Below are 288,358 nucleotides of genomic sequence, written 5' to 3'. Positions count from 1 at the left end.
TTGTTTCCTTTCTGGTGAAGAATTGGCTTGGTAGTTTAGTCTGCCCTGTTCCCATGATGCACTGGGCCAGGGACAGACTGATTTGCATATAGCCAGGTTCTGAGCTGGGATGGGGCAGTGAGATAAATAACGGTGATGGATCAAGCCCTGATCTTTGGACTGGGTAAGAGTGGTCTGCTCAATTCAGACACTCTGTTCATCACCACCCCCTTTTCTGAATCGATTTTGGCCACTATAGGTGTGGCAGGGTATACTCAGACATGAGTCCCTTTCTCACTGCTCCATCAGGATTCAAGCAAGCCGGGCCGAAGACGGCTGAAATGCCAGAAACCGGTCCCCGGTAGCTTGTTTCCTTTCTGGTGAAGAATTGGCTTGGTAGTTTAGTCTGCCCTGTTCCCATGATGCACTGGGCCAGGGACAGACTGATTTGCATATAGCCAGGTTCTGAGCTGGGATGGGGCAGTGAGATAAATAACGGTGATGGATCAAGCCCTGATCTTTGGACTGGGTAAGAGTGGTCTGCTCAATTCAGACACTCTGTTCATCACCACCCCCTTTTCTGAATCGATTTTGGCCACTATAGGTGTGGCAGGGTATACTCAGACATGAGTCCCTTTCTCACTGCTCCATCAGGATTCAAGCAAGCCGGGCCGAAGACGGCTGAAAGGCCAGAAACCGGTCCCCGGTAGCTTGTTTCCTTTCTGGTGAAGAATTGGCTTGGTAGTTTAGTCTGCCCTGTTCCCATGATGCACTGGGCCAGGGACAGACTGATTTGCATATAGCCAGGTTCTGAGCTGGGATGGGGCAGTGAGATAAATAACGGTGATGGATCAAGCCCTGATCTTTGGACTGGGTAAGAGTGGTCTGCTCAATTCAGACACTCTGTTCATCACCACCCCCTTTTCTGAATCGATTTTGGCCACTATAGGTGTGGCAGGGTATACTCAGACATGAGTCCCTTTCTCACTGCTCCATCAGGATTCAAGCAAGCCGGGCCGAAGACGGCTGAAATGCCAGAAACCGGTCCCCGGTAGCTTGTTTCCTTTCTGGTGAAGAATTGGCTTGGTAGTTTAGTCTGCCCTGTTCCCATGATGCACTGGGCCAGGGACAGACTGATTTGCATATAGCCAGGTTCTGAGCTGGGATGGGGCAGTGAGATAAATAACGGTGATGGATCAAGCCCTGATCTTTGGACTGGGTAAGAGTGGTCTGCTCAATTCAGACACTCTGTTCATCACCACCCCCTTTTCTGAATCGATTTTGGCCACTATAGGTGTGGCAGGGTATACTCAGACATGAGTCCCTTTCTCACTGCTCCATCAGGATTCAAGCAAGCCGGGCCGAAGACGGCTGAAATGCCAGAAACCGGTCCCCGGTAGCTTGTTTCCTTTCTGGTGAAGAATTGGCTTGGTAGTTTAGTCTGCCCTGTTCCCATGATGCACTGGGCCAGGGACAGACTGATTTGCATATAGCCAGGTTCTGAGCTGGGATGGGGCAGTGAGATAAATAACGGTGATGGATCAAGCCCTGATCTTTGGACTGGGTAAGAGTGGTCTGCTCAATTCAGACACTCTGTTCATCACCACCCCCTTTTCTGAATCGATTTTGGCCACTATAGGTGTGGCAGGGTATACTCAGACATGAGTCCCTTTCTCACTGCTCCATCAGGATTCAAGCAAGCCGGGCCGAAGACGGCTGAAATGCCAGAAACCGATCCCCGGTAGCTTGTTTCCTTTCTGGTGAAGAATTGGCTTGGTAGTTTAGTCTGCCCTGTTCCCATGATGCACTGGGCCAGGGACAGACTGATTTGCATATAGCCAGGTTCTGAGCTGGGATGGGGCAGTGAGATAAATAACGGTGATGGATCAAGCCCTGATCTTTGGACTGGGTAAGAGTGGTCTGCTCAATTCAGACACTCTGTTCATCACCACCCCCTTTTCTGAATCGATTTTGGCCACTATAGGTGTGGCAGGGTATACTCAGACATGAGTCCCTTTCTCACTGCTCCATCAGGATTCAAGCAAGCCGGGCCGAAGACGGCTGAAATGCCAGAAACCGGTCCCCGGTAGCTTGTTTCCTTTCTGGTGAAGAATTGGCTTGGTAGTTTAGTCTGCCCTGTTCCCATGATGCACTGGGCCAGGGACAGACTGATTTGCATATAGCCAGGTTCTGAGCTGGGATGGGGCAGTGAGATAAATAACGGTGATGGATCAAGCCCTGATCTTTGGACTGGGTAAGAGTGGTCTGCTCAATTCAGACACTCTGTTCATCACCACCCCCTTTTCTGAATCGATTTTGGCCACTATAGGTGTGGCAGGGTATACTCAGACATGAGTCCCTTTCTCACTGCTCCATCAGGATTCAAGCAAGCCGGGCCGAAGACGGCTGAAATGCCAGAAACCGGTCCCCGGTAGCTTGTTTCCTTTCTGGTGAAGAATTGGCTTGGTAGTTTAGTCTGCCCTGTTCCCATGATGCACTGGGCCAGGGACAGACTGATTTGCATATAGCCAGGTTCTGAGCTGGGATGGGGCAGTGAGATAAATAACGGTGATGGATCAAGCCCTGATCTTTGGACTGGGTAAGAGTGGTCTGCCCAATTCAGACACTCTGTTCATCACCACCCCCTTTTCTGAATCGATTTTGGCCACTATAGGTGTGGCAGGGTATACTCAGACATGAGTCCCTTTCTCACTGCTCCATCAGGATTCTAGCAAGCCGGGCCGAAGATGGCTGAAATGCCAGAAACCGGTCCCCGGTAGCTTGTTTCCTTTCTGGTGAAGAATTGGCTTGGTAGTTTAGTCTGCCCTGTTCCCATGATGCACTGGGCCAGGGACAGACTGATTTGCATATAGCCAGGTTCTGAGCTGGGATGGGGCAGTGAGATAAATAACGGTGATGGATCAAGCCCTGATCTTTGGACTGGGTAAGAGTGGTCTGCTCAATTCAGACACTCTGTTCATCACCACCCCCTTTTCTGAATCGATTTTGGCCACTATAGGTGTGGCAGGGTATACTCAGACATGAGTCCCTTTCTCACTGCTCCATCAGGATTCAAGCAAGCCGGGCCGAAGACGGCTGAAATGCCAGAAACCGGTCCCCGGTAGCTTGTTTCCTTTCTGGTGAAGAATTGGCTTGGTAGTTTAGTCTGCCCTGTTCCCATGATGCACTGGGCCATGGACAGACTGATTTGCATATAGCCAGGTTCTGAGCTGAGATGGGGCAGTGAGATAAATAACGGTGATGGATCAAGCCCTGATCTTTGGACTGGGTAAGAGTGGTCCGCTCAATTCAGACACTCTGTTCATCACCACCCCCTTTTCTGAATCGATTTTGGCCACTATAGGTGTGGCAGGGTATACTCAGACATGAGTCCCTTTCTCACTGCTCCATCAGGATTCAAGCAAGCCGGGCCGAAGACGGCTGAAATGCCAGAAACCGGTCCCCGGTAGCTTGTTTCCTTTCTGGTGAAGAATTGGCTTGGTAGTTTAGTCTGCCCTGTTCCCATGATGCACTGGGCCAGGGACAGACTGATTTGCATATAGCCAGGTTCTGAGCTGGGATGGGGCAGTGAGATAAATAACGGTGATGGATCAAGCCCTGATCTTTGGACTGGGTAAGAGTGGTCTGCTCAATTCAGACACTCTGTTCATCACCACCCCCTTTTCTGAATCGATTTTGGCCACTATAGGTGTGGCAGGGTATACTCAGACATGAGTCCCTTTCTCACTGCTCCATCAGGATTCAAGCAAGCCGGGCCGAAGACGGCTGAAATGCCAGAAACCGGTCCCCGGTAGCTTGTTTCCTTTCTGGTGAAGAATTGGCTTGGTAGTTTAGTCTGCCCTGTTCCCATGATGCACTGGGCCAGGGACAGACTGATTTGCATATAGCCAGGTTCTGAGCTGGGATGGGGCAGTGAGATAAATAACGGTGACGGATCAAGCCCTGATCTTTGGACTGGGTAAGAGTGGTCTGCTCAATTCAGACACTCTGTTCATCACCACCCCCTTTTCTGAATCGATTTTGGCCACTATAGGTGTGGCAGGGTATACTCAGACATGAGTCCCTTTCTCACTGCTCCATCAGGATTCAAGCAAGCCGGGCCGAAGACGGCTGAAATGCCAGAAACCGGTCCCCGGTAGCTTGTTTCCTTTCTGGTGAAGAATTGGCTTGGTAGTTTAGTCTGCCCTGTTCCCATGATGCACTGGGCCAGGGACAGACTGATTTGCATATAGCCAGGTTCTGAGCTGGGATGGAGCAGTGAGATAAATAACGGTGATGGATCAAGCCCTGATCTTTGGACTGGGTAAGAGTGGTCTGCTCAATTCAGACACTCTGTTCATCACCACCCCCTTTTCTGAATCGATTTTGGCCACTATAGGTGTGGCAGGGTATACTCAGACATGAGTCCCTTTCTCACTGCTCCATCAGGATTCAAGCAAGCCGGGCCAAAGACGGCTGAAATGCCAGAAACCGGTCCCCGGTAGCTTGTTTCCTTTCTGGTGAAGAATTGGCTTGGTAGTTTAGTCTGCCCTGTTCCCATGATGCACTGGGCCAGGGACAGTCTGATTTGCATATAGCCAGGTTCTGAGCTGGGATGGGGCAGTGAGATAAATAACGGTGATGGATCAAGCCCTGATCTTTGGACTGGGTAAGAGTGGTCTGCTCTATTCAGACACTCTGTTCATCACCACCCCCTTTTCTGAATCTATTGTTCATTGACAGCATGTATGAGTGAATCTACAGGTAAGTGATTAGATGTGTGTATACATCTATGAATCACTGAGTGGGTTTTTAGATACTTGTATTGCTGTAACAATGGATTCAAATATGATACTCTGTATTTTACAAAGAGTGATGAAAGATTTTATTAGTGTATGAAAAGGTGTTGGTGATTGTCACGTGGATGATGTCATCAGTGATGTCATTTGAGATGTCATCAGTGATGTCACTGACCATGTCATGAATGATGTAATATGTGACATCATCAGCAGTGGATTGCGGGTGCACAAAATATAGTTAGTACAACTAACTATATAGGAGCAATTTCAATGGTTTTGTATGAGTGAAATGTCCAGCTAACTATAACACCCCTAAAACTTATAGTTTTTTGAGTGAATTTTAAAGGTTTTTTAAATGCTAATTCCTAACTATATAAGGCCTGAAACCTATGGTTTTTTCAGTGAATTTGCAAGGTTTTTTAAATGCAAATTCCTAACTATATAAGGCCTGAAACCTATGTTTTGTTCAGTGAATTTCAAAGGTTTTTTAATGCTAATTCCTAACTATATAAGACCTGAAAGCCCACCAGGAATCTCCAGTATGCGCCAGGGGACTGCATTGCAGAGAGGTGTAATGAAGCCACGCCCCTTTTTACACCTCTCTGAAACACAGCCCCGTGCATGTTTGACGTGGGGGAACTAATTCCCCTTGCATACTGGGGGCCCCTGGGGGCCAACTAGCCCACCTGAAACCTCCAGTATGCGCCAGAGGGCTGCATTGCAGAGGTGTAATGAGGCTATGCCCCTTGTTACACCTCTCTGCAACGCAGCCCCCTGTCGCGTTTTTGCAGAGGGGGAATTAATTCCCCTTACATACTGGGGGTCCCTGGGGGCCAACTAGCCCACCAGGAGCCTCCAGTATGCGCCAGGGGGCTGCATTGCAGAGAGGTGTAATGAGGCCACACCCTTTTTTACACCTCTGTGAAATGCAGCCCGCGTGCATGTTTGAAGAGATGAAACTAATTCCCCTTGCATACTAGGGGTCCCTGGGGGCCAACTAGCCCACCTGGAACCTCCAGTATGCACCAGGGGGCTGCATTGCACAGAGGTGCAATGAGGTTAGGCCCCTTTTTACACCTCTCTGGAACGCAGGCCACTGGCGCGTTTGCAGAGGGGGGACTAATTCCCCTTGCATACTGGGGGTCCCTGGGTCATATCTGCCCAAACACCGATATTCCGAACGATTGAAAATGACTTTTCTTGAGAAACATTTGGATTTGGATTATCATGTCCTATTCTTTGGAAGTTTTGAAGGACTGACTTTGAGGATGCAATAAATTACTCAAGTCTGTCCGAATTGTGTGGGTAAAATTGATACCTAGTCACTTTGAATAAGAATGTACTTACGTCTCGTCTAACATTTGGAAGAAATATCTAGTTATATGACAACAGGATACCAACATAACTTGAAGGAAATAAGACCGCCCTGAAGAAGTTCTGTTGTACAGAATGAAACGTGTCGGCTGGCTATGGTACATAAACTTAAGGAAAATAAAAGCATTTGAATATACACCAAGATTCAGAGCTTCAATAAGGACTCTAAGTGATATGATTTGTTTGGACTTATTGTGCAAGTGGTGCTGTGCCAAACTTTAGAATATTCTCCACTATTCTCTACTACTTACTCTCTACTACTCCACTACTCTCTAATACTCACTCTCTACTACTCATTCTCTACTACTCTACTATTCTCTACTACTCTCTCTCTACTACTCACTTCCTACTACTCACTATCTACTACTCCCTACTACTCACTCTCTACTACTCTCTACTCTCTACTACTCACTCTCTACTACTCTCTCTCTACTACTCACTCTTTACTACTCACTCTTTACTACTCACTCTCTACTACTCTCTACTACTCACTCTCTACTTCTCACTCTCTACTACTCTACTACTCACTCTCTACTACTCACTCTACTACTCACTCTCTACTACTCTCTACTACTCCCTCTCTACTACTCTCTCCCTACTACTCTCTACTACTCACTATACTATTCACTTTCTACTACTCTCTACTATTCTCTCTCTCAGCTACTCACTCTCTACTACTCTCTACTACTCCCTCTCTACTACTCTCTACTACTCACTCTTTACTACTCTCTACTACTCACTCTCTACTGCTCTCTACTACTCACTCTACTACTTACTCTCCACTACTCTCTACCACTCACTCTCTACTACTCACTCTGTACTACTCTCTACTACTCACTCTACTATTCACTCACTGCTACTCTCTCTACTGTCCTCTACTACTCTCTACTACTCACTCTCTACTCTCTATTACTCACTCTCTACTCTCTACCTCTCTTTACTTCTCTCTCTACTAGTCTCTACCTCTCTACCTCTACCTCTCTACCTCTCTACCTCTACCTCTCTCTACACGCACACATATACACATATATATATATGCATATATATATGCATATGCATATATATGCATATGCATATATATATATATATATATATATGTGTATATATATATATATACATACATATATAATCTGCACATCTATATAAATACAAATATAAATGCATGCATACATATACATATATGCATACATATGCATGTTATTTACATGAAAGTTTTAAAAACACTAATAAAAGCAAAGCTAAAAAGCCACCTCATTACAAACAGAATGGCTTTAACTTAAACGAGGGCGAGATCTATTGCATTTTCAATGCTTGTTTACTTTGGTTCCATCACGAAGGCATTCAGATGTGTCACACATTTGCCATAAATTCTGAATGTTAGCACTCTAGTTGATCATTAGATCACTGTAGTAAAGCTACTGCTCACCAGGGAAGTCTGCTGCTGGTATTCAAAGTGCATGTTTCAGTCTGCATGTCAGACTTTTTTTAATGAAATAGAAGAGGATTTGAGAAGTCACTCAAAGTGTGCCCTAATTTTTCTTTTTGTAGCACTAATCATACTTTCTATGGCAAAATGAACCCCCTCATTTTGTTCCTTTTTAAATTAAATGTTTTCAGACTTACCACTTCATTCCAATCAAGATGGCTTCTGGTGTGCCATACTTTTGTCATAAATAAGACTGTTAGCGCTCTAGTTGTTCTTTAGAACACTCTAGGACATTCTGTCATTGGGCTATAGTTGGGCTACATCTGGGTGATATTTGGGCTACATTTGGGCTCTTTTGTCTCTGGTGGCCATCTTGGGAGACTGCATGTCAGAATTTTTTAATGAAATTGAAGAGGATTTGAGAAGTCACTCAAAATGTGCCCTAATTTTTCTTTCTGTAGCACTAATCATACTTTTTATGGCAAAATATACCCCCTCATTTTGTTCCTTTTTAAATTAAATGTTTTAAGAGTTACCACTTTATTCCAATCAAGATGGCTTCAGGTGTGCCATACCTTTGTAATAAGTAGGATTGTTAGCGCACTAGTTGTTCTTTAGAACACTCTAGGAGGCTGCAGTAGAACACAAAGGAATCAAAAATTAGCTAGCATTCGCGCCAAGAATTTTCAATTCTATTAAGGACACGGAGGCGAGGATTATGCTTCTCTTTCACTTACTGTAAAACTCACAGCAGCCAATAAACATACAGTTTGTTAAGATTAAATTACATTAACCATGATGCTTGGCCCAAGCCACGCCTCCTTAGCCCTACAAGAGCCCTGGTAACAGTCCCAGCTTCCTCTTTCTTTGCACGAACATGCAACATAAGTTCGATATCAAAAAGTTTTATAGAATCTCCAACATGGAATAACACGGAATCACTTCCAACTTCAGAAAATCTCCAACGTAAGATAGTGGGGAACAGCGTTCCAACTGCAGTCTTCAGTAGAAGAATTGTCACTCCTTTTTCTTGTCAGAACCTAGAAAGAAATATAAAGAACCCGTAATGTCTGTATAATCAGAATCAATCATAACAACGGGTGGGTAAGCATGATCATAGCATGACATAGCCGGGTGGGATAATCCTCGCCTCCGTGTCCTTAATAGAATTGAACATTCTTGTCGCGAATGCTAGCTAATTTTTGATTCTATTACCGGACCGGAGGCTTCAGATTATGCTAGTTTAACGCTGAATCAAAAACAACAGAAGTGATATCTCCCACCGGCTTATAGTAGAATAGTTTGAATGTCGACTCAGACGACCAATCAGCACAATGCATAATATCTTGAATATTCGCTCCTAACAGATATGACTTGGAAGCCATAGCACCCCTCACAGAGTGCGCCCCAAACAGTTGAACATCAACACCCGACTCCCCCATGATAAATTTAAGCCATCTGGCAATAGTGGCAGAGGACACAGGTTTAAATGGTTTCTGTACTGCAATCAAAAGTTGCGTAACCCCAGTCGGTCTCAAGGAACGAGTACACTCCTCGTAGGCTTTCAAGCATTGGACAACACAAAGTTTAGCATTACTATGAAAGGCATTATATTCAATCATTCTAGACACAGTTTTCGTGCGGCCTGTAATAGTAAAGGAAACTCCCTCCGGAGTGAATACTCTACCTGTAATATCCAGTGCCCGCACATCCGAAGATCTCCTGCAAGCTGACAAACATAAAAGCATAGCGAGCTTGGCTGACAACTGCTTCCTAGAAAGCAAGTCATTAGAAGGCCAACTATCAAGAAGTTTGATGACCAGAGAAACATCCCACAGCCCCGAATACCTGGGCTTGGGAGGGTTCGCAACACGAATCCCTTTGAGGAGTTTGCACACCAAGGGGTGAACTCCCACTGGTTTCCCATCAATGTGGGAGTGTCCCGCGGAAATAGCAGACCGGAAGTTGTTCACCGATGTATAGGCTAAACCGTTGGCTGCCTTTCCAGACAAAAAATTCACGACATGTGAAAGGCCTGCCCCCACGGGATCCAAGTCCTGTTCCATGCACCAACACAACCATCCCTTCCAGGCGGAAGAATACCTTTTCCTCGTGGAAGGGGCCCAGGCCTGTTTGATGAAATCATTAGCTGTTCCTGAAACTCCAGGCAAGTTCCACTGTTGCCTGAAAGCCTCCATGCCATCAACATTAGACGCTGTGACAGAATCAATGGATGTTGTTCCCGTAGAGGTCCCAGGAGAAGGGACTCCGACCAGGGCAACATCCTGGGAAGGTCGCAGCGTATCCCCAACAAGGTCGGGAACCAAGGTTGCGACTTCCACAGAGGTGTCACCAGGATCACCTCCACTTTCTGCTTGAGAATGTAGGACGCCACTCGTGGGATGAGAAGAAAGGGGGGAAACGCATAGTTCACTGCCCCCGTCCAGTCCTGCAGAAAGGCATCCGTTGCTGCCACCGCTGGGTCAGGCCTCCAGCTGAAGAATCTGGGCAGCTGGCTGTTCAGCCTGGATGCAAACAAGTCGATCTGGCAAGGACCCCAAATGTCCTGCAGCCAGTGAAACATCTCGGGAAGCAGCTGCCAATCGCTGTAATCCCTCAGGTGTCATGGAGTTCCAGTCCGCTACCACATTGAATTGTCCCGGTATGTATTTTGCTATAACTGTGATCTGACGGTCGAGGCAGGATTGCCAAAATTCCTTGGCTATGTGCACCAACATGGACGATCTCGTCCCCCCCAACTTGTTTATATATCGAACCGCTGAGACGTTGTCCATTCTGAGAAGAATGCAGCACGACGTCTGATGCGGCGAGAGGGTTTTGATAGCGAAGGATCCTGCTAGAAGTTCCAGGCAATTTATGTGCAAATCTAGCGCTTGAGGAGACCATCGTCCTCCTGTTGAAACAGCGCCACAGCGCGCCCCCCAGCCCCAACAGCTGGCGTCGGATTCTATGACCACCTCGGGAAGAGAACCGAAAATGGCCCTGCCGTTCCAAGCTTCTACATGGTGCAACCACCATTGCATCTCGTCCCTTACCTCTTGTGACAACGGCACTAGGTCTGAATAAGCCAGCCCTCTTTGGAGGTGCTGGATTTTTAATCTCTGCAGGGCCCTGTAGTGAATCGGCCCCGGAAATATCGCCTGAACGGACGACGCCAATAGACCCACTATCCTGGCGACCGTCCTGAGAGAGACCATCTGATTGTTGAGAAGAGATCGGATCTCCTTCCTTATATCCTTCAGTTTCGACCTCGGAAGACTCAACTTAGCTGTCTGCGAGCTGATCACAAACCCCAGAAAGTCAGTCAGTTGTGACGGGATTAGAGCGGATTTTGTCTGGTTTCTTACAAACCCCAGATTCTGGAGCAATGAAATTGTTGTCTGCAGATGTTGCGACACTAGATCTGGGCTTTTGAGCCATGATCAGAATGTCGTCCAGGTAGATTATCAACCGTATGCCCTGCTCTCGGGGTTGGGAGACCACCGGCTTCATCACCTTGGTGAAGCACCAAGGAGCAGAGGAAAGCCCGAAAGGAAGGGCCGAGTATTCGAACCATCATCCGTTCCACTGAAATTGTAGGAAGCGGCGATGAGGCGGATAGATGGGAATAGATAGGTAGGCGACTTTGAGAACCAAACGGACCATCCAGTCGCCCTGCCGAAGCAGATCTGCCAACAGATGGATGCCCTCCATCTTGAAATGGTTGTACACAAGGAAGTAATTGAACTCCTTCAAATTTAACACAAGTCTGTGACCTCCTCCCTTCTTCTGAACTAGGAAGATATTGCTGCAAAACCCGTGTGGATCGTAATCGCACACTGCTATAGCACGTTTGTGAAGCAATTTCGCTGTCTTTAAAGACTCTCTCTTGTTGGGAAAAATGGAGAGTTCTCGAACCTGTCGTCTGTTTGGGAGTCTGGTAGAACTCTAGTTGAAAACCCCGTACAGTTTGTAAGACCCACGCATCCTGGGTCAGAAGAGCCCAATTGTGAATGAAATGTCTTGTGCGACCCCCCAATGGAATGGGAAAACAATCGATTGCGCTCACCTGCGGAATTCTGGGCGTGGAAGCCTGCTCTGTTGCCACCTCCTTGGAATCTGCCTCGCGTGGGGTAGAAAGTACCACCTCTGGTCGAGTCTAGTCACCTCGACCTCTACGGCAATCACCTCTGGGGGGACCTTAGTTGGCGAAGCGGCCTGGCGAGCGTCCCCGACCTCGTCCGGCCCTGTTGAAAACCTGCTGGTGGAACACCCGCTTGATTCCTGTTTGAGCTTTGTCTAGTGAGGTGAAGGTCCCCACGTATTTGGAGACGTCCTTAACAAAGCGATCTCCAAACAAGTTACCCTCAGCTAAGGGACCTGGTTCCGCCGATGCCAATTCAGTTAGATTAGAGTCCATTCTCATAAGCAGTGATTTGCGTCGCTCTGTGGACAGCGCGCAATTGGCATTTCTTAATAAACAGATGGCCCGTTGGGTCCACCCAGCTAGTATATCCGGGTCCACGGGTACATTAGATTCCTTGGCCTGAAGGGCCATTTCGAGGATCTTTGCCAATGGACCTACCACGTCCAGCATTTTATCCTGTCAGCCGCGCCAGGCGCGGTCGATGCCTTAGGGTCCTTTGCGAATTTTTTCAAAAAGGTTAGAAGGCTAACGTCAATTTCCGGAGTCTCCGCCACCTTGTGGGCAAGGTCGGGACGAGGGCACTCAGATCGCAGGTGATTACGCACCTCCTTGTCAAACCCTTTCCTAAGGTTTTCCTGTAGGTACTCCGCCACGGCCGTGGCTTGGACCCAATCTGATGATCTAGGGTGAACTATCTCCGTAGGATTGAACGTAAAGGGGGTATTAGGAGCGGGGGCTGATGCCGAAGAGGCAACTTTCTTTGCCTTCTTCTTTGGTGGAGGTTCCTCGTCCGTATCCGTGGTGTCTGTACCAGTTGTGGTAGTAGTGTCAGTGTCCACATAGTTTTGTTTGCTCTTGGCCTTGCCACCTGTAGAATATCCATGATCCTGCCCCGATGCTGGTAAGGAATTTAAAGCATCAGAATGTGGCCATTGCTCACTGCTGCCTGCCTGCGTAGCTGGTGGAGCTTTCTTTGCGGACTTATCTTTAGTAAAAACCATGGCGTTTTGCAAAGTTCTCTAATTGTTTCGTGATAGGCTTAAGAGCCGCCGCCAATGCTTGTTGCACAGTAGTAGGCACTGTGCTCTCAACAGCCTTGTTGACTGAGGCTTGAACCGAAGCGTCCAAGGCCTCAACAATCTTATCTTCCACTGCAGCAGCAGGCTGCTCTTCATAGGTTTCTTCCCCTGCCTCCTCGTCAAAATACACCCACTCTTCCATCTTACAACACACAGTGGGGTAGAGAAATAAAAGAATTGAGGCAGGCACAAGGGGAGTAAAGGGGGGTGGAGGGTGTCAGCCCCACTGCACACAAATAAACACAAGTTTTTCTGTACCAGACCCCCTCAGCAAAGCTGTATGATGATTATTGCAGCCCCAGTAGCGTCAGAGCCGAGAAAGTTCGATATATGGAGCGTGTGCACACTCCCCAAAAAGGCAACTATTGATTTCAGCCAGTTAGGCGTCCTCTCCACCAGCTCAAACACAAACGCGGTGAAAATTCAGTTGGAAACAGCCTAAAAACGTGTGCAGCCCAATCGAGTCCAGAATCCTACTAGAAGTAGCCCAATGGACGTGGTTTGGGCTGCACGCGTTCGCCGAGTGGTTGTCGGCTCTGATGAGGCGTCCGGGCGATTAGGGAGAGCCCTGCGCCCTCCTGCGACCTTCAGGAGTGCCGGTCGAGGAGCTGGAAACCCGCAGAGCGGGCCGGTACATATCGCGCTAAGCGCGAAGTTCAAGGAGCGAGGCTCCGAGCACGAGCACTGCAGCGCTCCTCACACGGCTGCCGCCGCCGACCCGCTAATGGGTCTCAGAGCGCGAAACACGCACAAATCGGAACAACCAGAGATCTGGCAAACAACAACAAACTTGTGCAGAGAACATCATATAAGGTAGAAAAACAGCTATAAACAAGCATGAATATATATATATATATAATAAGCGTGCTACTAATCAAGGCAATCGATATAAAATGCAATAGGGTAAGGAGCATAGCACTTATCTCTTGCTGTGAGCAGCAAAGAAAGAGGAAGCTGGGACTGTTACCAGGGCTCTTGTAGGGCTAAGGAGGCATGGCTTGGGCCAAGCATCGTGGTTAATGTAGTTTAATTTTAACAAACTGTATGTTTATTGGCTGCTGTGAGTTTTACAGTAAATGAAAGAGAAGCATAATCTGAAGCCTACGGTCCTGTAATAGAATCAACTGACAGTCTCTGTCCTTGTTGGATGTACATGTTTTACTGAGAATGTCAGACTTCATTCTCACATGACTGAGAAAGATAATGTGAATTTACAGAAAATATGCTTTCAGTTTAGCTTTTAGATCCCCTTCCAAACCACTGTGGGAAAAGCATGAGATAATAGTTTTCTTTCAAACATGATTCATGATATCACAGCAGAAGGCTTTTTCACACACCACTATTCCTAAAATGAGTATGGTACCATCAACAAATGATTTATAATGTAACTAAAGTCCCAAAACCCTCTATTAACTACAATGTTTTTAATGTGGTGCTATCATGTATATTGGTCCCAAGATGGCTGCCAACACTTCTTGGATGAAGTGCTGACAGCCAATCAGATTTCACCATGAGATGTGTGGTTAGGCTCTGCCCAGATATATATGTGTTTTTGAAGTTAATTTTCATAAAAACTACTGGAGCAATTTTCACCAAATATAGCAAAGGAACATCTGTGTACCAGTAGCTACAATTTTACCAAGTTTGGTGTAATTCCGTTCAGCGGTTCGGGCTGTAGACTTGTCAGAACGTCCTATGGAAATGAACATGGAGAAAACACGTTTTGGGCCCCCCTTTTTTCTCAGCCCCCACTTCACGATTCCCCCCGAAACTTTCAGGGAAGGAGCGCAGCGGTGCTGGCCAAAATTTTGGAAAATTACACGCAAATTCCTCAACCGGCGCCAAAGTTATTCCCAATAGAATGTTGCGGATTTCCTATGGTAGCCAATCCTAACTATATATCCTAACAATCCTAACTATATATACCTACTGGCTATCGCTAGTAGGTAATATACAGGGGCGGATTGGCAATGCGGGCATTCGGGCATGGGCCGAAGGACTGGTGTCTCCGTGCCCTCTGTGGGCCGTTTTTCTTCTCCCCTTTCCCAGCCGCACAGTGAAGCTGCATTCATTTCTCTGTCTCTGTCTCTGTGCTCTCTGTAGACTAGGAAAGGGAAGAAAAAAAAACAGCCCACAGAGGGCACGGAGACAGAAACAGAGAAATGAATGCAGCTTCACTGTGCGGCCGTACAGCGATTATCCGCTGTGGCATCTCTTCACCCCCTGCCATGCAAAGCAATCACGCTGGGGGTGGGCTGGGGAGATGTGATTGTTTGCAAAAATCGGCCTCCCTAGGGGCCAGGTGTTGCTCAGGCCTTTGAGCCATTTTCACCTCGGCCCCCCAGGGGCCCACGCAGCACATGAACAGTGTTAGTTTTAACATCTCACCTACAGCCCTTCACATTCAGGGCATAGTGGGCAGTAAGAATAGGTCTCGCTGTGGGGGCCAGGTGATATTTGGAAATTGCACCATCTTCACCTCCACCTCCCCCTGGCTAACGTGCCCTGGCTAACGTGGATGACCCAGCAGCTGTGTTTTGTGCTCCCCTGCAAGGACATTGCCCTGAGGCCTAGAGGGCTGATTATTTTACTAATTGCAGGGGCCTTACGGATGTTCATGTGCTCCTGAGCTGAAGGTCTGGGGAGGGCTGAGTAGTTTAGTAAAAGCAGGGGCTTCCTGCTTATTAGGTACTCCGCTGGAGGGCTCGAATAATTTTGTGACAGAAAGGGGCCTTGCTGTTTTTTTAGTTGCTCAGCATGAAGGCAATTGTCACCTTGGCCCTGTGTCCTGTGCAAGAAGAGTATCCTCTCACTTTCATTCCTTGTCTGTGCCAAACATCTTAAGGATTTTGGGGGCCCTGGGCCAAACATATTTTTGGGCCCCTGTTCGGAACAGATTTGAATTTATAATCCAATTTCTGCTCTTTGATGCCCTCTTTCAGCTGGTCACTGGACAGAGCACTACCATACTTGTCCAAATTCTTAATGTATTTACATCTAATATTCAAGGACATTGACGTGTGTTTTCAATATTACAAAACAGTAGCAGCTCACTAAAATTAATGAAAATAATCTCAGTGAAATCCTCCCATTTCTCATATGTGATGGCCTGTTTGATCTCAAAGACTTTTTTTCTGGATGTTGCATGAAACATAAACACATTTTTCTGCAAAATCTCTGTGATAGGTTCTTACTCATCGCCCATATTAAATATAAATTTGAAAAAATGGTATTTAAAACAATCTGGTTAAGGAGTATGCATGGTCATTAGGGCAAGATTCTCTGCAGAACAGAGCTGGCTCTATCAGGGGGCTCCCTGAAAGGCTGGGGCCCTGGGCCAGAGCCTACATTGCCCATGCCTTAAAACGTCTCTGGTCTGTGCATAGGCACATGTGGCCTGACGCCAGAGTTGCAGAGATCGGGAGTCAAGTTTGAGTCCCAGCGTCTGCTCAACAACCTGTGATTCTGGGCAGATCACTTCATCGGCCAGGTCCTTAAATAAAAAATCGGATCATGTGTACTGTAATTGGTACTCATAAATAGAACTGTGTTTTTGTATATGGACATCACCCGCTGGTTGTAAAATACATTTATGACTAGATTGTACAGATACATTTTCCAGCATTCTTTACATCCCGACTGCCTTTTCCTCGTTTGTGAATTCTTACTTTTGCTATTCCCAGAGATTCCAGTCTTACCCTTTCTCCTTGACTTTGTGCTAGATTTCTGATTTATGTGATGATTAGAGTCTAGAACATAGCTGGTTGGGAAAGAGTATCTAACGGCATTGTGCAGGGTGTTAAGACTGCAAGTAAGTATTCAGTTATCAGAACTGCAGTGCTCCTAGTCTTTACCAATGTTACTTGCTCTGTAAGCTTTAAAAGGCTTACTTTACTAAATATTTCTCTACAAATTAGACCTCAAAGAGTAACCAAATGGTGTTCCATGAAAGGGCACGCCCCTTGAATGTGGGCCACGCCCCTTAATTGTGGGCCACGCCCCTTGAATGTGGGCCACTTTTCTTCGTCAGTGCCCGCGCCAAAGTGTGATCCCAATCCGACCTTGGTAATATATATATCTATCTATATATATATCTCTCTCTCTATATATATATATATATATTCACTGAAAAAAACAGAGGTTTCACACCAGTTATATTTAGGAATTAGCATTTAAAAAACCTAAGAAATTCACTGAAAAAACCATAGGTTTCACACCAGTTATAGTTAGCTGGAAATTTTACTGACATAAAACCGATGAAATTCCACGTTATAGTTAGTTGGACTCACTATAACTTGCGCGTGTAATGCACTGCTGATGACATCACATATTACATTACTCATGACATGGTCAGTTACATCACTCATGACATCACTGATGACACCATCCAGTGAATGTGTGTCTTTCTGAAAAATAAATATGTTTTATATATGTATATGTAAAAGTTGATTGAAGAATAAATGTTTAAATAAGTGTCTAAATGGATTTTTTTTAAAATTGATTGGTTAACTGGCTTATTAAGTGTATCTTAGTGAATACATAAATTAGCGAGTAATGTTTAAAAATTTAAATATATGCATCAGTGTTTCACTTTGTGTATAAGTGGCTGTATGGGTTGGTGAGTAGCTACATGTGTGTGTAAATGTGTTATTATATGTTTTTTTAGTATCAGTATGAGTGTCTGTATGGTTTGGTGGGGGTGTTACTTAGCACATAGATGCATCAAAGACTGACTCACTGTTTGTATGTTTTTTGAAAACAGAATATGTGCAGGACTGTATGAGTAGATGAGTGTGTATATGTGTGTGTTAGTGATTGAATGCCTATCTCATTAGTGTGTTTATCAGTAACAAGATATATTTTAATCTAGTATATGTGAGTATTGATGTATATAAGTCAGTATATGTGAAAGTGAGAGATTGTAAGAGTTCCTGTTTAAATAAGTATGTGTTTCTATAAGTGATTGTTTAAAAGAGTACATATGTGTAGGTTTACTTAGAAGTAAGGTGGTAGTGTGTGTATATCTGTATATGCAAATAAATGGATGTTTATTAGTTTATTTGCATATGTGAGTATATGTGTGAGTAACTTTTTGATGACTGTCGGTGTGTAACAGGATGAATAGGTGTATCACTACATATGATGAGTGAGTATATGTATGAGTGACTATATAAAACTGTTGGTGAATGTGTGAATGTGTACATAGATGGTGAAATTACTGAATTGGTTGTTGTAACTGGCATGGGTATATCCACTTTTTTGAAAATGTTAGTTTCTATTTTTGAATATGTGTTTCAAGGGTTACTTTACAGTGAAAGGAGATCAGTCACTGTGTCACATGGATGGTGTCATCAGTGATGTCATGAGTGATGTAACTGACCATGTCATGAGTGATGTAATATGTGATGTCATCAGCAGTGCATTACACGCGCAAGTTATAGTGAGTCCAACTAACTATAACGTGGAATTTCATTGGTTTTATGTCAGTACAATTTCCAGCTAACTATAACTGGTGTGAAACCTATGGTTTTTTCAGTGAATTTCTTAGGTTTTTTAAATGCTAATTCCTAACTATAACTGGTGTGAAACCTCTGTTTTTTTCAGTGAATTTCAAAGGTTTTTTTCATGCTAATTTCTAACTATAACTGGTGTGAAACCTTTGGTTTTTTTCTGTGAATTTCATAGGTTTTTTAACTGCTAATTTTTAACTTTTTATAGGGCTTCATACCTATGTACTTTTTAGTGAATTTCTAAGCTTATTTTTTCCCAAATGTCTATAGCTGAGAAAGGTAAGTTTTTCTAAAAATGAACACTATAATGTATATTAAGATATTTTTTTTGTTTTAAAATAGTATTTAACTTTTTTTTTTATATTTGACTCTGGAGCGCTCCCGGTGCGCGGACCGGTGAACGCCCCGGTACGCGTACCGTCAGCGCACCAACAAAAAAAAAGAAAAAAATAATAATGAAGGAGTGACCATGAGGAATGGGGACAGAGAGAGTGGTGTTAAGAGAAAGAGAGCTAGAGAGAGGAACACAGAGGGACTGTGTAATAGATAGTAAGACAGAGAAAAAGTGTAAGAGGAAGTAACTGAGAAAAAGAAAATGAATAAGGGAGCAAAAGAAGAGAAGAAAGAGGAAGAAGACTAAAGCAGAGGTTCTGGGAGAATGTGAATGGATGATGAAAGTAAAAGGAAGGAGAGTTAAGTATGGGGAATGACAGATAGTGACGGAACCAAAGAAAAAAAACAGTAGTGACGGAGGGAGAAAAACATGGCTTACGGAATCTTCATCCCCAATCATGGATCTGCTAGTACCACCGCAATTCAACATTTTGAGACTTGATAGACCTATAAAGCTAGGGGGAGGGATAGCCTGTATTCATCGATCTGACATAGAGGTTAAACAAATTCAGGCCGACCCGCTTGAATCCTGTGAGTATCTTGGTCTTAACATAAGATCAACCAACATTCACCAATGCAACTTGCATACATTCTACCACCCTCCAGGAGATAATGAAAAGTTTATAGTAGAGTTAATGGAGATCATAACAGCCAACTCTAACAACACTGCCAATAACATATTTCTAGGCGACTTCAACCTTCACTGGGAGAACTGCAATGACAAACTGGTCAACATGCTGAAAGGCTTCCTCACTGAACTAAACCTCACTCAAGCGTGCACACTACCCACACACTCTAAAGGAGCGACGTTAGACTGGATTATCTCAAGAAACAATGCTGCAACAATTCACTCCATAACACCTTGTGACTGGTCTGATCATCATGCCATAACTTTCATGATACCCACATTGAGAAAAGGTAGGACCAGGCAACCTTTCAAAGCCAAAAAGTGGACCCGGGACACAAAAGAAGCAAATATGGAACTTCTGGTCGAAAGCTGCGAAAGAGACTTAAAGCCACCCAACAACCTGGAAAAAGTTAACGAGCTGACGGAGCACTACATAGCAGCTGTTGAAGATATCGTTAATAACACCATGCCATTAAAATTGAAAAGAATCTCAGAGAAGACAAAAAACCCATGGTTTAACGAAGCACTAAATGAAGAGAGACGCAAATTGAGAACGGCCGAAAGAAAATGGAGGCAACACCCATCATCTCCTGAACTGGAAGCCCTCAGGAAAATAAGGAACCAATATAATAAAAAGATCATCAACTCAAAAAAGGAATTCATAAGAGCAGAACTGGATAATGCCAAAAACAGGCCACGCAAACTATTCGAAATCCTAAAGGAGCAATCAAACAAACTAGCCAAATCAGTGCTAGAAAATTCAAAAACACCTTTAAACTGTGATGAATTTTCTACATTTTTCACGGAAAAGGCCAAAACACTCGAAGTAGAGCTTAGAAACTCGGCGTCGAACCTTCCCAACGGACCTCCGCTTACTAACGATGCTGACTCTACAACGGATTGCGCAACGGATTGCACCATCGCAAAAAACAAGGCGAGCTGGGAATCATTCGAACTATATGACCAACACACGATTGCTAAGATGCTCGCAGGAATCAAACCTAACAACCACTACCAAGACCCTCTGCCTGCAAAATGCGTAAAAGAAATCAATCACATCCTGATCCCAATATGGACTGAAATAATAAATGTGTCACTCTCACAAGGGATCCTACCCGACTGCCTAAAAACAGGTCAAGTCGTTCCCATAATCAAAAAACCCACAGCGGATCCATCAGATCCAAATAATTTTCGCCCAGTGACTAACATCCCTCTATTGGCCAAGCTGACTGAGAAATGTGTGCAGAACCAACTGAGCCAACACATCACCAAATTCTCCTTGCTAGACGAATGTCAATCGGGATTCAGAGCAGGGCACAGCACGGAAACAGCGATTCTCCATATTATTGATGACGCGCTGCAGGCCCTTGACCAAAATCAAGCATGCTTACTGATTCTCCTAGACCTATCATCGGCATTTGATACGGTAAATCATGAGGCATTACTGGCCAGGCTACGGGACAGGATGGGACTATCGGGAATGGTGCTGAATTGGTTCGAGTCCTTTTTACAGAACAGAACGCAGCGCTTCCTGGTCAACCAATCTACTTCACTTCCTTGCCCTATCTCAATTGGAGTCCCTCAAGGTTCGACATTATCCCCTGATCTGTTTAACCTATACGTCGAACCACTCACAGAAATTCTCCAAAAATCTCAAATATCCTATCACATGTATGCTGACGACACGCAAATATACTTAAAGATCGCATCCCTAAAAGATTTGGAATTAATGAATGAGACTCTAAAAATGGCACTCCAATGGTTAACCACAAACCACCTGAAGCTGAATGCACATAAAACAGAGTTCTTACTAATTTCTCCACCAAGGAGCCATACAGAAATAAAGGATTGGACGGAAGTCGTGACTGCGCTTAACTGCACCCCAACCCTTGTCAACTCAGCTAAATCTCTAGGAATCACCCTAGACGAGAATCTAGACATGAAAGCCCACATTAATTCAATGGCGAAAAGTGCCCGCTTTCACTTGAACTACTTAAGAAAGCTGAAACCATACATCACAGAATCTGACCTCAAAGTGGCAATCCAATCTTTAGTTATCTCAAGGATTGAATATGGTTGCACTACCTTGGCTGGATTACCAAAAACGTCCATAGCACCACTGAAAGCCTGCCTTAACGCTGCAGCAAGACTTATCACCGGAACCAGGAAATATGATCACATATCCCCGCACCTGAAAGTATTAAACTGGCTACCGTATGAAGCAAGAATCCAAATGAAGATAGCATGCATCACACACAAAGCACTACATGAGAACACCCCAAGTTATCTAGCCAAGAAAATTCAGCTGTCCGGTGGCAACAGACCAGCTAGGAGTGCTAAGGAGTTGCTGCTACGGCCAGCCTTCTTCCGAAAGAAAAAAACCTATGACAGAGCGTTCTCAGGAGCCGCCCCCAGAATTTGGAACTCACTCCCTCCTAACATCAGGAAGATCCAGAATCTGGTAACATTCAAGCGGGAAGTGAAGAGCCTGCTGATGAATAGATACATTACCTAGAACATTGTTCTGGGTTCGGATTTACTACTGCTTGTACTGATCATGTACTCCATTAGGAAGGGAGACATAGGCAATTCTTTATTGGAATACATATCCTATGATCCGAGGATATGAGATCAACCGAAAGGCCATTAGTAATGGCTACTTTGATTGAACAGGAGAACAGCATCTTTAATGAACATATACCGAGCTACCTCATATCTGTTATATATACATGCGTTTGTTAGTAGTTTGTCATATCTGTTATATTTATATGCTTTTGTTAGTAATTTTGTCATAGCTTATTTATGCACGCTAACGTTCACAGGTGTTACGATTTAAAATTTATCATCTACCTCACAGCGGTTGCTCGCTAACTGTTTATATATATGTTAACACTTTTTCCCTCTCTCATGTTAAGCGCTCTGATACCCACGGGTCTTGTTCGCGCTATATAAAACTCTAAAATAAAATAAAATAATAAAATAAAGAAAATAGCAGTGAGTTTAAGTAAAGAGGAGTGAAAGAGGGTGGATATAAGTGAATAAGGGTAAGACATGGAGAGTGACAGAGAGAAAGAAGAGAGAAAGTAAAGGAAGGAGTGTCACAAAGGGACTAAGTGAACCAGTAAAAAAGGTAAGTGAAGGAGTGTGGATAAGCAGAGGTACTGAAAGAAGTTGAATGTGGTAGGAAGTAAACATGGAGGATAAGAATAAGTGAGGGAAGCAAAGTAAGGAAACAGGGGTGAGGTAGGGTGAGAGAAAAGTAGTGAAAATAAAACAAAAGGTGATAACAAACTCCATTTTGTAAACACACTTACCATATAATTAATGAAAACTTGTATCTGTGAAAGACAAAAGAAAAAACACGTTATAATTACTTTAAAATATATATTAAAATAGAAGAAACAGTTCAAGAGGTTTAAAAATCTAAAAAAGTTTACTAAGAAATGAAGCAATAGTGAAGGATACAAAAACAGAAATAAAGTAATGTAGAAAGAGAAAAAAGAAGGAAAAAGAAATAGAAAGAGAACAAATTACTAAAGGTAAGTAAGATACTAAAAGAATGTGAGATACCAAAACGAAATCAGGAAAGATAAGAAAGTAAAAGGAAAATGAGTGAAAAGGAGAGGAGTCTGAATGAGGAACTATTAATAAAAAAGAGTAATAGAAGATGACTGAGAGTGAGTGAAGGGGAGTCACAGAGTGAAGGGATGAAGGGAATGATGTTAATATAGAACGATGGATAAAACAGGAGTGAGAGAGTAAGTACACAGAAAAACAAAGGGAAGAACTAAGTGAACTACAGTACAATGAGTGCGAAAGAAAAAAAAGGAGAAAAAGAAAGAGAGGGTAAGAAAACTAAAGCTGTGGTACTGAGAGAATATGAAAAAGATAAAAAGTGGTGGAAGGAAGAGAGGAAATGCAGACAGTTCAAATTAGATTGAGAAGTTGTGAATGAAGTGCAGTAAAGGAACAGCGATGAAATAAAGTTAAAAAAAGAGAATGTAAATGAGTAAAGAGAGGTAAATCAGGGTGAAAAAGGAAAATGAGTGTGAGACAATGTGAACACAATATAAATTGCACAATGCAAACTACACAATAACTTCTACAATATATTACATTATTTATTTTTGCTGTTCTCAGAATATATTGAATTTCACTTAAATTAGTGAGTTCAAAGTCTTCATCATATAACAGCGGGAAAAAAACACAATCTAAAAGATTGTGTTTAAAAAAAAACATTCAAACATACATCTCATATATGTACACTAATCTTTGATTCACTTACTTTTCCGTGAGGCCAATTAGAAGATAGTGAAGGTCCTTTTGGTGGAAAAAAAACTCTGCTGTGCTCTATAACTTCCATTTCATCGACTTCCTATGAAAAAAGATCTAAGAACATCATACCTTACACTTTCCTCACGGCCAATTTGTGTCAGATATATCAGTATTTTTTACTTTGAGATCCACTTAAAGTATCTACATGAGATAAATAATTTAAAACATTAGATTAACTAACTAACTAACTAACTTTTAGTATCTATTCCCGTCTTCAAAGCCCAATTCCCTTTACTAAAACTTTAGTTTTAAAAATACTAGATAAGAATTTGTAGAGTCATAAGGCAAACGTTGTTTATAAGTCAAATGAGAATCATTGCAGTAACTCAATCCTTTTTCACATTTTAAGTAGCATGTATAATGTCCTGAGGTTGTTGAAGAACCGTCATGATAAATAATAGCTTCAGTTGTAAAGGTTCTTCCTGAAATTGATAACTGAGAAGCCACAAAATTTTTGATAGAAGTTGTCAATTTAGTTCCATCAGGTCTACATCGTTGGAAAACTAAAATGATATACTGCACATAACTTTGTATAAATAATGTGGACAGCATTGTACAGTTACATTGGGTATACACCATATTATAATCTGCTGCTTTAACTAGATTTTTAAATTACACTGATTTACAGTCAGGTAAAGTCAAATATATAAATCTTTCAGTGTCTATTCTAGTAGTACTTGATGAACTACAATTGTGGCAGTCATGCTGCCATTGATAAGAAAGGCTGAAAAGATTATCTACATCTACACCTTCATCTCCCAAAACACCAAACATAAACATTAAAAATTCCTGACAATCCTGCTGAATGTTCTGTGAAAATTTATCTTGACCAGAACACATATCTAAAATATTTTGAATTTCTGTTACACTTTCTATTTTTGCTCTATCACTTCTACATTTCTCAAACACAGAATTCAATAAACCACACAATCTTTGATCCAGATTTTCAACAATCTGTTCTTGTAAAGTTTTAAGAAAAAAAACAACATTAACCACTACATTAGCATAGCAGTTGACACCAGAACTATTTTCAAACTGAAATCCAACAACATTTTCTTCACAATTCTTTTTCTTCCTGTTTTCAATTACAGTTTCATCTACTTTTTGTCTTTTTGCTACTACCTCACTGCAATTACTCTCATTTCTTCTTTTTCGGCCTACCATACGTTTTTCAAACAGAGGATATTGAGGCAAATGTGGAGCATATTCTCTTCTTAATCTATTGTATTCTTTAACACAATCTAGATCTGCACAAATTTTTGTCTCATCACACTCAATCAAGTACAATCCTTATAAAGTTCTGACTCGGGATAATGCCACATATGCCATACCCTCTTTAAACACAGATCTTCCAATGTTCACTAAAGCATTATTTACCCTTAAACCTTGAGATTTATGAATTGTTACTGCATATGCCAAACAAACAGGAAACTGTTTTCGGCGAACATATAAGTCTTTTACAAGCAAAAATCTAGCAGAACAACGACTGATTTGTTGTACTTGCTCAATGCCATCAAATTTTATTTTTAAAAATTCAATTCCATCTCTATTTCTATAATTCACAAAATCAACAACATAACCCATTGCTCCATTTACCAGACCTCTTTCAACATTTAAATTCCTTCTCAAAATGATACGACAATTTAAACACACATTCAGAGTCTTTTCAAAACCAGCTGTTTTAGAAATACTTTTCTCTAATGAATCCAATTTAGTTTTCAAATTTTCAGACAAAACAATTGTTGCACCCATATGCTCTATTTTATCTATTGCTTCCAGTTTCACAATCTCTTCATTTTCTAACTCTAACATTTTGTTGTTGAATATGGAACATTCTTGCAGAGTTGGCATCAAACATATCCCAGATTTCTTCTCAGTCATTTTTAAAAAAATATTCTCTGGAAGAATGTTTTCATTTGGATACAAATTTGAAATTAATCGAGCATGTAAAGCTTCTTTCCCAAGCTCGCTTACTTTTCGAATTCTTACATCTTGTAGAATATTTTTATAATCTTCATCCTTTGCCTGTCGCATATTTTGAAGCAGTTCAGCATATTTAAAATGTAACCATATATTAACGTTTCCAATGCTTCCAAGGGACTTCCTGGTATCTTCATGCGTGAGCATTTTAAACACTGGTTGTCCTTTTACTGGAGTCAACTGCAATAGATCTCCAAAAACAATGATGTGTTTTCCTCCAAATAACACATCATACTCTGTTCTAAGAATTTCTTGCATTCTCAAATGCACAAAAGCAAGCATTAGATTTGAGACCATGCTTACTTCATCAATAATAAGAAGTTTCATTTTCTTCAAGACTCTTGAAACTTCAGAACACGCATCTCCAGATAACTTGTTGTAATGCAATTTATTATCATGCTCAACTGGCAGCATCAGTAAACGATGTAGAGTAATCCCTTTAATATTATGTGCTGCCAGACCAGTTGGAGCAGTTACAATACAAGACAGTGGTGAATCAGTCCTTTTCTGCAGATAACTTGCAATGGCTTTAATTAGAAAACTTTTTCCTGTCCCTGCTTCTCCACTTACGTACAGTCGGACAGGGTCAAATGAGCACTCTTTTTTCTCATGTCTGAATCCATGTTCAATCTGCTCTGTGACTTCATCATATATCTTTTTCTGCTCAACGTTTAGTTGCTTTACCAAATCTTCTAAGTTAACTCCATCCTCTTGAGCTTGTTCCATAGTTCTTTCCACCTCATCCATGGCAGTGGCAGCTTCATTTTGGATAATAGGTCCTCCTAGTGGATCCTGACTCAATGAAGTAGAACTCTGACTATCTTGAGAACTGTCTCTAGCTATCTCTTCAGCAATTGTGGTTTCTTGCTCTATTTCTTCATTCAACATTTGCAGATAATTTAGAAAAATAGGACATTCTATGGTATCCTTAGTTGCATTAAAAGAGTCTTCATAACAGAGAAAATCTCCAAGTAGTTCCTCTTCTGTACGCCATGGCTTAAAGAGTTGCAAAAGAGCTAAATAGTAAAATTCTCTTTTGTCTGGAGCTTCACAACTCAATTTTCGATGATTAATCAAATGGCCTTTTTTCTGCTTCACTAGACATCCTTCATAGCCAATGACTGCATATTTGACATGTATTTAACAAGGACCCCCTGAAGACATAGATACTATAGTTCCTAGGTCAGGGAAAACAGTACAATTGAAAAAACAACAACCTAGGCAACTGATATTTAGAACAGAGTAAAATAAAAAAGGACAATCGGCTACAGCTGGCTACAAAACTTAGTGTTTTATTAAGTGGTTAAAAATAGAAAAATCAATGGCATGGTACAATAACAAAATTAAAATCTTACAACACACATTATTAATGCAAAATACATTTTACAGACATTACTCAAACACAGGTTAAAAAATATCTATAGTAGATAGGCGGCACAATGAATCTCTACGCGTGTTTCGGCGGCCAGCGCCTTCTTCCGGAGCAGCCACGCAATTTCTATAAAGTAAAAGAATATATACAAAGTACATAATTACACATTGAAAATATAACATATTTATACAAAGATAGATATTTTTTAACCTGTGTTTGAGTAATGTCTGTAAAATGTATTTTGCATTAATAATGTGTGTTGTAAGATTTTAATTTTGTTATTGTACTATGCCATTGATTTTTCTATTTTTAACCACTTAATAAAACACTAAGTTTTGTAGCCAGCTGTAGCCGATTGTCCTTTTTTATTTTACTCTGTTCTAAATATCAGTTGCCTAGGTTGTTGTTTTTTCAATTGTAATGACTGCATATTTTCCATTATTGATATCTTCTGTGATGTTCCTCTTATAACTGTAGTTTTGCAGAACTTCATACAAACAAGTGTTCTCAAGGTGAGTACTTCTATTTGGATAGTATGTATCCAACATATTTGTCTTCAAAATATCTGTACTGTTTGGTTCTTTCTCCGCCAAATATTCAATTTCTTGTACAGATTTCAAAACTCGGTTTCGTGTTGCAGCAAGACCTAGACTCACCCAAATGATTGTTCTTGATTTGGCATAGAGACTTGCTGATGATAACCGATCAGAACATTCATATGCTCCAATTTCTCGATGCGACAACATCTTCAGACTGAAACTGTATAATTTATTGCTTAGACTCTTTTCATGTGAAATGTCCTCCCACATTTCCTTCAGTTCTGTCTTTTCTTTTTTTGTGATGTAAGATGTCACATATCGAGCCACAGCAATAGAATTGTCAGCAACGAACTGAATATCCATGTTAGCATTCCACATGGACAAAATCACTGGGTTGTAATCGTTGATGTACTTAGATTCTTCATTTCTTTTCAAATTGTATGTATTTTTGGGAGATTTCCTCGTCACAGTATGTCGTAGAGATGACATCAAATTATTTACTCTTCCCTTAGAAATCACTGGTCGTGGAAATGCAAAACGACATTTCGTGTAGTACTTTTCCTTGCTTTTAAATTTTCGACGACAGTACTTTCCACAACGATGAGATTGAAAACGTAAAACTTGTTGCCTTAAACTGTTTTCTTCAGTAGATTTTGGAACAGCACATGTTGAATACTCTTCAATGAAACTCATCACTGTTTCATCCGAATCTGATCCAAATTTGGGTGCATCTTTAATCCATAACAACATATGTATATGAGGAGCACCTCTCGCTTGATATTCCTTCCTCCAAAAGAAATCCAAAACCTCTCCAAGGGGAGGATTTTTTTTGTTGGTAATAAAAGACATCATAGCTTCAAATCTATGATTAAAATATCTGCAAACATTTACTGGATCCAAAGAACACCGTTTTCCAGGTGTTTTCAATTCTATATTTGGTATGTTTCCATTTGCCTCTCGTAGAAATTCAAGTAAGTCGTCCCATGCATACTCAGCACAGCTAAGAGTGAGGAACCATGTAGGAGTTCCTAAGTTTCTTAGCATACATTTCAATTCTCCATGACGACGGAACCAATACTCATTGGTTCCACGTTGACATGCCATGAGATTGATTAGCTGAGATTCCAAAATACTATCTTGCAGATTAACTTTCTCCATAAAGTCCCTTGCAGAAACATTTTGCAGATGAGCTCCACTTTTCAGTATATGATTAACTGCATAAGAAAGCCCAGACAAATCACTTTCAAACAGTAGATGAAACAAATATGGAATGCATTGACGAAACCTTGGATCTTCAGCATATAATCTTAGAGTCCGGTATTCAGCTGCAGGAATTTGAACTGGTCGATCATCATATCGTCCACCACGACCTGTTGGAAATAATTGTGGAAAACAACAAGCTTCCAAACTTTCTTCCCATACACTAATAGGACTTCCTTTTGCTGCTTTCATTTGAAACAAGTCAATTGCATTTCCCATTACTTCTTTGGAATGCAAAGGATGAACAGTATAATGTTCATATATTTCTTCACTTCTAGACACATCAACTTTTTCAATTTGACCAACTGAACAATCACTGTCTTCTTCTGTAGCTGTTTCCTCTGCTCCAACACTTACATCTTTGTAGTACTCATTGTTTTTGATCAAATACAACGTTGCCTTTTTGACTTTCCTAACATCCACTAAATCTTGCCAGATTTTCTTACTCTTTGTCGGAACCCCATTAACTAGAATAACTAGAGGATCCTCTTCTACTCTATCTACACCAATTGTATCAATATTTTTCTTTACATCTAGAGGCAAATAAACAACTCTTCCCTTTAATCCTCTCTGTAAATCTGATGGAGGCAATTTCCCTGTCTTAGGCTCCATGCGAACAATAGCCTGAAAAGGATGGACACATTGAATCAAAATAGATTCATAAGTATTTAAATCCATCAATTCAGAAGGTATATCTATCAACTGAAGATTATTAGGAACTGCTCTAGCAGGCATTCTATTTTCATTTAATTTTTTTAAACAATAATTACAAATACGCTGATCAAAACTCAAATCAAAAGAATTCTCCACCAACAAATAACTTACAAAATCCTTCCATTCACTATTATTTTCCAATTCACTTTTTGCATATAAATCAACTAACCTAGTCTGAATCTTATAATGAGTCCGTCGACAACACACACAAGTTAAATTAGGCCTTTCACTTGATTTTACCTTAAACTTGGTAATTTCCTTGTCAAACTTTTCTGTACTTGAAATCTGTCCATTATCTTCCACATTACCATCCATTACTATATCCATTTCTACACTGTCCTCTTTGTTCCCAAAATAACAAAACTCAATTTCTTCACAAATAGTTTTCACATCCACTTCAGATCCATGCAAAAGAGCACTGTTTAACTGTTTAAGCTTAAGTGCTGGACTTTTTGCATAATACAACTTTCTCACTAATTTCCTCACCTTATTATGATGCACTGCTAACATCCTAAAATGAGGAAAAACACTCTGACATACTTTTCTAGAAAGACAAGCTAGTGAATGCCCATGCAAACCTGTGCTTTCTCTCACTCTGCAAGGATCTAACTCTTGCAAGATCTTCATTTTTTGTTTGAGACTTTTCTTACTATATGTACGTAAGAAATTTCGAAGCAAATCAATTGAATCCTGTCGCGCACTACAAATACTACTGCACTTCCATGTGTACACTGGACCCTTAGTACGTCTCCCTAAAACTTCATCAGCTAACACCTCTTCTGCATCTCTAGACACAAGTTTCTCTTTTTCCATCACACAACCATCTTTCACCTCATATGCTCGACCACTGGTGTCAACTGCATGCATCAAATCATTTTCCTGAAAGTAACTCTCCTCATTGAAAAATGGCTCAGAACCTGAACTATGCACTATTCACCAGAAAATACTTCACAAAAATTACTCCGATTAATAATTCTTTTCCATCTACTGTTCGATTTGAAAACATCAATTGCCTTATTAAGTATCCTAATTCTATTGATTACTAAAATAAATAATTTTTTCTTAACTTCAAAAGCCTGATCAACAATCTTCTCTACACTTTTCTTTTTCTTGTAAAAAGCAGTTCTAAGTTTACCTTTCTTATCCTTTTTTAGCAAATTTAAAACTACCCTATTGCGAAACATTCGCCTACGGATGTCCCTAAATTGATTTACCCTTCTATTGCTATCCATTCTCTTCTCTCCTGCTCCAATCGAGACATTTTTTGTGGGCCTCTCCTTCCTTTTTAAATTTACTGTCTCTTTCTGAATATTCACATTAGCAATATAATTTCTTTTTGTACGACATATGTTGTGAAGAAAAGACTTAATTGGCTTACCAGAAGTTTTTTGAAGTAGTTGTTGTAGAGAATTCCATAAATTCTGCTGTTGATGTTCTCCTTTTACGTATGGTATTTTTGATAATTCTTTGCCTTGAAGGCATTTTTTCTTGCTTTTCAGAAGTTGATTTGAATCTGTTGTTCTGAAAAAAAAACACATGAAAGACCACTATTAGCAAACAACAAAGTAATGACAAAAAGCAAACAATATAAACAATAAATTGCAACATATTTAAGTTTATACAACAGCAACTCATGGCCTTATTTATGAAGGCCTTGCACCACCTGTGCAACCCATATTAAAAGTGACATACCGGCGCCACAAGACAATCATAAATAAGACCCAAATATAAATACCATTGATTGGCACCAAAAATCGTTTTTTGAATAACATTTAAAAAACACAGGGCAGAACCTATGTACAAGCACTGAATTTCACTTTTGAAACCTCACTGTTTCCCAAAATACAAATCCTCTACCTTGGAAATGTTGATAGCAAACATTATCAAAAAGCAGAATACAAAGCAAGAGCAAAAAAACTGAGGGCCTTATTTATGAAAGACTTGTGCCACCAGTGCGTCACTTTCTTCCCATGTTAAAAGTGACATACCTACCCCACAAGACAATCATAAATAAGACCCAAAAATCGTTTTTTGAATAACATTTAAAAAACACAGGGCAGAACCTATATACCGAGCCGAGCTACATTGGCTAACTCTGAAGCAGCGTGTGGCATTTAAGGCCCTTTGCCTTGTCTTTAAGGCTCTGCATGGAGTCGGGCCCAGACCTCTGCAAGCCCTGTTCTCTTGGTACACTCCTAACAGAGCCCTGCGATCGGCCTCAGCCTGTCTGGTAAAAGTGCCTAGATACAACAAAGTCAGATCTGGGGGCAGATCCTTCAGGGTCGCAGGGGCTAAATTATGGAACAGTCTGCCCATCGACATCCGCCAAATCTCACAACTTCTCCCCTTTCGGAAACGTATCAAGACCTGGTTATTTCCCTAACTCCTCCCGCCTGCTACTCGTTCTTGTTCTCCTCAGTTAAGAGTATTCTCCAGCACCAGGAAACCTGCAAGGTATCAGCTGCGCTATATAAATACTTTAAATAAATAAAATAAATAAATAAACAAACAGAATTTCATTATTATTATTATTTCATTTTTGCACCGGTTGCACAAGGCAATCATAAATAAGGGCCACATGAAAATACCATTCATTTGCACCCAAAATCGCTTTTTTGAATAACATTTTACAAACACTGCGCAGAACCTATGTACAAGCACAGAATTTCACTTTTGAAACATCACTGTTTCCCAAAATACAAATCCTCTATCTTGCAAATGTTGATATCAAGCATTATCAAAAAGCCAAAAACAAACCAAAAGTAAAAAAACTCAGGGCCTAATTTATGAAGGCCTTGCGCCACCAGTGCGTCACTTTCTTCTCATGTTAAAAGTGACATACTGGCGCTAAAAGACAATCATAAATAACAGCCAAATATAAATTCCCCCCAAAATCATTTTTTGGTTAACATTTAAAAAACACAGGGCAGAACCTATGTATAAGCACTCAATATCACTTTTGAAACGTCACTTTTTCCCAAAATACAAATCCTCTACCTTGCAAATGTTGATATCAAGCATTATCAAATAGCAGAGCACAAACCAAGAACAAAGAAACTCAGGGCCTTATTTATGAAGGCCTTGCGCCACCAGTGCGTCACTTTCTTCCCATGTTAAAAGTGACATACTGGCGCCACAAGACAATCATAAATAACAGCCAAATATAAATTCCATTGATTTGCCCCCAAAATTGTTTTTTGATTAACATTTAAAAAACACGGCGCAGAACCTATGTAAAAGCACAGAATTTCAGTTTTGAAACATCACTGTTTCCCAAAATACAAATCCTCTACCTTGCAAATGTTGATATCAAGCATTATCAAATAGCAGAGCACAAACCAAGAGCAAAGAAACTCAGGGCCTTATTTATGAAGGCCTTGCTCCACCAGTGCGTCACTTTCTTCCCATGTTAAAAGTGACATACTGGCGCCACAAGACAATCATAAATAACAGCCAAATATAAATTCCATTGATTTGCCCCCAAAATCGTTTTTTGGTTAACATTTAAAAAACACAGGGCAGAACCTATATACAAGCACAGAATTTCACTTTTGAAACATCACTGTTTCCCAAAATACAAATCTTCTACCTTGCAAATGTTGATATCAAGCATTATTAAAAAGCAGAACACAAACCAAGAGCAAAGAAACTAAGGGCCTTATTTATGAAGACCTTGCGCCAAAAGAGCATCACTTATTTCCCATGTATAAAGTGATGCACCGGTTGCACAAGGCAATCATAAATACGGGCCACATGAAAATACCATTCATTTGCACCCAAAATCGTTTTTTAAATAACATTTAAAAAACACTGCCCAGAACCTATGTACAAGCACAGAATTTCACTTTTGAAATCTCACTATTTCCCAAAATACAAATCCTCTACCTTGCAAATGTTGATAGCAAGCATTATCAAAAAGCAGAACACAAACGAAGAGCAAAGAAACTCAAGGCCTTATTTATAAAGGCCTTGCGCCAGAAGAACGTCATTTATTTCCCATGTTAAAAGTGACATACTGACACCACAAGACAATCATAAATGACAGCCAAATATAAATTCCATTGATTTGCCCCCAAAATCGTTTTTTGATTAACATTTAAAAAACACGGCGCAGAAACTATGTACAAGCACAGAATTTCACTTTTGAAACATCACTGTTTCCCAAAATACAAATCTTCTACCTTGCAAATGTTGATATCAAGCATTATTAAAAAGCAGAACACAAACCAAGAGCAAAGAAACTAAGGGCCTTATTTATGAAGACCTTGCGCCAAAAGAGCATCACTTATTTCCCATGTATAAAGTGATGCACCGGTTGCACAAGGCAATCATAAATAAGGGCCACATGAAAATACCATTCATTTGCACCCAAAATCGTTTTTTAAATAACATTTAAAAAACACTGCCCAGAACCTATGTACAAGCACAGAATTTCACTTTTGAAATCTCACTATTTCCCAAAATACAAATCCTCTACCTTGCAAATGTTGATAGCAAGCATTATCAAAATGCAGAACACAAACCAAGAGCAAAGAAACTCAAGGCCTTATTTATAAAGGCCTAGCGCCAGAAGAACGTCATTTATTTCCCATGTTAAAAGTGACATACTGACGCCACAAGACAATCATAAATGACAGCCAAATATAAATTCCATTGATTTGCCCCCAAAATCGTTTTTTGATTAACATTTAAAAAACACGGCGCAGAACCTATGTATCAGCACAGAATTTCAGTTTTGAAACATCACTGTTTCCCAAAATACAAATCCTCTTACTTTCAAATGTTGATATCAAGCATTATCAAATAGCAGAGCACAAACCAAGAGCAACGAAACTCAGGGCCTTATTTATGAAGGCCTTGCTCCACCAGTGCGTCACTTTCTTCCCATGTTAAAAGTGACATACTGGCGCCACAAGACAATCATAAATAACAGCCAACTATAAATTCCATTGATTTGCCCCCAAAATCGTTTTTTGGTTAACATTTAAAAGACACAGGGCAGAACCTATATACAAGCACAGAATTTCACTTTTGAAACATCACTGCTTCCCAAAATACAAATCTTCTACCTTGCAAATGTTGATATCAAGCATTATTAAAAAGCAGAACACAAACCAAGAGCAAAGAAACTAAGGGCCTTATTTATGAAGACCTTGCGCCAAAAGAGCATCACTTATTTCCCATGTATAAAGTGATGCACCGGTTGCACAAGGCAATCATAAATAAGGGCCACATGAAAATACCATTCATTTGCACCCAAAATCGTTTTTTAAATAACATTTAAAAAACACTGCCCAGAACCTATGTACAAGCACAGAATTTCACTTTTGAAATCTCACTATTTCCCAAAATACAAACCCTCTACCTTGCAAATGTTGATAGCAAGCATTATCAAAAAGCAGAACACAAACCAAGAGCAAAGAAACTCAAGGCCTTATTTATAAAGGCCTTGCGCCAGAAGAACGTCATTTATTTCCCATGTTAAAAGTGACATACTGACACCACAAGACAATCATAAATGACAGCCAAATATAAATTCCATTGATTTGCCCCCAAAATCGTTTTTTGATTAACATTTAAAAAACAAGGCGCAGAACCTATGTACAAGCACAGAATTTCACTTTTGAAACATCACTGTTTCCCAAAATACAAATCTTCTACCTTGCAAATGTTGATATCAAGCATTATTAAAAAGCAGAACACAAACCAAGAGCAAAGAAACTCAGGGCCTTATTTATGAAGGCCTTGCGCCACCAGTGCGTCACTTTCTTCCCATGTTAAAAGTGACATACTGGCGCCACAAGACAATCATAAATAACAGCCAAATATAAATTCCATTGATTTGCCCCCAAAATCGTTTTTTGGTTAACATTTAAAAAACACAGGGCAGAACCTATATACAAGCACAGAATTTCACTTTTGAAACATCACTGTTTCCCAAAATACAAATCTTCTACCTTGCAAATGTTGATATCAAGCATTATTAAAAAGCAGAACACAAACCAAGAGCAAAGAAACTAAGGGCCTTATTTATGAAGACCTTGCGCCAAAAGAGCATCACTTATTTCCCATGTATAAAGTGATGTACCGGTTGCACAAGGCAATCATAAATAAGGGCCACATGAAAATACCATTCATTTGCACCCAAAATCGTTTTTTAAATAACATTTAAAAAACACTGCCCAGAACCTATCTACAAGCACAGAATTTCACTTTTTAAATCTCACTATTTCCCAAAATACAAATCATCTACCTTGCAAATGTTGATAGCAAGCATTATCAAAAAGCAGAACACAAACCAAGAGCAAAGAAACTCAAGGCCTTATTTATAAAGGCCTTGCGCCAGAAGAACGTGATTTATTTCCCATGTTAAAAGTGACATACTGACGCCACAAGACAATCATAAATAACAGCCAAATATAAATTCCATTGATTTGCCCCCAAAATCGTTTTTTGATTAACATTTAAAAAACACGGCGCAGAACATATGTACAAGCACAGAATTTCAGTTTTGAAACATCACTGTTTCCCAAAATACAAATCCTCTATCTTGCAAATGTTGATATCAAGCATTATCAAAAAGCAGAACACAAAACAACAGCCAACAAACTCAGGGCCTTATTTATGAAGGCCTTGCGCCACAAGAGTGTCACTTATTTCCCATGTTTAAAGTGATGCACCGGCTGCACAAGGCAATCATAAATAAGGGCCAAATGAAAATACCATTCATTTACACCCAAAATCGTTTTTTGTATAACATTTTAGAAACACAACACAGGACCTATATACAAGCATACAATTTCACTTCTGAAACATAACTATCTGCTTCCAAATATTCTCCATAGAGCAAACAAGTCTCTATCTTAATTAAATAAATCATTTCTTACCTTTACAAATGCTTTGGAAGATTGAAAACAGTGTCAGACACACACACCAATTTTTCTTTAGCAGAGCAAAAGATGTGCACTCAATACACTGAAACCAAGACTGGCATAGAAAATCTCTAACTTTGTACACATATGCCTTAATTCAACCAATCAATAGTCTTCGCTCACTATTTTCAAACCAACACCCTTCCCCCTCTCAGATCTTTCTATCTGTTACCATAGCAACTCCCTCCTAACTGAACTCTCAGGTTCAAAGGTTTATGCTAGAGGCGGCAGACCCGAGAGCAGAGGACGGCCCGGGACCAGGGTTCGATTCCCGGCGCGGCAGGTTTCTGGACCAGGGTCAGCGGACTCGATAATTCTCTCGCCTCGGTGCCCACTCTGATCAGCGATCACACTCGGCAACTCTGGGCATTAGCTTGCCTCATCTTCACTAACGGCCCCACTAGACCGCCGGGGATGCCTGGTCTCACCCTGGAGATACCCATTAAGGGACCATCTCTCAGGGAAGCCAGAGAGGGTTTCGCAGCGGTCGAAGCGCCTTGGGACCCTACGGGTAAGTAGTGCGCTATATAAATGCCTATACATACATACATTGTACAATGTTGCAAATTAACTCAGCAAGGATGTTTGACCTCTCAATACACCAGCTTATCCAGGGTATTATTGCTTTTAGTGACTTTTTTTTAACCATTCAAATTGCTTCTTTCACACAACACAACCATGCACCCTAACTTTCAGTTTTCAACTATCTGAATCCACCAATCATTGCTTGTGATTCAAGAGCAGTGAAACTCCACAATTATTTTTTTGTAAACTCCTACTGTTCCAACTGCCATTTCATTCCCACACTTCATCTGACTGCACCAGAACCTTCTCAAATCATGTATTCTGTGTGGATTATTGGACATAGCTACATCCACTGGGCTCAAAGGTATGCAGCAAGCAGAAATTATCACAACCTTGATTTATCAAATTTGAAAATCAAGTGGATTGGCCAGAGAGGATTGAGATGTCATCAATTGATACCATTGGTGAAAACCTTTTTGCATCTGCCAAGCCCTGACCTCTTAATAGTGCACTGTGGTGGAAATGATTTTGGTCACTATGACTGGGGTTGGTCTGGAAATGCTTTTAAAGGACACCTTTGATCAATTGATGACACTTTTTCCACAAACTGCCTTGGTATATTCCAATATATGCCAAAGACAGAAATGGAACTGGTCCAACCAATTTTGTCCACAATTTGAGAAAGCACGGAAACATGTGAATAAATCTGTTTCTGCTTACATGAGAGGCTGTGGAATGGGTTCAATATACAACAACAACTTGCGTTACAACATGCAAGACATCTACAGAGGAGATGGTGTGCACTTCTCAGATGAGGGAAATAGAATTTTCCTCCTGAATTTAAGACTGTGCATTGGAACCTACTTGTAGGTACCTAAATCAGCCACAGAACCCAAAAGCTCTTTTCAGAGCTACCCTACCTGTGATCATTCAAAACGTTTATCTTTTTCGAACTTTTTTCACTATTTTTCACCAAAGTACGCTTACCGGTACGCGCACCGGTGCGCGTACCGGGCGCTCCCCCACGAAAAATTCAAGAATTCTTTTTTTTTGGGCCTTTATGTGCCTCCTAAGCCCCCCTCAGAAAACCTAGAGGGTCAAGAAATGTCTACGGTGCCCCCTTCTACCTGTTCCGGACATTGTTTGCCCTCCATCTTGTGTCTCGATTGTACCGAAACACAAAATGGAGGACTCCCGTAACGCTGCCGGTACGCGTACCGGGACGCGCACCGGTAAGCGCTCCATAAAAAAAGGTGGGAAAGTAATTTACAGAAAAACCACTGGAGAGACTTTCATCAAATGTAGAATAGGCCCTACTACATAGCAGTCCCTATCATTTGCCCAAATTTGGTGGAATTCCATTGAGACATTTAGGCTACAGGCCTGAATAAATATCCTGAGGTAAATTACATGACCAAAACACATATGAAGTATGAGAATTTACAACCAATTAAAAAGTTTCTTTCATTTTCTACGATTATTTCCTGACATTTGATTGGTTATGTACATGAATAAATAAAAAAAAAGAGAAGGAAACACAGCCATTTTGACTACTGCTTCCTGAAGTACATTTGAAAAGAAATAACACTGACAACTTCAACTGCTTTCTCAAAGGTAAGTTGTTATTTTGGAAAGTGAAGTATGTTGTGCACTTTAAGTTAATTTGAGAAGAAATATTCTGTTAGTTATATACTATCCCTCTGTAATAGTTATAGATTGAGATAGACTTCTCTGTAATAGTTATGGATTGAGTTAGGCTTCTCTGGTATAATTATGAATTTACTTAGGCTTCATCACATGCACTTTTTAATAGTTCTACTTCCTGCCTGAAACCATACACTGCCCAAAAATTACTTCACTGTTAAAAACTCAAAAGTACCTGTCTAAACTTAAACCCAACAGTACCCTAACTCTACTAATATAGTTAATTTTTATGCAATTTTCAGAAAGAAAATGGAAGGAGAAAAACAAGCAAATGTTACTTCTATCGAAGTAAAGGTGGAAAATCCAGAAGAGCAAAAAGATAAAGTTGATATCATGGATGACTCTTTGGACCAACAGTTAATAGAATGTTTGGAACAAATGGAATCATGTACTTATAATTATGAGGAAATACCGGACAATATTATGTTACAAGTTTTATTAAATTATGAAAAAGTATCAGAGGAATAAATTTATATTTAATAATTTTAAATTGTTTGAGACAATATTCATTTTTATATGTAATTCATGAAGTATTACCAAAATAATTATATTATAAAATGAGACTTATAGTATAATGTGCAACTTTTTTTCTGTTACATAGTAAGTTTACTCATAGTTACTACCTTTCTCCCACTATATTATCTCCTATGTGTATTTTACACCTCTTTTTCATCATAAGGGATCAGGATAGACTACCCATGATCCCCTAGGACTTCTCAGAGAGTGCTTAAAAGATCTGTTTCTGCTTTCCTGACAGACTATGTTATGGATTCCATATACCACAATAACTTCGATAACAACATGCAAGATATCTACAGAGGAGATGGTGTACATTAAATTTAAGTCTCTGCATTGGTACCTACATGTAGGTACTTAAATAAAATAAAAAAAAACAAAAAAAACAATTAATAAACATACAATTTTTTTAAGTCATTTTTTTCCCATAGTACGCTCCCCGGTGCGCGTACCGGGCGCTTTCCCCGCGAAAATCGAAAAAAAAAATTCTTTTGAGACCCCGCAGGGCCCTTTAATGGCCCCCACATCAAACCTAGGGGGACAGGGGATGTCTACTCTGCCCCCTTATGGTCATTTCCCCCTTTGTTTTGGCCACCTCTCATGTCTCGATCCTACCGAGACACAAGATGGCGGCCGCTCCGGACTGTTTAGAATGTTTACAGACACCCGAGAACCAATCAGCTTTCCGTGCGCAAGTCGCGTGGCGCGCCCGGTGCGCTCCCCGGTGCGCACACCGGAGCGCGCCTATATATATATTTTTTTTATTTCAAAAGTTTTTATTGGACGTTTCAGGGTTATATATCATACAAATCATAAATTGCAATGTACATACAATCGATGCTTGTAAATACACATCATTCAGCATAAGAATGCATTATGACCCATGGTGGTGGTCATTCGGGACGATCTTGAAGACAATATGGGAAACCACCAAGCAGCCTTTCTAGGCTGGGTTCCTGAGGGGCTACAATACAAATGAATTGGAGATGGAAAGGAAAGGAACGGAGTAGATAAGAGGAAGAAGGAGAAAAAGGAAAGAGAGAATAAAGGTTAGAGGTGAGATGTAAGAGGTAAGAAGCTAGATGTAAGATGTAATAAGTTGGACGTTAGATGTCCACCACGATGTGGCTTAGCAGTCCCGGTTACGAGTGGCTGGTTATGTAAGCTGTGCAAAAGTATAAGCGGCCCCCTGGGAGCTGTAGGAAGAAACGGGGAGCATGAAGTTTCACTGTGGTTTGTGGGTTTCGAAGTAGATATCTAGTGAGTTCCAAAGTTTCCTTTGTGAAGTTCGCCCCGGTGTGTTTTGTAAAGTGATGTTATCAGCTCCTCGGAGGTTAATCACCCAGTTTAGCCAGCAGGCATAGCTTGCCTTTTTGGTGTCCTTCCAATTATTTAGAACGACTTTCACAGCTGCCGTAAAGAGGAGGTCAAGGAGTGCCCTGTCTATTTCTGGGAGTTGGGTCTCTTTAGTAAATCCGAAAATAAGATAGGGGAGTTCCTTGATAGGTGAGATATTAAATACTTTGTGGACGAAGTCAAATACCCTGTCCCAAAACAGTGAAACACAGTCGCATTGGAGTATAAGGTGTTCTAGATCTCCTTCTGCGCGCTTACAGTTCCAGCAGAATGCGTCTGGGCTGAGTTTATGTGCATATAGGCGAGCCGGCGTCCAGAAGACTTTATGCATGAGCCAGAACTTGGCTTGTGATAATGTAGGGCTTATTTTATGGCTTGTGCAAGATCTCCACGCCGTGGACCACTCCAGCTCTGAGATGGAGAAGGAGGCGACTGACGACCAGAATTGCATTGTTTTGGTATTCAATGTTGATGATTGCGGGCTCAATAATTTGTATAGCCTTGAGACCTGGTGGCCTATTTTATTTAGGGAGGAGAGGAGTGAGAGAAGAGCTGGGTGTATGGATGTCAGTCCCGCTTTTGTAATGGCAGTTTTAACGTTGAGGAATATGTAGAAGTCGGAACTATCAATCCCAAAGTTCGATTGGATTTTCGTAAAGGGTAGAGGGTAGCCATTGTCATAGAGTTGGTGGGGGAAGAAGATTCCCTTCTTGATCCAGGTCGGGTTAAATAGTGGTTTACCTTTGTAGGTGATTGAGGAGTTTTTCCAGATCGCTTCGCACCTAGATTTCCTTATCGTTGAGTCTAACAGTTTATCTACTCTGAGCAGGGCTATTTTGGTATTGGTAAATATGGGTTTAGAACATGGGATCTGATTCGCTTTCATTGAAAGGATCGAGATGGGAAGCATGCCTTCCAGAAGCGCTTTTTCGACATCCAACCACTGCGGCGAGTAGTCCCTTGGTGGGGACAGCCAATAGGATCCTTGTTTCGCTAGAAAGGCAATTTGATATCTTTTAAAGTCAGGGAGGTTGACTCCGCCCACGGATTTATCTAGTTTCAGTTTTTGCAGGCTGATACGTGCTTTTTTCCCTTTCCAGATGAAATGGTTGATAGTTTTATCTAATTTATTATGAAATTCTTGGGACAGCATTAAGGGGAGCATGGTAATTAGATAGTTTACTAGCGGTGTAATCATCATCTTGATGGTCTCCAGCCTACCCCACCAAGTGATGAAGCGGGGTGACCATCCGTCTAGTTGAGTTTTTATTTTTTCGAGAGTGAGTTTCTCATTATGTAGTAGGGTTTCTGTGATGGAGCTTCCAAATTCTATACCCAGGTATTTGATGTAGTTGTTTTGCCAGACTAGACCTGATAAACCTAAAGATTCTTTATTAGTGAATATGTTGAGGGGTTTAACTTCAGATTTATCTCGATTCAGTTTGTAGCCTGAATGTTTAGAGTATGATTCTATAGATTCCATCAGTGCGGCTATAGAGGTGTCAGGGTTTTCAATGACTATCAGAATATCGTCTGCGTAATCAGCCAGTTTTACAGTTTTATCCCCGAAGTTGATGCCACTAACCTCAGCGTTCTGTTGTATGTCGCGGAGGAGAGGTTCCATTGCCAGGAGGAATAGAGAGGGAGATAGAGGGCAACCCTGTCTAGTTCCTTGTTCGAGAAGGAATGGTTCTGATAACGAACTGTTGATGGCAATTCTAGCTGAAGGGGAGGCGTACAATGACATGACCATATTAATAAAAGTCTCACCCATATTGAATATGTGCATGCATTGGCGGAGGAAAGGCCACGACACTCTATCAAACGCCTTCTCCGCGTCCAGGGTGATTGCTACAGAGGGGGCATTCGAGATTTTCGATTTCTCCAGTACATGACATAGGAGTCTCGTATTGTCGTTAGAAAGGCGATTTTTCAGGAACCCCACCTGTGAGTTATTTATTAGGGCGGGTAAAACTTCGTTTAGTCTGCATGCTAGGGCCTTCGCGTAAATTTTGCAGTCCAAATTTATGAGGGATATCGGCCTATAATTCTTAGGAAGTAGGGGGTCTTTCCCATCTTTGGGGATCACTATTATTGTCGCTTCACTCATCGTGGGGGTAATTCTGTTTGACAGTGAAAATGAATGGAACAGTTTAAGGAGTCTTGGGTTAAGTTGTTCTTCAAATGATTTATAAAAATTGGCCGTGAAGCCGTCAGGCCCCGGAGCTTTATTGTTCTTTAGTTTTTTGACTGCGGAAGATATTTCTGCTATAGACAGTGGAGCCCCTAGCCTGATTTTGTCAGGTTCGGTTAACCGTGGGAGTCGGATTGAGTTTAAATATTTGTTACATTCTTCCATGTTGAATGGGTTATTATTTTTATAGAGCTCTTCATAAAAGGACTGAAATGTGTGAAGAATGTCTTTCTGTTTGGTTTTGGTGTTATTGGATTGGTCTCTAATCGATGTTATATGGAATTGCTTCCTTTTGTGTTTAAGATAGGAAGCCAGGAGTTTCCCTGCTTTGTTACCCTCACAAAGTCTTAAAGCCTTGAATTTGTTAATCCATACTCCTGCTCTTTTACTAAGGATGGCGTTGTATTTATATTTCAGGTTCGTCAATTGGTCGATGGTAGCTTTATTGTTCAGATCACGGGAATGTTGCAACTCTCTAGAGAGTCTAGTTCAGAGTTTAATTCTTTATTCATACGGGCCCTGATACCTATCAGTTTACCTCTTAATGTGGCCTTGAACGCGTCCCATACTATGGCGGGGTCTGTTTCTGGTTGTGAGTTTATCTGGAAAAATTCTTGTATGCATTGTTCTATGCTTAATTTGTTCTCTGGCACTGAAAGTATCTCATCGTTAAATCTCCATCGTCTGGGGGGGATAAGAGACTGGGAGCCTGCCAATTTCATATGGATACCCGCATGGTCCGACACCAATATGGGGGCTATATCCGTTTCGTGGATGAGGTGTGTATGAGAGTCGGATATCAAAAGGTAATCAATTCTTGAATAAGAATTGTGAGGAGGGGAGTAGAAAGTATAGTCACGGCCATCTGGGTGTTGTAGGCGCCATGAGTCATGTAGGTGGAATTTGGCACACATTTGTTTCAATGCTTCGTGGGCGCGTGGGGGGTGGTATGTACTTTTGGATTGCCTGTCCAACAAGGGATCTAGTGGTAGGTTAAGGTCTCCCCCGACCACTAGTAGTTCATCTTGTGGAAAATTTTCAAGTTCTTTCGACACATATTCCCAAAATTCAGGCATGTCTGTATTAGGGCCGTACATATTTGCCACATAGATATGATCCTCGTCTCTTTGAAGGTGTGCAATACTCAGTCTACCCTCGGTGTCTATCGAGTGTGATATCAGGGACAGGTTTGCCTTTTTAGCAACCAGGGTGATCACCCCTCTTTTCTTTTGATTCGCGGGGGAGCAAAGTGTTAGTGAGATCCAGTTTTGTTTAAGATTATCAGCATCTATCTGGGATAATTTGGTTTCCTGCATGAGCATTATGTCTCCTTTAGTTTTGGCTAAGTAATTTAAGATTTTTTTGCGCTTTACTGGAGGGCCCTGCAGGACCCTATTTTAGCCCCCACATCAAACCTAGGGGGTCAGAGGGGGTCTACTCTGCCCCCTTATGGTCATTTGCCCCTTTGTTTTTGCCACCTCTTGTGTTTCGATTTTACCGAGACACAAGATGGCGGCCGCTCCAGACTGTTTAGAATGTTTACAGACACCCAAGAGCCAATCAGCTTTCTGCGCGCAAGTCGCGTGGCGCGCCCGGTGCGCTCCCCGGAGCGCGTACCGGGGCGCGCCTATAGATATATATATTTTTTTGAACCTAAATTACTCAAAATCCACTGGAGCACATATCTTGAGACATAGCAAAGGCACGTCGGGCTACCAGTCCGTACAATTTTGCCAAGTTTGGTGTAAATCCATTCAGCCGTTCGGGCTAAAAGTGAAATCGACCGCCCTATGGAAATTAACATGGGGAAAACGCGTTTTGGGACCCCCCTTTTATCTCGGCCCCCGCTTGATGAATCCCCCCCAAACTTTCAGGGAAGGACCGGAGCGCCGCGAGGCCATTTTGAGGAAATTTTCAGGCAGATTCGTCAACCGGCGCAAAAGTTATTCCAAATAGAATTTTGAGATTTAACATTGAAAAAAATCCTAAATATAACTACCTACTGGCGACCGCCAGTAGGTAATATATAGATATATATATCTATATATATTACCTACTGGCGATAGCCAGTAGGTATATATAGTTAGGACCTAGCTACCATAGGAAATCCGCAACATTCTATTGGGAATAACTTTGGCGCCGGTTGAGGAATTTGCGTGTAATATATATATATATATACAGGGCTCAAGTCGGGGTACCACGCGGGTGGACGGCGTCCCCCCACTTATTTTACCAGGGGGACGCCGTCCCCCCTGCCAAACAGCTGGACTTCACTCTTTGGCCTCTCAGGGACGAGGAGCGAGGCACCTTTCGTGACGTCACTTCCTTTGTGACGCCACTTCCTGTTGTGACGTCACTTCCGGTGACAGCGCCCCCCCACTTCTTTTTTTACGACTTGTGCCCTGTATATATATATATATATATATATATATATATATATATATAAATCCATTCTAGCAAGAAACCCACAAGTCAGACCCCAGACTTAGGGAGCACTTCAATGACATCTGGCATTGAACTCCAGGCTATTCTAGATGACTTATATGAAGAGGGAACAATAGATCCAACACAAACGTCAACTCAGACCTTAGACACAACCCCCATAGAGAGTGGCAATCAATCCCATACTATTGTGACCCCCTTCAAACCAAAGTCCAGATTCAGACCACAGCTCCCCAGAGATAATATTGATCTCTTCCATGACTTAGTCACTAATGACATGCTCAGACTCCTACACAAATCCCCTGAGAAACAAAATCTCTCACCAGAAATGAGGGAGGCATTAAGATCTTTAAGAAATGACGACTCTGTAATCATCAAGCCGTCAGACAAGGGGGGGAACATCGTCCTATGGGACAGGAAACTATATATCACTGAGGCAATGAGACAACTGTCAGACAACACATGTTATGTTAAAGTAAACCACAGCTACCTTACCAAACTACAGAGCAGAGTTCACCAGTATATACATGAATGGAATAACAATGATCTGTTAAACTGGGATGAGACTAAGTTCCTCATCAATAAAAATCCAACTACACCCACATTTTACCTACTGCCCAAGGTACATAAGAACCCCACTACACCCCCAGGAAGGCCCATTGTGCCCTCAATTAATAGCCTTATGGAGAATGTATCTCACTATGTGGACTACTTTTTGAAAGACTATGTGAAGGGTTTAACTTCTCACATACAGGACACTAAGGACTTTCTCCAAAAAGTGGAGAACATTAACTGGGAGCATCATTTTTGGCTAGTATCTTTGGACGTGGAGAGTCTCTATACGTCTATAAGACACAGAGACGGCCTTAAAGCTTGTGAATACTTCTTACAGACCAGAAGTAAACATTTGAAAGCTCACTCTACTATGTTGTTACAAATGATTGAGCTATGTCTCGAGGAAAATGTATTCTTGTTTGATGGATCCCTGTATAAACAGATACAGGGCACGTCGATGGGCACCTGTTTTGCCCCCAGCTATGCCAATCTATTGGTAGGCTGGTGGGAGGAACGGGTGCTCAGAGACGATGCCCTTGAGGAATGGACTAAAAATGTGAACGTTTGGGTAAGGTTCATCAACAATATTTTCTTTGTCTGGGAGGGAGGTGAGAACGAACTAACCACATTTGTAAATGTTTTGAATTCAAACTGTCTTAATTTGAAATTTACAATGAAGTATAGTCAAAAAACCCTAAACTTCCTTGACATTAGAATGAATATCGTTGAAAATAAAATTGAAACTGAAATTTTCAGAAAAGAGACAGCAGGAAACTCAGTGTTACACTCCACTCAAGTGGAGAGGTGTGGCTCACTGGTTAGAGGCGGCAGACCCGAGTGCAGAGAACGGCCCGGGACCAGGGTTCGATTCCCGACGCGGCAGGGTCTTGGACCAGGATCAGCGGACTGATAATTCTCGCATCGGTGCCTACTCCGACCAGGGAGCACACTCGGCAACTCTGGGCATTAGCTTGCCTCATCTCCACAACGGCCCCACACAAACGCCGGGGATGCCTGGTTTCACCTTGGAGACCCCCAGGAGGGACTATCTCACAGGGAAAGCCAGGACGGGTTCCCCAGCGGTCTATAGCGCTACGAGGCCTCCGGGTAGCAGTGCGCTTTACAAGACACAACAATTTACAATTTACAATTCACTAGCTGTCACCCCCCGAGCTTCAGGTGGGCAATACCATTTGGCGAATTTTTACGCGCCAAAAGAAATTGTAGTTCCCCCAATTCATTTGAGAAACACAAGAAAGCCATGTATGGGAGATTTGTAACAAGGGGTTACCATCAGAATATGCTCCAGAAAAGTGAGGCTAGAGTCTCTCAAATAGACCGGAAAGACACCCTGTTTCAAGCACCAAAGTGCAGACGGGACCCCTCTACTGAACCAATTAGGTTAATAACTACCTAAAACACTCAATCGCCAGAGTTCAGTAAAATAATAAGAAAAAGATGGGATATCCTTTTGCAGGATAAAACATTGAAAGACAAACTAGGCAAACACCCATCAATAACTTACAGAAGAAACAAATCGATTAAGGATTTAATCGTACAAAGCCACATGGAGAAGAAAAAGACATGGCTAGAACCAAAGGGTGGATTCTCAACATGTGGTAAATGCAAAGCCTGTAGGTATAGTACAAATGTGAAGGAGGTGGTACTCAGCAGGGTCAACAAAAAGTGGAAGATAAACAAGAAAATCACTTGCAATACAGAATTTGCTATTTATGTTGTAACATGTCCCTGTGGTAAATGGTACATAGGGTCCACCACTTTTCCAGCCAAAAAGAGGATTCTGGAGCATTGGCGTGCCATCACCAATAAAGATTTCACATACAGCACAGCCAAACACTTCCATAGCCATCATGATGGGGACTGGACTAAGGCTAAGTTTTTCGTCCTTGACTCTATACCAAAACACGTAAGAGGTGGTGATAGAGTAACAGCACTACACAGAGCAGAATCGAGATTCATTCTCCAGGCAGGTAGTATTGTTCCAATGGGGATGAACATCGACGAAGAAATGTACGTTCATTTGTAAATTGCTCTCTGATCTGAGAACTTCTTCCGTCTACCTTTAGGGACTCTGATCCTTTTGACCATATGATTTTTAAACACCCACTTATATTTTTGTTTATATATTTTAGTTGGTATATAATTTTGTGTAGTCGTAAATCATTGTGTGAAGGGTAGGAGAATCGAATCCAATCAACTATGATATCATGAAAAGACTGTATAAATGAGTATGTGATAATGATATAATGACCAATATCTCTTTGTCTTTGTCTTATCTCCAGAATACAGGCTATGGACGCATCACTGTGATTAAACCACCTCACGGATATAAGATATTGATATGAGCACGACTACGGTCACCGACTGGTAGTGATAATATGATAAGAGCACGGATTTGCATGAACAAATTGAATAGACACAGTACACTTGTGCTAGATAGTTTATATATAAAATTGGGTTAAGACTGTCATAGGATAGTTACTGCCATTATGACACGAACGCCCCCCCTCATTTGTTACTTTAATGAACTGCAATTTTATCTCTAAATTTGTTTTCACAACTATGGGTACTATACCCGGGATTTTGAACTTTAGTCACCCTATGCTCGACCATATCGATACATATTTCCTCATAGCCGCTGTTATACTCCCTGATATGTCTTTCTATTTAACAGTCTTTCCTCTGCAATCTAGATGAATCAATCAATATATCCTTCTCCCCTACCCTCTCATAAGAACCTTAGTTATAAAACTAATGGGGTACTACACCCTTAATTTTGTACTAAATGAAATTGAAATTGTACAATGTTTTGCCTCAAAACACAAATGTATTGGAATTGTGCTTTATTTAAATTATTTTCTTTACATGTACTCACATGATTTAATTTAACTTTTTTAAAGCACATTAGAAAGCTCAATGTGATGTAAACAATGAGTCTTTTCTTCACCTCCATTATTCTATGTTGTGTCATGTTATTTAAAGAGAAACTATGTCCGTGGTGGTCATGTGACCAAGAGCCTGTGTGCTCGAAACGCGTCTTCTTTGTGCCCATTAAAGAATACCTGATAATCTACCCGGCTGGAGTGGCTTGTGATTCCTTCACGTTGCTGTGCAGGAGGTTCGAGTGAATATATATATATATATATATATATATATATATATATATATATATATATATATATATATATATATATATATATATATATATATATATATATATATATATATATATATATATATATATATATATATATATATATATATATATATATATATATATATATATATATATATGTAACGCAGTCTGATTCATTTGTGATTCTGCCCCTCAATTGTAAAGGGCTCTAATGCCTTTTTAGGTCTCGTTGCGTAACAGCGCGTTAGCGCTGTGTCCGCCAGGAGATCTTTTGTTACTGAGTCTGCTTCCCAGGAGACAGCACCTGGCCGCGTGCATCTCGCAAAAGGCGATCGGCGCAGGCCACACGCGCGCGAACGCGCTCGCCGTGGCTGTCTCCTGGGAAGCGCAAACATACACAGGCACACCTCTCCCTGCACGCATGTGCACACAGAGACACACACGAGCACACCTACACACACGCACGCACACACACATACAGAGACCCCTCCCCCCTCGCCGCCGCATACATACATACATACATACAAGCACACCCCCCCCACTAAACCCCACTTACCGCCATTCTACACTTCTGCAGCCTCCGCAGGGCTCCCCCTCGGGCATGGGAGCCCTGCGTCACCAGCACTGCTTCTCTCCGTGGGTGCGTGCGCGGGCTTCCGAAGACGGAAGTCCCGCCCCACGGAAGTCCCGCCCCACGCAAGGTTTCGGTTTCGCGCTGTGGCCTGATCCGATCCAGATCAGCCCCGAGGATTAAAGGGGTGCCTTTCGGATGCTGGCCCAGGGCTCAAGCAGTGTGGAGAAGTATGTTGTCGTGACACAGCAAGGCAGGATTCATAGACCTAGCTAGGCTTGAGTACCGGCAACGTTGCTAGATGAAGCTATCCAGCCTCCCCCCGCTATCCCAACTGTCCAGGGGGGGCAGCGATGAATCACCACCAATTGCGATGGGGTGCAGGTCCCGGGGGTCCAAGTCCGTGCTCAGCACCGAGATAACGTCCTTCGCCCCCTAGGGGCACTACTCCTCCCCCAGGGCCAGCGCCGATCGCTCCTCACCTCAGTACTCTCCCCCACCTGATCCGGCGGGTGATTAGGGGGTGTCGCAGAGCCTGGGCAGGTACCAGGTACCGGGATCCGTACAGGCCGTCCCAGAGAGCCGCCATCGATTCTTCAGAGCCCCCGTTGCAGCTCGCTGGCAGGAGTGGGGACAGCGGGGCAAGAAGTTGTACCCCAGCAACACCCGCACCCCCGTTGCTCAATGTAGGGCAGGATTCAGGCTCACTGGCAAGTGGGAGTCGCTCCCGCGGCTCCGGCACATTGGCGGGTGAAATCACCACAGCCTCCCGTATCCGCTGCCTCGGGGAGCCCCCAGAGCCGCTCAGATTCCCCAGCGCGGCTCGCTGTCAGGAGCGGGGACGGTGGGGCAGGAATATGCACCCAAGCAAAACTCTATTGCTCGGTGCAGAGCTGGTCTCAGGCTCACTGGTAGGTGGGGATCATTCCTATGGCCTCTGGCAAAATGGCAGGCGGGATCGTCTCAACAGACCGCCTCCTCCGTCTCGGGGTTAACTTCATTTTCTGAACCCCTGTGTACGGTCCAAAATCTGCAGTGAGCTATGAGCAGTTGAGGGGGCCACACAAACTGTGCCCCCGTGCATGTCAGTGCTTAAAAGAGCCTTAGGCCGACCCTGGGAAAATAAAGCAGTGGTAGCTTCGCGTGACGTCACAAGTGTCTTTTTCAAGCACATCATACATATTATGAATTAAATAAAAATGTCTGATCACATATTCAATTGTCAGCTAGCTTCAAAAGCTAACATCAAGCTATACTATAAGCACGGTTATTATTTATAAGCCACGTGCCACCCAAAAAGTATTTTTGCGCAGAAGTAACAGATTTTTTATCACAGATGGAAATGTGTCATTGGTTACCGAGTAGGGCAGAATATTTTGTTTGAAAACTGCAAGCACTTGTCCTGTTTTTGCAAAAACTCCAGCGGCATCTTCATAAAATGTACCACACGAAGAGATACCAAGGGTCTTCTATAGTTTTGTCAGTGTTCTGTACCAATTTTTAGTATCCAAAATGACACATACCAAAAGGTTATTATAAAGAGTTACAGAGGAGAGGAGAGAAGAAGAATGAATGTTCAAACGATGAAGGAAAAATGTACCCATCAGCCCACATAATAGCGGAACTTCATCATCTGGGTTGTTGAGAGAAATTGGTATCCGATAAGCACTTCCATAGTAAGTGTATGTCTGTTGGACTTGGCCTTTTTCCCCCAAATTTTTCGCTTTTTGCCCCCCTAAATTGAATGTCTCCCCCATGGTATTAAACATATAAGGACCATGTGTGGTAAGAGTTACCATGATGTAAAATTACATGTTGTTAAATGGTGTACAGAAAATATCCCCCATTTTGAAAATGTACCTGACTAAAATGTACTGTGATTTTAAAATGGATGCCATGGCCCTGGGTAGTGCCACCTGACTGCGTTAGGTTGGTGGTCTAGTTAATATTACCCAGCTACCCCTAGCTTTTGGAGGGAAAGCCTGGCACCCAGGGTGCTCACCCCCTCCCCTTGAGCCAGTTTAGGCCAGATTTGCCAACATTCTAGAAGGTCCTGGCACTGCCTGGGAGGAGGGTATAAATAGGGAGAAGTGTCACCAGAGAGTCAGTCAGCGCTGGGACAAGGAAGAGAGGGGACCTGCTGTGAGGTGCTACCGCCACATGGGCCTGTGAGCTGGGCCCTGCGCCCCTATAAACCCCCCCTCTGCTGTCTCCATGGGCCCCTGACAAGGGAGGGCCCCTACCCAGGTCCCTGACACTGTGGGAACCGGGAGTTACGCCAGCGCTGCGATGAAGAAGCGCCCAGGAGGTGAGAAATAGGATTGTCCACTCCCCCTGCTGAAGCTGTGACCCTGTGGAAGTACTGGGTCGTGAGGAGCTGCCTGGAGGAACTGTTGCCCCTTGTGAGGTACTGCCCGGCAAGCGCTATTCTGGGGAGGTTGATGCCCCCAGGGAAGTTGTGGCCCCTGTGGAAGCGCTGGACGGGGAGGAGCTGCCCAGGGAGGAGTGTGCCCTCGAGGAACTGCGTCTCTTAGACTGCCCCTGGACTGCCTATCAAGCGCTGTGGGGAGAGAGGCGCTGGGGCTAGTGTGGCCCCTGGAGTGCTGTTGGCCCTGGAAGTGGTATGGGCCGAGGGAGGAGTGGTGCGCTGTAAATAGCGCCGTTTTCACTGTTTTCCTGAGGAGACTGACAGCCTGTGAATAGCGCCATCTGTGGAGGCGCGCTGTCCGCCATATAATTAAGTAATTGAAAGGGAGCCTACCCCTTATTGCCGCCGGAAATAACCGTCGCGGCCCGGCGCTGTCGTGGGGAACCCCCCCCACTGCTGGGGGTATCGTTGCGGCGGCCCCCGGTACCAGGAGAGGGCCGCCAAAGTGAAGAAGGGGCCGCGCTAGGCCCTGTGGCCACGGCACTCGCGTCACGTGACGGGGGCGCCCGGCCGCGTCATTGGCCGCGCCCCCGTCCTTGCCGCGCACGGATTGGTTACCCAGTCAGGCAGTAGGAGGAAGCCCGCGGAAGCTGCCGAGAAGCCCCGGGTTCCCGTGAGGCCGAGGGAACCCGGGCGAAGCCAACGGAGGTGTTTCGGGGCTCCCGTGGTGAAGAGGGAGTCCCGATTGAGTCGGCAGCCAGAGAAGAGGCCGCCGTAAGTGAGGAGGGGTGGCCTCGAGGCACAGGATCGGTGCCTGGCCCGCCTCCTCAACAGCCAGCCATTGCGAAGACCGGAGCGGGAGGCCACCCCGCCGGTGAGTGCCCCGGGCCGGAGGGAGGGGCCCGGGAGGAAGGAGGAAGAGCGCCGGTGTCGGCGGGGCTCTCGTGAAGAGAGGAGCCCCGCGCGAAGGGCGACAGCTGCCTGCAAGAGGGCCCCGGTTGGACAGGGAAGCCCCGCTATTGTGAAGGAGCTGGGCGGGAGCCTCCCTTGCACTAGGCCCCCGCCCCCAAAGGAGCCGGCAGCCTCACGACAGCCGCTTTGAAGTCCCGGGTCCTCGTGAGAGAGGAGGGACCCGGGGAAGCAGAGGAAGAGCCCCGCCTGTTCCCCGTGCCTGCCGCCAGCTGACCGTGGTGAGGGGAGAAAAGTTCCCTTTGCGTGCGCTACGCCAGGGGGCCTCGAGGCACATTGTCGGTGCCTGGCCTCTTCGCCTCGCAGCCTGGGTCCCCACCAGATAAGAGGGGCCTGGGAGAAGGCCGCGTGGAGCCTCCGGATCGCCCCCCCCCTTGATAAAGGGGTCAGCAGTGTGGATGGAGCCCGGAGCCAGAAACCAGGAGTAGCCGGTGAGTGGGGCCTATAAAGAGGGTGGAGAGGGCAGTGGGGCACGGGGTCGGTGCTCGCCCCCACCCATGACTTGTACATTTAAGACACCTTGTGATAGGGCACAAGGTTATAGGTGCTTCCAGTTCGGGCCGTATAGGTGGACCCTGGAGTGGGCAGTCATCCGAAGAGTGAATTGACAGTGATGCCTAATGGTCGCCTGTTACCTGTGGTGCATAGGGTCCCAGACAGGTCGTGAAGCTCATGTACAGGGGCTCCGGTCTCTAGAGGATAGGCCTAACATTCAAGCTATACGTTTATGCCCTGAGGAGGGTCTACCCTATGTTGAGGTTTGTAGGCCTTAGGTTCTATGCCCTGGGGATATTGTCTCCTCTAAGGTGACCCGGGAACAGTTGTTGCCAACGCACTGCCTAAAAGTTTCTGTTGCTGGTTGGGGGCTGAAAAGCCATGTTCCCAGGTTACCCTTGATGCCTAAGGTGTAGGCCTCAGATATTATTGAATGCCAGGTGCCTTCCTACCCGTTGTTTTATATCTGCAGGTGGAGGGTGGAGTAAATCTGGGTGTTCTCTTTTACTGCAAGGGTGCCACTAAGCTGGCCTGACGAGTTATCTCAGGCTCCTGTCTATGCCCCAGATTTACGAGCTGTTGAACTGATTTATTCCAGGTGTTCCTGTAAGTTGTATACTGTGATAACCTGTTGTTATTCCCTTACAGGGGTGGGGTTTGGCGTTATAACGCCTGAGGTGTATTCATGCATAATGTTGGATTTTGCAATTACAGCCTACCCCCGAGGATGAGAGCCTGAGTTGGCCCCGCCAGATTGGCCCCAGGTCTAATGTTCATTTAACCAACCATTTTTATTTCAGCTATGGACTTTGGACTCAACCCTTTTTGTCCCATGTAAATAATCCCCCACTGAAATACTTGGCTTGGGTGCCAGTTGGCGCCTTGTTGTGATTACCAGTGTATTTTTCCTTTTTACCTTACAGGTTGGAGATATCACTAAACTTCTTCTTTTCCAACCAAAGGTGGAGTTGCGTCTCTTTTGTGGTGTGCCTGGTGTGTCGTCTGTGGGTACTGCGTGAATGCTTCACATGTCCTCGAAGTTTGGCCTGCCCGCTTGATGCCATGCTACCCCGGTTGAGATTTGGGTAACCCCCGTTTCTTACATTGGTGGCAAGCGGTGGGATAGGACTTGTGTTTGCGCAGTACCACAGCGGCCACAGGTTACACCACAAGTAGTGCCTTGTGGTGGTGATTATTGTTTGGCTGAATATTGTGTTCTTTGATTGCTTCCTCATGAAGAGTATTCTGAATTGTCCCCCTGTTCCACTGGGAGGGTGTGTCCCGGGTGTACCTCGCCACGATGGGGTTGGTTTACCAGGAAGTGGAACTGATGGAGTACACCGAACAGGAGGTGATAGATTTCCTCCTGGAGAGAGGGATACCCCCAGTAGGAAACATCAGGAGAAATTTGTTTCTCTATGAGGCCCTCAAGAGAGGAGAGCCCTTAGAGATTGGTGGGGACTTATCTGACTACCCTCCCGAGGTTTTGAAGGGTCAGTGGGTTAGAGACCAGAGAGAGGGCTCCCCATCCAGAACCCTGGGAGGAAATTACTCTGATGAGGAGGAGGAAGAGTTTAACAGGGCAGAGACGCCAGTAGCTGTGGAGGACACCGAAGATAGGGAGTCTCGCACTGGGTCCAGTCCCGGGGGCACTGCCCCATCCCTTTCCCTGTCCCCAGAAGAGTGGGTAGATAGGAGAGAAGAGAGGGAGTATCAGCTGGCGCTGGCAAAGCTCAGACATGCCGAGGGCTTAGCGCAGCTGAGGGTAGAAGAGCAGCGACTAGAGACCGAAAAAGTCCTAGCGCAGGAGAGGATGGCGGAGGCGGAGAGGCCCTTCGCCAGAGAGAGATCAGCTCAGGTGGGTAGGTTGTCCCCTGAGAGTGGTTTTAGGAGTCTGGATTCACCGAGGAGGGTGAGATCCAGTGGTGGCAGCGAGTGTAGGTCCAGTGCAAGGAGTCCCACTCCCGAAGCCCAGGAGACTGTGCCTGATTCCCCGAAAGAGGAGGACGGGTTAGTGTTCAGGGGCAGGGGAAAGCTGTCCCATCAGTCCTGGGGAGAGTTTGAGGAGGAGTGTTGGACTGTACTGGAGGATTGGGTGGTGAGGAGAGCAGTGGAGGATTGGGAAGGGCTGTGCCATGCCGTTATCCGGGAGCACATGCTGAGGAGTTGTTTCCCAAGACTGCGTCACCATCTGTTGCAGTGCGGGTTCTCAGACCCCAGGGAACTTGCACGGGAGGCAGACCTCTGGGTAAGGGCCAGAGCGTCTGGGAAGGCTGAGGGGAGTGATCCTGAAGGGAGTGAGACGGAGAGGTGTCCCGAGGTGCCCCAACTGCGGTCACCGGGCCTGGAGTGTTCTTTAAGAGAACCCCAGGTTGGGAGGCTAGGCTGTCCCGATGTGTCATCCAGAGGGAGGGATCCCCTTATGTCAGGAGAACCCGGAGCATCAATAATCAGAGCTCCAGTGGTTCGGGGGTCTGACCAGTCACAGGGTTTAGATCCTGGACTGGGGGTTCAGGTTCAGGAGTTGCCTGGCCTGAAGGGTGGGGTTCCTGTAATGCAGGTACCTACCAAATTGACTCCCAGGGGTACCACTCCCAGTGGGAGGGTGCGGAACTCTGGGAGGGGGTGCAGAGGGAGGAAGGTCTCTTCTCTGTCACCAGCTCAGCCACAGGGCGCAGATCCTGGGTTGGGTGGCCAGGGACAGGAGTTGCCTGCCCTGGTGGGAGGGACATCTGTAACCAGAGTCCCCCCGGAAGTGACTCCCAGGGGTACTTCTCCGGGTAGGAGGGTGCGGAACTCTGGGAGGGGGTGCAGGGAGAGGGAGGACTCGCCCCTGTCACCGGTTCAGCCTGTGGGTTTCGACTCCAGGTTGGGGAGAGAGTGGTTGTGTGAGGGTGTCCCCAGGCGTAGGAGATGGAGGAACCCTAGGAGGAGAAGTAGGGGGAGGAGAGCCTCACCCCTAAGGGCTGGTCAGTCTGAGGGTGTAGACCCCAGGTGGGTGGACCAGTGGCAATTTGGAGAGAAGAGAGTGGTTCAAGAGAATTACAAGCCTGAGGCTAGAGCCTCCCACTCTAGGAAGGAGAAACATCCCACAAGGGAACACCAGTGGGGTGGTTTTGTTAGTGAAGGGAGGGTTGCGAGAGAGAACCATTGGGTTCCAGAGTGGAGGAGAAACTGCAGGTGCTCCTGTAGTTGCAGGCCTGCGTCCACCTTTTTCCGCCCCAAGCAGGGAAGTCCATCAAGGCAATGATTGGCCTACCCTGGCTTTTGGCTGGGGGGGAGTTGTGTTGGACTTGGCCTTTTTCCCCCAAATTTTTCGCTTTTTGCCCCCCTAAATTGAATGTCTCCCCCATGGTATTAAACATATAAGGACCATGTGTGGTAAGAGTTACCATGATGTAAAATTACATATTGTTAAATGGTGTACAGAAAATATCCCCCATTTTGAAAATGTACCTGACTAAAATGTACTGTGATTTTAAAATCGATGCCATGGCCCTGGGTAGTGCCACCTGACTGCGTTAGGTTGGCGGTCTAGTTAATATTACCCAGCTACCCCTAGCTTTTGGAGGGAAAGCCTGGCACCCAGGGTGCTCACCCCCTCCCCTTGAGCCAGTTTAGGCCACATTTGCCAACATTCTAGAAGGTCCTGGCACTGCCTGGGAGGAGGGTATAAATAGGGAGAAGTGTCACCAGAGAGTCAGTCAGCGCTGGGACAAGGAAGAGAGGGGACCTGCTGTGAGGTGCTACCGCCACATGGGCCTGTGAGCTGGGCCCTGCACCCCTATAAACCCCCCTTCTGCTGTCCCCATGGGCCCCTGACAAGGAAGGGCCCCTACCCAGGTCCCTGACACTGTGGGAACCGGGAGTTACGCCAGCGCTGCGATGAAGAAGCGCCCAGGAGGTGAGAAATAGGATTGTCCACTCCCCCTGCTGAAGCTGTGACCCTGTGGAAGTACTGGGTCGTGAGGAGCTGCCTGGAGGAACTGTTGCCCCTTGTGAGGTACTGCCCGGCAAGCGCTATTCTGGGGAGGTTGATGCCCCCAGGGAAGTTGTGGCCCCTGTGGAAGCGCTGGACGGGGAGGAGCTGCCCAGGGAGGAGTGTGCCCTCGAGGAACTGTGTCTCTTAGACTGCCCCTGGACTGCCTATCAAGCGCTGTGGGGAGAGAGGCGCTGGGGCTAGTGTGGCCCCTGGAGTGCTGTTGGCCCTGGAAGTGGTATGGGCCGAGGGAGGAGTGGTGCGCTGTAAATAGCGCCGTTTTCACTGTTTTCCTGAGGAGACTGACAGCCTGTGAATAGCGCCGTCTGTGGAGGCGCGCTGTCCGCCATATAATTAAGTAATTGAAAGGGAGCCTACCCCTTATTGCCGCCGGAAATCACCGCCGCGGCCCGGCGCTGTCGTGGGGAACCCCCCCACTGCTGGGGGTATCGTTGCGGCGGCCCCCGGTACCAGGAGAGGGCCGCCGAAGTGAAGAAGGGGCCGAGCTAGGCCCTGTGGCCACGGCACTCGCGTCACGTGACGGGGGCGCCCGGCCGCGTCATTGGCCGCGCCCCCGTTCTTGCCGCGCACGGATTGGTTACCCAGTCAGGCAGCAGGAGGAAGCCCGCGGAAGCTGCCGAGAAGCCCCGGGTTCCCGTGAGGCCGAGGGAACCCGGGCGAAGCCAACGGAGGTGTTTCGGGGCTCCCGTGGTGAAGAGGGAGTCCCAATTGAGTCGGCAGCCAGAGAAGAGGCCGCCGTAAGTGAGGAGGGGGGGCCTCGAGGCACAGGATTGGTGCCTGGCCCGCCTCCTCAACAGCCAGCCATTGCGAAGACCGGAGCGGGAGGCCACCCCGCCGGTGAGTGCCCCGGGCCGGAGGGAGGGGCCCGGGAGGAAGGAGGAAGAGCGCCGGTGTCGGCGGGGCTCTCGTGAAGAGAGGAGCCCCGCGCGAAGGGCGACAGCTGCCTGCAAGAGGGCCCCGGTTGGACAGGGAAGCCCCGCTATTGTGAAGGAGCTGGGCGGGAGCCTCCCTTGCACTAGGCCCCCGTCCCCAAAGGAGCCGGCAGCCTCACGAAGGCCGCTTTGAAGTCCCGGGTCCTCGTGAGAGAGGAGGGACCCGGGGAAGCAGAGGAAGAGCCCCGCCTGTTCCCCGTGCCTGCCGCCAGCTGACCATGGTGAGGGGAGAAAAGTTCCCTTTGCGTGCGCTACGCCAGGGGGCCTCGAGGCACATTGTCGGTGCCTGGCCTCTTCGCCTCGCAGCCTGGGTCCCCACCAGATAAGAGGGGCCTGGGAGAAGGCCGCGTGGAGCCTCCGGATCGCCCCCCCCCCTTGATAAAGGGGTCAGCAGTGTGGATGGAGCCCGGAGCCAGAAACCAGGAGTAGCCGGTGAGTGGGGCCTATAAAGAGGGTGGAGAGGGCAGCGGGGCACAGGGTCGGTGCTAGCCCCCACCCATGACTTGTACATTTAAGACACCTTGTGATAGGGCACAAGGTTATAGGTGCTTCCAGTTCGGGCCGTATAGGTGGACCCTGGAGTGGGCAGTCATCCGAAGAGTGAATTGACAGTGATGCCTAATGGTCGCCTGTTACCTGTGGTGCATAGGGTCCCAGACAGGTCGTGAAGCTCATGTACAGGGGCTCCGGTCTCTAGAGGATAGGCCTAACATTCAAGCTATACGTTTATGCCCTGAGGAGGGTCTACCCTATGTTGAGGTTTGTAGGCCTTAGGGTCTATGCCCTGGGGATATTGTCTCCTCTAAGGTGACCCGGGAAGAGTTGTTGCCAACGCACTGCCTAAAAGTTTATGTTGCTGGTTGGGGGCTGAAAAGCCATGTTCCCAGGTTACCCTTGATGCCTAAGGTGTAGGCCTCAGATATTATTGAATGCCAGGTGCCTTCCTACCCGTGTTTTATATCCGCAGGTGGAGGGTGGAGTAAATCTGGGTGTTCTCTTTTACTGCAAGGGTGCCACTAAGCTGGCCTGACGAGTTATCTCAGGCTCCTGTCTATGCCCCAGATTTACGAGCTGTTGAACTGATTTATTCCAGGTGTTCCTGTAAGTTGTATACTGTGATAACCTGTTGTTATTCCCTTACAGGGGTGGGGTTTGGCGTTATAACGCCTGAGGTGTATTCATGCATAATGTTGGATTTTGCAATTACAGCCTACCCCCGAGGATGAGAGCCTGAGTTGGCCCCGCCAGATTGGCCCCAGGTCTAATGTTCATTTAACCAACCATTTTTATTTCAGCTATGGACTTTGGACTCAACCCTTTTTGTCCCATGTAAATAATCCCCCACTGAAGTACTTGGCTTGGGTGCCAGTTGGCGCCTTGTTGTGATTACCAGTGTATTTTTCCTTTTTACCTTACAGGTTGGAGATATCACTAAACTTCTTCTTTTCCAACCAAAGGTGGAGTTGCGTCTCTTTTGTGGTGTGCCTGGTGTGTCGTCTGTGGGTACTGCGTGAATGCTTCACATGTCCTCGAAGTTTGGCCTGCCCGCTTGATGCCATGCTACCCCGGTTGAGATTTGGGTAACCCCCATTTCTTACAATGTCACACAAACTCAAGTTACATAACACTAATTATATTCTGAAAATTTCAGTGCGTGGCCTCTTTGACCTGAGCGAGTGCCAGGCGAGGTGAGGCTGTTCCTCCCTACAATTTTGGGTGAGTGAAATATAGAATGGAAATAGTAAATATTAACACAATGGTTGCTCTTGTTAATGTCTTGACATCTGCACTGTTTTGTGTGTTTTTCTTCTTTTTCTTTTTCTGTTCCATAGGAGAGGTTTTGAGAAAACAAAGATATGAGACTATTTCACAATTGACATGTCTACATATTCGAGACTATTTATCACGTCACGTGGTAAGTGTTGCAGTAGTGAACATCATAGGTCCTGATGAAAGCCCGTGGGGGCTGAAACATGTTGACCCATTACCATTCATGGTGAATAGTAATTTTTTACATACTATTTCCACTCTGCTTTTAATTATGTCGTTTTGATGGTCGTGTTTAATAAAGTTTCCTGAGACATCAAGACAGGCATTTTTAGATCACCACTATATCTGTTTACACTTTTCACATTTTCTGAGCACTGCAACTTGCCCTTACAGCCTTAAAAAACTCTCATCTTTTGGTTGATGGTCCAACCTGTGGATCCGACACTAGCTATCCTCAGGAATTTTCCTGTGGAAGTGCTTATCGGATACCAACTTCTCTCAACAACCCAGATGATGAAGTTCCGCTATTATGTGGGCTGATGGGTACATTTTTCCTTCATCGTTTGAACATTCATTCTTCTTCTCTCCTCTCCTCTGTAACTCTTTATAATAACCTTTTGGTATGTGTCATTTTGGATACTAAAAATTGGTACCGAACACTGACAAAACTATAGAAGACCCTTGGTATCTCTTCGTGTGGTATATTGTTCAGTTGGGGGACAAGATACAAGCAGGTCTATAAATATAGATTCCCCTAGGGCCCTCCTTCATATTTGTTTTTTGCTATCTTCATAAAATGTACAAATTGTGATAGGGCTTTTTTTGTTTTAAGGACACCCATTTAATTTTTACCAGACCCCTTAACTTTAACACAGCTGGCTATTTTAGTTACTTGAAATTCTTTGCACTTTAAGGAGGTGAGCCGGTTCCTTATCTGTGTCATGCAACATGTGTCAAACTGAATCTTTTGAAATATCTGAGGTGTCTAAATTTAAATCTGTATTTTATTGTCACGCATTTACGCGAGTTTAAGCTATTGGCATTGGAAATGACAATGCCTTTCATTTATGTTTTAAAAACCAAAACATAAATAAAAGGCATTGTCATTTACAATGCCAATTGCTCAAACTTGTTTCTCTGTCTCACCTTCCTCTCTCCCAACTTCACCCTCCTTTCTCTCCACTACAACTTGCTGCCCCACCCACTTCACCCTTCCACCGAATCAATTACAATAACTTTTATTCAAGTATTAATTATTTAAAAAAAAATTAAAAGCCATTGTTATTTGTAATATCAATACATATAAGTCACATAAATACAACACATATTGCATTACAAATGCTATAGGTGTTATATTTGCAAAAGCTATAACTATTGGCATTGTCATACACAATGCCAATAACTCAAACTTTAATGCTGCGAGACCTATTGCATTGTAAATGCTTGTTATTCATCTGCGCTACATAAAAAAAAAAATATTACAAAATAAACAGAGCTACAGTTGAAAGGCTGAGATTAAAAATATTATGTTTATGGCTAATTTGATGTAGGATATAAAATCATTTTCAGGCGCTTTCGTGCTCCCAGCAACGTTGCAGACAAAAGAACATTTGGACTATAATTTTAATGAAAAAGAATCTACTGTGCCCTCCGGCACGGCTCCCAACGTAGGTACAATAGTCGAGGAAAGGAAACGCTATAGTAGTTTAAAAGAACTCGTTGACAAAGCAGACATTTTTGGAAACAGAAAAAAGACTATAACGATTCAGCATTAACCTGGCATTGCACTAAACAAACGTGTTACTTTACAGTTCTCGTTTGTAAGTAAGTAAAACACCGAATTAATAGAAACGTGAGCCGCTGCACAAAATGTTAGTTATATCGTACGTTATTTAAAAGAAGGCATGAAGAGAATACTATGTTTACCTTCAAATATTTTTTATGCACTCGTCCATTTGATTGCGATTCACGGTTTTAAACATATTTAATATTTTAAATGGAAATATACTTAAATAGGAATTGTACAAATGTTTGGTGACTGACTTAAAATGGGGGGCGGGGGGGGGGGGGACGCTTGCGCAGGCTGCAGTATTTTCTCTATGTCTTCTTCTATAGCTCCGGCGACGTCACGTGTCTCCGTGATTGGCGGAGCAGGATTTGAAAAATACGGCGCGACTTGTCTCCGGTAGGGAGCAAATTGAAAGAACGGGAGACTGGAAGATTATACCAGCTCAGTGATTGTAGTGTACCGGAGAGCCACCGGAAGTGGTGATCCGTATCCAACGAACTTGAATCAGGCCAGAGCAAGATGTTGAAACCAGCGTAAGTGAAGACATTGCTCCTCTGATCGCTCTCCGGTTGCATTTTTTACCAGCTGTCATTCTGGCGGTCTCTGAATTCCCCTTTCGACTGCCCTACCTTTTTATTTAGCAAATTTCCCTTTGCTTAACCCCCCTTTCTCATTCCTCTCCCACTGATTGCTATCTTCTCTCTATGTCGATCTCGCGTAGTACTCTTTTCTCTCCCTCTCTCTGGATGCCATCCTCCATTTATCCTTCAGTCCGCTCCTCCATTATTTACAGCTTTCTGTTTGATTTGCCCCGTCATTTGTTTATGTATTTTAATTTAGTGCAAACCTTATCCAAATGTGTTAGAGTTCTTTACAAAAGAAATACACATATAAACACAAGGGTTGAGGCAGAGAGACCTGCACCTGTTATAGTCTGTGACTTAGAAATATTTCGATGGTGCCCAAGAAACCAAGGAACACACCCCTGTCTGTTCCTTTAAGGACAAAGCCCAAATACAAATCACAGAATGTGGAATCAGTTTTCCATAATATTTAGTGTCCTTCAATTAGTAATTAGAATCTATTTCAAATGAACAGGTCCGAACTTGATAGTAGTATGCTTTCAATTCTTTATTAAGGTTTTCAACAGTAGAAAAACGATTCAATATCACAGCAGATTTTTCTTTTTAGCCTCTTTTTTAGCCAACGCATTTCGTCTAAAAAAAAGTCTCTGAAAAGCACGGTTAGCCAACGTTCTGCAGTTTTTTTTTTTTTTTTGTCACTGCAGAACGTTGGCTGACCGTGCTTTTCAGGTTACCATGCCGTATTTTGGTCCCTTCTGAATACTCATCTGAACTGACAGACCATCCAAAATATGCTTGAACTAAAAAAACTTTCCTGCTTGTACTAAACTTCACAAAGACAGGTTTTTGAGCCCTGAAGAAGTCTCATTTTTGAGACTAAACGCGTTGGCTAAAAAGAGGCTAAAAAGAAAAATCTGCTGTGATATTGGATCGTTTTTCTACTGTTGAAAACCTTAATAAAGAATTGAAAGCATACTACTATCAAGTTCCGACCTGTTCATTTGAAATGGATTCTAATTACTGATTGAAGGACACTAAATATTATGGAAAACACTTCTTGATGGGTGCTGATTCCACATTCTGTGTTCTTTACAAAAGAAATGCATTATTGCATAAGGTACAAATTAACAAATCCTATCTTTGCCAATGCACATAATTACATCATACGAAGATGTTGGTACATTTGAAAGTCAAGAACATTGGAGTGTAATCAGGGCCAATAGAACTATGCATCTTGGAGGGACAAATTATGCGGCAAGAAAAGGCAAGTTATGAGGCGTAATGAGCACAGTTTGTAATAGTATTATTTCATTGTTTTGTATTTGTTAGGGTCAAACCTTTGAGAGCATGCGCTAATGAATGCTTCTCGCTTGCGAGGCACTATTGTATACAAAAAGGGCTTAGAGCCTGCCCCTTTCTTAACCTTTGTTTGTATTGTGGTACTCTTCTTGCAGACTCCTTAATTGGTCCATGCAGCTGCAATGTAATTTCCAATTATTTTTGTGGAGCACGGACCAAGAAGAGATTGATTAAAGTTCCAGGCCGCTGCTCCAGACACGATTGCAGTACTATGTCTTTCAGCTGCCTGCTGCTCCCTCCATAGCGCCTGCACTTTTTTTCTTATTTTATTTATTTTATTTCCACTTTCTCCCTATTTCTTATTATCCCATCCCACTTCTAATTGCCTTGTTGCTTTTATTTGACCTGAAAAGCCCTATTGAGTGTCCAATGCTGGCTGCTTTGTAGCGCTTATTAAAACCATATTGGTATACTCCACCGCCATAGGCATCACCACCAGAGTGTGTCTCTCTTATACACCTCTTCCCCTGCGTCCTATCGCTTTGATTTTCTACTTTTAGGCAAAAAAGTATTGATCAAGCCAATAAAACTTGCATAGGGGAGATGTATTAGGTTTCCCAATGCTTGTCACACTAGTTAACTCTGTCTGGACATTTGATGCACCTCAGTACCAGTTTATCACCGAAATATAGCAATAAGAAACAGGTGACCAGTCAACCTTTCCAAAGGCAAAACACACCAGATGATGGATGGAATGATGCACAATGGCAAAACATTCACCCCCCGTCACAGATCTGGGTTTAAGCCATCGTTTTTTTGCTCACCAAGCCACCCCAGTTCAGACATGGCTATCACCGCCCCCTTTTGTACCGCTTTGTTCGCCATAAGTTGGCAGGGTATGCTCAGACGTGAGTCCCTTGCTCACTTTGCCACTGGATTCAAGCAAGCCTGGCTGAAGACGGCTGTAATGCCAGAAACCGGTCATAGGAAGCTTGTTTCCGGTCCAGGGAAGGCATGGCTTGGCGGTTCGGGCTGGACTGTTCCCATGAGGCACAGGGTCAGACTGATTTGCATATGGCCATGTCTGAACTGGGGAGGCAGTGTGGGATAAAGAACGGTGATGGGTTAAACCCAGATCTGTTGACTGGGTGTGGGTGTTTGATTGGTTTAGATGCTCCGTCCATCACCACCCCCTTTTGTACAACCTTTCCAAAGGGCCTTCCACTGTGTGGCAACACGTGTTGCTGCATTTTTGTTAACATCCTGAACCGTTTGTGATGGAAACAATTTGTATTTTTTTGTTAAAGTCTGACGATTGTTATGCTGATTTGTAAAGTGCACTCATCACCAGATAGGTTATTGTGGCGCTTGGGCAGGGTGTGTGGTTGAAGGGGTTTATATGAAGAGCCAGGTCTTCTCACTTCTTGAGTTCTGCAAGAAGATGGAGGATGCTCTGGTGAGTTGAAGGAGGTTGTTCCTTGCCTTAGGTGCGATGTAGGAGAATGAGTGACCTGCAGGTTTGCTTATGCAGATGGGAGGAGTGTGCAAGTAAGTGAAGCAGAGCTTGGGTGTCTGAGTTGATGAAAGTGTATGCATCTGTCTAGATATTCTGATACTATGTTGTGTAGATATTTTTATGTGTGAATGAGAAGTTTGAATTTGCTGCACTAATGAATGGAAGCCAGTGAAGCTTCTTGAGGTGTGATGTGGAAGGGTGAGTATGAGTCTTGTGGCTGCGTTCTGGAGTCTTTATAGGTGTTTGGAGATTCTGGCATAGTGTTGCCGTAGTCCACCCAGCTGGTGATGAGTGCTTGCACGATGATCCGTCTGGTGTTCTGAGGCAACCATCTGAAGATCTTTTGCAGCATGCATACTATGTGGAAGCAAGAGGTGCACACTGTGTTGACTTGAGCAGTTATGTTGAGGTTTTCATCTAGGATGATCCATAGATTTTTTTACATGGTCTGTAGGTGGTAGTCCGAACTCCGATATCCAGCAGATAGAATTCCTTGGGGAGGACATGTTGCAAATAACCAATATGTCCCGCTTGTCAGAGATGAGCTTCTGGCCGTTGGTTTGCATCCAGTCTGCTATCCTGGTCATGAAGTTGGTTCTGGAGGTGTTTATCTCCTCAATTAGGTAGAGGATGAGTTGACCGTCATTGGCGTTGGTGATGTCTTGCGATCAGATGATGTTGGCGAGTAGTGTCCTGTAAATGCCGAAATGAGTGGGGCTTAGATGCACTCTCCCCAGCAGCGCAGCCTCTACACTCCAGCCTCTTGAGCCTCCTCTGAGCAGGGTTGGTGTCTGCTGCCTGCCCAAAGCCCCAATGCTTTTTTTTTTCCTGCCGCCGTCCACACACGCCTCGCGCTTCCCTGCACTGCCCCACATCTGTCTGGGTGATTGTCCTTTCTGGTCTTGTCCTTGTATTTGCGTGACTGTATTTCTGTAATGGCCTATCCTCTTATTCTTTGTTTTTTCTGTACCCATGAGTGCTGAGTGTTGTTGCTCCCACCCCCTCCCCTTTAGGAGATCGCGCCTAAGTGAAGCCCGTCTGCACCAGTCTGCGCCAGACTGTGCCCAGCGCCAGACCCCGTGGCCTTTGCGAGCACCACAACACCCGACGATGCCACAACCCTCCACGCTGTCAACACCGGCCGATCCAGCACCTGCTTCCAGGCCACCCCAAAACTCCTCCATGGACCCTTCACCTGCCGTAACTGCAGCCACACCAGCCAGTGCACACCTGCACGTCCTGCCCACCCCAACACTGCTGGCCACAACCACCTCAGATATGTTCTATTTAACACCCGATAAGTCCACAAGCACGCTGTCGAACTCTGGGACCTGCTCGACTCCTCCGCCCAGGATGTCTCCTTCCTGGCAGAGACCTGGATGAACAACTCCTCGGTGCCTGACATAGCCATCCCGGACGGCTACAAGATCACTCTCAGGGATCATAACAGACTAGGAGGAGGAATCCCCATCTTCCACAGGAACACCATCAGCATTTCGACCAACACGGAAGACTCCAGCAGTATGGCCGAACACTTCCAGATCCACGTCGATCACACCACCCTCAGAGGAACACTCTTCTACAGGCCCTCTGGATCCCGACCACAGTTCAGCAAATCCATCACGAACGCATCAGCACGCACCCCCTTGCCTCCACAGACTACATCCTCCTCAGAGACCTGAACTTCCACCTCGAACACTAAAGACAGCAATTCCACAACGCTGATCGCCAACCTCTGACTCAAACAACTAGTCATGACTCCCACCCACTCTGCCCGTTACACGCTCAACCCCATCTTCTCCGCCAGTGACCATGTTACCTTCAACCCAACTCCAATGGACTGACCACCACTGCATCCACTTCTCCTTCGAGAAACACAGCGCACACAACCAACCGCAACGTATTCCACACCGCAGCTGGAAAAATGTCACTGAAGACCAGCTCACCACCACACTCGCCCGAGACCCTCCACCCGAGCCCTCGGATACCGACACAAGAGAGAACAATTTCAGACCATGGATCGATGACTGCGCCAACACCCTCGCCCCGATAAGGAAACCCGCTAACAAGCACACCGACACGAGAGCCATCTGGTTCAACGCCGAACTCCAAAACTCAAAGCACACCTGCAGAAGACTCACAAAACATTGGCGCAATGACCAGACAACCACGTAGCCCTCATAAACGCCAGACAAAAACACCACCAACTCATCCGATCCACCAAAAAGAACCTCCTTCAAAGAACGCATCAACAACAACACACACAACAGCAAAGAGCTCTTAAACATCATGAAAGAACTCGCAACGCACAGCTCCTGCTCCAACGATATGCCGCCATCAGAAGAACTCTGCGACTACCTCGCTACCTCCTTCCACTGCAAGATCGCAGACATCCACAACAGCTTTGACACCGATGATGGACGCCCCCAACTTTGCACCCACCAAGCACATCGACCCTCTACTCTCCTGGCACAACGTCAACGAAGAAGACACCATCAAAATCATGAACACCAACCACTCCAGCTCCCCCTTCGACTCCCACGACCTCTTCAACAAAGCAAGCTCCATCATCGCACCCCAACTCAGGAAGATCATCAACAGCTCCTTCGAGACCGCCACCTTCCCAGAAAGCTGGAAACACGCAGAGATTAATGCCCTTCTTTAAAAAATCAGAGGTGTACCCAAAGGACCTCCGATCCATCTCCCTGCTCCCGTTCCCGGCAAAAGTAATTAAGAAGACTGCCAACAGACAACTGACCCACTTCCTGGAGGAGAACAAAGTCCTGGACTCGTCCCAATCCCGCTTTCGCAGCAATCACAGCATTGAAACCACGCTCATTGCCGCCACGGACTACTTCAGAACCATACTGGACAACGGCAAAACTGCGGCCCTCGTCCTCCATGGCACAGGGATCCAAGACAAAGTCCTGGACTGGATCACCTCCTTCCTGACAGAATGCAGAGAGTCTGCCTCTCCCTCCCCCCCCCCCCCCCCCGCCCACACACCCCCATCCCCACCCCTCTTCTTTCAGGTCCCAAGCCGCCAAAATCGCCTGCGGCGTACCCCAAGGCTTATCCCTCAGCCCAACCCTTTTCAATGTCTACATGGCACCTCACGCGAACATCGTCCAAACACACCACCTCAACGTCGTCTCATACGCCGACGACACCCAGTTGATCCTCTCCCTCACCAAGGACACGGCTACCGCCAAATCCAACGTTCACAAGGGAATGAAGGCCATCGCAGAGTGGACAAATACGAGCCGTCAATCTAAACTCGGGCAAGACGGAGGTCCTCATCCTTTGCTCCACCTCCACCGCATGGGACGACTCCTGGCGGCCGGCCACGCTGGGTGCTCCCCTACACCCACCAACCACGGACGCAACCTGGAAGTCATCCTGGACTCCACACGACCCAGCAAGTCAACGCAGTCTCTTCCACCTGCTTCAGCACTCTCCACAAGATCTAGAGATTGATCCCCAGAAGAACGGTCACCCAAGCACTCGTCAGCAGTAGGCGAGACTACAGCAACGTCCTCTACGCAGGAACCACAACCACACTCCAGAAGAGACTCCCAGCACATACCAAACGCCTCTGCACGCCTCATCCTTGGGCTCCCTTGCCACATCACCACCCACCTGAGAGACCTGCACTGGCTCCTGATCAACAAGAGGATCACCTTCACGCTCCTCACCCACGCTCACAAAGTGCTCCACAAAACCGGACCAGCATACCTCAACGAACGACTGTCCTTCTATACCGCGAACAGCCAACACCGCTCCGCCAACCTCGCACTCGCCACAGTTCCACGCATCCGCCGAACGACCACCGGCAGAAGATCATTCTCCCACCTCGCCGCGAAAACATGGAACACCCTCCCCGTCCACCTGCGCCAGACCCAGGACCTACTGACCTTCAGAAGACTTCTCAAGACCTGGCTGTTCGACCTGTAGCTGCCCCCCTCCCCCCCACCTTCCCTCAGCGCCTTGAGGCCTTCACGGTTGAGTAGCGCGCTTTACAAATGAGTAATTGAGGGACACCGCTTATCTATTTTTTGGTCTCTGATGTGAAGGGTGGAAGCCTAACCCTTTGGGTTCTTCCTGAGGAAGGAATAGATCCATTTGAGAGTGGATTCTTGTATGCCAATCTTGCGGAGTGTTCTGATTAGGGTGTTGTGGGAGAAAGTGTTGAGGGGTTTAGAGAGGTCGAACGGGATGAAGGCTGCTGTTTTTCCACGATCCAAGATGTTTTAAATGTCATCAGTGGCCACAATCACTGCTGTTTTGTTGCTGTGGTTCTTTCTGAATACTGATTGAGTGTTGTAAAGTAGATCGTGGCGTTTGAGGTGAGTGGTTTGTTGATGGCCTTCCCCATCCCTTTGACTGGATAGAGGAGCAGGGAGATGGGTTGTCTGTGGGCTATTTGGGGGCTTTGATTTCTGCAAGTTTCCATTCATCTGGGACAATGGAGCTGTTGATGATGTGGTGCTGATTGATGTTCCGAGGTTGTAAATGTGGGGGAGGCATAGGTCCCTCGGGGCCTCTGGGTGGATGGAAAACACGATTGCTGCTCTGCAAGGGTTGTCCATTCGGTCAGGTGGCCATCTGGTTGGTGGTGGGTAGGTTAGCAATGATTTCTTTGGAGTTTGGTTGGTGTGTGAAGTTGCTGTAGATGTTTGAGATTTTGCTGTGGCAGTAGTTGGACAGGTTGTCGCAGAGTTGTTGGGAGGCAGCAATGTTGCTGAATTTTGCTGCTGTGCAGTCCTTTATCGAGAGGAACTCCTTGCAGCTGTTGGAGCTTACTCCGTTGTGGTTCTCTGGTACTTTTTTTCTTGGCGTTTCTAAAAGAGTGCGTCCTTGGAGGCAGTTCTGTAGGTGGTGTTGTGGTTGGCTCTCCATTTCCTTTCTAGCTGTTTACAGTGTTTGGTGTCTCAGAGGACTTCTGCGTACCAGCCGGCTAGTTTGTTTGATCTGTTATGCTTGTTTGGTCTGATGGGCGCAAAGGAGTTCACGCCGTTCTTAATCCAGTTGTTGATGTACTTGTCGAGGTTGTCTGTGGGCGAGGATGATCAGTGCTGAGGGCGCTGACCCTATCTGCTTTTGTGGCTTAGAGTGCTGAACCTGATAGAAGTGCTGACTTGAGGTGCATTGAGTTGAAAGTGAATGATGGAGTGGCCCATCCATGTGAGCTTTGTGGTGGCCCTGTATTAAATGCCGTTGCTGTGGTGAGGATGGGGTCCTGTGTGTGTGTGTTGGTTCTGTGATCAGTTGGGAGAGTCCCATGTTGCTCAAGCATTCGTGTAGTGCTGTCGAGCAAGTGTTTTGGTTTTGAGATCACCAAGGAGACTGTAGGCACGGAGCCAATGGTGAGTGGATAAACAAAGTTGGTGATGCGATTGATAAAGGTCTCGTAGTCTGTAGGCGAGGATCCCATGCAGGGTGAATTTTTGGGAGATTTGCAGCTTGATGTTCAGGTGTCCCACAAATGGGGTTGTGTTCTCTGCGGATGTTGTGCGTTTGATCAATTCCTTGTCTCTAATAGCGAGTCCCCTTCCTGACTTGTGAATGTGGTCCTGTCAAGCGATGTAGCTAGCTGGGATTGGTGTAGCGATGTCAGCAGCCAATGAGTGGCTGAGCCAGGTCATTGTGATGAAGAGGATGTCTGGTGCATTGCTGCTCAGAAGGTCCCATTTTTCTTTTGTTTGCTGAGTGATTGTATGTTGAGAACCATGCATGCGAGGGGATGTTGACGTGCAGGTTTGTTGTGGTCTAAGGTGAGAGTGTAGGCATTGTTGGTGCTTGTGTTCGTTGAGGGTGTTGTTAGTATTGGTTTCGGTGGGTGGCTACTATAGATCGGCAGTTGGTACAGGTGAAAGCTCCTACCCTAGTGTGAGCTGCATCATTTTGGAACGGCATCTTGGGTCTAGATACCTAAGGAGTCCTGCAGATAATCACAGGGAGGTGATTGGACCGCGATGTCTTGTACTGAGGGTGGTCCGGGCGTAGGCAGGCTTGACTTTAGCGTGCATGCTGCATGTGTCTGTTGTGCATCCATGTTGTAGCTGTTCTTAAGTAGGTCCTGGGAGGGAGGAGGACTTTGGGTTCTGTAAAAAAAAAAAAAACGATTTCAAAAGTCATAAAATTAGCGTACTGTAGTGTAGTTCCTATATTCCCAATAGGCTCTGCGCATTGGAATAACATATCCTATAGATGTGACGTAGGACTTATGTCTACTAGGTCTCTATCGAATATATTCGACTTAATTGTGAGTGACCGCTAGCTCAGAGGTCACTAGAAACTTTCTCGCATGAATAAGAAGGGATTCGTTTCTGACCGCATAAACATGACAACTTTGTTTCCCCAAGAATAAAACTGTTCTTCAGAGTTGTGGAAACAATAGATAGATATTTCACTCAGTTAATCGTGCATGCTTCGTTTCATCAGAGGTGCAGAGAAATAGAGAGACGGGTGTTTTCAATAAAAGGGTTTATTGAACAGTCTTCTTTCTCATGCAAGTAAAGTGAACCGCTCCAATCGTATTACTGGTTGCAAAGTATAATGCGTACAGTAAGAAGAGTATTATAAAATAATATTGTAAAAGCATTGTATGGTTCCTAGACCATAGATAAATACATACATAAATAACAAAGCTAAAGCACTCAACTGGTGCTTCTAAAATACGCCTACCCCGATGTACCTAACCTAAGTCTAGTACGAGGGCAGAAGTGAGTGAGGTGTAGCATAGGTTTTTTTTCTTTGCCAAGAATCTAACCAAGATTTCTCTTAGGGTCTAATCAGCTCCATACCTTAGTTTTAGAATGAAGGAGGTCTGGTATCTCTGTCTCGGGACTCGATTTCCCAACACCCTGCGAGGGGAGCTTGGAAACACTGGAGCTGGATTCTCAGGGGGAGAAAGGACAGCTTCTCCGTCAGTGCGTCAGCCAGAGGGTCGGCTTCCTTCGGCACTTGCTGTAGCGAGCTGCGTCTGGCAAGTAGATAGTCTAGCTGCTCCGAACCACCGTGTGTTTGCTGGGGCAAGTGTAGGCATATTTATACCTTGAAGGTGCCTAGTTTGACGTAAAGTCGGACATCATAACGTCACCAAAGAACCCCAAGGGAATGGTAGTTCTTTGAAAACGCCATGATTTCTAGGACAAATCAATATTCAAGCAAGGGGATGGCCCTGACTTCTGAAGCAGTTTTCTAAGAAATCGTTGTGGCTTTTCGGAACTAGTGGAAGTAGCCATGCCTGTATTTGGACTGGTTTGGTTATGTCTAAATATGGGTATGATTTCTATGTCTATATAAGGGCAATGTGAATTATACCTATATAAGGGCATGATCGGTAAATTTCCCTCGGATCCTAAAATGCTACACAACAGTACAAGAATGTTGGCTGGTGCCATGTACAAGATGGAGTGCAATGAAATGGCGGTAGTGTAGTAGATCTCAAAGTACGGATCAGTGTGGAAACGAAACTATAGAGGTCTAAACTGGGGTGGAGCGGTTAGCGAAATAATATTTTGAAGAAGACGAGCTTCCAGCTCCCATTTCAAGATCATCTTGAAAGTGGTGATTAGTGGGTTCAGAGGTGAGGAGTTCTATACTCTGGTCGCTCTTCCTGAGCAGGATTGAGCCGTAAGTCTCTGCATTTCGTGATGATCTAGTGCCTCCAGATAGCTTAGGATTGGCAGCCAGGTAATGAGGAGTGTGGAGCCTTTTGGGTGATGCAAATGTTCCTGTATATGGCCCTGGCTTCAGCGGAGTTTACCAGATTTAGTGAAATGTGGCAATTCTTTTTGGCCCCATAAGTGAAATGTGTTGTGGAGAGTAGGATTTATTTGAAGAGTGAGATGAGTTGGGGAGACCAGACATGACGAATTACAGTAGTGGATTTTGAAGAGCACCAATGATTGAACAAGAGTTTTTAGATCTTTCCCTGGGATGTAGTGGAAAATTCTCTAGAGAAGACAAAATTGATATGGCACATTCAGGGGTGGGGGAATCATATCGCCCGACGCCCGAACCATGTTGATGTTTATGATGGGCAAGAAGATTTAATGTCTAGTTTGTCCGAGGGACAAGTAGACATTAAATTGGGTAAATAATAAATATCGGCGCTGTGGGCACTCTGGGGCGCACAGACACTCAGAGAAGTTTCAGGCCTGTGATCGTCATGAGCATCGGATCGCGCTCCCCTCCCCTGCTTTGGAATCATGTTACCAGGCACAGGAACAATCTGTGCCCCTGCCTCTTTTAAACAAATTGAGCGCTGTCAGCAACTCAGCATTTCAGCACGTGAGTTAACCCCAGAGGGGCCTGAGATACCAGCTGCTGCAATGGGGTGTCTTCCCGTCGTCACTTCTAAAAATCTGTGCTTTGACGAGAGCACCTAGACACAGCCCTGCAAGAGACTGGACAGTGAGTATCGGATACCGGTGGTGAGGCCCGGGATTATAACCATGTTAACTGTGAGGCTGCATGGTCCCGAGGCAGGTGGGTGTCTACTGTGAGCCTTCATGAGTGTGTTGCATCCGTCTGTTCTGACAGAGGTGTATGCGCGCCACTTGTCAGTGTGAGAGTCTTTGTGTGTCCCTTCTTGGTTTGTGAACTGTGACTCATTTGGCTTGTTTTTCAGGAAACACTGGCAGGTGAACTGGGAGGTTAACTCGTTTCGTCAGGATCGCAAATCGCCTGACGTGCAATTCAGGATTAGACCTTTTTTTTCAGAACGCAGTTAACAATTTTGACACTGGACTACATACCTTGCCAGTGAAACTGAAGTCTGTATCAAAAGGAAGTTTATGGTCTTTATGGTTGTGTGGGCTACTGTGCATGTAATTTGGGATAGTTTAAGATGAGTGGGTCTGTGTATGAAAAATTGGTGATGTCTAGAGTGTATTTTTATTATTAGACGGGGTCCTGTGTGATATTAAATTAAGACTATTGGTTATCTCAGTCTGGGGGTGGGCTTAGGGGCACTCTGCAGAAGAAAATAGAATGCCTGTGCATTTCCAAAGGTCATGAAATGCAGGGCATCTCAATGCCACAGAAAAGCTGCACATGAAGGAGCAGGAAAATATCGTTTCAATGCATCACACTTTCAGCATTCACTAGTAAGAGGCTTGGGTGAGGGAGGAGAGGGGTTTTCATTCTTGTAATTTCGCCCTCTGCCCTTTGCAATTTGATCCGGTGCCGTCTTCATTCTAGGAATCGGATGTAGGTTCCTGTATTTTTTTGTTTTCTCCTTCGCATAACTGTGTGGCCCTGTGCTCCGAGATCTGGCCCCCTCCACACCCTCTACATTGCTTGCTGAATGTGTGTAAAGGATATATGACAAGCTCCATGTTGTGCTCAAACACGAAAGTCAGTTTTCACAGGGCCTACACTTCCCAGCCGTCTTTCTGACTTGGTCTCTAAAGCAGCCAGGGCATGCATTGTGGTTTCACTTAAACTGCCTGTCCCTGATAACCTTGTGCATCAGACACTGGCGGTATCTGGAATGCAAGCTGAGATGCACGGCCACTCTATTTATCTAGTGATGCAGCATTTATCTAGTGCTGCAGCAGAGTACTTGCTTCTGCACCAATTAAAACAAATATGCAGTTGATGCGCACATATGCAAGGATTTTTCGGCCAGTTCCTAATGACTTTGTCTTCCTCTCAACTGAAAAGAAACGCTATGCTCTGAACCTGGGCCCTTTGGACTTTAGAATGTAGTAGCCGATTAAGAGCTGGGCTAGTGGTGGGATGGTAGGAACAATTCTATGGCGTGTGTGAGAAGAACACGCCAGTAGGATAGCACAGCCTATGAGTGCACCTGCTGCATAATTCTTGTGCTATGCACTCTTAAGTGCAGGTCGAAGAACCTGTACACCCCATCACTTATCCTTCACAATGCAGAACAGAGCACCTACAGGAATGGGAATACAGGGTGCATGAGCAAGAAAAATAGCTCAGTGAGTTCACACACCTGCTGCCACCAGAATTGTAATTGCTTAGTTCTCACCCGCACTCTAGCATGGTGCTCCAACATTCCTAATGTTTTCTTCCTCTGCCTTTGTCTGGAAATATGGGATGTGATCTGGTTGCAGTTGCACTCCAGCTAAAGGCTCACTCCCAAAGTATGTTTGTCAGTTATTAAAACCTAACTGGTTCCTAGATTACTATGGATTTATATTTTAGCAATCTACCCCCAAACCGTTTCTGGCTAAAGATGTACCCTGTGTGAAAAAAAAACAGTAGCACATTTGTGTGTTTTTGTATTTGATTATTATCTATAATGAAGGGTGGGGCAATTACTGGAGGGTCTTTTGCCTGCAACCATTAGCAGTAGGTGCTGCATACATTGCTTTATGTAGCAGTTATTAATTAGGGGTGTTAACTTTATTTGCTATCAGTGCAAGGTGTGCGTTTCCATCTTGTCTGAAGTGGTGGGTAGGTTCATGTTGAGAGGAGTTGTAGATTTTCCTTAATTGCTAAAGAATCAAATGCACTATACATGATGGGTTGTGTGTATTTGAAGACCTTTACACCTCTTACGGCTAGGAGGCAGGGAGAGATGGGCTTTGTCATGTTGGCATTTGTGCAGTGTGTTGGTCCATGCCCTAAGTATGGTTTTGGTGTACCCCCCGCTCCCTTCCTCTTACAACCTTTTTTGGTCCTTCAGGGATATACGAGATTGAGTCCGTCTGCAAAAGGGGTTAGATGATGGTCAGAGACCACAATAACAGAGAGAACATAAAAACTAGTAGTGGCACTTTTGGATATTTGTTCAGCTGAACAGTTAATATTGGAATTAGACATCCTGGTAGTTGAAGTATAAATAATCTTAATTCGTCAAATTTTCCTTGAATATCCATCAGACCAGGAAAGGGTTTCCAACTCTACTGTGATTGAGCCCAGGTGTCCTTGCTAGGTGTGACGCGGAATGCGGAGTCTGTATAGTGACTCACTACCCCTCCATCACAATGATCCTTAGCCCTCCACTTCTAGATGGATTGTTTCTTTAACTTGGCTGTCCTTCCCTTTGCCGTGAGAAGGAAATTATGTTTTATTTGCTGCTATGTAAATGTGTGTGTGATATGTTCTACATAACTTTTATTCTGAGTTAGACAAACTTGCACATCCACTGAAGAGTTGCCTCTCCATATCAGTGAAGCCTCTGCTGCTGCTTCCACCATTACTACACCAGTACTGTGCAAGAGAACCTTGTACTGATACTGCCAGTTTTGTATATGATACTTGTGTGGGGGCAGAATGTGCAGATGTTGCCTTGCATACACCATAATATAACCACCTTACACCCGCCCAGGATTGCAAAAGGAGAAATTGATTTAACTTCCCAATTAAAAGTATAGAAACTCTGACAAGAATCGTGAATACAGTCTAAGTGAACATCAGTACCTCAGCTACATGATTTTGCTGCTCCATGATGAGTTGATAAACTTGGCCAAGAAGTGCAGTTATTCCCATCCACACATGTTTATCAGAACATCTCTTGTGTATTTTTGAAGCAGGAGAACTATGAGTTGGCCATACGAAGACGAAACCTTTTCTGTCCTACAGGTTCATATTCTGACACAGTCGTCCCCAAAGACAGCAATAAATGTAGTCAATTACCAGTCTACACTCTGCCTTTAGATATAATTTCTTTACATATGAAATTCTGTCACAGACAAACCTGCTGATACGTGGGTGCAGTGCACAATGACATCTTCACACATGCTGTACAACTAGCCAGTTCAACATTTGCATATAAGTGTGCATCACCATTCACTGCATAATTGAACTGGCATTTGAAATATGTATTGCAGATATGTTGCACTGATTGCAGTGCAGGCTCTCTCTGTGCAGACCTAGCTTAGTGATTTATACAGTAGATAGGGCAAGCAGATATTTACAGAGGGCAAGTAGATTTGTGTAACATTTTGTCCTTGGCCAAGTAGATTTTTAAAATAATTCCACACCCCTGCACATTCCTGGCAATGGTGTTGAGTGATGGTTGTAGGTATGGCCTTTTATCTAGGACACACAATAGCGGAGAGGAGAACGTCCCGTATACTTTCCGGGATTTGAGTGAGTGCGGCAGGACAGAGGAGGCGATAGACTGTACAGCCCCTTCGCTCACGAACATTTTTGGCGGCAAGAAGAAATTAACACAAAACGTGCACCGTTATTGAGCAGTTAACTTGCCTGGGTTGGAGTTGTGGTATCTTTCGCTTTGTAATGACTTGTAGAAACAGAGGCCAATTGATCCACATAATAACTATATAGGAGCAATTGAATCTCCACAACAGGTAGTACAATAGATGGGATCTCCTACAAAGGACATAGAAACCTGACATTACAAGTGAGAATTCAAACATTTTGGTCTTGAAAAAGATGGAATAATAAATTAACCATCGAAACGAGTCGACACCTCATACAACGGAATCTAGGCTAGAACCCGACCTGCAGATACTAGAATAATTATTGTATCCAGGCCAGGCTATTGTATTGGTACCTAGGATACATTTTTGGAAAGACAAAGTGTACTAACTAGTCTATTTACCGTTTTATGTTGGGGTCAATGTGATTTTGTGCACTATGTAATAGTGAATTTTTTTTAACAATGTATGGTTTTTAATGATTTTTTAAAAAACTAATTTGATTAGGATATTGATGATGTGTAATGAAATTTTAACATTATTATATTAATTTATTTTAATAAAACCTGTTTCGTGAGATTCCTTATGAGTGATTCACTGTATCCTAGTTGTGGCAGGGCTTACTATTGAGTTTTCTCTGGCTATTGGGCCGTGTTGTTGTTGTTATTTCTGTCCAAGGGATATTTTGTTTAACTTTTATCTAGGAAGACTCTTGATTTGGCTCTGTTAAGGATGTTGTGGGGGTCCATCAAGTATTATAAAGCAGTTAGTGATTTTGATGAAGAGTTGAGGAGCAATTCAGTTTTTGAAGAGGTTGGTTTTAAATCCCATGAGGTCATCCAGTCTTGAACAATGTTTAGAGTGTTGGAAAGTTGTATAATCTCATTTGGAGAGCACCATGATTTTCTTAGTAAGACTTCAAGAGACCTGGAGCAAGGATAGCTCCCTGCGTCTCTGATTTGGCCTTTCACCCACTTTCTTTATTTCTTTTGTGAAAGATTCGAAGAAAACCCAAATTGGTTTACTGAGTCATGCATGATAACCCAATGCTCTCTTGTGGTGGTGTGGGCAAACAGTTAAGCATATCAGAGGGAAGTGCTAAGCATTTATTGCACACAAAAAGGCAGTGAGAGAGACACTCAGAAATCCAACACCAATTTATAAAAAAAAAAATAACATGCATTTCATATGAATTGAGATCCGAAGAACATCGAAAGCAGGTAAGTACTTTTTGAGATATGAATTATGTTTCAAAAGTTGACAGTGCAATTTCTGGAGCGGTAAGGGTTTCCTATGGGCGGAGAAACCTGTATTGCTTTCAGTCACTTGTTAGCGACTTACATGACCCTTTACCTGGACTTAAGGTGAGTATGGGGCAAGGTCCAAGGCCACACCAATAGGTCACCTGGGGCGGCTGGGTGCAGACGTGTGTTTCGGCGTCTGATGCCCTGTTCACTTCAATAGGGAATGGTCCGATTGAAAAAAGGCTGCAAGCTCTGTCTGGGGGATGGGAGGGGGGCAGTCGGGGGGGGGGGGGGGGGGGGAGGGAGGAGGACGCCGTCCTTGAGATGCTTGGTCATGTAGGGAATACCGCAGGTCATCTTACTTGGTGCAGTGGTGTGTTTAGGCGTCAGGTATGTGCTGCAGGAGGCACTCATGGTTTGGGAGCCTGCATGAGGAGGCTGCAGACTACGACTGGGAGTTCGGTCTAGGTATACCCATGGATAGCCTCAGCGGGTCTCTGGCCCCATTGGCAGAGTCTCATCCCTTGAGCTTGAGCAGTGGTGCATGGTTGCAGAGGCACTTTGAAGTGTTGGGGGACAGCAGTCAGAGGCTCTCACTTTGTCTTGTTTCTGCAGAAGAGGGGCATACAGGACAGTTAGGCCGCTCTCAATGAGACCGTCACTGAAGTCCCTTGACATGCAGGTCTGTCTACCTCAGTGTTGTGGTCCTGCCAGGACACCATAAGCCTCGGTTGCTGCAAGGGGTCCTGTACCCAAGGGTTTAGTGTTGTGTTGCTCCAGTTGGTCCTGGCGTCCCCACATTTGAAGAAGAGGACAGAACAGACCTGTAGGAGCAGGTTGATCTCTTCCTGGGTGGCTGTAGCTTCGGTAGTTCTGGTAAGCGGCAGGACGGTGAACCTCACCTTTCTTCTTGTGATGCCTGCGGCTGCAGGGGAGTAGCTCCTCTACTCCAAGGGGTTTCTCTTGTGAATTACGAAGCACTGGCAGCCCTCTGAGTTTCTTGGAGTCTGCACAGCGGCAGAATGAGTCTGTTTCTCCTCAAGGGTTGTGTGCAGCTGGCAGGGTTGGCACCAAGTCAGTAGTTGCTCCTTAGTTTTTGAGTCAGCCCATCTTCTTTGTCTGACGAATCTCTGGCCCTGGCATCAGGGGTGCCACCTAAATACGGTTTTTAGGGGCATTACAAGGAGTGTCAAGTAGAAGCCAATGGAGTACCTACCTGTAGGGTGACTACACCCTCCACATGACAACATCCAGTGGGAAGTGGGCATAACCCTGAGGGCCTAATTCAACCATCATGGTGGAATTTTCCTAGTCATGTGCACTTGAGTTAGCCTACCTAAGGGTGGTACTAGCCTGTGGGTGAACACGCCTACTAACTAGTTAATTTTCCCAACAAATCTAGAAGGTACTGTTCCTATAGGGAGGAAAGCTAGGTTAGACGTGAATAATCCTAGGAAATCCTTGTGATTTATTCCTTGGTGCTCTCACAAATCTAAATTGATGTCATTCTTCATCATTGGCCATGCTCCTCGTCTGGCTGGTGCTGCCAAGTCCTACGGGCCCTCAAAAGGACACTTAATCTAAGATCTTTTTAGTATTTAGTCTCAATGGTGTGTGTTGTTATGTTATACTCATGTATAGCGCTCGAATCACCTTGAGGCATCTCGTTGCTTACTCCGACCCTACCCGAGGAAAGAAAAACAGAGAGGAGGGAGCCTTTAGTACAGGAAAGCCTTTAGGTGTTTCCTGAAAATTTGATACAATGGGATTACTCGCAAGGAGACAGGAAGGCTATTCCAGTGTTTAGGGGCCAGGTAGGAAAAGGCCATACCTCCCGATTTTGTGGAGTCTGATACGGGGTACATGTAATAGTGACTGCGAGCTTGATCTCAGTGATCGACTCTGAATGTATTTTACCAGCTTATTTTGCAAATATTTTTGGCCCTGACCCTGAAGGGCATTAAAAGTCAGACAACAGACTTTGAAGAAGGATCTTTGCTTTATAGGCCGCCAGTGCAGCTTTCTCAGCAGAGGCAGCGAAGGTGATCTTGCCGGCATGTTCAGAACCAACCTGGCCGCCGTATTTTGGATCACCTGTAATTGTTTGATGGATGTTGTCCCGGCTTCTGCTAAAAGGGAGATACCGTAATCCAAACGGCTGATGACCATAGCTTGAGTCAGGGTTCTGCGATGTTCTAACGGAATAAAAGGGAAGATCTTCCTCAGCAGTTTTAGCCTGTAGTAACATGACCCGGAGACAACGGCTACATGATCTTGCATAGACAGAGAATGGTTAATCTTGATACCAAGGTTATTAACACTCTCTTTAGGTATGAGAGGGGCACCCAGTTGTGAAGGCCACCACTCCTTGGACCAGGCTGCCGAAGCCTTACCCAACAGCATGACTTCCTTCTTCCCAGGATTCAACTGGAGGGAGTTATTGGTCATCCAATTAGAAGTTTCTAGAATACCTATGGAAAAACGTAGTCTGTCCGCCTCCTGGTCAGGGCCGATGTTAAGCAGCAGCTGGGTATCGTCTGCATATGAAATAGTTTCGAACCCCAGAGCTTCCACTACCTTAGCCAAAGGAGCCATATAGATGTTAAAAAGGGCAGGGCTAAGGCAGGAGCCCTGGGGAACGCCCTTGTCCAGTGAAGTTTTCTCTGCCTGATAGGGACCCATGATGACCGTTTGGGATCTATTGGTCAAGAATTTCTGTAGCCATTTGAGGGCCAGGCCCTGGATACCGATGGCTCTTAACCTCTCCCCCAGCCTAGCATGTGAGATGGTATCAAAGGCCGCGGCGAGGTCAAGAAGAATCAAGATTGCCGATCCTCCAGCATCCACAGTCATCGCAGGGAGTCCGTTACCGCTAAAAGCGCAGTTTCCGAACTGAAACCCTTATGGAAACTGGACAGCGAGGCATCCAAAATGCAATTTGATTCAAGATAGCTGTTCAGTTGTTGATTAATCAGACTTTCCAGTATTTTGCCCAGTAGAGGAAGCAGCGAGATAGGACGGTAATTGCTAACTCTAAAGGACTAGCCGCCGTTTTTTTTTTAGATCGGGTGGACAAAGGCTTCCTTCCAAGGGGCCGGCATTACGACCTCTGTGATTGATAAGTTAAACATTTTCAGAATAGTGGGAGCCGGTGTATGGGCCAGGAGTGCCATGACTTTTGGGGGCAATTGCAAACACAACAGGTGATGGACCGAATGTGGATCAATGTCACACACTCAACCCAGTCCAAAGATCTGGGCCCAAATCCATCATTATTTTGCACTCCACACCACCCTGGGTTAGACAATGGCGATATGCAAATCAGCTCCGACCCTGTGCCCCATGGGAACAGTCCAGTCCGAACTACAAAAGCCATGTCCTTCCCAGAATGGAATCAAGCATCCGAGGACCGGACCGGTTTCGAGGTAACACCTCATCAGCCCGGCTAGCTTGACTCCAGTGGTGTGGAGTGCCTGGGACCCACGTCTGAGCATCCCCAGCGCACTTATGGCGGCAATTGCAAACAAAACAGGTGATGGACCGAATGTGGATCAATGTCACACATTCATCCCCGCCCCCCCCCCCCCCCCCCCCCCAATTTTCCCCACCCTGTCCAGCTGGATAAGCCTGTAGTTGTCAGGAATAGCCATGTTTATTATCGGCAAGTTGGCGAGGTTCAGCCACGTTTCCGTCAGGAAACAGATCTCCGGGGCAAGAGAGTGGATCAGGTCCCAGATTTCAAATGGGTGTCTGGCTAAGGACCTTACGTTACAAAGAATGTAGGAGAGGCCCTCCGACGACGGGGTCCTAAAAGAACGGGGTAGGGGAACATGACAGAAAAGTTGGTTTCCTTGAAAGGAGCAGCTCCTACAGGCTACCGGGCCTTTCAAGAAGACAGAGAATTTATGTGGACAAACTAGCGTAGCACCCTGTGTAACAGAGACTGACTTCAGTATATTACGCAGCTCCGAAGGCGAGTAAACCATTTTAATCAGGGGGTTTACCCCTGGCTGTGAACGAGCAGGGGCCGTGGCCTCTGGGCTCGGACGAGCGCAGACGGGCTTACCTTTGGCGCGCCAAAGGCGCGCCCGCGTCCGCTGCGCCGAGGCATGCCCGTTTTCCTTTAAGCAGCTGCAGGGCCCGTCGGAGGGCTAAACCGCACCCCCAGCGTCCCGCCTACAAGGTGGGCGTGGAGTTTGCCGGCGGCGTCTGAGCGTGTGATGACTCCGCGCCTAATCGGCGGAGCTGGTCATAAGATTCCTGCTATCAGGTAGGCTTTAATTAAAATGAACACGAAATGAACACAAATGCCGAAATGTAAAAAAGCAAACCAATAAGGGGTTTAAAATCAACAGCAAACAGAGGGTCCTAGCTCCCGGCTTTCCGCCTCAGGAGCAACTGTGTGTGTGGTGTTGCCGTAATGAAGAAAAAGACGACACAACTTCAGCTGGCAAAATGGTACAGACTTTAATATCCTGAAAAACAAGCAGAAGTTTAGCTGGCTCTAAAGAACTGGATTTTGAGCTCCGACTTGCGTACGACAGACAGCTTCTCTTATAGTCTTATTATCATTATTATATTTACATAATCAATAAACATCTGCTAAGCACAACGTTATCACAAGTTACACTTTCTGCAAAAACAGCTAATCGCATGGTTTCGAAAATGCATCTCGGGTGTCATTCCACATCACTGCTACACTACAGATGACCTTGCTGTGTCCTACTTGAAGAATAGCAATGCTCTACTCCTTACACATCTGCTACCCAGCAAAGACTAACCTTCCAATTATTCAGTGTCCGTTCCTGCCTTATCTACTTTCTTTCTCCGATACGTATTCTTTCAAACCGGGCTTGTGACAGTCATCCTCTACTATACCTAATGATTTCTCTATTCTGCAGAAGCTCTTATCTACTACCCTCTCCTAGGGTCCTGACTCCATCTGTGCTGTTTTTTTCATACTGCTACAGAAGATGGCTTTGGCCTGTATTTCTTTTGTAACACTGAACACATCTTCTTGCTGGTTCTTCCCTTGACCAGATTAGGCCTTTATTTTCAAAATTCATTATAACATTCTACCTGTAAGGTTTTTTTTTTTTTGTTCAACCACCTCTTCACCTACCCTATTGGTTAGTGTAATTTCTTCATACACATTTTCATCAACATCCTACATTTGCATTAACTAACCTAGTAGTGAACTTTCATCCTAGTTTCTGACAAACTCTTACCACATCCTATGACTATCCGGATGAGACGGAATATCATCAACAACATCATGAATACAGGCAACAAGGCCTTAAAAATTCCAGACATCCCGGATGGAACTCCAAGCTGGCCACCTCATAAGCCGCTCGTTCGGGGCACCCCCCCTTATCCACAATCTTATTTTGCAAGTTATGCAAAGTTTGTATGGCCCCTGTTAATGTTCGATTATCAGCGTTGTTGTATGGGATGTAAGTTCAACAGGCCGTGTGAATCTTGGCACATGCTTCTCCTTCCATTGCTGTTATCAAGTCTAATGCATATCTCTGCTGCATAAGCATTATTGTCATGGCGCTCTTTTCTTCTTTGGCATTGAGGCCATCCTCCGTGGAATTTACAGAGCAACTCCCTCTGCGTAATCTGCAATCAACTTGTGGTTGCTCTTTCTTGAACGAACGAACGAACGGAAGGATGCTGCTAAAAAGATCTTGGCACCGTTGAACAGCTCGTGCTTCTGCGTTACGTCTTCCCGAGCTGAAGTACCCGAATACTCTGCAGTTCTTTCCCTTTGAAGATGAGGATGATGATGCAACAACGTCGTTGGACAGCTTGTAGGATTATCATGCAGTTTAGATTGATCAATTCCCGGAATCACCAAGGGAGGAGTGTGCATGGTCGCTCAAGAGCAGAGGCAATGCCAGCCTGTAGGGAGTAGTGTATAAAGCCATTCACCACAACTCTAATAATCCATTAGTCTGGAGGTGCCCCATTGCATGTCTGCATTAAACTTCTTTTCTCTTTGTGATTCAGGGGTAATGGAACAGTCAAGGTGACAAAACACCAACTGTAACGTAACGTCATGAATGGGTTTTCTACCTGCTGGAAGAGGAGTAGGCGTTTCTACCCAACTTAACCTAGATCTATTCTCATCCCTGACACTTCTCTTGCATTCTGTTGTCTGTCTTATTCCCTGCACCCAAATGTAGCGCCAAAATGCTAATGATCATGAACGTATACGGACCCATACACTCGGAGATGTGGCCTTTCCTGACAATTGTGGGACCTAGATATAGCGGAATATTTCTGGCAGAAAAGTGAAGGTCGGGATACCCCTTAAAGTCCCATCTGCAATTTCCTAGCTCTCCAGGATTCACCCTTGCCCCTCATTATTCCTGTCTTGGCCATTGCATCTAACTTTACAACTATCTTTGCAGTCTGTAAGGACATTTATTACATCAGCTAACTCTTTTTCATATTGTGTAGCGTGTCCTTAGAATGTTTCCTGTCTGACCCACAGTGTTTGCATCTTTGCTTGTATCCTACAAAGGAGAAGGTGTAACAGGCACATAGTAATATTTGGGGGTACATCCTTAACTGAGTGTAAACTATCTGAGTTGGTCGCATATGGAATCCAAGAACACACAAAACACGAAGTATTAGAAGTCTGACATGTCGATACCACATATAATAAGCCAGCATAAATGCTATGAGAGCTATATTGTTGCTCAGGTCCAGCTCCCTGCAAACGCTTCATACTATTACATAAGCCTATACAGGAAGTAGAATACCATTTTAAGTTGGCTGCCAGCATGAGGAGTCATAAGAAGAAATATAAAACAGCAATCCATACCTGTCGGCTAGTAGAGCCGACAAAATACTCCTGCGCTTTGAAGGTAGACCACTTTGTTCTTGTGTCTTGTTTTCCCCTTGTTCCTTTTCGGTCTGTGGAAGTGTCTGGGGCAAGGTGGGACTAAGTTGCACATGGCTCCAATGAATCCATGATTTCCGATCATCCACCTTTACGGCAGTAGGGTTGCTCATCTTCGGCGAGACGGGACTGTTGTAGCTAAGATCCTTCCATCTGCGGACTACATTCCAGAGGTACACCTGACCAAGAGGTATCTGGCTAGTCTGCCAGGCTGAGGTGGCCGTCTTCTCCTTTCGCAATACCGGTTTAGAGAAGAACTTGACAGATTTTATTAACTCTATCGCGTAACCCATATCTTCTCCTAAAACGTCAGCTGTCTTCTAGAAATCCCTTTTTACCATGCTATTGTTAAAGGGGTGGGCATGGGATGTCATGTCACAATTTAATGTACTGTTAGTGGTCGCTTCCTGGCTGATTTCTGAGAGCCTACAAAGCTAGTGATGGCAATACAGCCATTTCTTTTGTCGAGTATCACATAGTTTGCTTCTCGGACTTGAGACTGTTCAGGCGCTCCCACAATTCCATTACTTTGGGGATGATAAGCAGATGTCAGTTTGTTTTATTCCTAGGGCGGCACAAATGTATTGTAATACTGCGCTACCAAAATGAGGTCTGTTATCGGAGTGCATTGCTTCCGCCACACCCCATCTTGGAATCACCTCTTGTATCATAAAGTTGGCTGCTGTTTTAGCTTCATTATGTACACAAGGTCCTGCCCCAATGCATCCTTAATATGGACAATTAATTACTATAAGATCCCTGTAAATGGTACATCTTTCTATCATAGCGAGAATCTAGGTGTGTTTTTTTTTTATTTTTATATATGGACCTGTGGTATTGTTGAGGTAATCTCTTTTAAAGTTGGCTTAGGGCTATGCTCTTGACCTATTGCACGTTCTGCAATGTACATAGTAATCATATCAGATAGGTGTGAAATGAACCATTCTGCCTGTAATGAAGCAAGAAGGTTCTCCTTTGCTCTGTGTGCTGGAAGATGTAGTTGCTCTAGAGCCATGTACACACGGGCTTGTGGCATTTCAGGCTTTCCTGTACTTTATTATTGCCTGTAAATAAAGTCTGTTGGTGACTGAATGCAAACTCGCTGTTCCACTTCTCCCTTTTGTGGGGTGGTGCATGTTCTTTTAACGCTCGCAAATGTAATTTCGTTGTTTTGTATATGGGGGTGGTAATTCTGAATCCTCATGTTGCCTACTTGTCGTCACACCTAATGTATATATTTATTGCACTGGTTCTAATTTGGAAATCCTTTATCTGCTTCTTTTGATGCCCAATCCGCCAGAGCCTTGCCCCTTAAGATAAGATTCTGCTGATAGGTGTGCGCTGTACATTTGACCACTGCTACTTTGGATGGAAGTATCAAAGCTTCTATGAATTGTGCCAATAAATCCTTATGCATTACTGGGGACCCATCCAATTTTAAGAAATCCCCTCCTTTCCCAGCTGCAAATGCTTGAATGTACAGTGGTGGTGACGGGCTGAATCTGAATAAATGATCACCCCCAATTCATCAGCTCGCTGCAATGCTTCAATAATAGCCACTAATTTAGCCAATTGTGCTGAAAAATGAGAAGGCAGTGGTATATGGCAAGCAATGTGTGATGCATCAGATGATCCTTGCTGTACAGCTCTTACAACCTCTGCTCCTGATTGTCTAACCCGTTTTTTGATCTGTAAGAGTCCTCAACAAAAGTTGCATGCTTCCTGGGACGTGGTCTTTTCCTACTTTGCTTTCTTCGGGTGTGTAATTATCACAGGCATGTGCCTGTTCATCGTCAGAAACTGGGTGTGTGAAATATATTGCTGGGTTAACTGTGACAGCGTACCACTTGTAAAGATGGTACTGCAGGAATTACTTCGTACCCAGACGCCCTCTGAGTTGTGAGGGTGTTCTTTGTAAAATAGCAAATACTGCATGCGGTGATCCCATCACCAGTCCAGTGATTTTCTGAACTGCAAATGCTAATGTTGCCAGTACTTGCTGACATGGGTAATTATCTTTCATGACATGATCTAGCAGCCCACTGGAGTAGGCAATTGGTTTGTGTTCTATGGTGCCTTTTGAGTCAGTACTGCTGTCATTGTCATTTCATGACCATGACAAAAGAGGTAGAATGGTTTGCTGTAGTCCGGTGTACCTAACACTGGAGCATTTGTGATTGCATTCTTCAGCTCCTGATATGGAGTCCAGTTTATTTTGTTTCCATTGTCGTGGGACTCTAAAAGCAGTCAAAAGAGGTGCAGTGAAGATGGCATACTCAAATACCCACTGTCTCACACAATTGCAGAGCCCTAAGAACTGCTTCATCTGCTTTGTAATGGTGGATTTGGGCATATTTCTGATGCTCTCTGCCCTGTCAGGTGTCACCCTCTTTAGAGATGATCTGTCCTTGGTAGTGAACTTCTGTTTGCACATATTGTATTTTTTTCTTTTTCCACTTTGTATCTTTTCCTGCAAGCATGCAAAGAACCAGCAGTATCATCCCTACATATGTTTTCATTATGGCCACACACCAAAATGTCGTCTACATACTGTAAAAGAGTGTTTTTACATTTCACGTCTGCTAAATACTTTTACACAGGCCTGTTAAAGTTATTAGGAGACTCATAATAGCCCTGTGGGCGCCTTCTATAGCAAGACGGAGTTATTCCGTATTTTACAGAGTTCATGTACAGACAATCTGGGTGCAGTGGAAAGTAGAAAAATGCATTTTTCAAATCAATCACTGAAAAGTAGGTGGGATCTGTGAAAATGTTTCAGTATGACTGATGGATCTGGCACCACTGGAAAAACTCTGCAATTAATATATCATTCAGGGGTGGAAATCTTCAATCATCCTCCAAAATCCCCCCCCCCCCCCCACCATACCCTACCCTTTTTTTTTCCTCTTATGTTAAATCGGCGTATTACAGGGTGATGTCTTTTTTTATATATTACTCCCATCTCAAGTAATACCTGTATTGTGAGAAAGATGCATTCTGCTTCTTTGGATAAGGAATTCTAATGTACCCTGGGCAGTATCGCTCTGATTTCAGTGTTTGTCAACCCCTCCGCTCCTTTAATCGGTCCCACTTACTGTCGTCCCTTTGCCACAGACTCTCTGGTACCATTGCCAAATCCTTTTCTCTCATTGTACTGTCTTATGCATGTTTTAGCACTGTCCTGCATTGAAACTGCCCTCTAATGGGAATATCCATTTGAAATGCCACTTTTTTTGCTCAATTACTAGGCTGTCTCCAAATCTTTCTACATCTAAAGTCTCCCAATTTGACCCCAGATCTGTAAATATTACTGAGTCGCACTTTACTTGTCTCCTGACAAATGCTATCAATCATGCATAACCTGGCTTTATTTCAGGGCCATTATCTCGAACACCAAGTAAGGTTCTTCTGTGTTCTCATAGATCTCTCGGGTATGAACAATAGTTCTGTTTTGGTGTTTGCACTGTCTTCCCCAATAGCACTAGTGTATTCGCTATCAATATGTATATGCCACTCAAAAAAGCCTCTGTATCTACAGGGACTGATCTGACCTGCTTTCCGAAGTCTTCATGTTCTAAAACTGACTACATCCTACCAGGTGTAATACCGGTGGGGATTGCTGGGGACCCTATTGTATCTGTTGCGGCCCCATTTGCCATGGCAGAACGATCCATCCCTGCACTTGCCCATCGTTCTTTTTCACACTACATTCTGTTGCAAAATTACCCATATTAGCACAATAACCTTGTTGCACCACACCCTCCTTGTCCCGCTCTCATGTTACTTACAGGCTGCCCTCTTGGTACTTGCACTGGTGTTGTGACAACCATTTGTGGTGCTGCTACAAGTGCCCCTTTTGTAAAAAGTTTTTGGTTGCACCAGCTTCGCAGTGGCCCTTTCTGCCTGCTTTGTTCTTTCCTCGTTTTCGCTCAAAATAATGTATTATGTGGGCTTGTATTTCTGGCCACAGTTTAGCCTTCATTCCCACCCCTCTATCTAGACTTGCTTGTACATCCGTAGACCGACCTCCTTTCAATACATTATAAAATACCATTTCATTTCCTCCAGTATTTTCCCAGTTGCATCCTACTTCCTATACCCTTCGTTCCTTCATTCTGGTAAGGAATTCTGTAGTTTCCTCAGCCGATTTGATACTCTCTGCCATAAGGGCTCCAATGTCTAGTCTGCCTGGGTATGTTTGCCGTAGCGCATCCCAGATATATTGACGAATGTTGTTTTAAAAGAAGACCCGTCAAACTGTGTATTTATCAATGTTATTTGAGGGAATCCACCCTGACAAAAATGGTATTTACGTAATCTCCCAACAGTGAATTTAACAAGCTTTTGACATCACCCAAGGCGAGTTTCACTCCAGCTGTATGTTTCCCAAAGCATCCTATCCATTTTTCTTTTCCATCAGACAGTAGGGTTGTGCCCTCTTTAAATTCTCTATCCATTTGTGGCCATGATACATATGCGGGCTGTGGTCCTCATTTGAAAATGAGGGGTCACTGAGTTATCGGTCAGGGATTTGGTGGTCTTGGGCTTAACATCTGATCTGGTCTATTACTTCTGATGGCTTCAGTCGGGTTTACCTATAGCATACTCCATTCCAAACTGCGAGGCACTGTTGCATATACAGGTAATTCCATTCTGTGTAGCTTCGTCCTGCCGTATACCATCTTCAGCTGTTGCTAAATCGATGGGGGTCAAAAGACCCTTGTCGAGGCCATTGCTTCCTCCCATCCGTTTTAGTCCATTCTGCCAATTCACCTGACAATAAGTACCCTCCTTGTATTCTATTACCTCTATAGTATAGGTGTTGGATCTGACCTGCTCTTTTTTAGAATGGACTTCCTCTGCATTTGTGTTATGTCTCTAGCAGACATAAATGAACCCACTTGCACACCTGTCAGGCCTGTCTTCCCATTCTTCATCTTCCCCCTGCCCCTCCTACATCTTCTGACTCATTTGGGGGTGTGTGATATTGTGGTGTCTATGCCCCTCTCCCATCCTCCTTCTCTCTTATCCATTCCTCAGTCTTTGTAGAAGTGTCTCCCATCCTAAGAAAAACATGTCCCATTGTCCTCGAAGGGTAACATAGCTTCTAAAGCCTTCTGCCTATTGAACAGTGGGCAGTAATTCATTTATAAGCATATCTCTTCTGTTCAGTTCTAGACCAGCCCAAGCAGTCATAGGGGCGAGGTCCAGAGATGCCTAGTTTCCCTGTGACTCTTGTCTCATCTCTTTAGGTTGAACTCTAACTGGATCTTGGTACCCTGCTGCTAGGAATGGGATAGATGGGTGTCAAGTTTGCTTTTGTATGGCGGAATTCCCACCACAATGACAATGTGGCTTCCCTTTTCTGTCTTTCCTTTTTGTTATACTTGGAGGAAATGTAAGTCAATGTGTGTTAAATTTTGACTTTGTCAAATGTCCCGTCCTTGGGCCATTGCTGGACATGACCCTTTGTGTCTCTGTACCATTGTTTACAATACTTTTGTATCTTCTTGCCTGAAGGGAAAGTCTTTATCATATGTTCCGGAGGGGTCCCAATCATCCCCTATGGATGTGCTCGTATTTCCTATGTTTAATAAGTGTTTTTTCAATCCCTAGTTCGTTAGCCCACTGTGCCCTTTTGAACCAGTCTCCTTTTTACTATATATATATATATATATATATATATATATATATATATATATATATATATATATATATATATATATATATATATATATATATATATATTATATTCTCCGACCTCCTTGCTCTGCTCGTTTCCTCAGATGCCAGGTAAGAAAGGACACAGACCACCAAATTCAGATGCTGGGTTCTTTATTTCAGTGCTGCCGCCATAACGTTTCTGCCTCGGAAGGCCTTGATCACATGACAGCGTAGTGGTGTGAGAGCCATGAATTTAAAGTGCAAGTGCTACCAATTAAACAAATCATGTGTAAAAGGCATGGAAGACTTACTTGGATGCAGTGTGAAGTAGTCCAATTCCGTTCCGCGTCAACCATCACAATGTTTGGTATAGCCTTAATTTCACAAACCTGGTTCACAATTTAGAAATCATAATTTAGAAATCATAAAAACCATATATAGTGGCAACGCACGGACATATGAAGGTAAATTACATTTAGAAAGTATCATTTCATACTTCTCAAAAATTGCTATTTGTTCCACTTGGTCTTGGTATAATATTACACACTGTGTGTGTGTATATATATATATATATATATATATATATATATATATATATATATATATATATATATATATATATATTATATATATATATATATAGATAGATAGATAGATAGATAGATAGATAGATAGCTAACCTTAATAAGTGTTACTTGACTTCACATATACCACCTTGAGATCAAAGTGATGAACATCTGTGAAAAAGCAGCGAGACTCCCAAGACTTTCGATGCCGCTTGGTGCAAACCACCTCTAATTCACATAAGAATAGTGATCAAAATAACGAGGCAGGTGCTGGAAATTGGAAGGCGAAGAACAAAGTTTATTTAACCGGAGGAGAACACATCACATCAGACACCCGGGGCTATCGTCAGGAGGTGCTCTAACTGCATCTCTGCGAAACAAAAGGGGATGATGGACGGAGCGTTTGAGCAAATCAAACACTCACCCCCAGTCAACTGAGCTGGGTTTAATCCATCACCATTCTTTAGCTCACTCAGCCACCCCAGTTCAGACATGGCCATATGCAAATCAGTCTGACCCCGTGCCTCATGGGAACAGTTCAGCCCGAACTGCCAAGCCATGTCATGTCTTCCCTGGACCGGAAACCAGTATCCTGGGACCGGTTTCGGATTCATAATCCTCATCAGCCAGGCTATCTTGAATCCAGTGGCCAAGTGAGCAAGGGACTCACGTCTGAGCATACCCTGCCGAACAGATGATCGCTATCTCGCAGCTGGACATTCCAACAGGATCTAAAAGTACGTGGGATCGGTCAGTTCTAAGGGTTTGGGTTATTGATTGTCAGGCCCTTTTGTTGGTGAAACAAGCCCTTCCATGTGTAGGCAATAAACAATGTCCACAGGGTTCGGTTAATGCCTGGGACCGGACTGAGTGGCCAGGTAAAGGGAAGGAGGTTATAAAAGGGCCTTGCCTGTGCATGGAGGATGAAAGGACGAGTGGGTTTGGCGCGGGAAGTGACTCCGGGGCATTGTCATGCTGACAAGGTTTTACGGACCTAGTAAGTGTGTTCAGGCATGGGGGATGATGGTGGGGTCAGGGTGACACACAGGTGACCAGCAGTGTACGAAATGGCCGTGATGTCTAAAATGGTTGCCGCTTACGCGCACGCAAAGGCCTATGTTAAGCAAGCTGGCGCCTGCCATGTTCATGCTTGTTATTTTAATTCTAACAGTCCTCCCTTTAAACATACCTCCCCAGCTTGCTAATCAATTCCAATGTCTTCGGAGCACAAGGTACTCATACACTGTATACCGCCCTAGTGTTCCCTTTACACATCAACGAACAACCACATATTGGCAGTACTGAGATCAAGAGAAACATTGATATTTTCTAACCCCAGTCCTTCGAGATGTCTCCTAGCTAAACATGCAGTTGGGCTGATTATTGTAGTTTGTGGTGGCATACATGTGGTACAGGCGGATACACAGACAATAGGAGAAGATAGTTATCAGCACAAACAGTATTGTCAATAACTTATGCAGTGAGGGCAGCAAACTGGGAGAGGGTGTATGCAAAAAGGTATTCGCTGTACCGCAGTTTAAACTTGGTGATGAGCACAATTCCTAGATGAGGCAGTACATTCTTTGTAACACAAAAAAACAGTTTATCGTACTAATTCTTTCGAGGGATAGAGATCATGGTGTGTACTTTTGGAAACTGGACTGTGGGGGGGCAAAACTAATAAGCATATTCAGGATGGCAATTGCCGTTGTACAATCCTTGTGATACATAGTTTACTTTTTCTTCCATATGGTATGACATTCCCATGCTATCATCAATACAATGACACTATCAATACGAGTGATGTAGAATTTCACACAAAAAACTTTTTCTTGTCCATTTGGGGCACAACTAATACAAGGTGATTGGGAGAGAAGTTTTAACCTAATATAATCGATGAGCTCTTCTTTCCAGTCTCTTTTTCCAGTGAGCCATCACTAGTAGGCTCCCATTGTTCATCTTGGCATTGCCTCTGTTGAGCACCGGCGATGGAGCTATGCGTCCAGCTCGGGTCCATATTCCATGTTGCAGGGCGAGGTCGTTCTTTCTCGGTGGTCACAATCCCTCTTCCCTGTTTACTAAACTAATCTATCGCTGGTACCTTAAACAGGGTACCCACACCCTATTCTTTATCCGTGAAGTCCATCCCTACTAACCCTATCCTATCTTTGTCCATTGTTCCTTCATCAGGTTGATAAAAACCCCATGTGAAAAAGGGGGGTTTTGGGGGAGCCAAAGGAAGAGAGGGTGGAGTGGGGGTCAAACTGGAGATGGACCAAGGGGGCCAGAGACTCCGCACAAATGAGCCCACCAATTGCGCCCAATGGATTGAGACTTCAGGCACAAGTAGACTAACAAGCTGGGGGCTTCTGAATAGCCCTTTTTTCTTTCTTTCTTGTCTGTGTTAGTGTCTCGTCCAGAATCTTGGCTCTGCGGCTCCGCCTTGGTCGTAGTTATAGGTGTTCCACTCCTTGCAGTCAGGCTGTGCATCGCGTCCGACCTCTTTTCCAATGACTGGAGGGCATTCTTGAATTTAGCAGTGAGTATAAAACACATTTTTAGAGAACTGGCAAGGGAAGATGTTACACAATTTTAGTTTTCTCTCCCAACCCCAACCCCAAGCAGCTAAGAAAATACGTATTATCTACTAAAAAGGAAGACAATGTGGATACTCTGAGTCTTTTTGTCTGGGTATACTTATTCATTCCTACTTTTCACTGTTGTGCAGGTCTACGAACACCCATGGGAATTCCAATCCTACATATTATCCTTTGTGTACTTTTCTCTTTCACAAATATGGTTGTGGCAGGACATCTAAAACTATTAACCATATGGTCTGTCAAATTCAAACTAACCTTTCCAGGAAAAACCGTAGTTACAAAACCAATTCCTGCAGGGCTACGTTTTTCTTCAAAATATTAATCACAATAGAAGGTGTGATGCATCATTATCATGGGCCTGCAGGTACCCTTCCTAACATTGTCCACCATAATAATACACAAGCTGAGTGTTGTCCCATCCTGTCAATGTTTTTTACTTTTAACTAAACCGCTTGACCTCAGTACCCATTCAGCAGGGCTTACTACAACATTCCTTTTACTTTAGTTCAAATCATTTTTATAAACATTTTTCTCATTTCTGCGCCATCCTTTGCAACCTAGTTACTTCACTAGTCAATGAAGGACTTGCAATGTCGTTACAACTCATATGTAGGGTGAATAGAATTCTAAAACCTAAACAATCAAGGACATTTCACAAAATTTGGGAGAAGGACTACTATATTACTTCGGGCGACGAGCGCGCTCCTTAGCAGAGAGTTACAGAACAATCAGTTAGAACATACATAAGTTGCGATTTTTAAACGTGGCGGCTTGCCTGCTAATCAAATTGTTTCCTGGAATCAACGGCTAACTATCCCTGCTTCGTAGAACGAGGAAAACACCTCCCACCAATTTTTGTCGATTATCTTTAAAAACCGGGACATGAGCTACATTTCTTGAAATGTTTCTGGGACAGTTGGTACCAAATTGGGACCATCCTAGCAAAATGGGGAAGTTTGGTCACTCTACTTATGTGCAGTGTGTGCAGTAACATGAACGATGATGGTGGCGCTACTAAGGTATCTAAAACAAAACGCCACTGACTTATAGCTCCCTTTTAAGGGTCAGATTAGGGGGCATCAGTCTTACCCATCCTTTAATTTTCAGCCAATTAAATTCCATCATTTTACAGAAAGGAAGGGTAGTAACATAGCAAAATATAGTATTTAGTTTCTGTCAATTTATTCAAACACTGTTGTGTTGAAGCCAATTAGACGTGTACTTGTGAGGTACAGTGTCGTCATTTATTCAAAAGCAATTTCACAGCATTCTGTGAAGTGAACGACTAAGAGTGAGTCCGCCCAGTTGTCATATGGAATTGATCCCAGCATGGTCATTCCTGGACAGCGTAGGTAGCCTCAAAAGGAGAGAGCGAGAGAGTGAGTGCATTACAACAAGTTTATTCAGTGCACTTACCATGTAGAACCGTACAGAACAATTCGTACATTTAAGCACATAAACCAAAGAAAAACACAACGCACAGTTTGTATACACACAATACGCAATAGGACGTGACAATGCATGCACCAAGCATGAAAAACTCAGCGTTAATTACACAAAAAGGGACTTTTTCATGCACATCGCGCACTCAATAGTTCATTTCAATTTAACGGGGGCCAGGCTCCTTCCTTTCCCTTTTTGACAGTAGAAGATCTAAGCAGATGACCTGAAAATACTTACTTTCTTTTCCTGATGGCTAGACACAAGTGCAGTCGTACTAATACTTACGGTGGGGTCCCCCAATATCTAGCAGCGATAGTTCGAGCTGATGTATAGGCGTAAAGTTGGGATGCCAGTCAGATGTACAATGGCACAGCTCTTATGTTTCTATGTGGATGGAAGAAGAGGTAAATCTCAAACATGATGTCTCTAGCTACTAGATTGTGGGAGATAGTACGAACCTGAGCTCAGGGGCCCTTCACTTCATTTGGTCAGTTCATAAATCGAAATTCATAATTGTCGCTAATGCACGTCACTTTGTCAGCAACCCAGTCATACAAAAGCATTGTCACATGGGCCCATACGTACATGACAAACACACGTGCATACTACACAAATATTTCATGTACTCAAAGATAGTCCCTACACACAAAGCGCAATTTCATAACACTAGCCTATTTTCGCCTAAAGGACAGTGTACTAAGCCTTTCCAACCTTCAGTTGAAACACCGTTATAACCTAAAGAAAAAGGGTGGGAGGGGCCAGCATCTAAAACACATCAATATGCATGATGACGATGACTTTTACCCCACCATGAATCAGACCCATCTTCTGAGATGCAGTCTTTGGCACCTAGGTATTGAAGCCCAGAAAGATTCAGTGCGGCAAGGTTGACTAATGGCGGAACGTTCACTACATGGATTATTCAAAGTGCAGCATTACAGGCCGCGTTGTAGGAAGAGGTCAGATGCATTCAGTTTAGAGTAGGGGAGGGGCGACGTATTAATGCTTTCATTAAAAACTATCTACGGCAGTTTGGGGTTGTCCCCATCCGCAAAAATAGGGAAACTATAGGAGGTGGCAAGTTCTATCGGTTGTATCCTAGTTTTTAAGGGTGTGCATCTTTATTACAGTGGCAAGATCGTTAACAGAAATTCCTTTAATGTTCTGCATGGAGCTCGGTTTTCGGGCGGACGGGGGGGAAAACAGTGCAGTTTTAGTTAAGAAAACGCGTGGGCACAGCGTGCTAGGAAACTATTGATTTGTAACTGCTAGGGCTGGCTGACTTCCAAAGCCAGCAATATGTGTCTTGCACCTGACTCCTAAAATGTGATCGCTAGAAAAACTTTTCCATGTCACGATCTATACATGCATACGATCTATACATACATACAACTTTTCTTTCTAGGAGGTTGTGGTTTGTTAAAACAGAGCAAGACTTTCCTTAAATGTTCATTCAGGTCGTAACTTGTGCATGGCACCAAATGTTGGCACTTAAAATTAGCTTTTCTTGTGATGATTCTCCAAGCCCTTATTTTGGCAATGCAAGCAATTTTAGGGAAGCCCATCTCTCTTTTTATTTAATAGATTTACACCTTACTTCTGTCTAATGTTTGACTGGATGGCATACCCCTGGCAAGGCTCAGGAACGTTTTAAAAAAAACTTCTGAAAGTTGGCAAATATTATTTAGTGTGGAACGTGCAGTCTTAATTTGTGCCGGTGCTTTTTACAATCCCTATGCATTTACTTCCTACGGTAAGTTTTCAGCCCTTCAACCTCGGGCGGGTGCACACAGCAAGGGCACCTATACATTTAGCAAATCAGTATTAATGTATGTCGATGGAAACTGATAAATTAAGCACTGGGAACATGGGTGGGAAGGTAGGCGAAACACTTGGTGTGCAAAAATAAAATTTCGATATCTAGGACCTCAAGAGCCAGAATGCACCTGGGGTTCACAGTTGCCTAATATCTGGGACCGTATATTCTTTTGGGGACCAAATAATAGTAGTACAAAAAATGTTTCAACAACAATGTGTGCTTTTGCTCTGTTAAAGGGGCCGCAAAGTAAAAGAGGCTGAGTTTACTATCCTTTTCATTGCTCATATCTAAAACGCCAGGGTCTTACAAAGTGCCTATGTTGTGGAATGAAACCTATCTTAATTATTCTTTTAGCGTTGTTTCCGCGTACTGAATCTTCCTAATCGATTATATTTTTGGATTGTATTATTTATTCTACTGGTCATTAGAAATTGAGTTTCTTCTTTCTTTTTATGTCTTTTTCTTACTTTTTACAAGTTTGGTGAGCTACTTTTTGTATCTCTTTATCTAGTCTAGCTTCGTTTCTTTTTTTTAATTGAGTGGCTTCTTTCTGCCATAAACCATAGCTGTTGAACATGGCTGGTGTAGTTCTCTTTCTGCGAAGAGCTATTTCTAGCGTTTCTATTTTATCGGGGTCAAAAAGATCCCGTTAGTGGCCACGGATTTTCCTGGTCTTTTCTAGTTTTTATGCCATAGTTCGCTATAGGTTACAGTGGCTACTCCATATTTCACATACATGTCCTTATTAGGGGTGCCTTCCGGCGGTGCCAGATGACTGACCTCTAATAAACGGTCCGGCCAAACAATCAATCAATTTTTTGAGAAGACAGGCATGACGTAACAAAGGTCAACAAAAAATCTCAAATCAATTTAGGCAAAAAGCCCTCATTACGTGTCCTTCGCTGTCTGCAAAGAAAGAGAGTATTCCCAATCTCTGTTTGTTTGCATGCAGGGAATGATTCAACTAAGGGGAATACTAGTATTCGGTCGAACTTATTCGACCAGCCAAACCATCAAATATCAAGCAAGAATCGATTTTTCACGACCTTACCCGGACCGTTCCTTTGTCGTCCCCTTCCAGCGCCCGTTTTGTCCTCACTCCAAAAATGCGGCATTCCTGTAAGTTCCCAGTCAGGACCGCTGGTCACTCGAGAGAGGTCTGTTCGGAACTGGTGAAGTTCAGTTGATCGGCTGCCAGATGAGGGTCTCTTTCAGGCAGGTGCACTTTATCGATCGTGTAGATGTTCACTCCGTCGTTAGGACCTCTCTCACTGGACCCACGTGTCGTTGATGGGCCCAACGTTGGTGTGCCAATTGTGAAAAAGCAGCGAGACTCCCACGACTTTTGATGCCGCTTGGTGTAAACCACCACTAATTCACATGAGAATAGTGATCCAAATAACGAGGCAGGTGCTGAAAATTGGAAGGCGAAGAACAAGTTTATTTTTCCGGAGGAGAACACATCACATCAGACACCGGGGCTATCGTCAGGAGGTGCTCTAACTGCATCTCTGTGGCATGGCCTTTTATACTATTTTCTGTCTGTGTATTACATGGTAAGACATTCCTGACACCAGTTAATTGCATATTCTAATATCCTTGGAATCCTCGGTTTAAGCTAGTTCCCACACAGACCTTGCAGCAATCGTCCCCCACCCAAATGTAACAGATGATCGCTATCTCGCAGCTGGACATTCCAACAGGATCTAAAAGTACGTGGGACCGGTCAGATCTAAGGGTTTGGGTTATTGATTGATTAAGTCAGGCCCCTTTGTTGGTGAAACAAGCCCTGCCATGTGTAGGCAATAAACAATGTCCACAGGGGTCGGTTAGTGCCTGGGACCGGACTGAGTGGCTGTCATACAGCGGCTGTTCCGCCGTTCCGGGCACCACGGGACACATACAGGACCGGAATACTCACTTCCGGCCGGCCTCCTTCGGAAAAAGCACTTCCGGGGGAATACACTTAAATGCGTGTTGCACCGCCGGGTCGGTGCTTCTGATTCGGACTTCTTCCCCGGAGCCCAGCAGACGTCGACGGACCGGGTTTCCAACTCTACGAGTTTCCTGATGGTCCGTTGCTTTGCGAGTCACGGTAACGCTGCCCGGGGTCTTCCCGCGGTACGTGACATCATTAGTCCCGTTCTTTTCCTTTTGCCGCTCCTTCCACAGCCGGCGCAGGAGCGCTGTTGTGGGCAGTTTCGGGCTGAGCGCCGTGAGCGCTTGGATTCCTTGTTTGGACAGGCTGACCATTATTTTTGCATTTCCTCTTCTGGGCATGGCGCAGGAGCGCAATGACATTTCTTTGATTACTATTCCAGTAGCAGTGGCGCATGAGCGCTTCTGCTAGTTTCGACATTTGATCACTATAGGGAGCACTATTAGGTTAATGCTGGTGGCGCAGGAGCGTCCCACAGACCTGCACTGGGCCGCGCTATAGCGCTTACCCTGGATTTCCTGTTATTAGTACCCCGACGCGCAGAAGCATCCTTTTTGTTGCTGGTTGCTTTGGTGGTTCTTAAGCAGGAGTGCCTCCTTCCTTTTTCACGCCGAGGCATCAAACTCCTGGACGCTACGTGGTGGGCCTCTTCATTGGATCAACGCGAACGGCATGTTATGGTGAGTGCCGGAGACCAGGGCTCCCTCCTGTATGTGTCTTGTGGGGTATCGTGGCGTAGTAGTACCTAGTCCTAATTGGGTCTTTGTCTTATTCCCTCAGCTGTGCCAAGACCCTATCCAGCCGTGCCACGACCCTACCCAATGCCCCTACCACCAAAGGCCACTCCGTTTCCTTATTTGGCCCCCATCTCTGGATCCATCTTGTCCTTGTCGGGTGTTACTCCCCGCGGGGGAAGGTTGGAGTCGGGGGTGGTGGTTTCTGTCGTCTCTGCAGATTTACTTCACAAGCCCAGGTGAGTCTTGTGGGGTACCTGACAGAATCAGAAGCCCACGTTTATACAATCTGCCCAGACGACATGGGAGAACCGGAGGTAACCCTGCAGGACATAGCAGCCTTGCTGGCTGCTATGCAGACAGAGAACCTCCGCTTACGCCAAGACATAACGGCCCTACAGGGCCAAGTGGCGGCTGGCTTCACCAACCCTTGGGGAACCACTCCTAGTCCCAGAGTCCGACAAGAGGGGTTGCTTAGACCTCCTACCTTCTCCTTTGGAGGGTCCTCCTCTGCCACCGGTCAGGACGCGGCTATCCAGGTCATCACGCCTCACCCGGTGCAACTAGCTCCACCCGAACGCTTCTATGGCGACAGCACCAAGTTTGACGTCTTCATTCATCAATGCCATCTGCATTTCATGGCCAGAACAACTGCCTTCCCTGACGATGCATCAAAGGTGGCATTCCTACTGGCCTACATGAAGGGGACGCCGCGCAGTGGTCCATCTCGCTGGTAGAAAACGACGACCCCATGCTAAACCACTTGCCAACGTTCAAAGAGACCATGCGACGGATGTTCACACGCCATACTTTTGTGCAAGCCGCGGACAACCAGCTGCTCGGGCTAAAGCAAAGAAACAGCGACCTGCTCCACTATATCACGACCTTCAGTTGCCTAGTCATTGAGGCGCACTGGCCTGAGGACAAAAAAGTGTCAGTGTTTTACCGAGGGTTGAGGGATGACCTGAAGGACCTTATTGCCCAACACCAGTTATGATAGGGCCGTTCATCGACATGGCGGTCAAGATGAACTTCCGGTTGCAAGAGAGGAAAACCGAAAAAGGGAAAAACAGCGACAACCGTTTCCTCCCATTTGCGGAGAAGGCCTCCGACAAAGGCAAGGAGGATGCGACCTCGCCTAGCGACCCCCAGGAACCTATGCAGATAGGCGGCATCAGAGGGGCTCTAACCAGCCAAGAGAGGGAAAGGAGGAGGAAACCGAACCAGTGCCTCTATTGCGGTAAGAGCGGTCACTTCGTCAGGGAGTGCCCAGTGAAACCAAGCCGCACACGGAACAAACGGCCTTTCGCCTTGCCCATCGACAAAGGAAGCAAGGCGGAAAACGAGACAACTCAGTAGACATGGGGGTCTGTCCTCTGGGTTTTTCTTCCTGCACCACAGCGATCCCTGCAGTCTTCAATGGCAACCATCACATAGGCATGGAAGTGACCTTGCGGAACCAAACAGGCGCTACTTGGAACGTCATCGCGATGCTTGATTCCGGAGCCACCGGCAATTTCATTGACAGTCTATTTACAGACCCTCGGAATGAGCACAGTGCCTAAAAAACAACCAGAGACGGTAAAGGCAGTCGATGGTACGGATTTGACCTCCGGTCTCATCCGGCATCAGACCGAAGACATGACCATAGCTTCATGAACAAACACGCCGAAACCATCAGTTTTGACGTCATAGACGCACCTCAGTTTTAAGTCATGCCATGGCTGGTAAACCACAATCCCCGAGTCGACTGGGTGTCTCGGGTTATTAGTTTGGATTCCGAACACTGCTGTAACACCTGCTACAAAGAGGACAACATGCAGGGTATCCGTTCCGTACAAGCTCAATTGCTACCAGGACAAGGCATGGGAATGGTGTCTCATGCCGAAGTACCAGAGAAACTATCAGGATCTGGCAGAAGTGTTCGATAAAAAGGGAGCCAACACCTTACCACCGCATCGTTCCTTCGATTGTCGGATTGATCTTATACCCGGCTCGACGTTGCCCTGTAGCAGGATTTATTCCCTTACCGAAAAGGAGAACGTCCATCTACGTTCCTATCTGGATGAGTACTTGGACAATGGGTTCATCCGTCATTCCAGGTCCCCGGTGTCATCTCCCCTTTTCTTCGTGTCGAAGAAGGAAGGGGACCTGAGGACTTGCATCGACTTCAGGGCGATGAACGCAATCACGGTTAAAAACCGATACCCGCTACCGCTCATCTCCAACCTCCTGGACCAAGTCAAAAACGCCTCAGTGTATACCAAACTGGATCTGCGGGGTACCTACCATCTGGTCAGGGTCCGGAAGGGTGACGAATGGAAGACCGCCTTCCGGACCAAATACGGCCTGTTTGAGTACCAGGTCATGCCTTTCGGACTCTGCAATGCCCCCACAGCGTTCCAGTACTTCATCGATGAGGTATTGAGGGAGTTCCTCGACGTCTTCTGTATCGTGTACATAGACGATATCCTGATTTTCTCACACACCATCGCCGAACACGTACAACACGTGCATTCGGTTCTACGACAACTGGGTAAACACCGGTTGTACGTAAAATTGGAGAAAAGCGTTTTTCATGTCACCTCCGTGGAGTTCCTGGGACATGTCATCACTCCAGCAGGGATACAGATGGACAACAAGAAGGTAGAGGCCATTCTTCTTTGGCCCGCTCCGGATTCCGTGAAAGTGGTACAGCGGTTCTTGGGGTTTGCCAACTACTACCGCCGTTTCATCTCTGGATTCTCCGGAATGGTGGCGCCTATCTCGCGCTTACTGCGCAAAGGACAGAGCTTTTGTTGGGACCAGAAAGCAGACACCGCGTTCCAGGAACTAAAGAGGCGGTTCCCCACAGCCCCGGTGCTGATTCATCCAAACGCCGATCAGCCTTTCGTAGTAGAGGCAGACGCCTCAAAGGATGCCTTGGGAGGCGTGTTATCACAGAGGGATGCCAACACCGGACAGCTACATCCAGTGGCCTTTTACTCCAAGAAGCTACAGCCGGCAGAAAAGAACTAGACGGTGTCGGATAGGGAGCTCCTGGCAATCAAGATGGCGTTCGAAGAATGTCGTCCTTACCTGAAGGACGCAAAACACATGGTCACCATTTACACGGATCACAGGAACTTGCAGTTCTTACGCTCAGCACGCGCCCTTACCGCCCGACAGTTCCGATGGACCCTGTTCTTTAATGAATACAATTTCACCATCACATACCGACCCGGTAAGGACAACGCCAAAGCAGGTGCACTCTTGCGGTTGGATGAGTCCGAGGATACCACCGAAAACACCGAACCTGTTCCCGTCATCTCGGACGAGCACTTCCAAGGAGTAGTGGCCTCCACGGACTTCATGACCCAGCTACGTAAGAACACGGCCGGAATGGAACCAACGGCCCTAGAGAAAGGACCCGAAGTCGTGGTTCGCAAGAACGGACACTTGGTCAAAGGTAGTAAGCTGTACCTGCCTGGGGAGCCCTTTCGACAGCAAGTGATCCATAGGTATCATGACCATGTTCTCTCAGGTCATCCAGGATACCAAAAGACGCTTGATCTGGTACGACGACGGTTCTGGTGGCCAACAGTAGAGACAGACACAAGAAACCACGTCTCCCGTTGTGCCGTATGTCTACAAGGCAAGAACAGGTCGGAAACCCCTGTGGGCCTTCTACGTCCCATCCCGGTACCACCGTATCCCTGGCACACCATATCCATGGATTTCGTGGTGGAGCTTCCATTGACCAACACCGGTCATACCACAGTGCTCACCATGGTTGATCACCTCACCAAGATGGCTCATTTCGTGCCTCTGCCCAAAGTACCCACCGCGGCAGAACTGGCATTGGTGTTCGGGAACAACGTGGTTCGTCTCCATGGCGTTCCTGAGGTGGTGATAACGGATCAGGGGTCGCAATTCGTGTCCCGCTTCTGGAGAGCGATGTGCAGAATCATGGAGATGGACGTTCGTCTTTCTTCCGCCTACCACCCTCAGACAGACGGGCAAGCGGAAAGGACCAACCACACCATGGAACAATACCTGCGCTGTTTGTTGCTCACTGTCGAGAGGGAATGGTCCGATGTACTGTGGATGGCGGGGTACGCTTACAACAGCAAACATTCGGCCATAGGAATGTCCCCCTTTTTCTGTCTACAAGGGAAACGCCCCCGCACCTCTGCGTGGGACGTTCCAGCGGATAGCCCTTTGCCCACGGTACGGGCATATCACAAGACACTGTCAGCTCTGGCAACAAGCCCGGTTCGAGCTGGCCAAAGCTAAAGACTCCTACAAGGCACATGCGGACGCTCACAGGCAAAAAGAGCCAGAGTATTGCATCGGCGACAAGGTGTGGCTCTCCATTCGACATCTCAACGTGCATGGACCCAAGAAACTGCTGCCTCGGTTCGTGGGTCCTTTTGCCATAGAGAAGGTGATCAACCCCGTGGCCATGAGACTGTCGCTCCCGGCCTACATGAAGATACACCCGGTGTTCCATGTCTCTCTTCTGCGGCCGGTCCATCCAGACTGCGCCATCCCCCCCTTCTCCTTCTCCGGTGGTAGTGGAGGACCATGTAGAGTACGAGGTCCGAGCCGTATTGGGTTCTCGCCGTACCAGGGGGAGGTTGTACTACCTGGTTGATTGGAAGCGTTACGGTCCTGAGGAATGGTCCTGGGAACCTCGGTCCCATGTCCGCCATACCCCTGTCCTGGTCCGTGCTTTCCATCTGAGCCATCCCCTGAGCCCGCGCCCTGCTTCCCCTCTCTGACGTCCGGGAGGGGGTTCGGTTTTAGGGAGGGGGTACTGTCATACGGCAGCTGTTCCGCCGTTCAGGGCACGACGGGACACATACAGGACCGGAATACTCACTTCCGGACCGAAGTGGTGTCCCGGTCTAGTCCTTCGGAAAAAGCACTTCCGGGGGAATATCCTTAAATGCACGTTGCACCGCCGGGTCGGTGCTTCTGATTCGGACTTCTTCCCCGGAGCCCAGCAGACGTCGACGGACCGGGTTTCCAACTCTACGAGTTTCCTGATGGCCCGTTGCTTTGCGAGTCACGGTAACGCTGCCCGGGGTCTTCCCGCGTTACGTGACATCATTAGTCCCGTTCTTTTCCTTTTGCTGCTCCTTCCACAGCCGGCGCAGGAGCGCTGTTGTAGGCAGTTTCGGGCTGAGCGCCGTGAGCGCTTGGATTCCTTGTTTGGACAGGCTGACCATTATTTTTGCATTTCCTCTTCTGGGCATGGCGCAGGAGCGCAATGACATTATTTCTTTGATTACTATTCCAGTAGCAGTGGCGCAGGAGCGCTTCTGCTAGTTTTGACATTTGATCACTATAGGGAGCACTATTAGGTTAATGCAGGTGGCGCAGGAGCATCCCACAGACCTGCACTGGGCCGCGCTATAGCGCTTACCCTAGAGTTCCTGTTATTAGTACCCCGACGCGCAGAAGCGTCCTTTTTGTTGTTTGGTGCTTTGGTGGTTCTTAGGCAGGAGTGCCTCCTTCCTTTTTTCACGCCGAGGCATCAAACTCCTGGACGCTACGTGGTGGGCCTCTTCATTGGATTAACGCGAACAGCATGTTATGGTGAGTGCCGGAGACAAGGGCTCCCTCCTGTATGTGTCTTGTGGGGTGTGGTGGCGTAGTAGTACCTAGTCCTAATTGGGTCTTTGTCTTATTCCCTCAGCTGTGCCAAGACCCTATCCAGCCGTGCCACGACCCTACCCAACGCCCCTACCACCAAAGGCCACTCCGTTTCCTTATTTGGCCCTCATCTCTGGATCCATCTTGTCCTTGTCGGGTGTTACTCCCCACGGGGTAAGGTTGGAGTCGGGGTGGTGGTTTCTGTCATCTCTGAAGATTTACTTCACAAGCCCAGGTGAGTCTTGTGGGGTACCTGACAGTGGCCAGGTGCAGGGAAGGAGGTTATAAAAGGGGGCTTGCCTGTGCATGGAGGATGAAAGGACAAGTGGGTTTGGCGCGGGAAGTGACTCCGGGGCATTGTCATGCTGACATGGTTTTAAGACCCTAGTACGTGTGTTCAGGCTTAGTCAGAGCGTGGGGGATGATGGTGGGGTCAGGGTGACACACAAGTGACCAGCAGTGTACGAAATGGCCGCTTAAACGCACGCAAAGGCCTATGTTAAGCAAGATGGCGCCGGCAATGTTCATGCTTGTTATTTTAATTCTAACACATCAAGCACATTTATCGCTAGTCTGTGTAGCACGTCATTCATAGTTATATCTAGGGCAGGTGCATTTATGAGAGGTTCCCATTCATATTTCAAACTCCTAAATATCTGTGATGAATGCATCAAGAAGGGGTTCTAATATAATAGTAAACTATGAACTTGAGGAGTATTACATGGGGGTTCTCCATGGACCGATACAAACAAATTCTAATTCAATCTCCTCTGTCACCAGCCATGGCAAATTATGAGACCCACTCATAGGAAACAATTTTTAGACTTTTCTTGGGACGTTTTATTGTGACTCTGCTCTTCAAAAAAAAAAAGAATCTGAAATATTATTTCCCCCACTTCCAAAACACCGTAGGGGTTTATACTGAAATAACAAAAATATTGTAAAGGACTTGCTGCCTCTCTTCCTTGGTTATACTTAACTGTACACCAACTTGCGGGGAACCCTGCCACTTCTCTACGATCTGCCCTTTATGAATTACGCATGGGGGAATATCTACTTGAACCTCATGCACTTTTCGTATTCACAACCAAGGATCTGGCCATGCTTCGGGCAAAGCCAATTCACTCAAGCGATTTGCTGTTCCGTTGCCTGTCATTCACCATCTGATGCCAATGCCTGGGCCATTCCTCCTTAAACGCCTTCAAGATTTTTGAAATCTGGGATCTTTGGGGCCGGGCTTCTGACTTATTCAGAGTAAGGCTCCCCAGCTCCGATCGAATGACTGTATCTTTACCATGTCAGACTTCACACAATTGTGACCCAGTACAGTCACTATTCCTATGCTGGCTGTCGTGGGTCTAACCGGGAAACCTATGAACAAACCTCAAAGGGAATTTCCCTGCCAGAAGTTTCCTTCTGGGTAATGCACTAATAACCTGCTAGATCATTTCCCGAAGGAAATATCTCTTCTAGTAGCTTGTCTCCTGGGTAATGCACTAATAAAAATCCACACTAGCTAGTTTTCCTGTGTGTACTGGGAATCGCCACATTTCCTTTCTCAAAACGTATAATTTCATCCTAACAAAAGGAAAAACCTCAAGCATGCATTCCTATACTATAATTGCCATAGAATCCTGCAAGTCAAGGGTTGAAGTTCGATCTCTCCGTGCCCCCTCCCCCTCTTTTGATGGAAATCTGGGATCATACCCACAGGGCTCTTGAATAGGCAGACTTTTAGTATAGGCATATGCTTACCATATCAATATTTTGCACTTTTTCTAGTCATTCGGCAGCAGCACACTTGGGCGCTGTCTGGAAAGTTGAGATTAACTCCTTGGCTGACTTCACCAAAATAATGTCGAAAGGAAGAAAAAGACAACCCCTCTGCTGGCAAAGTAGTACGGACTTTATTATCATGAAAATAAAGATCAAGGTCTATCCACTCTAAAGAACTGGAATTTGAGCTTCGACTTGCAGGATCTTATAGTCTTAGTCTTCTGATCATTCATACATAATACTGTTACATACTCAAACATCCGCTAAACTCATTATCACAAGTTACGCTTTCTGCAAATAACAGCTAATCACTTGGTTACGAGAATGGATCTCTGGTGCACATGTCCTCATTAGTTACGCTTTCCCATCCCCGCTAAACTACCGGTGACCTAGGTGTGTCCTACTTAAAGAATAGCAATGCTCTACTCTCCACACATCTGCTACCTGGCAAAGCCTACCCTCCCAATTATTCTGTGCCTCTGGCTACCTCATCTACATTCTACTACGACTACTGTTCCCCCGGGTGCTGACTACATCTGCGCTCTTTTTCATTCTGTTACTGAATATAACATAGGCCTGTATTTCTCTTCTAACACTGAACACATCTAACTGCTGGTGTTCCATTTACTTGAGTAGGCCTCCATTTTCAACATTCATTATAACTGTACGGTGGAGTGAGTGCAAATAAAGTTGCAAACGCAATTAAAACTGTGTAAGGGATACCAAATTAGTTTAAATATGATGTTTCCCGTGGCATTGTTTTCTTGGCAGAGATAAAAAACAATCATATGAAAACTAATTTGGTATCCCTTAGAAAGTTCATTTGCTTGCCACTTTATTTGCACTCACTCCACCCTGCACATTCTGCATCCTAACACCCCATCATCATTGCGGTTAAATCGAAAAAAGATCTCTGATAAAGAGCCTTCTCACGGGGCCTTGCAGTGCTGGCGAGACGAGGAGCTCGCCCTATGATGAAGCATGACATCCATTTGGATGTGTGGGGGAACCATGGAATAATCACAAGGGTTCCCTAGGATTCAAACCTAACTTTCCTCCTTTTTGTCTTCTTGACCTTTTATTAGCTCCCTGAGCATGCCCCCCCACCCACCCCCCCCTGTTTACACAGTTAACGTTCCTGCCTGACTTGGTGCCAGATGGGCCCAGGGCAGGGGGGTACATTTCCCCGGTCTGGGGAATCCTTGGGTCACATAACAAAGGCAACAGAGGCCTTTGAAGCCTCCTGCCTTAATATGCTGATTTACTAGACATCATGGAAGAGGAAGTGTAAACTCCTCCCACCAGAGCATGCATCGTTACTGACCACCAAGAGCGGGGCTCTCCCCTCCCAGTGGGTCAGAAACTTGTGCTTGATGGCAGGCTGGACTGGACCAGTTTGCAAGTAGGGTTCAGGGGGTACCGCTAAGGTACCTTCTGGGTGCATGTATTGATAAATTACTCACTGGAATCAGTGTGGGTTTAATAATACAAGGTGTTTGATATCGAGCACCGTATTCTTCTGTAGAGCCATTATGTAGCTGGGGAAACGCGTTTTGGCCAAATCCCAGCATGTACCTGAAGATGGCTTCCCTCTTCACTTGCAATATCTAGTAATGGAACTAGGCATTACTGGGGCATATCTGCTCCTGCAGATATGTCCTCTTGTAATAATGTACCCTGCAATAGGGCGGTATGGTCTCCTGTAGGGGTGACTTACAAATATTACATGCAGTTTTAAGGAACATGGTTCATATGTGTGTGCCATGTTGTGTTTTCACTTTTTAGAGCACCTTGTCACGCATCCTGCAGTGGCATTCTGTATGAGTTTGGTGCTGTGTCCCTTGGGGTAGCACAAGTCCTGCTGCAGCTCTTAGGGACCCTCCTTAGTACCTATGCCCTAGGTGCCAGAGGTACCACTTACTAGGGACTGGGTATCAATTGGCCGGATCTCTTGTTTTGGGGAAAGAAAACTGAGTATCAGGTTAGCAGGAACCCAGTGCACTTCAGGCAAAGTTGCATCAAATACCGGGCAAAACGTCGAGGGACTACTGCAAAAAAACAAAACAAAAAAATTACAGTTTCATACAGTTACCCCCACTTTTTGCCTGGTATCTGATGCGATTTTGACAGAGGTTCACTGGGTTCCTGCTATCTCGGTCCCCATTGCCAGATCTTTCTGTAAAAGTGTACAATTGTTGCCCCCCCAATTGGCAATACCTTTAGCACCCCCTAGTGAATGGTACCAAGGGCAAGGATGCTAAAGCGGGCCTCTAAGGACTGCAACATCTATGGTGCAACCCTAAGGGACTCCGCAGCACCAACATGCAAACTGCCATTGCAGGCTGCGTGCCATAGTGCAGAGAAAAGTGAAGGCACAACATGGCATATCTCCTGTGTCCTGCCTGCAGTCACTGCATGCAGTATAGGTAAGCCACCCCTACAGCAGGCTTTACAGCCCTAAGACAGGGTGCACTATACTGCATGTGTGGACATATCTGCATGAGCAGATATACCCCTGTGATGTATAAGCCGGTTCTTAGTTATTACTAGTGAACACGGAAGCCATGTTGAGTACATGGGCTGGACACTGGTATGTACGAGTTTGCCAGCAACATGATGGCCTCACTGAAACTAGAAATGTTTGCTATCAAACCTCTCCCATAAATAAACCCATACTGATTCCAGTGGTAGATTTATTACTCATGCACGCAGAGGGCACCTTAAAAAACATACTGACTACTAGTGTACTAGTTGACTGATGTGAATTGTACAATTGTATGCAGCCAGTGCCTGGCGACCCAGGTTTTCTCAGCCACACCCCACCGCTGAGGGCTTGGTGTATCAGGCTTCAACATCCCATAGCACGTTCCCTTATGGTCCCCTGTTTAGGGCTGGACACACTTGGGAAGAAAATGTCTTCATCTACTAGCCTGGCATTGGTGTGGGTGAATACCGCATGCTTATTGGGCAGTTTCTCCCACACCTTTTGAGAGCTGTTTGCACAAGTGCTGCCACAGGTGCCGGAAGAGGCATGGGCTGTATTCTCCCAGGCAGTGAAGGATCGCAGAGATGCAGGAAAATTCACCATCAGGTGTGGCCTTGACACAACTGACTCGCCAGGAACAGCTGTTTCGTCAATGGTGGCTTTACGCCGCCATGCCTGGCTGAGAGTATCTGGCTACTCGGGTGATATCCAGGCTAATCTCATGGACATGCCCTTTGACGGGACTTGTCTTTTTGGAGAGAAAGCACTTCAAGGAAACTTGTGCTACCGCCAGATCCACGGCCTTCATGCTTGCATCTCACGGCCAGTTCAGCTTTCTCTGCAATGGAAGGGGTTTTCCACCGTGTCTGCCATATCCCAGCCACAGTCCTGCACAGACTTCCCAAGTTGTGTGAGGACGTGGTTCAATATGACCACAAGGGAATGGTAGCCAGAATTAGTCTGCCACCCAGCCCCCAGCAGCTGCAGCCTCTAAGCACTCCTAGTTTGGGTCTGTAAGGAGGTCCATAACTTTGGACAAGTTAGTCTTTCAGATCATTAAAGAAGGCTACTCTCTTCCTTTTTCTTTTCCTCCTTCTTTACTGCTAACTCCAGAACGGCTGGCGGAGGAACATCTAGTATTACTCCGAGGGGGAAGTTACAGCTGTCATGGTCAAGGAAGCTATAGAAAGTGTTTCAATTTCAGAAGTAGGCAGTGGTTGCTAACCAAGGGTTATGGGCCATTTTGGACCTTCGGACCTCACACCTCACACCTCATTCTCAAAAAGAGATGCTCACATTGGTTGAGTAGTCTGCCCTAGACCAAGGAGACTGGCTGGTAGCGTTGGACTTGCAGGATGTGTATTTTCACATCCATATCCTGCCTGCCCACAGGTGTTATCTGCGGTTCAAGGTAGGCCACATTCACTGTGCTCCCTTTTGTCCGTCTTCCACCTATATTCACAACTGGCTGTTCAAGGCGCCTTTGTCCCAGGCTGTCCTCTTCCACCTTCAGACTTCGGTGAACCTCCTGCATTTGCTGAGGTTCTCTATAATGTGCAGAAGTCGCACCTGACTCCTTCCCAGACTCTCACTTTCATCAGAGCTTTTCTAGACATAGCGCAGTTTCATGCTTATTCTCTCAAGCAGTGAGTCCAGGATTTTCAGGCTATGATACTAATGTTTCAGCCCCTATCTGATTTCGGTGAGAGTGACTTTGAGGCTGCTGGGACTCATGGCTTCATGCATCTTGTTGGTAAATCCTGCCAGATGGAGTATGCGGGCTCTGTAGTGGGACCTGAAGTTCCAGTGGGCAAAACATCAGAGGAATCTCTGACATGGTTCAGATCTTTGAGGAAGCTACAAAAGATCTGTAGTCATCGACAACTGCGATTGGGCCAGAGGCAGACTCCCTCTCCCTTCCCTAACCAGATTTCACAATAGTGAAAGATGCGTCACTCCTGGGAAGGGGAAGCTTTCTGGGAGAGGTGGAGATAAGGGGACACTGGTCACCGGCAGAGTTGGGCTCCACATTAACTTGTTGGAGCTTCAGGCGATCTGGCTAGCATTGAAAGCATTTCTTCCCTTTGTCAAGAAGATGTTAGTGCAGGTGTTCATGGACACAACCACTGCCATGTGGTACTACAACATGCAGGGAGGATGGAGGTCGGGGGGGGGGGGGCATGTACCCTTTGTCAAGAGGCCCTGTTTCTCTGGACAATACTGGAACAGCAGGGCATAATTGTGGTGGTTCAACACCTGGCAGGTTACGGCAGGATGGATGAACTCTGCCATCGATGCCTAGCGGATCACGAAGGGTGAATTCAGTCTGAGGTGGCACACGGTCTGTTTCAGCAGTGTGGGAGAGCCTTTGTTGGGTCTGTTCGCCTTCGTAGAGAACGTGTCAGCAGTATTGAGTGCTGGAGTCTCCAAAGAGGCGGTCTCTCTGCAATGCTTTTCGGCACGGCTGGAGCTCAGGCCTTCTTTACGCCTTTCTGCCCATACCACTTCTGCTCAGAGTTATGAAGGTCAAGAACAACTCTCATCGTTCAAGTCCCCTATTGTAAATTGATTTGTTATAGGGCATGTACATATGTTTCCACCTATGGCCAATGTCATACCGCAGTGGTACCTTAATTTGGTCCTCCCATTTCTCGTGTGCTCCCTTCGAGCTGTTACATAATTTTCCCCTCCAGCTGTTTACCATCAAGACAGCCTTTCTTTCTAGTGGCAATAACCTCTGCCTGAAGGATGAGGGATTTGCAGGCTTTGTCAATCAAGCCTCCCTACTTGATAACTTTTGTGGATAAGGTGTTGCTTCGCACCCATGCGTCATTCTTACCAAAAGTGGGGACCCCCTTTCCATCTGGGTGAATGAATCACGCTGCATACCTTTTTTTTTTTTTTTTTTTTTTTTTTTTTTTTCTTCTCGCTCACCCCGCATCCATCTGCGAGAGGAGCGTCTCCATCGCCTGGGACCAAAAAGAGCATTGTCGTTCTACCTTGACCGTAAAACAAAAGGGTTCCAGGTGAACAACCAACTCTGTGGGTTATATGGGAAGAAACAGCCCCCTGTGGGCTTACAAGCTTATTCTACCAGGGGGAAGTCTGCGCCCGTGGCGTTGGCTCGGGTGTCCCAGACCTGGACATCTGCCAGGCAGCAACATGGGCATCCCTCCACAAGTTTGCCACACACTACTGCCTGGACATTGAGGTCTGCAGGACTGGGCATTTCGCCCATTCGGTCCTGCAGGACTTTAGTGTAGAAAATCTGTCCGCAGCCTACAGACCAGATGGAATGACGTAGGTATTGAATTCAAAGGTAAGGAATCTGCAGCTAGAAGTCTCCATGAGATGAACAAGATACTTGCCTTCGGTAACACATTATCTGGTAGAGACAATATATAACTGCAGATTCCTTACAGACCAACCCATGCCTCCCCACTCTGTGGACTCATTTGATAGGGATAGGTTTGCTCTCTTTTCAGGGCCCTAGTTATAATACACGCGACCGTGCACTTGGGTACTGCTCACTCAAAAGTTTCCGGATCCAGCCTGACCCCATGGAAATTCAAAGGTAAGGAATTTGCATCTATATATTGTCTTTACCAGTTATTCGAACATAGGAATGTGGAGTGCTCATTTGAAGACAATGGAGTGCTCCGGGCTTCTAACAGCTGGTAGAAGCCCAGAGCATCAAAATGCCACTGTTTGCTCTCACCAACAGCTGTGAACTAAGGCCTCCAAGACCCCAAGGGGAATTCGACCCCTTCGACTCTGTGAGCCCTTTGTTTTGCAAATCAGAACATTCTGCCCTCTAACCCCATAGCCGGCTCTACAGGCCAATACATTCGTGTCCCTTGTTAAAGGCCCTCTCCTTTGGCCCAGGCCATTAACCTTGAAGTGGGTCTTTAACGGCTACGGTGGGCTGTAAGGCTACAATGCATTACTGAAGGTAAGTATCTTGTATGTCCGTTCAAGAGGAACAGCTCAGTATCTCATAGTGACAAACAGTTAGATCATTTGCGCTTTATATAGTTGATGGGTATTTTACACACTTCAATTTCATTTTTGTTTTTTCTCTAGAAGGACAAAAACCCCTAGACGTACCCCATTAAAGAAATCGTCCAACAGCAACTTAAAGGATCCAGTGGGTGTAAGTGTCATACCTTATTTTGCATTGGTTCATTGCATTGGTTCATGTTCACTTATTGCTCTTAGACACAAAATCAGCCTAGACAGCGATTCGCATGCAAACTCTACCTGATCCTTACCCTAACCTCCACTAAATCAGCCTGTTTGAATATGCTTACTCAGTTTTTATCACATTTTACAATAAATGCTAACTTTTTGGATGACGCTTGTGTTTCTTTCTGCTAGAGTTGTTGGTTTTCATGATACTCCTAGTTTTGTGGTGCAACTGTCAGTACAGTGGGTGATTAGTGTTTTCAAATAATCCTCAAAACCTTTCTACTCATTTATTGTTGGCTTTTGCTATATTAGCAAAGTGATGCAGGATGGAGTGTGTATGGTGGAGTATGGGATGTGAGCAGCGAGCACTACCTGCTAATAGCAGAGTTTGCCTTTCGGTTAGTCATGGGCAGGGGTTTCGCTTGCAGGTCTGTATCAAATCTGTTCATTTCTGAGTGCCCATATTTGCTGTGAGACAACCTTTATTCAAAGTGCCTCCTTTCACCTCAGGTGTATTGCCGTGTGCGCCCTCTCAGCCCCCCTGACCAAGAGTGCTGCATTGAGGTGATCAATGAAACCACAGTACAGCTGCACCCACCTGACGGGACAAGAGTGAACCGCAATGGAGAGTACAAAGAGGTAATTTATTCATCATGCAGTTTTGTGGTTTAGTGTACAGTACTTGTTGATACAGGAGTATGTGGGTCTGCTTGTTGTTTTTGAGAGCTGCTTATCCAAGGTGCCTTTTTTAAAGATTGGAATGCAGAAAAGGTGCAGTGACTGTTTTTAGCAGTGAAAATTTGGTTTCTCTTGTGTATGAAACCTGGTCCATATCTGGAGCCTTTGAATGCCCTGGATTTAACCTGCACATAACTTTCATAGTATCTAAAAACTCAGTCTTTACTTTAAAGTAATGTGGTGGTCTATCCCTTTGCTATTTTCTAAACCTACAGCCTTTAACCCTTTATCTCTAGAACTCGCACCTGCCAAACATTGCTGTTGTACTATCCATTTAGAAGACCACTTTAAACATTTTGCTATCATGGAGTTATATGAATGCAGATTCTTTAGTGTAAAAGTTAATGGTGCTGTGTGTGAGAGCTAAGGAAGGTTGTGACTGGCTCTCTGTTCTTTAAAAACTACATTTACGACTGTCTGAAGATATTGTTTCCTCCACATTGTTGTGGTCAAATCTGTATAACCCCCTTTTCTTCTCTTGCAGACACAGTACTCCTTCAAGCGAGTGTTTGGAATTCAGGTGACCCAGAAGGAACTTTTTGATGTTGTTGCAAAACCCTTGGTGGAAGACCTTGTTCACGGAAAAAATGGTGAGATCGTATAGCATTTTTACCAATTCGACCTAGTCCTGAAATGTAAAACTTTTTTAGTGTGCAGTATTTCTAGAATGTAAAAGCCCATTCGTCACTTCCCTGATTAAGATGGCTTAAGTGTATCCCTGTCAAATTTTGTATGACTTAAGTTCAGTCTTTCTCGATTACTGTAGACAAAAATTGGATTCTACGCTGTCTGTACTTAAGCAGAGTAACTTGCAGATGAGACATTTTCACTTTTTCTTGTGCTTTTTCAAAACCCAGAGGACATTGTGTCCTATCTTGTTGTGACTGTATTTTGATTCAGTACTTTAGCAACATTGTTATTCTGACATCTATGTTCATATTTCTGCCCTCTGATTTTGCATGTATAGTCCAGTGCTGAATGTAAAGTACTTTTTCTTTTATGTAAATGTCCTGGCAGGGCATTATTTTAATGGTTGGTATTATGTTTCTTTAGTTTCTATTCCACAGAACTTCACTGGGTATGCTTTGGCCTGCTTGATGTAGCTACCCTGAGGGTCCAGTGCTAACGGGGTGCTCGATTTTGGGCTTGGTAGTAAAAGAAAGGCCCAGTGCACCAGTAGTAAAATGCACTTGTTATAATCTGAGCCCAGTAACCTCTGTGAGTTCCCATAGTGGTGGTCATTTTAAGCAGTGACATCTCCGGCATTATTTATAATGTATTTTGAGAGCTGTCAGACATCATTATTTTATTGATGCGATAGGAACGTTGTTTGACGTGAAGCCCTTTTGAAGAACAAATCTAGCATTTAAATGCAATGAGCGCATCTCGGTGGGGAGGGGTTGAGGTTAATATGATCCGATCACTTGTTAGAAGCATAATGTGCAGCCACGTGAACAATGGGAAGAGGTAATTTGGGCAAGCTGATTAGAATGACATAACTACTACAACTATGGTAAGAGTGGACGTTGTATTGTTGCTCTGACGTCCTCTGTTTGAATCGTTGATTTCACTTTGCAATGGAAGAGCAACTGTTTAAGCAGACTGAGATTCTCAACCTGAGGGGTCAGCGTCTCTGCCAAAAGAAAAACAACCTCCAGCTCTCTTGCAAGGGGGACTATTCTAACCAAGTCAAAAGACTGGTAATGTAGTAGTCCCGGTACTAAAGTTGTTGCTCAGGCAAGCCAGATATGTCGAAAAATTGGGTCTTAATTGGGATTGGTCTTCGACAGGATTAACCATCAAATTGTCTCAAAGCCATACAATCAAAAGCTCATTCGCAAGACACCATCTTTATTGAAGCAGAGTATAATGTGTATACTGGTCCACAGCAGTGTTTTGATTGCTCAAAGATCCCAGTTAGTTCTAGGTTTATCTTGGAACATGAGAGAGAGGCTAGATCCTTGGGCAAAAATACGGTTCGAGCAAGAGCAGGACCGATTTTAGGTGGGGAGGGGGACCCAAATATATAACGTGAAACGTGATTGAAAAATAACACTAATAAGTGGTTAATTAAATGTATTGTACTCAGAAACAAAACATCAAAAATAAAATACTAAAAAAAAAAACTCCAAAAATTTGACCTAGCCCTACCTGAATTTTTTTTAAATACTGGGATCCAGAAGGTCTCGGAGCTCTAAAGGGTTACCTGGGTTCACAAATAAAGTAAGTCAATTGGCCTAAATAGATGATCTTGAACATGTAATTGTCAAGAACTGTAGTTCCATTGGTACTAATGGTGACATCAAGGTGAAATGATGGGATGCCTTTTGAAATTGTAAAGGGGAAATTCTGCAGGGATCTTCGAGATAATGTGTAGGAGGCCTTTGACATGTAATACTCCTCCTGTAGAGCTTTTGGGTTTGCATTTTTAAAATTTGGAAAATGAGGCACTTCTTTACCACCCCCAAGAACCCTGCCCCCTTGCAGGAAGTGTTCCATTATTCCACCACAGGAATTACACACTGGTCCAGCGCACCTTCCGCAACTAATTTCTTCATATCAGGAAACCAGCCTTCCATTAAATGGGTATCCAGCCCAAGCCAGCAGCTAATTCTAGACCTTGCCATCGGTCTGTGCTTCAAAATGAAGCAGGTACTATTCCAAACACACTCTCACTCACTGGGCATAGTCAAATCTCGATTCAAGGCTTCTCCAACAGAAGAATTCACATGAAATGCCTGGAGATCCGGTACAGAGGTTGAGGTTGAAGTAGCTCCGTGCATAAATCCTGTTGAGTAATCGGTTGGCATGCAGGGTATTTTAAACCAATCTCCTCTGTATTTGCTAGGTGGTGGATGCTCAACAAAGATAGGTAGTGCAAACAATTATGTTTTTTTATGTTGATATTTAATGTGTTGTATTTGAAAGTACGATATAAGTGAAGTTATTTTTTGAGAATCCTGAAAGGTGTTCCTTGGGCAGTCTTGAAGGAGGTTAGACAGAGAACCAAAGAGCGTTTTAGTTCTAACTGTGTCAGCAGGGGTCCAAGTAGATGGAAGCAATTGAATCTAGATGGTGAATGTTGATGTTTTCATTTCACCAGAAGATTGGTGACTGGGGTGCAAATTAGAGTTCTGGACATACTGGCTTAGGATTCAAGGCAGCTAGTTCAGGTTGGAGACAATTATGGCTTTGAAAACTAGGAACAATAGATTGTGAAGAAGTCTTAACAGACTGCCAACCAGCTTGGCAATGGTAATCTGAGGTAAGTGTTTTGGAAAGTTGTAAAGGAAGCTTGTGTCAAGCTAAGGACCTTATATAGTGGGGCAAAAGAGTATTAGTACCAACCCACGAGGACAAAAAAAAGTTGTGTTTCCTAAGGACAAATGATATTTGTATCTTGGCTTTGGTAAATCTATAGACCAATTTTCTGAATGATCAGTAACTGAAATGTGGCAGAATAGTTCCATTTTGAATTGCATTGAATAAACTTGGAGTAAAACACACGTTTATTAATATCTGCAGTGATGTCTTTTACCCTGGAATTATTCATATTATGGTCTGCATCAAGGGTTTTTCTTTCAGGTTTGTAAAAATCTGCCCAGGCACAGGTTTCCAGAACATATATTAAATTAAAGGGCATTTTTGCAGTAAAACCATGATTACTCACCTGCCCATTTGTGAATGGTCCGAGAGCAGTACTCACTGGAAAACTCTGATCCGGTTTTCTTTTTCTGCTCCCAGGAATTCTTTTCACTTATGGTGTCACCGGCAGTGGAAAAACTCATACGATGACTGGCTCCCCTGGGGATGGAGGGCTGCTCCCTCGAAGTCTCGATATGATCTTCAACAGTATTGGACCCTTCCAAGCCAAGCGATTTGTATGTTAACTCCAATTTCGCAATTCTTTATTTCAAAAACTGATTTATTTTATAAATTTCACTTTATTACTTCAAATACCTTTTTACAAAAAAAAATCTCGTTTTATCCCCCCCCGCCCCCCCCCCCCCCCCCCCCCCCTGTCAGTTTATTTCCTTCTTGCTCTTTCTGTGAATTACTGTTGTTGGCTGCATTTGTATTTTTACAGAGTTTTTACCTTTTTTTTATCAACCTACAGTCCCCTCCTATTTTTATTTTACCTTTTTTCTTACTGGTCTCCTGTAATGAAAAACTTTAACCTGCTCACTCTGTCCTTTGGCATGAAAAATGCTCTTTCACTGTAAATCTGTTTTTCCAAAAGTTTTTATTTTTACAATAATTTGTGCAACAAAACGGCACACTAACATCAAGACAGATCAACCCGGCAAACGTGTACTAGTTGTTGAACAATATTTGGATGCATAGCAGTTGAAGTCTTGCTACAAAAAAGTATAAAAAAAGGAAACCCCAGAAAGAAACTCAAGTGACGTCCAGTATATTAAGCTCATCAGCTTTAGAAGCATCCATGTCTCAATTGAAGCTTACTAGGTAATTGTTCTCAACCTCTCGTATCTTTAGAGCATTGTGCTGGATCAACGAGGTCTTGAGCATTGAGCCTGACCTTTACACAGCGCCAAATCTTTTACCCCTGAAGTAAAACGATGGGGCTGCGTAAGCAGGCATTTAGCAGGAATTTGTGCCAAACCAATGCAGTGCATATGCTGAACTGTTTGTGGGTTTTTCTACCTATTTATTTTTATCATTCTCGTAAGAACCATCTTTGAGGTTTCTGGCCAACCGAATCCCACTAGTCCTTTCGTAGTCTACTAAAGCCCTAGTCCAAAATACAGCCAGACCTTTTGGTAAAAATCTGCATTAGGATTCTAACTTCTGCTCAATAAGAAAGGTGCGCTATTAAAATGTATTCTAGATGACCCATGTGGCTTAATTCCTTTTGGGGAACCTATACGGAATGATTTTTAATCTACCTTTGATTGAAACAGATTTTGAATGCTGGCATATTTTAGCTCATTAATAGTCGGAAATGTAAGTCCCATTACCCCTTGGCACGGGGCTTGATGAGCAAATTTGCCTGTTGTATTATATATATTGGCGACAAGACTACTTCCACCATTGCTTGTAAGCAAAATATGAATTAGTAGTGGAAAGGCTCAGAACTTGCTCCAGGGTGTCCCTAGAGAACCATCTGCAAACATATCTTGACTAGTGGTCCCCCATCTTGAGAGCTTAATCTCTGCAAACCCATGAACCTTGGGTAATACTATCCCACAATAAATTATCCAAGAACATATGCAGCAAACCATTACAACAGATAATACAAGGGGGCCAGGGCTAAAAAAAAAAAATCATAAAAATTGCAGTAGACCTGCATGTCTAGTAACGTGAAACATCTACTCGACCTAACTGAAATGCACATGACCTCTGAAAGCTGAGCAAATGTGACAAGTTAACAAGATTTAAAAACCTCTTTATTGCTCATTTACTTTGTGAGCAATAAAGATGCCTTTAAACCTTACTATCTTGTCTCATTTGCTCTGCTTTTAGAGACAGAGGTCAGGTGTCAGTTTGTCTTCCCACTCGCCAGAAAGTGCGAGTAGCACCTACAAATAGCTCGTCCTTATTGACTCTGCCTCGCAAATGCTAGCGGGTGAGTTGATTTTTCGAAGTCTGGGGGCGAGCAGGAGTGTAGGTTCTGGCCTTGAATCTGTCCAGCAGCCCAAGGATATTTCAATGTGTCAGATGACTCTGTTTCAGTCCGACAACGTCGATTTCCCTGGGTTACCACACACTGACAGCTAGCAAAGAGAACTGCCATGGACACATGCTAGAAGATGGGGGGAGGGGGCGAAGGGGGGGAACACCTGTAGCATAATGGGTGTATGTAAGCTTATGTAGGCTTTTATACAGCCCCTGTCTTCTGATGTAATTAAATTCTAAAGCATTTAATGTGATCAGGAGCCCACTGGAACAGAGTACTCAACAACTGACTGATCTGGAGTGACTAAGTGAAATAACTCATGTGTGTCCCAATTGCACAGTAACCTCCCTACACACCTTCTGTACAAGTGTTTTTTCACAACATTTTTTTGTCGACAGCCAAGAGATGCCTGTCAAGGCCAGGTACTAAAACAGTACAATATACAGGATAGCCATAGTGATGTCAACATTTTGCCGCCAATTAGACAGAGAAGGATAAAATGCAAATAAACATATCATATTAACAATAAACTAAAGTGTCTTAAATCCACTATACAAAACAGTACACGTTTTTTTAATGCTATACTCTAAGGTTCTAATGTTTGCTAAAAATAGTAAGACCACATAGGCAAAAAAAGATATTAAGGATTCTCCGTAATATACTTAAATCCCAGTGCCTGCCATCTGTTGTCTGTACATTAATGCGAATAGCTCCATGGCTGCAGCGAAGAACAGCAGCAACCTTGTGTTGTACTACACGTACATTTTATAATGGGGCGGTGGAGGAAGAAATGAACCATGATCATTTATGTGAAATGTCCATTAGAGAATTTATTCCATATCTATGAATTATAAACAAAGTTGTACATATGCAGTGCACTACAGAGAATACAATCATTTTAGTTCTTGACTTTGACTATCTGATCTGCACAGAGTTTGAATGTACTTCATTAAGGCGGGTGGCAATCTCTTTCGAACACCGATCCTGCTGTTAATGCTCCCAAGAGACCAAACCAAAAACTTTTTGATGAATTTTGACCACTTATCCCCACAACAGCTACTTATCCCCACAACAGCTACTTATCACCCCTGCTTTGATAGAATTCTCTTATTAGAAAAGAACAGGCAATATAGTCTCTTGCAAAATCTGAGGTTTTTCTAGATATTGCATACGAGTTGTTCGATAGGAAACCTGCATGGATAAATCTTTTTCGATTCCTGTGAGATGATTTCAAATGTCTGTAACCATAATCTTTGAGCCAGTATTAAGTAGGTCTGGAGTGTGATGAGAATGACCTTGGGTCCTCTTCCCAGCATAAGGAGAAAAGTGATGAAGGCTTCCTTTGATGTAGAAGTCAAGGAACCCCATTCTAGCATGTCATTAATATACCAAATAATTTAGGGATCAAAATAACAGACCTTCATACCTGGTGTGCTAGTGACTTTGCGGTATTCATAACCTGAGAGTTAGGGAAATCTATCATTTCTCACTTCTGAAACCTGACTTCGAGAGAGTCTAGTTATCAAAACATACATTCTTTTCACTGGTGCTTTGTGTTTCTTGGGCACATAATTTCCTAGATTTTCTTACAGACCAGTGGTCATTTTTTAATTGTGTACATGTTACAGCAAATCAACCATTCTGTCATGATTATGCATTTCTTTCTGAAAATGGGGTTGGGGTTGTGGGATAAATCTTATTTGTTTTGTTAAACTTATTTTAACTTTTTATATTGCTATTTGTTTTCTTGGGGTGAAGGATATCCACTTCCCCATTAAATTGCTCATCCACCATCTGTAGAAGTTCTTTCCAAGTCCTGTGAGACATCCTGTTGATGTATTCTGCCACCCTACCCGTAGGTTTTCCGTCCAGACGATCGGAATGGTATGGACGTGCAGAATGAGGTGGATGCTCTTCTGGAGCGTCAGAGAAGAGAAGCACAGCCAGTTGTCATTCCGAAGACTCCCAACAGCAGGTGAGTTCTTTTTAATTAAGTCGGAAAAATGTTTACCAATTCAAGCCCAGCAGTGTATTTTGAAAAAACCTTCAGTGTTTTTTATTGGTAGCGTTTCATCTAGACCATTGATATTTCAAAGTACATGTTTTTTTTTCTGTTTTTATAGAATGTACCTGGCCATGCTCGTGTAATCCAGTTGGCCATATTAGTTTTTCAGTTTTGAAAATAACGAAATCCTGGTATTGTCTTGCTGTTGTATAGACCTTTCCTTCAAATTCTAAAGCCATGTTCACTCCCATACTTTTAAATAATTTGCCAGATTCCAGAATCGTAGTCCTTTTTTCATTTCTTCGGTAGGATATTTCTGACCTCCCAATCCTTACCTGCTGATAATGCACTGGGCACCAGATTAGATTTGGAGAATTTGTTCAGCAATTCCCTTGCAGGCTGAGTGGCATTGTGCAGCTGCTTGTCGGTTCTGTTGCACCCTGCTTTCACTCCAAAGCATAAGGCGAAGCAGCACTTTCCTGCATCCTTCCACTTGCCTTCTGAGAAGTCGTGTGAACACCAGTATGTCACTCAGTCTAGATAAGAGTCTTGAAGATTTTGTTTCCACTGGCCTCCAACCCCCCCATTCCTCTCCTTCACTCTGCCCTCCTTCCCCTTGAATGGTCCCAATGCTGCCAGAATTTGCAGAGCAGCCGGCAACACTGCAAGAGGTGGAAGCCTTTGACGAGGCTGGATGATGCTGGCTCTGTATATGGTATGCCACTAGGTGGTTCTACTGTGCACATAGTTCACGGGTTCCCTAAAATTGTACAGTGCTAAATGTAAAACCTGAAATGCTTTTATTAGTGCTAGTGGGGGCGAATTCAGCCCCCTCATCCATTCATGTCCCTCTACTGAAGAATCTGCCTCCTTTTGCAGTGGTTATTTGCCTCTCTGCAGAAGTTTCCAACCTCCATTTTTCTACGAGGTAAAAACTAATGTGTTTATGGAAGTGCTGTAGCCGGGCCGGATTTACACAAAGCCACTCTTGCCTTTCAATAAAGCACTGACTGATACCTTGTTGGATATGTAGGCCATAGCCTGTACATGACCACCAGTAAACGGGCAAGTGACCAGATGACTTGGGCGTGTGCTGGGAGACTTGGCATTTCTTTCGCAACATCCTATGCTGCAAAAGTTTGGTGGGCAGACTTAACCCAAATTCATTCCCTTTCGCATCCAGTACACCTCTGCATATGGAATCCATACGTATGGAGGCTTTTGGGAAAGTGATGTTTTTCTCTGCCAGCTTGGCCTTTAAGATCTGTCAATAATGGCTGTCTCCTGTGACATTATTCACACATATTGTGGGACATGGTTGATTAGATTTTTGCAGCTAGTCTCCTAAAAGAGTACAGAGTAACCCTAACGCACAGTATGCATGATGGAGAGTATGCAGTGAAGTAAGTCTTCAGTCAGAACTGGGCTCTACTGACTGCTTAGACGTGGCACTCAGTACCAGCTTCATCCTTGGGCATCATGCATCAATGAGATGCAGGTTTTTCATGTGCTGTCCAGATGTCCCTGATTAACATGTCATTTGACGGCCCTCTGCTTTTGCAGAATGCATGTAGGACGCGGACTCTGTAAATGGTATACCACCAGGTGTTATATCTATCACAGAGTCCAGAGATTCGGGGGAGGGGAGTTAGAGCAAGTACAGGGGGCACAAGGCATCATCATACATACACCACCAGCTGCACAGATGTGGCAGGGTACATGGTGTAAATACAGCATTGGGACGCCCAGTGCTCTTCAATGTGTAAACTAGCACGAATGGAACCAGTGATGGCAGAGGTATGTTGAGATGCTGTAGGTCAGAGGGACACCCTTGGTAGAGCTCTCCAGGGGCTACGGGTGCAGGGGTGCCCTTTAGTGTCACATTTTCTTACCGGGACCGGTCGTGGTCCGAGGTAGCCTCTGTATTCACTCTAAAGATGTCGTCTTGGAGATCAGGAGGGGTCGGCTAATGCTGGACTTGTGGTTGAGGATGGCTGGGGGAACCTTTTCTGGATTGGTGGGCCACCTGGACACGGGCTTGAGGTGTTGGGTGCAGAGTGGTCAGAACTTGCGGTTCTGGAGGGCACCAGAATCCTTTGAGTTGGTTTCTTGTGGACAGAACCGCTGTCCTTGGGAGTACTGGTCTTTCTCAAAGGTAGACGGTCCGTCTAGGTGTTGTGGACAGTTCTTTGAAGCTGCAGACAGGTCGGTAGGGCTAGGGTCAAGCCAGTTAGGAGTCGTCAGTCTTCTCTGCACTGCGTCTTTTTCTGCCTTTTTCTTCATAGGTCAGCAGGCACTAGTTTCAAGGTCTGGGGGAGCCACTTAAATACTAAATTTCGGGGCGTTATAAGGGAGTGACAGGGTGAATGGGCTCCTTCCCTGGATTCTAGCCCTGATTGGAGGAGCCCCTCCCACCCCCACACACCCATCTTCAAGATGGCAGGGACTGAAAAATGTGCTTCACCTCGCTTCCTACACATTAGGGGTGGAATTGACAGAGGTGGACAACCACCTGTTCTTCATAGTTGTTCCTGCCCAAAGTGAGGGTGTAAACCAGAAGCTGCCTTCTGCAGCTGAAACTTGGGGGGGCGCGGGGGGTAATATTACAAAGGCAGCAGGGCTTTGAAACTTCCCTCTTGAGCACTGTGCGCATCCTAGGGGAGGATGTGCTTTGTTTCTGATCCCAGAGAGCAGGGTCTCTTGACCCAGGGGTCCAGAAACCGGTCTGGTGGTGGCAAGCAGCCTAAAGCCAGTCTGTGACCACACCAGGGTTGGTAGGTTTTCAGGGAGCACCTCTGAGGTGCCCTCTGAGTAAATCGATCAATATATCTCACACTGGCATCAGAAGTTTAATATCAAACACTCCTTTGTTCAGAGAAGCCGTTCTGGTGCTGTGGAACTAGAGTTGTCGAGTTTTCAGCCCATATACTCTATGGCTTCCCGGGCATTTACAATATCTAAGAATACTTAAAATTTGTTGGGCATATCTGCTCATGCAGATATGCTCGCACCTGTGATATAGTGCAACCTACCTTAGGGCTGTAAGGCCTGCTAGAGGGGTGACTTAGCTATACCTTGGGCACTGCTAGTTGGCATGGCACACAGGCAGTGTACCAAGTCGACTTTGTCGTTTTGTCTGCAGTTGTGCTTGCTGCAGTGGCAGTAGCATGGCCTAGGTGAGACATTCTTCAGTCCCCTAGTATGAGAAAGTCCCTCTTTCGGCATGGTTACCCCCCACTGTTTGCTGATGTGCTTTGACTGAGTGTGCCTTGGGCTTCTCCTAGGGCGTATGTTCTTTCCCTAAAACTGCATTGGTGCAAAACAAAGTTAAGTCGACATGGCACACATCTGTGTGCCATGCCTACAACCCACTGCCCTGGCATAGGTCAGTCACTCATCTAGCGGGGTGTACTATACCAGTGGTGAGGGTACATGTGCATGAGCCCTGTACCCCTACAGTGTCTAAGTCAATTCTCAGACATTGTAAGTGTAGTACTGCCATTAAGAGTTTATGGGGCTGGGAGATACTCCCTCCCCTTCGAGTGTACCCCCTCCTGACATGCCAGCTCAGTTCCACCGCATGTCGGGGGATCACGTTGCACTTCTCCAGCCGAAAGTCACAGCCCTTCTGGCCAAACAGGCCATCGAGCGCGTTCCTGGGCCAGAAGTAGGACGTGGTTGTTATTCCCACTACTGTCTGGTCCCCAAGAAAGGACAAAGGGGCCTGCGACCCATTTTGGACCTCAGGAACGTCAATATCTTCATCCGGGAGGAGAAGTTCAAGATGTTGACTCTGGCTCAGGTCTTGGCTGCCTTCGACCCTGGAGACTGGATGGTGGCGTTAGACTTTCAGGACGCATATTTTCACATCCCCGTCCTGCTGGCCCACCGGCGCTACCTGCGGTTCACGGGTGGCCAAGAATATTTTCAGTTTGCTGTGCTCCCCTTTAGCCTTACTAGCGCCCCTCGGGTGTTCACGAAAGTAATTGCGGAGGTCAGGGGTGTCCGTATTCCCCTACCTTGATGACTGGTTGTTGAAGGCGGGTTCACCCCAAACAGTAGTCACCCACCTTCAGACTATGGCCGACCTCCTGTATTTGCTGGGGGTTCTCCATCAATGTGCTAAGTTGCACCCGAGTCCCTCTCAGAAGCTCCCCTTCATCGAAGTGGTTCTGGATTCGACGTGGTTTCTGGTTAATCCCCCGAGCAGCGAGTCTGGGATATGCAGGCAAGGATTCAGACCTTTCAGCCTCTATCCTGGGTTTCCGTCAGGATGACCCTCCGGTTCCTGGGCCTGATGGCCTCCTGCATCCTGCTAGTGCAACATGCCAGATGGCATATGCTGGCTCTGCTGTGGGACCTGAAGTTTCAGTGGGCACAGCATCAGGGCAACCTGTCGGATGACTTCCAGATCTTGGAAGGCACTGCGAGTCAATTGCAGTGGTGGCTCACGAATCCTGATTGGGTCAATGGCAGATCCCTCTCCCTCTCCCTCCCCCAACCGGAGCACACAGTGGTGACGGATGCGTCCCTCCTGGGATGGGGAGGCCACTTGAGAGAGGCGGAGATCAGAGGCCTCTGGTCTCCAGCGGAATCCCGGCACCATATCAACCTTCTTGGAGCTTCGGGCGATCCAACTTGCACTGAAGGCATTCCTTCGCTCTGCCCGGGGAAGTGTAGTGCCGGTGTTCACGGGCAACACCACCGCTGTTAAACCTGGCACCATTAGCGTGGGTCTCCCTTCCATTTTTGCTGTTGCCTCGTATTTTTACTGATGTTAGATGCTTTGGGCACTGTGCCACTGCTGTCCAGTGCCACAGTGCAAGTGCTCCCTATTGTAAATTGATGTATTAATAAGTGGTTCCATGTTTGGCTATTTGGTTTATTTGTCAGACCCTAGTCTAGTGCCCAGGGCATGTAAATCCAAATGCTGCTGGTGGACCTGCAGCACTGGTTGTGCCACCCACAGAAGCAGCCTTGTAAAATATTTCTAAGGTCTGCCATTGCAGAAACTGTGTGCAGTCTGGTACTGTCACACGGATTGGGCAAGTGCACCCACTTGCCAGTCTCTAAACCTTCCCTTTTCTTAATATCAGTCACCCCTATGGTAGGCCTAAGGGCACGGTGCATTATAAGTATGTTAGGACAAACCACACACATAGGGCTGGTCCTAATAGTGAATTACAGCCATTTTCGTTTTTCACTATTGCAAGCCTACCTGTTCTCCATAGGTCAGAATGGGCTGTTAGAATTATTACAGTTTATAATCCTAACTGACTCCGAGAACATGGGAGAAATTAAAGTTTAGTATGCCTGAACTCAGAATGATAAAATACATATTTTAATAAATTTGGTTTTAACATTCATTGTTTGCAAATACCACTTTTAGAAAGTAGGTATTTGCTTGCCTAACCGTTCAAGCCTGCCTCTGCTAGTTTGTGTATTCCTTTGTCTGGTTTTGTGAGTGACAGGGCTGGGGGATTCCGAGAGACAAGATGAGTCAGCCCAGTGGGAATAGAGAGATCTGCATCTAGATGGGGTGGGGGGGGGGGGTGGTAGTTGCACCTGTACCTTGAATAGACCTGTACCTGCCTTCCACAATGCTGGCTCCACCTCCTGGGGAGCGGCTGATGGCTCTGCCCTGCACACTGAAAGAAGAGGAGTCCTGTAAACAAAGTGCTCCAGCACTGTACTTGCCTTTCACAATGCTGGCTCCACCTCCTGTGGGGCGTCTGATGTTTCTGCCCTGCACTTTGAAACCAAAGGAGAAGTCTGGTAAACAGGGTGCTTCAGAACTGGTTTGGACTGGGCAAAGGCCCCTCTGCCCTCAGAGAACAAAGCATTTTGTGGTATAAATATTGGGACCCTAATCTTATGAAATTAGATCACGTTGGACTACAAGAAGAAACCTTTACTGAGGAGAGGAACCTGAAGAAACTGAGGAGAGAGTATTCCCAAGGTGAAGTGTTGCTTGGGGGATTGGCCTGCAGTGGTTGCCTTACTGGAAGGAAGGAGAAAGGAACTGTGTACTTTGCTTTCAACTTGTGAAGGGTTTGGAAAAGAGATTACCTCCAGCTGAAGTCTCAGGGACAACAGACTTCAACCCCCAGCTCCCCAGAGTTCTTTTGGAAGTGCCTGCTGCGGTTTTGGGCCTTTTGAGGAACTGCGCGACACAAGGAGCTGGAAGTGCGACTCATTGAGAAGAAGCGTGTCGCTGTGCCTGCCGTCGCAACTCCAAGGGAGGGTGTCGCCGCTAGAACTGTCGCACTGCATCGAAGAAAAGAGCCTCGCATCCCCGAGAAGCGCAACGCAGTCGCATCGTGGATGTCGCCGCTGCAGTTGTCGCATCGTGCGGAAGCTTTACGCATCGTGGGAGTAGACTGTCGTAAGTGGATCTGCTGCAGTCACATTGCTGAATCAAGGGTGTCGCCGCTGCAACCCATGCATCGAACCAAGAACTTCTCGCATCCCCGGAGAAGCTTGCCGCATCTGGAAGATCTTCACGTCTTTATTTCTTTGTACTTGAACTTTGCAGCGTTCCCCTCACTGCGACATAGGTTGCGTTGCTCTTCCACGACAAGCAAAGGTACAAGTGGTCTGTTTCTTGCATGGCTCTGCGTTCCTGGCACGGAGAGTAGTGTACAGAACTGATGTCGGATCGCATGGGTGGCTCCTAAGTAGGGTCCGTGATGTCATCTCGGCGCTTACGACGCCAGCGACTGACGCGGAGCCGCACAACGCCACCTACCGACACACAGGGGTTCTGCTGTGTAAAACTTTCTGGATCCAGTGTGACTCCTGGGGATATTCTAAGGTAAGGAATCTATCACTAACTAATGTCTCTTACTGATATATTGTTACACAAGTAGTAACTTGTGCTTCAGTCTTTGAGTGTGCCTATTAATTGCTGACCAAGTCTGTACAAAAAATGCTTAACACTGTCCTCTGATACTGCCTTACTGCTCGAACACACTATCACAAATAGAGAGTGGGGTGCTATCTAACTTTACCTCTACCTACCTTTGGGGTTCCACGGGACTCTGTGCACAATATACCTCACTTTGGTATAGTGTATATACAGAGCAAGCGTCCTACACCTGGCCTTAGGTATCCAGGTACCATTTAGTAGGAAATTACAAGGGGCCTGAAGGACCAATTGTGGAACAGTTTTATAGGGAAGAAGCACGGGACCGAATTAGGAAGAACCTTGTGTACTACAATCAAAACCTAGTCATTTTCCATGCAAAAAGTGCGGACTAACCATGTCAAGAAGCACTTTCTCACAATTGCCCTTAAAAAATTTTGGGACAATCCCTTTGGGGATTTTAGAGTCAAAAGATTCTACTCGATCCCGATTTATTATTTTGCTGCCAACATGCTCAGCTCTTTCTATTTCTGTGGTCAAGAGATTAGATCCTAGAGTTATCCTTCTGGCCAATTTCTGAAGATCTGCATCTCCAGACCTCATGGGGGATACTGCTGGGTTCCCTCCCAGTAGTGCTACTGTCTGAAGGGGTAAAGATGGAGTCAGAGTCTCCATCCTATTCTTCCCCAGTGGTCGAAGAGTTACTTGTTATGGCCTTGTCAGTCTTTGCCAACAACCGCTTTTGTGGGTGAGGAACCCATGGCAAGTTTCCATGCTTAGCATAGGTCTTTGAGTTGCTTAACTCTGATGTGCATAGGGGCTCAGGTTTAGCTCCTGGAAGGTCCCTGCACTCTGTCATGGTTTTTAAAGTAGTTTCAGTCTTGTTAAAGAATTACAAAAATGCTAAGGGTCTAACTACTTTACAGAATTAATTTCTAAACAGCGGGAGACTTAACCGAGGCACTTAAGCTAGCTTAACTAAATTGGAAAAAATCAAATTCTGATAGATACATCTGCCGTGTGGATTCCTCACCTTGTGAATATCCCCCTTGCGCCAGCAACGTTCGGAAAATTCTTCGTAGCACGCCGGCTTGGACAACGTCATAGGAGCACTGCATCGCGCGCGACTCCGTCTGACGTCACCGACTCCATATAAGGCCCACGTCGGCGTGATGACGTCAGTTCCCTTTTTTCCGCGCCGTCGACGCTAACGGTTTCTGGGATCTTCTGCGATACTTTTGTATCTTTTCTCTGTTTAGCTGTTACAGTTTCTCTGTTGGAATTCACTTCTTGCCGAGGATGTCGTCGAGGAAGACAGGTTTCAAACTATGTGGTTCCTGTTCCCGGATGATGTCGATCACCGATCCGCATTCCGACTGTCTGTGGTGTCTTGGTTCGGGTCACGATGTTAAGAACTGTCGTTCCTGTGACAAGATGAACCCCAAAGCCTTGCGAGAGCGGGAGGCGAAACTTCTGCTTGCAAAGGTGAAGGAAAGAGAAGCCGGAAGGTCTTCGAGGTCGGTGTCCAGGCACTCTAAGTCGAGACAGCTGTCGCGGTCGAAGTCGAGGTCGGCTTCGAGGGCCACGGCGAGGTCGAGGTCAAGAGAGAGAGAGATCAAGGTCCAGAGAGAGATCGAGGTCCAGAGGGAGGTCGAGGTCCGGATCCAAGTCGGCCTCGGGCCATGCTTCGAGCTCCTCGAGAAAGAAGCATAAGAGGAGTTAACATCACTCCAGACACCACTCTGGCAAGGAGTCTTCGGATTTGAGGAAGAAGTCACGTTACCATCACAAGGACTTCGTGTCTCCTTCTCCGGCTCGATCTCACGTTGGTTCTCCGGTTCAGGAGCCGGAACAGGATCTGGAGTCGCACCATTCATCGGTGCATGAAGAAGAGGTTCCTCGAGCACCGACTCCGGTTGTGGAGCCTGAAGAACAAGAGGGCCAGGGTGCGCCTTTGTCGGATCAGCCTCCTTCGGAGCGGCCGTTGGGTTCGTACCCACCCTTTCCAGGTCCAGGTCAGGATCCCTCGCAGTTTTTAAACGCCATGTTTGGAGTTTACTCGAGGGCGATGTACCCCACTGGTGCGCCTGTTGGTCCCATGGGTCCTTTGTCTTTCAATTTGGGTGTGCCCCAGGCTTATGCCCCGGCCCCCTTTATGCCGTTTATGCCGACGCCTTGTACTCCTTGGCTCGGTACGGCACCGCCGAGGTCGTCGACTTCGCATGCGGCTTCGCCGACTCCGGATCGGCTTCGTGGTGATTCGGATCGTGGTGCTTCCTGTCCTCAGGCTCCTCGCTCGACGTCGACGTCGGCTCCGGCGCCGTCTGAGTCGTTGCCGGATCCATCGACTTCGGTCCGCATGGAATGGTCGAGGCGCAGGGCACAACGCCTCTTGGAGGAGAAGGAGTATATGGACTCCGAGGTTGAGGAAGGAGAGTTGCAAGATCAGGGGGATTGTTTTGAGGACCTTCAAAACGCAAGTGACCTGGAACTTTCTCCTGAGTGGGGTTTGCCGTCCGTTTCAGATACTCCATCTAAGGACTTAGCACCCTATCATGTTGTTATTAAGAAGGCTGCAGATTTGCTAGGCTTGACTTTGCCCACAGTTGAATACAAGCCCAACATCCTTACGGAAGTTTTGCATTCGCCTTCTTCAATTGTGGAGCCTACACTTCCTTTTACAGAGGCATTGACTGAACCAATAAAGGAGGTCTGGAAGAGACCTTTGTCTGCTCCTGCGGTTTCCAGGTCAGTGGCAAGGCGTTACAGGGTGGCTCCTGATGACCCTGAATTTCTTTCCTCGCATCCTGCACCGGAGAGTCTGGTAGTGCAGGCCGCCTGTTCCAGCAGGGCTGCGGGCTCTTTCCTTCCCTCAGGTGCCGGCAGACAAGGACTCTAAGAAATTGGACCAGTCTGCTAAAAAGATTTTCTCCTCGGGTAGCATGGCCTTGAAGTCCACCAATGCTACTTGCCTTTTGGGGAGATACGTTCATGCGTTGATGGACTCTGTTAAACCACTTTCTTCTAAGCTTCCAGAGGACGATAGGAAGAACTTTAACGAGGTGGTTGCTGATACTCAGGCTGCAGCTCGTATGGTTATACAGAGTGGTATGGACACGGTGGACTCTGTTGCCAGGATTATGGGCTCTACTGTTGCAACAAGAAGGGCTGCATGGCTTAATTCCTCCGATTTTTCTTCTGATGTTCAGTCTACATTGTTGGACTTGCCATTTGATGGGACAGGCCTCTTTGGCAAGAAGGCTGACGTAGCTCTGGAGAGATTCAAAGACAGCCGGGCTACGGCGAAGTCTTTGGGCGTTCAGACAAGGGGCTCTGCGGCTAGGAAGTTCAGGGGTTTTGGCAGATCCAATTTTCGTCCCTACAACCAAGGACAGCAGCAGCAGCGTCAGAATCCTCTGTATAAAACCTACAGAGGAAAGCAAAGGGGCCGTGGTCGTGGACGCCAGGCCTCCTACTCCTCCTCTTCCTCTAATAATCAACCCCCTTCCTCTGCAGCAAAGCAGCCCTAGATCTGCCATTCTGGATCATGTGGCTCCGGTGGGGGGTCGGCTTACTCATTTTCTACGGGATTGGGAATCGGTTACATCAGATCTTTGGGTTCTCAATCTCGTAGAAAATGGGTATGCTCTTCCTTTCCAGGAGTTCCCTCCCAATTACCCTCCTTGCCAGGGTTTTTGTTCGGAGGACCACCTTGTTCGCCTGCAGGAAGAAGTCCTGGCTTTGTTCAAAAAAGGTGCGATAGAGGTGGTTCCAGAGCAGGAAAGGGGTCAGGGGTGCTACTCCCGGTATTTCCTGATCCCCAAGAAGGATGGCAGGTTACGTCCAATCCTGGACCTCAGGATTTTGAATCTCTATCTCAAGCAGGAGAAATTCAAAATTCTCACTCTTGCGCAGGTTCTTCAAGCGCTGTTGGAAGAAGACTGGATGGTGTCAATCGACTTGCAGGATGCGTATTTTCACATCCCAATCCTGAAGTCGCACAGGAAGTATCTCCGATTTACGGTGGGATCGCAACACTACCAGTTTGCGGTCCTTCCGTTTGGTCTTACTACTGCGCCTCGAGTTTTCACCAAGGTGATGGCAGTGGTGGCGGCACATCTCAGGAGGTCGGGGATACCTGTATTCCCGTATCTGGACGACTGGCTGATCAAAGCGGAGTCGCCCGAGAAGGTGCTTCATCACCTGCAAGAGACTTCGCAGCTGTTGTTCAGGTTGGGTTTTTCGATAAACGTGCCCAAATCTCACCTGGTGCCCTCCCAGCGCAACCTGTTCATAGGTGCGGTACTGGACACTACTATATGTCGTGCATTCCCTCCTCCGCAAAGGATTCGCGACATTCAGGAAATGATTCCTTTATTTCACAATGGAGCGGTTGTTCCGGTCCTGAAGGTCCTTCGCCTGCTCGGTCTGATGGCTTCTTGCATTCTCCTGGTCAACCATGCACGCTGGCACATGAGGGCACTCCAGTGGTGCCTCCGCAGGTAGTGGTATCAACACAACGGAGATCTCGGGGAGTTAGTGAAGATCTCCAGAGAAACTGCGGCGGATCTGTCTTGGTGGGGCGTGGAAGGCCATCTGTCTCAAGGAAAGCCTTTTCAGCTTCCACCATCGGTGGCCACGGTGATAACGGATGCATCCACTCTAGGGTGGGGTGCTCATCTGGAGGTCAAGGGTCTTTGGTCTCCGGAGGAAAGGTTGCTTCACATCAACCTTCTAGAATTGCGGGCCATACAATCTGAATTCTTTCTCTCTCCCTCACGATGTGGTGGATGTCATACTTTCTGCAAGGCGCGACTCCACCAAGTCCATTTATTCGTATAGGTGGTCTAAGTTTGTATCTTGGTGTAGGGAGAGGGATGTTGACCCGTTAAAGGCTCATTTATCTGATATCTTGTTGTTTGCTCTTTCTCTGGCACGGCAAGGGTTTGCTGTTGCCACTGTCAAAGGTTACCTTTCGGCCTTATCGGCTTTTCTCTGTTTGCCGGATCAGCCCTCTCTTTTTAAATTTCCTGTGGTATTGAGGTTTTTGAAGGGACTCACTAATAGGTTCCCTCCTTCTCCCTTCATTGTGCCTCATTGGGACTTGAATCTTGTGTTAACCTATCTGATGGGTTCGCCGTTTGAACCCTTACACAAGTGTCCAATGAGGCTTCTTTCTTTTAAGACGGTCTTCTTAGTTGCAATTACCTCGGCAAGGAGGGTAAGTGAGCTTCAAGCTCTTAGTTCCAAGCCCCCGTTTTTTTCCATCCATGCTGAAAGAATGGTTCTTAGGACCAGGGCTGCTTTTCTGCCTAAGGTGGTTACTCCCTTCCACCTAGGTCAATCCATTACCCTTCCTACCTTTTATCCTCCCCCACACCCTTCCAAGGAGGAGGAGAGGCTTCATCGCCTGGACCCGAAGAGAGCGGTTAGTTTCTATCTTGATAGGACTAAAGACTATCGAATAGACTATCAGCTCTTCGTGGGTTTTGCTGGCTGCAAGAAGGGCAGATCGGTGCACAAGCGCACACTTTCCAGATGGATTATTCTCTGCATCAAGATTTGCTACTCTCTGGCGGGTAAGGACCCTCCTGAGGGTATTAGAACTCATTCAACTAGAGCGAAGTCTGCTAATTCTAGATTGTCTAGAGGTGTTCCTGTTGAGGACATTTGCAGGGCCGCGACTTGGGCCTCCCTCCACACTTTTGCGAAGCACTGCTGCTTGGATGCTGAGGTGAGGAGGGACGGCCACTTCGCGCGCTCTGTTTTCCCCGATTTCCTGGTGTAGCAGAGTGGACACCCTCCTCCGGGAGTGGGGACTGCTGTGGGACTCTATTCACAAGGTGAGGAATCCACACGGCAGATGTTTCTATCAGAAGAACAAGTTACTTACCTTCGGTAACGCTTTTTCTGGTAGATACAATATCTGCCTGTGGATTCCTCACTGACCCACCCGCCTCCCCCTCCCCGTTGTCCACTCTGCTATACCTGGGTTTATGTGCAAATGTAATTATTTTGTATATCTGATTTTGTATAGTTTTGCACTTTAATTGCTTTTGATTTGCATGTACTGTGTACATTGTGTGTGTGTGTATATATATATATATATATATATATATATATATATATATATATATATATATACTCGTTGGTCCATCCGGGTGCCTCGAAGGCACGGAAAAAAGGGCGGAACTGACGTCATCACGCCGACGTGGGCCTTATATGGAGTCGGTGACGTCAGACGGAGTCGCGCGCGATGCCGTGCTCCTATGACGTCGTCCACGCCGGCGTGCTACGAAGAATTTTCCGAACGTTGCTGGCGCAAGGGGGATATTCACAAGGTGAGGAATCCACAGGCAGATATTGTATCTACCAGAAAAAGCGTTACCGAAGGTAAGTAACTTGTTCATTTGGTAAAACCATTTGAACTAAAGACCATTTTGGATTTCCTCTTGTGGAATCACTTATTAAGCAAGTGGTACGACAAATGTGAAGTCTTGTATCCCACCGCTGCCACCAATGTAGGAAGCTGGTTCTGTATATGGTATTCCACTAAGTGGTTATATCATGCACAGAGTCCAGTGATTTTCCTGCAGAAGTGTACAGGGCTCCATGTAAACCCAAAGTGCTGTATATGTGGTAGTGTAGGTGGGCAGTCTTGGGCCTAATACTGTGTAAGACATTTGTTATGCACACACTGACTAATAAATGACATGCGACTCAAAAAGGTGATCCAAACCAATTTAAAAATAAAAAAAGCTTCTTTCAAGATTTATTTAAAGATCAAGATGTTCGCGAAAAGGTAAGTGTATATCAGGAAAGATACTATTTACTTATGAAGTAGACTATTTTCAAGCTTTGCAATGTTAACCTATGGGAGGAAAACAAAATGGCAGTTTTTGCAGGGAAGTACTCGACTTGGATTCAGTCTTCGGGTTCTTTAGTCTGTACCAGGCAGGGTTCAAATCAGTTCCAAGATTGCACTAGCAGCAGCACAGGGGTGGCCGGGTGCTGAGGTTCAATTAGAGGTCATGCATCCAATGTTAACCAATAGAGACTGGGGTACTTGAAGTCGCGCTGCTCACAAGTGAGTAAAGGTGTGTCCTGAATCGATCTACTGGGGGTTAAGGTAAGTACAAGGGTGGGGAGGGGGGGGGGCCACAAGGCAGCAACAAACTTACAACCTTTGCAGCACAGGGGCGACCGGGTGCAAAGTGCCAAAACTGCGTTGGGCCCTCATAGTTTTCAATATGGAGATTGGTTTTGAATAAATACTTCAGGCTCAGGCCAGGAGGCTGGACGAAGAAACCCACAGCTGCCCAGGTAAGTAGAGATTCTAGAGGATGCAGGGACACCAGTGGTTGAGGTCCCCAAGGAGCAGGGGCTTCTGGTGCAGGGGTGTTGTTGGGCGTCGGAAAACTTACTGGGCAGGTCGTAGTCCGGGGAAGTCTTCAAGTTGAGCCTGCAGGTGTCGAAGAGGAGTCCGGCAGGGGTCAATCCATGGTGGGCATGTGCTCAGAAGCGCTGAAAAACCTTTGCAGGACTGGTGGGCCACTTGGAGGTAAATCCGCAGGCGAGCTTGTGATTACTCAGGTCAGTTATTTTTCTTTGAGGATGGTTTCTTCTGGGCCGGTCAGCTGTCCACGGGAGATTAGGAGTGTTTCTTGAAGGCAGGCAGTCAGTCCTCCCAGGGTTCTGGAGGTCGCTGTTCTGCGGGGTGAGTCGCTGTTCTTCAGCTGGGCCCTAGAGGGCTGCAGACAGCCGGTAGGGCTGGGGTAAAGGTCAGTTAGTGTCTTCAGTCTTTGACGACCAACAAAGAAGAGCTGTGTAGAAGCAATCTTTTTTCAGGGTCTTGGGGAGACCCCTAAATACTAGATTTCTGATAGATACATCTGCCAGTGGATTCCTCACCTTGTGAATATCCCCTTGCGTCAGCAACATTCGGAAATTCTTTTTGTAGCTTCGCGCCGACGTGATAGAGGCATGGCATCGCGCGCGACTACGCTGAAGTCACCAACACCATAATAGGCCCACGCCGGCGTGATGACATCAGTTCCCTTTTTTCCGCATCGTCGACTCTGTTTTCAAGGGATCGTCTGTAGCTGTACAGTTACTTTGTTACTTTGTGTTTCTGCTGGTGTTTCTTTGTCTTCTGTCGAGATGTCTTCGAAGAAGACTGGATTTAAAGTGTGCGGAGAATGTGGCAAGATGATGTCCATCACTGACCCACATAAGTGCTGTGTTTGGTGCTTGAGCTCCGACCATGACGTCGAAGATTGCCCTTCTTGTAAGAAGATGACTCCGAAGGCTCTTTAAGAGAGGGAGACAAAACTCCTCGTGGCAAAGTTGAAGAGTAAGAAGGAGAAGAAGAGTTCGAAGTTGCGAACTCTGCGTTCGAGGTCTCGTTCGAGATCGCACTCTGAGTCGTCTTCAGCGCATGCTTCGAGGAAGAAGCATAAGAAGAGGAGTCATGAGTCTCACCATCACTCAGAGAAAGACTCGAGTCCAAGACTGAAGTCGCAGGTGAAGCTACTTTGTAAAGAAGCCGTGGCTTCGGAAGCACAGGACTCCGAGGGTGAGGCTTTGCATGCGGATTCGCCTAAGTCACCGAAGCAGTTAGCGAATCAGTCTCCGGATCCGTCCCATCCTTCTGGTCAGGAGGATGAAGGTGAGGAGGAGGAGGAAGATGGAGAAGGCGAGGCTCAGTTGCCTGCGGGTTCGTCGACCCCGGTGCACCAGCCTGAGGTCGAGGTCGAGGTCGAGACGACTCTGCTCCCTCGAGAGCAACCTGGGGGCTCTTATCCAGCCTTTCCGGCTCCAGGTCAGGATCCAACTCAGTTCCTGAATGCCATGTTTGGAGTTTACTCCAGGGCAATGTACCCCTCTGGCGCACCGGTTGTAGGAGAATAGGGTCTGCAATCCTATGGTCACCCCCGATTTTTGCTTTTTGCTTCACTGGTTTGACTTTCCCTGGCTGTGGGCCTGCTAATCAGACCCACAGCCTAGCTGTGCTCTCTCTAAATTGACAACCATGTACCTTAGGTGCATATCTAATTGGATACTGAGTCACCTTATCAGCCCCTGTACAGTGTACCTTAGGTACCCAGGGCATAGGTGCACCCAGGGCCTACCAGGGGCTGCAGCATGTATTATGCCACCCCTGGCTGGCCATCCAAATCTGACACAACTGGCTGATCAATCAGCTGGGGCAAGGTGGTGTAATCACCCTTTGCTTTAGGTATAGTATCCCTATATCTAACCCTAAAATGGACACATATCCTCCTATCAGTCACTCCTGTGGCAGGCCTGATCAATCCTGAAGGCAGAGTGCTTGAAATTATGTGAGATGGTGCTCTAGCATGAGCTGAGCCTGTCTGCAGCTTTCGGAACCAAGTCCTTTAGCTGTTTCCATGATAACGCTATACCATATACTCTTAAGTGCATTATAATCCTCGCGGTTATTGCCAACTTTGGTATAACATTATCAAAACATGTCGAGTAAGGTGTCATACGAATTGGAATACTACCCCCTCGCCAATTCTGGCGACGGGGGTAGCATTCCACCCTTCTAGAGGACACGACATGTATGTAACTGTGAACCCCGGTTAAAGTTAACTCGAGCCTCAGCATCACAAAATGAATGCTGCCACCACAGACACAAGTCTGACCTCCTGCTGCTGGGAGTCCTTCCAGCGAGGGAGGCTCGGACAAAGGGTTTCCTGCCTTGGGAGGTGCTAGCACCACCCCAGACAGGATTTTGTGCATTAGTTAGGACAGGGCTGAAAGGAATGAGACATGCCTGGGGCACACAAGGTGTCCCTGTGCATACTCCGGTCTAAACCAGTTCCTGGGACACTCCAGTCCGAGCTCTGGCACAAGCCCGGACAAAGGATAGGGGGTGTAACCACCCCCCTTCCTGGTCCCACCCAGAGGAGGGACCTAGTCGTAGTACAGCCCCCTTAAGCCGGATAAAGGTAGGAGCTGGTCCCATTCCAAATGAGATTATCCTGAACAACTTTACAAGAAGAAACTCTGGACTTCGATATTCTGCTCCACAGAAGACTGAAGAAATCTCCCTTGTGGGCAACGAGTGTCCACCCTGCACAAGCAGGCACCATCAGCGTCCAGCGGCTTCCCTTTGTCGTCTCCCTGCAAGGATCCAGACTTCAGAGCCCGACGAGACCCGGATTCCCAGACCTCTCCGACCTCTACCTACATCTGCAGCATAGCTGAGATCCGTGGGTGCGACGAGACATGTGGGACCGGCCATCTTGAAAGAAGCAGCACTTCTCTCCAGCACGACTTCAGAGGCATCCTCGTCCAAGTGCTTTGGGGACTGAGAAGCCCCGACCCGGAGCAGTTCCTGCACCGAAAACCAGCCCTCCAGCATCCACGTGATCTGCGTGGGGCCCTTCTGCCTGTTTGCTGCTCGACGCATTGTCTGGTCACTGGCTGGCTGGCTAGTGACCTCCTAGACGACGAACTCCGAAATCTTCACTGCTGGTCTGGTTGCTCCAGGCTGGCCCTTGCTCCCTTCCAAAAGAGGAGCACCCCAGACCCTCCTGGTCCACTCCAGACGCCGTTTCCACTCACCGCGTGGGTTGCCTTTGCCAAGGCCTGTTGACTCCGAATCTGAAGCCGACACCGCCGACAGCGAGAGCCTGCGTGGGACAGTTCGTGCCTCCATCCTGGTCGTCGAAGACACCACCGGGTCCACGTGGCTGCAGAGACAAGCGTCCACCCTCACCTGATCGCGACGACGACATCTGGTTCCACTCCGGGTTCCACTCCAGTCACTGGCTAGTGACTTTGAACATTGTCCCCTCTGCTTTCAGGTTCTTCTCTTCACTGATCCACCCTTGGATCACACCAGACATCTTCCTCCTGACCGCCTGCAGCATCTTTTCTTCCAGGCTCCATAGACTTCAACGCCGGAACCCGACACGACTTGGCACCTATGCACCCGCAGCCCGTGGGTGAGGTAACACGAGCATTTCGGTGCTCAAGGGTAGCTTGACTCTCCTAGTGTCCAGTTCCACAGTCGTTTTAGTTCTACCTAGTCAGGATTGTCCGTACTCGCCTTTTTCTTGACTTGTACTGTCCATAGACACTGTTACGCATCTCGCGTGTGAGTTCACACTCTGCACACGCGTTCCGTTGGCCTCCTAGTACCTACCTAGAGTGAGTATAGCGTGGTCCCAGCGATCCTACAGCCTCTGGACCGCTCCATTCCTTTTATCGCATTTCACATTCCACTTACTTAGTATATGGTTTGTCGTGCCCCTAGGGCACCATTGTAAATTTTGCAACCTAAACGTATTTTTCCTAAGAGTTTGTCATGTGCTTAGCCCTCTGACCTCATAAAGAGTTCAGAGGTGTATGTTAGTTAATAAATACTTGTTTATTTACATAACAACCTGTGTGGTGTCCTTTCACTTGGTATTCAAGGGGTTATATGTGGTAAAACAGCTGGCTTCACATGCCAAAAGAGTTTAGCCTAAGACTGCTTTGTCCATGCTACCATTAGGATAGCTGGTCTATAAGGTTGACTTACAACCAATCACCATAAGGGTTGCTTGGACTGATACAAGGTGATCACTAGAACTAGTGAGCATCATATATCAGGCCAACTTCTCACACCGGCTGGTCCCACAGGTCCATTAGCATTTAATCTGGGTGTCTCCCAGGCTTGTGCTCCTGCGCCCTATATGCCTTTCATACCATACTGAGGTGAGTAGGGACGGCCACTTTGCACGCTCGGTCCTCCAGGATTTTCTGGTATAGGGGAGTGGACACCCTCCTCCGGGAGTGGGGACTGCTGTGGGACTCTATTCACAAGGTGAGGAATCCACTGGCAGATGTATCTATCAGAAGAACAAGTTACTAACCTTAGGTAACGCTTTTTCTGGTAGAGACAATATCTGCCAGTGGATTCCTCACTGACCCACCCGCCTCCCCGTTGTCCACTCTTCTATACCTGAGTTATCGTAATGTAGATATTTTTATTGTCAAGGAAATATTTTATTTCAATTGTTTTCCTGCATTTGCTTCACACTGTGTGTTATCTTGACATTTGTGTACTGTGTATACATGTGTATATATCTACTTTCATCGGTCCGTCCGTGTTCCTCGAAGGCACGGAAAAAAGGGCGGAACTGATGTCATCACGCCGGCGTGGGCCTATTATGGTGTTGGTGACGTCAACAGAGTCGCTTGTGATGCCGTGCTTGTGATGCCGTGCTTGGGATGCCGTGCTTGTGATGCCGTGCACGTCGGCGCGAAGCTTCAAAAAGAATTACCAAATGTTGCTGATGCAAGGGGATATTCACAAGGTGAGGAATCTACAGGCAGATATTATATCTACCAGAAAAAGCGTTACCGAAGGTAAGTAACTTGTTCTTTGGGGCTTTACGGGAGAGTAACGGGTAGGGACCAATGGTACCTTACCTGGGGTGTCTACGCCCATTACTATGCCATACACTTGTGGGAGGGGGTGCATAGTCCTAGCCCTGACTGGATACGTCACACCATTTTCAAGATGGTGGGCACTGAAAAGTGTGCACCTGAGGGGTGGAGTTGGCGAAGGGGGTCACACCTATTCTTCCTACGTTTTACCGCTGGTTCTCCTGCCAAAATTGGGGCTTGTACCGGGAGCAACCATCTACTGCTATTACCAGAGGCTGGGGTCGCATTACGAAGGGGGCAGGCCTTTGAAGCTTCCCACTGTACCCATCCTGGTGGAGGAGGTGTGACACCTCTGCCCAGGATGTGCTTTTTTTTTCTGTCCTCCGAGCAGAGGCTCTCAACCCGGGGGTTCAGAAACCTATCTGGTGGTGGCAGGCTCCCTAAATCCAGTCTGAGAACCACAAGAGGGTTGGTAGGTTTTCAAGGGGCACTCCAAGTACATGTTTTGATTAAATCTAACACGGACCTATGTGGGTGTATTTTTCAGTGAAGCCATCATGGTGCGAGGGAACTGGAGTTGACGAGTTTCCAGCCCATGTACTCTCTATAGCTTCCCTGGCATTTACAATATTAAAGAATAGACTTAAATATTGTAGCGGCATATCTGCTAATGCAGATGTGCCCACACCTGAGATGCCTTAGGGCTTGTAAGGACTGCTAGAGCAGTGAGTTTCCTATACCTTGGGCAGTGCTGCTCGACGTGGCACACTGGCTTACAGAGGAACTGAAGTTGCCAATCATCATTTTCCAGGCACAAGCTGGGGGGCAAACGTTGCAAGAGAGGCACTTTTCCACACTTGGCCATCCTGATTGTAGAAGGTAATCAGACCTCTGGCTGGAGCAGGCATTGTCTCTGCCCTCCGAGTGCGGGCTATCGCCTTCAGGGCATTGGACACTTGTCTATGGTGACAAGCTGGTCTACACCAGCCCGCCAGCACACGAGTAGTTAATAGGTTTTCAGGGAGCACCTCTAAGGTGTCCTCTGGGTGCATAAATTAGTAAACCCACCCCTGGAATCAGTGTGGGTTTATGAATAAGAGATGTCTGATAACCAATATCTCTAGTTTGTGAAGCCGCCATGTAGCTGGGGACCTCGTAAACACCAGTGTCCAGCACTTGTTCTCAAAATGGCTTTCTTGTTCACTTTTAATATCTCCGAATCGATTTGGACAAATCACAGGGACTTATTTACTCATGCAGATCTGTCCACACTTGTAGTACAGTGCATCCTAATAAACGTATCTCTCTGCTAGAAGAGCCAACATTCAAGAGGGTGGTTGATTAAATTCCCTTTTCCCCACCTCCTACTGAGGTGGTGTATAGGCGTGGCACGTTTTAACCACCCTCTTGAATTTTGCCTCTTCTAGCAGAGGGATTCCTTTGTTTATTCTGTTGTTTCTAGGGAGTAGGAATCCCCTCATCCTTTGACAAACTAAAGGATCCTTTCACCCTCCAGTTCCGAAGATCCCCTGACCTCCATACCAAAGATTTTTCGAAGAGTATATTGTACCGTGCCTCAGGGCTGTCAGGCCTGCTGTAGGAATGGCTTGCCTATATTGCATGCAGTGTCTGCAGGCTTGGCACACTACAGATGTGCTATGTCATGGCTTAACTCTTCTCTGCATCATAGCACGCAGCCTGCAGTTGGTGCTGAGGAATCCATTAGGGTGGTACAGTACATAAAGCAGCCCTTCGGGACCCTCTTTAGCCCCCTTGCCCAGGGAGGCCATTTACTAGTGGCTTACAGGGGTTGCTAAAGGTATTGGCAATTGCGAAGACAATTGTATAGTTTTAGGGAAAGCGTTCTGGCACTGGAGACCTGGATAGCAGGAGCTCACTGCACTTCTGTCAAAATTGCATCTGATAATATGCAAAAAATGGGGGTGACCATGTCTAAATAGGGCATTTTCCTACAACCATTGGTTATGAAGAATGCTACAATTGAAAGCTTCTGTGAGAATGTAGTGCACGACTTTTAACTTCCGAATTTGATGAAGGTTTTTGTTGTGTGAAGTACATAAACTGATTGGAATTCCAAAGGAGTCGATGGAAGGCCAGCATCTAATCAATTGTCATTACACCTTTGCAGACAGAAATTGGACCCAGAGTTTGCCGACATGATCAATGTCCTAGACCACTGCAAAGTGGATGAGGTTGATGAGGACAGTGTCTTCAGCGTTTTCGTATCCTATATTGAAATCTATAATAATTACATCTATGATCTGTTGGAGGAAGTACCGTTTGACCCAATTAAGCCCAAGTAAGTGACATTTTCTGCAAACCCCTCTTCTCTGGTGTCTTAATTATAATTTTGCAAGTGATACATTTTTCAAGTAAACGCTCTGGTCTTATTGTGTTATTTAATCTTTGTGTACTGTCTAAAAATATCAACACTTCCGCACCCCTCAGAATGTCTGCACTTTGTACAATCCCTTGATCGGAGTTCATCTCCTTTATACCTCTTTCACACCTTAGTCAGACTAAGGTGCTAGGCAGTTGTGAGCGAGAGACTGCAAATTCCATCCCTCCTCCCATCCCCCATCAGGGTGGTGGTATTTTTCGAAGTTACATTTCTCATAGATGTAATTAAAATCCGACTTTACCATTACGTGGGTTTTTTTTGTGTAAAATATTTCTTTGAATGGAGTCTGTGGCTAGTACAGGTCAAAAGGTATATATGTGTGTAATCTAAGCTTTGACTTTTCCTATGTGTCAGCTCCAGCCTGACTAGTGGCCATGTCTTTTGGGCCACTCAGAGGGAAACATGCAATTTCTAATGTCAGGCGTGTCCACTCCTAAATCTTATGCACCTTACCTTGTGGGCAGAAGGATGAGCTTAGAGGTGACTTATTTAATATTTGGAATCAGTTTTTCCCACCTGTCAGAAGGGTCATTTTGACAGGTCTATGCAGTGGGGTTTAACCTGATGTCGGGCTGCACAAGGTATGTCTTGAAGCAATGTTTTCACTGCCACTGTAATGGATGGCACTGGAAGTGTTGTAGTTCAAAAGTGACATTTACCATTCTATGCTAGAGTTACACCATATACTATGTCTTCATAGCAAAGTTAAATGTTCCAATTTGGTCTAAGCCAGTTTCAATATTTTTTAGGGGTCAGAGCACATACATTAGGCACTAGAAAGCAGTGTTAGAGTTCAAGGTTCCCAGCAGGCGACTTCCCAAAAGAATGAAAAATGGGTGTTGAGAACACAAAAAGGCATCGTTTTGCAACAAATGTAAACTGTGTTGTGGTTAGCACGTACCTTTGTGCCCCTAGGCAACTGCAATAAGATTAGTGACATTCCTATTTAGACCCCACTTCACTTTAGCACAATTACACTGATCATGACTGATTTTAAATTGCAAATCATTTGAATGGAAACAGCATTTCTCGATCTGGTCCCAAACTGAAGTAAGCTAACCATTGTTAGTCTATGGGGGAGTTAGCCCTACAGCGGAGAAAAACAACTTCATGAAAACCCCCATTTCTTCAAGAGCTTTTCATAAAAGGTGCTGTGGTACATTTTCAAATTCAAAGAAGGTCCACAAAAACCCTGATTAAAGTTTTTTTTATTTATTTAGGTTCACTTGTTTTATCCACCAGTCGATGGAGCCTGAGTACCAGATCCACCATACTGATTTTTTTTCTTTCTGAACTCTGCTTGGGAGTGGCAAAGAGAATCCTTTGTCATTATCGCTTAGACTAATGGGCCAATAGTTCAAGGGATCACTATGGCTTTGTTTCTTAAGTACTAAAAGTTTCTGCACCCATACAAATAAGTGGAATAATGCTTCCTTGCATGATCACTTAAGAGAACCACACATAGCTACCCAGAATGAATAGTTCTAATGTATGCAAATATAATATTTTATCTAATTTAGGAGCCCTACCACTTTTATGAATCTGAAACAAATGCCTGGTCCACCGCTTGTCATGCTTGTTGAGATTTTATGACTGTGCTCCACAATGAACACAATAACTTGCATCTCCATGGTCCTGGACTTGTACAGTTGGTCACACACACCTACAGTAGTTCTTTCCCCTCACCCATAGCAACTGTGCTGACACTTGCACCTCCGCCAGATATACACTTTCAATTTCCCACTTCATACCTGCATAGAGAAATACCTCAGAAAAGTTGTTGAGAACAAAATTAGTTATGTGAAAATGGGTTGTTCATAGCGTCACCTAATTGAATTCATTGTAGATGTCCTTGTTGGAGAACTGATATTACTAGTAAGTAACTTCTTGTAGTGAGAGTAAGTGATCTGACCCACCCTGTTTTCTCGACCAAGTAATCCATGGCTTGCTCTAAAATATCATGCTTTGGAAATCATAAATCAAAAATACAGGGAAGAGGGGGGGCAAGAGAGAGAGTACTTTTGCACTTTCAGAAGACCTTGCAGTCTGGCAAAGATTTTTGGCCTAGACTGGCATCTGGCATGTTGAGAGGCAGATGTAAACCATGTTGTTTGACCACTTGGAGGCTGCTAGCAGCCCCAACTTTTCACTAACCTGTTCAGCATGCTTCCTAGTCTGATTTGAGGTGATCTGGGTAGAGCATGGTTCGAAGTTGGCTATCCCTCTTGGAAAAGCCTGCCTAGAGCACTACGCTCTACTCGCGTGGGTAGAAGAGCTGCTTGCCCACAGGTTGAAAGTGTGAAAATGATCAGTGGGAGATGGTGTCCAGCAGAACAGAAGTTAAAGAAGCTTACAGCTCACATGGGCGATTGGATGGTCTAGTCCTATTAACCTCAAGGTTAAAATGCGATGGGTGAGGGATGATTATGGCACTGGGGAGATGTGACTGCTGGGTGTGAGATTGTGTGAGTGAGCTGTGTTAGTGGGTTGATTGAAGCCAGAACATCACTACATCTGTTAGTGTCAAAATGTCTTTCTCCTTGATAACGTTCTGAAACGGTTTCCCCTTCAGTAAAAACCTGTCCACTTCATTGAAATAAAAATGTCCCACTCAGAGGGCCCGCTGCCTGCACCCTCACACTACTGGTGCAGCAGTGAGTACTTCAGAGGGGGTTGTGTGTTTTCTCGGAGTGCCGTACATCCTGTGCCTTCAGCGTTACTAAGACTCGGTCTGTTCCCACATAACATTTTCATATTCCTTTGTCAGGTGGAACGTTGGGAACACTCCTGTGCGGAATACTGACTTTGTGTACGTGGTAGTGTATCCTCTAGCCACACTATTCTGAGCTGTAGCTGTAGAGTTTGCGGCTGCCTGTTCACCTGCTCTGTCTCGTCTTGAGACACTGGCTCCAAGTCAGCTTTGCTTTTCCCTTAGTTGCTCGTGCATGTGCCAGATGTACAACAGATCCTTTTTGCATGCGAAGTGCATTTGGTGCTGGCGCAGATGAACACCTTGTGCATAGCTACACTTTATATTCAATATTTATATGCAGCAGGTTGGGTGCTCCTGTTAATCTGAGTATGTAAGGGTCTTGTTGAAGGGAAAATATAGTATGTTAGTTTAGCACTTGTATCCAGTAAGCTTTTGGTCTGCTGCCCGTTCCTTTGCATTTGCTGAGGGTTTTTATTTTTTTAATAAACTTTTTAGATGTTTTTTTATATAAAAAAAACAGCATCTTGATACTCCGGTAAACTGGATTCTAGATGGAATTGTTTTACTTTGACTTGTTCATTTATGGATTAATATGCCAGTTGATAATCTCACTTGCTGTCCAGAGATTATGGCTTTTGTAGGTGTTTTCCTGGTGATAATGCTATTCTTGCACCACAATGTTTTATGCTTGTGATGACAACAGACCTGTATGTTTTGACTGTGTAAGTTTTAGCTGCTCATATCTTTCATGGTAGCTCATATGAAATCTTCTATTTTGTATTTTCTTGGCATTGGTACCCAAGACATGAGTTGCATAGTTCTACAGTTACTTTTGCCAAATGAGCTGGGAGGGGAAGCCTTTGGCATGCTACTCGCAGGCACTGAATTTGCTTCGATTTGGCCTCCAATTTTATTCTTGCATATTGTGCATGGTCTCCAATTTTTTTTGAAGGACATTGTTCTCCTATTAGCAACTGCCTGGCTCATTCTCTGCTAGATGAGGATTGGAACCTGAACTTTAACAAATTTCAAGTGATGCATGGATAAGTCAATTAAGTATTGTTTGATTAAAGGCCTTTCCTTGACTAACTTAAATTCCGGTAACACCTGTCCTGTTGGCATATTTGTGTCAATCTTAATACCATGTGCAAACACCCAATTGTTGTAACAGAAGTGTGGCTGAGTATTTGTGGACATCACCTCTTTGTCCTCATCCAACCCTTTCTAAAAGTGTAATATTTTTGCATGTTTATTTTCTTTGTAAATGTACGTTTGGTTGTATCTCACCACCTGCTGACTTTGTTCTCTTAATGCAGACCTCCGCAATCTAAAATCCTGCGTGAGGATCAGAACCATAACATGTACATTGCAGGATGTACTGAGGTGGAGGTGAAGTCTACTGAAGAAGCATTTGAGGTATTTTGGAAAGGTAAGCGAACGAACTGCATTTAGGCAGTTAACACTCGGACTGCATTGCGCTTTGGATTTTTATGAAATCCTTGTTTCGGTGCCTGAGAAGCCATGCATTTCTATGTAAAATTGAAATGCTATTTTCCTTAGGTCAGAAAAAACGACGCATTGCGAACACTCAACTGAACCGGGAATCCAGTCGCTCTCACAGCGTCTTTAACATCAAACTGGCACAGGCACCACTGGATGCTGATGGTGACAATGTCATGCAGGTAATGACTGTTATTCCACATCATTGAAGGAATATTAACTTCCTCTTCAATGTGTAACCTATTTATATTCATCAGCTATAACGTATACGTATTAGACTCAAGCCTGCAAGATCTTTGTAAATTGATCCATTTTAGTTATTGGCCACATCCCCTCCAGTCAGATGATACTCAACTGGTACCCTTTGTTACACTGCAAAATCAATAAAACTACCACAAGAGCCCCCCCTGCCTAATGGCTGACCAGCTCATCTCCTGTGTCGCTTGTCACTCCCACAGCCATGACCCCCATCAGACTGTAGTAGTAGTGAGGTGTAAAGGGGGGAAAAGCAACTTCTCCAATGTCAGGGTATCTTTCATACATTCACGTGCCTGAATCATTCCCCGTCGTCGTTGTGGGAGTCCCACGATACATAAATAACAAAGTAGTAAATAGTATATTTCCATAGGCTATTATGGGAGCAACCATAGACTCTCTAGTCTATTAGTCTCCTTTTACAACAAGCATTTACAATGCAATGGTTTCGCCTTTTGAAAAGTTTGAGCTATTGGCATTGTAAATGACAATTTGTAGTTATGTGTTGGTTTTGAAAATAAATAAATAAATGGCATTGTCATTTACATTGCCAATAGCTTAATCTCTCGCAAATGCGAGACTTATAGCATTTGCAATGCAATAGGTCGCGTATTTACGCGAGTTTGTGCTAATGATATTGCAGATAACAATGCGTTTTATTTATGTTTCAAAAACTAAAACATAAATAAAAGTCTCTCACACTGCTGTCTCTCACACACTTCTGCCTCTCACACACCATGCTCTCCCACACACCATGCTCTCCTTAGACTCACACACCATGCTCTCCCACACACCATGCTCTCCCACACACCATGCTCTCCCACACACCATGCTCTCCCACACACCATGCTCTCCCTAGAAGACTCACACTGCTGTCGCTCTCACACTGCTGTCGCTCTCACACTGCTGTCGCTCTCACACTGCTGTCGCTCTCACACTGCTGTCGCTCTCACACTGCTGTCGCTCTCACACTGCTGTCGCTCTCACACTGCTGTCGCTCTCACACTGCTGTCGCTCTCACACTGCTGTCGCTCTCACACTGCTGTCGCTCTCACACTGCTGTCGCTCTCACACTGCTGTCGCTCTCACACTGCTGTCGCTCTCGCACATGCAGAGAGCCCCACGCACATGCAGAGAGCCCCACGCACATGCAGAGAGCCCCACGCACATGCAGAGAGCCCCACGCACATGCAGAGAGCCCCACGCACATGCAGAGAGCCCCACGCACATGCAGAGAGCCCCACGCACATGCAGAGAGCCCCACGCACATGCAGAGAGCCCCACGCACATGCAGAGAGCCCCACACACATGCACACACACACACACACATGCAGAGAGCCCGACACACACACATACAGCAGCTAAACGCTGAGCAGCAGCTAACCCCTGCACAGCAGCTGAGCTACCCTCTGCATACTAGAGCGAGGCAGGTGCAATGCAAGAGCGGAGCCTTTGTTTTCATCACCTCTGTTTCCACACAAGTCTGCAGAGCACGACTGCCGCCCTGAGCACTTTAGCACAGTAGCTAAAACCTGCACAGCAGCTCTCCTCTGCATAGCAGCTAAACTCTGCACAGCAGGGCGAGGCAGGTGCAGCGCAAGGCTACGGCACTCATTTCCACTCAGACACCCCATCTATTTCTACACAAGTGTGCCGTGCACTGCTGTCTTCCTATCCCTATCTGACAGCAGCATGGCATCACTCCACCATCAATAGTTCACCCCACATTCTGGAGGCAGCTGGCTACTAGGCTGATTAGTGCTTTATGGTGGTCGACGCTAGCTCCACACAAAGATGCCTCCAATGTGTCCACGGACATTCCCCAGCCCTTACGACAGTGCACGTCGCGGATGGGCGGGGAAAACTGCAGCTGGTGCAGAAATAGTTCATCAGAGTCCCAGGAGCTCTGGTGATAAGATGGTCCGTGCTTAATAGTGAGCATTGCTGCAAAGGACAGCATCCCGGGACCCTTAGAGTAGCAGTTAACCCCCTCAGTACACATGGAGGCTTGGATGGAGAGCCCGTGCTGGTACGTCAGTGCCTGGGGGTGGGTAAGGTGGGTTTAAGGTGATCGGCACTGTTTTCACACCAGCACGCACCTATAATGTATGGCTACCTCAGGACCGCACACACAAGTTAACACCTTTAACACACAGCAAGGCTGTGCCGGAGAGCCCCTGCTGGTTCCTCGCTAGTTTACCAGATCCCCAGGGGCCTGGAGACACGGTGGTCAGTGGCTGAGAGAGGCCGGCCATGTCCTCATAAACACGACCCCAACGTTTCCCCACAAGCGGCTTTTCACTCCGCTCTTCGCAGACGCACAAATATTACATGATGGGAAAATGAACCGGGCGCGCCCAGAGCGCTGCTCGCCAGACAGCAGCCCGCTGGCTACTCAGGAACAGGTAGGACTTCGGAGCCAGGAAGTCATCCGCTTAAAGCCCGGTGCTCCTGAAAGATGCAGGATGCATAAATTATCCATAGGCAGCCGGCTTCACCGGACAGCCAGTGGGCTGCACGAGCCGCTGTCACACGCAGTTGACACCCGAGCACTGTGCACACTGCGCGCTGAACGAGCCCGCACTCTATCCACACTGGCACGCATACTAACACCAACCAACCAGCAAACCACAGCAGGTGCTTTATGTGTAATCAACTCCATGGTGTGTATGCATTTTCATTCCAGTCACCCTGTTTTTTACTCAAAGGTACAGGGCTTGAGGTGTACGCGCAAAGTACATGCGTCGATGCTATTATTTCCCCCAAAAGCAAAGTCCTGCTCTTTTTTAAGTTACTGGACAGCCCTCCACCTTTCCCGAGCCGTGTTTGCACACAGATTTCTTGGGCACCCTCGTACGTGACGAGCAGGGCATCCTTAAAACGCAGGGCCAATCCTAGCGCGGCCCAGGGGGGTGACGTCAGCATTGCAAGGACACAATTCCTGGGCCCGCGGGGGTGAACTGTAATACAAAAAAAGTACGAAGCCGATCCCGACTGGTGCTCACAGTTACACTTTTGCAAGTTCCTTCCCCACACCGACACAAACAAGCCGGCTAACCTCATTATAATAAGTTAGGAACGCATCTTCCGAGGCGCCAGAAGAGCCGCCAGCTCCGAGAGCCGCCATGTTCGCCGCAGATACTGCGTCAGCACACGGACAGGGGGCGGGGGCAGGAACGGGCTCACGGACAGCGGGAGGGGAGGGCGGTAACGGGCTCACGGACAGCGGGAGGGGAGGGCGGGAACGGACAGCGGGACATCGCACAACCTACCCCTGCAAACAACACTTCCAAAATGGCGAAAACAAAGCTTTAAAAAAAGAAAAAACACCGCCCACTGCCGCATGACGATCACAAGGGGGCGGAATGAGTAAAAATCGCGGGAACGCCCACGAATCTGCTCCGACAATGACGGACAGATCTGTCTTCCAATGGCTAGCCTCCATTTATGGAGCTAGCCAATGGAAGAGAAGGCAGGACAAAGTGCACATACTGTGAAACATAAGATTTCGCCTGCGCGACGCTGCTGCGCAGCGGACGCCAGGTGAAACCTAAAAGGACCAAACTGAAAGCCTAACCAATCAGCAGCCAGCACCCTCTAGCACCTTCCCAAGAGAGGCTGAGTCCCTCAAAACTTGCTTGTGGAGTTGTCTGTTCGAATCAACACAGACAACCCCTGTATTCGAGGAAGGAAAGCCTGAAGAGCGAGGAAAATAGCTTTCAATTCCAACCTGTTTATGTGCATTTGTCGCTGAGCCAAGGACCCCTTCACTTGTAGGTCCTGTAAGTGTCCTCCCCAGCCTTCCATAGGAGCATCTGTTGTTACTATGTAATCTGGAATGACTGGAAGAAAAACATTCCTTCTATTAAAAGAGTAGCTGAAGCAAAATCATCATCGTCCATCAGGACTGCCCCAACCCGGCTCACGTTTAGAGCACAGCTGAGGACAAACCTTTTTAAAGAACACTACATCATGATGCAGTAACAGTCCACTTTAAGTCTTAGAAAACAACTACACCTCCAGTGCCACATGAACTATCTTTGCCTTTGACTTCGCACAGCATTACACTGACGTTTGGCTAGATTTCCACTATACCATCCCTCCCTTAGTCCCTTTGCTCCTTCTGTCTGTCCATCCATCCACCCATCTACCCTCCAGGGGTTTTGGTGAGGGTGGCTTAATACCTAGTATAATGCCAGTCTGATGTTGAAAATATACCTTGCATCCTTTTTACTGGTATATGGTTTAATAGTTTCTGGTTTGTTACTTTGGTGGTGAGTTGTTTTGGAAAGTTTGGAATCTCGCTCTTATGGCTAATTGGACTTCTTAACGTTGGTGATTTCCTTTGTTTAATAAAAAAAAAACATTTTCTTTTATCCCTAATATATCTTGGGGTGTTATTTGTCCCTCTATTCAGTTTTGATGAAAAGCCATAAGAGTGAAACCGTTTATCTAAACTCTTGTCATGACAAATTAATTTCTTGCCTCCCTTAGGCCTTCAGTCTGCATTTTTATCTGCCCCTTTAATTCTATTTTTTGGGTGATTTGGGAATAGAAACTACTTGATTTCAGCAGAGTGCTTTGAAATCTAAAAAGCACAAATTGCAGATTACATAAAAAGATCTTGTCATCTTTGCTTCCTCTGAGCCCACCCAAGACATTCTGCACCTGCCTTAAAGTTGTAGACTTCTAGTCATGGTGCGGTGCCAACTGCACAATCTAGATGCCAAATCACCTTTAAAGAGATCTTCACCAACTTAGTGTCTTGCTACCAGTAGGGACAAGAGAAATGCCATAAAAGCTATGCAGTCAATGGCTTGTATTTCTGTACTGTTGACTGTAAGACAGTAAACAGAGACACTATCAATAGGTAGCACTCCATCAGTGAAGCCAGGCCCGCTGTCGACATAGGGGGCTTCGTCGACAACAGGGTTCTCTGTCTAGGATAGCACCATTGGTGACTAACTCTCAGTCTTCGCCTATGTAGCTTCCAGCAGCGAGTTCAGTTTTGATGGCTACTATATCAACTAGCAGCTCCTGTTGGTTACTTAATCACCTGCTTCACATGAGACCGTAATGACTTCAGCATTGCCACAAACACTAGTTCCCTCCATGACGCCACTTGTACAGTTAGCGTCCCTGATTAGAATGGCTTCCAAGCCATCAGCGCAACTTTTGGGTGATACTTCCTTTGCATCTGTGCAGAAGTAAGGATTTTGTGATGACACTGATGGTGAAGACAGCCAACCTCATCTATTTAGATGACCACTTGTTTTCTAAAGCTACCTCGTGGGCAGAGGGACCTCATTATGCTGAGTGCCCTGTTGAGTAATTAATCTGTGATCCTTTTGTGTACACGGGTAAGAATTTGAGCAGTGTTTTCAATGAGACTTCCTTCATGCATTCATCTAAGACGTGATTATGACTAGGTTGATGTCTTTGTGATCCTGGAGTGCTGACCCTGGACTCTCTTCCCTCATTCGTATGCCTTGCCTGGATTATTTGAAATAAGATTTTTCTTATTCAAACAGGAGCGTGAGCAGATCACAACAAGTCAGCTTTCTTTGGTGGATCTGGCTGGAAGTGAAAGGACGAACCGCACCAAGGCTGAAGGCAACCGGCTACGTGAGGCTGGTAAGTTCTTTATTCAGTGTGGTTTCTCTTTGAATTGTCAAAGGCCAGAAGGCGTACATAATTACGATTTTAGTGTTTGTTAAAAAAAAATCATATTTACAACCGAAATCTCTGGGGTGCCTAAACAGTCGGCTGCTGTCCTTTTTTGTGCTGCATATTTTGTATACCCTACTGCTCACTTAAATGTATAAATTGGTTATGAACTTCATGTAATCATGTTAGATTTACAAAATTGTATTTGTTGTTGCCACCACACTTGGTAGTCTCAAGGAGCTTCACAAAATGAATGGTGGGAGAGCAGTACAACAAGGATCGCAATGGGCAATATTTGGCATGGATCATTTTTTTTAAACAGTGTGCAGTGGAATGAGTGTATGAGCTTTAATATTTTTATTGTATTGGTATTAACGTATCACAATAATTCCACTGTATTGCATGTGAAACTACAAATAACCATGTTTTCTAGACACCCCAACAATGCAGAGGTATCCTCAAACCACGGTATGAAGGTAAAAGCAGAAGTCATCTCATGTATGTGAGGAAATTAGGAATCCAGTTACCCTAGATGCCAAGGTTTCAGATTGTTTGTGTGACATTTTTACAATTTCAGTGTAATTGAGTGACCTTCAACAACTAAGTGGCACTTTCTCGCGCACAAAATCAAGCAATGAAGACACGGGGAACATATAAATATCAAAAATTACACCCATTTGAACATGAGAAACTCTTAAGATCTTAAAACTTCTTCAAAGCATCAGAAATGAAAGGGCACTGAGGGACCCAACTGTACCAAGCTTGATGTGAGAGCCCCAGCCCAGATCTCCGCTTCCTGCTAATAAATTATCATAATTACTCAGTCATCGCAATTAGCTGACTTGCGGATGCTGAGCGCTGCCCAGCCCGCCGCAGCACCTGGCAAGCCTCAGGAGAGTGAGAGGCTTAGGCACACAGGTTATAATTTTTATTAAACGAGTTTAGCTCAGCTACTAGCTCTCGCAAATAATTTACATCGATTTGCTGAGCGGTCCACCTTAGAGTGCTTCATTGCCCAGCCTCGCAGCCACAACACCAGCTGCCGCCTAGCACTTAGCCAGTCACAGATGCGCTCAGGCCCCACTTGTAACTTTACTTAGGCTCATGATGATGTGTTCTAAAAGTACATTAAATCTCTAGCGATGGCACCATGACTGTATGGGCCACCCACAGCGACGACTCCCTCGGTATGGGCTACTGGCCGCAGACCAACCCAGGACTAGACTACAAGCGCCGTGGCATTTATCATCATGGCTGCTGGACTGCACTGTTGTGCAGGCTGCTGAGGTTGCATCACTCTGGTGGCGTTCGCGGTCTGGGTCGGGTTGCAAGTCTGTATACATCATTGTGGCCGTGCGGCACAACAACTCGCTGTGAGCGGCGCTGCCACCCCAAAAAATTCTGCGGTTCCCAGCCACTCGCTCGCACTGCAGATGGCCAGCCCCACCTATAGGTGTATGTGTGTGACATAGTCCATGTCTGTCCTAGTTGCCTCTGTGGTACCCATTGGGCACGTTTTGCAGACTGACTCGCTCTCATGATGTCAGTGAATCTGAATGCCACGGAGTTCGGTTAAAGTTGTTACATTGTAGCCTAAGCCAGTCCAGAGCGCGCTGAGCCAGCCCGACGTGTGCGGCAAGAAACACTGACCGTGCGCTGCCAGCTTTTCGATGAATCAGTGGTGCTAATTAGCAGAACTCCAGCTTGACCACTTAGGAGTCTCTATAAATGTGTGACTGCATTTTAGTGCGTTGATGTGGCGCACCACACAGAAATGCATTGGTCTAACACCTGATGTGTAGTACTTGGCAGGGCTGGCTTACACAATTCTTGAGCATCCCCTGGCGCAAGGAGGTACACTTGCTGAGCGTATGTCACTGATGGATTCTGTAGTTGTTCAGGATGGCATTAGCTTGTCTGGAGAAACCACCAGACTGTTTAATATTTTACTGTGTGTCTTGAGAAATGTGATCGTCGTCTGCCCGTGGAATGACTAACTTCATCTTCAGGGACCTGTTCATCACCACATCAAACCGTGTTTGGGATGGGGAATGATTAACAGAGACAAAGACTGTCTTTGGGACAATGGTACTGTTCGAGGCATGTGGGCTGCTGAATTCGAATCTGTGCATAGATCGCCGCCTAGTGTTGGGTCCGGATGATTGCACATTGTTGTCCTGGAAGAGTCTTCGAAGTATCACGAGATAGGTGGCTCCTCCCCCGGACTACAGTGCGCATGGGCATCCTCTCCATCCTCAGATTGTTTTTTTCCGCCATTGGGTTCGGATGTACTTTCTTTACTCAAGTTCGGACGCTTTTCTAAAGGCCAAAAGGCCTTCGGGGTCGTCGGTATTGTGTTCTCGATCGGTGCAGGGTACTTTGATCCAGTTCTTTTCGAGCAGGACGTCTAAGAGAGCCTCTGGGCCTTTTCGACACCAGAGGCCCGATCATCGATGGAACGGAGCCTGTTCAAACGATGCCCCCTTTGTAACTCTAAGTACCCACACATCGATGTACACCCAGTGTGCAACAAGTGCTTATCACCGGAGCATAATGGGGCCAACTGTCTAGCTTGTGCTCAATTCAGGTCGAAGAAGACGCTTAGGCTTCGACGCGCAGCAAGGCTGACTATGACTAAGCCAGCGCCCGACCCGGTGAATATCTTCGATGAAGAAGACTATGAGGTCGTCGAGACTGAGGATCCAGAACAGCAGTCGGATCCCGGTTCGGAGCATGACTCCACCTATTATGAAGACGACTAAGAGAACGTCGAGGATGAAAACGTCATCGAGGTAAGGGACGACGCATCACCCATCGGAGCCGTCGATGACCACTCAAGCGATGAACCAGGCCCAATAGTGAATACGGGGCCCGGAACACACACAAAGACTCCCAAGGGCTCAAGTCAAGGCATCGCCAGAAGGCCTTAGTAAAGATCATGACGAACATTCTATAGCCCCGCGACTCGGCCCGGCTAAGAATATATCACACGAGCCATCAGTCGAACTAATTAAATCGAAACCGAAAGCCATCGAGTCGAAAACGAAACCGCTGAAGACAGTCTTCGGATCGAAGAATTCGAACCGTTCGGATTCGACGAGGAAAAAGTATTGACGACCCTGCGGGGTCACAAATAAAGGGTGTCGAGCCGAAGATCGGTGTGCTGAAGTCGATCACTAAAGTCAAGCACGTTGAACCGACTAGGTCGACGTCGACTGACCGCGACACAAATAAGGGACTCCAGTCTCGGAAGGTTCTCGATCCGAAGCAACGAGTCGACAGGCCACAGCTCGTCAAAGGCCTCGAGCCGAAATCAAAAAGCGGCTCGAAGGAGCACGTCGAGTCGAGGCAGAAGAGCGCGCCTCAGTCGACGCAGGGCCAAAAACATATTGGCGAAAAGGCGAAGTCTGTCGAACCAATATCGACGCCGGCCCCAAAGGTCAGTCTGTCTACAAAAATTATGGCACCGATAAAATTCAGACTACCCCCGACTGCACACTCTAAGGCGCTCGATCCGAAAACCAGGATCGAAACACCCAAGAAGGTGTCGATGGGAAAGAGGAGTCATTCTGTAGAAGAGGACATTGTGTACCAAGAGCCCTCCTATGATGAGCAGTCGAAGCTACATATCGACTCCGACTCTGGCAGACTTACTATTTATCAGAGGAAGATCAGGTCAGAAAATCCTCTTGAATCATATAAAATTCCACTCAAAAAGAAAAGGGATTCTTCCACATCGCTTGTCCTTTTTGAGACTGTAAGGTACCATGGCCAGGACACTTCTGCATACTCACCCACACGCACTGATGAGGATATGGGGTATGACTACGATGAACAATATAATTACCCTGCGGACACAGATCAGAATGACCAGACTCAAGCCTGGACAGACCCTGTTGACCCGGGGGAGTCAGACTATTCCTGACACTCCTTCTTATCCAGTCAAGACTTCGCCAACAGAGGATACAGCTGCGTTTAACGCATTAATAGAAAGGGCAGCACAGAATCATGATGTGGATATGCATGCTGACCCAATTGAAGAGGACTTCCTATTTGACACTTTCTCCACTTCAGAAAAATCAGTCAAGACATTGCCAATGTTGAAAGGTGTCCTTAAACACGCAGGAGACATTTTCAAGGAAACCACAAGAGCAAGGGTTGTTAACCCCAGAATCGGAAGGATATACAGACCGGCGCCTGTGGACCCTACATATATTAAGGGACAGCTGCCACTGGACTCTTTGGTGGTCTCAAATGCTTGTAAGCGTGCCAACTCACAAACCACTGGTGATGCTCCTCCAGACAAGGAGTCTAAGATATTAGAAGCTTCTGGAAAAAGGGTAGCTGCTCAAGCAGCTAATATCTGGAGAATTTCTAATACACAAGCCCTATTAGTCAGATACGATAGGGCGCATTATGACACACTAGAGCAACTGCTACAACATTTGCCTGATGTCTACAAGGAGGGAGCAGAAACACTGATACAAGAGGGGAAACTCATATCCAACGCATCCATTAAATGTGCGCTAGACGCAGCAGACACCTCAGCCAGAGCCATCAACACAAGTGTCATGCTCAGGAGACATGCTTGGTTGCGCGTCTCAGGGTTCAAACCTGAGATTCAAACCACATTATTAAATCAGCCTGTGAACTCTGATTATTTATTTGGTCCTGATGTGGACACCATATTAGAGAAGATTAAAAAAGACACAGACAGCCAAGTCTATGGGTGCCTTGCAGTCACCACAATTCAGAGGAGGCTCCTTTCCTCGCTCCAGTAACAGAGGAGCTGCACGAGGCCAGGCATCCCAGCAGACTCCATACAATAAAGGGAGCCCGCAAACCACCTATAATAAAACCAATAGAGGTGGATACTGTGGCAACAGCAACAAGGGCAGAGGACGAGGGAATAACACCAGATCCTCCGCCAATACTAAACAGTGACGCCTTGTCACTGCCCCCAGACCATGTCACACCGGTCGGGGGACGATTACAACAGTTCCTGCCAGTCTGGGAAAGCATTACTACAGACAGGTGGGTGAGACCACTTATTCAGTACGGCTATTGTCTAGAGCTAACCTCCACTCCACCCAACATACCCCCAAGACACTGTCCTATGTCCGCAGAGAACATACTTATTGCAGCAAGAAGTAATCAGCATGCTGCAAAAAGGGGCCATAGAACTCATCCCTATACAGCAACAGGGTACAGGAGTATACTCGCTGTACTTCTTAATCCCCAAAAAGGACAGGTCTCTCAGGCCAATACTGGACCTCAGGCTCCTAAACCAATACATCTTGTCAGAACATTTTCACATGCTCACTTTACAGCAGGTTCTACCCTTGCTCAGTCAGGGAGATTTCCTCGCAACACTAGACCTAAAAGATGTATATTTCCACATACCGATACATCCAGCACACAGGAAGTATCTCAGGTTTACCATACAGAATCAGCACTTCCAGTTCAAAGTCCTGCCTTTCGGGGTGACAACAGCCCCCAGTGTGTTTACCAAGTGCCTAGCGACAGTAGCTGCGCACCTACGGAGAAACCATATTCACGTCTACCCCTATCTGGACGACTGGCTTATACAAGCAAAGTCAGCCCAGCAATGTGCCAGCCACATGCCCCGCACTATTCACCTCCTACACAGCCTCGGATTCTCATTAAACTACACAGTCTCATCTCCAACCCGCCCACGTACAACAGTACCTAGGAGCGACAATACACTCTGGCAGCAAACCTACCCTACACCGCCTAAGGGGACGCCTAGGCCGAAGCCCCTGGATAGGCCACGGAAGACACCTCCGCGGAAGCCTGTGGAGCGTCCGAAAACTGGGAGGTCGCGATCTCGTTCCAGGAGGAGGGAACGGTCGTGGAGTCACAACAGGTGATCGATGCGGTCGAGACGACGCCACAGGAGGCGCAGGTCTCGTTCGCATACGGGGTCTTCAGAGACCAGGGACTATTCACCGACGTTGTCGGAGTCTCCGGGCACAAGGGTGTCACCGGTTGACGATCTTGTCTTTCCATGATGTCCTATTGAGGGGTGCAGCGAAGTTGGGCATCACGTTGACGGTGCCCACGCCAAAAACATCGGTGATCTTCGAGACGCTGCACCAGAAACATCTGTCGCAGCCGTTACTGCCGCTGGTGCCGGGCTTGGAGGAGCTGGCCATGGAACTGTTCCTCACCCCGGCGGTTGCTAAGGCGGCCCCCTCGAGACTCCAGAAGAAGTACCGGGCTCCCGACTCGGATCCGGCTGTTCTGAGGGTGGATCCTCCGCCAGACTCAGTGATAGTGACGGCCGCTCGGAAGCAGCATGCCACCACTCCGTCATCTACAATCCCACCAGATAAAGAATCTACATGGCCGGACTCTGCGGGGCGGAAGGTCTGTTGGACATCGGCAACTTCCATGAAGGCGGCGAGTGCCACTGCCTTATTAGGGCGGTATGACCGAGCCCTCTGGGAATCCCTCCAGCAGTTTGTAGAACACCTGCCTCGTGACAAGAGAAGATTTCCAAGATTTGTTGAATGAGGGGATGTTGGTGGCGAATCAGGTGATCAGTGCTGCAGCCGATTCTTCCCTCCTGGCGGCGCATAGTTACTGCCATGGAGTTAACCACCGACGACACGCCTGGCTCCGCCTCACGTCGCTGAAGCCTGAAGCACAACAAAGGGTTGCCAATTTACCATTCTCTGGCGAAACCCTGTTTGGCAAACATGCGGATGATGAAATGGCCCGCATGAAGGCGGAGGCAGAAACGCTCACGGCTGTGGGTCTGGAAAAGCCCAAGCATACCAAGAAATCTTACCGCCCGTTCCAGAGACGGTTCAGTGGACAGGGCAGAGGGTGTGGCCAGGCTTCGGGACAGCAGCAGCAACCACAACAGCAGCAGTTCCAAAGGCCCTTCCAGAAGCGCCAGAAAGGCAGAGGCGGCCAACAGTCGGCGGCAGCGACCGAAGGCCCGGCCGGGTCTAGTCCCTGAGCGTTTACTTCCCCTGCATCAGTTACCCACTCCGGTGGGGGGGAAGCGTTCAATTTCTGGCAGAGTGGAGAAAAATTACTCAGGACAAGTGGGTGCTGAATATTGTTTGCAATGGATACAGTCTTCGGTTCACGAGCCCGCCTCCAGCGATTTTCCCCCGGTCGGCTCGCAGTTTCAGCTGCTCGAGCTCCAGGCGGAGGCCGATACCCTGTCAAGGAAAAGGGCGATAGAAGATGTACCTCTGTCCCAAAGAGGAAGAGGTCTGTACTCGCAGTTCTTTCTGGTTCGCAAGAAGGACAAGAACGAGTTCAGGCTCATTCTGGATTTGCGACAAGCAAACAAGTGGATTCGCAGAGAGAAGTTTCGCATGCTGTTGTTGCATCAGATTTATCCTCCGCTGTAGCAAGGGGATTGGCTGTGTGCCATAGACCTATAGGATGCGTACTTCCATGTGCCCATTGCACACAAGCACAGGCAGTTTCTGCGATTCCAAGTCGGTGCCAATCATTATCAGTACACAGTGCTGCCATTCGGGCTGAAGTCAGCGCCCAGGACATTCTCGAAGTGCATGGCAGTGGTAGCAGCACACCTGAGGAAGAACAAGTTGTTCGTCTACCCGTACCTGGACGACTGGTTGATCAAAGCATCCTCCTTTTCGGAAGCTCAAGCGCATTTCCGGAAAACGTGCGTTCTCTTGAACAAGCTGGGGTTGCACGTCAACATGTCCAAGTCTGTCCTGACTCCGGTCCAGTGCATACAGTACTGGGGGGCCTCCATCAATACGCTGTCAGAAAGCGTGTCTCCTTCAGAGGAGCGACGACTATCGATCCTTCGGAAGGCTCAGGCTCTTATGACCGCTCCATCTACAACAGTGAGGACGGTGTCTTCTCTACTTGGGTCGATGGCCTATTGTAAGTTCCTCACGCCTCACGCACGGATGCACATGAGACATGAGACCTCTGCAGGAGTGCTTGGAGGACCAGTGGGATCAGAGGAAAGGATCTTGGGTCGACAAGATACGACTGTCTCTGCATGCTCTTCAGTCTCTGAAGTGGTGGTGTTCAGCGGGGAATCTCCTCAGAGGGGTTCCCTTCCACAAGGACATTCCCACTCAGACTATTGTGACGGATGCGTCCCTCCACGGCTGGTGGGCGCATTCCGGAGACCTACAGATACAAGGAACATGGTCTCTGACGGAGTCCACTTAGCACATCAATTTCCTGGAACAAGGCCTTTCTTCCGTCCTCTCGGACCAACTCTCTGCTTGTACAGACGGACAATACAACCACGATGTATTACCTCAACAAGCAGGAGGGTTCAAGATCGCGCACTCTCTCGCAGGATGCGCAGACGATCTGGCGCTGGCTTCTAGCCAGAGGACTGACTATAACGGCTACCCATCTACCAGGTGTGCAGAATGTTCAGGCGGACGCACTGAGCAGACTTATTCAGGAAAACCATGAATGGGTCATAAACGACTAAGTACTAGGAGAAGTCTTCGCACGGTAGGGGACTCCAGGCGTAGATCTGTTCGCCACTGCCGAAAACAGCAAATGCCGAGACTTCGCCTCCAGGTACTACCAGCAGGGGACGCTGGGGAATGCACTATGGATCGATTGGTCAAACAGCTTTCTGTACGCTTTTCCTCCCATTCCCCTGATTCCGGAATGGCCCAGACAGTGGTGGTTCACGGACCTGCTTCACCGGTCTCTCCTTCCTCCCATTCGGCTGCCGTGCAGGCCGGACCTTCTCACGAAGTTCGGGGGGCAGATGGTGCACCCCAACCTCTCGTCTTTGCGTTTGGCGGCATGGCTCCTGAGATAGTGCAATATGGCCATTTGAATCTACCAGAAGATTGTATGGACATACTAAAGGAGGCTAAGCGACCTTCCACTAGGACTTATGCTTACAAGTGGAAGAGATTCTGCATCTGGTGCAAGTCCAAGAACTATGATCCGACGAAATGTCAGGAAGATGTCATCCTTACGTATCTGCTACATTTGGCGCAGTCTGGCCTTAATGTTAAGGTGCATCTCGCTGCGCTTACTGCCTACAGGAAGTGCCCTTCACAGACCTCCTTCTTCCAGATCCCTGTGATCAAGGATTTTTTGGAAGGCTTGAAGAAAGGGTTCCCTCTTGTCCGGCTTCATTCGCCTTCATGGGAATTGAATGTGGTGCTGTCCAGATTGATGAAGGAGCCTTTTAAACCTATTCATAAGGCTTTGTTGCAGCACCTGTCCTGGAAGGCGGCGTTCCTCGTGGCCATTAAATCGGCCCACAGGGTGAGTAAAATTCAGGCGTTGTTGCCAAGAACCTTATACTGTATTTCATGCTGCTACGGTTGTTATGCGTACTCACCCTAAATTTCTTCCCAAGGTTATTTCTGATTTCCATGTTAAGCAGACCATAACTTTACCTACGTTTTTTCAGAATCCTTCCTCTCCGGCGGAACGATCTCTACATTCCCTGGATGTTAGGAGGGTGTAGAAATTTTATCTGGATAAAACGAAAGATATTCGTAGGCCAGACCAATTGTTTATCAATTATGGATCAGTCAGGACAGGTCTTGCTACCTTTTTAAACAGTCCATCTCTAGGTGGATTGTGTCCTGTATACGATTGTGTTACCAAAAAGATAATAAGACCTTAGGAGGTAAGCCTAAGGCTCATTCCACCAGGGGCAAAGCTGCCACGACAGCTTTGCTACGTAATGTTCCCATTGCGGAAATCTGCAAGGCGGCCACATGGAAGTCTGTTCATATCTTTGCTAAGCATTACTGTCTGGACACTGATGCAAGGTCAGATGCTCAGGTTGTGCAGGCTTCGCTACGAAATTTGTTCGCACAGTAGTAGTTTGTTCTCTTAGTCTCCACCGCAGCTTGGTGTGGGGATGGGCTTGCCATTCTATTCACTAGATTATGACGCAGAGATCCCCTGCTACAGAAGGAGTAGTTTGTCCTGTAACTCCAGTTCTGTAGTAGGGGTATCTCTGTTATAGTCATAAGCGCCCGCCCTCCTCCCCGGTGGAGAAAGATATTTATGTAAGGAATGCTACAGGTCGGGCGTTTTACGCCTTCAAAAAGAACTGAAAGTAAAAGGGACCACCTGTGCATTCTGGGATACTGGGAGAGTTCTGGAAAGTTCTCTTAAAGGCACAGTATCCTGTTTAAGCCACATAATGGCTGCCTATGGGGCTTGTCTGTCCACTCCTCCCTCTCTATCATTCCAGTGGCTTTTACTGGTAAAAGGGGAGTTTTTCTGTGGAGAAAACTGGGCAGGCTGTGCAGTTTGTGGTTTTGTTGGTGGAATTTCTAGTTGAAGTACTGGACAGTGTAGCCTGTGGATAGGCTGCATTGTCGGTCTTTAAATTCTCTCTTAAGTGTCTATGCCGGTCTGCATTTTTTGACAACTTAAGATATTATTTTTGATTGCTCCGGTGTCCGCACACATGGGCGGGACTATTCACTAGATTATGACTATAACAGATACCCCTACTACAGAACTGGAGTTACAGGACAGAAATTACTCCTACCGTGCCTTTAAGGAACACTCCAGAGACCCTCTGTATCCAATGATGCACAGCCAGAGGCAAGTTACTTTCAGTTCTTTTTTCCGGGTCCTGGTAGCAGGACCCTGTAGCATTGAGCTCTACCTTTATTGGTATAAGTTCAATTTTTGGAGCTTTTTTGTGATATTTAGTGTTTCACTCGACGTCTGGGGCCTTCCTCTTCCATTTGCTGTCTTTTGTGAGCAGCTAAACCATTTCTTTCTTGTCAAAATGACTGCTATTTTTAACAAGTGGCCCGAGTGTGGTAGGAAGAAGGCCAAGTCAGACCCTCAGAGTATGTATACTCTGTCTTCCATCTACACATGTACCTGACTCCTGTGAAATTTGCCATTCTTTCTCCAGGAGGACCCTGCGTGACAGGGAGAAGATCAGTCTTCGAGGTCTGGAGCAGAGAACACATCAGGATGCAGGTGGGGCCTCTGGGCATGGAGGAACTCTTTCTTCGTCCTCTGCCAATGCATCTGCCTCTGGAGGGCTTCTCAGTCAAGAAAAGGCCCAGGAACTGCACCGGTCTCGATCGACGTCGATAGCTACGACGTCGGCGTCTAGAGGTATGCCGACGATATGCTCCATGTCGACCCAGGACTCTGAGTCGAAGTGACGTCGAGGGGAAGGTCGTAGAGGGGAAGGACGTAGAGGGGAAGGACGAGGTCTACGTCTAGGACTTCACAAACTACGTCGACACACCATCGTCGTCGTGCTGAGTCTGAAGACATCGGCGCTCGCTGTCTAGGTGACACCGCCTTTCGCCGTCCACGTCAACACGAAGATCGGCGTCGAAGGTCGATGTCGTGGCGAAAGTAGACGTTGACTTTCTCTTCCCTTCCCTCCTCCCCCTCCCTCCTTCCTCCCCTCCCTCCCTCCTTTTCCCTCCCTCCTTCTTCCCTCTTTTTCCCTCCTTCCTCCTCCCTCCCTCCTCCTCCTCCCCTCCCTAGCAGCCGCCTGTGCCGGTGGGGCCCAGAAGACCAAGGTCCAGATCCCGGGCGAAACACCGCTCGCGCAGTGGGCGCAGATCTTTGACCAGATCACGACATCATCGTTGCAGAGAGAGATCGCAGTCCAGGTATACAAGGGACAATGACTCTTCTAGTGGCAGGAGGTACTCTCCTACATTGTCGGACTCTCCGCCTACGAGGGGTTCGCCAGTTGATGACATCGCTACGTTTCAGGACGTGCTGTTAAGGGGAGCAGTGAAACTGGGGATTGCACTGACGGTGCCTACCCTGTCCACCTCTGTCATCTTCGAAACACTGCAACGGAAGCACATCTCTCGTCCGTTGTTGGAGACCGGCTTTGCGCAATAGATCTGCAGGATGTGTACTTTTACGTGCCCATTGCACAGAAACATCGGAAGTTCCTGCGCTTCCTAGTCGACACCAATCACTATCAGTACACCGTACTTCCGTTTGGTCTGACGTCTGCACCCAGGACGTTTTCGAAATGCATGGCCGTGGTGGCTGCGCACCTGAGGAAGAACAAGGTGTTTGTCTACCCGTACCTGGACGACTGGTTGATCAAAGCCTCCACCTTCCAGGAAGCACAATTGCATTTCAACAGGACGGCTGTTCTGTTGAACAAACTGGGTCTGCACTTCATGTCCAAGTCTGTCCCCACTCCGGTTCAGTGTCTGCAGTACTTGGAATCCTCCATCGATACTCTCAGAGCAAGCGTGTGTCCTTCGGAGGAGCGACGCTTATTGATCCTTCAGAATGCTCAGACTCTCATGTCCATTCCATCAACGACATTGAGGACGGTGTCTTCTCTCCTGGGGTCGATGGCTTCTTGCGTCTTCCTCACACCACATGCACGCCTCCACATGAGACCGCTGCAGGAATGTTTGGAGCATCAATGGGACCAGAAACGAGGAAGCTGGGAGGACAGGATCCGACTGTCTCAGCACGCTCAGCAGTCCCTGAAGTGGTGGTGTTCAGCAGAGAATCTCTTAAGGGGGTTCCATTCCACAAGGACATTCCCATACAGACCATTGTGACGGAGGCTTCTCTCCAGCGTTGGGGAGCGCATTCGGACCATCTACAGATCCATGAAACGTGGTCCCAGGCGGAGTCCACGTATCATCAATTTTCTGGAACTCGGAGCTGTTCATTTGGTGCTGAAAGCCTTCCATCCGTCCTTCCGAACCAGCTCCCTGCTTGTACAGACGGACAACACGACCACAATGTATTGCCGCAACAGGGGGGCTCGAGATCGCGCACACTGTCTCAGGAAGCGCAAGCGATCTGGCTCTGGCTGCTAGCCAGGGGATTGCTGATAACTGCTACCCATTTACCAGGTGTGCAGAATGCTCAGGCAGATTCACTCAGCAGGCTCGTTCAGGAAAACCACAAGTGGTCTTAAACAACGAGGTGCTAGGAGACCTCTTCGCAAGATGGGGCACTCCAGAAATAGATCTGTTCGCCACCGCCGACAACAGCAAATGCCGAGACTTCGCCTCCAGGTTTTCCCAACTGGGGGCTCTGGGGAATGCACTATGGATTAGCTGGTCGAACCGTTTTCTGTATGCTTTTCCGCCCATTCCCCTGATACGAGCAGTGCTAATCAAGCTGTCTAAATCCAGAGCGCGGATGATCTTCATTGCTCTGGAGTGGCCTCGGCTGTGGTGGTTCACAGACCTGCTCCACTGGTCACTCCAGCCCCATCTGCGGCTTCCATGTCGGCCGAACAAAGTTCGGGGGGCAAATGGTGCACCTCAACCTCTCCTCATTGAGTTTGGGGGCATGGCTCCTGAGAGAGTACAGTATGGACACTTGAACCTGCCTGACAACTGCATGGAAATACTCAAGGAGGCTAAGAGACCATCCACCAGGACCTCTTACGCCTATAAGTGGAAGAGGTTCTGCATTTGGTGCGCGTCCAAGAATACTGACCCTACCTCCTGCAAGGAAGATGTCTTCCTTCCAAACCTACTGCATTTAGCTAAATCTGGCCTTAGTTTCCATTCTATTAAGGTTCACCTCGCAGCATTAACTGCGTATAGGACATGCCCTTCAAAAACATCCTTTTTCCAGATACCTGTAAGTAAAGATTTTTTGGGAGGGTTTGAAGAAGGTATTTCCCCCCCATTGGCGTCCATCGCCTTTGTGGGAGCTAGATGTGGTGCTGTCAAGGTTGATGAAGGAGCCTTTTGAGCCTCAGCATTTGTCCGGGTAGACGGCTTTCCTTGTAGCTATAACATTGGCTCGCAGGGTGAGTGAGATTCAGGCTCTGTGTTGTCAGGAGCCTATACTGTATTTCATGCTTCCGAGGTTGTCATGAGGACTCCCCCCCCTAAGTTTCTCCCTAAAGGGATATCTAATTTCCATGTCAACCAGACAATCACTTAACCTACGTTTTTTCAACATCCTTCTTCTCTGGCAGAGAGGTCTCTTCATTCACTTGATGAAATTCTAATTGGATAAGACCAAAGATATACGTGGGTCAGATCAGTTTTTAGTTAATTATGGTCCAGTCAGGACTGGTCTTGCCACCTCCAAACAGTCCATCTCCAGGTGGATTGTGTCCTGTATACAACTATGTTACCAAAAGGCTAACCAGACTCTAGGGGGTAAGCCTAAGGCTCATTTAACTAGAGGCAAAGCGGCGACAGCAGCTTTTGCTACGTAACATTCCCATTGCAGACATCTGTAGGGCGGCTACGTGGAAATCTGTCCACACCTTTGCTAAACATTACTGCCTGGATTCTGATGCCAGGACAGATGCGCAAGTTGGTCAGGCTTTGCTGAGGAATTTATTTGCTCAGTAAGGATTTTTCTTCTAGTTTTCTTCCACCGCTGGGTTTAGTTGTTAGGGATGGGCTTGCCATTCTATTAACAGATTATGATTATACACAGAGATCCCCTACTACAGAAGGAGTAGTTTCTTACCTGTAACTCCAGTTCTGTAGTAGGGGTATCTCTGTGATAGTCATAAGTGGATGCTACAGGCCTGGCTTTAAGAGACCTTCAAAAAGAAGAGCCAGGCAACATGGCGGATGCGACTCTTTAGAGCTCCGTCCGGCGGGCCCTGAATTATACTGTAAATTCCTCGTGAAAGTGTTCCCAACTCCTGAATACCGGGCGGCGTAGACGTGGAGCCTGCGGGAGTGCTTTGCGGTGAGAAACGAGACGCCGGCGGAGGAGGACCGGCGGCGGCGGTGTGTGAGAGCTGGAAAGGTGTGAAAATCCGCCTACGATCTGTACGCTGCGGAAGACGACCGGCGCTGAAGAGTTGGTGGAGCCGAGGGGAGCCGGACTTGCTGGGTGCAGTGAACCCCTGCGTGGTGGGGCGGCTGCTGGAGGAGGCCCCGTAGTGGAGAACCGGGCAGCAGGTGGCGCCCGGGGGGGGGCGTCAGAGGTTGAGGGACAGGTGGCGGAGGCGGCCGGGACGAGACGGAGGTGCGGCATGGGAGTCCAGTTTTGTGGTGAGATGCAGGGCGAGCCGTTTGCACCATCTGGACCATAGGAGAGGCGGAGGCTCTACCGCTGGCAGACCCTGGCGAGAGTGTGGTCTGGAGGACTGTTGGCTGCGGGCGAAGGTGGTAAGCCTGCGGCGTGTTTTAGCGGGCTGGTGGTGGACTGTGGCACAGAGACTTGGTGATGGCTGTCTGGCGCTGGCACTTCCTGCGAGGCGTGGCTCCCCCTCCCCCACTCTGGTTGGAGCGCGGCAATATCCGATTGAGCAAGGCGGACTTCCTCTCAGGCCACGGCTGGACACGGAGACAGGTGTGTTGATGCCTACAGCGCAGCCGCTAGCAATGGGCAGGCTAAGAGACAAGACCACGGCGAAACAACAAGAAGCGAGCGGCGCAGATCACATGCACGAGCTGAGGCGGACAGCCGTGGAGCCTGTGGCCACCTTGGTGGCCAAGATGGACACTGTCCTGGCGGCGGTGGAACGCATTGGCACCACATTGGTACAAACCAAGACCTCCCTGGAAGCACGTTTGGACAAAGTCACATCTGACTTCACGCTGCTTCATGCGGATCATCGCAAGCTGTCTGACTCTGTTGCTGCGCAGCCAGTGGTACGCAGTCATGCCTCTGCTCTTCAGGACCTGGTCGACAGAGTGCACGCACTAGAGGATCGCGCGGATGATGCAGAAGGGCGCTCTCAGCGCAATAACATCCGGGTGGTAGGCCTGCCGGAAGGTGAAGAAGGGAAAGACCCAGAGAGATACACTGAAGACTGGCTGCGGTTGCTCATGCCAGATGGCGCGCTATCCCCGCACTTCGTGGTGGAAAGAGCACACCGGGTGCCGGCGCAGGCCCAGAGGCCAGGAGCCCGGCCTCGCCCATTTCTCTTCAAACTGCTCAACTACCGCGACCGGGGCGCAGTGCTCCGTGAGACCAGGAAGATGAGTGACCTCAGAGTGGGCAGTAGCAGCGTGATGCTTTTTCCGGACTGCACCGCAACAGTGCAGAAACGGCGCGGCTCCAATCTAGCAGTGAAGAAACGGCTCCGGGAGCTGGAACTACCCTACTCCTTGTTGTTCCCCTCACGCCTACGAATGGTCACCAAAGAGGGCATGCGCTTCTTTGAGGCTCCATCTGATTGCTGGGACTGGCTGGAGGAGACGGGACAATGGTCAGGGACGAGACCGGCGAGCCGGAAAAGGGTGGATGGCAAGAGCAGCGCTCCAGAAGAAGCGTGGGCCTGGGGCTGGCAGCGCCCTGCCCAGAGAAGATGAGGCGGTGGCAACGCTGGGAGTGGTGGACGCTAATGAAGGCACAGACTACAGACCGCAGACTTAAATAATCACAAGCGGGTTGTCCTCAACATCCACTGTGATATCAGAAGACACTATTCTACCTGCAGTGACTCCGCAGACGGCGGATTACATTGCTTGACTGATAACAGACCTGCGATGGACTACTATAATGCCTATGCTCCCCAGGCTGTCTTCTATATCCTTTATATGTTGGCTGGGACATGCTACTGGGACTAGTTCCCAGTGGCGCGCCGGCTGGGAGGGGCGGTTGGGCGCCTGCTGTGCAGAGTGGCCATAGGGGGTGGAACGCGCCGTCCCGTCACATTGCAGTTTTGCCAGTTGCACCGAACACATCTCAGACACTCTAAGGGCCCCTGATAAGGGAATATCTAGGAGTATTTGCTGTTCGCAAGTTTTGAGTCGTTGGCGGCACACCCACCTGGGCAGCCACTAAGCTGACCTCCCACCTCTACTGAGGGTGGATCCTGTTGAAGTTTGGACGTATGCCCATCCGGGGAATCGCCCATTTAGTTACAAGGTTATTTTTTCATTATTTCTGTTTAGTATGCGGCACATTGACTTTCCCCCCAGATGCTGTCCACTGCTTCCCCCGGAGACCTTCCCATGGAGAGGTGCGGGCAGGACATACGCAGCTGCATGGTACACACTAATATATTGACATGGAATATCCGCGGTATGCACACATCGGCGCGGCGCTACTCCATATTCTTCTACTTGCAACGCCACGGGGTGGGGAGACACATATGACGCAGGTCGAACTTGGAAAGCTACGCAGGCGCTGGCGGGGGCAAATACATGGCAGCACCTTCTCGGCACATTGATATGGGTAAGAGCAGGTGTCCCATTCAGTTGTAAGGACGTGCACATAGATCCAGAGGGTAGATATTGCCTGGTGCGGGGAAGGTTAAATTGTCAGGAACTCATGCTAGGCTCCCTTTACGCCCCAATATGAACCAGCCCTTTTTTCTAGAGTCCCTGATTCAGGTCCTTCATCCATATGCTAGCCTCCCCTGGCTGCTAGGTGGTGACTTCAACATGGTGTTGGACGTCGGGCTGAACTGCTCTTTCCCCCCGCTCCGTGCTACGACGGCTGCTGTCCACTGCGCAAGCGGTCAGAGATTGGCTCGCGCACTGGGGTGTACAGGACTTATGGCGGGTGCAGCATCCCGAAGACAAAGTGTACTCCTACTACTCCCCTGTGCACGGCTTACATGTCCGGCTGGACTGGAGAATTGGCACCCAGTCGCTGCTCCCCTTGCTTACTGAGTCGGAATACTTGGGGAGGACACAATCCAACCACAATCCCCTACGGTTTAAGCTTAACTGGGAGGCGGACCACCCACCTGTGCCTATGTGGAGGCTCCAACCGGCTGCGCTTGAGGACCCTGAGTTTTGTTCTTCATTGGGCAGAGCGGTTTTAGATTACTTTGATAATAATGAGGGGACTGCAAGCAGCGCAACGGTGGAATGGGACACGCACAAATCAGTCATAGGGGGGCACTGTATGGGAACCTCATGGAATATACGCAAGCAACTGTCTACTTCCCTCACGCGCTTGGAGAATGAGCTGCTACAATACGAGAGAGGGAGCGAGGGTAGCGGGCCGCACGCACATACGCTGAGCGACATGCGCGCTTCACATGCAACCCTCGTGGAACAGTTGAGGTGTCCCAACTATGGGGCGCACACAGCTAGAACACAGGCCAAGGCAGATAGAGCCGGACGACTGCTAGCGTGGTTGATTCAAAGGGAGAGCCAGGGAACCCCAATCGGACTTTTACGCACGCCGGAGGGAAGGATGATATATACGCAGCGTGAGATACACGTGCCCTGGTTGGGCACTACACCCAGTTATACCGGGCTCGGGGCACTGGTCTTGGGTGTGCGCTGGGAGACTTTCTAGACTTGGTCACCTTGCCGATGGTTCCTGAGGAACACCGAGGCGCCCTCAATGCACCCCTCACATTAGAGGAGGTGGGCGATGCGATACAGTCCCTGGCAACCGGGAAGACACCGGGGCCTGATGGCCTGCCGGCTGAATACTATAAAGCCTACAGAGACACCCTGACTCCCTTACTCTTAGGCACATATAACGCGGCGATGGATGAGGGCTCGCTCCCCACATCCATGCGAGAGGCGTTCCTGGTCTCTTTGCCCAAACCTGATAGGGATCCAGTGAATCTGGGTTCCTACAGGCCGCTGGCAATGCTTAATGTTTACAACAAGATCCTAGCAAAGCTGCTGGCGGAACGGCTAGCGCCAGTGGTCCCACATCTCGTGCACACTGACCAAAATGGGTTCGTGCCGGCGCGGTCCACGTCCTTGGACCTCAGGAGGTTCTTCAGAATAGCGGCTGGGGCGGCAGGGAGGTGACCTAGAGCGGGATGCCTAATGATTGACCTGGAAAAGGCTTTTGATAGTCTAGAGTGGGGGTACTTGGCTGAGGTGCTGGTGCGCTTCGGGTTTGATGCGGACTTCCTGCAAATGGTTGACCTAGTCTATAAACGACCTGTAGTGTGAGTGCGGTTGGGCCCATACGTTTCGGAGGAGGTGGCGGTGGGCAGGGGCACCAGGCAGGGTTGCCCCCTGTCACCCCCTGTCACCCCTACTGTTCGCACTAGCAATAGAACCCCTGGCGGCGGCGCTGCGGCAGACCCTGGACGCGGGCATTCCCCTAGGAGATGCTACGCACCAGGTCTCGCTAAATGCTGATGACCTACTGGTATTCATTAGAGACGTGCACAGTATACCGGAGCAGCTGGCCGAGCTACTGAACAAGTTTGCTGAAATCTCGGGACTTCGGGTAAATGTGGCCAAGTCCTGTTTATATGCGTTCGACAGCGAGGTGGAAGACCCAGAGTACTGCCTAGGGGACACTGACCAAAGCAGGCTGCACGCGATCACTGAGAAGCTCCAACACCCTCCTACTTATCCCCCCTTCAGAAAAAGAATTCCACTGAGTCACGCTCCTTTTCAGGCAATGCCCCACTTATTTGGAATGCCCTCCCTAAAGACCTCCGCATTAACCAGTCCTACCCCAGCTTCAAAAAAGAACTCCAACTTCTTCTCCTTAATAAATACTGGGGTTTCTAATCCCTCCCTGGTAACCTCGCCCCTCTGCATCACCCCACCTAGCTGCTCCGCATATGACTTGCGACCACCCGCCTGGCCAACTCCCTTTCCTTCTATCTGATCACCTTTCCTCCCCTCCTCATGACCCTCAGTTCTCTTGCATGTTTTTTGTATACTAAAGTGAGGCTTCCTGCCAAACTGTGACCACTATTTTGTAGTACTCCTAGTGTCTAGCAATTATTTTTTACTTTTTTTTATCTAGATGTCATGCATCCTATGTGGACTTGCTCTTTTATTATTCCATTGTCTGTGCTTTTACAAATTGTACCTGTATGGAAACACCTTGTAAAGCGCTCTGATACTCCTGGGTCCAGCCAGTGCTATATAAAACCTCTTAAATAAAATAAATAATGGAGGGCTGATACGTCAAATATCTGGGGATTCACATCTACCGCCAACCAACTGACCTGTTTGATGGGAACCTGGGGCGAGCGGTGACAGCGGTCAAGTCCCAGATAAGCTTTTGGTCCACGCTCCCGCTGACAATTACAGCAGAGTGGCGCTGACCAAAATGATCATGCTTCCCAGACTCCTATACTATTTTGTTAATTTACCTCTGTTCGTACCGACCTCTTTCTTCTCTAAACTCAACGTGGTCCTTCGTGACTTCATCTGGGGCACGTCCAGACATCGGTTAGCGCTGCCGAAGCTGTTCCTACCAACGGACAGGGGCGGGTTGGCTGCCCCTTGCTTTGAGCACTATTACCTGGCCGCGCAGCTGCAATGGATTGCCCGCTGGTTGGCAGATAGGGGTAGGGAAGACACTGCCACGACCGAACCACCGTACTCTTTAGGCCGTGTCGTCGCTCTCTTTCACCCACTGGCGCCGCCTGAGAAGCCCACTCCGCCGTTACTGGTGGTAGCATACAAATGCTTTCGTAGAGCCCTATTCCTCACCCGAAAAGTGTTCCCATATGCGCCTGCTATACCACTAGAGGGCTCCCCTGGGAGCGGGGGGTGAACACGCACCCTTTGCTGGAACAGTGGGGAGAGGCTGATATCCGGACACTGGGAGATTTGTACAGGGATGGAGAGCTGGTGGCCTATGAAACGTTGATATCTGAAGATGGATTACCTCCTGGGGGGTTCCTGCTGCACCGCTCGCTCGTGGCAAAGATGGCGGCTCGTTGGGGCGACATGGCGACTGAGCCTACACAGCATCTAACTATGCAGTACCTGCACGTTATGGGGAGGGGTAGGCACTTGGTCAGTTGGTTCGCCCCATCGTTGCGGGCGCACACTGAGATCAGCCTAGCTCCGCTCAGAGGCAAGTGGGAATGAGACATGGACAGGGTGCTAACTGATAAGGAGTGGAAGAGGCTCCTTAAGAGCCCGGTACGTATCCCCCGAAACATGCGCCTTCGCCAGATACAACTCTTCATTGTCCATAGAGCCTACCTTACCCCTGAGCTAATCAATAGGTACTTCCACCGCTCTGACGCGTCTTGCCCTACAAGCGATGAGTTAGATGCAGGGCTGGTTCACCTCTTGTGGAGTTGCCCCGGGCTGGGCACCTACTGGCATGTGATATGTGGAGCGCTTGGGGCGTGCACGGGCCGCATTATTCCCTTCAACTGGCCTGAGTACCTTCTGCACCAATTCAAGAGGAGGCCCAAAGATAAGGCATCGTCCCGTTTTCTAGATCTGGGTCTGGTGGTGGCTAAGCGACTGCTAACGAGGCGGTGGAAGGCGCACGAACCACCTGCTGTGCAGGCGTGGGTATCCTCTCTTAGGGCGTGCGCACAGGCGGAATGGATAACCATAAGGAGGGAGGAAACGACCGGGCTCCGAAAGGAACCCATGGCGGAGCGGTGGGAACGCATGCTTGGCGCCCTACGCCTGCCAGGGGAGACGGATACACTGGATGCTGGAATGACCTAAACAGCTACCCCGGGCGGCCGAGCATGCCGCGTGCTACTTTACTGTCAGAGCGTGTTGCCACACTAGGCCTCTCTGCCTTTGGGCGTGCAGGACTGAGATGCATGCATGCTCACTCACAATGATACACATGGGGTAGGGCACCGGGGGGTGGGTGGGGCCGGGGGAGAGGATTACCATGTGCTTATGTATGTTTTTGCCGCTATAGTTTAAACGTTTGCATTAACTGTTTGATTAATGTCATCTCTGCGTAAATACACAGTAGTGGGATTCACCCCTTAAATATGTTATTGTGCATGATTGGACTGGCAGGCAGCCATACAACGCTCCAAGATATTCCGGGACTCAACCCTGCATATATATGCTAGGCCAAAGTGCACGTACTACCCGTATGTGTTAATGTGAGCGTGGCTACATGATTCTATATCACACTGATCCGAGATATCAACGCTGCGCTGGCGCGCCTGGCTTGTCATGTTATGCTGCCTGAATCTTGCACTGTAATTTGAAAAATATAAAATGCTAATAAAATAGATTTGACAAAAAAAAAGACCTTTAAAAAGAACTGAAAGTAACTTGCCTTTGCATCATGGGATACCGAGGGTCTCTGGAGGGTTCCTTAAAGGCACGATATCCCTTTTCCAGACACATAATGGCAGCCTATGAGGCTTCTCTGTCCAACCCTTCCTCTCTATCATGACAAAGGATTTTTGTGAAGGGGAGTTTCTATGTGAAACTCCTGTAAAATGTGTACATTTATATATCATTTGGCTATCCTTTTTCACTTCAGGATGAAGTGCTGGCCAATGTAACCTTGTCAGGCTGCATTATTTGTCTTTCATTTTCTCTTAAGTGTCTATGCAGGACTGCAGAAGGAGACAACTTAAGAGACTATTTTGATTGCTCTGGGGTCCCCGCACATAGGCGGGACTATTCCCAGATTGACTATCACAGAGATACCCCTACTACAGAACTGGAGTTACAGGAGAAACTACTCCATTGGTCCTACCTACTACTTCCCTTAAACGCTCTGTACATTTAGTATGTAGACATCTCCCTCACACCTAGAAATTAGATTCCTGCAACCTACGAAGAAAACGCCGTGTAGCAAAGCCAGAAGAGGACTTCTGACTTGGCCCAGCCCTAATGAGCTGTCTCCAGCTTTAAAGACCCTGCAAAGAATACTACACCTATCCTGTGGTCGGCGACTTCTGGAATGCTGAAGAAGACTGCCTTCTCTTCAACAGAGACGGCACCCCTGTCTGGAAGAATCTAACTCTAAGGGCTCCTGATCCAGCTTGAACAGTGACTCCTGCCCACTCTGCACTCGACACCCACGACCGAGTCTGAGTGGCTCACTTGTCCAGTGAAGTCTCCCAGTAATCCTAACCTCTAATCCAGCATTGGCTGAACTTCACGGCCATGCCTGCAGCTTGAATCCAGAGGCTTCCTCTGACTGTGACCAGCTCCAGTAAGAAGACTTTGATTTCAAAAGGCACCCCTGCACCCAAAGCCCCTGCACCTTGGTGAGCTGAACTGACGGTGCCCCTAAGACCCCCCTATATCTCTACTGTTGTTGGTCTCCTGCAACCTCCAGTGTGACACCTGCAGCCTGTTTGTCAAAAGCAGAATCCTCATTGAAAAGCATTGGGCACCCAATGCTGAAAAAGCACCCGGCTACCTCTGTGCAGCTGGTGGTGTATGTCTGGTGCTCCTTTGTGGCCCCCTGTGCTGGTCCTAACCCCCAAGGCTTGGCCCTGCAACAGTTTCACTTACCTGTAAGCAGTGTGGCTTTGAGCACCCCCAGGCTCCATTGAAACACATTGGGCCAGCTCCAGTTTTGGCCTCGGCACCTGGCCGCCCCCGGTTCCGCTGGCGTTGCAGTTTTGTTACTCACCTGACCCTTGCTGACCTTTTGTCCTGAAGACTGGAACTGTAAGTGTGATACTTACCCGTTTAACCACATTGTTTTCCTCCATAAGATAACATTGAACTGTGCAGAAATTGTTCTTAGTGTCGACTTTTGAAAGGGAAAAGTAGCTATATATAAGTAAAAACAAATCTTATTTTTTTTAAATTGGTTTGATCTCCTTTTGATTTGTGTGTCCGTTATTGGTCAATGATGTGCAAGTAATGTCTTGCCCTCATTTGTGTTATGCCTAAGACTGCTCACTTACACTACCACTATTAGAGCACTTTGGGTTTTACATTGAGCCTGGTACACTTTTGGGGGAAACCCTGGACTCTGTGCATGGTATAACCACCTAGTGGCAGACCATATATAGATCAAGCTTCCTAAAGTGTTGCTTTCTGAGCACCATATCTAGCTGAAGCCCATTGTCAGTCATTGTGTGAACAAAGTATTGCAACCAGATGCTTTTACCTTGGGTTATTCGCATGACTTGCATTTGTGCAGTGAGTGTGTGGTGGAAGATTATGGGGATGAGATTTTTCGAGGGTGGGAGGGGGCTTGGGTCTCTGAGGTAGAAATGCTGAACTTCCTCCTTATCCGAAAGGTTTTTATCTGTACCATGCATACAGCCTGAGACTTTGTAAATTCCTAATGAATAGTTGTACTAATAATAGTAAGGGCCCTCATTTTTATGGTAGCACACAGTGCAGGTTTGATGTTCCCAATAGTGTGTGACTTCAAGCTAGACTGAGGTATAAACTACCTGAGCTTAGGAAACGAGTTGATTAAAGAGAGAAATGGCAAAAAGATAAAAATATCAAGGGGAGAAATGGCAAAAAGATAAAAATATCAAGACCGTATCAAAAGCTGACCCAATGTTAGGATTGTGTTGTCCTTGAAAGAAACAGTTCTGATCAGTGCCATTTGGCAAAACGAGAATTGATGAGGCATGCTTAGGAGCATGGTATGTGGATGGGCTTTCTAACTATGATTTATTTATGAGCGGTACCGGATCTCAAAGCTATGAAATATGAAATAACAGCTGGTGAAAGTGTCCTATGAAACTATCAGTTGGCATGGCATCTGCTAAAAATGGAAAACGTCTCATAGTATAAGATATCTGAAAGAAGCACATAGTGATAGATTCCTTACCTTAGAATTACCCCCAGGTGTCAGACTAGATCCAGAAAGTTTTCATCAGCAGTACCCCTGCGTGTCAGTCGTTGGCATCGTAGTCGCCAAGATGACGTCGCAGGAGCTACTTAGAAGCTGCCCACGGGCGCTGACGTCAGTTTTCTTTTTCCGCACCAGCAAGTGCAGATCCAGGAAGAGCAGGTACCCCCAGTCATTTTTTGACTGACTTTTTGAGGCTTTTTGTCTCTTATTTTTTTTTTCATCCAGTCTTCGACTCCGGGTGCAGTTAGGATTCCCGGTTTTAAGTCCTGCGAGGACTGTCATTGCATGATGTTGGTGACTGATCCGTATCGAGTGTCTTTTCTGCCTGGGGTGCGACCACGACCCCTAGTCATGCCTTTGTGTGCCGGGCCATGGCCCCGAACTCTTTGCAGGAGTGGTCCTGAAAGCTGCTGGCGGCCCGGCAGTCGGCTCTGCGCCGTTTGAGGTCCCGGTCCCGTGGGAGGTCGAGGGACGGTTTGCAGAGTCCTCCTCATCCATCCTCGGGATCCAAACCTTCGCACTCTGGGTCAGGTAAGGTGAAGCACAAGAAGTCGAAGAAACGTCATCATTCTCAGACTTCCTCTCACCGGTCACACGGCTGAGGGTGCGGGTGGTGCATCCCCTATGGATCCGGCGGAGCGTGTAGTGTCCCCGCCGGCCTACACACCCTTTCTGGGTCCGTCAGCAACTCCGGCCCAGATATAGGAGGTCCTGTCTGGCCCCGCGGTCTCGACTGGGTGTTCCATTGCCCACGGCTCCGGCGTCGCTGCCTGCTTCGGCCCCTGCGCTTGCGCTTTGGGGCCCCCCATGGATCCTGGTCGACGCCGGTTAACCTCATAACACCTCCACCGACTTCGACCCCATCGGCACCACTTCCAACGTCGCCCGCTCCTCAGGACGACATCGCCCCCTGTTTCAGCCCTGAGGAAGATGCGGCGTCTGACTGATGCCGTTCTCGGCGTTGCTCGGGGATTTCTATCCCCATGTCCCTGCTCCTTATTTTAGACCGGTGGAACGGCCTGATTAGGAAGGGGAGGCCTGGGAAGGGAGTCTGAGGACCCTCTCGCAGCTGATTGCGAGGATGACCAGGACTGGGCAGAGGAGTTTGGGGAAGCCAGTTGTCTGGATACCTCACCAGACCTTGGCATGCTGTCTCCTCCTACCGTGGCTACGGAGGAGGGTGCTAGTTATGTGTGGTGTTGCGTAGGGCAGCCGAAGCACTACACCTCATGCTCCCTACCGTGGCTGTCGGGACTAACTTCCTGACAGAAGTGCCTCAGCCAGCAGCTACTGCTGCGGAGCCACTGCTCCCCTTCAACGAAGCACTTTCCGACGTTCCTTTGGGCACCTGGTCCAGGCCCATCACAGGGGCTGCTGTGTATAGGAACGTGGCCCGGCACTATCACCTGGCTCCAGGTGACCCCATTTTCCTCTCCCAACACCCCACCCGAAGAGCTTGGTTGTCCAAGCCTCCGCTTATCTGACCGCCTTCCCTTCCGCACCACCGGATAAGGAATCCAAGAAACTAGATCAGTTCGGAAAGAAGATTTTCTCTTCTGCCAGTTCTGTTCTGCAGTCCGTGAACACTGCATGCCTCTTGGGCCGTTATTCCCACTCTGTCGGATACGGTGGCGCAAGTGCTGCCTGAGTGTCCGGAGTAGGCCCGGACAGCTCTCCCAGGCTGTTGCAGAGGGGAGAGATGCAGCTAAGTTCATGATTCGTTGTGGCCTAGACACCTTCGACTCACTGGGTAGATCGATTGCAACGACAGTGGCGATTCGACGCCATGCCTGGCTGAGGACAACTGGATTTTCGGGGTATGTCCAAAACACACTTATGGACATGCCCGTTAATGGCCGTCGCCTCTTCGGTGACGAAGCGGACAGCGCGTTGGAGCGGTTTGAGGACTGATGGGCTATTGCCAAGTCCTTGGGGCTGTCTGTAGTCCGCCCTCCTCTGCCTTCTACTTTTCTCTCCTTTCGTGGCACCGGAAGGGGCGCACCACAGTGTTCGCAACAGAGCCACAAGCCTGCGCATCAACAATCTCAGCACGAACGTGGGTTCCACCATGGCGGACCAAGGGGCCAGTGGGTAGGTCAGTCCACCTCCACCCCAGCCACTTCTGCCTCCAAACCTTCCTAGTCCAAACTTTCAGGCCCATCAAACGCCAGTGGGCAGCAGGCTTCGCCATCACCTCCCCCACTGGCGCACCATCACATCGGACAGGTGTATTTTAGAGATAGTCCGGAGGGGCTTCTCCCTCCCCTTCGTGACTACCCATCCAGCCATGCCACCTCGGTACCACTGCATGTTGGGATTAATTGGTGCTTCTTCAGCAGGAAGTAGCGGCCCTCATGGCCAAGGGGGCCATCAAGCGCTTTCCGATGCCAGAAGTAGGTTGTGTTTGCTATTCCCACTGCTTTCTGGTGCCAAAGGACAAGGGCCTGCGTCCTATCTTAGACCTTCGGAACGTCAATCGCTTCCTCATCAAAGAACTTCTAGATGCTCACTCTGGCTCAGGTCTTGTCTGCTCTCGATCCATAAGACTGAATGGTAGCGCTGGACTTGCAGGATGCTTATTTCCACATCCCAGTCCTGCAGGCCCAGCGGCGTTACCTGCAATTCACGGTAGGCCATGAGCTTTTTCAGTTCACTGTGCTCCCTCAAAACGAAAGTGATGGCAGTGGTCGCAGCTCATCTGAGCAGATCAGGGGTTTCAGTCTTACCCTATCTCGAGGACTGGTTGTTGAAGGCGAGCTTGCCCCAGACAGTTGTCTTCCACCTGCAGACTACGGCAGACCTCCTACATTTGCTGGGGTTTTCCATCAACGTGCCGAAGTCATACCTGGTTCCCTTTCAGAAGCTCCTCTTTATCGGTGCGGTTGTGGACAATGTGCAGTTTCGGGTTTATCCTTCGGAACAACTAGTCCGGCATATTTGGGCTCTGATTACGATCTTTCAGCCCTTGTCCCGGGTTTCGGTCAGAGTGACTCCAAGGCTGCTGGGCCTCATGGCCTCCTGTATCCTGCTGATCGATCATGCCAGATGGCATATGCGGACTCTGCAGTGAGACCTGAAGTTCCAGTGGGCGCAGCATCAGGGGAACCTGTCCGATCACGTCCAGATCCCAGAGGGCACTGCACTGCATGGCACTTGCAGTGGTGGCTCACGAACCGGCATTGGGTCGACAGCAGATCCCTCTCCCAACCGGAGCTTACAGTGGGGACTGATGCGCCTCTTCTTGGATGAGGCGGCCACTTGGGAGAGGCGGAGATCAGAGGCCTCTGATCTCCGGCGGAGTGCAAGCTCCATATAAACTTTGTGGAGCTTAGGGTGATCCGGCTTGCACTGAAAGCATTCCTTCCCTCTGTCAAGGGGAGAGTAGTGCAGTTGTTGTTCAGACAACACCACCGCCATGTGGGCCCTATGTCAGAAGGCTCTGCATCTCTGGACATGGCTATAACATCAGGGCGTTTTCCTGGTGGTTCAACACCTGGCAGGTTCTCTGAACGCCAGGGTGGACTAACTCCGCCGCAGGTGCATGATGGATCACGAATGGTGTCTTCACTCTGAGGTGGTGCAAGGTCTCTTCCAGCCTCGGGGAGAGGCTTGGTTAAATCTATTTGCCACCAAAGAGAACGCGCAATGTCATCCGTTCAGTGTGTTGAAATTTCCAAGGCGGCACTTGCTCGGCGACGCTTTTCTTCGTGAGTGGAGTTGCAGTCTGTTGTATGCCTTTCCGCCTATACCACTTCTGTTGGGAGTGCTGAAGATCAGGCGCGACCGGGCACAAGTTATCCTTATGGCACCGGACTGGGCCTGAAGAGTATGGATCTGGAGCTACTCAGTATGAGCGTGGGTCCCCCGATCCGACTGCCTCTTCGGGCAGTTCTTCTGTCGCAGCAGAAGGGGACGGTCCGGCGGCAGTTGATTCCTTTAAACTTGCCTGTTGAAGTTTGTGATGTAATTCTGGCAGCCAGGTGTCCCTCCACTAAAGTAGTATACGACTGTAGGTGGAACAAATTTGTGGCATGGTGCACAGCAAAGGCTGTGGATTCCCTTTCTGCCCCTCTTTAGGAAGTATTACTGTTCCTTCTTTCTTCGGCCCAGCAGGGCTCTGCTCTGGGCACTATAAGGGCTATCTTTCTGCTATTTCAGCCTTTCTCTGGCTCACTGATCAGCCTGCTCTTTTCAGGTCACCTGTTGTAAATATATTTCTCAAAGGCATTATACACCTTTTTCAACCTATTCCTTTTGTGATACCTCAGTGGGACTTGAACCTGGTTCTTACATACTTGATGTGCGCTCCTTTTGAGCCTCTTCACAACTGTCCTCTTCGTCTCTTGACTTTGAAAACTGCCTTCCTGGTGGCCATCACCTCCGCTAGGTGAGTGAGTGAGCTCCAGGTTCTTTCTTGTAAACCTCCTTTTCTATTGGTCCATCCGGACAAGGTTGTGCTCAGGCACCGTCCTTCCTTTTTGCCATAAATTGTTACAGCCTTTAACATTGGGCAGACTATTACCCTGCCCACCTTCTTCCCACCTCTGCATCCTTCCTGGGAGGAAGAGAGGCTCTACCGTCTGAACCTAAAACGTGCGCTCATGTTATCTCAACCGCACACAACAGTTCCGGATGGATGACCAACTCTTTGTTGGCTACGTTGGCACCAAGAAAGGTCGGGCGGTGCACAAGAGTACTATCTCCCGCTGAGTCGTCTAGTCTCTCAAAACCTGTTACTCGTTGGCTAAAAAGGAACCTCCGGTGGGACTGCATGCTCATTCCACCAGAGCTATTGCAGCCACTACTGCATTGGGAGGGGGTGTCCCCCTGCAAGACATCTGTCAGGCAGCCACCTGGGCCTCGCTGCACATGTTTACTAAGCATTATTGCCTGGACAGCCAAGTCCCGAGAGACTGCTTCTTTAGCCTTTCTGTTCTCTGTGACTTTCTGGTGTGATCTTGGTTCGCAGACCCACCACCGGGGTTGGTATTGCTGGGGTATCTATTCTAAGGTAAGGAATCTATCACAAACGTGTTTCTTTCAGATGAACAAGTTACTTACCTTCAGTAACTATATGTTCGAGGCATGTGGGCTGCTGAATTAATATCTGTGCATAGATCGCCGCCTAGTGTTGGGTCCGATGATCACACATTGTTGTCCTGGAAGAGTCTTCGAAGTATCACGAGATAGGTGGCTCCTCCCCTGGACTACAGTGCGCATGGGCATCGACTCATCCCCAGATTGTTTTTTTCCGCCATTGGGTACGGATGCATATTTGTTAACTCAAGTTCGGAATTGATAAAAAACTTTCCTTTTGGCCAAAAGGCCTTTAGTATATAGTCGGTATTGTCTTGCGATCGGTGCCCAGTTCTGTTCCAGCTCAGTTCCCGAGCCGGACATCCAGAGGAGCCGCGTGGCTTTTCGGCACTGAAGGCCCGGCCGACGCCAGAGGCCTTATCGACGAACCATCATGGAACTGAGCCCGTTCAAGAAATGTCCCGTGTGCAACTCGAAATATCCTCACATCGACGTCCACCCGGTGTGCAACAAGTGCCTGTCGCCGGATCACGATGAAGCTAGCTGTTTGGCTTGTTCTCATTTCCGCTCCAAGAAGACAATTCGACTTCGACGCGCAGCGCTCAAGGAGGCCCAGCAGACGGCACCTGACCCGGTGAACATTTTCGATACCGAGAAGGATGAGGGAGCAGAGCGGGAAGTTCGAGAGAACCTGTCTGATCCCGCATCGGAGATCGACTCCAGCTACGACGCTGATATTGAAATGGTCGATACTGAAGACGTCGTCGACAAGGTAGGAGACGACGATGGGGCCTCTGGGGCCGTGGAAGATAGCTCGAGCGAGGAGCTAGGCCCAAACGTTGGTACGGGCCGAGACACTTAATAAGGCTCAGTCGAGGGATCGACACATGGCCTTACCCAAGATCTTACACTGGGTTCTACAGCCTCGCCTCAGGGCCTGGCTTCGGACCCTTCTAAGGAGCCACGGGTTGCCAAATCGAAACCGAAAGAGAGAGCTTCGGTGTCTACGCAACCGAAAGCACTGGAGGCGAAATCGAAACCAAAAGTGCATATTACTTTTGTCGGCTCAAAGTCCTCTGAACTATCGGCACCGACGAAGCATACAGGTGTTATCGACCCGGTGAGGTCGCTAAAGGGTGTCGAGCCGAAGACTGGGACACCGAAAAAAATGGTCAAGGACGTCGACCCGAAAACATCGGCGCCGAAGACTGTCAACACTGACAAAGGACTCGGAGCTCAGAAGGTTCTCGATCCTACGCGTCGACCAGACAACGCTAAAAGCAGAACGAACCTAGAGTCCATGCCTGGCGGTGGCTCGAAGGAACCCATCGAGTCGACGCAGCCGTCTGCCTCCTTCTCGAAGCAGGTGTCGGAATCGCTGAAACGAATTAAGGAAAAGGCTTCGACTGTCTGACCGAAGGATACTCCACCACCGAAGCCTGCCAGTAAACCTCAAAAATCACCGGCGCCCATCCAGTTCATGCTGCCGCCGAAAGTGGTACCTAAGGCCTTCGCCCCTAAGCCGGCCGTCGAAGCATCCAAGAAGGTGTCCACGGGGCCAAAGCCCACAACTGCGGTACTGGTTACGAAGCATAGACAACCCCCGCTTGAAGAGCAGTCGGAAATATTCGACGCCGACATGGGGAGACTTTCGATTTATAAACGAAAGATCGCCCTGGAGCAGCCTATGGAGTCATGTAGTGGAATCCTTCTTTTTCAATGGAATTCTATATATCACCCGTTCTTGTCGAACCTATATCTCCACGTGGCCAAGACACTGCTCCTATCTCGCCCACTTACTCGGATGTGGAGACAGGGGAAGGTGACAATGAGGAGTACAGCTATCCTATAGACACTGATCCTGAAGATAGATCACAATGAACCCTGGGCGGACGCTGCTGACCCAGGAGATCCACACACTGCCCCGGACAGTCGTGTGTATGCTGTAAAAACCTCGCCAACTGAAGACTCAGCGGCGTTTAATGCACTTATTGAAAGGGCAGCCAAAAATCATGATGTCCAGCTCTACGCTGACCCTATTGAAGTGGATTTTTTGTTTGACACCTTTTCCACCTCAGAGAGAACTGTCAAAACTCTGCCAATGCTGAAGGGTGTCTTAAAACATGCTGGAGACATTTTTAAAGAGCCCACAAGGGCCAGGGTGATAAACCCCAGAATTGAAAAAAAGTACAAACCGGCACCTGGGGACCCTACCTACATCAAGGGACAGTTGCTGTTGGACTCTCTGGTTGTTTCCAATGCCCGGAAGAGGGCGAACTCGCAAACACCGGGTGATGCTCCTCCCCCTGACAAAGAATCTAAAGTGCTAGAAGCATCAGGGAAAAGGGTGGCAGCTCAAGCGGCCAATATCTGGCGCATTTCAAACACTCAGGCACTCTTAGCCAGATATGACCGGGCCCATTGCGATACACTTGAGACCCTGTTCCAACACTTGCCAGATGAATATAAGGAGGCAGCAGAGAGGCTCATACAGGAAGGAAAGCTCATCAAATGCTTCTATAAAGTGTGCACTGGACGCAGCAGACTCCGCGGCCAGAGCCATTAACACAAGTGTGATGTTACGGCGAGATGCCTGGCTGAGAATCTCCGGGTTCAAGCCAGAGATACAAACCACCATACTAAATCAGCCTGTAAACCCTGATCACTTATTTGGACCAGAGGTGGACACCACCTTGGAAAAAATCAAAAAGGACACTGAAACTGCAAAGTCTATGGGGTCTCTCCAGTCGCAGCAGTTCAGGGGTGGCTCTTTTTGTCGCTCAAGCAATAGAGGAGTTTCCAGAGGCCAGCTGTCCCAGCAAACACAGTACAATAAAGGTGGCGCGCAAACCACATACACCAAACAAGGTAGAGGTGGCTATCGTGGAAACAGCGCTAAGGGCAGAGGTCGTGGAAACAACAGCTCCTGATCCTCTGCCACTAACCAACAGTGACGCCTTGTCACTGCCTCCGACCATACAACACCGGTCGGGGGGAGACTACAATAGTTCCTTCTGGTCTGGAAATCCATCACCACAGACAGGTGGGTCAGGAAGCTTGTCCAGTACAGTTATTGTCTGGAGTTAACATCCACTCCACCCAACATACCCCCAAGACACCGTCCTATGTCCACAGAGCATTTGCACTTATTGCAGCAGGAGGTCCTCGTCATGCTGCAAAAAGGAGCAATCAAGCTTGTGCCTGTGGAAGAAAGAGGTACAGGAGTGTACTTACTGTACTTCTTGATCCCAAAAAAGGACGGGTCCCTCAGACCCATACTGGACCTCAGACCCCTAAACCAGTACATTCTATCAGAACACTTTCACATGCTAACATTGCAGTAGGTTCTACCATTGCTCAGTCAGGGAGATTTCCTCGCAACATTAGATCTGAAGGATGCATATTCATATTCCGCTACACCCGTCACAGAGAAAATACCTCAGATTCACTATTCAGAATCAGCATTACCAATTAAAGGTCCTCCCTTTTGGAGTAACGACGGCACCCAGGGTGTTTACAAAGTGCCTGGCGACAGTGGCTGCACACCTTCGGAGACAAAACGTTCACGTCTACCCTTATCTGGACGACTGTCTTATCCAAGCAAAGTCGGCCAAGCAGTGTGCCGCCCACATGTCCCACACCATTCACCTTCACGATCTGGGATTCTCACTAAATTACCCAAAGTCCAACCTTCAGCCCGCCCACGTACGACAGTATCTGGGCGCGACAATAGACACTCTGGCAGCCAAAGCACAGCCAAATTCAGTGAGGATCAACGGCATTCAATTGCTGATACAAAAATTCAGACCGCAACACTCGCTTCCGGCACGAGTGTTCATGCAGTTGATAGGCATGATGGCCTCCTGCATCTTCATAGTCCTGCACGCTAGATTACATATGCGTCCGCTTCAGGAGTGCTTAGCACGTCAGTGGAATCAGGCTCACGGACAGTTCAAAGACCTAGTGTTGGTAACCGGTCATGCATACAACTCTCTGCATTGGTGGAATCCACAAAACCAGGGGGACGACCGTTCCAGGAGCCTGTGCCACAGATCATTCTGACAACGGACTCATCTCTCCAGGGATGGGGAGCTCATGTACTCCACTACACAGTGCAGGGACTATGGACAACGCAGCAAAAGAAGATGCACATCAGCCTTCTAGAACTGATGGCTATCTTCATGGCAATGAAAGCATTCAAAGTACATCTGTGCAACAAGGTTGTGTTGATCCAGACGGACAACCTGACGGCCATGTACTACATTCAGAAGCAGGGAGGTACACACTCTCCACAGTTGTCTCATCTGGCTCAGAGCATGTGGAAGTGGGCCATTCAGAGGAACATCTTCATCATGGCGGAACACCTCCCAGGCAAGGAAAATCAGATGACGGACCTGCTCAGCAGGTACAGCCACTAAATGCACGAGTGGGAGATACATCCATCAGTACTCCACCCGTACTTCCAGCAGTGGGGTCATCCAGAGATAGACCTGTTCGCCACAAAGGAAAACGCCAAATGCCAAAGCTTTGCCGCCAGGTTCCCACACCCACAGTCGCAGGGCAATGCGATATGGATGAACTGGTCAGGCATATTTGCGTACGCTTTTCCCCCAGTACCTCTAATACCGCTGGTGGCACGCAAGCTGAAGCAACACTCGATGACACTCATCCTGTTTGCTCCGACGTGGGCACGCCAACCATGGTACACCACGTTTCTAGAACTATCCGTGGTACCGCATCAAAGGCTGCACCTCACACCCAGGCTTTTGACGCAGAGCCATGGCGACATTCAGCACCCAGATCCGAAACAGCTCAACCTGGCGATCTGGCTCCTGAGGTCTTAGAATTTGGCTACCTCAACTTGCCTCCCGACTGTATGGATATCGTAAGAGGCAAGGAAGCCCACCACCAGAGCATGCTATGCGGCAAAATGGAAGCGGTTTGTCATTTATTGTGCAGACCACAACATCAAACCCGCTAGACGCGTCTACTCACAACATCATTTGTTATCTGTTACATCTATACAAATGCAATCTGGCCTATGCTTCCATCTGTATACATTTGTCTGCAATAGCAGCTTATCTACAAAACAGGCAGCATCTCTCAATTTTCAGAGTGCCTGCCATTAAAGCTTTTCTGGAAGGACTCAAACAAGTCATTCCTCCCCGGACCCCACCAGCTCCTGAATAGAACCTAAATGTGGTCCTCACCAGTCTGATGGGTCCACCTTTTGAGCCTCTACATTCATGCGAGATTCAGTTCTTAACGTGGAAAGTGGCTTTCCTGATAACGATTACATCGCTGCGACGCGTTGGTGAACTCCAGGCACTAACTATCCAAGAGCCATTCATACAAATTCACTCCAACAGGGTGGTGCTTCGCACTAACCTGAGGTTTCTTCCTAAGGTGGTTTCACAGTTCCATATCAATCAAACTATAGAACTGCCGGTGTTCTTCCAAAATCCTGAGTCAGTGGCGGAGAGAATGCTCCACACACTAGAAGTCAAAAGAGCATTAATGTACTACATTGATAGGACCAAAGATTTTCGGAAAACAAAACAACTATTTGTTGCCTTTTTGCCACAACACTAGGGCAACCCCATTTCCAAAGCAGGTATAGCCAGGTGGATCGTTAAGTGCATTCAAATTTGCTATCAAAAAGCCAAGCGCACTTTAACGGTCCCCCCACTGGCCCAGTCCATCCGAAAGTTGGGGGCCTCAATGGCTTTCCTTGGAAATATTCCTTTAGAAGACATATGTAGAGCAGCCACATGGTCTACCACACACACATTTACGAAACACTACTGTGTAGATGTGCACTCCAAACAGCAGGCAGCTGTAGGGCAGGCTGTTCTAAAACACTTTTTCAAACTGCTGCAGCTGGCACAGGCGGCCGCCGCTAATGGAGGGACTGCTATGTATTCTATGCACAGATATGAATTCAGCAGCCCACATGCCTCGAACCGAATATGCTACTTACCAGTATGCATCTGTTCTTGGCATGTAGGGCTGCTGACATTCATATCGCCCGCCCTCCTCCCTGGCGCCTGTAGCGACTGCAGCAATCAAATACTCTTAGCATGGTCATCACTCAGTGTTACACTCCATCTTTGCCACAATGGCTAAAAACAATCTGGGGATGGAGTCTATGCCCATGCGCACTGTAGTCCAGGGGAGGAGGCATCTATCTCGTGATACTTCGAAGACTCTTTCAGGACAACAATGTGCGATCATCCGGACCCAACACTAGGCGGCGATCTACGCACAGATATGAATGTCAGCAGCCCTACATGCCAAGAACAGATGCATACTGGTAAGTAGCATATTCGATCTTTAAGAAACATTATAGATTTCTTACCGCCCTACCCATCCTCCCCGTTCTGCGAACTGATTTCTAGGGTTAAGGTCATGCCTTTCAAGGCCCTAGTTTCAATGTACCAGTGGTCAGTTTCTTGCATGGCTCTGCATTACTGGCCCGGAAAAACATCTACAGAACTGAAGTCTGCGCGCGTGGGCGGCGTCTAAGTAGCGCACGCAACATCATCTCGGCGACCACAACACCAACGACAGACGCGCAGGGTGACTGCTGATAAACTTTCCGGATCCAGTCTGACGCCTGGGGGTAGTTCTAAGGTAAGGAACTGGTAATGTTTCTTACAGATATATCGTTACCGAAGATAAGTAACTTGTTCAACAAATGGACACTCTTCCAATTGTAGGAGCTCCGGCGACCATTCACAGGTCCTTTTCTGTACTACTGATTTGCATTGACTTAATCACGTTGTAGAGTTTCTCATTGTGTTTCTTATTTCAGGGAACATCAATCAGTCCTTAATGACCCTGCGCACATGTTTAGAAGTTTTACGTGAGAATCAGCTGTATGGCACCATGAAGGTATGTGGCAGCAGACATGGGAAATCTTGCGGGAGGAGTGGGTGCTATAAAGATTTAGATGAGGTGGTAGGTTGCATGAAGCCCTATGGCACATGGATTTGAAGGTGCAGTGTGTGAAGGATAAGAAAGTAGATGGCAGGGTGGTTATGAAGATTTGGTAGTTGTACAGAGTGTATACAGTGGGACAGATGTGCAGTGATGGTACTGGATGAAGTGCAAGAATGGGCTGCATGTATGAAGCTGTGAATGTTATTGTATTTTATTGGAGTTTGTGGAAGAAAACCTGCCTAGCTTTGTTTACTTTAAGAAACCATACCACTAGTTTCGTTAAGGTTATTGTATAAAAGTAGAAAACCCATAGCAGCTGTTATCCATGAAGTCTAGCCTTGTTCTCAAACGCTCCTCCTTAATGTTTCAGATGGTCCCATACAGAGACTCAAAGCTGACTCATCTCTTCAAGAACTACTTTGACGGAGAGGGAAAAGTTCGCATGATTGTTTGTGTAAATCCGAAAGCTGATGATCATGAGGAGAGCTTGGTACGGTGTTTCACATTGTGCTGGTTTCTCAATTTTCTTTTTTACAAATATGTCTGGTCTTTAGTCTCTGTTGCTTTTTTAAGAACTTGTCACCCATACAACATTGTCAGGGTTTCCTAGGCATTCTGAGAATTCTTATTCTGCCTGATATGGTTTGTGAATTGTCTGTTTTTCTCTCTCTCCCTGATTCACACCCACGTTTTCTTTAATTATTTTCATGAGCGACCCGACCTGTGCTGCTTTTTGCTCTTTTCCACATGCTGTCAACTCTTGATGGCACTTTCAGCAGGGTCCAAGGATTGGATGAATTTGGTCAGGACTAACCTCAGATAGGTAAAGTTGGTGGGCCTTGCATGAAGACTGTCCTGCAGTTTCCTGTGCCACATTTGGACATACATTATTGATTAGTAAAATTGGCGAGTGGATGACCTCAACTGCTGCTAACATTTGTGCAATTTGCTGGCTGAAGGTTGGAATCCTGGTGATTTACACTACTTTCCAGGAATATTCAAATGCATACCAATCAATTGGGTAAATGAAATGGCAACATCTGCAGTTTATGGTAAGTTTATTTTCATGCAGCTCCTCAATCTGAAGTTTTTGATATTATTAAGTGTTGTAAATAACAAGTGTTAATATTTCCTGATTTCATGGCATTTAAATATATGGTCTTGAGGAAGTAGAAGTTCTAGTTGGCCTCTTTGGGTTTAAGTCTGTCGCCTTTAAGTTTCACCAGATATCCGCATGTAGCACTAAACTCACTTGGTCTGTTTGCCGTGGTATCTAGTGGTTGCAAGTATTTTTGCATACGTTTTGGGGAATTTCAAGAGTTATTTTCCCCTCATGTTAAAAACATTTTTAAACAATTAAGTTCACATTGGACCTATCTATATTCCTACACAAGCTCTTTACTTTCTGCCATCTAGTGGTTTGGTCTGGAATGTCTTTTAGTCCTGGGGACCATTTGGTGGTAAGCCCTTCCCCTGGTGTCTTGAGATCAATGCCCTGGAAGCCCTGGTGCCTAGTGGAAATGGAGAATACTCTTTAGATTTTATTTGCAGTGCCACTAAAAGTTTACACAAACAGCCACGAAGTTTGGATCTTGTGCCTACTGAAAGACAGTCCCATCAAAGTTCACGAGCCCTATGCTGATTTTCATCTAAAACCTTAAGCTTGCACAGAAACCATGATTTGCTCATTATGTGATAATGCAGTCACAAAAGAAGCAGACTTCACAGATATTGGGCTATCCAGCAACAATGGAATAAAACAGACTGAACTCTCATAAGAAGGCGGCTTTAGCACCGAAGAAAGTTGTTGACTTTGAGAGACTGAATTTGGCGAGAAAGGTGCTGCAACATGGTGAACCCAAGAACGTCAACCAGCGCTAATAGTTGCTGGGGAAACACCTTATAACAAACATCTGAGTGTAAGTTTCTTCAGGACATAGACATCTGATTGCCACACCTGCATATGAAGGAGACAAACTGGATATATCTTAAGTACCTGTGGCCTGCTGCCAGAGGTTCCTACACCCCAGAGACCCCCCAACTCCCATACTCTCCAGCGATTACTATTTGTAAACTGCCACGGCTGCTGTAAGTGGTGCAGTGTGCCAACACAGCACCGGGGAGGGAAGCGGGAGTTGCGCAATTAGAGGAACTTCATAATGAGGTTATCCCCATGTCTTTTCAGGAGGTCTGGATCTTCATGGACAGTTTTCAGCCTTCCACACCATACAGCATGTGTTGCGTGACACATGGGACATCAGGGGATGAGGAGAGAGAACGACACATGCACTTTTCTCTGTCACTTCATGAATGATTTTCAAATGCACCCTAGTTATGCTAACTTAGGCATGCCTAAATTAATTATGTTTTTCTAGCAGAACATAAATACTCTACACAGGCTAAGCAGACGAAATATCTCTTACACGTGGGAGATTAAAGATCAAGTACTACAAGGAATGTTCCAATGGTGGGAACACACCACCAATAGAGCTCTGACCAACACCAAAAACACAAAATGCTAAAGCTCTGCATACAAGTACCCACATAATCTGTTTGGAGGGAAGGCCCTATTGATAAACTGGTCAAGGACGTTAGCATATCCCCCTGCCCCAATACCCGGAATTCCATTGATGTGCAGCCAGTCATTAGTGGCACTAGTCCTTGATAGCACCACACTAGGAAAGGCAGACTTGATTATCGGACTTTGTAGATATGGCAAGTGTTGGTATTGAAACTGCCACACTTGCAGGACCTGCTCACCTTGTAGAAGGAAAAAGTATACCACCCAGAACTAGCAAGCCTCCAGTTAATAGCATGGCCACTGAGGACTTGGATTTCAGAAACTTGAGTCTCCCTAAAGAACCATGGAGATCCTAAGTGGGGTGAGGATGCCTACAAAAAGTAAATAGTAAAGTGAAACGGGTATGTTCACTGGTGCAAAAGGAAAGCTTTTTTTAGACATAAGACACCATAGTAATTATATAATTTACCTCTTAGATTAAAGCCTACCTTTTGCATTGATCAGGGTCCACCTGGTGGCCGATGTGGCATACACTAGGGGACAGACAGGAAGAAGCCTCTTTGCTCTTTCCACGAATATCTTGATTATCGGTGTACTAAATAGATTGGCACCACCACAGTCCATACTCTCCCCTATGTGGAATTTCAACTTGGTGCTTAGTCCACTAATGAAGGGGCATTCGAGCCGATCCATAGAGCAGAACTCAAGTGTTTTAACATTTAAACACTCTACTTTTAATACCGATGGCTCTGCGAAGAGTTAGGCAATTACAAGCTCTCTCCATGGAGGAATCTTACTTCCAAATAAACATGGACAAAGTGGCTTTGAGAGCAAATTCACATTTGCTCCCTAAGTTCATAGTACACTTCCGTGTTCAACATGGAAGTGCTACCCAGTCCATTCAACTGGCAGTTTATTTCAGCACCCAAAGAGACATGCTTAAAGGGTTTTGCATGCATTTGGTACTAGAAGGGCAGTAAAGTACTACCTGCCAGAACCAAAACCAATCCAGACGGGAACACAGGTTTAACATTTTTTTAATTTCCTTTGTACCTGTGAACAAATGTTCGCTTGTGACCAAAGGAACGTGGCACAATGGATCGCACATCATATAACAAGAAAGCAGGATTGACACTGGAGAATCCATTAGATCATTGCACAATGCAACACTTGCCTTTTAGGCGAACGTCTCCATTAACAACGTGTAGAGCAGAAACCTGGTTCTCTCTACATGCTTTCACAAAAGGCTATTGTGTGTACATTCAAGCCAAGAGAGGCACAGGTAACCAAAGTATTTTTTCAAACACCTGTTTGCTAACACGCACTCATTTCAACCCAACTTCCCATTGGAGGGGAATGTGCCAGTGTCCTAAGTCTTCTTTCGAGCTGTTTATTTTAACACTTTGATCAATCAGGGCACTTGTAAAGCGTGCTACTTACCCGTGAGGGTCTCAAGTCGCTGTGGGGGGGGGGCTGCTACTGTTCGAAGAGCAAGGTCTTGCGGAGTCTTCTGAATGAGAGTAGGTCTTGGGTTTGTTGTATGTGGGTAGGGAAGGTATTCCAGGTCTTTGCGGTGAGGTAGGAGAAGGATCTGCCTCCGGAGGTAGTGCGATGTATGCGGGGAACGGGGGCGAGGCTTGAGGATCAGAGCTGGCAGGTGGTGTGTGGAAGCTGAGTCTGCTGTTCAAGTAGGCTGGTCCGGTGTTGTGGAGTGCTTTGTGTGCGTGTGTGAGGAGCTTGAAGGTGATCCTCTTGCCGACGGGGAGCCAGTGTAGGTTTCTCAGGTGGGGGTGATGGGGTTGCGGCGGGTGACGTTGACCATCAGTCGGGCGGAGGCGTTTTGGATGCGTTGTAGTCGGCGTAGCTGTTTGGCTGGGATTCCTGCTAAGAGAGCGTTGCCGTAGTCCAGTCTGCTGCTGACGAGGGCATGTGTAACCGTTCTTCTAGTTTCGGTCGGGATCCACTTGTAGATCCCGCTGAGGGTGTTGTAGCAGGAGGAGGAGACGGCGTTGACCTGTTTCCACATGGAGAGGGAGGAGTTGAGGATGAAGCCTAGGTTGGGTGCATGGGTCGGTGGGTGTTGGTGCTGTTCCCATTGTGGTCGGCCCCAGGAGTCGTCCCAGGCTGAGGGGGTGGGTCCAAGGATGAGGACCTCCGTCTTGTCAGAGTTTAGCTTCAGCCAGCGGTTTCTCATCTAGTCGGCGACTGCCTTCATTCTGTTGTGGAGGTTGGTTTTGGCGGTGAGTGGGTCCTTGGTGAGGGAAAGGATGAGTTTGGTGTTGTCGGCGTACGAGATGATGTTGAGGTTGTGATGGCGGGCGACTTATGCGAGGGGGGCCATATAGATGTTGAACAGCGTTGGGCTGAGGAATGAGCCCTGGGGTACGCCGCAGATGATGTCGGTAGCTTCGGAAGGGTGGGAGGTGGACTCTCTGGTTTCTGCCGGAGAGGAAGGACGTGGTTCATTCCAGGGCTTTCTCTTGGATTCCGGCTTCTAGGAGGCGTGTTTTTAGAGTGCGATGGCAGACCGTGTCGAAGGCGGCCGACAGGTCCAGGAGGATGAGGGCTGATGTTTCGCCGTTGTCTAGTTGGTGTCTGATGTAGTCTGTGGCGGCGATGAGGGCTGTCTCGGTGTTGTGGTTGCGTCTGAATCCGGATTGGGATGTGTCTAAGATGTTGTCTTCCAGGTGGTGAGTTGGTTGCATGTTGACTATTTTCTCGACGACCTTTGCCAGGAACGGGAGCAGGGAGATGGGTCGGAAGTTCTTGAGGTCCTTGGGGTCCGCTTTGGGCTTCTTGAGGAAGGTGTTTATTTCGGCGTGCTTCCAGCTTTCCGGCAATGTCGCTGTTTCGAAGGAGATGTTGATGACCTTCCGTAGTTGGGGTGCGATGGCTGCGTCTGCTTTGTTGAACACGTGGTGTGGGCAAGGGTCTGACGGGGATCCTGAGTGGATGGAGTTCTTGACCTTGCGTGTCTCGTCGTCATTGACGTTGGCCGAGGAGGTCAGGCGGTTGGTGGTGTTCGTAGGGGAGGTGGCGACTGGCGTCGTGGGGGCGGTTGTGGTGTTAAAGCTTTTGTGGATGTCAGCGATCGTGTGGTGGAAGAAGATGGCTAGTGAGTCGCACAGTTCTTGTGAGGGCGGGATGTCGTTGGTGTTGGCGCTGGGGTTGCAGAGTTCCTTTACGATGCTGAAGAGCTCTTTGCTGTCGTGTGTGTTGTCGTCTAGGCGGTTTTTAAAGGAGGATCTCTTTGCTAGTCTGATGAGGTGGTGATGTCTGTAGGTGGTGTCCTTGTGTGCTGCGTAGTTGTCCGGTGTGCGATCGTGTAGCCATGTCTTCTCCAGTTTCTGGCATGCGCGTTTGGAGGCCTGGAGCTCGTCTGTGAACCAGGTGGCTCTTTTGCTGGTGTGGTTATTGGGTGGTTTCTTGAGTGGGGCGAGGGTGTTTGCGCAGTCTTAGATCCACTGTCTGAGGTTGCGGGCTGCGGTGTCTGCGTTGGTAGGGTCGTTGGGGGGGGGGGTTCTGGGCGAGGGTTGTGTTCAGCTGGTCGTCGGTGACTTTGCTCCAGCAGCGGCGAGGTGGCTTTTGGGTGCGGTGATGTGTGGTTGGTTTTTTGAAGGTGAAATGCATGCAGTTGTGGTATGTCCAGTGTAGTTTGGTGGTGTGGTCGAAGGTGATGTGGGAGCCTGTGGATAAGACTGGGTCCAGCATGTGGCCGGCGGCGCGGGTGGGTGCGGTGACGAGTTGTCTGAGGCCGAAGTTGGCAAGGTTGTCGCTGAGGGTTGAGGAGTTTGCGTCGTTGTTCTCGAGGTGGAAGTTGAGGTCCCCGAGGAAGATGTAGTCCGTTGAGTCGAGTGCGTGGGTACTGGCGAGGTCGGCTATGGTGTCTCTGAACTGGGCCTGTGGTCGGGGGGGGGGTCTGTAGGTGAGTGTTCTTCTGAGGGTGGTGGTTGGGTCAGTTTGGATCCGGAAGTGCAGGTGTTCGGTGGCGTTGAGGGTGTCATCTGCGTGGGTGGAGACCTTGAGGGTGGGTTTGTGGGCGATGACTGTTTTGCCTCAGATTCCATTGGCGCGGTCCCTGCGGGTGATCTTTTAGCCGTCCGGGATGGCTATGGCAATGTCGGGGGCCGAGGAATTGTTCCACCAGGTCTTGGTCAGGAAGGCCACGTCTGGGGCAGAGGTGTCGAGCAGATCCCAGAGCTCGATGGCATGTTTGCGTGCGGAGCGGGTGTTGAGGAGTATGCAGCGGAGGGGGTTGGGTCCAGTCCTGAGAGGTTTGGTGGTTCTGTCGCAGGTGCGGCAGGAGAAGGGTCCGTGGGTCTGTTTTGGGGCTGCCTGGAAGCAGGTGGGGTTTCGGCCGGCGTGGAGTGCGTGGAGGCTGCTGGTGTCGTAGTGGGTTCTGGTGTCGTGGCGTTCGTGGGGTCCTGGCGCTGGGCACGGTCCAGGCACGGACTGGCGCAGACTGGCTTGACCTTTGCGGGCCAGCGGCGCGGCCACCATTTTTAAGGCAGGGAGGGAGGAGCAGCTGGGAGGCGGGTGAGGGGGCGGGGCTGCAGGGGGCAGCGGCGGGAAAAGATGGGGGTGGTGCAGGAGCACGAGGGAGACTGGGGGGTGACAATAGAAGGGCTGGGGCCGAGGTAAGGGGAAAACCCCAAAAAATACACCAAGGAAAGAACACAAGGCGCAGCAGCGGTCAGGGCAGTCTGGGCACAGAAGGATCGAACTTGCGGTGTGGAGCAGTAGCCGGCAGACAGGTGGAGCTGTTGGCAGTAGGGGGGCGACCTGGCCTGCAAGCAGGGTCAGGGGTCTAAATTTCAGTGTCATGCAGTTCTTAAGCTTTTAGCCTAATGCCTTTGTTCCTGTGGTATTGTGGAAGAGAGGACTGTACCTTTACTGGTTCTTTTGTTAAGTATTTCTTGTTCCTTTGCAGCAAGTCATGAGGTTTGCAGAAATGACCCAGGAAGTGGAAGTGGCTCGACCTATTGACAAGCCTATCTGCGGTCTGACGCCAGGGCGAAGGTTTAGAAACATAGCCTTTAAGGAGGAGCTATCACGCAGACTGGAGGACCGAGGCGGACCATTGTGCCTAGGTAGGTCTAGCCTCCATTGTGGTGGTGAGAGGAGTAAATTGGTGAAAAGCCCTATACGGGGACTGCCAGCCAAAGGCTGGATTGTGGTTTCCTGTTTGTGTGGTCTGGTGATATGGGGATTGTTAATTTGAAAAACGTAATGCAAGGCTTTGTGAAGGCTTGTAGAAACAAAGGGCAAAAAGTATTTTCTTCCTCGAGTTATCGGATTGTGCTCCAGCCATCCAAACAAAAACAGAGTTAGGTTAAGTTGTGCCCATTCTTTATCTGACTTTATCTGTGAAGACTGTTTAAGTGACCATGGTGCAGTTGTGTATACATACTGGTGTTTGTTTCTCTACTATGCTTTTCCCCCCATTTACTGTTTAATTGTCATTCTGTTGGCACTTTTTTTCTATTTCATTTTCATTGTCTCTCCGTTTGTATATTTAGTTCAACTTTTATAATTAATTCCTATATTATATTGCTTGACTCTCTTACCCACTTAGCTTTAGCCCTCTAAATGTAACCTGTAGCGCTTACGCCATATATTACACCTTTAACATCTTATCCCCTTGTCTCTTAATCCCTTACCCTTTAACTCCTATCCATGCCCATAATTTTAACTCTTAATTTTACACCCCCCAATCCTGTCCGTAAGGAATTAAACATAATTGGTTAATGCTAAGTAGCCATAATACCTTAGGATTAACCAAACTGTTAGCCTTGACCCATATTAGAACATTGGAATGTTGGGAGCTCCATTGAAAACAATGGAGTGCTCTGGGCTTATAATGGCTGGTATAAGCCTGGAGCTCCAACATTCCAATGTTTCTTTGTTCACAGCTCTGGCTGTGAACAGAGGCTTCAGGGAGCCAGAGGGGATTCCAATCCTCTCACGCTCCCATAAGGCTTTGCTTTTTTTGTTTGAACATTCTGCCACTAGAGGGCAGAATGTTCTAATAGCCTTATAGCCCTCTGTAGCTGGGTTATACCGGCTATGAAAGTCCCTCTCCCTTGTTAAAGGCCCTCGCATTCGGATCGGGCCTTTAACGCTGGAGATGGCCTTTAATAGCCGGTATAGCCCTCTACGGCAGGCTATAAGGCTATATTACTTTGCCCTTAACTATATAACCTTACCCATAAAACCTAGTGTCTGATTTTTAACTTGCAACCTTAAACTCTTGCACACCGCAGTCTTTAACACTTGCCTCAAACCATTAACCTTACCACCTTTCTTTTGCTCCTTACACTGACTCCCTTCCCCCTTACTTTTACCAGCCCTTACCTTTAACCCTTTATTCACTTACCTCCTTACTTTTACACACATTACCGCCTATACTTTTCTCCATGTACCTTTAATCCCTTACCTCTAACTTTTTAACTCTACCCATAAGCCTTTATATTCACCCCTTAACTTTAGACCATTAAACTATTATCCCTTAAACTAACCCCTCACACTTTTGAACCATTAACCTTAGCCTTGCAGTTAACCAATCACCTCACTGACTTTATAAACTTTTTCTGCTTCCGTTTAGTCCTGCCCCTTACTCTTATCTGCATACCCTTCCCTTTACCACCTTTCCTTTATTGATTTACCCCTTTGCTTTTACATCCTTAACCTCATATCTATTTGACCCCCCAGCCCTTAAGATCTTCCAACCATGTCTCTTGTGTCTTAGCCCTTAACCCATTTAAAAAACAACTTAACGTTGAACTCTTAACACCTTAGCCCTTACACTTAACACTATTTCCCTCATTCTTAACCCCTTTACCTGAAACCTCATTTTTGCTCTTTACACCCATATAAGTATGCCATCCCTATAAAAAAAATATAATATACGCTTACATTTTTTACATTATCTCAGTTTGACATTTTGTCATAATTAATACAATCTACAATGGAATTGAGTTCATGAGGATATGCCTACGAATACATTTAATGACTATTAAATGGATGCGGACATGTAGTATGTTTTCACAGTCCATTTGAGCTTCCATCTCTCACCCCATCTGATCATGATGTATTGCCCTGGATTTGGTGGCAGAGTGACTTGTAGGGAAATTAAAAGAATTTCCCACTAGCCAGGGCCACTGAATAGCATACAGGGCAGGAGGTATCTTGTCCGGCATGCGACTGCCAAAGACCCACTGAATTTAATGTGGCACTGGCCTTTGAGAAATTCTTTCATTTTCCCTATAGATTAGTGTGCATTTTTTTTTTTTGCATTTGACATGACTTCTCACTGTGGGGGAAAAAAATTTTCAAACCAACCTGGCATTGGTAAACTGGTACATATCCTCCCTCACTGATTTAGATTCCTGAGATTTGACACAGCAGAATGACCGTTCTTGGAACATCACAGCTGTAAGTGTCTGAAATTGAAGTCCCACTGTTGTGTGGATCTGGCTATTTTGTGTCCTTTTTTTTTAATCCGACGACTACCTGGTTAACAGGAATCTAGTGCACTTTAAATCGAAATCACATTAAATACCATGTGGGGAGAGGCATGTCAAAAAGGGGGACCTCCCTACATCTCCCTTCTGTGCTTCCACCCTGTGTTCCTCTCATCTTGTGCTGCTCACATGTCCTTCTCACTGGTCTTTCTGGTCCCCCACCCTTCTTGTGTGCTTCCTGTGCTCTTTTGGGAGCTCTTCTCCATGTTTCTCTGCGATGCTCTCTGCTCTCTTCATTGTACTCTGCTTTTCCTCTTCTCTATTGACACCTGTGGTATTTTTTTAATACCTGACCCTAGTGACTTTCTCCATCTTGGATTGAAAGTAAAAAATAAATTTAAGAAACTCAAAGCAAATGGGGCCCACATCCTTATCAGAGTGCATGCACAGGTCATCACACATGCGCACACCAGTGGAGTGACGCGACCTCCTGTTGCATTCACCTCCTTGGGCTTATTTTCACTTTCAAACACTACTACATTGATACTTCATTGGCTTGACTCCGTTTATAAGTGCTGTCGGAGTTTTACAGATTAATAGGTGTTACTATAGTTTTTTCGGAGGATCCTCAAAGTACTTTTGTGTGCCTGGGTAGATCAACAGATGGGCAAGTATTCTTCAGTGCCTATTAAATTATCAGAATCCGATCTGTTTTTACATTAATATGAATTCATATGTAATAATATAATTTGGACATGCTGTGTTTTGCTTAATTAGCCTGAATATATTGTGAAAAGCTCTATATGCTCATGTGTTTATCTTGTTTGACATCACCTTTTTTTTAAGATGCTTTCACTACGACACATCTGTTGCAGACTCAGAGAATTAGTGGTGTTATTACATAGGTCTTAAATTCTGCTAAGATCCCTTTATTTTAGTCACCCCTGTCCGGTTTGTCTCTTTTGCTGGACATGCGATATGTTTGGCCGCCTCAGTTATAGCTGTGGTTTAACAGGTTCCTCTGGGTGGCTCGTTATGACTTTTGAGATGTGGGCCCTTCTCAGTTTTGGTGACAATTCCTTACCACCTTCTCAGTGGCGGTGGTGTGGAGCATTATTTCTGTCCCTTTGTTGTCCCGAAGTGTCGCACTTGACCCTCTCCAGTTGTTTGTTTGTGGGGTCTGCGTCTGTCACCATGGATACCAGGATAAAGCACCCAATGACCAGGCCCTGAAGAGACAAAAGGCAAAGGGGAAAACAGTTCCAGGCCCAACCACTAACTTGTGGAGTAATGCTCAGCGGATGGATACAGAAAAGCCTTCAAGCTATAAAACTACTCCTACAGGTAAGTTAACTTTTATGTTACAGGTAAGTAACTTTTTTTCTTTTGCAGCTTGTCATTGATTGTTTTTAATAAGACCCACTGAAGGACAATTTGAAATAAGAGCTCAGTGAGGATTTTTAGCAGGTGTTAATGCAAAGCCCTTATAGCTGGTGGAGGGGAAATTGTAAGGTTGTGGTCACTGTGAGGTGGTTATAAATTGGCTGTTTAGTAGTTGATGCCTGTAAAGTCAATGGAAGTTGTCTTTGGCTAACTGTAGCTTACAGGGGAATACACAACATTTTGTTGTATATAATAGTATTGTTACAAGCAAGCAAACCTTTTTTCGCACCTTTCCTTTACACAAACGGGAGGGGCTACTTGAAGAAGGTGAATGTACAGAGTATGCCCATGCCAGATATCTAATTTAACAGACAAGTAACATTTACCCATTGAATGCTCTTCAAAGTAGTTACATGTGGTACACAACCGTTCATTGAATTGAATGAGGTGCTGAGGGTTTATTACTGTGTTTGCCTCCAGATTCAGATGATCAGTCAGTCACCGAGATGCTGATACAGAGCTTCCCACCCCTGCCATCTTGTGAGCTTCTGGATGTCAACGATGCAGAAACTTTACCACGTATCATTGCAGTCCTGGAGCAGCGTATGCGGGTGCGACAAATGCTGGCTGAAGAGTTTAGAAAGAATGGTAAAGTTGCACATTTCTCAGCAATTGCTTTCTTATCTATTGCCTTCCTAGCAAGAACTTATAGGTCCTCTGGGGACTGTAGACTAACTCTTTGGACGGTGAATGGATTGGAGTTATAGTCCAATCAGGAGACTACAAGGCCCAGCTTGGAGAAGATGAAATGCTGCCTAGCTAGAGTGAGATGGCTAGCTAGAAAGCGAAATGGAGAGGCCGATGGCTAGAGAGAGGCCGATGGCTAGAGAGAGGCCGATGGCTAGAGAGAGGCCGATGGCTAGAGAGAGGCCGATGGCTAGAGAGAGGCCGATGGCTAGAGAGAGGCCGATGGCTAGAGAGAGATGGCTCTAGGGTGCGCGTGATGGCACGAGGGAGAGGTAGCTAGAAAGGTACTTTCAGAATTGTAGAGAAAGGGCGGTAGAGGTGTAGAGCGAGGGCGGCTGAGATAGGGAGAGACACTTATTACCCAGTAGAGGTCATGACTGACCTAAATATAACTACAGAGATTTCCAAAGTAGGAGTGTTTTTTTGTCTTGCTGATAACTTTCCTGCTATTTTATAAAACGTTGCATGTATGGGTAACCCCTAATGTCACTGGGACCTGGGTAGTTGAACAGTACAATGGAGGGTGGTCCCAGTGAATATTATTTCAATAGCAACCACAAATCATAAAAAAATCAGGAAAACAAATAAAGACAACATTATATGAATTATGTTCCAGTGTTGTATAATCACACTGGACATACAGCGTTTCTAGCATCAATTATTATAAAAGCAGTAAGTGCCCAGGAGAAGAGAGGAATAGGGAAAGGTGTGTAATTCAAGTGAGGTTTAAAAGGGTATAAGGAAATGTAGTGACAATCTGATTCATATGTATATTACAGAATGGCTTTTTCTTCAGCCAATAGATTCATAACATAGTCTCTATAAATTATCATGTAGCCATTGTTCTGACAGAAGACCATAGTGGACTAATCACTGTTGGTTATATTGGCAGAATGTAGTGTCGACCCCCATCGCTATGTAGGTACTTCAATTCCTTACGTGGGTTTTTCTCAGGACTGGGGTGAAAGGAGGAGGGGCACCATAAAATGCACTACAGAAAGGGCAGAGAAAAATGTTGCAAGCACCATTACAGGACATGTCCTGAAGCTGTACAAAAATAAATAACATATGGGGCAGGGTAGGGACACCTTTGGGGTGGACCAAAGGCGGTGGTCAACGGGATAATTGGCCAAATGTGATGTAAAAAAAAATAATAATTAAGATAAAAATACACACAATCTTTGAAATCCCCATATGTTAGTGACCGAGTTTGGTATGTTAAGGTAACAAACTGTCCAATGGTGTAGTGTGTTAAATTACTTCAAATCCTGTAGTATGGTGTCTCCATGATTGTATTATGTCACCAGTGCAGGTTATAGTCGGCTCGGTAAATTTGAGTTGGTGGATTTCATTTTTTTAAATTTTCTTTTACATTTTTATCTTATTCTAACACACAACTATAATGACACTTTAACCTTTTTTTCAATAAAAAAGGGTGTGGGTGTATAAAATTAGGTTAAAGTGAAGTAGTTCTGGTTGGCTTTAGTTCGAATACCTCAGCAATGTTTTTTAAAACTCAAATTCACTTTCAAAACCATAATTGAAGTGCAGTTATGCTAGGTTAGGGAACTGAAAGAAAAGACAGAAAATTGCAGTTCATGGGTAGAGACTCATTCCTATAACTTGCATAACAGTCATTTGAATCAGCACTTTGAATGCAGCTTTCCCCAGTTAGTAGAAGTGTATTGCATGTGTCCCTGGAGGTAAAGGGTGGAGATCCGGACCCTGAAGTGAGGGAGGATTAACACCGGGCTACTCTTAGAATTTCTAAGAAGCCCATTTAGCAAGGGCTTGTTGAATAGATTTTTCTGAGAACTACTGCCATTTGATGGATGGTGGGAGTGGGAGGGCATGGAATGAGGAGCAGCGGTTGTCATCAAGCTCTGTTAAAGATGACAAAGTTTCCAGGAAGGGTCCGCCCTTTGTCATCTTTCTCTTATTTTTCCCTCATTGACACTTTAAGGAGGCTGATAACAGGTCGAGTTTTTACACTTCATTGTAAAGACACTGAACCTGCTTGGAGCTGGATCATCCGCTTATGTGAGCGTCTTTATCTTGCACAAAGGTTGTGCCTGGCACTGCAGCCAAAAAATGGCATTTGAACAGGAACAGCCTGAACCAGTTTTTTAGACGGTGGATCATATCCTTGTCTGGTCTGGAAAGGTATTATAAAAGAGGGACCCTAACCACCCTACTTGGTTTCAGTTCAAAGTTCTTTATGACCAAGAAAGCGAGTGCTTTCCAAAGTTCTCGAAGCGCTGCTGTGGGACCAGGATTCAAGGTCCGAATGGCATCCAGTCTCCCGAGGTGAAGTGACATCAACTTAAGTCTGTCCAGCTTGCTGTGGCTCTGCCTAGTGTCCGCAATTCTGCCTGCTCAAAGTGTCTCCAACTCAGGGCATGGGTATGCGCACATATTTTCTTAGGGGCCAAAAAGTATGGTCTGTTGTGTGTCAAAAGGCCACATTGAAGGCATCCTGGTGGGGTCTGGGGGAGTGGAAGTGGGGGATGTAAGGTGGGCATAGGGGAAGAAAAGCATTCACATGTTATGGACGTGAAGTTATTTTGAGGGTTTCGTTCTATAATGCTCTCTTAATTAAGCCGGTAGTCTCTAGAAGAGTCCTAGCTTTGACAATCCTGCAATGCTCTGAGTCACTATGCCTGTTTCGCACCCTGGGATGAGTCTTCTCTGCTTGCTATTGTTACCTTTGGTAAGTCAAGCATACCATGGAAGTAATTTGATAATTGATTGAAATCTAATCTTAGGCCTCAAAATCTCCTTACACGGTTAGCCTCTTATCTGTAAACATTAGGAGTGCATAAAAACGGACTCATTTAAGGTATAGAGTGCTATAAAAAATCTTTGTCTAAGGTCCTTCCCTCCATCCCAAGTAAGAATGCAATTTGCTGAGGTTGTCTGACACAAACAACCAACCTTTACTACTAGTAATGGGGCAGAGCATAACTTTTAGTCATGGCACTAGGACCCTTGTCGTTTAATCCTGGCTTTACCACTTTGTATAAATAGGCTGCTTATGAACTCTATATTTAAAGTCTGGGCAGATTCAACAACAGTGATTTTTCTTGGTAAGAGTAGTCCCTGAGTCTCGCCATCGAAACCACACACACCCCAGATGTTATGCAATGAGCAAGATAGAAAGTATTGAACTATGTATTGAGACTTGGTTTCTCCCCTTCCCCCATTTTTGTAATGTTTTTTTTATTGATTGTGGCTTCCCCTTATGACTTGGTAACAGATTGGAAAAACTTCACTCCAATTAAACACTGGTAGTAAGTAATGATAACAAAGCAGGAGTGCACGCGTGAATATATAGTACAAGAATATCATGGCACATTATTGTAGATAAAATATTGAAAGGTAAGTGCTCGAAGGGAAGTATAGATGTACTCTCTTCTTAGTTCCACATCTGTTTACTTTGATATATATATACACACAGTCAAAGTATACAGATTTGAAGTTGGTTTTAAAAAAAATCTGTGCACGCTTAACTTTTGATATTTTGGCAACGATAGTATTGTCCCACAGTATCTTACACTCTATTTTAGGAGCCACACCACAAAACAGGCCTGTAGATGGACCAAACACCCAGCTTCAAATTCCATTCAATAAAATATGGTGCAATGAGAATGTTGTGGATCTTGAAATAAGGAGCCCTGCACTATGGTACTGGCAGTCCTGTTTCACCAAATTGTTTGAAAGTCTGATCCTATACTTTCTATGCCTTTGTGCCCTTAATTGCCATTATGTGCTGGAAGTGGGTGAGCCAATGAAGCCTCGAGCCACATGCCTGGCTTGGCTCCAGCTGAGGCTTCGTGTGGCTTCTGTGTGCCATACACGTTCTAGCCTCATGTGTCAAGAAATAAAGACATTTTTGTTTTTGATGTAAAGCAAGATGAAAAGTGATACCCATCTAGTGGCTGAATTGCACAATGTGGAACCAGTACATTTGGGAATCAGTCTCAACTTCTCTGGGCAGGGGAGGCATAAATGTTTCGAAGGTCATGTTTTAAAACAATCACTTTTAATAAATGCCTCTGAATTCAGTGACGTAATTTGATGTAGTAAGGTGAAACGCTTCTGCATAACAATGACTTTTTTGAATTTTGAAGAGACTTTCATATTTTTGTAATGTCTGTGGATGCTGTGTTTAAAAATAAAGGTGTTCCGGGAGATCAATAGTGTAGTGCACTTTCGCTTTGTTTCCTTTACTAGAATGAATGTGCAAATGAATACTTGACCATGTAATAGCTGTTTGAATATCAGGGCTCAGTCAAGTGAACAGCTGCTGCAGAATGCTGGCTCTTGGTGCACAGAATACCTCTTTTTGGTATACTATATAGAGTCCAGGTATCCCTTATAAGTGGACGGGGGCTTGCTCTAGCAATCCCGAGGTGCTCTTAGAGGGTGCTGTGGTCGAGCAGCCTTAGGCTCATCAGAGACGAGTGTTCGATCAGAGGCTTGCAGCCTCTTTTTGACCGGACCAAGCTTCAGGTTGACTTGTTCCTGTCCCTTTTAATGGTTTCAGCTGCAAACTTTAAGGCATCCCTGCAGGACTTCGATGGAACTTCTGCAGCCAAGGAGAACCTCACTCAGGTTAGGTTGAATGAGAAGGAGAAGGTGATTGCCTCCATCAAGTCGGAGTGTGAGCGCCTCGAAAAGAAGAATAAAACCCTGGAGTACAAGGTAGGTGTTGTACTCTTGTTTGGCAGGCCGAACTGCTGCTCCTTTCACTGATGTCTGCCCAACTGTCTAACTCTTTCTCCTACTCTGCAGTTTTACCCTGTGTTGACTATCGCAATTGCCCTTATGTTTTAACCATGTATAATAGGTCATTATGGTCCCTTTAGCAGTAGATTCCCGTTTTTTCCTACGTTTAATTCCACTTTAAAACTTTGTGTTAGGTACAGCTGTTGCATTTCTGCAGCAGCATCTAATGCATAGGGTACATGCTTGAGTTCTGACCAGTCACTTGCCTGGGCATCCACGTTTAACTATTCTGCATCATAGAATTAAAGCATTTATTCGATTGAACAGGGTTTTCCATCGCGCAATTCTATTTTAAACCGTGAACTGTATCCGCCAATGCATTGGCCCCAAAACATGTTTTAAAATGCTTACTTTTTTTTTCATTTTGTTTTCATGTTTTTGTTGCATAACATGCTTATAAAAGCCTGCATTTCCTGTTTATACGTTTATTGCAAATTCAATTGTGATTGATTCAATTGTCAGTCTGCATCATACATTAAATTTGATGGCAAAGTGGACATTTTTTTCCATGTCCCTTGATTTAAAACCATGATAGAATTCGCGCAGTAGACATTGTATCTTATGCGGCAAACATTTTGATGCTGTTACTTCAAAGATTATGTGAGTTCTACATTCCCCCGAATAAGGGCGGCAGAGAGACAGGAGAGGCTGATGCAATTCATTTTCACACTCTAAGCAAGGATGCCTGAAAACACTGATATTTAAATACATTTTTTTAAATTTTTATTCAAACGGTTTCTAATGGTAGTTTTGTAGTGTTAAATTTCTATTTTTTTTCTTAAGTCATTAAGGGTAGAACTCTGCTGCCTACTTGATGACCCTGTTTGCTTCCTTCCACATATGGCCTTCCTTTTGTCGAAATAGATCTATGAAGTTCAACACAGTGTGTGATCCATTGTGCCTTTGATGCATCTCATTCCATTGAACATTGAGGCATGACATTACATTCATGTAATTACACGAAGATGATTAATGGGGTGGGCAAAGGGCAAATCTGAGCCTTCTGGACAAGAATTCATGGGCTTCTACCTAGGGATCTAATGCCAGCAAAGTTGCATAGTGCATTTTAGCATTCTTTACGTATGAGGGGAGTCACTGAAAATTCAGTGTGGATACTGCTACGTGCTGTGACACTGTATTATTGTGCACACTCTGAAGTACCTTATGTGAATGTTATGTGGTGGGCAGTGCTGTGGTTACCATCTATTTTCCTCTGTCCCAGGTCTCTCCATTGGCCACCATATGGATGTTTACATGTGTTTTTGTTGTTTGTTTTTCCATTCAACCATTCTACAGATCTGCTTCAGAGAGCTCCCATGCACAAGGAAAGGAAGCTTGGGTCCATCTTGCATGCACAATACACAGGAAGATCTGGTTTTCCTTGCACCAGTTATTGGCCTGCCACTATTCTCGCTAGGAAAATTGTGTCCATTATTTAGGTTCCATTATCCAAAAGCATTGTCATAGCAAATACGTCTGGGTTTAGCTTATGAGCCAAAGGGTGTGAACCCAGCTATTCACAAACTATCTTTACATGCATTGCTTTCTCATCTGCTGTTAATTTCATTAAAGCCTGCCCTATTTAGGTTGGCAATGATGGGATAAAAGTTGTCAAAATTTGCTTTCGCTATAGGTTGCACATAGAAGGTAAGGAATTAAATATGACGAACAGCGGATTGAGTGTACTCTTCAGATGTAAATAGTCACCTCTGAATTCCAAAGGAAGTACTTGGATGTGATAAAGTAATATTCTTCTGGGTGGTGCCAAAGTCCATTCTGTGTATTGTAAAGAATTGGACATTATAAAACCAACAGACACCTTCACTGTCAAGCCAGACCTAAAAGGGGACCAGCCAGGAGAGGGAGAGACTTGTGGGATGGGCCACATTAAGACCGTGTGGACTCATTATGTGGTCCACAATATTTCACATTGCACAGACTGCATCAAACACTGGAGTAGGATATGGATTTTGTCCCCAGAGTTTATCTACACAGAAGTGAAGCCTTTTTATGATGTCCCCATTAGAACTGCAACAAAGCCAAATTTGTAACCTGTTTTAATTTAATTCTTCTTAAATCACTGGGAAGACCTCTGGTGCATTGGTACCAGACACATGCCAGCCAGCTATAAAGGCGATTCATCTATCAATGGCAGTACAATGGAACCAGAGAAAAAGCTTAGATGTGTGTTAAACTGTCCCCCATCTTTGATAATGTTATCTCTATGGGAAAGAATAAATGCACCGATAGTTGCTAATTTTAGTGGAAAATGAGTGCACATCCATTGATTTGATATGGTAGAAAGTTGTCCAATTGTCAGAATCGTTGATTTGCTAATTTTTCTGTCTATAAATCTGCCCCTGTTGGAGAAATGCAGTAACTGTTTCTGATCTGCCTTGTAACAAGGTTGTCCTTGAGCTGTATCTGTTTGGCCATACTGCCCACACCTTCTAAGATACCCACTTTGTTTTTTTTGTTTTTTAAAGATTGAGATCTTGGAGAAAACCGCTGCGATCTACGAGGAAGATAAGCGTTCGCTGCAGCAGGAGCTGGAGAGTCGCAACCAGAAATTGCAGCGGCAGCTTTCAGATAAGCGTCGTCTTGAGCAACGGCTGCAGGGAATGATGACCGATGCCTCCATGAAATGGGAAAAGGAATGCGTAAGTGCCTTCAACTTGCAGTAGTTTTTTTTTTTTCTTCTATGACCTTGGGGTGCTGCAGGCATGTACACCAGGCATTTGCCCTAACATGGGTACTGGTAGGTGCAATGTCAAATCAGCAAGTCAAATGTACATACGCGGTACTTTTGCCTTGTAAAAATATCAAAGTAAACATACAAGTACTGAGTTGGGACGGTGGGTGGAATGATAGCAGACAATCTACTGAGCATACAGAATTCTTTGGCTTGAAAATTTGAGCACCGCACATTTTTTTAAGAAACTACTTTTTGGGCGGACACTTTTTATGGGGGGGGGGGGCCTTACTTTCTGTTAATCTTGAACTCTAAACACTGATGCTCTGCTATTAAGTTCACAGCATATGTGCTCTGGCCCTTAAAACATTATTAAATTGACTTAACCTGATTGGCGCATTTAACTTTCCTACCATGGTATCTGGCGCAGAAGTATACTGATGGCATAGAAAGTTAAATACTACTTCTGGACTGCAGCACCTATTGTGCCAGCCGCTACAGTGGCAGTAAAAACCTGGTTTTAGTCCTACCCTGTGTAGCCGGACTTCAGCCGCTTGAACCCTACTGCACAGACCTACCAAAACACCCTTTTGACAATTATAAATGCATGGCTTTACTCATTAAATAAGTCTCCCCTAAGTGTACCTTGCTGCCCGCAAGGTAGGGTACATAATATGGGAGTGGAACATGTGACATTAGAAATGTTATGTTTCCCCAGTGACCAAAACGACAGTCACTGGCCAGGCCGTAGGTGGCACACAAAGGTCAAAGTGCAGATTTGTTATCCACTTCAATCTCTGACTTTTGACTTATACTAGCTACAACCTTCATTAAAAGACCTTTTATATCTAATAAAAAACCCTTAACCCCTTCCACGCGGGGCTAATTCCCCCACGGTGGGGGGAGGGAGAGGGGCCCGCGTGCGGTGCTCGTGACGAGACCAGCTAGTTATGCTGCACAGTGGAGCTGTGCTTATGACTCGGATCCACTCCCATGGAACGCCCGCACAGAAGGGGAATTAGCCCTGGATGGGCGTTCCGCGGCAGATATGACTAGCGCAACTCGTCATGAGTACAGCTCCACTGTGCCTCATGACGAGCTGAGCTCGTCATAAGCGTCGAAGGGGTTAAATGGTAGTAGTGTTTTTATTAAATATGTGGGAAAGGTAACTTTTAGAAAGTATGCCCTGCTTTTTTAATTTTAAGCACCTTGCATCGTGGACTACTAGTGCCTTCCCTAGGGGAGACTCACTAATGTTAAGAAAAGTTTTATCTGGCAAAAGGCTTTATTTTGCCTTGTTGAATTGGCAGGTGCAAGCTGCTCGCCCCGGCTGCAGTGGCAGGCCTAGAGTCACACTTCACCTTGTGGCATCAATGAGGCACAATCAAATGCTGCAGCCCACAGGTGGCATTTAACTTGCTAGCCCTGGGTACCTCCTGTATCATGTACTAGGGCCTTATAAGTAATTCTGATAGATACATCTGCCGTGTGGATTCCTCACCTTGTGAATATCCCCCTTGCGCCAGCAACATTCGGAAATTCTTTTTCGTAGCCTCGCGCCGACGTGGATAGGACGTCACAGAGACACGGCTCCGCTCGCGACTCCGCTGACGTCACCGACGCCCATAACAGGCCCACGCCGGCGTGATGACATCAGTTCCCTTTTTTCCGCGTCGTCGACGCTAACGGTTATCGGGAATCTCTGTAGCCTTTTGGTACCTTGTTGCCATTTTGTTGGTTAATTCTGCTTCTCTGTATCCAGTTTCTTCGAAAATGTCATCTAAGAAGACCGGATTCAAGCCCTGCAGGGAGTGCGGTAAAATGATGTCCATTACCGACCCCCATGAAGACTGCATCTGGTGCTTAAGTTCCGACCATGATGTGGAGGATTGTTCTTCATGTTGGAAGATGAATCCGAAGGCCCTGAGGGAGAGAGAAGCCAAACTTCTGGTTGCGAAGGTGAAAGCTGGAAAGGAGAAGTCGTCGAGGTCTCGTTCTCGAAAGGCGAGGTCGAAGTCCAGGGCGAGGTCGAGATCTGCTTCTCGAGAGAGGTCGTCTTCGAAGTCGGCGTCGGATCATGTTTCGAAGTCGAAGAAGAAGCACAAGAAGAGGAGACATGAGTCCCGACGCCGGTCTGGTAAGGAGTCGGGCTCGAGGTCACCGAAGAAGGTACGTTCGAAGGTGGTTACCCTCGAAGTCTCCGAGCATGAAGGTGAGGCCTCGCCATCTGAGTCGCGTGGGCGATCTCCATCTCCGGCTCCGAAAGCTGCCCCGGTTCCGAGTCAGTCTCCGGCGCCGTCCCCGGCCCGTGATGAGGAAGAGGCCCGGGAGGATGTGGATTCCGCGCCTGTCGAAGAGCCGAATCCGATCCCTCTTCAGGACCGGCCTGATGGTTTTCAGCCGCCCTTTCCCGCTCCGGGCCAGGACCCTTCTGCGTTTCTTAACGCAATGTATGGTGTCTTCTCGAGGGCATGGTACCCCTCTGGTGCGCCTTCGGGCCCCACGGGTCCATTGGCATTCAGCCTGGGAGTTCCTCACTCCTATCCTCCGGCTCCGTTTATGCCCTACATGCCGGCTCCGGCGCCGCATTGGCATTTCCCGGCTCCGCCGAAGTCGTCGACGCCGATTCCGACTTCGCCTGCTCCTGATCATCCTCGAGGGCATTCTTCTGTGCCGTCGGATTCGATACCGGCGCCGGCCCCGAATCCGTCGAAGCCGCTGGTGGATCCGGTTGCGAGGCGTGTTAAGGAGAGATCCAGAAGAGAAGCACAGCGCCTTCTGGAGGAGCAGAGTTATATGGGCTCTCAGTCTGACGTTGAAGAAGGTGAGCTAGAGGAGAGCTGTTTTGAGGAGTTGGCGGATTCCGGGACCCTTGATTTCTCTCCAGAGTGGGAGTTGCCCTCAGGCTCGGGTGCTCCATCTAAGGATATTCAGCCTTACCATCTAGTAATGAGAAAAGCTGCTGAGCTTCTTCAATTGACTCTGCCTACAGTGGAGTTCAAGTCTAACCTCCTCACAGAAGTCTTACATTCTCCTAATTCGGTGGTTGAGCCTTTACTTCCATTCAATGATGCCTTGACTGACCCTATTATGGAAGTCTGGAAGAAACCCTTGTCTGCCCCTGCGGTTTCTAAGAGTGTTGCAAGGAGGTACAGGGCCGCTCCTGAGGACCCGGCTTTTCTCTCTTCACATCCTTCGCCGGAGAGCCTGGTCATTCAGGCTGCCTGTTCGAAGAAGGGTCTTAGTGCCTTTCCGCAGGTTCCTTGTGAGAAGGAGGCTAAGAAACAGGACCAGGTGGCAAAGAAGACCTTTTCATCGGCCAGTATGGCCTTAAAGTCTACTAATGCCACATGCCTAATGGGGAGGTATGTTCATGCCCTGATGGACTCCTTGCGTATCCTGGCCCCCTAAAATTCCTGAAGCAAGCCGAAAGGATTTTGAGGAGGTGATCAATGACACTCAGGCGGCTGCCCGCCAGGTAATTCAAAGTGGTCTGGACACTGCTGACTCTGTGGCTCGAATTATGGGCACCGCTGTTGCGACAAGGAGATCTGCCTGGTTGAAGTCATCGGACTTTTCGGCTGATGTTCAGGCAACTCTGCTTGATCTCCCCTTTGATGGCTCAGGTCCCTTTGGGAAAAAGGCGGATGCTGCTCTTGAGCGGTTCAAGGATTGCAGGGCAACAGCGAAGTCTTTGGGCCTCCAGATCAGGGGCGCTTCTTCCGGCAGGAAGTTCAGGGGCTTTGGTCGCTCCTTTCGGAATTTTCGGCAAGGCCAACAGCAGCAGCAGCAACAGCAGCAGCAGCAAAATTCAATGTACAGATCGTACAGGGGAAAGCAAAGAGCGCGTCCTCGTGGACGTCAGCCCTCCTCTTCCTCCACCTCTTCCAACCCCCCTGCCGCAGAAAAGCAGCCCTAGATCCGCTATTCAGGATCATGTGGGTCCGGTTGGGGGTCGGCTTACCCATTTTCTACAGGATTGGGAATCGGTTACGTCAGATCTTTGGGTTCTCAGTCTTGTAGAAAATGGGTATGCCCTTCCCTTTCGGGAATTCCCCCCTGTTTACCCTCCTTGTCAAGGTTTTTGCACCCAGGAACATCTGTCTCTTCTGCAGGAGGAGGTTCTAACTCTGTTACGAAAGGGTGCGATAGAGGTGGTCCCAGAGCAGGAAAGGGGTCAGGGATGCTACTCCCGGTATTTCCTGATCCCCAAGAAGGATGGCAGGCTTCGTCCTATCCTGGACCTCAGGATCTTGAATCTCTATCTGAAGCAGGAGAAATTCAAGATGCTCACCCTTGTTCAGGTTCTTCAAGCGTTGATGGAAGGAGACTGGATTGGGTCGCTCGACTTGCAGGATGCGTATTTCCACATCCCAATCCTGAAGTCGCACAGGAAGTATCTCCGTTTCACGGTTGGGTCACAGCACTACCAGTTTGCGGTCCTTCCGTTTGGTCTTACTACTGCGCCTCGAGTCTTCACCAAGGTGATGGCGGTGGTGGCAGCGCATCTCAGGAGATCGGGGATACCTGTGTTTCCGTATCTAGACGACTGGCTGATCAAAGCGGAGTCGTCAGAGAGGGTGCTCCATCATCTGCAAGAGACAACTCAGTTGTTGTTCAGGTTGGGTTTTTCGATAAATGTACCCAAGTCTCACCTGGTGCCCTCCCAGCGCAACCTGTTCATAGGTGCCGTACTGGACACTACTGTTTGTCGTGCATTCCCTCCTCCTCAGAGGATTCGCGACATACAGGAAATGATTCCTTTGTTTTACCCTGGAGCGGTCGTTCCAGTCCTGAAGGTCCTTCGCCTGCTCGGTCTGATGGCTTCTTGCATTCTCCTGGTCAACCATGCACGCTGGCACATGAGGGCACTCCAGTGGTGTCTCCGCAGGCAGTGGTATCAGCACAATGGAGATCTCGGGGAGTCGGTGATGATCTCCAGAGAAACTGCAGCGGATCTGTCTTGGTGGAGCGTGGAAGGCAACCTGTCGCAAGGGAAGCCTTTCCATCTACCTCCATCGGTGGCCACGGTGATTACGGATGCATCCACTCTAGGGTGGGGTGCTCACCTGGGGGATCTGGAGGTCAAGGGTCTTTGGTCTCCAGAGGAAAGGTTGCTTCACATCAACCTTCTAGAGTTGCGGGCGATACGTTTGGCGCTCAAGGCCTTCCTCCCTTCCCTTCGCGGTCAGTCGATCCAAGTCCTGACGGACAACACGACCGCGATGTGGTACATCAACAAGCAGGGAGGAGTGGGGTCGCAGTGTCTCTGCAGAGAGGCTCTGCGTCTCTGGTCCTGGGTTCAGGATCATCAGATTTGCCTGATGGCAAATCATCTGGCCGGAGTTCTGAACGTACGTGCGGACAGTCTCAGCCGGCAGTTCTCTGCCGACCACGAGTGGAGGCTTCATCCAGAGGTGGTTCGACACGTTTTTCGGACGTGGGGGACCCCTCGGGTGGACCTGTTTGCCACTCGCGAGAATGCTCACTGCCCGTCATTCTGCAGTCTCCAGTATCCGATGCAAGGAGCCTTGGGGGACGCGTTTCAGTTGTGTTGGGGAAGTCAACTCCTTTACGCGTTTCCTCCCATACCCTTGATTCCTCGGGTTCTGAGGAAAATTCGCCAAGACCGGGCCCAAGTTATATTGGTCGCCCCGGATTGGCCAAGAAGGGTGTGGTATACAGATCTACTCCACCTCTCCTCTCACCCGCCGCTCCGTCTCCCTCTCAGGGCAGACCTCCTCTCTCAGATGGAGGGGCAGGTTCTACACCCCCACCTCCAGACATTGCACCTTCATGCCTGGAGATTGAACGGGGCAACCTGATTTCCTATTCTCTCACACCTGATGTGGTGGATGTCATTTTGTCTGCTAGACGTGACTCCACTAAGACTGTCTATTCTTATAGATGGTCTAGGTTTGTTGTTTGGTGTGGTGAGAATGATATTGACCCGTTGAGAGCCCATTTATCAGATGTGCTCCGGTTTGCTCTCTCTTTGGCTCAACAGGGGCTGGCAGTTGCCACAGTTAAGGGCTATCTTTCGGCACTGTCAGCTTTCATTTGCTTGCCTGATCAGCCCTCTCTTTTTAAGTCACCTGTTGTCCTGAGATTTTTGAAGGGTCTTGTAAATAAGTTTCCTCCTACCCCTTTTATTGTACCTCAGTGGGACTTGAATCTTGTTCTGACTTTTTTGATGGGCTCTCCCTTTGAGCCTCTTCATAAATGTCCTATGAGGCTTTTAACCTTTAAGGCAGTTTTCCTAGTTGCAATTACCTCGGCAAGGAGGGTGAGTGAGCTTCAAGCTCTTAGTTCCAAGCCCCCGTTCCTGACCATACATGCTGATCGGATGGTTCTAAGGACCAGGGCTGCTTTTCTTCCTAAGGTGGTGACTCCTTTCCACCTTGGTCAATCCATTACCCTCCCTACCTTTTATCCTCCCCCACACCCTTCCAAGGAGGAGGAGAGGTTGCACCGTCTGGACCCCAAGAGGGCGGTGTCTTTTTATTTGGACAGAACTAGAGACTGTCGCTTGGACGATCAACTCTTCATTGGCTTTGCTGGCTGCAAGAAGGGAAGAGCGGTCCATAAAAGGACTTTATCAAGATGGATCGTTCTGTGCATAAAGATCTGCTACTCTTTGGCCGGTAAGGAGCCTCCGGAGGGTATTAGAGCTCATTCCACTAGAGCTAAGTCATCTACCTCTGCTTTAGCTAGAGGTGTTCCTGTGGAGGACATTTGTAGGGCGGCAACCTGGTCTTCCCTCCATACTTTCGCGAAGCATTACTGCTTGGATACGGAGGTCAGGAGGGACGGCCACTTTGCGCGCTCTGTCCTTCAGGATTTCCTGGTTTAGAAGAGTGGACACCCTCCTCCGGGAGTGGGGACTGCTGTGGGACTCTATTCACAAGGTGAGGAATCCACACGGCAGATGTATCTATCAGAAGAACAAGTTACTTACCTTCGGTAACGCTTTTTCTGGTAGATACTATATCTGCCTGTGGATTCCTCACTGACCCACCCGCCTCCCCGTTGTCCACTCTTCTATGCCAGAGTTATTGTACTGTAATGTATATTTGTTTTGATGTCAAGGAAATGTTTCATTTGCTTCCTGCATTTGCTTTACACTGTGTGTTTTGCCTTGACTATCGCATACTGTACATATTGTTTTGTATATATCTACTGTCATTGGTCCGTCCGTGTGCCTCGATGGCACGGAAAAAAGGCGGAACTGATGTCATCACGCCGGCGTGGGCCTGTTATGGGCGTCGGTGACGTCAGCGGAGTCGCGAGCGGAGCCGTGTCTCTGTGACGTCCTATCCACGTCGGCGCGAGGCTACGAAAAAGAATTTCCGAATGTTGCTGGCGCAAGGGGGATATTCACAAGGTGAGGAATCCACAGGCAGATATAGTATCTACCAGAAAAAGCGTTACCGAAGGTAAGTAACTTGTTCGTTAGCTAATTGTTCACATACTTTGGGGTACACGGAGATCTGATCACATGCACTGTATCCTAGACAGCAGGCACTACAGAGTTGAAAAAAACAGCAGCGTCAGTCCAAACACTTTGGGGATAGAGGGATCATACAAAAAGAGTTCCTTTACTCCTGGTACGCAACCTTTTTCTTTTGGATTCCTGCTAATAAGGCATAATGTTGCATTTGACTCTCAAGCAGTGACCGATCTGATCAATCTCACAGATCCTTCCATATGGAAGGCAACTGAATGGTGGTCTGTAGCCAGTATTACTGCTAGCCAGTGAGTGACATTGGTTTGTTGAGGGCAGTCTGCCAGTTTCCAATCATAATAACTTGCAGAAATCCCAGACGAAAAGCCAAAAATCGTATAAAACATTTTTCCTTCAGGTTCCCATGTTCATGATCAGTTTTACCACTGTAGGGATGTAAAAGGGTGAGATTTTATGCTAAATCAAACCGTTTATATATAATTTAAATAATCAGTGACTGGGCTGCTGTGTTTCATGGCTATTCCTTAAGCATCTGAGAGATAAGGCTGAGCATCATTGATTGGCCAGCAGTGTTTATAGTTTTCAGGGTGAAAGCTCAGTTTGTAAACCCTGATGTGGGAATTGAGCGTTGATTAACCTACATTTGTGCACACCATTGTGTAGTTCAAGCCGTTCACTTACTGGACTGTTTCCTGTACTTGAAAATGTTTGTCCAGGTTTGGATCTTTCATAGATGTACATGAGCTTTGCTCTCCTCAAACTTTCAACTTCTATAACAAAATGTTGTGATGCAGCATATTGCCAGTTTCATCTACTTTGATCATTCTGCTGTTTATAACAAATGTATTACACTCACCCCTGGGTAATGTAAACTCTCAGGTTGCAGGTTTTTCTCAATACAACCTGTTTGTGGGCTGCTAAGCCGGGGAAATAGTTAGCTCCAACACCCCCCGACCACACCCCTACCCTGTAATTCCCTCTGTTAACTGCTGTGTTACACCTGCTTGTCCCTCTTTTAAGCTCTGTTCATGGGCGTGCTTCATTGCCTGTTATTGCCATGGGTACCTTTCCTCTCAATGCCCAAAAAAAAATATTAAGAGCATGCAAGTCATGTGCTCTGAAAGATTCTTGCACATGGCTTTCACAAGGCATGCCTTTTCTTTTTCAGATCTTAAACCTGTTGCTGAAGACTTTAGCGTTGGTCAGTATTTTTCATGCAAGGCCCTGAAGGTTAGACTCATTATAGCATTGGTCAGTATTTTTCATGCAAGGCCCTGAAGGTTAGACTCCTTTTAGCCCAACTAATAGTTTCCCAACTTCATCTGGCATGTGCAAGGTTTCAGCATTCCTTGGTGTGGATATGGCTGCAGAAGAGGGCAGAAATGCATGCCTCTCTTCTCCTAAATGCACCATCCAGAAATTGGTGGGGTTTGTTTAGATCCTTTATTCCAATGATAATATCCTTCTAAATCCAATGTGATCCTTTTAAACCAGTTGAACTCTCTTCCCAGTAACTCTTTCTCATCCATGCCACTAAGTGGGTTCTCTGGTCCCAGGAAATACCAGAATCCAGAGCGCGCCCTCTGCCCTTGTCACATGGTCATATGGTGTGTTTTGAGTCTCATCCCTATGCTTTGTGTGCTCTAACTTGCAGGAGCGCCGTGTGGCTGCAACACAGCTGGAGATGCAGAACAAACTCTGGGTAAAAGATGAGAAACTGAAGCAGCTGAAGGCCATAGTTACTGAGCCCAAGAGCGACAAACCGGATCGGCCCACTCGCCAGAAGGAAAGAGAGCCAAAAACTACACCAAGATCGGTCTCCCCTTCTCCAGTACCTGTATGTTACATACCTGCGACACGCTAGTGCATGCCTAAAGGTTTTGGAGGCACGGTCCTACAGTTGAACTGCTTGGGGCCCCTGCTTTGAGTCGTGTCTTGTTTTTGTTGTCTGTACAGCCTGTTCCCACTGACTTTTTCAGGTGTTTTCACACTGCTGTTTGCACTGAGTTGTGTTTGTGGTGTCTTTCTGCTGTGTTCCTGCTGCATGCTTTGTCTCACTGTTCACTGTTAAAGCGCTTCCAAGTTTTCAAGCAGATATTGGAACAATGTTTAAATCAGAACTCCTAACATCATATCCCAGACTTCACTTATGCAAAGAACTTTGTATTGGGTGACCTGTAGATAAGTGTGCAGAACACTTTCTACTAGTCCCTTGCCTTGAGATATGGTGCTTTTTTCATACCCTGAAACTTCATCCCATATTCATTTATTTCACATGGTGATTCATTACCCAAAGCACCTCAGCCAAACTGATTGCTTTTTGGGTGGGTATAGACTGAAGGACGACGATTGGTTTGTGCCTGTCAGAATAATAGATGCAAGTCTGTTTGCAGTGAAAGTGGCTGTCTCTGAAGATCCGCTTTCTACTGTTGTTGATTGCTCTGTGGGTGAAAGTGTGTGTGCTGTGTGCCCCATTTGTAGTTTAATTAATCTTTCTCTAATTTCTTTAGTTTCCTGGTAACTCTGTTCCTCAGCTCCCTAGCAGCTCTGCACCCTTGACCCCGGCTCAGCTTCACAAGCGCTCTGACTCCTGCACCAGCATCTCAGTGGCGTCCTGCATTTCGGATTGGGAGCAGAAAACACCTCAATACAGCACGCATGTGTATACACGGACTAGACCGCAGCCGGAGTCAGAGCCAATTAGGAGTCAGAACATGCCAGATAGGAGGCGTGCCATGTGCTGGGACGGCGGCCAGCAGCCACCTAGCTGTCGTCGGCTACTAGATGTAGATGTAGAGGATGACGATTGCTGTGGGGTTAGTGCCATGTTTGGCTGCCTCTTTCGTAGCTAAAGTTATAGCCATTGGTGCTGCATCCGCTGCTTTGCTGTGGGCTCCACATATCTGGCCTTTTGCCAGAAAGTAAATGCTGACTGTCCTGCCCTAAAACCCAGCCTGGAATTAGTTTGACACGAGCTACCACAGTCCTGGCATGACACCATTTCCTTTGTATTTAATTCAAATTTCTAACTTTGCCTAGTGATTCTATGTGTATATTCTCCCCTGCTGTGTTGCTAACTATGCCAGTTGTACAGGCACAGCATTCTTGGCATTAGGCAAGATCAGAGGCAGTTTCCATGTTTGGAGCACTGTGGTCTGCTCTCAGACACTGAGTGAAATCTACAACAAAGCAGCATCCTGGAGCATCCTGGGATATCTTTCTGCAGGCATAGATCTGGAGGACATTATAGCTCTCTCCCTTTGTTTCTGGCCTGCCCAGTATTTTAGATGATCACCTGTAGCTTTGATAGCAATCCTGGCATTTGTAAGCCCAAGCAATACCTTTTGGCCTTTTTTAAAAAAAAAATTTAAAACATTTTAGTAAATCTATTCCTCTCAAAATAGAGCTAAATTCTTGTCAGGTCACTGCTTTTTTATTGGCATCTGTAGTAGCACCATTCCTCAGAATGATTTCTACTTCCTCTTTGGGTGGATATTTTTTGTGGACACCATTTTAAGAAACTTTATTAAGTTGCTTGACCATCACAATTTTGTGCAGGCTCTGTGACGTTTTTGATACATTTAAGACCTCTCAAACGGATTTTGTTTTGAGCTCCCTTTTTAGACCATTTTACAGTTGAACATGGAGAAAAGTGGTCTGAGAAAATCACAAATGTTGGTCCTCAATCGAAGATCTGTTTTTACAGTGTCGTATATAGAACTTATTCCTCTATGGATATGGTTCTGCTTCGGACTCCACGGGCATGCTCCAGGGTATCCATTTTCTAATCACTTACTCTTCCTAGTCACAAGTATTCCTTAGCCACATTCTAATTTTATTGCTTCTGAAAGACTATGACTAAAGCCAAATAGCTTGTGTCTGTTCCTGCTGCACGCACCATACTTTGCAAAGCACCAGGTTAAGCATTGTATTGTGAGCTGTGATTTACACATTACATGTTTCGAATAAGATTGCAAGAAGACTAATATTTTTTTATGCAGACTTGTGCAACACAGTGCCACATCTCTGGATGAGGTCTCTGACAGCACAGACGTCTGTCTCTTCTTGCACCCCAGGGCATGTTACTGATCGATTTTGCTGATTGACTTCTGTTTGGAGCACAGAGATTGATCTCCTAGGCACACTAAATCAGGAGGTGTAGTTTTTGACCAGTTGTACTGGGAACCCTTAGTGGCAGTCGTTGGTCAGTAAATTTGTGCGCTGGGACTTCAGGGGCCAGGAAAGAGAACACCCATTCATTGATATAAATGTATATAATATATTTTATATCCTACCATTAGTCCTAAAGAACGTTGCCTAGCAATTCCTGGTTTCTGCTTTACTCATTCGAAATGCCCGCTTTCCCTGCCCTTTCATCATCTCCATGCCTTCAACTTCCTGAGCTACCAGATCCAGGCCCCAGAAATGCATCCTTCCTTTGTGCCATTTGGTATTTAGCGATATTGTAACTGGATTTTGTGTGTAGCTTTGCCTTTTGTGTTGATCTTGCGCAGTTTGCGTTAGTCTCTGGACAGCATGTGATGCACTGTGTACTGGATGGACAGGAGTCACCCAATATAGTGGTGTGGCAGCAGTATCTACAAAGAACCCAGTAGTACAGCATGCCCTACCTGAGTGGCCTGCAGATTTTGTTGTAGCTTCAATCTTGCCAACTGAACAAACATTAAAGCAGTCAGTGCTCCTGTGCTCACTCTGATAATTTAGGGGAATGGGTGGTTTTGATCTGTACATGCTTTTCTTGATGCGGATCCATTTTTCCGTGGGGAATGTCTAAGTTCATACCTGTTAAAGCAAACTCCACTGGTTAATCAAAAAAGTAAATTGGTGCATGTCTACACAGTATCGAAGGTAGCTGCTAGACACAAATTCTGACTTGCATGCCTCTTCTGTCTGGGTTTTACTGCCCATCCAAACACTGTGCACTGGCTGTGGAAAATATAACTTGCAGAACGGTTGAGGTACGCAGTTTATTTTAACTCCACTTCTTGAGCTTTAATTTTGGGTTTAAGATCTGGAGTTGTTTAATGGCGCTTTGTCCCCGAACCTAATTCGAACTTGTGTCAATCTCTAAATTCTGGCCCAGGTAGAGATATTGTTGCCCTTTTTGTGTACCTCCACCTCTTTGCTCAGCACATCTAATTTTGGGTGATTTTGCTCTATAATATGCAATGCATCATGTTGATTCACTCTGAATAGTGACTGTTGTAAGTCATGGCGGGAGGGAGAGATTGGGTGGACTTTGCATAGTGTTACTAATGTCGATCCTCCACAGCCTACTTTTAGAAGCAAGAATTCGAGAAGCTATCTTCTTTGGATGTTGCATTGTACATCCCCTGCATGACTTGCAATGAAATGTAATCAATGTTTATCACCCAGGCAGCAGTGAGGAGACTACAGAACTGGTAACCTGTATGACTGAGCCACGAATGTCTCAAAAGGTGGGATATGATGAGTGGGGCACTGACTGTCTTCAAGCTTTTAGGGGTGACCTTGTAACCAGTTTTAGGGTTTGAGGTGATATAGTTATTGATAAACCACTTGTAGTGAAGTATCCAGTTGCTTTGAGAATCTCTAGTTCTGATTCCAGTGGCCAATTTCCCTCTATTACTGGCAAATTCATGCCATTGCAAGCTATTAATTGGTTATTCCATTAAAGAGGAAACCCGAACCTATGCGGCTAGGAGGCTTATTAGTTGACTTACTATCACACTTCCTGATGCATCCCTTTAAAGTGGATTCATTGATATTTCACATAGATTTAGGGACATATCAAGGTTCAGTATAATGCCTTTTGTCTAATAAATTGATATACGTTAAAGCCGTAAAACCCTTCTACGACCTCCAGTGCGTCACTCAGATTCTGCCTTAAATGCCTGCTGGGATCATCCCAAATATCCGTTGCTGGGTAGATGTTGCTCCTCATTGTCTGGATGCAGCAGATCTGCTCACTCACTGGACTATGTAATGCAACATCAATTAAAAGTGTGAATGTGAAAGCAACTCTGTCCTTTGCATTCCATAATTTATTAATTGGGCACGAGGATCTGTCCTAATGTCTGCGCTGACAGTTACCTGTGGTAGAAGAGCTAGGCGAACAGACTTGATGTGAGGACAGCTAATTTGTTTCTTGCACTGTGTGGGTTTGTCATTAGATGCATTTGGTATGGTTTTGTGATCTCTGGTGCAGTTCAGTAGTCTCTGGTGGAGTGTACGTTTGGTGTCTTAAAATTTGACGGTGTGGGTTACCTTGCTTACCAGGCCTGTGAGTTTTCTCCTGCTTGCACATGAAAATTGGAATGATTGATCACTGATTCTCCCTGTTTTTTTGATTCCCTTTGCTTTGATCAGAATGCACCGCCAGTCCACGCTCGGCACAGGCGCTCGCGCTCCGCCGGGGCAGAGAGATGGGTAAATCATAAGCCGCCTGGTAATGTAGAGACTGAAACGGTCATGCAGCCCCATGTCTCCAATGCAATCAAAGTGGCAGTCCCGAACGAAAAGGCACTAGCTAAGTGTGACAGATACATGTTAACTCACCAGCAGCTTGCCTCTGATGGGGAGATAGAGACAAAACTGATCAAGGTAAAGAGAATTCCTCCCAATTTTGTCTAAAGCAGGGGTGATCTTTGTGTTGAGATCTCTGAAGGGAGGGGATGAATGGTTAGCTGCTTCATTGTGTGGTTCCACACAAATAACATAGATGTGGGCAGTTCATAATAACCCTTTTTATCCACAGGTTGTCTCATTTACCCAATTTCCACACCATTGTTACCTTAGGCATGGATTTTCTTTTTCTCCAAGATGAGCAGGAAGAGGTCTGCTTTTAGTCCTGTGGTGGCTGGCATGAATTTTGTGACTAGACTAATAGTTATTTGATTTTAGATTTCAAACAGATCCTCCTATATGGAGGATGTTAGTCTGAACAAACCACTGGCCTTTCCTCATCCCCTTCCCCTCTATCCTGTCCCCTAATTGAAATACTCTACTTTGCAACCATTTCGAGAAATATGACCTGGGAAGGAGATTTCTGTAGTAGGGGATCTCTGTGTATAGTCATAATCATGTGAATAGTCCTGCCCATGTGGGTGGACCCCGGAGCACTTCAATATATATATAGTCTCTTTAGGTGTCTTCCACTGCAGTCCTACATAGACACTTAAGAGATAATAAAAGACAATAAGGAAGCCTGAAAACACCAGGCTACTCTGGCCATTACTTCATTCTGAATTGAAAAGAAAGCCAGGTAACAGTCAAATGTAACTATTTTACTAAGTTTCACACAGAGAAACTCCCCTTCACAAAAATCCCCTTTTCATGATAGAGATGAAGGGTTGGACAGACAAGCCCCATAGGCTGCAATTATGTCTGCAAATGGATACCGTGCCTTTAAGAATCTTTCCAGAGACCCTTGGTATCCCATGATGCACAACCAAAGGCCAGTTACTTTCAGTTCTTCTTTCCGGCTCCTGCTAGCAGGACCCTGGAGCATTAGCTCTTCATTTTTTGAGCTTTTTTATTCACTTTTAGTGATTATTTCTGGATTTTTGCAGTTTCACTCAACGTCTTTGGCCTTTATCTACATTCTGCTGTGTTTTTTAGGGCTCGTCCTATTAATTCCGCAAGGAATATTAGGACGAGAGTATAGTGAGTAAACCAGAGCTAAACAATCGGGCAGATCGGATTTCAGGCAGTGCACGTGACAAGCGCGTCCACAAGCCACCAGCCTCCCTCCCACATGCATCTGAAGCTTCCCCCAGCTGTGCGATCGGCCGGCTGTGACTCGCATTTCTCCTCCCCCAACCCATGTAGACACCAATTAACACCTTAAAGCTTTCCGTGTTAATGTTAGACACGGGTTACCATTCTCGCCACAATGTGAGACATGTCCTCTCTTTACCGGTTGACTCGCCATTTTCTTACGCGATCACCTCTTTGTGGTTTCTACTGCGCAGGTTTTTACATTCACGGACCATTTTGCCTACCAGTTTTTGTCTTCAATAGCCGACCATCGTGATTTTTGCAGAATTACCACGCTGCACATTTTTTTATGTCAGACTCATCTCCCTGTTTATATTTGCACAGAGTCATCCTTTGAATCAGTGACACCCAGTTATTTAAATCTGCACATGATTTACTTTGATATCAGGGATTCCTAGCAGTTTTAATTGCTGTTGGACAACGTCATGTTGGATTCACCTGCCGCCCATGTTATTTGCTTCACAGTATCACTTGCTGTTTTACACGAAGCGCCCACACTATTTTTGTACTACTGAAGGCTATAATGACATCACGCATTTATTATGCCTACCGGACAAGTCTTTATTAGTCGTTTTCTGTGATGTATGTTGATTAACCACGCGGTATTGCTTTCGTATCAGACCTAATTTGCCTGTTTACATTTGCATATGTCTTAAGTATGAACCTCTGACACCCATTAGTGTTTACACGTTAGAAGCGCCAGTGTTTTTGAATCACCTTTTACCCATGTTATTTCCTTCCGAATGTACCTTCTATTTTATAGTACGCTCCCATAGTGTGGATGGATATAATTTTATCTATTGCCTCTTTCATTGGATTGTAATCTGTTTTCCGACCTATCTCAGGATTCGTGCTACACTTGCCACGTCCACCCTTTTGCTGAAACGCTACTCACTTGGTACCGTTTAGAATGAATCAATACTGTACTGTATATGAAGTCCGGCACATGCCATCTCTATCTCTTACTATTTTGTTTTTGTATTACTCTTCGATCTCTCTCACACCCTTCTCTCTCCCGCCCAGTGCTCCACACTGTCCTCTTTCTTGCTTGTCGTGCTCTCCTCTGGCCAGCACTCAACATTGCTTCCCCAGGCACACGCTTGGCCTCACAAAGGCTTGAAAGCTTAGAGGCAATCTGCTTCCCCGCCCCTCGGGTGTATATGGCTTTTATCGCTCGCTAATGCATTGTTTTCCCCTCCCACCCTTCCTTTGATGTCCCCGTGGCCTCTGCCTGTCGCCTCCCTACTTCACAGCCCCTCTCTGTCGTGGAATCTCAAATTTGGGGACTAAATCTTCAAAACAAGCCTGTTCATGTTGACACTTGCAATTAGAATCCTTTCTTTCTTTCCTTTTATCCTTTTCTTTCTTTCTTCCATTCCTTCTTTCTTTCTTCCATTCCTTTCTTTCCTTCCTCCCTTCTTCCTTCTTTCTTTTGTTCTTTCTTCTAGTCCTTCCTCCCTTCTTCCTTCTTTCTTTTGTTCTTTCTTCCTTTCCTTCCTTCCTCCCTTCTTTTGTTCTTTCTTCCTTTCCTTCCTTCTTTCTTTTGTTATTTCTTCCTTTCCTTCCTCCCTTCTTCCTTCTTCCTTTTGTTCTGTCTTCCTTTCCTTCTTCCTTTTGTTCTTTCTTCCTTTCCTTCCTCCCTTCCTTCTTTCTTTTGTTCTGTCTTCCTTTCCTTCCTTCCTCCCTTCTTCCTTCTTTCTTTTGTTCTTTCTTTCTTCCCTTCCCCATCATCACTCGGCGCCCGCGCCCCATCCCTCGCCCGCGCCCCATCCCTCGCCCGCGCCCCATCCCTCGCCCACGCCCCATCCCTCGCCCACGCCCCATCCCTCGCCCACGCCCCATCCCTCGCCCACGCCCCATCCCTCGCCCACGCCCCATCCCTCGCCCACGCCCCATCCCTCGCCCACGCCCCATCCCTCGCCCACACTCCATCCCTCGCCCACACTCCATCCCTCGCCCACACTCCATCCCTCGCCCTGCCTCTATCTCTCGCCCTGCCTCTATCTCTCGCCCTGCCTCTATCTCTCGCCCTGCCTCTATCTATTTATCTTTCGCCCTCCCTCTATCTATCGCCCTCACTATCCATCGCATCACCATAGCATCACTCGGGGGCACCACAACATCACTATGCACTACCAGAGCATCACTGAACGCCACTGCATCACTCGTCGCCGCCACAACATCATTCAGAGCCACCACAGCATCAACCTGTGCAACCATTCAAGAACAACTGATTCAAATATGTTCTCTCAATGTTTCAAACTTTATTACAAATGTCACAAAAAATGTTAATATTTCACTTCTGTTCTTGTATTTTCTTCACAATAAAATACACTAAACAATCTTCCAAAAAGTTATTTGCAAAAGTTTAAGCTATTGCAATTTTAAATTACAATAACTTTTATTTAAGTATTAAATATTGAAAAAAATACAACCCATTGTTATTTTTAATATTAATACATCTAAGTCATGTAAATACAACACATATTGCATTACAAATGCTATAGGTGTCACGTTTGCAAAAGTTAACACTATTGGCATTGTAAATGACAAATTTATTAATTTCGCTATTTTCAAAACAAAAACAAATAAAAAATGTGTCATTTACAATACTAATACCTCTAACTTTACTAATGCGAGCCCTATTGCATTGCAAATGCTTGTTTTTTTTGGCAGAATTTCTGCAGTTTTCTTGTCTCTATGCTATCTCTATCTGACATTTGTGAGAAGTTGGCCCGATATGCAGCGTTCGCTATTCTAGCGACCGCTATGTATCGTTCCAAACGACCCTTATGGTGATTGGTTGTAAGTCAACCTATAGACCAGCTATCCTAGTAGCGTGGATACGAGCAGTCTAAGGCTAAAGACTCGAGAGGGCGTGTTAAGCCAGCTGTTTACCACACATGTACCCCTTGAACACCAAGTGAAAGGACACCACACAAGTGTTATGAAAATAAACAGGATATTTATTAAGATTCACAACAGCCCTGGACTCTTTATGAGGACAGGGTACTAAGCACAAACCAAAACTCTTATGAAAATACTTCAAGTGCACAATTAAAACAAGTGTCCGAGGACACGGAAAGTTTAAGGTCTCGGGCGGACCCGATAAGGCAAGTCGGAAGCGAGGGACTCGGGACCCTAGAGTAAAGAGGCTATGCAGGCACCGAAATGCCGAGTTACCTAGCCACGAGGGCTGCGGCTGCACAAGTCTTACAGGCGTCGGGGTCTTCGCTGACGAGCCAGGAGCCAGAAGAAAAGGAGTTGCTGGCCGGCGACCAGTGATGAATAGTTCGTAGAGATCCAAGCCTGGATCAGAGATTGATGATACCTGAAAGCAGAGGGGACCAAGTTCGTACTACTAGCCAGTAGTCAGAGGGTACCAGGAAGGCACCGGTTGGCCGTCACCTCGACCAGGTGAGTGGGCGACGCTAGGCTCTGCAGTCTCACGGACCAGGAGGCGTTGTCGGCGACCAGGATGGAGGTGCGAGCTGTCCCACGAAGGATGATGCTGTCGGCGTCGCTGGGCCCAGGATTGGGGCAACAAGCCTTGGCAGATCTCGGGCCACGTGGTGGGCCTAAGATGGCGTCTTGAATGGACCAGGAGGGTCCGGGGTGCTCCTCTCGAAAAAGGGAGCAAGGGCCGGTCTGGAGCAACCAGACCAGCAGCGTTGGTTGTCGGATGTCGTCAAGGAAGGGCACCAGCCAGCGGCTAGTGACCAGACAACGTGCTGAGCAGCGAGCAGAAGGGCCCCACGCAGATCGTGGAGATGCTGGGAGACTGCACTTCGGTGCTGGAGCGGCTCAGGGTCGGGGCTTCTCGGACCCCAGAGCACTCACCAGAGAATTGCTTCGATGGTCGTGCTGGTTAAGAAAGCGTGCAGGTTTTGATGATGGCCGGTCCCTCGAGGTCTCGTCGCACCCACCGATCACAGCTGAGCTGATGACGTGGGTAGAGGTCAGAGGTGCCAGGGAAGCCGGTTCTCGTCGAGCTGGGCAGTCGGATCCTTGAGGAAGGACTTACAGCAACCCGCAGAGTTCTTAGATGGTGCCCGCTGATGCAGGGTGACTACTCCTTAGTCACAAGGGAGAAATCTTGAGAAGAGTCTCGAATGTCCTTTCGTAGAAAGTAGTTCTTGATTCAAAGATCTAATTTGGAAGGGTCCCCGCTCCGGTCTTTATTCTAAAGAAAGGGGTGGGTACATGACTAGGTCCTGCCCTAAGGGTGGGACCAGGAAGGGGGGTAGTTACACCCCTCTCCCCTGCCGGACTTTCCCCAGGCCAGGGCTGGCGCCCCTGGAACTGGTTCTGACCGGCAGATGCGTAGTGAGCACCGGGGTGCCACTCCGCAGTCACCTTCTCGCAAAAGCCCTACCTACCCAGAATACACAAACCCTGTCTGGGACGGTGCGAACACCGCCCTCGACAGGAAACCCTTTGTCCAAGCGCTCCTCGCTGGAAGGACTCCCAGCAGCAGGAGGTCAGACTCGTGTCTGTGGTGGCAGCATCCATTTTGTGGAGCTGAGGCTTTAGTTAACTTTAACCGGGGTTCACAGTTACGTACATGTCGTGTCCCTCTAGAAGGGCGGAATGCTAACCTCGTCGCCAGAGTTGGTGAGAGGGCAGCATCCCGATTCGTATGACACCTTACTCGACATGTCTTGATAACGCGACACCGAAGTTACCGATATGGTACACGTTATCATGGAACAGCCATTGGGTCTTGATTCCGCAAGCTGCAACCGGCTCGGCTCGGGCCAGAACACAGTTCACACGAGCCCACGCACTCTGCCTTCAGGATTGTCAAGGCCTGCCATAGGAGTGACTGATAGGAACTCGGGTGTCCATTGTATGGTTAGATATAGGGCTACCATATCTAAAGCAAAGGGTGATTACACGACTTCGCCCCAGCTGTCATGCAGCCAGTTGTGTCAAATTTAGGAGGCCAGCCAGGGGTGGCATAATACATGCTGCAGCCCCTGGCGGCCCTGGGTACACCTATGCCCTGAGTTACAGGGTCTGATAAGGTGGCCCAGTACCAATTGGTAAATGCACCTAGGGTACATATCGTAATTTAGAAAGAGAACAGCCAGGCTGTGGGTCTGATTAGCAGGCCCACAGCCAGAGAAAGTCGTAAACCAGTGAAACAAAAGCAAAAAATCTGGGTGATCATAGGATTGCAGACCCTACTCTCCTACAACATTTGCTTTGACTGCAGTTGAAATACAGGCCAACGCTGAAGCTCACAAAGTTTGTATTCTGTGCTTGCCTGTATCTTATGTCTTTGACACCCGTCTTCTCTGTAAAACCTTTTTGAGGCACCCTGTGGACAGGGAGAAGATTCTGCTCCCAGGGTTTGAGCATGGAAGATTGACGGCATCTTCTTCAGCCTCTGGGTTAGGAGAGCGTAGGGCCTCTACCAAGTCCCATGCTGTGACTCTGGGGTTCTCCCCAGTAGGAACGCGACTGAAAAAACTAAGCAATTCCTGTCCGCGTCGAAGGCAGATTCAAAAGCAGGTATGGCACCGTTATGCTCTCCGTCGACCAAGGACTCTGGTCGACGCGACGTTAAAGGTCGACGTTGACGTTGAGGATCGACGTCGAGGTGAAGTGGTGCTCGACGTCGAAGTGGAGTAATGCTCAACATCTAAGTGTACTGATTCTCGACGTCGAAGTGAGCTAATAGTCAGTCAGTTTGGGGTCTTTACCGGCGCTCGGCGTCTAGGTCCCATTCTGGACTTCGCTCTGTGGTGAGCCTATCATCGTCAGCGGCTACTTTGTGTTCCCAGTAACATCGACTCTCGATGCCGAGCAATGGATCGACGTCAAGGAACCCTTCTGATGGGGAGTCTGAGGCTACTTACACGTGGTCCGCTCTTAAGCGAGGGATGCTGGTCTCTTCGCTTAGTTTGGAGTGTTTGCGTACCTACTCACCATCTAGGTCGCCTCCTGCTCCGCCCCCACTGGTGATACAACCGGGGATGCCTCCGAATTCTCTCCAGGCCCTCTCCCACTCACCGAGTCAGGGGCCTTTGGCCCCTCAGTCTGCGACCCTCGTCGAGCCTTGATGACCTAGAACGAGGTATCATGGGCTCCACTGTCTTCCATTAGGTCCCATCGTCACCATTATGGAAGGTCTCGGTTCAGGCATGCCAGGGATGCATCTTCCACGAGTACGGGGAGGTGCTCTGTTACTCTTATGAATTCCCCCTTAGCGGGTTGTTCAATGGTTGGAGGTACTTGACTTTCGTCCACTGCCACCTGAAAGGAAGTTCTGGCTTCGAAACTCCCTGTGCAGTCGACATCAGTGATGTTTAAGACTCTACAAAAAAAAAGTCCACTGTTTCCGTTGGTGCCGGGTTTGGGAACCTGCACTAGTACTGTTTGATTTTTACGGTTGTACCCTACTCCTGACTTTGTCACAGGGGTGGCGGCGTGCAAACAGCTTGCTGTGGCCCGCTCTTGCTCGGCCGTTGTGATAGATCCCTGTGTGAGTTCCTTCACCAATTTGTGGATCTCCTGCCCAGAGACCGGAGGAAAGCCTTATAGGAGATAGTCTATAGGGCCTGATGGTTTCGGATCTAATCATCGACACTGCAGCGGATATTTCACTCCTGGCGACTCCCGGGTATTGCCATGGATTTGGTCTACGGCGTCATACTTGTATTCGTCTGCTGCCTGCGGCACAGAAGTGTTTCTAATCTCCGGGCGAGCCCGTCTGCGCCTGGCCGGGGCCAGGGGCCATAACCCCTGTATCTTTGACTGGGACTATTAAAAGCTACACTTCTACTGAATTGGGAAGTTTAAAAACACAAGCTAAAGCGATCTGTCAACATCTTTACTTTCCCTCAGATTTGCCTTTGCAGTGCGGGCACTGCAACACCCAGCTCAAACCCGTGCCTACTGTGGATAAACAACAAACATTTAAAATGTACCTCCTAAATTGCAGGTCTCTACCTAAGCACTGCATAGAATTTTCTCTGCTAATCGAGGAACTTAAACCAGACGTAGTCTTGCTTACTGAAACGTGGCTATACCCGTATTCGGAACCTGAGTTAGTACAAGCCTTGGGGCAAGGCTATCAAATAGTAATACATGATCGGCCCAATGAGAAGGGAGGCGGCTTAGCAGTCATATTTAGGGAACACTATGCCTGCCGATATCTTCCTAACCCCTTCACGGATTGTGAAAGCATGTCTTTCTGTCTTGAGTTCTCTCCCAACACGAGCTTCACTGGGGCACTCATCTATCGTCCACCAGGCCCTGCTAAACAGTTTTATCCCTCACTGTCCCCAACGGTCGCCGATCTTGCCTCCTCCCCAGCTAACTATACGCTACTAGGCGATCTGAGTATTCATTTCGATGGCCTAACTGATAGCATCGCCAGAGAGCTAATCAGAGATTTTTCCACCCTACAGATGACTCAGCTTGTCTCATCCCCGACACACACGAAAGGACGCCTGTTAGATCCGGTGTTCGGCAACTGTCCTAATTTGAAGGCATATCCCCCGATTGCCCTTCCTTTGACAGACCACTTCGTGATTCCCCTCGTGTGGGAGACTCATAAAATTCCGGCTCTAACACCTGGAGTGCGGGAAGCCCGCAACTGGTCAAAATTGCTGCTGGACCAATGGACACATGAGTTAGAAATTACAGCTCCATTAAATCAGGACCCGCTGATAGCAAATGACACTTTTAATAAATGGATAAAGAATTCCCTCAATGCCATCCTCCCGATGAGGAAAACTGCCCTAAAAAAATCGAGAATCACAGCCCCCTGGTACTCTGCTGAGCTCCGGGAGAAAGTGTCCATGCAAACGACTTGAGAGGAAATGGCGTTTGGGGTATGCGGAGTTGGACAAAATGATTTATAGAGATGCTATTAGAGCCTATAAAAATGATATAAAGACTGCCCAATCGATATTACACATACAAAATCTCTGAAGCCGGCTCCAACTCCAAAGAGATCTACCAGATTGTGAAAAGCCTCACTAAACTCCCACCACCGCCATTAATTGACCACAATCCCCAATCCCGGTGTGAGGATCTGGCGGAATTTTTCTTCCGTAAAATTTATCTCGTATATTCTTAATTTTCGGCAACGGATCTGACCATTCCGGGGGACCTACCTTTCTCTCCCGCACAGGAAATTAACTGCAACCAATCACCTTTATTAGACGAATTTCCCCCGTTGAGTTCCGAAACACTTCCAGGTTTATGAAGATAATGCCATCTCCTCCAGTAAACCCTTGGGCTGCGGAGTCCCTCAGGGCTCATCGTTGAGCCCGACGTTATTTAACGTCTACATGAGACCACTGGCTGAGATCGTCCGTCCATATAGGATTAAGATCATTACCTATGCGGACGATACTCAGCTGGTGGTCTCCCTGGCCCAAGAGAACAGTCCCTCAGCCAGGGTGGATTTAGCGGGCTGCCTGGAGAGAGTCAAAAGCTGGATGACCAAGTCTTGTCTCAAACTCAATGGAGACAAGACTGAGCTCATGTTGCTGGGTCGGCTTGCTCCTGCCTCCATCGATTCGATCTGGCCAGCCCATCTGGGCCCACCACCAGCACCCAAGGATACCATCAAGAGCCTCGGAATCTGGTTAGATAGTCTGGTTGCTTGATAGTCAAATGTCAAAGAACTATCTGCCATCTGCTTTGGGCTCCTCAGAATCATTAGAAAGATCCTTCCCTTGCTACCTTTCGAAGCAAAACAGACTGTGATACTGGGCCTGATCCAATCCCGTCTGGACTTTGGGAACACCCTGTATTTAGGAGAACCCTATTTTACCCTGCGTAAACTGCAAACAATTCAAAACTGTGCTGCTCGGACATTATTGCAAATTCTTCGCAGGCTCTCAGTTAAATCCGGACTGAAAAGCCTACATTGGCTCCCCATTAGGGAAAGAGTCAGTTTCAAATCTCTGTCTTGCTCATCAGGCATTCTGGGCTACTGGCCCAGCAATTAATCTCTCCCTAATCACCCCGTACCACCCTAACAGACAGCTGCGCTCAACCCCTGCCTTTCTGGCCACAGTGCCCAAAATAAAGAACTAGAGCTGGAGGCTGTTCTTTCTCCTTTAATGTGGCCAAACTGTGGAATACTCTACCACAATACTTAAGATCCAACCCGGAACTGACCTCTTTTCGTAAGTAATTAAAAACGTTCCTGTTCAATAAGTAGGCACTACAGATCTTCCGTACGCTCTGTCAGTCTCAGCGCTTGGACGCCTCAGGGCAGCTATGTGCGCTCTACAAAAATCGTTTTCATTTCGTTTCCTGTTCTCTGATGCAACTCTTTGGCTCCCTTGCGGATAGCGAGGTGGCCCGCATGAAGTCTGAAGCGGAGACTTTGAAGGCTGTAGGTTTGGAGAAGCATGGAGAACGGCTTAAGGTCTTCCGCCCTTTCTAGCTGCGTTTTCCTCCCAGCTGTTTTCGGCGGTCTCGGACCACCGTTTAATAATTCAGGACAAGTGGGTGCTGCATCTTGTGCGCAGTGGATACGCGACTTTACCAGTTCTCTTCCATCAATCCTTCCAACTCTAACGCTACATACGTGAGTCATAGGAGGCCGACACCCTCTTCCAGTCAAGGAAGATGGAATCTGCTCCTCTGGGACAGAAATGAACGGATGGTACTCACTGTTCCTTCTAGTGTGCAAGAGAGACATGACTCAGTTTGGACCCGTGTTCGGCTTGCGACAAGTTGGATTCCCCTCAACTTCATCAGTGAGGCTGACTATGCTCATTAGATCTGCAGGACGCAGATTCTTACTTCCCCCTAGCGGGGAAAATGTTGCAAGTTCCTGCTTTTCACAGTGGGCAACAACCATTATCATTACTTCGTGCAGTCTTTCGGCCTGAAGTCAACACCTCCGAATTTTCCATACGCAAGGACATAGTGGCTGCGCATCTGAGAGGGAACAGTGTCTTCGTCTATCCGTATCTGGACGACTGGTTGATCAAGGCAGCTACTTTCAGGTAGCGCGCCTGCATTTCAATCGGACTTTCAATCTCTTACTTCGTTTGGGTCTCCGCATCAACCTCACGAGGTCTGTCTACTACTGTACCCTGTCTACAGTGCCTCGGAGCCACTATCGACACACGCAGAACAAATGTGGGTCCTTCAGAGGAGAGATGCTCTTCGATTTTTCGGAAGGCTCAAGCTCTCATGATCATACACCCCCCTACGGTGAGGCCGGTCTAGTCTCTCCTGGGCTTTATAGTTCTGTTTCTTCCCCTCTCCAATGCATTCCTCTATTTGAGACCCCTGCAGAGATGTCTGGAGGACCAGTGGACCAGACACTGGGGTTTGGGAAGACTGGATTCAGCTGTCCCGAACAGTTCTGCAGTCCATCCGTTGGTGGTGTTCTCCACGAAATCCCTTCTGGGGAATTCTCTTCCGCAAGGAGATGCCCTGCAACCCTTAGTGCTGTTTGCTTCTCTACATGGCTGGGGTACGCATTCTGACAGTCTTTGGATATAGGGAACATGTTCCCAGAATGAGACCAGGTTCCACATCGTCTTCATGGATCTTCGAGCAGTCTGGATGGCGCTAACGCTGTCCAGCCATAGTTTTCACACCTGCTTCCTACTGATCCAGATGGTCAGTACAACAACACTGTTCTGCCCCAACAAGCTGGGGGGGATCCAGTTCTCGCTTGTTGTCTCGGGTATCCCAGACAATCTGGCTTTGGCTGTTAGCCATGAGCCTGATCACAATGGCAATTCACCTTCCCTGTGTTCACAATGCTCAAGCAGGCGCTCTCGCCAGACTCGTCGCATAAACCACTCATGGGTCTTACATGGCGTAATGGTGCATGACGTATTCGAAGGATGGCATACTACGGGAGTCGTACGGTTCTCTGCTGCAGGAAACAGCAGATGCCGCGACTTCGCCTTCAGGTTCTGTCACCCGGGGATTCTGGGGTAGGCTAGATAGTTCGATTGGTCAGGCTTTTTTTTTTCTTTCTGCTTGTCTGCCAATATTCCTGATGCAGATGGTGCTGATCAAGTTCTCTCTCTTACGGGTCTAGATGGTCCCTGTGGCTTCGGAGTGGCCCCGTCTGTGGTGGTTCACAGACCCACTTTACTGGTCTCTTCTGCCATTTTCTCAGTCTTTCGTGCAGGCTGGACCTTCTAAAGTAGTTTTGCGCACAGAGAGTGCACTCTGGCCTCTTGTCGTTGCATTTAGCGGCAGGGCTCCTGAGCTTTTACAGTGCGGACATTTGAATCTCCGTCAGGCCTGTATGGAGATTTCAGAAAAAAGGGATGAAGGTCAAGCTTCCATCTACACTCATGTCCTATGCGCCTAAGAGTCTAGATTTTACATCTGGTGTTTTTTTTTTTTTAAGGACTTGGATCCTGCCTTCTGTAAGGTAGATGTCCTTCTGCCTTACTGTTCTTGCCTCGATCTGGCTTTTCATTGTCATTCCATGGAAGTTCATCTTGCAGTTTTTGACTGCTTATAGGAAATGTCCTTCACAAAATTTTGTTTGAAAATCCCAGTCATAGGAGATTTTCTTGAAGGCTTGACGGGGGAAGTTGCCTCCCATTCGGCGCCCTTCGCCTTCCTGGGTTTTGCATGTAGTCCTGTCACAACTGATGAAGGAATCCTTTGAACCCTTCCGTAGGATTTTTCCTCAGTATCTGTCCTGGACGACGGCTTTCATTGCAGGGTCCGTGTGTTTCAGGCTTGTGATGTGCAGAGCCTTATACGGTTTTCATTCCTCTAGAGTAGTTATGAGGACTCCATCTTCGGTCCTTCCTAAAGTTGTCAGTAATTTATGTAAAAAGACTGTTACACTGCCTGCCATATTTTTTTGTCATAATCCCTCCTCCTGCTGAGGGAACTTCCTTTCCTGATGTTGGGAGGTTCTTGGAATTCTCTTCTGGACAGGAATTACGATATCCGTAGTTCAGAACAGCTATCTGTAATCTGTGGCTCGGTCTGAACTGGTATAGCTCGGTCTGAACTGGTATAGCTACCTCTGAACTATCTGTTTCTGGGTTGCTTGTTTTCAGCTATGTAACCCGAAAGCTGACAAGCCGTTGCTTAGTGAGCCTAGGGCTGATCTTTCCTGAGGTAAAGCAGCTGCTGCGCCTTTACTTCGTAGCGTACCTATTTTGGAATGCTGTAAGGCTGCCACTTGGAAGTCAGTCCATAACTTTGCTAAACACTACTGCCCTGACTGATGTCAGGGCAGATGCTCAGGTTGGGAAGGCTTCGCTGCGGATTCTCTTTGCACCGTAGGGGCGTGTTTGTTTCTTCCACCGCTGGAGTTATTTTTTTGGGATGGGCTTGCCATTCTATTCACATGATTGACTATACACAGAGATCCCACACTAGAGAAGGAGTAGTTTCTTACCTGTAACTCCAGTTCTGTAGTAGGGGTATCTCTGTGATAGTCATAAGCAACCCGCCCTCCTCCCTGGTGGATGAAACTGTGATATCCTGATGCACCAGGCCTTTCTTTATGCGCCTTCAAAAAAAACTGAAAGTAACTGGCCTTTGACTGTGCATCATGGGATACCGAGGGTCTCGGGAAGGATTCTTAAAGGCACGGTATCTATTTGCAGACATATAATGGCAGCCTATGGGGCTTGTCTGTCCAACCGTTCATCTCTATCATGAAAAAGATTTTTGTGAAGGGGAGTTTCTCTATGTGTGAAACTTAGTAAAATAGTTAAATTTGACTGTTACCTGGCTATCCTTTTCAATTCAGGATGAAGTGATTGCCAGAGTAGCCTGGTGTTTTCAGGCTCATTATTGTCTTTTATTATCTCTTTAGTGTCTATGCAGGACTGCAGTGGAAGACACCTTAAGAGACTATATATCTATTGAAGTGCTCCGGGGTCCACGCACATGGGCGGGACTATTCACATGATTAGGACTATCACAGAGATACCCCTACTACAGAACTGGAGTTACAGTTAAACTACTCCTTCAATAGTATTTTCTTTTAAACGTTGTAAATTTGGGACATTTCTGATAATTGTAGAATTTGAGCAGGAGTACCTGTAGACCCTTCTAGTCTGCTCCCTTTTCCTTACGTGTCAAAAGTGCATGTCTGATTTGCTCTTCAGCATTGCCTTGGCGATGACTTGGCCGACTGTTGCGTTGTCTTGCTTGCCTGGGCATTGACTGTTTGCTCTGTTTGTACTCCAGATTCCTGGGTGCCATGTTGTATCATCATTACATGGATACTCCTTATCACTTTGTTACAGTGTGGTTCTTGGAAAGTACCTAGTATGTAAAGGAGTTGTGGTGGGAGGTAATGGGGGTTCACATGACTTTATCAGCACATTTTCAGGTTGTTGCTATTGTATTATTCTTAATTTATATTTGTCCCTTCACTCCTTCTTTTTTTTTTTTACATTGCTCAGGATTGTTTTCCTGATTGGTGCTTCTGAAGTGCAAGCCAAAGTCCTACAAATGAGGACTGAATGCTTGTCTGTTCTCACCCCCACACCGCTGTATGGCCTTGTTCTGTATATCTCTTTTCAGCGAACTGATAAGCAAGCGAGGTGCCTCTACAAAGTTATTAGATGTTTTTTTTTCTTGAAGTTGATGTCTCTTGCTTGCATGGTTCTTTCTATGCATCTCCATAAGCCTCAGAACTTTCCACAGGACTACATTCAAGACCAGTAGACAAGCAAATTACCTAAAAAACACGTACTTTAGTTCGCATCCCACCACCCCAAAAAAAAACATGGTTTAAAACTCTCCTTCTTGTACATCTCCCCAAAAGCATCCTATCAAGAGGTTTTTAATATCAAAACTGCCCATAAGAATACTTGGCACTGAAAACTCATTTCAATAAAAAAAGCCCTAGATATAGACACACTATTAAGGTTTAGACACTGCAGTCCTCCTTATTGTGATGTTGCACGGAGGCTAGTGGAATCCTCTGCAATTTTGGTGATGATAAATGAGTTTTTTATTTTCTGTCTTTTTTTCCTTTGATTTGTGTACTCTTTTTGTGTGTCTGTCTCTAAGGGTTATACTTACCAGTTCTTTGACACAAAATGTGTCTTATTAAATTCCTACTGACCTTAGGCCAAGATATCTACTTGAGTTTTCTGCATTGATTTGCACTGTGTACCCAAGATGGTGTCTGGAGATATTCGTCCTAGGAGCATTCATGTCTTCCATTATTGCTTGCGAAGTCTTCAAGGTTTTTGACAGGCTGGTTTGATTCCGATGCTATGGGGTGATTAAGTATTTTTACCACATATTTCGAATTCCCCTCTCCCAATTAGTTCTCAGCCTTTTTCTGGCATGGAGTAAACACCCCACCCTAAATTCCCCGTTAAATGGATACTTGTAACCAAAGATTCCTCCCCTCTAGAATATCTCTGGTGTATTACTAGCTAGGATCATTTTAAAGTATATATTTGGTATATACAGTCACATTGTGATTAAAACAATGTGGACAGATTTGTTTCTTGGTTGATTGATTTTCATTTGTTCTGCAATTTGTTCGTTGTTTACTGGGACCCCTCCCTCCAATCACTAGGATCATTTTCCCAGCAACGACTCGTGTGCCAACAGGAGGCACTATGTGCCTCTGATAATCTTGCCTGACCCAGAAGTGACTAAACTGGGCCTCATATAGGTGCCACCACTGCTCTAAAGCTTTAAGACAATGTGCTATTGATGTGTTTTCTGAGGACGACCAGATTCAAGCAATGTAGTGACTGCAGGAAGCAGATGTCAGTTATTGACCCTCACAAGGTGTGTTCAGTTCCCGGGCTCTGGTTATAACTGTCAGAGAGTGTAAGAGATCTTGTTCGAAACATCGGCCTCTCTTCCCCTACAAATCTCCATGCTAAGCCTTCAGGTAAGTTGAAGATATGCCAGAAATGCAAGAAAACCAAGCGGGATTTGAATCCATCCTGCCACCCTGAATCAGACAAGTTGCAAAGGCAACACTTACATGGCCCCTGACCTCCAACAGGTTTCAAATCTGACCCGGTACTACAGGTGGTCCAGGCACACCCTGAATTCCCCAGGCCATTGTAGACACAGTAGCTAATGGCAGCCTTAAAGAAGGCCATGCGGCATATCTTTCAGATGTTGTTTGCTCCCTCTATAGCACCTTCAAGTTCCATGGAGGAGCACTTGGCTCCAGTCAGATTTTTACCAGCAGGCCCTCCTGGACACAGGCCTCCCTTTTGGGATCATATCAATGCAGATATAGGCTTCCTCTCCAGCTCCGAGGTCGACGCCAATCCATTCCATGCTGACACCAAATCCAATCCTAACACTAGTCTCTGACCCCCCTCAAGCCTATCTCGCAATATGAAATTGCAAAGGTGATGTCAGGGGTCATCCTCCTACGCAATGCTGCTATTACCAAAGGCCCTATTAAGCTCTATATCTGACTCAGTCCATTGTCTAATTAATATTCCCCACTACACTGATGAGGCAAACAATCTGCTGCCTTAGCAGTGCTGCAGGTATATTGATGAAGGACTTAACCTAGGCCTACTGGGCAAGACACCTCTTCAAAGATAAACCTGGACTCGCAACCTGATCCACCAACAGAAGAACACTCCTTTTCCGTAGAAGTATTTGGAGCAGCAAATGTGCTAGATTCACAAATGCCTAAGGATGAAATGAAAAACATTTTGAGGACTTACTCCAAAGACCTGCTTCGTCAGACCCTTTATTACCATTTAACGAGTCACTGGCGGGCACCTTTGTGGCTAATTTGTGAAAGCAATGCTCTGCTCCCCCCCTGTGACTTGATTGGTGGTCGTGACACTGGCCCGGCCCCTGGTGATCCTGATTTCCTGACAACCCATCTATGCTTGAAAGCATTGTTTTGCAGGTATAGTCTAGTAAGGTGAATCCAAATGCTGATTGCCTTCTCGTATGCCTTTCCGTCCTACCTCTTACCCAGAGTACTGAAACAGATCAAGAAAGACTGAGCCGGTCATCCTAGTGGCCCTGGACTGTGTTTGAAGAGTGTGGTACCCAGAACCTCTAGCCATGGTCATTTGTCCTCCGATCAGGCTGCCCCTTGTGAAGACCTTGTGTGGTAACAGTGTGGCCGGGTCCTGCATCTGACCCTGCCCAACTTGCACCTTCATGCGTGAAGATTGAGCAGTGGCACTTGATTACTTTTCATCCCCATCCTGAGGTGGTTGGTGTCATCTTAGCAGCGAGGCGTCCATCCTCAAATGGTATAGAGTACGCTGGGAGAAGTTGTTGCCTGGTTTACTCCCCCGTGACATCATCCCTTCAGTGCAAAGTTATCAGAAATCTTTGTTTTTTTAGGGCTATAGCAAGCAAGGATTTTCTGGGCATCAGTTAAGTATTATCTTTCAGCCTTTTTGCATTTGTGAGATCATCAATCACTTTTCAAATGACCTTCAGACTACCTGTGTACTGGCTACCACTTACTGGTTTCTGCCCCCCCCCCCCCCCCCCCTGCAGGTTGGAGCCTGTGCTCTCTCTGAGGTATTGCCACCTCCTCCAAGCAGGATGTCTAAGTGACCAGCATATCAAGGCAGGAGCTTTCCGAGGCCTCAGTGTCCTTTGTTGTGCCACCCAAGGCTTCCCCAGACTGGGGAAATATCACCCCCCGCCCTGGCCCATTTGGCACCAGGACAGGAGGGAAGTTTAGCCAGTCAGGTGTGCCTTCCTCTCAGGCTTGTACCACCTCTTAGGTGGGCTACCTCAAGTGAACACAACTTTAGAATTCCACCAGAGGAAATGGTCATGCAGAGGGTGTATGCCCAATTACAACTTGATTGAACAAGTCTGCATGCAAAGTAGATGCGTCACAGAACTACTGTTTAAGAGAAGATCATTCTTAAGGAAGAAGTTACCTCACACACATTCTGTTGATCTAGATCCCACCTTTATCCAGTAGTTTCTTTATAAGAACTCCCTTCTGTTATGTCAATTAGGAGGTTGAGTCCACCTAGGTGGCACTGTCCTACCTGGGTGGGGAGAGCTTGACCATGATGAAGGAATATATTGGTGACGATTGTGGAATGTTACTGGATGGATCCTATATGTAGAGTGCACATGTTTCCGTATTCCTATTCTACTAGTTAATAGGCAGTCCCTCTTTACCATTTATTTATTTATGAGCTTATATAGCGCTGGAATCGACTCCAGCTGGAGTATCTCTGCGCTTTTGGGCCAGTTAACAAATACAGAGAGGAAAGTACAGATGTGGATTAGATCTCATTTTTAAATATAACAGTTTTAAGGAGTTTTCTAAATTTTAAATGAGAGGTACAGAGTCTGAGAGTCAGGGGAAGTCGATTCCATAGAATGGGTCCTGCTACGGACAGCGCTCTGCCTCCGAGTCTGGTCTTTTTGACAAGAGGAACCACCATGCAGGCAATTTAACTTCAGGCATGTCTTTTTGCCTACTGTTAGCATTTCGAATGTTGACAATGGTTTTGGCAGTGGTGGGATCTCAGTGCTGTTTACAAGGAGTGCAGCGGTTCTTTTACCTAGGAGTTGGCTTCTAAGATTTGTCTCCTACAAAACTGCATCAATAGTGCAATAGGCAATTGCAGCCCTCCTTCATGATCTGAGGTGTTCTCTGAATTTCACAAATTCCCAAGGTCATAGCGAACACTGACCAAAAGAGTCCAATATATTGGTGCACTAAAGGGCACTTGTATTCATTCGAACAAAGAAGGGGTTAGGAGTATAAACGATATACCAGTGTTTCTGTTAGACCAGCTCATTCAAGCAGAAGAGCTCAGTGAGATCAACATTGTTGGCAGAAGCGCTGTTTGTAGGACCAGTCTCGCAAGAACTTACTTGGTGGATGCAGGACTGCATTCTGAGGTCAGTTTTCCTCTTGAGTTGTCAGGTTCTGGTTGTAACAGCAGCCTCCTGGAGAGGGTGCAGCCCTTCTGGATATTAGCATTCTTATTTCAGAAACCAACATACTGAATCACACCAGAGAGTTGGAGGTGAAAGATAATTTTCTGACTTTAATTGACTTAATTCCTTTGAGTACACGGCATGCAAATTCTGGAGGTTAATGCTTTGGAATTTAGATATCCCCCTGAGACATCCATGTTCGAGTGGTTCGTTTAGTTGGCAGCAATATTCAAGCGTATACTGCAGACCTTTTTGCATGAATTCAGTGTTTTTCGTGAATTAGTGGTCTCTACTGGCAGATCTGTTTGCTACTCACTACTGCTCCAATTACTTCTTTCCTTTAGGGTGAAGGTGCTTTTGAATATATTAGTGCAATTGAATGTCTGTTGTATTCATTTACCAGTGCTCCTGGTATCTTTCATTAGTCTTGAACAGATTCTGTAAATTTCAAAATAAGTATTACCTTTTAGTCTAGACTTCAATGTATGTAAACATATCTGAAATTAACCGGTTAGTATTGGATTCCTTACCTTAGAATATCCCCAGGCGTCAGAGGGGATCCGGAAATTTTTGTATAGCAGTACCCTTGCGCGTCGGTAGGCGGCTCCACGTCCGTCGTGGGCGCTGTGATGACGTCGCCGGAGTACTTAGACGCCGCCTCCGCGGGCTGACGTCAGTTCTTCTTTTTTCCGCACCAGCAGAGCAGATCCGGAAAAAGTGGTACCTTAGTCAATTTTTGACTAACTTTTTACAATCCCTTTCGACTCCGAACGTGCCGGTAGGGATGCCTGGATTTAAACCCTGTGACTGCGACCGACTGATGTTGGTTACCGACCCTCACCGCTGGTGCCTTCACTGTCTCGGTGTCGACCACGTAGACAAAGCCTGCCCCGACTGCCGAGCCCTGACGTCGAAAGCTAGGCGGGAGCGGTCCCGCAAGCGGCTCGAGCTCTGGCAGTTGGCCCCGCGCGCCGCGAGAGGTCCCGGTCCGGACGGAGGTCGAGGGACCGGTCGCGGGGTCGGAGCCATCATAGCTCCAGGAGTCACCATTGGTCTTCGGGCTCGAAGTCGTCAGGTAAGCACAAGAAGTCGAAGAGACGTCATCGCTCTTCCGACTCCCGCCCCCCGCCCCCGCCACGCAGCCGGGGTTTTGGGTGACATCGCCCACGCGGCTCCGTCGGAGTCGTGGGTGTCACGGCCTGCTTCATACCCTCCGGTCCCTGGGCAGCAAGCGACGCCGGAGGAGATCGAGCGCTTCCTCATGGCGATGAGGTCCCTCTCTCCGACGGGCTCCGCGGTGCCTTCGGGCCCAGCGGACCAGTCTGGGGGCCTCAGCGGGTCCGGTGCTTCGGCTTCGACGCCGGCTGGTGCTTTGGCCCCGCCGACGGCCCCTGCAGCGCAGGGCCCCGCTGGATCGCTTCCGGATCCGGGTCGTCGCCGGTTGACCTGACGACCTCGCCAGCGCCGGTCCCTAGGGTGTCACCTCTGGCGCGCCTTCGGGCGATGCCGTCCCCGATGCCTCCCTCGATCCGGTTTCGGCGCCGCTCTCGACACCACTTGGAGAGTTCTACTTCAACGAACCGGCCCCATCCTGTGACAACCCTGATTTATCCGGAGATGGGTGATGAGGCGTATTGGGAGGGGTCTGAGGACCCTTTGACACGTGATTGTCAGTCCCAGCAGGACTGGTCAGGTGAACTTAGGGATGCCAGTGGTCTGGACACTTCGCCAGACACTGGTTTTGTCTCACCCCCTACCGTGGCTACGGAGGAGGGGGCAACCTACAGTGTGGTGTTGACTCGGGCGGCCAGGGCTTTGGGCCTTGAGCTCCCCGTCGCGGTCGTGAGGGCTAACCTCACTGAGGTCCTTAAACCGCAGTCAAGCTCGGCTGAGCCTCTGCTGCCGTTTAATGAGGCCTTGACTGACATTCTTTTGGGCACTTGGTCCAGGCCCACTACAGGTCCGCCTGTAGATAGGAACGTGCCCAGATGCCACCGCCCGGCCCCGGGCAACCCTTGTTTACTGTCCACCCATCCCACCCCAGAGCGCCTGGTCATCCAGGCCTCCAACTCCCAGACCGCATTCCCGACGGCTCCACCCGATCGGGAATCCAAGAGGTACGAGCAATACTGCAAAAAGGTATTCTCCTCCCTGAGTTTGGGACTGCGGTCTCCCAACACCGCGTGCCTCTTGGGCCGCTACACCCACTCTCTGTGGGACGCGGTCGCGAACGTGCTGCCAGAAGGCCCGGCGGAGGTCAGGGCTAAACTCGCCCAAACACTTACGGAGGGTCGAGATGCGGCACGTTTTACCATCCGATGTGGGCTGGATACCACCGACTCACTGGGCAGGGCGATGGCAACGACAGTGGCGATTCGTCGTCACGCCTGGTTGAGGTCCGTCAACTTTTCGGCCGATGTCCAGAATACACTCATGGACATGCCGTTTGATGGCCGTCGCCTTTTTGGCGACAAGGCAGACCATGCGCTTGAGCACTTTAAGGACTCCAGGGCTAAGGCCAAGTCCTTGGGCCTTTCGGCCCCGCGCCAGCAAACGGGTGCCTTTTGCTCCTTTCGTGGCCAAGGAAGGGGTGTCCCCACACGTGCTGCCAGCCACGCACGGCAGACTCATTTCCAATGCGGTGGCGGCTGTGGAAACCGCCGTGGCGGCGGTCGGGGACAACGGCGAGGTCAGTCCACACGTACCCCTGCAGCATCTGCCTCAAAACCCTCCTAGTCCGTGCTTTCAGGCCCATGTGACGCCAGTGGGGGGCAGGGTTCGCCATCACCTCCTCCACTGGCGCACTGTCACATCGGACAGGTGGGTGCTGCAAATCGTCCTAAGGGGCTACTCCCTCCCCTTCGAGGCGACCCCTCCAGCCATGCCACCGCAATACCACCGTGTGTCGGGGGATCACTTGCGACTTCTGCAGGAGGAAGTTACGGCCCTCTTGGCCAAGGGGGCCATCAAGCGCATTCCTGGGCCAGAAGTAGGGTGTGGTTGCTACTCCCACTACTTTCTGGTACCCAAGAAGGGCAAAGGGGGCCTACGCCCTATCTTGGATCTACGGAACGTCAACGGCTTCCTCCGGAAGGAGAAGTTCAAAATTCTGACACTGGCTCAGGTCTTAGCTGGCCTGTACCCAGGAGACTGGATGGTAGCGTTGGACTTGCAAGGAGCTTATTTCCACATCCACGTCCTACCGGCCCACCTTCGCTACCTGCGGTTCACGATAGGCCACAAGCACTTTCAGTTTACCGTGCTCCTCTTTGGCCTTACCAGTGCCCCACGGGTGTTCACGAAGGTGATGGCGGTGGTCGCAGCTCATCTGCGCAGGTTAGGGGTTTCAGTCTTCCCCTACCTCGACGACTGGTTGTTGAAGGCGGGCTCGCCCCAGACAGTAGTCCGCCACCTCCAGACGACTGCAGACCTCCGGCACATTGATGGAGAACCCCAGCTGGTGCAGAAGTCACACCTGTGCCCCTCCCAGAAGCTCCTCTTCATCGGAGCGGTTCTCGGCTCGGCGCAGTTTCGGGTTTATCCTCCCGAACAGCGGGTTCGGGATATTCAGGCTCTGATTCCGATCTTTCAGCCTTTATCCCAAGTCTCGGTCGGGTTGACGCTACGGCTTCTGGGTCTGATGGCCTCCTGTATCCATCTGGTGCATCACACCCGGATGCGGGCTCTGCAGTGGGACATGAAGTTTCAGTGGGCCCAGCATCAGGGCAACCTGTCCGACCATGTCCTGATCTCGGAGGGCACTGCGAGACAGCTGCAGTGGTGGCTCACCGTCCGCTATTGGGTCAGCGGCAGATCCCTCTCCCTTCCCCAACCGGAGCACGTAGTTGTGACAGACGCGTCCCTCCAGGGCTGGGGAGGCCACATGGGAGAGGTGGAGATCTGAGGCCTGTGGTCTCCGGTGGAGTCCCGGCTCCATATCAACCTTTCAGAGCTGCGGGCGATTCGTCTAGCACTGAAGGCATTCCTCCCCTCTGTCCGGGGGAGTGTAGTGCAGGTGTTCACAGACAACACCACCGCCATGTGGTACTGCAACAAACAGGGCGGGACCCTCTGCCAGGAGGCTCTGCGCCTCTGGCAGTGGCTGGAACATCAGGGCGTGACCCTGGTGGTTCAACACCTGGCAGGTTCTCTGAACGCCAGGGCGGACGAACTCCGCCGCCGGTGCATGATGGATCACAAATGGCGTCTGAACTCGCCATTTTGAACTCGTCTTTCTGCAGTGGGGAGAGCCAAGGTTAGATCTATTTGCCACCGAACGCGCAATGTCATCAGTTCTGCGTGTTGGAATTTCCAAGGCGGCACTCGCTCTGAGACGCTTTTCGTCGCGAGTGGAGTTGCGGTCTGTTGTACGCCTTTCCGCCTATACCACTTCTGCCCAGAGTGCTGAAGAAGATCAAACGCGACCGGGCCCAAGTCATCATTGTGGCTCCGGACTGGGCACGAAGGTACTGGTATCCCGAGCTACTCATTATGTCTGTCGATCTCCGCTTCGTCTGCCTCTTCAGGAGGACCTTCTGTCGCAGCAGTAGGGGATGGTCCTCCACCCGAACCTGTCCAGTCTCCACCTCCATGCTTGGAGATTGAGCGGCGCAGTTGAGGCCATTTGACTTGCCTCCTGAAGTCTGTAATGTTGTTCTGGCAGCCAGGCGTCCCTTCACAAAGTCGGTATACGCCTGCAGGTGGAACAGATTTGTGGCATGGTGCACAGCAAAGGCTGTGGATCCTCTCTCTGCCACTCTTTTTGAGGTTCTTCTCTTACTACTTTCTCTTGCCCAGCAGGGCTCTGCTCTGGGCACTATCAAGGGCTACCTTTCTGCCCTTTCAGCCTTTCTAAGGCTGCCTGATCAACCATCTTTGGTCAAGTCCCCTATTGTAACTCGTTTTCTGAAAGGCATCACACACATGTTTCCCCCTGTTTTGTTTGTGATGCCTCAGTGGGACTTGAACCTTGTTCTTACCCATCTGATGTGCGCTCCATTTGAGCCACTTCACAACTGTCCTCTCCGCCTTCTTACTCTGAAGACTGCTTTCCTGGTTGCCATCACCTCTGCCAGGAGAGTGAGTGAGCTCCAAACCTCCTTTCCTTTCTGTCCATCCGTACAAGGTTGTGTTGCGGACTAGACCCTCTTCCCTGCCCAAGGTGGTCACGGCCTTCCACATCGGGCAGTCTATCACCTTGCCCAACTTCTTTCCACCACCGTCTGGACCCAAAACGTGCGCTTGCGTTCTATCTAGATCGCACACGCCAGTTCCGGTGGGATGACCAACTCTTTGTTGGTTACGTGGGCGCTAAGAAGGGAAGGGCGGTGCACAAGCGGACCATCTCTCGGTGGGTCGTCTTGTGTATCAAGGCTTGTCACTCCTTGGCGAAGAAGGAGCCTCCTGTTGGGCTGAGAGCCCATTCGACTCGGGCCACGGCGGCTACCACTGCCCTGAGCCGGGGAGTCCCCTTGCAGGACATCTGTCAGGCAGCTACGTGGGCATTGCTGCACACGTTTGCAAGACACTACTGCCTGGACAGCCAAGTCCAGAGGGATAACTTCTTTGGCCGTTCCGTCCTCCAGGACTTTCTGGTGCGATTATTGGTTTGCAGACCCACCACCCGGGTTGGTATTGCTGGGGTATCTATTCTAAGGTAAGGAATTAATACTAACCTGTTTCTTTCAGATGAACAAGTTACTTACCTTCGGTAACGATATATCTATAAGAAACAGTAGTTAGTATTAGATTCCTTACCGCCCCACCCATCCTCTCCGTTCTGCGAACCGATATCTAGGGTTAAGGTCATACCCTTTCAGGCCCCTAGTTTCAATGGCACCAGTGTTGGTTTTTAACATGGCTCTGCGTTTCTGGCGCGGAAAAGCTGTGTCTAAGAACTGACGTCAGCGCGCGGAGGTGGCGTCTAAGTACTCTGACAACGTCATCACGGCACTGACGACGGATGGGGAGCCGCGGATGATGCCTACCGATGCGTAAGTACTGCTACGCAAAAATTTCCGGATCCAGTCTGACGCCTGTGGATAGTCTAAGGTAAGGAATCTAATACGGACTACTGTTTCTTACAGATATAGCGTTACCGAAGGTAAGTAACTTGTTTGTTGAGACTAGTAATAAGTGGGGTGGGTTTCTAATCCATTCCGTTGTGGACTTATGCTTTAGACAGAGCAGTACCCATGTTGAAAAATGGTTCTATTTAGCTCTGGGACTCCTCCAGGGACCTACGTTTATACTTGGGATCTTTTGTCCCTCCGCTTTCCTGCTGCTAGTCTTGCAAAATGAGAGAATGGCCTTTATAAGTGGCAGTGCCTATTGTACAGTATGATAAGTGTAATACTTTAATTGTCTGAATTTAATATAGTTTTCAAACCGTGATAATGCTCTCCGTTCAGTGCACGCACCTCTGCATTGAATTTTACTTTATTATCAACGTCCTCCCCCCTAGAACACCAGAGCCCTTCTGCAGAAGGAAAACAATAAGTTGTAAGTGACTTGACATTTTGGGCTGCATTGTTGTCTGGATTTTGCACAACAGCCTTTAAATTTTGAAATGTGCATTTGACCTCCTTTGTATAATGTGGTTTAGATTTTCATATGGCACCAGCTAAATCACGGGTGAAGGGAAGCAGGGCACTGTCTTTTGGTGTCTCGGGAGTGGATACTGTGGGCCCTAAATGTCCCTTCATGTTTGAGGACAGTGTAAATTTAAAAGACGTCAATGTTATGTGCCCATTATCTCTACACTCAATTCTTCCTACTCAATCCTTCTTTGACTTCTCCCTCTACAGGGTGATGTATACAGGACTCGCGGCGGCGGGCAGTCTGTGCAGTTCACAGAGATCGAGACTTTGAAGCAAGAGTCTCCTACAGGCTCCAAGTAAGTAATGCTCTGAAGCACACCAGACAAAGGTTTTTGGATGGCTACTGTATGCCTAACATATTCATATCTGAAAGAAACATGTTAGTGTTAGATTCCTTACCTTAGAATATCCCCAGGCGTCAGTCTGGATCCGGAAACTTTTGCGTAGCAGTACCCCTGCGCGTCGGTAGGCGTCGTCTGCAGGCGTCCCCTGCGGCTCCGCGTCCGTCGTCGGCGTCGTGCGCCGTGATGACGTCGCTGGAGTATATAGACGCCGCCTCCGCGTGCTGACGTCAGTTCTTCTTTTTTCCGCTCCAGTAAGCGCAGATCCGAAGAGCAGTACTCCGGTCTTTTGACCAACTTGTTTAACTTCTAATCTCTTTTTGGTGCCTGGTAGGATGCCCGGTTTCAAGAATTGTGACGGTTGTGACCGCACGATGTCGGTCACGGACCATCACCGACTCTGTCTCCGGTGCCTGGGCCCCGACCACGACGTGGACGCCTGCGTCGACTGCCGGGCTCTCACTAACAAGGCTAGACGGGAGCGGTCCCGCAAGCTGCTTGAGCTCCGGGTGTCGGCCCCGCGTCGGGAGCGGTCCCGGTCCGGCCGGAGGTCCAGGTAGCGTTCAAGGGAGCGGTCGCGGAGCCGCGCCGAGCGCTCCGGAAGTCGTCACCACTCGTCGGGCTCTTCGGGTAAGAAACACAAGAAGTCGGGGCGACGTCATCGTACCCCCGACTCTCGCGCGACGCGGCCGAGGTTTCGGGTGACCCGCGGCTCCGCGAGAGTCGCCGGCGCGGCCTGCTCCATACCCTCCGGTCCCTGGGCAAGGTGCGACGCCTGAGGAGATTGAGGCGTTCCTCATGGCCATGAGAGCGCTCACTTCTCCGACGGGGCTTCCGGCGTCTTCGGGCCCGGTGAACCCGTCTGGGGGCCCTGGCGGCTCGGGTGACTCGACGCCATCGGGTGCGCCGGGCCCGGTGCCGCCGACGGCTCCGACCCCGGCGCCGCAAGGGCCTTCGGGATCGACGCCGGGTGGTCTGCCGGCGCCGGAGGTCCGGCGCCGGCTCGCACCGTCCCCATTCCTTCCCCGACTCCGGACGCGGATTCGAACCGACGTCGCTCGACGCCGATGGGGCCTGGGAACCCCGAGGAGCCGGTCTACATCGTTGACTCCGAGTATGGAGATGATGAAGAGTACGGGGAAGGTTGGGAGGGGTCTGAGGACCCTCTGTCACGTGAGTGCCAGTATGACCCGGACTGGACAGGTGATTTGGGGGACGCCAGTGGTCTGGACGACTCTCCTAACCCTGGCTTTGTCTCCCCTCCTTCCGTGACGTCGGAGGAGGGAGCTGCATATTCAGTGGTGCTGATGAGGTCTGCCAAGGCCTTACACCTTGAGCTCCCCGTCGCGGCCGTGAGGCCTAACATCCTCACCGAGGTCTTCAAACCGCAGTCATGCCCACAGGAGCCACTGCTGCCGTTTAACGAAGCCTTGTCAGACGTTCTGTTGGGCACGTGGTCCAGGCCCGCTTCAGGTTCGCCGGTTGATCGGAACGTGGCCAGACGCCACCGTCCTTGTCCAGACGACCCCAAATTCCTGTCCACCCATCCCACCCCCGAGAGTCTGGTGATCCAGGCCTCTACCTCCCAGACCGCATTCCCGTCGGCCCCGCCCGATCGGGAATCCAAGAGGTATGACCAGTATGGCAAGAAGGTCTTCTCGTCCCTGAGTTTGGGACTGCGGTCTTGCAACACCGCTTGCCTCTTGGGCCGCTACACCCACTCTGTGTGGGATACGGTCGCGGACCTGCTGCCTGAATGCCCCATGGAGGTGAGGGCAAAACTCGGCAAGGCTGTGGCTGAGGGCCGAGACGCAGCTAAATATTCTATACGGTGTGGTCTTGATACGACCGACTCGCTAGGCAGAGCTATGTCAACGACGGTGGCGATTCGTCGCCACGCCTGGCTGAGATCCGCCAACTTCTCGGCATATGTCCAGTCTGCATTGATGGACATGCCGTTCGATGGCTGTCGCCTGTTTGGCGACAAGGCGGACCACGAGCTGGAACGCTTCAAGGACTCCAGGGTCACGGCCAAGTCCTTGTGTCTCTCGACCCAGCGCCAGCAGACTGGTTCGTTTCGCTCCTTTCGTGGCCAAGGAAGGGGCGTCCCCACACGTGCTGCCAGCCACGCGCCGCAACAATCCTTTCAACGCGGTGGCGGCCGTGGAAACAGCCGAGGCGGCGGTCGGGGACAACGGCGGGGTCTGGCCACACCTCCCCCCGCAGCATCTGCCTCAAAGTCCTCCTAGTCCGTGCTTTCGGCCCCATGTGACGCCGGTGGGTGGCAGGGTTCGCCATCACCACGCTCACTGGCGCACAATTACATCGGACAGGTGGGTGCTGCAAATCGTCCGAAGGGGCTACTCCCTCCCCTTCGAGACCACTCCTCCAGCCATGCCACCGCAGAACCACCGTGTGTCGGGGGACCACTTGACGCTTCTGCAGGAGGAAGTTACGGCCCTCTTGGCCAAGGAGGCCATCGAGCGCGTTCCTGGGCCAGAAGTAGGGCGTGGTTGCTATTCCCACTACTTTCTGGTACCCAAGAAGGACAAGGGGGGCCTCCGTCCTATCTTGGATCTACGGAACGTCAACGGCTTCCTCCGGAAGGAGAAGTTCAAGATGTTGACATTGGCTCAGGTCTTGGCTGCTCTAGACCCACAAGACTGGATGGTAGCGTTGGACTTGCAGGATGCGTATTTTAACATCCCCGTCCTGCCGGCCCACCGGCGTTACCTGCGGTTCACGGTAGGCCAGGAGCACTTTCAGTTTATCGTGCTCCCCTTCGGCCTTACCAGCGCCCCACAGGTGTTCACAAAGGTGATGGCGGTGGTCGCAGCCCATCTGCGCAGGTTAGGGGTTTCAGTCTTCCCCTACCTAGACGACTGATTGTTGAAGGCGGGCTCGCCCCAGACAGTCGTCCACCACCTTCAGATGACGGCAGACCTCTTGCACGACCTGGGGTTCACCATCAATGTGCCGAAATCACACCTGTGTCCCTCTCAAAAGCTCCTTTTCATCGGAGCAGTTCTGGACTCGGCGCAGTTTCGGGTTTATCCTCCGGAACTGCGGGTCCGGGATATACAGGCTTTGATTCCCATCTTTCAGCCGCTATCCCGGGTTTCGGTTTGGTTGACGCTGCGGCTTCTGGGGCTGATGGCCTCCTGCATCCTTCTGGTGCATCACGCCCGGTGGCGGATGCGGGCTCTGCAGTGGGACCTAAAGTTTCAGTGGGCCCAGCATCAGGGCAACTTGTCCGACCACGTCTTGATCTCGGAGAGCACTGCGAGACAACTGCAGTGGTGGCTTACGGACCGCGATTGGGTCAGAGGCAGATCCCTCTCCCTTCCCCAACCGGAGCACGTTGTCGTGACGGACGCGTCCCTCCAGGGCTGGGGTGGCCACTTGGGAGAGGCAGAGATCAGAGGCATCTGGTCTCCGGCGGAGTCCCGGCTCCATATCAACCTGTTGGAGCTGCGCGCGATTCGTCTAGCACTTTGTCAACGGGAGTGTAGTGCAGGTGTTCACAGACAACACCACCGCCATGCGGTACTGCAACAAACAGGGCGGAGTGGGGTCGTGGACCCTTTGCCAGGAGGCTCTGCGCCTCTGGCAGTGGCTGGAACGTCAGGGCGTGACTTTGACGGTTCAACACCTGGCAGGTTCCCTGAACGCCAGGGCGGACGAACTCAGCCGTCGGTGCTCGATGGATCACGAATGGCGTCTGAACTCGGACGTGGCGCAAGGCCTCTTTCTGCGATGGGGAGAGCCTTGGTTAGATCTATTCGCCACAGAAGAGAACGCGCAATGTCATCAGTTCTGCGCGTTGGAGTTTCCAAGACGGCACTCTCACGGCGACGCCTTTCGGCGCGAGTGGAGTTGCGGTCTGTTATACGCCTTTCCGCCTATACCACTTCTGCCCAGAGTGCTGAAGAAGATCAGGCGCGACCGGGCCCAAGTTATCCTTGTGGCTCCGGACTGGGCTCGAAGGTACTGGTATCCCGAGCTACTCAGCATGTCAGTCGGTCCCCCGATCCGCCTGCCCCTTCAGGAGGACCTTCTGTCGCAGCAGCAGGGAACGGTCCTCCACCCGAACCTGTCCAGTCTCCACCTCCATGCTTGGAGATTGAGCGGCGGCAGTTGAGGCCATTTGACTTGCCTCCTGAAGTCTGTGATGTAATTCTGGCAGCCAGGCGTCCCTCCACAAAGTCGGTATACGCCTGTCGGTGGAACAGATTTGTGGCATGGTGCACAGCAAAGGCTGTGGATCCTCTTTCTGCCCCTCTTTCCGAGGTTCTTCTGTTTCTTCTCTCTCTTGCCCAGCAGGGCTCTGCTCTGGGCACTATCAAGGGCTACCTTTCGGCCCTTTCGGCCCTTTCAGCCTTTCTAAGGCTTCCTGATCAGCCTTCTTTGTTCAAGCCCCCAATTGTAACGAAATTCTTGAAGGGCATCACACACATGTATCCACCTGTTCCGTTTGTGATGCCTCAGTGGGACTTGAACCTGGTTCTAACCTTTTTGATGTGTGCTCCCTTTGAGCCCCTTCATTCTTGTCCTCTCCGTCTCCTGACTTTAAAGACGGCTTTCCTGGTTGCCATCACCTCTGCCAGGAGAGTGAGTGAGTGAGCTCCAGGCTCTTTCTGTCCAACCTCCTTTCCTGTCCATTCATCCAGACAAGGTGGTTCTCAGAACTAGACCTTCTTTCCTGCCCAAAGTAGTTTCTGCTTTTCACATCGGGCAGTCCATTACCCTCCACTCCTTCTTCCCGCCTCCGCATCCTTCGAAGGATGAAGAGCGGCTCCACCGTCTGGACCCAAAACGTGCGCTTTCATTTTATATGGATCGCACACGCCAGTTCCGGGTGGATGACCAACTGTTTGTTGGCTACGTGGGTGCGAAGAAGGGACGGGCGGTGTGTAAACGTACCCTCTCTCGGTGGGTCGTTCTGTGCATCAAAGCATGCTACTCTTTGGCTCGGAAGGAGCCCCCTGTTGGGCTGAGGGCCCATTCCACTCGGGCCACGGCGGCTACTACTGCCCTGGGCCGGGGAGTCCCTTTGCAGGACATTTGCCAGGCGGCTACGTGGGCCTCGCTGCACACCTTTGCGAGGCACTACTGCCTGGACAGTCAAGTCCGGAGGGATGGCTTCTTTGGCCGTTCTGTCCTCCGGGACTTTCTGGTGTAGGAATGTATTGGTTCGCAGACCCACCACCGGGGTTGGTATTGCTGGGGTATCTATTCTAAGGTAAGGAATCTAACACTAACGTGTTTCTTTCAGATGAACAAGTTTCTTACCTTCGGTAACGATATATCTGTAAGAAACATTAGTTAGTGTTAGATTCCTTACCGAACCCACCCATCCTCCCCGTTCTGCGAACTGATACCTAGGGTTAAGGACATCCCTTTCAGGGCCCTAGTTTCGAATGGCACCAGTGTTGGTTCTCTCATGGCTCTGCGTTTTCTGGCGCGGAAAAGCTGTGTACAAAGAACTGACGTCAGCGCGCGGAGGCGGCGTCTATATACTCCAGCGACGTCATCACGGCGCACGACGACGGACGCGGAGCCGCAGGGGACGCCTACCGACGCGCAGGGGTACTGCTACGCAAAAGTTTCCAGATCCAGACTGACGCCTTAAATTGTTCTTTATTATTTTCTGGAATAAGCAAAATTGAAATTACATAGGATGCTGTATTATCGATGCCCTTACTTCATGTTCCATATTCTAGAGAGACCATGGAAATTACAGCATCCATAATTCACAGATTGTGAGAGATCTTATTTACCAGTGTACTGACCCCAGAACCAACTCTTGAGTCTTGAAATGAGTGGATGTCGCTGCTCCGACCTAAAGAGGACAAGCAGAGGAGCCCTCCAATCTTTATTTGAAATCCTCCTTTGCATAAAATCTTTTTTAACCTAAATATTTCAACTTGACTGGATAGACAATTACATCTCATTAAGAGCAGGGATGTTGCTGTTTGATTAGATGTAATGTTGTGGCAAATTAAAGAGAGCAGATATGATTCGGTAATCCAGCATTCATTAACTAGAAAGGCTTGTCCTGAGTCCAAGCTCTAATTCTGGTTTGTCAACTAGGTTAAGTAATCTGCCGAACCTTGACATTGGGTAAAGAGAAGAATGGCATTAACACAATAGCCATATTTTGTAAAGCTCCAGTACTTCCAAGTCCCACCAATCTTGAGAGACCAAAGGGGGTCTGCATGGAGAATTAGTTCTCCAGGTCAAAAATATTTTCATGCCAGTATTGTTGAGGTTTGCGGAATTTTGTTGATACAGCATGAGTGTTTAGGGAAGGACAGTGTTGTGACTTCTGTAGTACCATTGACTCTGGCGTTGGTCTTTTGTTGCGCATCATGCCACTTGTTGTAAATGGAGCAAACTGTCTGTTCCCTCCTCTTTGACTTTACCAGATATTCTGAGTGAAACTAGAGTTCAGGTGAGTTTGGAGAAATTGGTTGAGTCCAGAGACATAAGAGATTTTTGGTGTGTATGTATATATGTATATATAAAATTTAGTAGTGCAAATCAATCTATAAAAAAATATAATACAGTTCAAGTAAAGGTGCTACTGGTGGAGTAGGGCACAAAAAAGGAAGCGTTTTATTTTTATCAATTTGACAGCAGGTGAAAAGTATCTTAAGGTCTTTCAAGCCCCATCATTCTTTAGAGACCATAGAATGTCTGTAGCACCATTGTGCTGTGGCTGAGGTAATGGTTCCTAGTTTTTTCTGCACCCTCTTACTCAGAGGTCTTCTTTAATTTTGTCATTATTGCAGTGCTTTTAGGTAAATTGTTACCCCCTCTACTGTCGAGTTCTATTAGTTGCCTATTCTGCCTCAACCAGAGATCCCTTTTTAGGTCTCCCCTGCAGACAGTTTCTGACAGATACTTCTAACCACAGATTAAGCACATTGTGAATATCCCCAGGTGCCAAACTGGATCCAGAAACTCAAAGCTGTGCTCATGAATGCTGGCCAGTGGTGTTGTGCGGCTCCACACCAACTTCTTTCCACTCCAGAAGGAATGCCTGGAGTCTCATATAAGTGCCACCTATGCTTGCTGTCTTCACTTCCTTTCTTTACACACTTTCTAACACTGTTCCAGAGCTACTCCTTGGACTTATCTAGACCCTTTTCTCTAAAGATTGTTTTCTCCTTTTATGACCTAACACATAGGCAGAAGTGCAGCTTTTGAAGGCCCTCTGCACATTTTGGCCAGAGAAGCAATGGAGAGGATACCTTCAGTGGAAGTCGGGACTTGATGATTTTCCTGCTACTGCAGTATACCGAAGGTTGGAGGCCTTTGTCCTAGTTTTGGTCTTTGTCCTCTGAGCACCTTTCTGTGAAAGGGCAAATTCAAGATACTCATGATGACCTAAGTTCCATCTGCCCTGGATCGAGGAGACTGAAGGGTGGATTTGGGCCTACAAGGCAGCTAATTTCACACACCCTGCAATCCTTTAGGAACTGTTCTGCAACGTTGCAGTTCAGGGTGGTCCATGAGCGTTTTCAGTTTGTCAGCCTGCCTTTTTAACCTCATTGGTACCCTTGGGTGTTTATAAAAGTGATGGTGGTTGTCGCTACACATTTTCAGGAGTACATGGCAAAACAAATAGTTTCTTACCTCATGGTGTAGTTTTGCAGCTTGAAGAGCTTTCTGGATTCACTAGCGAACCCACCCACCTCCACTAGAAAGATGAGGCTGGAGAAGACGGTGGTAAGCCAAGGACAATACTGAAACGGACACCTTAAAGGACAAAGCGGGTAAATCACTTACTTGAACATTGCCAAGGATTCGCAAACAGAACACAAAATGAGAAAAAAAGAATCCGAAGATGGCGCCCAAGGGTGGGAGCTTCCGCAGGAAGTGTGCCGACGTCACGGGAAGGACACCAAAAGGTGGGATGTCGAAGCCCACCTTGGCTACAAAAAAAAGAGGGAAAAGACTACGATTCCGGACCCAACCACTAGACCGCAGAACATTGCACAGCATAGTAAATCCAGAAAGATCTTCAAGCTTCAAAACTACACAGACAGGTAAACTATTAGATTCCTCACATTTAGATTAATCCCCAGGTAACAGATTGAATCTAGAAACTTTCAAAGCAGTTCTCCTACAGGCTCTAGGTGGCATCGTACTGCTCTGCACCAACTTCGTTTTGCTCCAGAAGTAATAAGCAGTGCCACCCATGCGTGCTGACTTCTGTTCCTTGATTTGAAACTTCTCCTTAGTCTTGGTCCTGGGTACTGTATAACATTTCTTGTTGAATGTTGGAGAAATGTTCTTAAAGTTTCCGGATGTCACCCCCTAAAACCATTGGGTTTAAACCATGCAGGGATTGTCGCAAAAAGGGTTTTGATAGAACCTCACAAAGTCTGTGTTGCCTAGTGTCGAACCATGACTTAAAGGCTTGTGGTGATTATGCCCTGAAAGCCCATCTGGGAATCAGAAACCATACTCTGTCACCAAGCACAAGATGACTCCGCTCTGTGACTAGTTAAAGTCTAAACGAAGGGCCAATCCCTGCTTTCCAAGTTCCTCCTGTGGCAGGACGTTGTCACAGTGAAAGTCGTTGGCTGAGTCAAAGAAAAAACACAACATCGAAGTAAGAAAAAGACCCTCTAGCTGCTCCTCAACTCCCATCGGAGCCAATTTCTAGTTTGATCCTGACACACCCTGAGTTTCCAGGCCTGTTGGGAGTGTTACAGCAGGTTCAAGCCTTCAGGGATGCTCTTCTGCATATTTTTTTGGCACTCTACCAGCTACCTCTAGTGCATCTTTGGCCCCAAGGATCCAATGTCCATCCCTTCGGACTTCCACCTTCGGACTTCCAGCAACTGTTCTGTTGGAGATCCTGCTTTAATTGCGAAGCATCCAACTCCAGAATGCGGTGGTACAGACATCCATCACTACGGTTAACCTCAATGTCTTTCCTACCACTCTCCGGATATGGAGTCCCAAAAAATAGAGACTTTTGGGAAGAAGACTTTCTCCTCCTGGCAGAGGACAATCAGTCCATCTTATGGCAGGAAAGAGTCATAGAAAGGGTTTCCACCTTGAAAGTAGGAACTGTGTGTTATTTTAACTTCTTCCTTGTGCCGCATTTTAAATCTTCGCCCTCAACACCTTTTTGCCGAAGGACAAATTCAAGATGCTCACGCTAACCCAAGTCTGGTTTGTCCTAGACACTGGATGGCAGTCTTGTACCACCAGGATGCTTATTTTCACATCCCTGTTCTGAAGGTTCAACCTGTGGTTCACTGTGGGATAGGAGTACTTTCAGTTCACAGTCCTCTCCTTTGGTCTCACCAGTGTATCATGTGTTATCAAAAGTGATTACGTTGGTCGCTGCACATTTATGGAGGTCGGATACCAGTCTTTCCCTACTTTGACAACTGCCTATTGAAGGCTTGCTCTCACCAGGCAGTCATCCACCACCTCTAGAGAATGAACCTCCTAACCTTGTTGGGAGTTCACTATCAACGAGTCAAATTAGAGTCTGGGGTTTTGGGTCATGATACCGATGTTTGTCTCTGTCCTGGATCTAAGTGCAGATGACGGAGGCTTCTGGGATTGTTGGCTTCCTGCTGGTGGCAAATGCCACATGCGGACTCTGTAGTGGGACCTCACTTACCAGTGAGCACAACACCTGGGAAATCTGTTGGATTGAATCCAGATTTCAGAGGAGACTGCAAAAGATCTGCAGTAGTGGTGGCTACTAACCTGCTGGCCAGTGGAAGGCCCATCTTTTTACCCCACTCAGAGTGGATTGTGATCACTGGTGTATTACTGCTGATTTGGAGACCCCATCTTTAAGAGGAGGAAATCAGTGACCTGGTCTTCGACTGTGACTCGACTGAACAGCTTTGTTAAAGTTGAGGGAGATTCACTTGGCGTTTTTTTTTTTTTCAAACAGATTTTATTTAGTGCATAGTAAGCAAATATTTTGCAATGCTCTGTCACCCAGAGACAATCACCATTATCAATGTAATAATCACAAATGCAGTAATTACTTATAATGAAACAGAATATACAAAACAAAAGGTAATCTACCGAGCACCCCGCCACCCACAATTCCCACCCTCCCCCACCCCCGCTCGCTGCTGCCTGCTCCACCTGTATCATATACATCCTGTATATAGTGTACCATGTGTATCGGTAATTCAACAGTTTTGCCATGACTGTCAGGCTATAAGGGAGGCTGGTCGGTATTGTCATCAGGTGGCGGATTCAGCTCCAGGCCACGATAGTCCGCCCACCTCTTCCAGATCTTAGTGTTTCCGCGGGCAGCCCCAGTGCCACATAGATAGGTTGTTCCAGCCCCATATTGAAGTCCATCCTGTTTTTCCATGCCGTGAGTGATGGAGCCTGGGGCGCCTTCCATGAGCGTGCAATATCTCTTTGCTAATGTTAATCCCAGTAGGAGTAGGTGGCGCTTGTACCTGTTGCCCCCCGCCCCGGCCATGAGGTGTAGCAGTGTCAGTTTAGGGTCCCTCTGGAGCACCCAGGCTAGAACCTCATCCAGGCACTGGAGCACCCCCGTCCAGAATCTCTGTAACGCCCTGCATTCCCATACTGTATGCATCAATCTTCCAACCTCCGAGCCACACCTGAGACAATTGGGGGACGCAATCAAGCCCGCCCTCCACAAGCGCTGTCTTGTGTAATATGTACGGTGCAAATATCTAAATTGGACGAGTCGTAGGCGCGTGGTAATTGCAGCTCCCCTGGGACCCTTCAACGCCTCCACCCAATCTTCCTCATCCAATTCCCCAACATCCTGCTCCCATGTAGTTTTTGAGGCGCTGCAGATCAGTGGAGCTGTGCCGTACAAGGGTTTGGTATATTCTGGACAATTTCTTGTCGGGTAGGTCCCTCATAAAAACGTTAGCTTCTAGCAGACTAAACTCAGGGAGGTCCTCCAGCCCCACAATATATGGTGTCATGGCATGGCGGAATTGGAGATATTTATAGAATTGGGTTCTCGGCATCTCAAATTCTTCCCGCTGATTATCGAAGGACTTGAGCACACACCCAGACATAACGTCCCCTAAGGTAGACATGCTGATCGCGTCCCATCCCGGAAGCCTATTACTGTGTCCATCTGAGGTAACCGACCATTACGCCACAACAGGGTTTCTTGGTTAAGCACATTCCACCAGCCCATCCTACGCAATGCCTGTCTCCATATCTGAAAGGCTACCTGCGTAATAGATGGTAGAGACTTCCTGAGCGGCGCCTAGTATAGCAGTGTGTGAACGGATGCAGTGTCCATCAAGGCCCTCTCCACTGCATATGCGGGGTCGCTCCAATCTGCATGCCATCAGTGATTTAATACCAAAAGGTGGGACGCCTGGTAATACGATGGGACATCCGATGTGGCCAAGCCCCCGGTATATGTTGATTGGAAGCAAGTCCTCAGGGCAACTCGTGCAGCGCCCCCCTCCCACAAGAACCAGCTTAGCGCCGAGTTAAGGCGTTGGAACCAGCCCCGCGAAACCAAGACTGGATGGTTATTCACTTAGCGTTTTAAGGCTTTCCTGCTCTCCATCAAACATGTGTGACATTGATCCACATTCAGTCCATCACTTGTTGTTTTTGCAACTCCATCAAACAGAAGCTGGTACATGTGCTCAGCGACACAGCCACCATGTGGTACTACAACAAGCAAGGCGGGTGGGATCCTGAGCCCTTTGGCAGGAAGCCTTGCACCTCTGGAAGTTGCTGCGCCACCAAGGCATTTACCTGGTGGTGAACCACCAGGTGGGGTAGTGGATCACCCAATGGCAGTTGCAATCTGAGCTAGCAAAAGCTGTTTTCCAGCAATGGGGAAAACCCAGACTTGATGATCTTGCCACTGCCAAGAATTCTCAATATATTTATTTATTTATTTATTTAAATTCTTCTAAAGCGCAGGAATCAATCCCGTGAGGGTATCTCCGCGCTGTGCCAGCAGTAGGAAACTCAGTCGGTGAATAAGGAACATTAATTAGATGGGCAGAAATGCCTCTTGATAAAGGATAGTTTTTAGTGTTTTCCTAAAGGATAGGTGATTAGTGGTTGTTCGGACTTCAAGGGGCAGTCTGTTCCATAGGGCAGGTCCGACTGAGGAGAAGGCCCGGTCTCCTTGTCTGGACTTCTTTGTGGACGGGGGTTTTAGCAAGGCTTGACTGCTTGAGCGAAGGGACCTACTGGGCTGATATGGCACCAAAGATTGAGACAGGTATTTAGGACCTGTGCCATAGATGCATCTATGGACCGTGCAGCAGATCTTAAAATCGACGCGCTGTCTTATTGGGAGCCAGTGCAGCTCCCTGAGCAGGGGTTTGGAGGGGGTCCTAGCTGGTGCCCCCATAACCAGTCTTGCTGCCGTGTTCTGGACCACCTGCAAACGACATACTGCGTCAGCATTTGCTAACGTCAGCAGGCCGTTGCAGTAGTCCAGACGACTGGTCACTAATGCCTGCACAAGTGTCTTCCTGTAAGAAGCAGGAAGATACGGAAAGACACGTCTAAGCAGGCCAATAGTGTAGAAGCATAATCCTGCGATGTAATTGGTGTGCTCCTTCAAGGTCAGCTTTTGGTCCAGTTTCACCCCAAGATTCTTCACATGATGTTTAGGTGACGGTACTGGGCCAAGATCTATTGGCCACCAGTCAGGGGACCAAAGAATGCTTGCTTTCCCAAAAAGCATGACCTCAGTTTTTGTGACATTACATTGGAGGCAGTTCTTCGCCATCCAATGTGACACCGCCCTCATACCCTCAGCAAAATTCTCTTTGACTTTAGAGTCAAGAGAGCTGAAAGGGTAGAGGAGTTGGGTGTCGTCAGCATAGGAGATCGGTGTGAACCCATACTTCCGCACAATCTCAGCAAGGGGGGCCACATATACATTGAACAATGTAGGGCTAAGGCAGGAGCCTTGTGGCACCCCCTTCGTGAGCCCCCTGGAGATGGAACAGAAGGGGCCCAGGCTGACGGATTGTGATCTCCCGGAAAGGAAACTCTCCAACCATGATAGTGCTAGGCCTCCGATTCCTACTCCTTGCAACCGGCCGAGAAGGATGTTATGATCCACGGTATCGAAGGCTGCAGACAGGTCCAACAGCACTAGAATCATGGAGCCTCCTCTATCCTGTGACATTTTGATCTGATCCGTCACAGAAAGAAGGGCTGATTCAGTGCTGTGGTTGGGCCTGAACCCAGATTGTGATTGGTCCAGGCCCCCTGTCGCCTCGATAAAATCGGAAAGGATGGTATTTACGTGCTTCTCAGCCAGTTTGCTAATGTAAGGGAGGAGAGAAATCGGGCGAAGGTTGGAGAGTTCAGACCAGGCAAGGTGGAATTTTTTCGTATAGGGTTCACTACCGCTTTCTTCCAGGCTGATGGGAGCATACCCTCAGCGTATGAGAGATTAAGCAGTTTCTGGATGGAGGGTCCTACTATATCGATTAGCGGGGAGAAGAATTTAGCAGGTAGCAGGTCATTAGGGGAACCAGTCTTTATTTGATTAATCAGTATGATCAGGTCCTCAGCAGTTATTTCTGGGATAGCCTGGAGAGTTCTTTCAGAGGTCAGCATAGAGGATATTTCAGGAGCTTCATTTCCCCGAGAGTCTGAGACAGCGGTGATTTTTTTATATATCCCTTCTATTTTGTCTTCAAAATATTGGGATATATCGTCACACAGAACCTGAGTAAAGGTGTTAGGGCTCTCGCATACCTCAGGGTTAGTAAAGGTCTGAATAATTTTAAAGAGTTTTCTTGTTGAGTTACCTGCCTCTCCAATTTGGGTTGTGAGGCTTAATTTCCTGGCCTTTTTTATGTTTTTATAATAGGAGGACATTACCTCCAGATAACGAGTCTTATCTTCCTCCTTTCCTGTTCGTCTCCAAAGTTTCTCTAATTTTCTGCATCTCTGTTTTTCAGTTTTTAGAGCCTCAGTATACCAGGCTTCCCTTTTAGCCATGGTAGATTTTTTTACGTTTTTCTGAGGGGCAAGAGTGTCAATAGCAGCCGTCAGAGTGGAATTAAACTTGGAGAGAGCAGTGTCGATGGTATCGGAGTTAGAAGATATTGGCTGTTCCCATACTTGCACAAGCTTAGCAGAGGTTACTTTATGCCAAGGTCTGCGTTTAGTGTACTGAGTGGCCAAGTGGTTCAATGGAAGGGTAGTGTGTGTAAAAGAGAAGTTTATCAATTTATGATCAGACCAAAAGACATACTTAGGGGGGTAACAATGAACCTTTGGATGGGAGGTGAAAATCGAGTCCAGGATATGACCACCTGAGTGCGTGGGTTCATTATTTCTTGGGTGTAGACCTAAGAGAGCAAGGTCTGAGAGAAAAACTTTGGTGTCCGGATGATCACTAATATCCAAATAAAAATTGAAATCTCCTAATAAGATAAAATCTCCATTGGCTTTCATATATGGAGCTAGCAATTCAGTAAGGGCACTTATGCATGCTGCAGTGTATGGCAGCAGTTGGGAAAAATGTGTGAATTGATGCGGTAAACAACAAATCGCCCTATTACAAGCAATGTTTTTTTCTGAAGTTTTAGTTGTTCAGTCCCTGTCCAGCAAGGACATACTTTGGGCACGGCTAAGGGCTATTTATATCTCTCTCCCCTCCCCCTCTTTCTTTCGCTCTCGCTCTCGCTCTCTCTCTCTCTATCTCTCTCTTCCTCTGTCTCTCCCTCTGTCTCTCCCTCTGCCTCTCCCTCTGCCTCTCCCTCTGCCTCTCCCTCTGCCTCTCCCTCTGCCTCTCCCTCTGCCTCTCCCTCTGCCTCTCCCTCTGTCTCTCCCTCTGTCTCTCCCTCTGTCTCTCCCTCTGTCTCTCCCTCTGTCTCTCCCTCTGTCTCTCCCTCTGTCTCTCCCTCTGTCTCTCTCTTCCTCTCTCTCTTCCTCTCTCTCTCTCTCTCTCTCTCTTTCTCTCTCTCTCTCTCTCTCTCTATATATATCAACATTTGTTATTTAAGTCGCCTGTTATAAGGTGTTTTGTAACGTTGTTTCTATCAAAGCCCGAGTGGGACTTCATTGCTCCTCGCATGTCTGATGTACACTTCCTTTGAGCCATTGCACAGTTGCCCGTGCGGACTTGTGACCTGAAAGACCTTTTTTCTCATGGCCATGACATTGGCTAGACATGTAAGCAAACTTCAGACTCTTGTGTAAATCTATATTATACCACCACCTTCTTCATGGATTCGTTGGTTTTGAGGACCTGATCTTCATTTCCACCAAAAGTGGTTACTCCTTTTCATAAGTCCGGTTATCATCCCTCCCACTATTCTTTGCTCCACCTCCTCCCATTAAGAATGAGGAGACCATCACGTGGACCCTAAAAAAGTGTTACGTTTCTATATCAATCATGCTGGCGCGCATACATTTGACTGTTGTCTCTTTCTTGGGTTACCCAGAGCAAAGAAGGGTATAGTAGAACATCTCCCCATTCACTGTTCTACGCATAAAAATCTGCCATGCACTGGTAAAAAAGCATCCCCCAGATGGCTTGTCTGCCCATTCCAGCAGGTCCAAAGCTACTAGCACTGCATAGGCATCAAGAGTGCAGGTTCTGGACATCTGTTCCTCTATGTGGGCGGTGGTACACACATTCATGAAGCACTACTGCCTCGATAGCCTGGTCTGTTGATAGGGGCATTTTGTCTGCTCTCTCCTGCAGGACTTTTTGGTCTGAACTAGTTTACAAATCCACCAATTTGGGAAGTACTGCCATGGTATCTATTCACTGGGTGAGGATACTGCGGATAGAAATATCCATCGGAAAAACTAGTTGGTTACCATCGGTAACTATCTTTCTGGTGGATACTTATCGCAGATTCCTCACTAAGCCTCCTACCTTCCCGTGATGTGAACTAGACTACGTTTCCATTTAAAACATCCCAATCTAGACATCCGCTCACTGATCATATCAATTTGCTATTGGGCTCTGCGTTTGAGGACGCGGACACCCTAGAAAGTAACTGACATTGCACATGGGTGGAGCTTAATGCAGCTTGGCATGTTACTTATAGTGCGCAACGATGTTGGTGTGCAGCCGGATAATGCCACCTAGTGGTGCGCAGAACTCCTCAGAGTTTCCAGATCCAATGAGACATCTGGGGATTATTCACAAGGTCTGTGGTGAGATAATTTATCTACTAGAAATATCTTTATCGAAGGCAAGTAACTTGTCCTGTTCGCTCATTTGCTTGCTTGGTAATGTATGGCTTTCCTGCCCCCTCCTTGTTCGTTCCTCCCCTCAGGCATAGCCATTTTCCACCCTTTAGACAAGATGACTTGTGTCCTTCCACTGTTAAAATTCAGAGAACGACTTTTTTTCATTTTCCTTAAACACTTCATGGGTGTACGTGTGATTTGCATTCTTTTTCTTTCATGTGCTGCTCCCATCCCTCAATTTCCCAGTCACACACGAATATGAAGTAAAGCACACGCCACATGCGTTAAAATATTGGTTTAGCCAATGCTAATTATCAGTAGTGCCTGCCCTATTGAAGCACGATCTGGGCCTCGTCTGAGTTGGCGCCTTTGTTACCGCCAGTGAGCTGAAGGAGGATCTTCTGATGGGCCTTGTCCATTAGCGAGGCCATTGCTTCTCCAGGTCTTGCTTTGGACCCTGCTCTGAATGTCAGAGGAGAATGCTTCCCAGTCATCTCGCCTTCTGCATGAGGTCTACTCTTAAGTCTGACTACGGGCATACCCCCTGCCAGGCGTTGCTCCTCGCTGTGGGGCAGGTTGTCTAGAGAACTGTGTCAGTCTGTCTGCACTGAACTGTGCTGACAAGTACATTGGGAGATTACCACACTGGTCGAGTGCCCACTTATGATATTTCAAAGATATTCTTTCCCTGGATGATGCTGGCGTCTGTGGTGGATTCCCTCTTCAGTTTATTTTTCCTAACTATAGGGTGTTTGAGTAGTCTTGTTGTGTATCCACTCTATGGAATCTTCGAGGCTTGAATTGTTCCACAGACCTACCTTCATGTGTTGTACTGCTTTGGTATTGATTCAAGAGGTGAGAAGTCTGCGCGTAGAAGTGTTAATTTTTGAAAAAGTTCTTCAACTTAGACTATACAAAAGAAAGACTATTGTCAATCTACTTATTCTTCAGCTCATTCCTCACCATCATGTCTGCCTCTTGGTTCTGAGTGGTGTACTGCTTGTATGGCATCAGGTTCATTTTGGCCATTGCATTCTTTTGTTATCAGACTTGTCTCAGCTTTTCCAAGGGTGTGGGGGAAAATAAGTGGATTTTAGAGCCCCGGGTGGTGCCATTTACAGCTCTGGCATGTCCAATCCATGATGTTATCAAGATGGAGCTGCTGGCCTCACCTGCTGGTGCATGAGATCAGTCTCCTCTTTCTGGATCTGGTCTGGCACATGGGAAGATTGAGGAGGTGAGAATCTGAGTGTGGATTTAGAATACACCATAACGTGTTGACTTTTGCCTTCCCCTCAAGCGCATAGTCATCTAATAATAATCTCCTGCCTTTCTTTTTAAAGCACCATGTCCTAAGGTTGTTTTAAGAACTGGCTTGGGTGTTTTAGGGAATGTTCCTGTACCCTCCATGCTGGTGTTACTTAGCACAGGGCTTGAAATGTCTATACAAAAATATAGAAAATGATGGCCGGGAACAACCAGTGGCTCATTTAGTTATCCCTGCACTACACTTGGGTATTTTCAAGATGAGTACAGACAACTTAGAGTTCTTTAAACACATGTTATGTCTTTGAGGCCTATGAGTCTGGTTCAAGCTTGATGGTCCTGACCTTTGGTGGGGATTTCCTCCAGGGCTCTGCTCTTCAGTTTCGAAATCTAAGTTTGATTTCTGGCTTTTTGTCAATGACATGCCGGTAATCGGAATAAGCATGCATGAGCCAACGTGGTTGAATTTGCCACTACCCGGGTGTCGTTAAGACATCGATCCTTTGGCTACAGCTACTCTTTACCTAATGTTCTTATCAGTCTGTTTACTCAATCTGTTCTCTGTGTCCCTCTAAAGTAACTCGTCCAGTTCATCGAATGAAAGTAGTCCAGTCATTGGGGTGCTGTGCTTTAGAATAAATCCTGTTGATTGACTTTGTGTTTTGATTTGTATTGTAAAAGTGGTCTAACTAAGCTGCATACTCAGTTCATGTTTTCTGCATAAACTGCATTCCTTTTGGGTGTGTTCTTACAATTTTTCATTATAACTTCTTTAAGCCGTAAGCGACGCTCCTCCCCATCTGCGCACGCCCAGCAAGAGGACACTACAGAGTCTGAGTGGACAGATGTGGAGACCAGGGTGAGTGCGGCAACAGTAGTGGTCCTTATTGATTTTTCCAGTCATCTGTAGCTATTGATCATATACTTTGTTTTGCTTCAGAACCAGCCATGTCAGGGAGCTTGTTACTGGGTTCACGCTACTTTGGTCTTTCAAAGGGTCGTTGTATAGAGATTTTTTCAGGATGTCTTTGTTGTTGGGGGTGAGGTTGGCATTCAGTCACGTGTTCCTGGGTCATGGTATTTTCGCGGTTTTGTCTTATTGAAGGAAAAGAAGTTTCCTTTTGCCAGATATTCTGACCATATATTGGGGGTCGGCAGGGTAGTGGTGTGCTTTATGGATAATCAATTATAGCTGATTTCTTTTTGTGTTCCCAGTGCTCTGTGGCCGTAGAGATGAGGGCTGGGTCTAACCTCGGCCCTGGATATCAGCACCATGCAGTACCCAAGTAAGTGATGCTAGATGACTGTGAGCACAGAGCTCACAATCTGTAGGCCGAAACGTTTTTGTGGTGGCTGACTCTGGAAGGGCGTTCTGAAACCACAAAAGGTGTTGCTTTTTAATAATTTTCTGGAAAAGTGTGCTAATCCTGTACTCTATAGGGTATTGGTAGCACACTTGACTTTGCTGTGTATAATGGGCGCATAGTAGATGTAGACATGCACATGGCCATATGGCTGATAAGAGGTTCACACTGGGTACAGGCAAAAATATTATCCCATAAACTAGGCTGTAAAATTGGGGCCAAAGATTACCTTTCTCGATTGTATAACCGCAGGTTGGTTATGAGATGGGGGCCGGGGGGCTGTGAACACCTAGTAGTCTGGGGATGGCACGCTTACATACTAGGTTAGCGTGTGAATGTATTTACCCGATTGTACTGTAGTAAGAAAATAGTGGTGTTGGGCCCTCTGGAGCTGAAGCTTGCACAACAAAAGGAGTGGTTTGGTGCCTGGCTGTGTATCAGAAGTCTGCAATGACAGACACCAAGACTCAATATACTAAGATGTGTTGTGTTATGATTGCATCAAGTGGATTTTTCTTACTTCCTTTTCTCATTCCAGGCGCAGGAAGCCCTGAACCATGACATGAACACATTGTCTTGCAACAAGAGGAACCAGACTGTCCTTGGACACCAAAATGTGCAGTGGCTCGAGGAAAAACTACAAGACTTGCCCCAAGATATATGTATATATTAAACTGTTCAGCGACAGTGCTTGGCTGAGAAGCAAATGCCAGGGGGGAGTTAATGGCACCCATGCTTCCGAACACTTTCTATATTTATATTATACACACCCGCTCTATAAATAGTCTGCTTTTAGTAATTTATGACTTCCTTTTGCTCGTTGATGGCATTGACTTTTCTATGAATATTGTGCAGTATTTTACAGTGATGAAATCATGAAAGGTTTTCAGAAGTTGACTCCAGAGCATGCAGGGATTAAGGAGGAACCCTTTGCGTTATTACTAGGACGACGCGTACACAGGCTCTCCATGACCAGTAATAAGAGTTGGAAACCTTGATCGATATTGATCCTGTATTTAATGTGTGTGGACCTCTGGACATTTTTCCAAGGGGAGTGGGCAAATTTTTATAATCGTGTTTACACGTACAACAATGCTGCTAGTTGCTTGTTTGCAAGATTGCACTTTAGAATATCTTGTTAAGATATTTGTATATGCTGTTAATCATAAGAACTTTCATAATGTTTGTAGATGGAATGGACTGAAGTGGGATGTTGAGCAGAGAAAACAGCTTTTGCTGCCAATCACAAAGACCCCATTGTTAATAAATACTTTTGTAAAGGGATTTTCTTTGAAATGTTTTTGGGAGAAAAGCAGTTGGATATTTGTTTCTTTTCCTTATGCAAAGCGATGATCATAGGCTCCCTTAGTGCTTAATTTTGTATGAAGGCAATAGACCAATGAGCTACAGGATAGCTTTCCCTTTTTGTCATTGTGCAAGGTGATGGTGTACACTAAAGGTGATTCTTTCTGTATTCTCCCTTCTATCCAGGTCTGTTTGTGTTTTTCACACCATGAAAGTTTGTGGATCAAGGTTTATTTTGACTGAGAATAAATATTTATTTATGCAGCTTGGTTATAGAAGGGTATGCGGTGTGTAATTTAGCCATTTGTATTTTGTCTAGAACTTTCACATGCTTTTCGCTGAATCATTAATAAGGCTGCCACATGATGTGGTCCAGCTGTTCACATTAGCTTGTGCTTCTGTGCGCTTTTCTTTTTCACCACCATGAGCTCCACAATATGCAGTGAAGAAATATATAAATATGGAGGGAGCAGCTTCATGTCTGTGTTTTTCATCATTCAAAAAATAAGTAGCAATTTGTATGACAGAATCTGTTTGCTAGTTTTTAGGTTTTTTCTCATTGTATTTGGTGTCTTACTATGGTAGGCAAACTTCCTGGTGTACACAAATGGATTCTTGGATTCGTTCTTGAAATATTGAATGGGATGATAATGAACCCTTTATGTTGAATATTTCTAGCCATTTATTCCTCACCTAGTGAATATCCCCAAGCACCAGACTTGATCTGGAAACTCAAAAAGAAGTGGTCCTGAGGTGGCGTCATGTGACTGTGCTAACTTTGTTCCACTGCAGAAGAGACCTGCAGAGCTATTTATAGCACCACGCATGCATGCTATCTAGTCTTTGTTTTCATATCTTCAAGCGCGGATCCAGAACACCACTCTTTCTTCATTCCTTAACTTTTTTTCCTCTTTAAATCTTCCAGTGTGCATGTCACCGTGTAAGATTACAGGGCTTAAACCTTGTAGCGACTGTCACAAACATCTGTCCTAGATCCCCACGAAGTGTTTGGGTTCAGCACAGGACTCAAGGCCTGCAACAACCGTGCCCAGATAAATCTGAATGCCATCCAAGAATGTGAAGCTAAGCTCTACATGGTAAAACACCAAGACATTGGGGATAAGAAATATGTTTCTGAAACTGTAGAACTGAATGCCCCACAAGGAATATCACTGTGGAGAAAATTCAAATCAACTGTTACTTCATGGATTGTAAATAAGAGACAATCGTTTCATAAATGCTCATTATTTAAGTGGTGTAGATATAAATTCAAAAAGTTAAGGCGATGCTGGCGCGCTATCAGTCTGTCAACAAATAGAAATCAGAGATTTGCGAAAATACCACATGAACTTCCTGCTCCGGGTCGAAGTCAAGAGTGTGGACCTGCACCTAAAGTCTTTACTGCAGCAGAACATCTGTAGTAGGGGATCTGTGTATAGTCATAACCAAGTGAATAGTCCCGCCCATGTGCGTGGACCCCGGAACAATCAAAAGTAATCTCTTAAGCTGTCTACTGTGCAGTCCTGCATAGACACTTAAGAGAAGATTAAAGACCAATAATGCAGCCTATACCTACAAGGCTACACTGTCCAGTACTTCAAATAGGAAAGCAAAGGATATTCCACCAATATCACATTTAACACAATCTGCTAAGTTTCACCCATAGAGAAACTTCCCCTTCACAAAATCCTTGGAATGATAGAGAGGAAGAGATGGACAGACCAGCCCCAAAAGGCTGCCATTACGTGTCTGGAAAAGGGATACCATGCCTTTAATGAACTCTCCAGAGACCCTCTGTATCCCAGCATGCACAGGCAAAGTCCTTTTACTTTCAGTCCTTTTTTCCGGCTCCTGCTAGCAGGACCCTGGAGCATTGAGCTCTCCCTTTTTGGGTGTTTTTTCTATTTTTTGGCACTTTTCAAGTGTTTTGAGTGTTTCACTCGAAGTCTTACTGCTTCTTCTTCCTTTTGCTGGGGTTTTGGCCAGTTTTGTCCACTCTTTTATCGAATATGCCAGCTTTGTTCGACAAGTGCCCTGAGTGTGCCAGGAAGAAGGCTAAATCTGACGCTCACAGAGTGTGTATCCTCTGTCTCCCATCCTTTCATGTCCCTGAAGACTGAGATTTGTCAATCCCTCTCCAGGAGGACCCTGAGGGACAGGGAGAAGATTCGTCCCCAAGGCCTGGAGCTCCGGAGACGTGAGGAACCAGGTGGGCACGGGCATGGAGGGACTCTGTCTTCATCCTCTGCCCGTTCGGGCTCTGGGGGGCTCCCCAGTCAAGGAAAGGCCAGGAAACAGCACAGATCTCCTTCGACGTCGATAGCCTCGACGTTTGCGTCGAGAGGGATGACCACCATCTGCTCCCCGTCATTCGCCGTCGAGGGGACCGACATTGAGACCTCGGATGAGGTCGACGTCTAGGACTTCATCTGCGTCGAGAAACCATCGATGTTGGGATGGGTCCAAGAGGCACCGTTGCTCGCCGTTGTGGCGACCGCAGACAAGGTCGACTCGACGTTCGACGTCTAAGAGAAGAGTCGACATCGAGGGATGTATTGACGTCGAGACGTTCGACATCGAGGAAGGGAAATCGACGTCGTGGGGACGATCAAGGGCCAGGACTGTGTCCCCTGCCTCAGTCGTCAGCCTGCCTTCTGCATCCACGAGCCCCCGGTCGCGGCGGCGCCGGCGCTAGTCTGAAAAGAGGTCAGCCTCGAGAACATCCTTGTCATGGCCTGCGCAGAAGAGGAGGAGGAGAGTGGTTAGATCCTCGAACCCTGAATATTCAGACCTATTCGCCTTAAAGGCCCAGGACACCTACGCCTCCTCCATTGCCTAAGGAGAATCCTCCTCCTCCTCCACCGCGGCCTCCTCCACGGTCTCTATCTCTGCCACGCTTCCCGTCGCCGCCTACGGGGCCTCTACAGCTTAAGTTTCCAGTTCGGCCTTGTGAGAAGTTGGCCTGATATGTAGTGCTCACTATTCTAGTGATCACTGTGTATCATTCCAAACGACCCTTATTGATGATTGGTTGGAAGTCAACCGTTAGACCAGCTATCCTAGTAGCATGGACAAGAGCAGTCTTTAGGCTAAACTCTAGAGGGCGTGTTAAGCCAGCTGTTCTACCATTACATATACCCCTTGAACACCAAGTGAAAGGACACCACACAAGTTGTTATGAAAATAAAGTATATTTATTTAGAACACAACAGCCCTGGACTCTTTATGAGGACAGGGCGCTAAGCACAATACAAAGCTCTTAAGAAAATACGCAAAGTCGCACAATTTACACAAATGCCCGGGGGGCACGAAAAACCATATACTCTAAAAGTGGAATGCGAAATTACTAGCAGGTAAGTACTACTCTAATAGGCTTTAGGATCGCTAGGACTTGACTTCTGAACCTTCAGATTACTAGCAGGAGGCCTAGGGAGATCGGGTGCAGAGTGTGCACTCATGCGGGATGCGGGACAAAGTCTATGGTTGCTAGATTTCGTAAAGTTAGTGTTATCGGACGAATCCGACTAGGTAGAGCTGAAACGAAAAAGGATCTGGACCTTTGGATAGCAAAGCTATGCTGGAGCACCGAAATGCTGAGTTTACCTATCCCAGGGGCTGCGGATGCATAGGTCTGGAAGACGTCGGGAATCCTCGTTGCAGTCTATGGAGCCTGAAAGAAGAAGTTGCTGGCAGGCAACCAGTGAAGAGATTCGAAGTGATCCAAGCCTGGATCGAAGATGGAAGACACCTGTAAGCAGAGGGGACCAAGTTCTGAATCACTAGCCAGTGATTAGATGGGCACCAGGATGGCACCGGATGGAGTCACCTCGACCAGGTGAGTGGGCGACGCTGGGCTCTGCAGTCTCACGGACCAGGAGGCGTTGTCGGCGACCAGGATGGAGGTGCGAGCTGTCCCACAAAGGTATCTGCTGTCGACGTCGCTGGACCCAGGATTGGGGCAACAAGTCTTGGCAAATGCAAGCCCACGCGGTGGACTTAAAATGGCGTCTGGAGTGGACCAGGAGGGTACGGGGTGCTCCTCTGTTGGAGGGGAGCAAGGGCCAGTCTGGAGCAACCAGACCAGCGGTGTTGTCGTCGTGGAGCGTCGTCAAGAGGGCCACAAGCCAGCAGGCAAGTAGCCGGACAACGCGGTGAGCAGCAAAGAGCAGATGGGCCCCACGCAGATCTGGTGGATGCTGGGGGGCTGGACTTCGGTGCTGGAGCTGCTCAGGGTTAGGGCTTCTCGAACCCCAAAGCACTCACTCGAGGATCCCTCGGCGGTCGTGCTGGATAAGTGTCGTGCAGTTCTGAAGATGGCCGGTCCCTCGAGGTCTCGTCACACCCACGGATCTCAGCTGGGCTGATGATGTAGGTAGAGGTCAGAGGTGCCAGGGAAGCCAGGTCTCGTCGTGCTGGTCGGTCGGATTCCGGAGGAAGGACGTGCAGCAAACTGCAGTGTTCTTAGATGGTGCCGGCGGGTGCAGGGTGACTACTCCTTAGTCACAAGGGAAAAATCTTGAGAAGAAGTCTTGAGTTCCTTTCGTAGAAAGTAGTTTCAGGATTCAAAGATGATCTAATTTGGAAGGGGGCCCGCTCCTATCTTTATGCTAGGAAAAGGGGCTGGTACGCGACTAGGTCCTGCCCATGGGTGGGACCAGGAAGGGGGGTGTTACACCCCTCTCCCATGCCGGACTTTCCCCAGCTCAGGGGCTGGTGTGCCCCTGGAACTGGTTCTAGCCGGCAGATGCATAGTGAGCACCGGGGTGCCACTTGCAGTCACCTTCCTCTAAAGCCCTGCCTACCCAGGATACACAAAACCCTGTCTGGGATGGTGCTAGCACCGCCCCTGACGGGAAACCCTTTGTCCAAGCTCCCCTCGCTGGAAGGACTCCCAGCTGCAGGGGGTCAGACTTGTGTCTATGGTGGCAGCATCCATTTTGTGATGCTGAGGCTCGAGTTAACTTTAACCGGGGTTCACAGTTACGTACATGTCGTGTCCCTCTAGAAGGGTGGAATACTAACCCCGTCGCCAGAATTGGCGAGGGGTTAGTATTCCAATTTGTATGACACCTTACTCGACATGTTTTGATAAAGCGATACCAGAGTTGGCATATAACCGCAAGGATTATAATGCACTTAAGAGTATATGGTATGCGTTATCATGGAACAGCTATTAGGACTTGGTTCCGCAAGCTGTAAACGGGCTCAGCTCATGCCAGAGCACCATCTCACATGATTCCAAGCACTCTGCCTTCACGATTGTCAAGGCCTGCCATAGGAGTGACTGATAGGAATCTATGTGTCCATTTTAGGGTTAGATATAGGTATACTATATCTAAAGCAAGGGGTGATTAAACCACCTTGCCCCAGCTGTCGTGCAGCCAGTTGTGTCAGATTTAGATGGCCAGCCAGGGGTGGCATAATGCATGCTGCAGCCCCTGGTAGGCCCTGGGTACACCTATGCCCTGAGTTACAGGGTGTGATAAGGTGGCCCAGTACCAATTGGTAAAAGCACCTAAGGTACACGTGTCAATTTAGTGAGAGAACAGCAAGGCTGTGGGTCTGATTAGCAGGCCCACAGCCAGAAGTCGTAAACTAGTGAAGCAAAAAGCAAAAATCTGGGGTGATCATAGGATTACAGACCCTACTCTCCTACAGGCCTCCGCAGCTTCTGCCTCCTGTACGGCCAGTGAATCGCCCGACGCCTAGGAGGTCGAGGTCACGGTCCAGACTGAGACACCGATCAAGGAGTGACCGTCCATCTTCGACACGGTCCCGGCATAGTCACCGGAGGGACAGGTGAAGGTCCCGTCATACGGACTCTTCCAGTGCCCGGGGGTGTTCGCCCACTATTAGATTCCCCCCTTACGAGAGTGTCACTGGTGGATGACATTGTATCGTTTCAGGGGGTGTTATTGAGAGGGGTAGCAAAGCTGGGGATTACTCCAACGGTACCCACACCTTCTACGTCTGTGATTTTTGACACCTTGCATAGTGGCAGTTGTCTCGACCCTTGGTGCAGGGCTGGAGGAACCGGCTATGGAGCTCTTCCTGACTCCGGCATCAACAAAATCTGCTCCTTCCCGAATGCAGAAAAAGTACAGGCCCCCAGACTCCGATCCGGTGTTCCTTAGATCAGACCCGGTGCCGGATTCAGTGATAGTCACTGCGGCCAGGAAGCAGCATGCTAATGCCCTGTCTTCTACGGTGCCGCCAGATAAGGAGAGCCGTCTGATGGATTTGGCGGGACGAAAGGTCTGCGGTACGGCTGCTATTTCCATGAAAGGCGCTAGTGCAGCGGCTCTCTTGGGTCGGTATGACCGGTCGTTGTGGGAGTCCCTGCAGCAGTTTCTGGAGCACCTTCCTAGGGACAGGAGAGAGGACTTCCAGGAAATCATCAATGAAGGCATGATGGTATCCAATCAGGTTATCGGCTCGGCTGCAGATTCCTCTCTCTTGGCAGCTCATGGATACTGCCACAGGATTAATCTGAGATGCCATGCCTGGTTGCGCCTGACATCGCGGAAACCAGAGGTGCCGCAGAGAGTCTCCAACTTGCCGTTCTCTGGTTCGACGCTCTTTGGAAAGCATGCGGATGAGGAGATGGCCCGCATGAAGGCAGAGGCGGAAACCCTGATTGCCGTCGGGTTAGAAAAGCCAAAAGAGCAGAGGAAGACCTTCCGTCCCTTCCAGAGACATTTCGGTGCCCAGGGAAGAGGGCAAGGTCGTCAAGCTAGCCAGCAGCAGCAGTACCAGCGGCAGCCATTCCAGAAGCGCCAGAGGGTAGAGGCGGCCAGCAGTTCTCCTGGGCGCCCAAAGGCCCGGCCGGGTCTAGTCCCTGATGTGTTACTTCCTCCTCGTCAGTTACCTGCTCCGGTGGAGGAAAGCATACAACATTACTTGGCTGAGTGGAGAAAAATTACTCTGGACAAGTGGGTGCTGAATATTGTTTGCAATGGATACAGTCTTTTTCGTCAGCCCGCCTCCAGCGATTCCACCGGTTTGCTCGCAGCTCCAAGTGGAGGCTGATACCCTGTTAAGAAAAAAGGCAAAAGAAGGCATCCCTCTGTCTCAAAGGGGAAAAGGTCTTTACTCACGGTTTCTTCTGGTACGCAAGAAGGACAAGAACGAGTTCAGGCCCATTCTGGATTTCCGACAAGCAAACAAATGGATTTGCAGAGAAAAGTTTTGCATGCTGTGTTTGCATCAGATTTATCCTCTGCTGCAGAGAGGAGACTGGCTTGGCGCCATAGATCTGCAAGATGCGTACTTCCATGTGCCCATTGCACGGAAACACCGGAAGTTCCTGCGATTCCTAGTTGGCACCAATCACTATCAGTACACCATACTATCGTTTGGACTGAAGTCTGCGCCCAGGACTTTTTCAAAATGCATGGCTGTGGTGGCGGTGCACCTGAGAAAGAACAAGGTGTTTGTCTACCCGTACCTGGACGACTGGTTGATCAAGGCCTCCACCTTCCAGGAAGCAAAATTGCACTTCAACAGGACGGCCGTCCTGCTGAACCAGCTGGTTCCGTTCCACAAGGACATTCCCACTCAGACTATCATGACGGATGCTTCTCTCCCCAGCTGGGGAGCGCATTCAGACCATCTACAGATCCAGGGAACGTGGTCCCCGGCGGAATCTACATATCACATCAATTTCCTGTAAATCAGAGCTGTTCACTTGGCACTGAAGGTCTTTCATCCGTCCTTCCAGACCGACTCCTTGCTCGTACAGACGGACAATACAACCACGATGTATTACCTCAACAAGCAGGGGGGCTCGAGATCGCGCACACTGTCCCAAGAAGTGCAGGCAATCTGACGCTGGCTGCTAGCCAGAATACTGATAACGGCTACTCATCTGCCAGGTGTGCAGAATGCTCAGGCGGACGCACTCGGCAGGGTGATCCAAGAAAACCACGAGTGGGTCATAAACGACGAGGTGCCCGAAGACCTCTTCGCCAGGTGGGGCACTCCAGATATAGATCTGTTGGTCTCCGCGGAAAACAGAAATTGCCGAGACTTCGCTTCCAGATATTACCAACCGGGGACTCTGGGAGTTATGTATCAGTTGGTCGAACAGCTTTCTGTACGCTTTGTCACCCATTCTCCTGATTCCAGCGGTGATCATCCAGCTGTCTCAGTCCAGGGCACGAATGATACTCATCGCTCCGGAATGGCCCAGACAGTGGTGGTTCACGGACCTGCTTCACCGGTCTCTCCTGCCTCACCTGCGGCTGCTGTGTTGGCCGGACCTTCTCACGAAGTTCGGGGGGGTGCAGATGGTGCACCCCAACCTCTCATTGTTTAGTTTGGCGGCATGATTTCTGAGAGAGTGCAATATGGCCACCTGAATCTTCCTGAGGATTGCGTGGACATTTTGAAGGAGGCTAAGCGACCTTCCACTAGGACTTCTTACGCTTACAAGTGGAAGAGGTTTTGCATCTGGTGCACGTCTAAGAACTATGATCCGACGGCCTGCAAGGAAGATGTCATCCTTCCATGCCTTTTGCATTTGGCTCAGTCTGGCCTTAATTTCCATTTCATTAAGGTCCACCTCGCAGCATTAACGGCGTACAGGAAATGCCCTTCACAGATATCCTTCTACAAGATTCCTGTGATAAAGGAGTTTTTGGAAGGATTGAAGAAAGTGTTTCCTCCTGTTCGGCTTCCTTCGTGGGAGCTGAATGTGGTGCTGTCCAGGTTGATGAAGGAACCTTTTGAACCTATTCATAAGGCTTCATTGCTGCACCTATCGTGGAAGGCGGAGTTCCTCGTGGCCATTACATCGGTCCGCAGGGTGAGTGAAATTCAGGCATTGTGTTGCCAGGAACCTTGTACTGTTTCATGCTGCTACGGTTGTAATGCGTACTCACCCTAAGTTCCTTCCTAAGGTGATCTCTGATTTTCATGTTAATCAGACTATAACTTTACCTACGTTTTTCCAGAACCCTTCCATTCCAGCGGAAAGGTCTCTTCATTCCCTGGATGTCAGAAGGGTGTTAGAAATTCTATCTGGATAAGACCAAGGATATTCGTAGGTCAGACCAATTGTTTGTCAACTATGGGTCGGTCAGGACTGGTCTTGCTACCTCTAAACAGTCCATCTCTAGGTGGATTGTGTCCTGTATCCAGTTATGTTACCAGAAGGCTAATAAGACCTTAGGGGGTAAGCCTAAGGCTCATTCCACCAGGGGCAAAGCGGCTACAACGGCTTTGCTAAGCAATGTTCCCATTGCAGATATCTGCAGGGCTGCCACGTGGAAGTCGGTCCATACCTTTGCTAAGCACTACTGTCTGGACTCTGATGCCAGAGCAGATGCTCAGGTTGGGCAGGCTTCGTTAAGGAATCTGTTTGCACAGTAGTGGTGTTGTCTTTTTTTCTCCACCGCCGGATCAGTTTGTTGGGATGTAATTCTCTTCTGGACAGGAATTACGATATCCGTAGTTCAGAACAGCTGTCTGTAATTTATGGCTCGGTCTGAACTGGTATAGCTCGGTCTGAACTGGTATAGCTACTGTTTCTGGGTTGCTTGTTTTCTTGTATTCAGCTATGTAACCCGAAAGCGGACAAGCCGTTGCTTAGTGAGCCTAGGGCTCATCTTTCCTGAGGTAAAGCAGCTGCTGCGCCTTTACTTCGTTGCGTACCTATTTTGGAATGCTGTAAGGCTGCCACTTGGAAGTCAGTCCATAACTTTGCTAAACACTACTGCCCTGACTCTGACGTCAGGGCAGATGCTCAGGTTGAGCAGGCTTCGCTGCAGATTCTCTTTGCACCGTAGGGGCGTGTTTGTTTCTTCCACCGCTGGAGTTATTTTTTTTGGGATGGGCTTGCCATTCTATTCACTAGATTATGATTATGACTATACACAGAGATCCCACACTAGAGAAGGAGTAGTTTCTTACTTGTAACTCCAGTTCTGTAGTAGGGGTATGTGTTATTGTCATAAGCGCCCGCCCTCCTCCCCGGTGCAGAAAATGGTACTGTAATGTATGCTACAGGCTTTACTTTATACACCTTCAAAAATAACTGAAAGTAAAAGGAATTTGGCTGTGCATCCTGGGATACCGAGGGTCTCTGGAGAGTTCCTTAAAGGCACGGTATCCCTTTTCCAGACACATAATGGCAGCCTCTGGGGACTGGTCTGTCCATCTCTTTCTCTCTATCATTCCAAGGATTTTGTGAAGGGGAAGTTTCTCTATGGGTGAAACTTAGCAGATTGTGTTAATTGTGATATTGGTGGAATATCCTTTGCTTTTCTAGTTGAAGTACTGGACAGTGTAGCCTTGTAGGTATAGGCTTTATTATGTTTCTTTAATTTTCTCTTAAGTGTCTATGCAGAACTGCACAGTAGACAGTTTAAGAGATTATTTTTTATTGCTCCGGGGTCCACACACCTGGGCGGGACTAGTCACTAGATTATGACTATAACCGAGATACGTTTGTAACACAGGGAGAGTGAGGGAAATTTACATAAGGCTATGTGTGGTAGGAACTCCTGGTCCCCGTAGTTAAGTTATAATAACAAAGAAGGAGTGCCTTCTTGACAGTGAGGAAAAAGGCGATTCGCTTTTCCCAAAAATATGTGTTAACAGAAGCACAATAGTGCCCCAACACCGTTCGCAGGACAGTAATAGTCCTTTAAGAAGACCCCTCACTCACCAACCTGGTTGGTGACATGCTTCATCATCGGGGTCCCACCCCATAGGCCGAATGCCTATAGGGTGTGCTACGACACCTGATTACAGTGGAGCGGGATATTGTTTTTTTATATGTGCTAACTATGCATGTGTGAGGGTATATTAAAAAGGGCCAGTACTACTCCGTTCAAGACTTTATTCTTGAGCGTCTGAACCCTAATTAAAAACAAGTGTGGCACCTTTGCCCAACTAGGAGGGCTTTGGTGTCTAGAGAAGTGTTATTTTAAAAACCGTTATAAAAATAGCCAAGTGTGCTATGTGACATGAAATAATAAAGTAAACTAGGTCTACATGTTTCAACCAATAAAAAAATTCTATGGTTTTCGTCAGGACCGTGTGTATTACAAGGGGCGGTACGCACACGCTAAGGTGCGGCCTACCCTCAAGTAATTTGCAGACCACAAATAATGGTCTGAATGTGAAAAGGTGTATTTAATCCTGAATTCAGGAAAAAACCTGTAGAAATGGAAAGAAAAGGAAACGGGGTTGGGATTACGTACTGGGGAGGATTACACAAGGGTACAAACAACATTCAAATGTTCGGTGATGTCTCCCCATCAGAAGGGGTGGCTGACTATATTAGATATCATATAGGCAGTGAAAGTCTAAATTCGACTTTGTTACTTGGTTGCGCTTTGTACTAGTACTTGAATCTGCATACTGCATATCAAGGTTACTAAACATGATGAAATCGATAGATCGTGGGGGTGAACATTGGTAAGGTGCTCATGCGATCGGCAGCTACTACATAACGTCTATACAGGGATCGTGATTATCCAGTTCTTAGTCACTGGAGCTGTGCAAATTTGGTGAATTACTTATCTACACAGGTGATATAAAATACCACACATTGCTCCACGTGTACTGCTTACACTCAAAGCGGTATCTCTCGCTTCATGGCTTCGGTTGAACCAAGACGGCGATTCTCCGTCATCTACATGGTTAAAAACGAGATTGAAAGTGAGTACAAAAGGGTCTTTACAGACTATGGGCGTGCGCGGCAAGGTTCACAAGACTCGGAACCGCATCGCACCCTTAGGTCGCAGGTCCGTACTTACTTAAATGAAGATTGTTCCAAGACTGTAAACCTACTCGGTTCCAGTACGCGAAGCCTCCGTGTGTGGTCGGCGTCTCCGTACTGCTGGTAAAAGTAAAATATTCAGTGCTTCCTGGTTGGGGCGGGGCTACACGCGTCATCACCGCCTCAGCCAGTCAGGACAACGGGCGAGGGCGTGTGTAGTTTGTCACCAATGGGGAACCTGCTGTGGTATGACTCTCGGCAGAGGGTTGTTATGGTAACCCTAGCTTGCGTTCCAAGCGTAGCTTAGGCGTTACGTATCGGGGAATTACCAGCTACCTCAGTTATGGCTTAATTTTACTGTTTGATGTCGGGTCTCAGTAGCCTGTATCACTGGTGCGAGGGAGTTTAGGTAAAAGGTTCATTCGTACTGCACAAACAATGTTCAATCGTGACCCATGGCAAACTTCCGTCACAATTGAAGCATCTATTCAACCATAGGGACACATACAATTGTGTTCAGCTTGGAAGCGACACTAGGGGTTTTTTGGCGGTTATCATCACCCTAGGTCATAGAGCATTATATGGAAGCTCAGTAGACTTTATATCGTGGGGTTTTATGTGTGTGACCAGGTCTAATGGAACGTCTCAGGGTTAAGGGTTGTTTTTACATTACGGTGTGCCATGGAATATTATCATTCAACCCAACTTTGTGCGTTGCCAGTCTGTACACCCACCTCTGCTCCTTTTCAAAGAGGCGTTGATTTAGTTTTGCACCTGGTTTGATTTGTTCGATAATAGTCCATTGTATGTCATCTACTGTGTGTCCTTTTGACAGGTAATGTTCAGTTAGTTTTGTGTTGGATTTTTTGCAACGGATGTTACCCCTGTGTTCACCAATGCGTATTTTTACTTTTCTGCTCGTCATACCCACGTAGTGTAAGTTGCAGGGGCAGGTTAGTCTATACACTACATTTTCACTGTTACAGTTGGTCAATCCTCTTATGGTCCATGTTTTGTTAGCTTCCAGTTGTAGGGTTTTAGTGTTGCTAGTAAAAGGGCAGACGCTACAATTTCCACACTTATAGTGGCCTGTGGCTCTTGGTAAGCCCCAGGTGTTGAGAACTGATTCCGGTTCCTTTATTGACAACTTGGGTCTTGTGTTGACTACAGCATCCTTAATAGTCAGCTTTGACATTGAAAGCTTATATACAAGCATTCCACAGGACGCCACCTTGGAGGTCCTCAGACAAGCACTGGATAAAGAGGTTTGGACATCAAAGATGCCCAAAATTTTTATTTTGGAATGTGCCAGACTGGCCCTCAAAAGGAATTATTTCGAGTTTGAGGGTCAAATATACCTACAGGTTGGAGGTACATCGATGGGCAGCACTTTCGCGCCGAGCGTGGCGGGCCTGTACGTCCACGAATTTGAAGAACGATACATCCTCAATGTCAACAACCCATACAGTTCCAACATTCTGTTATGGAGGCGGTACATAGATGATGTGCTGACAATCTGGAAGGGCACTGAGGAAACACTCATGGCATTTTTTGACTGGATTAATACATGTGACAATCACTTGAAGTTCACATGCGTTAAAGATCCTAAAAGCCTGGTCTTTCTAGACCTCACGATTACCAAAGAAAATGGGAAACTTACAACCGTCACTCACTACAAACCTACCTCTAAAAACTATTTGTTACGGTTTGAAAGCTTCCATCCACGTCCACTGCGGGAAAATCTGCCCTACGGTCAGTACCTACGTATACGTAGGAATTGCAGTGAATTGGATGACTACAAAAGACAAGCACAAGATCTAACCAGCAAATTACGGGAACGTGGTTACCCCGAAAAAATCCTGAATAAAAGTCAAAAACGTGCTCGCAATCAGCCAAGATCTGCTCTCCTGGAGAATCAGGATAAAACCACAGAAGAAGTCCCACTAACATGTGTTACGACCTATAACACCATTTCCAACGATGTTAGCAAGATAATAAATAATCATTGGGGCATACTAAATACAGGAAATTTAAGATGGGAAAAACCCTTATTCTCATATAGGAGAGCACGCAGTATTAAGGATGCTGTAGTCAACACAAGACCCAAGTTGTCATTAAAGGAACCGGAATCAGTTCTCAACACCTGGGGCTTACCAAGAGCCACAGGCCACTATAAGTGTGGAAATTGTAGCGTCTGCCCTTTTACTAGCAACACTAAAACCCTACAACTGGAAGCTAACAAAACATGGACCATAAGAGGATTGACCAACTGTAACAGTGAAAATGTAGTGTATAGACTAACCTGCCCCTGCAACTTACACTACGTGGGTATGACGAGCAGAAAAGTAAAAATACGCATTGGTGAACACAGGAGTAACATCCGTTGCAAAAAATCCAACACAAAACTAACTGAACATTACCTGTCAAAAGGACACACAGTAGATGACATACAATGGACTATTATCGAACAAATCAAACCAGGTGCAAAACTAAATCAACGCCTCTTTGAAAAGGAGCAGAGGTGGGTGTACAGACTGGCAACGCACAAAGTTGGGTTGAATGATAATATTCCATGGCACACCGTAATGTAAAAACAACCCTTAACCCTGAGACGTTCCATTAGACCTGGTCACACACATAAAACCCCACGATATAAAGTCTACTGAGCTTCCATATAATGCTCTATGACCTAGGGTGATGATAACCGCCAAAAAACCCCTAGTGTCGCTTCCAAGCTGAACACAATTGTATGTGTCCCTATGGTTGAATAGATGCTTCAATTGTGACGGAAGTTTGCCATGGGTCACGATTGAACATTGTTTGTGCAGTACGAATGAACCTTTTACCTAAACTCCCTCGCACCAGTGATACAGGCTACTGAGACCCGACATCAAACAGTAAAATTAAGCCATAACTGAGGTAGCTGGTAATTCCCCGATACGTAACGCCTAAGCTACGCTTGGAACGCAAGCTAGGGTTACCATAACAACCCTCTGCCGAGAGTCATACCACAGCAGGTTCCCCATTGGTGACAAACTACACACGCCCTCGCCCGTTGTCCTGACTGGCTCAGGCGGTGATGACGCGTGTAGCCCCGCCCCAACCAGGAAGCACTGAATATTTTACTTTTACCGGCAGTACGGAGACGCCGACCACACACGGAGGCTTCGCGTACTGGAACCGAGTAGGTTTACAGTCTTGGAACAATCTTCATTTAAGTAAGTACGGACCTGCGACCTAAGGGTGCGATGCGGTTCCGAGTCTTGTGAACCTTGCCGCGCACGCCCATAGTCTGTAAAGACCCTTTTGTACTCACTTTCAATCTCGTTTTTAACCATGTAGATGACGGAGAATCGCCGTCTTGGTTCAACCGAAGCCATGAAGCGAGAGATACCGCTTTGAGTGTAAGCAGTATACGTGGAGCAATGTGTGGTATTTTATATCACCTGTGTAGATAAGTAATTCACCAAATTTGCACAGCTCCAGTGACTAAGAACTGGATAATCACGATCCCTGTATAGACGTTATGTAGTAGCTGCCGATCGCATGAGCACCTTACCAATGTTCACCCCCACGATCTATCGATTTCATCATGTTTAGTAACCTTGATATGCAGTATGCAGATTCAAGTACTAGTACAAAGCGCAACCAAGTAACAAAGTCGAATTTAGACTTTCACTGCCTATATGATATCTAATATAGTCAGCCACCCCTTCTGATGGGGAGACATCACCGAACATTTGAATGTTGTTTGTACCCTTGTGTAATCCTCCCCAGTACGTAATCCCAACCCCGTTTCCTTTTCTTTCCATTTCTACAGGTTTTTTCCTGAATTCAGGATTAAATACACCTTTTCACATTCAGACCATTATTTGCGGTCTGCAAATTACTTGAGGGTAGGCCGCACCTTAGCGTGTGCGTACCGCCCCTTGTAATACACACGGTCCTGACGAAAACCATAGAATTTTTTTATTGGTTGAAACATGTAGACCTAGTTTACTTTATTATTTCATGTCACATAGCACACTTGGCTATTTTTATAACGGTTTTTAAAATAACACTTCTCTAGACACCAAAGCCCTCCTAGTTGGGCAAAGGTGCCACACTTGTTTTTAATTAGGGTTCAGACGCTCAAGAATAAAGTCTTGAACGGAGTAGTACTGGCCCTTTTTAATATACCCTCACACATGCATAGTTAGCACATATAAAAAAACAATATCCCGCTCCACTGTAATCAGGTGTCGTAGCACACCCTATAGGCATTCGGCCTATGGGGTGGGACCCCGATGATGAAGCATGTCACCAACCAGGTTGGTGAGTGAGGGGTCTTCTTAAAGGACTATTACTGTCCTGCGAACGGTGTTGGGGCACTATTGTGCTTCTGTTAACACATATTTTTGGGAAAAGCGAATCGCCTTTTTCCTCACTGTCAAGGAGGCACTCCTTCTTTGTTATTATAACCGAGATACCCCTACTACAGAACTGGAGTATCTGAAAGAAACAGGTTAGTATACGATTCCTTACCTTAGAATATCCCCAGGCGTCAGACTGGATCCGTAAACTTTTGCGTAGCGGTACCCTTGCGCGTCAGTAGGCGTAATCTGTGGCTCCGCGTGCGTCGTTGGCGCCGGGATTACGTCGGCCGAGTACTTAGACGCCGCCCTCGCGCACTGAAATCAGTTCTTTTTTCCGCGCCAGCAAGCGCCGATCCAGAAAAAGTGGTACCCTTAGTCAATTTTTGACTAAACTTTTTCTATAATTTTTGGTCCTTTTTCGTAGTCTATCGACTCAGACGGTGCCGGTAGGGATGTCCAGGTTAAAACCCTGCGTCGCCAGTGCCTACACTGTCTGGGCCCCGACCACGACGACAAGTCCTGCTCCGACTGCCGGGCCCTGACATCCAAAGCTAGACGGGAGCGGTCCCGTAAGCGACTCGAGCTCCGGCAGTCGGCCCCGCGCCGCATGAGGTCCCGGTCCGAAAGGAGGTCGAGGGACCGGTCGCGGGGTCCGTCATCATAGCTCCGGGAGTCGTCACCAGTCTTCGGGCTCGAAGTCCTCAGGTAAAAGGCACAAGAAGTCGAAGAGGCGTCATCGCTCTTCAGATTCCCCCAGACGCTCGCGCGATGCGGCCGGGGGTTCGGGCGACACCGCCCAAGCATCTACGTCGGAGCCGCAGGCTCCTGCTGTGGAGGATTTTACCCGGATCAATGCTGAGCAACACCCTGCCATCATCAAGCCCTGCATTAGATCAAGTCTGCAAACTACCCTTGTAGGAAGGTGGATACCCGACTATGGTTACCCCCAACTTTTTGCCTACTGTTTAGCTGGTTTTCAGCTTAGTTAGCCTGGGGTCCTGATTAGCAGGATCCCAGGCCATCTGATCTCTGTAAAATGGACTCCATGTACTTTAGGTACATCTTCAATTGGATATTGGGTCACCTTATGAGCCCCTGTATAGTGTACCATAGGTACCCAGGGCATAGGTGCATCCAAGGCCTGCAGCATGTATCTGAAAGAAACACGTTAGTGTTAGATTCCTTACCTTAGAATATCCCCAGGCGTCAGTCTGGATCCGGAAACTTTTGCGTAGCAGTACCCCTGCGCGTCGGTAGGCGTCGTCTGCAGGCGTCCCCTGCGGCTCCGCGTCCGTCGTCGGCGTCGTGCGCCGTGATGACGTCGCTGGAGTACATAGACGCCGCCTCCGCGCGCTGACGTCAGTTCTTCTTTTTTCCGCGCCAGTGGACGCAGATCTGAAGAGCAGTACTCCGGTCTTTGACCAAGTTTTTCAATTGTTTTTTCCTCTACGGTGCCTGATAGGATGCCTGGGTTTAAGAATTGCGATGACTGTGAGCGCACGATGTCGGTCACAGACCATCACCGCCTCTGCCTCCGGTGTCTGGGCCCTGACCACGACGTGGACTCCTGCG

The 288,358-nt window shown here is 47.0% G+C and overlaps 1 protein-coding gene across 7 annotated transcripts; it reads left to right on the top strand.

Moving 5' to 3' along the window:
- The first annotated feature begins 62,072 nt into the window (after positions 1-62,072).
- KIF23 (kinesin family member 23) lies at positions 62,073-270,682 on the top strand. Of its 7 annotated transcripts, XM_086957938.1 has the most exons (24): positions 62,162-62,343; positions 114,262-114,331; positions 114,877-115,005; positions 115,589-115,694; positions 118,849-118,985; positions 122,602-122,717; positions 144,167-144,337; positions 147,207-147,248; positions 148,469-148,581; positions 148,713-148,834; positions 154,439-154,541; positions 190,804-190,883; positions 191,302-191,421; positions 198,383-198,542; positions 202,779-202,946; positions 207,592-207,749; positions 210,320-210,493; positions 219,645-219,827; positions 220,501-220,806; positions 224,360-224,593; positions 250,438-250,526; positions 268,812-268,893; positions 269,250-269,320; positions 269,937-270,682. In XM_086957938.1, the coding sequence occupies exons 1-24, from the start codon at positions 62,330-62,332 to the stop codon at positions 269,950-269,952; spliced, it is 2,964 nt and encodes a 987-aa protein (XP_086814064.1). In that variant the 5' UTR covers positions 62,162-62,329; the 3' UTR covers positions 269,953-270,682. The 7 variants fall into 7 exon arrangements, with proteins under 7 accessions (XP_086814069.1, XP_086814071.1, XP_086814066.1 ...); XM_086957940.1 differs by lacking the exon at positions 147,207-147,248 and having other exon boundaries at positions 62,160-62,343; positions 220,525-220,806; XM_086957939.1 differs by lacking the exon at positions 147,207-147,248 and having other exon boundaries at positions 62,160-62,343.
- The last annotated feature ends 17,676 nt before the right edge of the window (positions 270,683-288,358 follow it).

The sequence above is a fragment of the Lissotriton vulgaris genome, chromosome 2_1, assembly GCF_964263255.1.
Source record: "Lissotriton vulgaris chromosome 2_1, aLisVul1.2, whole genome shotgun sequence".
NCBI lineage: Eukaryota > Metazoa > Chordata > Amphibia > Caudata > Salamandridae > Lissotriton > Lissotriton vulgaris.
The sequence above is the reverse complement of the archived record's forward strand: the minus strand, read 5'-3'. Positions and strand labels throughout refer to the sequence as shown.

Excerpts from the sequence above, each read along its gene's own strand:
- KIF23 (XM_086957938.1), top strand. Across the intron at positions 122,718-144,166 it reads CCGAAGACTCCCAACAGCAG|ACAGAAATTGGACCCAGAGT; the intron begins GTGAGTTCTTTT and ends ACACCTTTGCAG. Across the intron at positions 219,828-220,500 it reads TCTCCCCTTCTCCAGTACCT|TTTCCTGGTAACTCTGTTCC; the intron begins GTATGTTACATA and ends TAATTTCTTTAG.